Raw genomic sequence first — 288,358 nt, 5'->3', positions numbered from 1 at the left:
CCATATTCTCTCTTCTAGCACCTACATAGGAGGGTGTTACATGTTTTAAAGGGTTTAAAGTGATTTTAAGTGTTTTACAGCATTTGTATATATGTTCAGCCAGTGATATGATTCAGACAACTCTGCCCAGCAGTCCAACCAGCTCAGTGACCTCCTTTTTTCTACTAGTCAATATAGCTTGGTCACGAACCCACCTCCAGGCTGTTGATTGGTCACTGAAAAAACATAACCATACTAATGATGTTATTGGTCCCTCTCTCTCTCACCCTTTTAGCAAACAATATATTTCCTACTGTATCAGTGTAATGACCCTCTAACATGTAGTCTTGTTGTAGAGGGGATTATAGAAAGATATTAAAATCAGGGTGTTTATGAGGCATTTTCTGGTTGCATTAAAAAAATATGCATACAGTTTCTATATATAAATATATATATATATATATATATATATATATATACACAGTATAAACTGTATATGTGCGTGTGTGTGTGTGTATAGCCAGGTGCTGGGTTAAAGCAATACTGACTTTGGACTGAGCCACTAAGACAAGGACACCAAGTGGACCCAATCCATACCACACCCATAGTGTACTCTATACTGCACTTATTCCAGACCTAGACTGCACCTGTACTCACTTTTGTTGCCAGTGGTTTAGACATTTATGGCTGTGTGTTGAGTTGGACAGAGGGGACAGAAAATTTACACTGTTAGAGCCGGTTCACACTACCTCGACCAGAAAGTCGCCCCATGAAGGAGCAACTTTTTTAGCTTGACTTTGAGAGACTTGTTTCAAGACTTGTTAGCGACTTGGAAGAGACTTGGAAGCGACTTGTGCACTACTCTGAAGAGACTTAAATGATAGGCGACTTTGTCTGTGGGGAATGCCTGGCTAATCTTTTTCTTCTTCCTGGAAAGTCTGATAACAAGTCGCTTGAAATAAGATAAGGATCCGACTAAGAGTCGGTTCACACTATGGCGACATGACTCTGTACTACTTCGGGGGCGACTTGTGAAGTCCAGTGCACCTCGACTTCGGCGCGACTTGCACGGACTTCATATAATGAATGTCTATGCAAGTCGCTCCGAGGTCGCCCTGAAGTAGCACAGGACCCTTTTTCTAAGTCGGAGCGACTTGTGTCACTCCGATTAGAATGGGTCCTGTAGCAGTCAATGGACCGCGAGGGAGCGCGACTTATCAGGCTGATAAGTCGCCTGACAAGTCGCGCTGGTGTGAATTGAGTCTTAGAGGCAACTCCCATTGAAGTCAATGTGCACAAGTCGGATAGAGGTCGCCTTGAAGTAGTACAGGAACCTTTTCTAAATTCGGAGCGACTTCAGTAGTGCATATTAAGATGGCTCTCATTCATTTACATTGAATTTGTGATGACAAGAGACTTGCAGCGACTTGAGGGCACGCAAATCGTGTCCCAAGTCGGAGTAGTGTTAACCAGCTCTTATACAAGCTGTACACTCACTACTTTACATTGTAGCAAAGTGTCATTTCTTCAGTGTTGTCACAGGAAAAGATAGAATAAAATATTTACAAAAATGTGAGGGGTGTACTTACTTTTGTGAGATACTGTTTATATATAAATATATATACACACACAAACGATTGAAGTTTCATCAGATGACAGGCCAATTGGTATACAAACTTTATTCATAAAATTAAAAATACAAATCATTTCATCAATATACTGTACATTACTCAAACAATGTATAATACAACTATTTGGGATTGGACACATAGGTATATTCTAACTGTCCTAGTGAGCACATGACGAAACTTTCAGGGCCCAGTCACACTTGTTCCATTGTGAATGGCACCCCAATGCATTGTACAGTTAAACCCAAGGTACAACTCACCGCAGCACACCATGACTCATATACCATGCATTGTGGTGTACTGCACTTTGAAAAAAGGGTCATGTATGTTGGTGGTGCATTGGCAACCCATTCATAATAAATGGGAAGTCTTAGCACAATGCACATTAATGCGTGCCACAGTGCGTGTTAAGAGAAAGCTTTAGTGTGAATGGGCCCTTAGGCTGGATTCATATCAATCTGCTTCTTACCACAACCAATGGAAACACATCCCAGAGCACTTTGTACTGAATGTCAACATGCATCACATGGCACATTGACGTGCCTTGATGGATACCGTGATGCATTTACATGCATCGTAAAGTGTTGACATGCATCGTGACGCTCAACGACGCAAGCCTTAACAAATGTGCTGAGATTTAATTTCAGTGGAAAACTCATCAAGCAAAAACGCAGAAATATGAATCCAGCCTTACTCTTCTTCAATCAAGAGCGATCAACGCTAAGTAGTGAGATTGAGAGTCATCCATGTTAACTTAAAATGATTGTAAATGATCACCTTGTAAAACAACCCATTAATTTTAACATAGAAATGAAAGGCAAAACATTTGGGTATAGATATGCCCCTGATAACGTCACGTATGAGGAAACGCGTAGGGCGGAACACGTGCACTAGTACGCATGGTTACTGGAGGAAAGGATTTCTTTGGTCCTCTGGCATTTTACATGCTGTTTGCAAGACCTTACTATGTAAGTGCATCTCTTTCTTAATCATTTATTGTTTTGTATACGGTATCACACTATGTTGAGCCCTTATTTTACATACATTCTGGTCTGCTGAGAGCAAACGGGAGATTACCTGAACATCGGATAACACATATTGCCACCGGGACTTAAAGAGGAAGTAAACCCTCCTCTGACACTTGTACCTATAGGTGATCCTATGATAAGGCTTACCTATAGGTACTGTAAATATCTCCTAAACATGTACCGTTTAGGAGATATTTACCTTACATGCAGCCAGTGACGTCACTGGCGCATGCGCTCTGAAGGAACGGGCACTGGTGCCGTTCCTTCAGAGCCCCGTGCCGTGACTGTCGGCTCCCGCGCGCGTGCGCGGGAGTGACGTCACCGCGACTCCGGTCAATCAGATGGCCGGATGCCGCGATCCCGGAAGACGGGCGACTGGACATGTCGCCCGTCATACAGGTAAGCGGGCGGCACGGCGGGGGCTCGTTCTGAGGTAAGTATTTCATAATGAGCTAGTATGCGATGCATACTAGCTCATTATGTGTTTCTGTTACAGGTAGCCAAAAAAAAAAGTCGGACGGGTTTACAACCTCTTTAAGTGTGCTGGTGTTTGTTTTTTCCTCTTTGTGATCCATTTCTGGTTATACAAGTGAGCATTGACCACCCTACATCTGGCTTTCCGGAAAGCCTCGTGTGTGGACTTTCTTTTGAGTGTCACTTTGGCTGCTCCTGGATTCCTTTTCAAGCACATGAGGAACTATATTTGTGACTTTTTACTTTTAACTCACTTTTAACCACTTACTGCAAATCAACGTAGCCCTACATCGACAGGCAATAAGTGGCTGTACCGGGGTGATGCCTGCAGTTAGAGGCATCATCCCGGTACCATTTTTTAGAGCCAGTGGTCGGTTTTCAGGCATTAATGACCAATGCAGCTCGGGAGCCGCTCGATCGTTACCCCAGCGAGCGGGAGGGGACGCCACCCCCCCTTCCTGCCACCTTCCGCGGCTCTGCCCGGGTCTCCCGTCCCACCAGGAGACCCAAGCAACCAGCTGGCTGCCGGCTGGTTGGAGTCCCGATCAAAGCCAGATGCGGCTTCGATCGGGTCTCTGATGACGTAACCCGGAGGCGGCGTCCACGACGTCCCATCCGGGTTACTCGGCTGCTAAAGGCGATGAATTTAAAAAGTGACTGTATTCAAAAATGCCATTTTCGGCATTTTGAATACATTGAAGTGCAGTGGAGGGATTTGGGGTCTTTTAGACCCCCGATCCCTCCATAAAGAGTACCTGTCACTGCCTATTACTGTCACATCCCCCCCTCCCCCTCCATAAAGAGGACCTGTCACTGCCTATTACTGTCACAAGGGATGTTTACATTGCTTGTGACAGCAATAAAAGTGATCAGATTTTATTTATTTTTAAAACCTGTGCTAAAATGTAAAAAATAAATAAAATAAATAGGAAAAAAATGTTTTAACCGCCCCCGTTGCCATGAGTTCACGCACGAAAGAAAACCCATATGGAAGTCACGCCCGCAAATGAAATCGCTATTCAAACCACACATGTGAGGTATCACCGCGATCGCCAGAGCGAGAGCAATATTTAAAAAATAGAGCTACTCTGTAACTCTAAACTGGTAACGGTTAAAAATGTTTAAAGCATCGCCTATGGAGATTTTTAATTGACTGTAGTTTGTCGCCATTCCGCGGGTGTGCGCAATTTTAAACCATAACATGTTGGGTATCTATTTACTCAGTGTGACATCATCTTTCACAATATATAAAAAATAGGCTAACTTCACTGTTTAGTTTTTTTTCAAAATGCAGTGAAATGTAATTTTTCCAAAAAAATGGCGTTTGAAAGACCGCTGTGCAAATATTGCGTGACAAAATATATTGCAATGACCGCCATTTTATTCTCCAGAGTCATTGCTTTAAAAAAAAAAAAATATATATATATATATATATATAATGTTTGGGGGTTCTAAGTCATTTTCTAGCAAAAAAAAATGATTTTAATTTGTAAACGACAAGTGTCAGAAATGGGCTCGGTCCTTAAGTGGTTAATTATCTGAAGGTGCATTCATTAATGCTTGTCACTATGTGTTTATTTTGTTTAATGTTATTTTATGTCACAAATGTATTCACATTGTTCATTTATGCGCTGCACTTTTTTGTTTATGAGTTTTTTATGTATCTGATATCAGAGATATTAGTGATCAGCTGCATCACTTATTAAGAATCACTAGCACAGATCTAAGTTTCTTTTATTCATAGATATAACAAAAAAAAAAACATCATAAATACCTTTTCCCCTTTTTTTAAAAAGTGATCACATTCCCTCTGTTCTCAGCTGCATAAGAACTGGGGGAGGAGAAACAACAGTACCCTGATCTTCCCAGTGAACGGTTGTGCAGGGAGGGGGAGGTGTCAGGACAAGTCTGACCATTGGAGGAGAGCAGGCATAGCTAGAGAACTGATCGCTCTCTGCTCTCCTGCTTAGTGTGGTCAGTTTTTAATAGGAAAGCAGAGGGACTGGCGGGAACACGGGGATTTCACACAAAGGGAGCGATACAAAGAGGACAGATAGGAGACTTTCTCATACATGTACATAGTACAGCAGGCACATATCAGGAATATGAAGTGTTGGGTTTACTTTAAACTCGAGTATTATACAGCAGATTCTAAAAGTGAAACTTTTGATTTGGATATATTGGGAAGATTTAGAATCCCAATCAGTTGATGCTCTGCTATCTACTGTATATCCTGTATAGGGAGATTCCCCTGTTATTGACGTCTCTTTATTCTCTGTTGTATGTTGTATTGTTTTATCTCTTTGCCACTCTGACTTTGTTGGCATTGTGAGGTTCTTACGCTGCATTTAGCAAAGTTCAGGTAAAAGCCACCCTTTCGAGCGATCATGCATCCCAGGGCGCTACACTTAGTGCCCGGACAAGGCCATCCAGCGCCTAGGGCATAGATGCCAAACTGAACCCCCCACCTTTCTTTTAGGGTTAGGGTCAAGGCGCCTCCATCCCTGCAATAAATCATTGCGCCCAGGGCAGCCACCCCTCCGGCCCACCCGTTGTCCCGGCCCTGACTACACTTGTAAACCCTTTCGACCAATCCTGCCTATCGGTTCACTACACTTAGTGCCCAGACAAGGTCATCTAGCGCCTAGGGCAAAGATGCCAAACTGCACCCCCCTTTCTCTTAGGGTTAGGGTCAGGGCGCCTCCATCCCTGCAATAAATCAATGCGCCCAGGGCAGCCACCCCTCCGGCCCACCCGTTGTCCCGGCCCTGACTACACTTGTAAACCCTTTCGATCAATCATGCAAACTGGTACACTACACTCAGTGCATGGACAAGGCCATCCAGCGCCTAGGGCAAAGATGCCAAACTGCACCCCCCCTTCTCTTCGGGTTAGGGTCAAGGCGCCTCCATCCCTGCAATAAATCATTGCGCCCAGGGTAGCCACCCCTCCTGCCCAGACAAGGTCATCTAGCGCCTAGGGCATAGATACCAAACTGCAATCCCCCCCCCCTTTCTCTTAGGGTTAGGGTCAGGGCGCCTCCATCCCTGCAATAAATCATTGCGCCCAGGGCAGCCACCCCTCCTGCCCACGCGTTGTCCCGGCCCTGACTACACTTGTAAACCCTTTCGACCAATCATGCATACCGGTACACTACACTCAGTGCACGGACAAGGCCATCTAGCGCCTAGGTAAAAGATGCCAAACTGCACCCCCCCCACCCCTTTCTCTTAGGGTTAGGGTCAGGTGCCTCCATATATACAATAATTCGTTTGGCACAGGGCAGCCACCCCTCCTTCCCACCCCTTGTCACGGCCCTGACTACACTTGTACACCCTTTCGATATTCTTTCGACCAATCATGCATACCAGGACACTACACTTAGTGCCCAGACAAGGTAATCTAGCGCCTAGGGCAAAGATACCAAACTGCACCCACCTTTTCTCTTAGGGTTAGGGTCAGGACGCCTCCATCCCTGCAATAAACCATTGCGCCCAGGGCAGCCACCCCTTCCTGCCCACCCCTTGCCCCATCCCTGACTACACTTGTACACCCTTTTGACACCCTTTCGACCAATCATGCCTACTGGTTCACTACACTTAGTGCCCAGACAAGGTCATCTAGCGCCTAGGGCAAAGATGCAAAACTGCAGCCCCCCTTTCTCTTAGGGTTAGAGTCAGGACACCTCCAACCCTGCAATAAACCATTGCGCCCAGGGGCAGCCACCCCTACTGCCCACCCCTTGCCCCGGCCCCGACTACACTTGTACATGATTGGGCATTCAAAATATTCATAGCTGCACCTTTATCTCCAAGTGAACATTCACTTAGTGGAGTTACATTGCATGTTGCAATGTGGAAGCTAAAGTCAAGTTGAAGCCTTTTATTTTTTATATAACCTTACAGGTTATAAGGAGAATGGACCAAATGAATCAAAAAGCCCTCCAAATGCAGAACAAGTAAAGAGTATGAAATCATGTAGTTATTTGTTTTTACTGTTATGCGTGTACTTAGCTGTACTAAACTGCCCCGTACCAGCATGCTAGTGAGTCAGACTCCTGCTTTCACACAGAGTGCAGTGGTCGGGGTCTCCAGCGCTCCGACAAGCTCCCTCCACAGTACTCCAATCAACAACACTAATGCTCCTTGAACAGCGTTGTCGGCTGGAGCACTGTGAATAGATTAAGACTGAAACACAAACGTGGGACTGCTTCAATGCCTTTATTTGGTATAGGATAACATTTTTAGTATGTGTCCAACCTTACGCGTTTCAGCCCAAACAGGGTCTTAGTCATAAGTATAATTAAGACCCTGTTTTAATACAGGTCTTATAAATACATAAGGTGCTCCCAATAGTGAACTTTGTGTTGAGTTATTCACTTTGAGGTAATCACAGAGGACAAGGGGGCACGCTTTACGTCTAGAGGAAAATAAATTTAATCTCCAAATATGGAAAGGATGCTTCACAGTAGGAGGTGTGAAAATGTGTAATAGACTCCCTCAGGAGCTGGTTCTGTCTAATTCAGTTGGATACTAATATTTATAGGTAAAGTTGATCCAGGGAATATCCGTGTCAGGTCACCAATGGCAGGAGAAGGACTCTAGGACCCAGAATCTGTCAGGACACCAACGGCAGGAGAAGGACTCAGCATCCCCACCAGCACTTCATATGGGCCTTTATAAGGAAGCCTGTCAGTGGTTGAAGCTGCTGATTGATCTTCAGCCTGTGTTGCTGTGATTTCTTGCTTCTGTGATTCCTAGTTTCTAGGGGTGGCTGTGGATGTGGTATACTTGGACAGAGGGGTGGCTGTGGATGTGGTATACTTGGACAGATGGGTGACTGTGGACATGGTATACTTGGACAGGGGGGTGGCTGTGGATGTGGTATACTTAGACAGGGGGGTGGCTGTGGACGTGGTATACTTGGACAGGGGGGTGGCTGTGGACGTGGTATACTTGGACAGAGGGGTGGCTGTGGACGTGGTATACCTGGACAGAGGGGTGGCGGTGGATGTGGTATACTTGGACAGATGGGTGGCTGTGGACGTGGTATACTTGGACAGAGGGGTGTCTGTGGACGTGGTATACTTGGACAGGGGGGTGGCTGTGGACGTGGTATACTTGGACAGAGGGGTGGCTGTGGACGTGGTATACCTGGACAGAGGGGTGGCTGTGGACGTGGTATACTTGGATAGAGGGGTGGCTGTGGACGTGGTATACTTGGATGGAGGAGTAGCTGTGGATGTGGTATACTTGGATAGAGGGGTGGCTGTGGACATGGTATACTTGGACAGAGGGGTGTCTGTGGACGTGGTATACTTAGACAGAGGGGTGGCTGTGGACGTGGTATACTTGGACAGAGGGATGGCTGTGAACGTGGTATACTTGGACAGAGGGGTGGCTATGGACGTGGTATACTTGGACAGAGGGGTGGCTGTGGACGTGGTATTATTGGACAGATGGGTAGCTGTGGACGTGGTATACTTGGATAGAGGGGTGGCTGTGGACGTGGTATACTTGGATAGAGGGGTGGCTGTGGACATGCTATACTTGGATAGAGGGGTGGCTGTGGACGTGGTATACTTGGATAGAGGGGTGGCTGTGGACGTGGTATACTTGGATAGAGGGGTGACTGTGGACATGCTATACTTGGATAGAGGGGTGGCTGTGGACATGCTATACTTGGACAGAGGGGAGGCTGTGGACGTGGTATACTTGGACAGAGGGGTGGCTGTGGACGTGGTATACTTGGACAGAGGGGTGGCTGTGGACGTGGTATACTTGGACAGAGGGGTGGCTGTGGACGTGGTATACTTGGACAGAGGGGTGGCTGTGGACGTGGTATATTTGGACAGAGGGGTGGCTGTGGACGTGGTATACTTGGATTTTGCAAAAGCATTTGACACAGTTCCCCACACACGGCTAATGTGTAAGGTAAAGTCTACAGGCTTTGAAAGATCAGTTTGTAAATGGACAGAAAATTGGCTAAAAGATAGAATTCAGAGAGTAGTGGTTAATGAGTCTTACTCTGAATGGTCTAAGGTTATCAATGCTAGGATTAAAAGTACCATTTCAGACTTTGCAGATGACACCAAGCTTTAACTTCCTTACAGGATGTCTCCAACTTACAAGCCGACCTCAATGCACTGTTTCATTGGGCAACTATGTGGCAAATGAGGTTTAATGTTGATAAATGTAAAGTTATGCACTTGGGGGCTAAGAATATGCATGCATCATACATACTAGGGGGGGGGGGGGTACAACCGGGGGAGTCAATGGTGGAGAAGGATCTGGGTGTTCTGGTAGATCATAAGCTTAATAATAGCATGCAATGCCAAGCTGCGGTTTCCAAAGCAAGAAAAATAATTTCTTGTATTAACAGAGACATGGACTCCAGAGAGAGAGATATTATTTTGCCCCTGTACAAATCATTAGTAAGACCTCATCTGGAATATGCAGTTCAGTTTTGGGCTCCAGTTCTTAAAAAGGATACCAGGGAACTGGAGAAAGTGCAGAGAAGGGCAACCAAACTGATAAGAGGTATGGAGGAGCTCAGCTATGAGGAAAGATTAGAGGAACTGAATTTATTCTCTCTTGAGAAGAGGAGATTAAGGGGGGGATATGATCACCTTATATAAATACATAAGGGGGGATATGATCTCCATGTATAAATACATAAGGGGGGGGGGGTATGATCTCCATGTATAAATACATGAGTGGTCCATATGGAGAACTTGGTGCTGAGTACTTCGCTTTAAGATCGTCACAGAGGAAAAGAGATTTTATCTCCAAATACGGAAAGGCTTCTTCACAGTAAAAACTGTGAAAATGTTGAATTGACTGCCTCAAGAGTTGGTTCTGGCCAGCTCAGTAGATTGCTTTAAAAAAGGCCTGGATTCTTTCCTAAATGTACATATTATGACTGGATACTTACATTTATAGGTAAAGTTGATCTAGGGAATATCTGATTGCCTCTTGGGGGATCAATTGTGTGTATAGAATTGTGTATATGGGGTTGTACATTTTCTTCCCCCTTTTATTGGTTGAACTGGATGGACTTATGTCTTTTTTCAGCCAGACTAACTATGTAACTAAGTAACTATGTAACATGGAAATGTTATCCTGTGCCAAATAAAGACATTTGAGTGATCCCAGATTTGTGTTCCAGTCTTCGTCTATTAATGCAATTACAGGAGACTTACCTTGAGCACCAGTTATGTAGTCATTAAGCCATACTTGGTATAACCTTTAAAGAATGCAATTTTTCAATTGGTCCTTAAAGTGGACCTTCCATGGCAAATGGAAGGTTCCCCATTTTGGCAGCCCCCTGCCTCTGATTCCCCCCCCCCCCCCACTCCGCAAAAAAACGACCTTTTCTCTGGCCTCCAATGCTTCCAGGAGTCACAGGTACATTTCCACAGGATTTTGAGGTTCCAGCTCTACTGGAATCCACCATGATGTAACCAGTGCCTCCTTCAGAATCAAAGGATTTTTTTTTTTTTTTGAGGTGGGAGTGAATGGTTTGCTTATAGATGCTTTTTTTGGAGGGGGGGGGAGGGGGCATTTACCATAGAAGGTCGGCTTTAACCACTTGCCGACCGCCGCAAGTACATATACTGTGGCAGTCAGCCCCTCACAGGCAGAGTGACGTACCAGTACGTCACTAGCCTGTGAGGCTCTGGGGAGCGAGCGCTCGCTGCCGGCGGCGCGCTCCCGCGCGGTCACGGACCCCCCCGCGCGTGTGACTGGCGGACCCGATGTCCGCCGGTCACTCAGCGATCGTCGGGGGAGAGGGAGAAAGTCAGGCGGCTAGTGTAAACAAGCCACCTGTCATTCTCCCCTGTGTAGAAACAGTGATCATACGGTTCTACTATGTAGGACCGTTGATCATTGTTCCTACAGCTCAAGCCACAGCCAATCACAGTTAGAATCACGCCCCTAGGGACACACACAGCCCCTCCCTCTCAAATAAAGTTAACCAGTGGTGGGATTCAAAAAATTTAGTAACCAGTTCCGACTTTCAGTAAAGGTGTCAGATTTGTCCGCCGAAAATGTCGCAGTCCCGCTAAAAATCGCAGATCGCCGCCATTACTAGTAAAAAAAAAAAAAGACATAAATCCTTCCCGTAGTTTGTAGACGTGATAATTTTGCGCAAACCAATCAAAATACGCTTATTGCGATTTTTTTTTTAACCAAAAAGATTTAGCAGATAACAAATTGGCCTAAAATGATAAAAAAATTGATTTGTGTGAGTTTCACCTCAGGGGTCTCATCATCCCCGTCGGGCAGCAGTAGGTCCCCCAGAACCCCCTGTAGGGAAGGAGCTCCTGGTGGGAGATGGCCACGGAGAAGCCTTAAGGTGAGAAGGGGTCCCTGTCCAGGGCCCTGTCTCCAGGGGAGAAGGGGTTCCTGACTCCAAGGGGAGAAGGGGTCCCTGACTCCAAGGGAGAAGGGGTCCCTGACTCCAAGGGGAGAAGGGGTCCCTGACTCCAAGGGAGAAGGGTTCCCTGACTCCAAGGGGAGAAGGGGTCCCTGACTCCAAGGGGAGAAGGGGTCCCTGACTCCAGGGGAGAAGGGGTCCCTGACTCCAAGGGAGAAGGGGTCCCTGACTCCAGGGGAGAAGGGGTCCCTGACTCCAAGGGGAGAAGGGGTCCCTGACTCCAAGGGAGAAGGGGTCCCTGACTCCAGGGGAGAAGGGGTCCCTGACTCCAAGGTGAGAAGGGGTCCCTGACTCCAAGGTGAGAAGGGGTCCCTGACTCCAGGGGAGAAGGGGTCCCTGACTCCAAGGTAGAAGGGGTCCCTTACTCCAGGGGAGAAGGGGTCCCTGACTCCAGGGGAGAAGGGGTCCCTGACTCCAAGGGGAGAAGGGGTCCCTGACTCCAAGGGGAGAAGGGGTCCCTGACTCCAGGGGAGAAGGGGTCCCTGACTCCATGGGGAGAAGGGGTCCCTGACTCCAAGGGGAGAAGGGGTCCCTGACTCCAGGGGAGAAGGGGTCCCTGACTCCAAGGGAGAAGGGGTCCCTGACTCCAGGGGAGAAGGGGTCCCTGACTCCAAGGGAGAAGGGGTCCCTCACTCCAAGGGAGAAGGGGTCCCTGACTCCAAGGGATAAGGGGTCCCTGACTCCAGGGGAGAAGGGGTCCCTGACTCCAAGGGGAGAAGGGGTCCCTGTCTCAAGGGGAGAAGGGGTCCCTTTTCCCAGGTTAGAAGGGGTCCCTGTCCCCAGGGGAGATAGTGTGGGGTATGGGATGGTGTGTGGGGGATGGGGTCATCTCACTCACCTTTACCAAGCTGCAGGACACTCATCCACAGTCACCTGGGCTTCTTCCAGCAGCAGCATGGATGGGCAATCAGCTCCGAGGGTGACCTGTGTATGACAGGGGGGAGGAGGGGGGCTAGCCTTGCAGACATCCCTGCTGTGTCCTCCGGCTCTCTTAGTTCACCTGGCTGTGTGCTTCAGTTCATTCACTTGCGCGGGAGCCGACTGGGGGGGGAGGGAGAGGGGGAGTGAGGTCGGGACTCTGGCTGGGGAGGAGAGGAGACTGTGCTGCTTAGTGGAGCAAGAAGGGGGGGGGGGCGACTCAAGACCAGGAGCAGCCAGCGTGGAGGTGAGCAGGAAGCTTTGCTGTCCACCCCCAGAGACAGCTCTTTAATTAGCAACTGCCGATTTAAAGAGCCGTCTCTGCCGCTGCTCTCGGCTTCCACCGGTTCCACGAACTTGTAAAATGTTAGTTCGGTGGAACCGGTGAGAACCGGCTGAATACCACCACTGAAGTTAACCCTTCACTGCCAGTGTAATTTTACAGTAACAGTGCATATGTATAGCACTGATTACTGTAGAAATGTCACTGGTAACCCCATAAGTGTCATAAATGTCAGTCAGGGGTCCGATCTGTCTGCCCCAATGTCGCAGTACCGCAAAAAAAAACGCAGACCGCCGCCATTGCGTGTTAAAAAAAAAAACAACAAAAATGACAAAAATCTTTCCCTTTGTTAGTAAACGCGATAACTTTTGCGCAAACCAATCAAAATACGCTTTTTGCGTTTTTTTTTTTACCAAACATATGTAGCATAAAACAAATTGGCCGAAAATGTTAAAAAATTTTGATTTTTACATTTTTTTGAGGGGAATTTCATATAAAAAAAATTTGAAAAATATTGTTATTTTTGCAAAATTGACGCTCTTTTTTTGTTTATAGCGCGTGATCAAAAAATCGCACAGGTGATCAAATACCACCAAAAGAAAGCTCTGTTTGTGGGAAAAAAAGGATGTCAAATTCGTTTAGGTACAGTGTCGCACGACCGCGCAATTTTCCGTTAAAGTCACGCAGTGCCGAATTGCAAAATACCCCCTGGTCTTTCAGCAGCCAAATCCTCCGGGGCTTAAGTGGTTAAGGTGTAAGTACATCCTTTCTCATTGCCAATGTTACCATTTACTGGTCAACTATAAACCAATTCACATAAGTGTATACAGGTTGCACTGCATGTGACTTCCTAACCGCTAAACATCTGTATGCTGCTGTATAGATGTGAGACTACTCACTGGAGATAAAGGGATTAAAGTGCTGTGCAGATCAAAAAAAAAAACATTAAAAATCTCCCAAGCTGCAACTTTGAAGCAAGGTCTCACAAATTATTAAGCACAAGATATGGAAACCATGATCATTTAAATTCATGAAAATTAGAGACCCTCCACAACTATACAAAAATAAATATTACTTAAACATATATTTATATATATAATTTATAAACAATATGTAGACACATACTGTATATGTGTATATATATATATATATATATATATATATATATATATACATTATATATATATATATATATATATATATATATATATATATATATATATATATATATATATATATATAATATTTATATATATATATATATATATATATATATATATATATATATAAAATAAATATATAATATATATATGTATAATATATATATATATATATAAAATGTTTGTAATTAAGGAGTGCTAGTAGAAACATTTTGTACATTTGTTCCATAAGAATCTGGGCACAAATGAATATGATTGGGTTATTATCCCTCCAGGTCAAATAGTATACTTCATACAGAATAGTGTGGCTCAGGAAAACACTGCATTATGGCCACTAGATGGAGCTGACAAGCATTGTAAAAAGCATGTATTTTCTATAATCATCAGCTACATCTAGTGGCCACAAGGTGGAATTGTCCTGAATATGTCTGTACAAAGAATAACATTCAACCTGAAGAGCAAATAACCTAATCATATTTGTTCACACAGTTGCATTGGACAAACAGCTCTGCAATTTGTTTGTTTTTTTTCCAATACATGTCTTGGTGTTTTTTATGGATTACCAATGAATTTTATGTATTTGATTTCAGCATACTTGAACATTAATATTGTACATCCTGTACTTTCCTTTTTTTCCTTGAGAATGAGTTTTGGTCAGGAAGCGACTGCACACCGATTTGGAAGTCCTAAACCGAGACGCTTCGACCTCACCCCATCCGCCCAGCCCCTGCACCGTTTTGAGCAAAACCACACCCACTTTTACTAAGCCCCACCTCCATCAGTGAGTGCAGATAAAAACAGTTGGGAGCATTTTCTTGGCATTGCATTTTCACGCCCGTTGCAAACACAATGAAACGCGTTTCACTTTTTGGCAGGCGGCTTCTTTGCCGTCTTTGAGTCGCCCCCTTCACCTTTCCCGGCGGATTTTCCCTCACCCCCTCCTTTCCCTCCTGCTTTAGCATCGCCGCCACCTTTTCCGCCAGACTTAGCGGCTGCTCCTGATTTCTCTCCTGCAGTGTCTTTATTGCCCTTTTTATCGGATGCTGGCTTTTCAGCTCCTCCCTTTTCACCCTCTTTCTTTTTCCCGTCGCCCTTCTCGTCTTCCTTGCCCTTCTCGCCCTCCTTTTTCTTGCTACTCTTTCCTTCCTTCTTGGCGTCTTCTTCCACTTTGCCAGACACGGTAGGTACTTCTTTTTTCTTAGGTGGTGATTTCATAGCTGTCAAAAAAAGTAAAAAAAAAAACATTTAACCACTTCAAGACCGGGCATTTTCCAGGCATTTTCTGGCACTTTTTTTTCCATGTGAAAATAATTTTTTTTGCTAGCAAATTACTTAGAACCCTCATAAATTATATATATAAATTATATATATATACTGTATATATGTATATGTGTGTGTATATATATATATATAGTATCTCACAAAAGTAAGTACACCCCTCACATTTTTGTAAATATTTTATTCTATCTTTTCATGTGACAACACTGAAGAAATGACACTTTGCTACAATGTAAAGTAGTGAGTGTACAGCTTGTATAACAGTGTAAATTTTCTGTCCCCTTAAAATAACTCAATACACAGCCATTAATGTCTAAACCGCTGGCAACAAAAGTGAGTACACCCCTAAGTGACAATGTCCAAATTGGGCCCAATTAGCCATTTTCCCTCCCGGTGTCATGTGACTCGTTACTGTTACAAGGTCTCAGGTGTGAATGGGGAGCAGGTGTGTTAAATTTGGTGTTATCGCTCTCACTCTCTCATACTGGTTACTGGAAGTTCAACATGGCACCTCATGGCAAAGAACTCTCTGAGGATCTGAAAAAAAAATTGTTGCTCTACATGAAGATGGCCTAGCCTATAAGAAGATTGTCAAGACCCTGAAACTGAGCTGCAGCACGGTGGCCAAGACCATGCAGCGGTTTAACAGGACAGGTTCCACTCAGAACAGGCCTCGCCATGGTCGACCAAAGTAGTTGAGTGCACGTGCTCAGCGTCATATCCAGAGGTTGTCTTTGGGAAATAGACGTAGGAGTGCTGCCAGCATTGCTGCAGAGGTTGAATGGGTGGGGGATCAACCTGTCAATGCTCAGACCATAAACTGCATCAAATTGGTCTGCATGGCTGTCATCCCAGAAGGAAGCCTCTTCTAAAGATGATGCACAAGAAAGCCCGCAAAAAGTTTGCTGAAGACAAGCAGACTAAAGACATGGATTACTGGAACCATGTCCTGTGGTCTGATGAGACCAACAAACTAATTTGGTTCAGATGGTGTCAAGCGCGTGTGGCGGCAACGAGGTGAGGAGTACAAAGACAAGTGTGTCTTGCCTACAGTCATGCATGGTGGTAGGAGTGTCATGGTCTGGGGGTGAATGAGTGCTGCCGGCACTGGGGAGCTACAGTTCGTTGAGGGAACCATGAATGCCAACATGTACTGTGACATACTGAAGCAGAGCATGATCCCCTCCTTTTGGATACTGGGCCACAGGGCAGTATTCCAACATAACGACCCCAAACACACCTCCGAGATGACCACTGCTTTGCTAAAGAAGCTGAGGGTAAAGGTGATGGACTGGCCAAGCATGTCTCCAGACCTAAACCCTATTGAGCATCTGCGGGGCATCCTCAAATGGAAGGTGGAGGAGCGCAAGGTTTCTAACATCCACCAACTCTGTGATGTTGTCATGGAGGAGGGGAAGAGGACTCCAGTGGTAACCTGTGAACCTCTGGTGAACATGCTCCAGAGGGTTAAGGCAGTGCTGGAAATAATGGTGGCCACACAAATTCTGACACTTTGGGCCCAATTTGGACATTTCCACTTAAGGGTGTACTCACTTTTGTTGCCAGCGGTTTAGACATTAATCGCTGTGTGTTGAGTTATTTTGAGGGGACAGCAAATTTACACTGTTATACAAGCTGTACACTCACTACTTTACATTGTAGCAAAGTGTCATTTCTTCAGTGTTGTCACATGAAAAGATATCATAAAATATTTACAAAAATGTGATGAGTGTGCTCCTGGTGACGTCACATCGACGAAACGCGTAGAGCGTCATTACGTCACTTCCACTTCCGGTCTGTGGAACGCACATGCGTTCCGGAAACACTGTTTCGATTACTGCTTTCAATTTCTGTTTGTTTTTGAGTAACTTTTTTAACCTTTAATAAAGCAATTGTAACACAGATTTACACTATGAGATTCTTTCATTTTTATCCACCTGGGGATCTCTAAACGAACCGGCACCTGCAGTCCATATGACCATGGTTAATACTATCGGGCATATCTACATCAGCCATACCCTGACCAGTGATTGACGCACGTTACCCCTGTAGGGGTTCCTCCTTTTGGTGAGTGCGGTCCTGGGAGAGAGGGAAGCACGAATTCCCTCACGGTAATTGAGATTGCAATTTTTATGGACTTTTTTTTACCTTTATTGTGGATTTAATTTAGCTTGTTCGTTTTATTGATTTATATATCTATTCACTTTTGCATGATTTTATAGTAAATATATTATAGTTCTTTGAATTTTGATATGATTGTTCACTCATTAGCACATATCACTGTTTATCACTTGTAAATTTTTTGATGAATTTGAGCTATATTATCTTATTAGATGAAAACTTGTCACGGGTTTTTTGATGAATTTTTAGCGATAGCGTCTTATTTTATTCTTTGAGCCACTAGTGGTGCATATTTATATTTTTCTACACTGTTTACATCTTTCTCCCATCACATAATATTATACCTTGCCCCAGTCTTACTTGCCCCTAGGCAGCGCCACCTACTCCTCTTTCTGTTTCCTCATCTGTATAACCCTTTGGGGTTAAATTTGAGGTAGGCTGCTTCCTGTGACATATCATAGCGCGGAATCCTTTTTTTATAAATTTGTTTAATTCGTTTTCGGAATTTGTTTTGTTTATTCAAATTCAAATCAATTTAAATTCAGATTCCATTGGAATGGCATTCAAATCGAATTCCATTAGAAATCAAATTTATTCTATTCAAAATTTGAATTTTGGAAGATGGTTATATTCTTTTTATTCCATTCTATTCTATTGTTTTTTTTTTTTTTATTCATTTCTATTCTTTTATTTTCTGTTTTATTATTTTCTATTATATTCTATGTTTTCTTTTCTATTATATTCTATGATTTTTTTGCATTCTATTCAAATTTGAATTTATTCTATTTGAAATTTGAATTTCGGAAAACAGTTATTTTGTTATAGTCTACTTTATTCTTTACTCTATTCTATTATTATTATTTTCTATTCTATTGAAATTTTAATGTATTCTATTCGAAATTTGAATTTCAGAAAATGGTTTTATTCTTTCTATTTTATTCTTTTATTTTTTTCTATTCCTTTCTATTCTATTTTTTTTTTATTCTATTCTTTTCTTTTGAATTAAAATGTATTTTATTTGAAATTTGAATTTCAGAAGATGGTTATATGCTTCCTTTTTGATTCTATCCTATTCTATTCCTTTATTTTAAATTCTATTTTCTTCTATTCTTTTATTCTCTATTCTATTTTGTTCTGTTTACATAGTTACACAGTAGTTGAGGTTGAATAAAGACAATAGTCCATCCAGTTCAACCTGTGTAGGTGTGTGTTGACGTATTCATTTCCCATACCCCTGAATGTTTTGATCTTTGAGATGTACGTCCAAGAGTCTTTTAAAAGTAGCCCTACTCCCCGTAGTTACTACCATTTGTAGTAGAGAGTTCCACAATCTTATTGCCCTTACTGTAAAAAAAACCCTTGCGTAGCCTGAGGTTAAATCCCTTCTCCTCTAATTCCATTGTATGGCCTCGTGTTCTCTTACACTCCTTGCGACTGAATATTTTTTTTTCCTATGCTGAGATCACCATTTGTATTTGTAAATCGCTATCATGTCCCCTCTCAGGTGTCTCTTCTCTAGGGAAAATAAATCGAGCGATTGCAGACGCTCTTCATAATTTAGGTTCTCCAATCCTCTAATTAGTTTAGTTGCCCTTCTTTGGACTCTTTCCAGTTCCAGCACATCCTTTGAGGATTGGCGACCAGAACTGTACAGAATACACCAGGTGTGGCCGGACCAGAGTTTTATACAGTGGTAGGATTATAGATTTATCTCTGGAATACATCCCCTTCCATGCGAATATTCTGCCGGCTTTGGCAGCTGCAGCTTGACATTGCATGCTATTGCTTAGTCTATCTTCAACTAAGACTCCCAGACTTTCTCCATTTTTGATTCCTCCAGAGGTTCCTCCCCTAACGCGTATTTTGCGTTTATGTTTTTAGTCCCCATGTACAATACCTTACACTTCTCCACATTAAACCTCATTTGCCAAGTAGTTGCCCACTCTGTTATTTTGTTCAGGTCATTCTGTAAGATTTCTGCATCACGATGTGAAGTTATTGCCCTGCTTAATTTTGTGTCTTCTGCAAAAACTAAGATTAAGCTACTGACCCCGTCCGCGATGCTATTTATGAATAAATTGAACAAAATTGGTCCCAGGACTGAGCCCTGGGGCACCCCATTTACCACTCCAGACCAGTCTGAGTATGTGTTATTTATTACCCCCCTTTGGACACGCCACTTTAATCAGTTTTCTATCCAAGAGCAAACCTTGTGGTCTAAGCCAGCAGACCTTATTTTGTAAATGAATTGTTTGTGGGGGACTGTATTGAATGCCTTAGCAAAATCCAGATACAACACATCCACAGGTCTCCCCCTATCTAGCTCACAGCTCACCTCCTCGTAGAATGTTAACAGATTGGTCTGACAAGGACGTCCTTTTGAAAACCCGTGCTGATTACTACTGATGATGTTGACTTTAGCAAATTCTTGGATATAGTCCCTTATCATCCCTTCCAGTAATTTACATACTATTGACGTCAGGCTGAGCGACCTATAATTTCCCGGGATATGCCTCTGCCCTTTTTTGAATATCGGTATCACGTTAGCTTTCCTCCAATCACCCGGTACAGTTCCTGTCAAAATACTATCTGCAAAGATCAGGAACAGTGGTCTAGATATAACCTTACTGAGTTCTTTGAGTGCTCTCGGATGTACTCCATCCGGGCCTGGTGATTTATTTGTGTTAATTTTATTCAGCCTTTCCCTGATTTCACCCTCTGTTTGCCATAGCGGCAAGTCCTGTGTATTACTACTAACCATACAGTCATGGTCAGTGTACCCCTTCTTTTCCTGTGTAAAGACCGAGAAGAAGAAAGCATTTAGCACGGTTGACTTCTCTGTGATCTCTGTAACCATCCTCCCATCATCGTTAATTATGTGTGCAACATGCTCTGACCTCGTTTTTTTGCTGTTGATATATTTAAAGAATTTCTTAGGGTTCCTTTTACTTACCTTAGCTATTTGTCTCTCAAAGTTGATTTTAGCCTTCTTGATTTCGTATTTACATTTTTTATTTGATTTCTTGTGTTGGTGGAAAGCCGATAAAGTGTCCTCAGATTTATATCTCTTAAAAGGCCATTTTTTCCTAATAAGTTTTTTTACATTACGGTTTAGCCACCCTGGTTTGGCCTTGGCTCTTCTAAATTTGTTTCCCATAGGAATGCACTGTGAGATGCTTTTGTTTAATATGTTCCTAAAGCATTCCCATTTTTCCTCCGTGGTCAGTGATCCCAGGGTTTGGTCCCCGTTTATTTTCTCTATCATTGAGCACAGTTTGGGAAAAGTTTGCCCTTCTGAAGTTTAGGGTTCTTATGTTCCGCTAAATGTGATCATCCTGTGATCGCTAGAACCCAAGTTGTCCCGGACTCCTACCTCCGAGGTTAGGTTTGGGTCATTAGTAATTAATAGATCCAACACTGCATTCATTCTAGTAGGAATAAACCAACTGGGACAAGTAGTTGTCCTGTAAGATATTCATGAAGAGACGGGCCTTTATTGAGTGTGCAGTCCCCTCTGCCCAGTCAATTTCGGGATAGTGTGCTGGATGGACTATAATTTAAAGGACTGTTTGCAAAGGATTATTCCGAAGACGTCACACTCTGATGAAACGCGTCAAGTTGGCACGCACGTTGCCTCGCTTTGAGCTAGCAGCTGGACCGCACGCCGGAACCCACACTTCCGGGAACGGCGCACACGAGCGGAGAGAGCCAGCGTCCTGTTTTCTCACAGCCGCAAGGCAATACAGGAGCTCACTAGCGGTGGATTATATCTGTTGACCTGAGTGTTTTTTTTGGTCAAACCCTTTTTTGATGTGTCACGCATGTTTACATTTGGAGTGATTTTATTTTGGAGTGTCCAAGTTTTTAAGCTGCAGTGTCGTTTTGGGGGTTTTTATGGACATTTACGGATGTTTTTATGAAGATTGATGTGGTTTTAGAATTTTTTGAATAAAGGTAAAAAACCTTCTACACTATGAGGAGCTTTTTTTTTCCTTTTTCTTCCATACTGAGCATACACCCGTATCCATAACGAGACCGCCCATTCGTCCATCCATACCACAGGAGCAGCAGAATAAGCGTTTTAGATTCTTATCGGCGTACGCCATAAGAATCCACATCGTCTGGTAAGTGTGCTACCTTACCTCTCTGGCACAGAGTGATAGCATTCAAGGATCACCGACACGCACGATCCCAATTTTTTCACTTTAAGAGACTTTCTTCTGAGCACGGCTTTGCACTATTTCATTTATTATTCACTATATGGACTTTTTTATTGGAATGCATGTTCTTATGTTATAATAATATTTTTTACATGTCATTGTAAAGTATGTACTTATTAGCACCTTATTAAGCAATATTAAGTTATATGTTGGCACGTGCACTTTAGATATAACACGCTATTAATTTGTACCTATTTATTCATTATTCTAATTATTTATATTAATATCAGCAATTATGGCAACTTAGCACAATAGTATTGGTTTCATGTTCACACGTGCACTTATACTGATTAGTTGCACACCATAAGTTTTCTATCATTTATATAGGGGTAGCGCAGTATCGCACCATTTTTCTTACCTATGATTTATGATGTAATGTTTTTATGTATTTTTTTTAATTTAACCGCTTTCGGACCTCCCGCCGCAGAAATACTGCGCCAGGCTGGCCCTCCTGCGTGAACCGACGTAGGTATATGCCTATACGTCTGTAGCTAGGGGGCGAGCGTGCGGCGTCGCCAGCACGCTCCCGCTCGGCAGCGGGGACTCCGATGTATGGGGCTCTGATTGCCACCTGACACCCATGATCGCTCCCCGATGAGAGAGAAGAACGGTCAGCCGTTGTAAACACAGCCGACCGTTCCTCTCCCTGGAATGATCACAGAGTGTCTGTGATCCTTCTATATAGGATCACAGGTCTCTATGGTCATTTCACAAGCCACGCCCCCATACAGTTAGAAAACACTCCCCTAGGCTCACATTTAACCCTTTGATCACCCACAGTGTTAACCCCTTCCCTGCCAGTGTCATTATTACAGTAACAGTGCATATTTTTAGCACTGATTTCTGTAGTAATGTCACTGGTCCCCCCCAAAAGTGTCAAAATGTCAGTCAGGGGTCTAATCTGTCCGCCGCAATGTCGCAGTCCCGCAAAAAATCGCAGATCGCCGCCATTACTAGTAAAAAAAAAAAACAATAAAAATGACATAAATCTTTCCTGTAGTTAGTTTGCGCAAACCAATCAAAATATGCTTATTGCAATTATTTTTACCAAAAATATGTAGCAGAAAACAAATTGGCCTAAAAATGTTTAAAAATTTTGATTTTAAATTTTTTTTTTTTTTGAGAATGTTATAAAGCAGAATGTGAAAAATATTGTTTTTTTTTTTTTCCTCCCCCCAGAATTGTTGCTCTTTTTTTGTTTATAGCACAAAAAATAAAAATTGCAGAGGTGATCAAATACCACCAAAAAAAAAAGCTCTATTTTTGGGGAAAAAAGGACATCAATTTTATTTAGGTACAGTGTCACACGACCACACAATTGTCCGTTAAAATAACGCAGTGCCGAATCGCAAAAAATGGCCTGGTCATTAAGGGGGCAAAACATTCCGGTCCAGAAGTGGTTCTAAACACGAATTATTTTGTGAATTAAAACTGATCAACAAAGATAAAAAGTGCCCTTTTTATACTTATTTTGTCTATGGAATGCATTTTTTTAAAAAAAAACATATTTTTGCAAGAGAGGCTAATTTACACATGTGACAGTAAAATCAGGTGGTTTAGCCACAGTTTTACCACTGTCACTTTCCACCCTTAAGTTGCAAAATCAGCTGTAAGGGGTTATACACATGGCATGTCCAGTGCTGTGCAGTGACGGCAAAAATGATCCCCTATACCATATTTGAAAGGCAGTAGCACTGTCAAATTTGACTTGTTCGTGCAACTGGGGCCGCACCCCAGCTGGGGGGGGGGGGGGGGTTGGGCTCGTTTTGGAGGATTTATTGTCTTAATAATGACAGAGGGTGGAAAGCAAATTTGGTACATTTCAATTATCTTTTAGACATGCCAAAAACAATGATTTGCAGGGAAAATTTGGTAGAGAAGGGGGAAGTATACTTATCCTTTAGGCTTCCCATATGTGTGGGAGGTTTTCAGAAAGAAACATTATAATTAGCAGTTCAAAGCCTCATTCTCATCACTCACTTTGGCAATTAGCAAGATTTAACACTCAATGTGGGAGCCGAAACAATTATTAAATCACTGACGGTGTGAAATGTTCGTTGAGAAATACCAGCAATAAAAATTAACGTTAATTAATTGTTGTGTTATCCTGCCTAAAAATTCCAACAGCCTCAAGTCAATAAAAAAAATAACACGAGATGTAATTACCAACTTGTGATCATTTATTCCAGCGCTAAACCTACTAAAAGATTTTACACTTTTTATCCCTTAACCACTTTACCACCGGAGGATTTTGCTGTCTTACGTCTGGGCCACTTTTTGCGATTCGGCACTGTGCAAATTTAACTGACAATTGCGTGGTCGTGCAACGCTGTACCCAAACTAAATTTACGTCCTTTTTTTCCCACAAACAGAGCTTTCTTTTGGTGGTATTTGATCACCTGTGCGATTTTTACTTTTTGCGCTATAAACAAAAAAAGAGCGTAAATTTGGAAAAAATAACAATATTTTTAACATTTTTTTATACGAAATTCCCCCCCCCCCCCAAAAAAAATGTAAAAATCAAAATTTTTTTTAAATTTTTGTCCAATTTGTTTTCTGCTACATATGTTTGTTAAAAAAAATTACAATAAGGGTATTTTGATTGGTTTGCGCAAAAGTTATTGCGTTTACTATCTAAGGGAAAGGTTTATGTCATTTTTGGTGTTTTTTTTTTTTTAACGCATAATGGCGGCGATCTGCGATTTTTTTTGCAGGACTGCGACATTGCGGCGGACAGATCGGACCCTTGACTGACATTTTTGACACTTTTGGGGGTACCAGTGACATTACTGCAGTAATCAGTGCTATACATATGCACTGTTACTGTAAAAATGACACTGGCAAGGAAGGGGTTAATTTTATTGGAGAGGGAGGGGTTAATGTATGCCTGGTGCTTACTGACGTGTGTGGGGGGAGGTGACTGAGTGACATAAGGACAGATCGCATGTTCAGCTATGCTGAACCCTGCAATCTGTCACTGTTTGTCACTTAGGAGATCCGCCCGCTCTGTTTACACAAGCGGACGGATCTCCAAAGTAGATTCCCCGACGATCGGGGAAGAGCAGCGGCGATCCCCGCTGCTCCTCCCCTGGCCCGATTCCCGATGTGACTGAAAACAGCAGGAGCGAGCCTTCGGCGGCGCGCGCGCGCTGCCCACAAGGGGCGGAGTCCAGCGACGTAGGTCTACGTCGCTTGACGATAACGAGCCACGTTGCTGCAGTAGCAGCAATGTGAGCAGTGTTAAAGTGGTTAATAAATCTGCGGCATTTGTGCACAGAGCTGCCAATCAACTGCATGAAGTTTGGAGCTTTGGATAATGTTGTGTGTATGGACATTCATTGTTCAATATGGCCACACCCAGTGTAAATGTATTATTCTGTGATATTAAAGTGGGGTTCAATTTTTTCCAACATTTTACAAAGCCCAACTCAGCCCCCAACCCACACCCTTATCAACATATCATTTTAATAAACAGTTTTTAATAAAAACTTTTCAAACTGTCTTTCATAATCACATAGAAGTCGAAGTATGGTTACAAAGTTACATAGTTACATATAGTTAGTCAGGTTGAAAAAAGACACATCTGGTTCAACCAAAGTCCAAGACCATCTGGTTCAACCAAAGAAAAAAAAAAAAAAAAAAACAGTATTGAAAAACCCAACCATACAATTCCATATACACAATCCTATACCCGCAGTTGATCCAGAGGAAGGCGGAAAAACCCCAGCAAAGCATGATCCAATTTGCTACAGCAGGGGAAAAAAAATTCCTTCCTGATCCCCTGAGTGGCAATTGGATATTCCCTGGATCAACTTTACCTAACAAAAGAATCCAGACCTTTTTTTAAAGCAATGGTGCTCCAGTGTTAAGCCTCGTACACATGCGTCGAAATTCGGCAGGGAATTTTCGTCCCACGACCGATCTGCCGATTTCCGGCTTGTTAGTATGATGCTTCCGACAACCGACTCCGACTTTTCGGCCGAAAAAAATCTGGTGTGCAGGCTATAAAATTTTTGTCCGCCCTCAAAACACGGCCGATTTTCATGCAGTCAGTACAGATTTCGACAGGGAAAAATCTAATGAGCAAGACTGGGCATGCTCAGAGAAGAAAGAACACAAAGAAAGCAATCCAACACATGACATCACTTCTGAAGTAGAATTTTGTCGGGCGAGAAAATTTGTGTGCAGTCTAGGCACATTCCAACCAAAAAAAAACACAACTCTGGACAAAAGACGGACGATCGGTCGGCCTATAATCGTTGCGTGTGTACTAGGCTTTAGAGTGAACTAGGTGAAAAGGACTTGAGATGGTTCTCCAGTCTAAAGGCCCGTACACACGATAAGAAAATCTGTAGGGAAAATTCGTCCGACGACCGATCTGTCGATTTTCGGATATGGTGCTTTCGACAGCCAGCTCCGACTTTTCGGCTGCCAAAATCCTGATGTGCAGGCTATAAAATTTTTATCGTCCGTCAAATCAACGTCCGATTTTCGTCTCATTAGTAAAGATTTAGATGGAAAAAAATCTTAAGAGCAAGACTAGGCATGCTCAGAGACGAAAAAACACATACAAAGCAACCCAACACATGACATCACTTCTGAAGTAGAATTCTGTCGTACGGGAAAATTCGTATGAAAATAACCTCTTCACTTTCCACATCAGACTAGCATGCCACAAAAAACGGACGACAGATCGTTTGATAATCTGATCGTGTGTACGGGGCTTTAGAGTGAACTAAGTGAAAAGGACTTGAGAAGGTTCTCCTAGGTGAAAAGGACTTGATATAGTTCTCCAGTGTTGGAGTGAACTAGGTGAAAAAGACTTAATTTGGTTCTCCATTGTTGCAGTGAACTAAGTGAAAAGAACTTGAGATGGTTCTCCAGTGTTTGGGTGAACCAGGTAAAAAGGACTTGAGATGGTTCTCCAATGTTAAAATAAACTAGATGAAAAGGACTCTATATGGTTCTACATTGTTGGATTGAACAAGGTGAAAAGGACTTGAGATGGTCCTCCATTGTTAGAGTGAACTAAGTGAAAAGAACTTGAGATGGTAATCCAGTGTTAGAGTGAAGTAGGTGAAAAGGACTTGAGATGGTCCTCCATTGTTGGAGTGAACTAAGTGAAAAGAACTCGAGATGGTCATCCAGTGTTGGAGAGAACTAGGTGAAAAGGACTTTATATGGTTCTCCATTGTTGGAACGAACAAGGTGAAAAGGACTTGAGATGGTCCTCCATTGTTGGAGTGAACTAAGTGAAAAGAACTCGAGATGGTCATCCAGTGTTAGAGTGAACCAGGTAAAAAGGACTTGAGATAGTTCTCCAGTGTTTGGGTGAACCAGGTAAAAAGGACTTGAGATGGTTCTCCAGTGTTAAAATAAACTAGATGAAAAGGACTTTATATGGTTCTCCGTTGTTGGAGTGAACTAGGTGAAATGGACTTGATACGGTTGGCCAGTGTTTGGGTGAACTAGGTGAAAAGGACCTAATATGGTTCTCCATTGTTGGAGTGAACTAGGTGAAAAAGACTTGAGATGGTTCTCCAGTGTTAAAATAAACTAGATGAAAAGGACTTTATATGGTTCTCCATTGTTGGAGTGAACGAGGTGAAAAGGACTTGAGATGGTCCTCCATTGTTGGAGTGAACTAAGTGAAAAGAACTCGAGATGGTCATCCATTGTTAGAGTGAACTAGGTGAGAAGGACTTGAGATGGTCCTCCATTGTTGCAGTGAACTAAGTGAAAAGAACTCGAGATGGTCATCTAGTGTTAGAGTGAACTAGGTGAAAAGGACTTGAGATAGTTCTCCAGTGTTTGGGTGAACCAGGTAAAAAGGACTTGATATAGTTCTCCAGTGTTAGAGTGAACTAGGTGAAAAAGACTTAATTTGGTTCTCCATTGTTGGAGTGAACTAAGTGAAAAGAACTCGAGGTGGTCATCCAGTGTTAGAGTGAACTAGGTGAAAAGGACTTGAGATTGTTCTCCAGTGTTAAAATAAACTAGATGAAAAGGACTTTATATGGTTCTCCATTGTTGGAGTGAACTAGGTGAAAATGACTTGAGATGGTTCTCCTGTGTTAGAGTGTCAGGACTATTGTAAGAAATAGGCATATATTTTAAGAGGGGATGTGGAAATGTTGGTTATATGGACAATCCTCCATTGAAAATTATATCATACCAGTTATCTAGTAGTATGTGATTAGATTATATTCCATATTTTAGATCCTATACCATGTCATAATTACATTGTTTACTAGCATAATAATTCTCTAGTAAATAATCTTCTGATTGAATATATCACATGTGTCAAACAGTTATAGTTACCGCTTATTGTGTATCAATCTAGTTAATATACAGTATTTCACAAAAGTGAGTACACCCCTCACATTTTTGTAAATATTTTATTCTATCTTTTCATGTCACAACACTGAAGAAATTACACTTTGCTACAATGTGAGTGTACAGCTTGTATAACAGTGTCAATTTGCTGTCCCCTCAAAATAACTCAACACACAGCCATTAATGTCTAAACCGCTGGCAACAAAAGTGAGTACACCCCTAAGTGAAAATGTTCAAACTGGGCCCAATGTGCCATTTCCCTCCCCGGTGTCATGTGACTTGTTAGTGTTACAATGTCTCAGGTGGGAACGGGGAGCAGGTGTGTTAAATTTGGTGTTATCGCTCTCACTCTCTCATACTGGTTACTGGAAGTTCAACATGGCGCCTCATGGCAAAGAACTCTGTGAGGATCTGAAAAAAATAATTGTTGCTCTACATAAAGATGGCCTAGGCTATAAGAAGATTGCCAAGACCCTGAAAATGAGCTTCAGCATGGTGGCCAAGACCATACAGTGGTTTAACAGGACAGGTTCCACTCAGAACAGGCCTCACCATGGTCGACCAAAGACATTGAGTGCACATGCTCACTGTCATATCCAGAGGTTGTCTTTGGGAAATAGACATATGATTGCTGCCAGCATTGCTGCAGAGGTTGAAGGGGTGGGGGGTCGGCCTGTCAGTGCTCAGACCATACGCTGCACACTGCATCAAATTGTCCCAGAAGGAAGCCTCTTCTAAAGATGCAAAAGAAAGCCTGCAAACAGTTTGCTGAAGACAAGCAGACTAAGGACATGGATTACTGGAACCATGTCCTGTGGTCTGATGCGACCAAGATAAACGTATTTGGTTTCAGTCATTCAGATGGTATCAAGTGTGTGTGGCGGCAACCAGGTGAGGAGTACAAAGACAAGTGTGTCTTGGTTTGGGGCTGCATGAGTGCTGCTGGCACTGGGGAGCTACAGTTCATTATGGGAACTATAAATGCCAACATGTACTGTGACATACTGAAGCAGAGCATGATCCCCTCCCTTCAGAGACTGGGCAGCAGGGCAGTATTCCAACATGATAACGACTCCAAACACACCTCCAAGATGACCACTGCCTTGCTAAAGAAGCTGAGGGTAAAGGTGATGGACTGGCCAAGCATTTCTCCAGACCTAAACCCTATTGAGCATCTGTGAGGCATCCTCAAATGGAAGGTGGAGGAGTGTAAGGTCTCTAACATCCACCAGCTCCGTGATGTCGTCATGGAGGAGTGGAAGAGGACTCCAGTGGCAACCTGTGAAGCTCTGGTTAACTCCATGCCCAAGAGGGTTAAGGCAGTGCAGGAAAATAATGGTGGCCACACAAAATATTGACACTTTGGGCCCAATTTGGACATTATCACTTAGGGGTGTACTCACTTTTGTTGCCAGCGGTTTAGACATTAATGGCTGTGCGTTGAGTTATTTTGAGGGGACAGCAAATTTACACTGTTATACAAGCTGTACACTCACTACTATACATTGTAGCAAAGTTTCATTTCTTCAGTGTTGTCACATGAAAAGATAGAATAAAATATTTACCAAAATGCAAGGGGTGTACTGACTTTTGTGAGATACTGTATATAGGTAAATCACTTATTCTTAGCCAAGATATATATACGGTAATAGTATGCATACTCATTAAACAGCGTTACCAGAACTGAACCTTTCAAAGAGATATAACAGAAATATCAGATGGCCATGCCTGCATGGACATATTTATTTATATATATATATATATTTTTTTTTTTATATATATATTTTTTTTTAATTACAAAGTAATGTAGTAATTTCTATCAAATATTTTTGCTCCCTGACATACATGGTGGTTAAAAGAGGTAGTTACATAATTACACAACCAGTTTATGGTTATCTACCCCAACCAATGTGAAGAAGAAGTTCCACCTTCTGGGTTCGGCTTACTATAATTTTTATGGCCTTTTGTCCTAATACAGTATATAGGAGAACCCAGACAAGGCATAGAACACACACACCCACACAGAACTCATACTCATCCGCACTCATCATCCTCCATTTTATTTCACACCCTCATTTTACGCCTCACACTCTGAAAAACTTAAGGTATGCCAGACGCAAGCTCCTCCCTAACACCATTTTGGGAAAGGCAGCCATATTAGGACTCTGGTAACGACCATTGTGAGCCAGCAGCCATTTTGGAGTGGTAATTATGTCTTATTGATTACATTGATCTTTGTTTCTTTGTATGCTATAAATATTGTCTGCTCAGGATATTTAGATTACCTCTAGCTTTATTTCAGTTTTTATAAAATTTTCCATTCTTGGTTTAGCGCTATATTAGCAAATTACTGTCACGTTTTGCATAGTCTACTCTCACTCCAACTGCAGAGGAGTAATTGTTGGCTACGCAAATCGCAGACGTTTTCATCTGATATATAATTTGTGATATATGGTTTTTACTCCTTCTGGAAAAAAGTAATCCTGTCATTTGATTTACATTGTTGAGCAAAACCCATTTAACCAGGGATATAATTAAAGTTTATATTTTACGTGAGATTATATTTTTGTGTCACCCATATCTAACTATTTATTGTGAATACATGTCTTGCGAATATATATATATATATATATATACAGTACAGACCAAAAGTTTGGACACACCTTCTCATTCAAAGAGTTTTCTTTATTTTCATGACTATGAAAATTGTAGAGTCACCAGAAATGGTTTTCACTTCCCAGGTGTGCATTGTCAGGTTTAATAAGTGTGATTTCTTGCCTTATAAATGGGGTTGGGACCATCAGTTGTGTTGTGCAGAAGTCAGGTGGATACACAGCTGATAGTCCTACTGAATAGACTGTTAGAATTTGTATTATGGCAAGAAAAAAGCAGCCAAGTACAGGAAAACGAGTGGCCATCATTACTTTAAGAAATTAAGGTCAGTCAGTCCGAAAAATTGGGAAAACTTTGAAAGTGTCCCCAAGTGCAGTCACAATATCCATCAAGCGCTACAAAGAAACTGGCTGACATGCGGAGCGCCCCAGGAAAGGAAGACCAAGAGTCACCTCTGCTGCAGAGGATAAGTTCATCCGAGTCACCAGCCTCAGAAATTGCAGGTTAACAGCAGCTCAGATTAGGGATCAGGTCAATGGCACACGGAGTTCTAGCAGCAGACACATCTCTAGAACAACTGTTACGAGGAGACTGTGTGAATCAGGCCTTCATGGTAGAATATCTGCTAGGAAACCACTGCTAAAGAAAGGCAACAAGCAGAAGAGACTTGTTTGGGCTAAAGAACACAAGGAATGAACATTAGACCAGTGGAAATCTGTGCTTTGGTCTGATGAGTCCAAATTTGAGATCTTTGGTTCCAACCACCGTTTCTTTGTGCAACGCAGAAAAGGTGAACGGATGGACTCTACATGCCTGGTTCCCACCGTGAAGCATGGAGGAGGAGGTGTGATGGTGTGGGGGTGCTTTGCTGGTGACATTGTTGGGGATTTATTCAAAATTGAAGGCATACTGAACCAGCATGGCTACCACAGCATCTTGCAGCGGCATTCTATTCCATCCGGTTTGCGTTTAGTTGGACCATCATTTATTTTTCAACAGGACAATGACCCCAAACACACCTCCAGGCTGTGTAAGGGCTATTTGACCAAGAAGGAGAGTGATGGGGTGCTGCGCCAGATGACCTGGCCTCCACAGTCACCGGACCTGAACCCAATCTAGATGGTTTGAGGTGAGCTGGACAGCAGAGTGAAGGCAAAAGGGCCAACAAGTGCTAAGCATCTCTGGGAACTCCTTCAAGACTGTTGGAAGACCATTTCAGGTGACTACTTCTTGAAGTGTGACTCTACAATTTTCATAGTCATGAAAATAAAGAAAACTCTTTGAATGAGGTGTGTCCAAACTTTTGGTCTGTACTGTATATATATTCCCTATTTAGTCTGTATTCATTATGACTGGTATATGCTGTTAAAAATAAATTAATTGAATTAAAAGAACTCATTCATAAATATTCTCAAACGTATAACGCACAACAAGAGTAAACTAGGTTAAAGGGACTTAATATGGTTCTCCAGCTTTGGAGTGAAGTATATGAAAAGGATTTGAGATGGTTCTCCAGTGTTGGACTGAACTAGGTAAAAAGGACTTGAGATGTGTGACGATATTCACCATCACTGGAAGTGAAAGACAGATAATGAATAGTTTGAATTGCTTCAGATAGGACAGTAATATTTGTCAGCAATATCTTCATATAGAAATATGAAGATTTATTCCCACTTTACACTGGGAGACTTAGGCTGTTATAGACCATTGCCATGAATGGACCCTAAATAATGTGTTTATTCCATGTCCCTCCATGCCAGACAGGCTTCCCTATTGTTTGTGTATTGAAATAGAATGTGGATTGTACCTGTCCCATTGTTAAATGTTAATGACTTCACATTGTTCTGTCCAGATGGCCAGCTAATTAGTTCAGGATTAATTCTGTTCCTGTTTAAACTTTCATCTGCATATGATAATGTAATCATTTAACCCCTGACCTGTGTGTAGTAATTTGATAAGGAGGGGGATGTGCTCATGTGTGTAAAAATTGAGTGTGTGTCTGTTCAATAAACAGTCTGTTTTTACCCCTTCATTAAGTCTTGACTCATGGTTGGGGGAACCTGCTACTAGGTAAAAAGGACCTGAGATGGTTCTCTAGTTTTAAAGTGAACAAGATGAAAAGGACTCAAGATGGTTCTCCAGTTTTGGAGTGAACTAGGTGAAAAGGACTTGAGATGGTTCTCCATTTTTAGAGTGAACTAGGTGAAAAGGACTTGAGATGGTTCTCCTGTGTTAGAGTGAACTAGGTGAAAAGGACTTAATATGGTTCTCCAGTGTTGTACTCAACTAGGATGAAAAGGACTTGAGATGGTTCTCCAGTGTTCGGGTGAACTAGATGGAAAGGACTTGAGATAGTTCTCCTGTGTTAGATTAAACTAGGTGAAAGGGACTTGAGATGGTTATCCAGTTTTAGAGTGAACTAGGTGGAAAGGACTTGTGATAGTTCTCCTGTGTTAGTGTGAACTAGCTGAAAAGAATTTGAGATGGTTCTCCAGGTTTAGAGTGATTGAGGTCAAAAGGACTAAAGATGGTTCTTCAGTGATCGAGTGAACAAGATGAAAATAATTTTATATGGTTCTCCTGTGTTTGGGTGACCTAGATTGACAGCCAAAATCACTGGCTGTAAGCCTGCTGATGAACTTGTTCTGTATCCAATCACAGCACGAGATGCATGGGGCACTCGTGATCGCATCTGTAAACCCATAAGTTTGGCGCGATGTACAGGTGCCACGCTGAGCTTGGGGGAGCTGCCCACCAGCATTAAATGTATTGTTGTGGGTTGGCAAGTGGTTAATCGATACAAAAACTCTCCTCTTAAGCATCACCTAAATGCAGTCAAGGCATGCATACTGGCCATGTGGAAAAAGACCTCACCGCCTACCACTGAGCAGAGATTAGACAAAGTTGCAGACATACAGCAACTAACAGCGGGGTTGAAAAACCAAGCCAGCCAGCCTCATTCCCTATCCCTTCCCTATGTTCCTAATCCCACAAACTTACAGTATATAGTCACCTAGAAAAGGGTAAATGAGAGATGAAGCAATGGTTACCCGCAGGTTGATGTGTAATATCTTGAAATTGATCTATGTTGATGTAAGTGGCTTCTATGCACTCTGTTGATATGGCAACAATTCTTTTTTTTTTTCTTTTCTCCTTCTTTGACTTAATGGAACACAGTTGTTTGCAACTTTATCGGTGCTAAAATAATTTATTTAAAAAAATATAATAAATTATAATAAATAATAATAAAATAATAATAAAAATAAAATAATAATAAAAAATGTATAATAAATGAAACCAGTATAAGAATGCTTACTTGTAAAAAAAATGAGTTTTTTTTTTCCAGCTAAATCCAACAAGGTTAGATAATTACAGTCAGGTGGCAAAATTAGAGAGCCTCCCCCTTGTGTGAAAGCTTAGTGAATTTAGCCTATTTATTGTGCCGAGCTGAAGTAAACTGCCTTGGATTCAACTTCTGTGACCGGAAGAGTTAGATTTCTGTGGATAGGGCTGGCCCAAGACATTGTGCTGCCTGGGTCCAAGAATCAAAGGCTGCCCCCCAACCCTCAAAAAAAAAAAAAAAATCACGCCTACCAAAAGGCCCCCACCCACATCCATTATTTAATATCATGATAATTAAAACTAAAATTAAATTTATCAGGAAGTCAGATTTACATGCAACAGCTCCTTGTCTATATGCAAAATCATATGACATACCATTATGTTCAATTTCAAACCACAAACTCCAGTGTTATTTTGTTTGTCTGGATGTCTGACGTCATTGCGCACACCACAATCACGAGAGGGACATTCCCCGGAGGAGACCCTCCGCCTCCTCATACTGATCAGTTTGCACTACGGGCGGCAGTATGAGATGGGGAAATGCCGCCCATAATGCTCCGCAAACTGATGATACACAAAACTGCTGGGAAGAAAACTCCTGGCCGTCAATTTCCCTCCCCTCTCAAAGTTCCGCCTGGGTCCAGTGGGACCCATGGTAGGGCCAGCCCTGGCTGTGGATCTTGCAAGGCCAGGAAGTGCCATGCTGAACCACACAGACTGGCACTCAGGAAGTATTTCATTGCCTATAGTGGCATTGGAAACAAAACAGTACAGTACAAAATAGTCATAAATTATTACCTATCATGGAGCTGTCCTTGTACCAAACAAAAAGCAACCTGCTAGCCCTATATTATATATTATTATTATTATTTTTTTTTCTTAAAAAAGGGGAAAAAAAAGATAGTGGAAAAATAAAATACAATAACAATTTAAAAAAATAAAAATAAAAATAATAATAATAATAAAATACATAAAAATAAAATAGGGTTTTTTTTCCAGTGAATGGGATTTATGGTAAGGAGATCTCACTTTTGGAGACTGAGGGGAAATATCAGTTTTTGGTGGACTTGCCATTTTAGTGTTCAGTTACACAATATTTTTGAAGGAAGCAAATATTTTCTTTTCTATAATTCTGCTGACCTGGAACTTGCATCCAACTCTCGCCAAATCCCCGTCCCTTGCTTTTACTGGGATCCCTCATGCAATGAAGATTCTTAGGCCAATGACTCCCCCCCCCCCCACAATATGTTTAAAGAAGAGACTAGAAGCCCCATTGACCATCGACAGATATTTTTACTCTGACATTTGCTGTGTATCTTTATAAACTAACTTAGCAGAGTTTGGCAGAGGATCCTGTGAAGGGCGGCCAGCAAGACAAAAAATAAGGGGGAATTTGGGTGTTTTGGAAATTGAAGCCTTTGATCGGCTTTAAATATTCTCTGAACCGATTATCTCATTTAGCCACTTCAGAGATAATACCCCGGGGTATTTCTATGAAAAAAAAAAAATGAGTCTATGTAAGCATGCAGCCATTTTAAGTGAGGGTATTTGAAGCCAGTGGCATTTTTTTTCGTGTATTCCATGTGCTTCTACGTTCTTCACGCAATGGTAACTCTCGCTCATGCGCACTAAGCACACAGTGTGGTCACGCCTGAGCATTAAGGACAGCGATTCCAGACCCTTATGTACAAGTTGTTATAGCATCAGCAGCAGAAGTTTGCTGTGGTAGCTATAGTAACTTGTACACAGAGTGCCTGTGCACTAGGGTTTCTGTGGCTTTCAGTGCATGAATCAATGGTGGCTCTCTCTTCCTCCATGTAGACTATTGTCTCCACCTGTCTCCGCCCTGGTTCACCCATTCCACCTATCCTCCTGCCCTCCTCCAGTTCATCCCCTACCCTCCTCCAGCCATCCTCCACCCTCCTTCTGCCCTCCTTCAGCCATCCCCCAGCCATCTTCCTGCCCTACTCCTGCCCTCCTCCAGCCATCCTCCAGGCCCTCTTCCAGCTGTCTTCTAGTCATCCCCCTGCCCTCTTCTGGCTGTTCTCCAGGCCTCCTCCTGCTTTCCTCCAGTCACCCCCCAGCTCTCTTCCAGCCATCATTTCACCCTCCTCCTGCCCTCCTTCAGCTGTCCTCCAGCCATCCTCCTGCCCTCCTTCAGCCCTCCTCCGGCCATTCTCCAGTGCTCTTTCAGCCGTCCTCCAGGCCCTCTTCCAGTCATCCTTTAGTCATCCTCCTGCCCTCTTCCAACCCTCCTCCATCTGTCCTCCAGCCATTCTCCTGCCCTACTCCTGCCCTCCTCTAGCCCTCCTCCAGCCCTCCTACAGCCCTCTTTCAGCCGTCCTCTAGCTCCCCTCCTGCTATTTTCCAGCTGTTCTCCAGCCGCCCTCCTGTCCTTCTCTATCTGTCATCCAGCCATTCTCCTGCTTTATGCCTGCCATCCTCCTGCCCACCTCCTGCCATTCTCCAGCCCTCTTACAGCCCTCCTCCAGCCATCCTCCTGCCCTCTTCCAGCCGTCCTCTTGTCATCCTTTTGCCCTCTTCCAGCTGTTCTCCAGCCCTCCTGCTGCCCTCCTCCATCTATCCTATAGCTATTCTCCTGCCTGCCCTCCTCCAGCCCTCTTCCAGCCATCCTCCAGTCCTCTTCCAGCCACCCTCCAGTCCTCTTCCAGCCATCCTCAAGCCAGCCTGCAGCCCTCTTCCAGCCGTCCTCCATCCCTCTTTCAGGCATTCTCTAGCACCCCTCCAGCCCTTCTCCAGCTGTCCTCCTGCCCTCCTTCAGCCATCCTCCTGCCCTACTCCTACTCTCCTCCAGCCCTCTTTCAGCTATCCTCCAGCGCTCTTCCAGCTGTTCTCTAGCCCTTTTTCAGCCATCCTTTTACCCTCCTCCTGCCTTTCTCCAGCTGTCCTCCTACCATCATCCAGCCTTCCTCCAGCCTTCCTCCAGCCGTCCTCCAGCCATCCTTCTGCTCTACTCAGCCATCCTCCAGCCCTCTTCCAGCAATCCTCTAGCTATTCTCCTGCCCTCTTCCAGTTGTTCTCCAGCCCTGCTCCATCTGTCATCCAGCTATTCTCCTGCCCTACTCCTGCCATCCTCCAGCCCTTCCCCAGCCCTCCTGCAGCCGTTCTCTAGCAACTCTTCTGCCCTCCTTCAGCCATCCTCCTGCTCTACTCCTGCCCTACTCCTGCTCTCCTTTAGCCCTCCTCCAGTCATCCTCCTGCCCCCCTACAGCCCTCTTTCAGCTATCCTCTAGCTGTCCTCTAGCCACCCTCCTGCCCTCTTCCAGCTGTTCTCCAGCCCTCCACCTGCCCTCCTCTATCTGTCCTCCAGCCTCTCTCCTGCCCTCTTCCAACCTTCTCTAGTTATCCTCTGCACTCCTGCCCCACAATAAATCTCACGACACCAAAAAATAAAAAACCCGGAGGCTCCAGGGATTAGTGACAATAATATCCTTGGTGTCAGTGTGTCAGTTAGTGTTAGTGTTGGTGCCAATGGTGGCAATATCAGTTAGTGATAGTTTGTCAGTTTGTAGTGTAGTATAGTGGCAATGTTAAGCTCCATCAGAGCTTTCTTTTGGTGGTATTTGATCACCTCTGCGGTTTTTAGTTTTCACGCTGTACATAAAAAAATGCGACAATATTTTTTACTTTCGGCTATAAAACATTTCCAATAAAAAAAAAATTTAAAAATCACATTTTTTTTATCAGTTTAGGCCAATTTGTATTCTGCTACATATTTTTGGTAAAAAAATCCCAAAAAGCATATTTTGATTGGTTTGCGCAAAAGTTATAGCGTTTACAAACTATGGGATAGATTTGTGGACTTTTTATTTATTCATTTTTTATTAGTAATGGCGGCGATCAGCGATTTTTATCGGGGCTGTGACATTGCGGCGGACAAATCTGACACCCTGTGACACTTTTTGGGGACCAGTGACATTAATACAGTGATCAGTGCAAAATAATATGCACTGTTACTGTATAAATGACACTGGCAGGGAAGGGGTTAACACTGGGGGTGATCAAGGGGTTAAATGTGTTCCCTATATGTGCTTTCTAACTGTGTGGGGGATGGATTTAAGAGAGGCAGAGAGAGATCGGTGATTCAGTTTATCGGTGAATCACATGATATTTCCCTGCCTCTCTGACAGGAGAGCCGTCTTACATTGTTTACATACCAGACGGCTCTCTTGTCAGTATTGCCGAAGATCATGGGAGGCCGGCGGCGATCGAGTCCGCTCCTCCCGCGGTCTGCACAGTCGAGCCGCCCTGCCGCGGTAAATCTGCATGGGGCAATCCGCAAGTGGTTAATTTCTTCATTTTCAAAATAATTGTGAGAAAAAAATGACAACTTCAAAAAACACGCTATGGCTCTTACTAAATACCTTGGGCTGTCTACTTTCCAAAAAGGGGTCATTTTGGGGGATATTTTTACTGTCCTGGCATTTTCTAGCCTCAAGAAATGAGAAAAGCCGTCAGTACATCAGGATTGATCAATTTTCATATATATATATATATATATACTAGTGATCGACGGATATCGGTTTTTCATTGCCGATACCGATATTTTGGCCATTGCATATCGGTATTTTCGTACATTTAAAACATTTTTTTTTTCATTTTTTTTCATTTTTATCACTTGACAGGTACTCTTGTGGAGGGATCTGGGGGTTCTAAAAGACCCCAAACCCCTCCTCTGCACGTAAAAGCATTCAAAACCCCAAGTTTGGTTGTTTTGAATGCTGTCATTTTTTTTAATCTGGTGCCAGTACCCGGAGGTGATGTCATGACATCACTTCTGAGTTTTTACATGGAGGCCCAATCAGAGACGAATGCGGCTTTGATTGGGTCTTCAGTGGCCATGCAGGCTGGTTGTCCGGGTCTCCCGGTGGGACGGGAAACCCGGGCGAGCCGCGGAAGGCAGTGGGAGGAGGGGGGGACATCCCCCCCGCTCCTTGAAATGACAGCCGAGCTGCTTCTCAGCCGCATCGGTTGTCATTACAAGATAGCCGACCGTCGGCTATGGACGCCGGTACCGGGGTCACGGGGTGATGCCTCTAGCTGCAGGGATCACTCCGGTACAGCACTTTCCCAAAATATCGGCAATATCGGTAACCTCAGGGGCCGATTCCGATATATCTGGGAAAGTGCAGAATGGCCCTCGATATATCGGCTTTGCCGATAATCGTTCGATCCCTAATATATACCATAGTTTGTAATTTTTCTACAGACTAAATAATAAACAATGATTTGTTTTGTTTTTTTGTTTTTTTTTTTTTTTTTACCAAAAACATGTAGCAGAATAAAGTTTGGCCTAAATTTACGTAGAAGGATTATTTATTTGCAAAATTTTATAACAGAAACAAAGAAAGATGTGTTTTTTTTTCTCATAATTTTCCATCTTTTTATTAATTTATTTATTTAATTAGCAAAAATAAATAAATAAACTGTGGTGATTAACTACGACCAAAAGAAATCTCTATTTGTGTGAAAAAAAAATGATAAACATTCCTTCTTATGGGTGCAGTGTTGCATTAGCAAGAAAAAAATAAAAATAAACTGTGGTGATTAAATACAACTAAAAGAAATCTCTATTTGTGTGAAAAAAAAAATGATAAACATTTCTTCTTATGGGTACATTGTTGCATTTGCAAAAAATAAAAAACAAACTGTGGTGATTAAATACGACCAAAAGAAATCTCTATTTGTGTGAGAAAAAAAAAAAAAAAGATAAACATTTCTTATGGGTGCAGTGTTGAATGACCGCGCAATTGTCATTCAAGGTGTGAGAGTGCTGAAAGCTGAAAATTGGCCTGGGCAGGAAGAGGGTAAAAGTGCCTAGTATTGAAGTGGTTAAACGTTTGATATGTGAAAAAAATATGGTTTTAAAAGATTTGCAAATAATTGCTTTCTGTTTTTATTGTAGATTATACACAGCGCCCCAACTTTTTTTTTTTTTTTTTTAGAATTGACGTTGTACTAACATGTCAAAGTTGCAAAATTGGGTTTGGGCGTTAAGGTTTTTTTTTTTCCTTGGGCGTGAAAGGGTTAAGATAATTAGGGATCCTCTGTACTGAGGACCGATTTTCCTGAGACAAGAGGTAATCCATATAGCAATGCATGCTGGGACTTGCGGTTCACCTATTGAAGCGTGGATTGCCTATTTCGGTAAATAAAAATCCATCTTGCGGTCACTCTTGGTTTCGATTAACATCAATATTGAGTTCCATTATAACGTTCCCCTCCTCTTTCCTTGACCAGAAATTTAAAGTTTTCCTTGTTTGCCTGAACTAAACATCCCATAATAAGGGGCCTTCTATGATGGGGGAAGTGTATTCCGATTCTCTTCCTTGTTTTTACGGCAATCAAAACAATCGTATTTTTTTAAAAAGTTGACTTTGGAGCAGAGAGATCTGCAGCTGCCGCCATCCAAGTCACACATCCATTCCCAACCGTCTCCGACCGAGAGAGCGGAATTCTCTGTTAAAAACAGATTTATTTTTAGGAGCGCTCTGCAGAAAAAGGTGAGGCACCGCAGGCTGTCCGCGCTTGGCGTTATAAATTTGCAGTCTGGTGTTCCTTAAAAAATTGAATTGATGTTTTATACGGTGCCAAGTGACTGCTAGGAGCTTGTTCAGCTTTATTACACAATAAGGGGATTCTTCTATGCGGATAGTACATTTTCCAAAAATTTCTATTATGTATTGATTTATTTATTTCTATTACTTATTTATTTATGTTTATTATATCATATATTTATGATTAATTATGATAAATATCATTTAATTATTTGTGTTTATTATCTACAGTGAAGTAGCGTGGGGGGTGCTGGGGGGGACCAGCCGCACAGGGCGCAAAATCTGAGGGGGCGCATCTCGCGGCCGTGCCAGTGTCACTTAAACTTTAGTCATAAAAAAAAAATGTCCCCGGCAGGCCCGACGTGCTCCTGAGGCGCCTTAGATTTAAAAATGGTGCCGCCTGGCGCCAACATGTCGCCACTCGGGAAAGGCCGTACAAGTTCGGCTATTCCCGGGAATAGCCGAATGTATATGAGCTTTCCCGAGCGTCGCATGCGCAATGACGTGTTGGCACCGGGCGGTGCCATTTTTAAATCTAAGGCGCCTCAGGAAGAGGTAAGTGAAACTCCTCCACAACCGCACTACCTGCCATTATGCGGGGCTGTACACCTGTACCATACCCGCAGCACTGCATCTCCTGTAGTATGCCCGCAGCCCCATATTCTCTTGTACTATGCCCACAGCCCTGCATTCTCCAGTACCATTACCATGCCCACAGCACTGCATTCTCCTGTACCATGCCCGCAGCCCTGCATTCTCCTGTACCATGCCCGCAGCCTTGCATTCTCCTGTACCATTACCATCCCCACAGCCCTGCATTTTCCTGTACCATGCCCGCAGCCCTGCATTCTCCTGTACCATGCCGCAGCCCTGCATTTTCCTGTACCATGCCCACAGCCCTGTATTCTCCTGTACCATGCCCGCAGCCCTGCATTCTTCTGTACCATGCCCGCAGCCCTGCATTCTCCTGTACCATGCCCGCAGCCCTGCATTCTCCTGTACCATGCCTGCAGCCCTGCATTCTCCTGTACCATGCCCGCAGCCCTGCATTCTCCTGTACCATTACCATGCCCACAGCCCTGCATTCTCCTGTACTATTACCATGCCCACAGCCCTGCATTTTCCTGTACCATGCCCACAGCCCTGTATTCTCCTGTACCATGCCCGCAGCCCTGCATTCTCCTGTACCATTAGCATGCCCACAGCCCTGCATTCTCCTGTACCATGGCGCAGCCCTGCATTCTCCTGTACCATGCCTACAGCCCTGCATTCTCCTATACCATGCCTACAGCCCTGCATTCTCCTGTACCATGCCCGCAGCGTGTGCCTGTCGGACTGTCCAGTGGTGTAGTGTGGGTGGCGCATTCGTAAACATGAGCCCCACCTCTGCCTCGTGTCTTCTCTGACCTCAGCACTTCCCTTCAGCCGCCCGCTACGGACCGAATCGTTGTGGCAGGCAGCCAGCAGAGTGAAGACAACAGTGTCAGTATAGGTGTCAGTGTAGAGGGGGTCAATGTAAAGGGGTCAGTGTAGAGAGATCAGTGTAAGTGTCAGTGTAGGGGGAGTCGGTGTAGGGGGAATCAGTGTAGGGGGGTCAGTTAGGTTTGTATAATTGTCAGTATAGTAATCAGGTAGGTCAGTGTAGTGATCAGGTTGGTCAGTGTAGTGGTCAGGTAGGTCTGTGTAGTTGTCAGGTAGGTCAGTGTAGGTGTCAGTATAGTAATCAGGTAGGTTAGTGCAGGAAACAGGTAGGTCTGTGTAGTGGTCAGTGTAATTGTCAGGTAGGTTTGTGTAGTGGTCAGGTAGGTCAGTGTAGGTGTCAGTATAGAAATTAGGTAGGTCAGTGTAGTGATCAGGTTGGTTAGTGCAGTAATAAGATAGGTCAGTGTAGGAATGAGATAGGTCAGTGTAGGTGTCTGTGTAGTGATCAGTATAGTAATCAGGTAGGTCAGTGTAGGTATAAGGTAGGTCAGTGTAGTGGTCAGGTAGGTCTGTGTAGGTGTCAGTGTAGTGGTCTGTGTAGTGTTCTAGTAGATTTGTGTAGGGGGGCGCAAGTGACTTACCTTGCCTCGGGCGCTGACAACCCACGCTATGCCACTGATTATCTATTTATTTATGTTTTTTATTATTTATTTATGATTTTTATATTATCTATTTATCTGTATGTTATTATTTATGTTTAATATTTTAGCTATTAATTTATGTTTGAATATTATCTATTTATGTTTATTTTATATTATTTATGTTTATTATTTCATCTATTTATGTTTATTTTATTATTTATGTTTATTATAATATCTCATTATATATGTTTATTATATTATTTTGTTAGGTTTATTTTATTAATTATTTATGTTTATTATATTATTTATGTTTATTATAATAACTATTTATGTTTATTTAATTTTTTTATGTTTTTCATATCATCTATTTATTTATGTTTATAATATTAGCTTTTTATGTTTATTTTATTATTTATGTTTATGATAATATCTCATTATTTATGTTTATTATATCATTTATTTAGGTTTATTTTATTAATTATTTATGTTTATTGATATTATCTATTTATTTATTTATGTTTATTATATTATTTATGTTTATTATAATAACTATTTATTATTTTTTTATGTTTTTCATATCATCTATTTATTTATGTTTATAATATTAGATTTTTATGTTTATTTTTTTATTTATGTTTTTTCATATTATCTATTTTTTTGTGTTTATAATATTAGCTATTTATGTTTATTTTATTATTTATGTTTAATAGATCATCTATTTATTTATGTTTATTATACAATCTATTTTTGTTTATTTTATTATTTCTGTTCATTATATTATATTAAATTCTTTATGTTCTTTATGTCTTTATATATTATAAATTCTTTATGTTTATTATATCCATTTATGTTTATTTTATTATTCATTTTATTTGTGTTTATTATCTATTATATTGGGACCAATCAATTCTGTCTTTTCAATAATTTCTTTGTGTTTATTATCTATTTATTTATGTTAATTATATTATTTATCTATTTATGTTTTTTTTTAATTTGTTTATTATATTATCTATTTATGTGTTTTTAATGTTTATTATCTATTTATTTATGTTTTTTTATCATAAAATAAAAATATAAAATTATTATTTTATGTTTTGTTTTTATTTATGGTTATTATATTATCTATTTATGCTAATTATATTATTTATTTTTGTTAATAATATCATTTACTTATGTTTTTATATATATTGTGTCATTTATTTATTTATGTTTAATTATCTATCTATTAATTTTATTTGAATATTTATTTACTACAGGTATGTACATGCTGTACATTCGCATCAGTCCCTGCCCCCAAGGAGCTTACAATCTAACGTCCCTATCTCACATGCATACATAACTCATAGGAGTTTAGACAGGAGCCAGTTAACCTACCAGCATGTTTGGAATGTGGAAGGAAACCGAAGCATCCAGAGGAAACACACACACAGGTACAGAGAGAACATGCAAACTCCATGCAGATAGGGGTCCGTTTATAAAACAAATTGAGCATTCCCACAGCCGTCCCACAATCCTAAAAGGTGGAATACCAAAAAGTCTTACAGGGGCTGGAGTCACTGGAATGAAGAAGAGGTAGGAGATATGGGCCACCAGAGCGGTGAGTAAAAAAAAAAAAAAAAAACTCTTCTACTGCAAGGAACTATAAACTGAATTTATTTTAAATGTGACAAAATCCCTTTGAAATTAATTTCTTTTTGTATAGAAAAAAAAAAAAAAAAGAAATTGCACTCTGGGCAATAATAAAGTAATAAAAAAAAGACTCTATAAAACTATTTTCCATCAGTATATAGACGATACGGCCTTTACTCCGCTGGTATTATTCGGCAATGCATTAACATTAATTCAGGTTAAGTGAATTAAAATGTATAGAAATTGTTAAGAAGGACAATTTATCAGAAAAATGAGTTACAGTAAAACGGTTATTAAATGGGCCCCGTTCCATTAACCTCTGAGAGATGAGCATGGCTTTGGCTTGTTGCTAAAGAACTGAAAGCTAAAGAAATTCGGCTTGCATCAATGCTCGGAATTAAAACGCGTGACCTCGCTGCCGCACAGCCGGGTTGTAAGAGGAGCGGATGTTAAATGTTACGGGACGGCTATTTTTATATTTTTATTGCTTTTTTTCTTTTACATTTTTGTGACTAGCTGCAGATCCAAGACTAATATAAATTACTTCTATTACTTCTATTAGAAATACTAATAGAATAATAATAATATTAATAATAATAATAATAATAATATAATAATAATAATAATAAAATACTTCTATTCTGTATAAATGGCTTTTATGTTAATTCCATTGTAGAGAAGTTTTCGAACTGAAGAGAGGGGGGTGAATTTTTTTTTTTAAGATTGGCAGAGAAAGAGAAATAAAGAATTAAAATCCTTGTCAGTTATATAGGTATTATAGCCAGGCATTAAAAAAAAAAAAAAAAAAAAAAGATTTTGTACTTTAGCGGCAAAGAAAACATTCTGGTGACCACACACCAAACCAAGCCGTATGTCAGAGAGTTTGTAGAGAGCCTCAGCTCACTCCGTATAGGCCATGCTTCCAACGCATTTCGCCACACCTTCCTGACTAAGCTCCGGGGCCAGGGAAAAACGTGTCAGGGGGTATGGCCTATACACTGTGTGCTAAGGATGCTACTATCTCTCTGACATGCAGCTCGGTCCAGACCAAAAATTTTTTTAGAATAATTATTTACATAAAGTTGTTTCGTTAAATGAGTTTAATTTGCCAGTTTTCAGATTTTTTTTAATTTACTCAAATTCAAATCTATTCAAATTTTCTGAATTAGATCAAATCTCAGAATATTTTTTATCTTCAAAACTTGAATTTTGGAAGAAGGTTATATTCCTTCTATTACATTCTATTCCATTGTTTTTTTTTTTTTTTTTTTTTATTCTGTTCTTCTCTATTATAATCTATTCTTTTCAAATTTGAATTTATTCTAATCAAAATTCGAATTTGGGAAGATGGTTAGATTGTTATATTCTTTCTATAGTATTTTATTATATTGTTTTTATATTCTATTCTTTTCTTTTCTATTTTAATTTCTGTTTTATTCTGTTCCATTCTAATTCATTTTCTATTCTGTTCTTCTCTATTTTAATCTATTCTTTTCAAATGTTAATGTATTCTAATCAAAATTCGAATTTGGGAAGATGGTTATAATGTTATATTCTTTCTATAATATTCTATTCTATTGTTTTTTCTATTCTTTTACTTTCTGTTCTATTAATTTTATTAAAATTTCGAATTTGGGAAGATGGTTATATTATTATATTCTTTCTATAATATTCTATTATTTAGATTTCTGTTTTATTCTATTCCATTCTAATTCATTTTCTTTTCTGTTCTTCTCTATTATTTTATATTGTTTTCAAATTTGAATTTATTCTAATCAAAATTCTAATTTGGGAAGATGGTTATATTGTTATATTCTTTCTATAGTATTCTATTATATTGTTTTTTCTATTCTATTCTTTTCTATTCTAATTTTTTAATTTTTGTTTTATTCTTTTCAATTCTAATTCATGTTCTATTCTGTTCTTCTCTATTATAATCTATTCTTTTCAAATTTTAATTTATTCTAATCAAAATTCAAATTTGGGAAGATGGTTATATTGTTATATTCTTTCTATAATATTCTATTCTATTGTTTTTTTTTGTATTCTATTCTTTTCTGTTCTATTATTTTAATTTCTGTTTTATTCTATTCCATCCTAATCAAATCTATTGTATTTAAATTTAACTTTATTCTATTTGAAATTTGAATTTCAGAAGATGGTTATATTCTTTCAATTTTTTTCTATTCTATTGTTTTTTTTTTATTCTATTCTATTATTTTATATTAGTTTCTGTTATTTTTCTATTCTCTAAAATCGAATAATCTATTCTCTATTCTCTAATAATCTATTCTTTTCTATTTGAATTTTGGGATTCAAAAATAGTTATATTTTTTACATTCTTTTCTATTCTATTGTTTTTTCTATATTATTCTATTATTTTTTATTATTTTATTTTCTATTCTACTTTTATATTTTCTTTTCTGTTCTATTTTATTCTCTTCTTTTCTAATATATTCAGATTCAAATTTATTCTATCTGAAATTTGAATTTCGAAGGAAGTTTATATCCTCTCTATTTTATTATTTTCTTTATTATTATTTTTTATTATTTTTTAAATTATTTTTTTATTATTTTATTATTCTATTACTTTATTTTCTATCCCTTAATTCTTTTTTTTATTTTGAATTCTGTTCTGTTTTACTCTTATTTTCTAATTCTTTATTTTCTATTCTATTTTATTCTCTTAGAATATTCGAATTCCATGCAAAAACAATTAAAATTCTATTTGAAAACTATTCAAATTTCGTCCAAAATTTTATTTCCTTATTTCGGATTCCTTTAAATTAATTATTATGGTCATTCAGAAATTCGGATACATCTGAATTTCCGAATAATGAAAAATTTGTCAGAATTTGGATTTGTCTAACTTGGTATGGTATGAGGTCACTGAAACATTTTCCATGCCTTTATAGTAAGCTTTGAGTCGGGGTGAACTTGGTTCCAGCTTGCACTCTTCAATGCAACCCAGTGAACAGGACTTGGGAGGCCTAAGCAGAGATCTTTAGTTGCATTCAAGATTTTGGTACTTACCATAACATTATTTCTTGGAATCCACTGTGAAGCACAGGAGTGTATACAGTTATTTTAAATATGGGTTATGCTGCCCCCTTCAGGAGGTCGGGACACTGGTAAACAAAAAAAAAAAATTAACCAGCCCCCGGAGAACCCGGCTTCCAACCCATGTCTAAGTTTTGTAGGCCAACAGTACCTAAGGCCAAATATGGGCATGACCCGTGTCCATAAATGGACCCCAAGTAAAAGATTTTACAGTAAGTACAACGCTTTTTTTTTTTTATTGTCCACTGAGCCACACAGGACAGTACTAGATTCTTAGACATGTGGGACATCCAAAAGCAATCCAACTGACGGGTGGTCAACAGTTACCCAACTTATATGGAAATCAGGCTACAAGGAGTTAGACGAAGCAGAGCCAACAAAATGTCAAAGTTTGCCAAGACTCCAAGGGAGAAAACTGAGAGTCAACCTAGTGCTCCAGAAAAAGAAAGGTAATTGGCAGTAAGAAAAAAAAAAACTGCTACCTGAACAATGATGGGCCCTAAGCACCAAAGACATGTAGCAGAATACATTTTGTCCAAAAATGTATTAAGAAATTGTATTTTTTTTTTAATATGTTTTATAGTAGAAAGTATTTTTTTTTTTTCAAAAGTTTTAGTATTTTTTCCTGTGGCTGCTGCACACAGAATGTTTTTTGTTAACTTAATGCATAAAATGCATTAGAACCACTTTAACCCTCCTAGCGGTATCCCCGAGCATGACTCGGGGTGGATTTTCCATGCAGTTATCGGTATCCCAGAGTCGCGCTCGGGGTGGATGGGCAGAGCACGCAGCGGTCTCTTACCTTCTCCTGGCGATCCAGCAATGATCTCCCATTGCTGAGATCGCCAGCCGTCTGAGATCCCCGCCCGCTCGTCCGTCCTCCGTCGGTGTGATGACTTCCTAGTTCCGTTCCCTGCAGCAGCAATGCTGCATGGGAGCGGAACTAGGGAGGGAAATTCAAACATTGAACATTGCACAAAACACAAACACACACATAACATTTATATTATATATATATATATATATATATATATATATACATACATATGTATGTATATATATGTGTATATATATATATATATATATATATATATATATGTATGTATATATATATATATATATGTATGTATGTGTATATATATATATATACACACACATATATATATATATATATATATATATATATATATATATATAAACATATGTATGTATATATATGTGTGTGTGTATATATATATATATATATATATATATATATATATATATATATACACACACATATATATATATATATATATATATATATATATATACATACACACATATACACGTATGTGTGTGTATATATATATACATATATATATATATATATATATATATATATATATATATATATATACACATATATATATAGATACACACATATATATATATATATATATATACACATATATATAGATACACACATATATATATATATATATATATATATTTATATATAATATAACGCATGAATTATAATCAAATCAATAATATAATTGTATTATATAATATATATATAATAAAATTATATTATTGATTAGATTATAATTCATGCGTTTGTGTTCAAATTTATCACATCATCTGGGATGTCTACTAGAGTCTTGTTCTGGTCAGGGTTAAGTCAGTAATTACTAAGAATTGTAGGCCTATAATACATGACGCCAAATTTCCATGGAAAAAATTGTACCGCTTTTGGTACAGAATTCCTGACATAATCATACCGCCAGGGAGGTTAAAGTAGTGCAGTGGAAAATGGCCTGGTCATGAAGGGGGTAAATGGTTAATAGACAATGGGAAGAGGAAGGAACAAAGTGTAATAAAACTTCCTCAGAGGAGGGCAGAAGCAGATCTGTCCTTCAGAAAGTGGGTCCCACTAAGACCTTCACAGCCAAGGTGTGCACACCAAAGCTCAAACACGTATGTGTGTGTTTATATATATATATACACACACAGTATCTCACAAAAGTGAGTACACCCCTCACAATTTTATAAATATTTAATTCTATCCTTTCATGTGACAACACTGAAGAAATGACACTTTGCTACAATGTAAAGTAGTGAGTGTACAGCGTGTATAAGGCCCCTTTCACACATACATACATGACACTGGGGAGGGAAAATGGCTAATTGGGCCCAATTTTCACTTAGGGGTGTACTCACTGTTTCCAGCGGTTTAGACATTAATGGCTGTGTGCTGAGTTATTTTGAGGGGACAGCAAATTTACACTCTTAGGGGCTTTTCACATGGGTTTTTTCCGCCCGGCGGACTCCGTTTTGCTCAGCGGGGGATCGATCCGCCAATCCCCACTGAGCAGGCGGATGACAGGTGCTTACTTTGCAGAGATAGAGCTGTCAGATCCCCGCTCTCCTCTATGGGAAATCAGATAAAAATGGACCACCTGTCTGTTTTCATCCGATCCTATCTGATCCGATCCTCCAGATGGATTGAAAATAGGGTTTCCATCCGCCTGGATTTCACGGACAGGATCGGATCGGATAGCAGTGGGTGTCAGCGGAGATGTCTCCGCTGACATCTGCTGCTCCATCCGATCAGGTCCGCCTGAAAAACTGACAGGCGGACCTGATCGGAAAGCCCGCGCGAAAGGAGCATTACACAAGCTGTACACTCACTACTTTACATTGTAGCAAAGTGTCATTTCTTCAATGTTGTCACATGAAAAGATAGAATAAAATATTTACAAAAATATGAGGGGTGTACTCACTTTTGTGAGATACTTTATATGGTTTTAAGGTCTGTGTGTTCATGTTTTGTGGCTTCTTTTGGGAATTGTAAGGTAGCTCTGATTGTGATTTATGGGTGTGTAGTTTGTGTGTGTTTCATGATTGATGAGTATGGATTGGGTTAGTTGTGGGGTTAGTAAGTTTGCTGGTCGGGCTATTTGGGGTGACATTTGGAAGTATTAGGATATTGTCCCTGACATAGAGTGTATGTATTGCTATTTACACTGACCGGCCACTTTATTAGTTACACCTGTCCCATTGCTTGGTAACACACATTGCTAAGTAATCAGCCAATCACATGGCAGCAACTCAATGCATTTAGATGTTGTGAAGATGACTTGCTGAAGTTCAAACCCAGCATCAGTATGGGGAAGAAGGCGACTTTGAACATGGCATGGTTGTTGGTGCCAGACGGGCTGGTCTGAGTATTTATGGGATTTTCATGCACAGCCATCTTTCGGGTTTACAGAGAATGGTAGGAAAAAGAGAAAATATCCAGTGAGCGGCAGTTGTGTGGAGGAAAATGCCTTGCTGATGTCAGAGGTCAGACTGGCTTGAGATGATAGAAAGGCAACAGTAACTCAAATAACCGCTCGTTACAACCAAAGTATGCAGAATACCATCTCTGAATGCACAACACATTGAACCTTGAAGCAGATGGGCTATGTCAGCAGAAGACAACTCCGGGTGCACCTCCTGTCAGAGGCAAAAGAACATACTACCAGTATCATTGTTTTATTATGTTTTACACATCTCATATACCTTTTAACCAGTGCAATCATCATTTATCTTCCTGGAGTAGTCAGATATGGGCTGGTGATGTCCATCAGAAATACCTCGTAGTTTCAGTCCCGGATTGATAATTGAAGAACAATAGCAGCAAGGAATGGTGGAAGCTGGTCAGTGAGTGTTGGAGTCAAGAAACCAAATGAGAACCTTCTTATTACCATTCGTTCCTAGGTTCTCACCAAGACAAGGTTCTTCCTATGTAGGAGGCATACCCCCCCCCCCAGATTCCTCCACTCTGATCACACCCCCAGATACCCCCCCCCCGACTCTGATCACACCCCCAGATACCCCCACCCTAATCACGCCCCACAGATACTCCCACCCTGATTACACCCCTAGATACCCCCCACTCTGATCACATCCCCCAGATACCCCCCCCCCCCCTGATTGCTCCTCTCAGATTCACCCCAGTTGGAAAGAGGGTGCAGTGTGGAGGCCCATTTTAGTTTTCCTGCTGCCTGGGCTGCCTTATGGCGGTGCCAGTTGGTCATTGAGTGTTGGAACGAAGAAACCAAATGAGAACCTTCTAATTACCATTCATTCCTTGGTTTTCACCAAGACAAGGTTCTTCCGATGTAGGAGGAATACCCCCCCCCAGATTACCCCACTCTGATCACACCCCCAGACCCCCCCCCGACTCATCACACCCCCAGATATCCCCCCAACTCTGATCACACCCCCATATACCCCCACCCTGATCATACCACACAGATACTCCCACCCTGATTACACCCCTTGATACCCCCCACTCTGGTCACATCCCCAAGATCCCCCCCCCCCGATTCCTCCACTCAGATTCATCCCGGTTGGAAAGAGGGCGCAGCGTGGAGGCCCATTTTAGTTTTCCTGCTGCCTGGGCTGCCTTATGGTGGTGCCAGATGGTCAGTGAGTGTTGGAGCGAAGAAACCAAATGAGAACCTTTTTATTACCATTCATTCCTTGGTTTTCACCAAGACAAGGTTCTTCCGATGTAGGAGGAATACCTCCCCCCCCAGATTACCCCACTCTGATCACACCCCCAGATTTCCCCCCCCCCCAACTCATCACACTCCCAGATATCCCCCCAACTCTGATCACACCCCCATATACCCCCACCCTGATCATTCCTCACAGATACTCCCACCCTGATTACACCCCTTAATACCCCCTGCTCTGATCACATCCCCAAGATCCCCCCCCCCCGATTCCTCCACTCAGATTCACCCCAGTTGGAAAGAGGGCGCAGCATGGAGGCCCATTTTAGTTTTCCTGCTGCCTGGGCTGCCTTATGGTGGTGCCAGTTGGTCACTGAGTGTTAGAGCCAAGAAACCAAATGAGAACCTTCTAATTACCATCCATTCCTTGGTTTTCACCAAGACAAGGTTCTTCCGATGTAGGAGGAATACCCCCCCCCCCCAGATTCCTCAACTCTGATCACACCCCCAGATACCCCCCCACTCTGATCACATCCCCAAGATCCCCCCACCCTGATCACGCCCCACAGATACTCCCACCCTGATTACACCCCTATATACCCCCCACTCTGATCACATCACTGAGATACCCCCTCCCCCCCCCCCGATTCCTCCACTCAGATTCACCCCGGTTGGAAAGAGGGCGCAGCATGGAGGCCCAGTTTAGTTTTCCTGCTGCCTGGGCTGCCTTATGGTGGTGCCAGTTGGTCACTGAGTGTTAGAGCCAAGAAACCAAATGAGAACCTTCTAATTACCATCCATTCCTTGGTTTTCACCAAGACAAGGTTCTTCCGATGTAGGAGGAATACCCCCCCCCCCCAGATTCCTCAACTCTGATCACACCCCCAGATACCCCCTAACTCTGATCACACCCCCAGATATCCCCACCCTGTCATTCCTCACAGATACTCCCACCCTGATTACACCCCTTAATACCCCCTGCTCTGATCACATCCCCAAGATCCCCCCCCCGATTCCTCCACTCAGATTCACCCCAGTTGGAGAGAGGGCACAGCGTGGAGGCTCATTTTTGTTTTCCTGCTGCCTGGGCTGTATTATGGTGGTACCAGCCTTGTCTGCGCCATTTTAAATGTAGTGCCTGGGGCGACCACACCGGCTTCCACCATCACGCTACGCCACTGTGATGGATGCTCATTTGCAGACAACCTCAACATCATGTACTACACAGGACCAGAAGTCTTTCATGAATTGGGCTGTATTATGGTGTTGTAAGTTGGCGAGTGAGTGTTAGAGCCCAAAAAGCAAATGATGACCTTCTTATTACCATTCGTTCCTTGGTTTTCATCAAGACAAGGTTCTTCCTATGTAGATTTCTCCACTCTGATCACACCCCCAAATACCCCCCGCCGACTCTGATCATACCCCCAGATACCCCCCACCCTGATCATGCCCCACCAGATACTCCCACCTGTATTACATCCCTAGACACCCCCCACTCTAATCACATCCCCAGATACCCCCCTGATTCCTCCACTCAGATTCACCCTGGTTGGAAAGAGGGTGCAGCGTGGGGGCCCATTTTAGTTTTCTTGCCAGTGGTGCCAGTTGGTCAGTGAGTGTTGGAGCCAAGAAACCAAATGAGAACCTTCTTATTACCATTTATTCCTTGGTTTTCACCAAGACAAGGTTCTTCCTATGTCAGAGGAATACCCCCCCCCCCAGGTTCCTCCACTCTGATCACACCCCCAGATACCCCCCCTGACTCTGATCACATCCCCAGATACCCGCACCCTGATCACGCCCCAAAGATACTCCCACCCTGATTACACCGCGGTTGGAAAGAGGGCGCAGCATGGAGGCCCATTTTAGTTTGCCGGCTGCCTGGGCTGCCTTATGGTGGTACCAGCCTTGTCTGTGCCATTTTAAATGTAGTGCCTGGGGCGACAAGACCGGCTTCCACCATCATGCTACGCCACTGTGATGGATGCTCATTTGCAGACAACCTCATCATCATGTACTACACAGGACCAGAAGTCTTTCATGAATTGTGTGAGGATGCGGAAGGCCCGGCCACATTGCAGACTTGGAGGAGAGCACCGGCTCCCTTAGACTAAACAAACATTCAAGCTTTACTATAGGAGGGGTGAAGCTATCAAAAAAGGTTTTTTTAAATTTACCGTATCTAAACTTTAGGTTCAACCAGATACATATGATAAAATGATTTCCTTGGCTTCAAAAATAAAAAGGCGCAAAGTGTATTTTCAAATCACCATCCAGATCTTTATACGTGACCAGACATACAAATAGGTTTGGCATTTACATCAGAATCCATTTTTTGAAACAAATATCAATTAAAAAAGTAATATATGGCACCAATAAAAATAATAATGTTACGAACAGTAGAAATAAAAGATTGAAAAAAAGACAGAAGGAGTCTGGAAAGAGAAGAGGAGTAGGTGTCATTGATTCCCTTGAAGGACCATCTCGTCTTCCTCTTTGACGACAGGAAGAACCCTGGGAGCCCGAGATTGGATCTGACCAGAGAGGGTCTGCAGACTGTTAGAGGAACCTGGAAGGTAGGAGAGCAGGGAGGAGACAGAGAGTCAGCAGGAGGAAGACAGAGAGGAGCATATCACAGTAATAGGGTTCAAAGAGGACTTAGGGGTTGACTTACTTAAACTGGAGAAGGCAAGATCTGGTGCAGCTGTGGATGGGAGCCAAACCGCTTCTAACTTCAGTTTGTTCAATTAAGGAAAAAAATCTGGAAGCTGATTGGTTACTCTGCTGAGATGCACCACATTTTGCACTCTCCAGTTTTAGTAAATCAATCCCATAGTGACTACATTCATAAAGATGGAGTTCCTAAGAAAACCATGACATCATTATTTGGCAGCCAGGTACGCCTCACAACTGACCTAGGGGATCCTTTGTAAATTCCAGGTAGACCCCTTAGCTCATGAAAACAATGGTACTAACTAGACTCATTAAAATCTATGTATTGACAGAACATTTTTTTTAGTTTTGGATAAAGTAACAAATAAATTGAATCTCTCTCACTTAATTTATTTATTTATTCACTTAATTATTCTATACTTTATCTATTTATTCAATTTTATTTTTTATTTAAATATAACTATATATATATATAATTATTATTTTGCAGAATTTAATAAATAAATACAATTTATATAATATATTTATTTTATATATATATATATATATATATATACATATATAATTATATATATATATAATTATATATATATATATATATATATATATATATATATATATATATATATATATATATTATAAATTGTATTTATTTATTACATTTTGCAAAATATACAAATCAGAACATAAACAAAAAAGACAGAAGTAAATCAGTGTAATCCAATAGAAAGGCATTGGTCAGGTATAACCACCTCCGGAAGATTTGACCCCCTCCCCCCCCCCCCCCTTTATGACCAGGCCATTTTTTTCTTTTTGCTTTTTGGCCCTGCATTATTTTAGCTGACAATTGCGCGGTCACGCAACGTTCTACATAAATCCTTTTTTCCCCATAAATAGAACTTTGATCGCCTCTGCTGTTTTTATTTTTTTTTGCGCTATAAACAAAAAAAGAGCGACCGTTTTGAATAAAAAAAAAACAAAAAAACAAAAAAAAAAATAATATTTTTTACTTTCTTCTATAAAACACATCCAATAACAAAAATGTAAAAAAAACTTTTCTCTCTCACCCCCCTCTATCTCTCTCTCTCACCCCTCCTCTCTTTCTCTCTCACCCCCCTCTATCTCTCTCTATCACCCCTCCTCTCTCTCACCCCTCCTCTCTCACCCCTCCTCTCTTTCTCTCTCGCCCCTCCTCTCTCTCTCACCCCTCCTCTCTTTCTCTCTCACCCCCCTCTATCTCTCTCTATCACCCCTCCTCTCTCTCACCCCTCCTCTCTTTCTCTCTCACCCCCTCTATCTCTCTCTCTCACCCCTCCTCTCTTTCTCTCTCACCCCCTCTATCTCTCTCTATCACCCCTCCTCTCTCACCCCTCCTCTCTTTCTCTCTCACCCCCCTCTATCTCTCTCTATCACCCCTCCTCTCTCTCACCCCTCTCTCTCTCTCTCACCCCTCCTCTCTCTCTCACCCCTCCTCTCTCACCCCTCCTCTCTTTCTCTCTCACCCCCCTCTATCTCTCTCTATCACCCCTCCTCTCTCTCACCCCTCTCTCTCTCTCTCACCCCTCCTCTCTCTCTCACCCCTCCTCTCTCACCCCTCCTCTCTTTCTCTCTCACCCCCCTCTATCTCTCTCTATCACCCCTCCTCTCTCTCACCACCTCTCTCTCTCTCTCTCTCTCTCTCTCCCCTCCTCTCTCTCTCACCCCTCCTCTCTCACCCCTCCTCTCTTTCTCTCTCACCCCCCTCTATCTCTCTCTATCACCCCTCCTCTCTCTCACCCCTCCTCTCTTTCTCTCTCACCCCCCTCTATCTCTCTCTATCACCCCTCCTCTCTCTCACCCCTCCTCTCTTTCTCTCTCACCCCTCTATCTCTCTCTATCACCCCTCCTCTCTCTCTCACCCCCCCCCTCTATCTCTCTCTCTCACCCCTCCTCTCTCTCACCCCTCCTCTCTTTCTCTCTCACCCCTCTCTCTCTCTCTCTCTCTCACCCCTCCTCTCTCTCTCACCCCCCTCTATCTCTCTCTCTCACCCCTCCTCTCTTTCTCTCTCACCCCCCTCTATCTCTCTCTCTCACCCCTCCTCTCTCTCACCACCTCTCCATTCCCCCACCTCTGAAGAGGTGGAGCTTTAATAGGAAGGGATGGAGCCTAAAGAGGAAGGGGTGGAGTTTACAAATTAAGTGGTGGATCTGAAGCAGGATGGGTGGGGAAAATGTAGATGGGGGGTCACTGATTTTAGTCTTGCCTAGGGCAGCACAAAACCAAAACACACCACTGGTGTTACCTCCATGGAGGTTGGGAGGGGTCGGATTTTTCCAGTGCCTAGCTAAAGCCAAACGCGCTGCAATGAAAACATGTGTCAGGAATGTTTGACGATGAGGAGGCCATTGGTCAGTCCCGATATGGAGCAGGGCCAGTTTAGGATCTGGTGGGCAGGAAATATGGGTGACAGAGGTAATAAAACAGAAAATATGTTTTCCAAAACCGCATAATCTGAGGACAAGGTCACTAAATATGTAGTAGGGACCCTAATGTCCCACAATGATGCCAGTAGATTGGTGAGGAGGTTGGGAAGATAACCACAAGTCTTTGAGGTGTATAATACCACCGGTGTACCAGTTTCTGTAATGACTCCCAATGTGTTGTGCACTTTTTTTTTTTGCTATCTGTTGGGGAGATTTGTCTTCATTTTCTGTTCTGGAGATGCAATAGGAAGTCACAGAAAATCTCTAAAAAGTAAGGTGAATTCCACTTTCAGACATGGTCTCTGCCACAGTTGTCCCCACTGGAAGATTTACCTATAAAATTGTTGTAAAGGCAGAAGGTTTTTTTAAAAAAAAAAAACCTTTTGAATGCAGCTTCCCCCGCCCCCCCCCCCCCCCCAAATACGTAACTGTGCCAAATCCCAATCCAGTGATGTGCACAAGTGCAGAGGGGCTCTCTCAGCATTCTTGCTCCTCATTGGCTCAGATATCAGAGTCAACGAGGAGAGAGTTGGGGGCTGGGCCGAGCCGTGCTCTGTGTGTCAATGGACACACACACTAGGGCTCAAGAGTGAGCATTCATGAGTGCCCCCATAGAAAATATGCTATGGGGGCACTCAGTGGAGGGGGAAGGGACCAGGATCAATGGCGGGGGACCCAAGAAGAGGATTGGGCTGTTCTATGCAAAACCATTACACAGAGCGGGTTAGTATAACATGTTTGTTATTTTAACCACTTAAGGACCACCCTATAGCAGATATACTGCTACAGGGAAAGCCCTCCTGCGCAGAATTATGTATATATGTGTGACTCAGCACTTCTGCCTAGGAGGGCGCACATGCGCGCCCCCGGTGGGCCGCTTCTGCTGTGATTACTCACAGCAGAAGCCAATCTGTAGGTGCCGGGTACTGGATGTCCGCTGGCACCCACCGATCATCGGGCAGAGACACAGAATAGAACTCTGCAAGGAAGAGTTCCGTTCTGACAAGGGCGAAAGTGATGGATTTTGTGTCTCTGCAAAGAACATCTCTTAGTAAAAGCAGCACACAGTACACAAACACTGGTTAGGCACACAGTTATCTTTTTGATTACCCCAATATTTAACCTCTTCCCAGCCAGTGTCATTAGTACAGTGACAGTGCATATTTTCAGCACTAATCACTGTATTAGTGTCACTGTCAATGGTTCCTACAAAGTGTCAGTTAGTGTCCGATTCTTCACCGCAATATCACAGGCCCCCTATAAGTCTCTGATTGCTGCCATTACTAGTATAAAAATAAATAAAAATTCCAGTATATATTCAATAATTTGTAGACGCTATAACTTTTGTGCAAACCAATCAATATACGCTTATTGGGATTTTTTTTTTTTTACCAAAAATATGTAGCAGAATACATATTGGTCTAAATTTATGAAAATATTTGATTTTTAAAGATTTTTTATTGGATATATTTTATAGCAAAAGGAAAAAAATATTGTTTTTTTTTTTTTCTTCAAAATCACCGGTCTTTTGTTTATAGCGTAAAAAATAAAAACACACAATGGGGGTCAAATATGGCCAAAAGAAAGTTCTATTTCTGGGGAAAAAAGGACATCAATTTTATTTGGGTACACTGTTGCATGAATGCCCATTTGTCGGTAAGGGTAACGCAGTGCCGTATCGCAAAAAACCGCCTGGTCACGAAGGGGGTAAATCTTCGAGGGGAAACTGGTCGTGCCTTTAGTATTTTTTTCTTTTACTTTAATTCTTGCTATTGGAAATATTGGATTTCTCATCACTTTTTGTCTCCATGACAATGGTTACCAGGACAAATAGAGAGCATACCTCCCAATTCCTATTAGCAGTAAGTATGTAGGCAAAGGACACACCAATACCACAGCCCGTTAGATGGAGAATTAATTAATTAAATACATAAAACATGATTTGGTAAACCCAAAAATGTCTTTTTTTTAACTGCTTCTATTCCTTTTGGGTCCTGGCACAACTGCATGTGCTCAGGTAACTTCCCAAAATGGCAACAATTAAAAAAAATTACAACTCAGCACAGGGATGGTGGGAAACTGCCATTCCACTCCCTGACAGCGAGGTGTGAGGTTGCTGATTCCTTAGCTCGTGTGCTTCCAGAAGCCAGGGGCTAGAGTTGTTTCTCTGCCCCAGGAGGGATGCTGGATCCTGGGGAGGACCCCGGCGGGGGCCCCCTGGATAGGCCTGAGACTAGGCCTCAGCCTATGGAAGACATGGAGCTCGGCCCAAGGAGGGGTGAATCCCTATCTACCTTTAGACGGAGGATTGTGGACAAGCTGACAAGGATTGAGAAAGAGGAGGAGAAATTGGCAGCTTTAAAAACTGAATTTAAAAAGAAAAAGTTGTATTGTGCCAAACTGTACAGTAAGAAGAGACCGGCTCTGAGGCCTGAATTAAAGGACTTGGAGCAAGCTTTGAGGAAGCAGAAAGAGTTGGTGAGTTCTCTGAAGGAAAGTAGCGGAGCTTTTAAGGAGAAATACAGGAATGAGGAACGTTTCAGCCGTATGAGGAGAGGAGCCGTTTCCAGCATGGAGAGTGACCCAGCCAGTGAGGAGATTCAGGTACCGACAGAGTCAGCAGAGAGTGAGAAAGTGGGCCCGGAGGATGAGCCCAGCTCTTCAACACCTCAGACATCTGCTGAGCCCCCAATGGCGGAGGCCTCTGTCTCCCTCCCTCTGCAGCAGCAATGTGGAACATCTGAGCAGGAGGTTGAGGGGGGTACTGGCATGTTGGAGTTCATCGCTGAGCTGGAAACCCCTCTGGATGGAAGAAAGTTACATTTTTCTGCGGATTCCTCAGATGAGGAGATGGATACCGTTCCTCGCCCTATGAAAGAGAGACCTGTGGAGAGAGGAAAATTCACCATGAAGCCTGCAACAACCAGGAGGAAGTTTGATCCCACCGTCAACCATGACACTGCAGAGGTAACAACACAGCAAGCAGGTACAGTGTGTGTGCAAGGTGGTGATGTGAACTTTAATGACAATGTGCTTGCTGAGGGTTGTAGTGCTATGGGCTGTCAGCCCACACCCATAGACAATGTGCAGCATGCAGTGCAACCTGATGCACCTGCTAAAAAAACTTTAAATGCGATTGGTGGGAAAACTGAAAATAACTTTGAGCTTTTGGTTGAAGTGTCTGCAGAGAGGAGCACCACGGACATTGCAAAGGCTTTTCCTGACCCAAATAAAGCTGTTGTTCCTGAAAATGGTGCAGGAGATGCTGGGAGCAGTAGTGCTACAACTGTTGGGGATTCTGCAGTAAAAAAAACTGTGATTGAACCCAGGAAAGCAGCTGAGTGCTTAGAGAAGGGGGAGGGGGTGGGTCTTGTCTCTGCTGCTCCAAAGACTGCAAGGGATGTTTCAGGCTCCTTGTCAGCAGGTGTGGTTGTGTCTAAGGACAATGCTGTAATTACTGGTATGTCTGGGAGGAAAACCTATGCTGGTGCTGCTACAGGATCTGGTAGGGGGGAGCATGGAAATGGTTTATCTTCCTCACTATTTAAAAGGAGGAATGTGGTTCAGCTCAGATGGGAAGGCGAAGGTATTCCCCCATATAGGAGAGCTGTGGTTGATAAGATTCTGCAGATGGGGTTTAGACCCGAAGATATCTTCGCCCTGATCAGTCCGACCGGCTCCTATGAGTATGATTTGTCCTTTATCCGTCCGGAGTCTTTGGACATATTTTGGGAGAAATATGAGCATGTGTGTAGGAGCCTGCCGGACTGGAGAGGGCTCATCCCCAAAGTTGTGTCACGTCAGCCACTTATTAAAATGGTGACGATTCTTGTGCGCAATGAGTCCATACCACAAGGGGATTTATCTGTATGGCTGAGGAGATATGGAGACATCCTGAGCCCCTTACACAAAATTATGGATGACCGAGGAATATGGACGGGGGGATGGTCTGTGCAGCTAAAACTGAGGGTTATTGATAATGTCATCCAGCATCTGCCATCCTCAGCTTTCCTGGGGAGGGACAGACTGACCATCTTCTATCCAGGCCAGCCAAAACTGTGTAATAAATGTGGGGATAAAGGGCACTTTGCATCCTCCTGTCCAGTGATGAAATGCTCTCTGTGTCAGGATTTAGGGCATTTGGCAAAGGATTGCAACATTATAAGGTGCAACTTGTGCAATTCGGTTGGGCATCCTTATAGCCAGTGTCCCGAGGCAATGCATAACCAGCCTGAGCTCATGAGAGAGTTCTTCCGCCTGGACATGGAGGATGCTCAGAGCTCAGCAGCTAGGGTGCCTGCGATTCCCTCTGAGTCTGTGCCAATGCCCAGTGTGCCTGTGTCTTCCCAGTCTGTGCGTTTGCCTAGTGTGCCTGTGTCTTCCCAGTCTGTGCGTTTGCCCAGTGTGCCTGTGTCTTCCCAGTCTGTGCGTTTGCCCAGTGTGCCTGTGTCTTCCCAGTCTGTGCGTTTGCCCAGTGTGCCTGTGTCTTCCCAGTCTGTGCGTTTGCCTAGTGTGCCTGTGTCTTCCCAGTCTGTGATTTCCCAGTCTGTGCCAATTCCCAGTGTGTCAGTGTCTTCCAAATCTGTGGCGCCCCAGTCTGTGCGTTTGCATGTATCAGTTACCGAGAATGTGTCCAATCCTTCTGTGTCTATGTCCTCCAAAATTGCAGAGGCCGCAAGAGGTGCTGATGCAGGGGCATCAAGTGCAGTGCCAGTCCCACCCCCTCGACATTTCAGGGCTTCTATTGGGGACCAGGGGATGCAGAGGAGTGGGGAAAATGGTGAAGAGGCTGGCCTGGTGGCAGATAAGGTAAGGGAGAGTGGGGGTGAAGGGGAGGCTAAGAGTGGGGAGACTGTAATTTGCAGTTTGTCCAAGGATGATGTGGAATGGTTGGAGGAGAAAAGGAAGAAGGGCAAAAGGAAAAAAAAAAGGTGTTCAGTTGCCCAAAGTCCTAAGGTTTTGCCCTTGAAAAATAAGTTTGGGGTCCTGTCAGATGATGACGATGAATGGGACTCGTTGAGTACAGCGTCTTCTATGGATGATGAGTCCCAGGGTGCATTGAAGCGCACTGGTTCTCCAGGGAGAGAGAGTAGTCAGGCTAAGAAACGGCTGCCTCAATTATCCTAATGGCAGTTCCCACTCCGTTAAAAGTGGCAACCATTAATGTTGCCAGCTTAAAATCAGTGAGTGCTCGTCATATGGCCTTATTTTTGCTCAGCGAGTTTGATGCTGACATTTTGTTTTTGCAAGAGACCCATCTCAGTAATCTGGCTGATATACATCTGGCAAAGAAGGAGTGGAAGCGTGGTCCCTCCTTTTGGTCTCTTGCGGCCGAGCCTTACAGCGGGGTTGCGGTCCTTTTTTCCGGTATGGTAACATGCCGACGGGTAATTGAGGTAGAGATTGGGAGATGCATGATTTTGGATGTCTCTGTGAGGGGGCAGGACCTGCGCCTGATTAACATCTATGGTCCCCAGACAAAATGGGACAGGAAATGCCTCTTTACAAAGATTAAGCCTTTTCTTTTTACGGCTCAGCAGGTTATCTTTGGAGGTGACTTCAACACCATTACTAGGCCTAAAGACAGGAGAGGTTTCAGAGATAAGCTGGGCTATGACAGCCTTTTCCTAAATGCAATGGTTAGGGAAGCAGGTCTGGTAGATGTGCACATTAAGCGCTGCCCAGACAGCACGGGGTTCACTTTTCAGCGAGGTAATAGTCAGAGTAGGATAGATAGGTTTTTTTAAAGGAGGACTCTGCTTTTTCGGCACCTGTTTGTCGGGCAGTGGAGTTTTCTGATCACTGTATTCTATATTTGACTCTGAATGCCTCAGGCGTGCCACCTAGGGGGAGGGGTATCTGGAGATTGAATTCGGCCCTCCTGGATGACGAGGAAGTAAGACAATCCTTTGAGGAATTTTTTCAGGCACAGGTAACTATCCTAGACTTTTGCAACAGTAAGTCAGAATGGTGGGAGCTTATAAAACAGCGGACTGTTAGGCTTTTCAAGGCCATAGGGAGAAAGAGACAGCAAGATAAGTATATCACCTACCAGCGTTTGCGGAGGAAACTTGACCGCCTTGTATCGAATGGAGGAGATTCTGGGGCGATCTCTGAGGTGAAGCTCCTCCTGAGGACCCATCAATATGACCGGCACGCCTCTTTGGTTCAGGAAAGGGACTATGGGAAATACCATTCGCCTGACCCTTACCAGAATTGTAAACAGAGCGTAGCAGTTAAGACGGTCAATGGCCTGAAGGACAGTACGGGCTCTCTGACGAAGTCTAGGTCAGGGATCCTGGAGGTCGTCAGGTCATACTATGCTGATCTCCTGGGAGGAAAGAACCTTGATCGGACAGGGATGTTGAGTTTTTTGGACTCTACGCCAGGTCTGGAAAATATTGTTCCTTTGATGAATTTGACAGATGAAATCACTGCAGATGAGGTGATCCAGGCTATTGATAAACTAGCCATCAGGAAAACTCCAGGGCCAGATGGTTTGACAGCCGAATTTTATAAATGTTTTAAGAAGATCCTGGCTTCACACCTTGCGGAGGTTTTTAATGGCTGTTTGCGTGAGGGTTCTCTCCCTCCTTCCATGAGGCAATCTGCAGTGGTTCTTCTGTCAAAGGGCAAAGATCCTTCGATGATTGAGAATTGGCGCCCCATTAGCCTTCTTAATGTCGATAGAAAGATACTGGCAAAGATTTTTTTCTGGCGATTATCATCAGTGGCAGGCGATTTGTTATCCCATCACCAGCACTGCGCAATCCAGGGTAGAAGCACTTTCTCAGCTGTGTTAGCTGTCCGGGAGGCCTTGGAGCGTTGTAGGGCTGCTGGTTGGGGTAAATATCTGCTGACATTGGATCAGGCTAAGGCCTTTGATAGGGTTAATCATGAGTACCTATGGCTCCTTCTTGGCAAGTATGGCCTGGAGGGGGGTTTCATTGATTGGCTCAAGATTTTGTACAAAGGGGCTGAAAGCTTTCCTCTGGTTAATGGTTGGGCAGCCCTTTGTGGTTGGCTCAGGTGTGCGTCAGGGGTGTCCTTTGAGTCCTCTGCTATATGCGTTTGCAATCGACCCCTTCATTAGAAGGCTAGAGAGTGGACCATTGTGTGGGGTACCTTTGGGCATCGCTGGTGAGCCTCCTTTGAAGGTTGTGGCTTATGCTGATGACGTTTCTGTTTTTGTCTCTGGGACTGGGGAAGCGCAGGAGGTGGTCTCAGTGACAAGGCAGTATGCGGAAGCATCAGGTTCAAAGGTCAACCAGGACAAGTGTGAAGCTTTCTGGATGGGTGTGGAAGGTGAGAGCTTTGTTCTCCCGGATGACTTCCCGGAGCCCCAACAAAAAATTAGAGTTCTAGGCATTGAATTTGGCCCAGGTGACTATGGTCATGCAAATTGGGTGAGCAGGCTGGAGAATGCCAATGCCAAGGTGGCGAGCTGGAAAAGTTGGCGGTTTTCCTTAAGGGAAAAGGTTGATCTGATCAAAGGTTACCTGATTCCAATTTTTCTGTATGTCAGTTTTGTCTGCATTTTGCCAGTGTCTCTCTATACCAGGATCTATAGTTGTTTCTTCCAGCTGTTATGGGGAAACAGAATAAACCTTGTCAAAAGGAGTGTGACTTATCTTCCTAGGCGGGAGGGTGGTCTAGGAATGATCAACCCTGTAGTCTTTTTCTCTCTGATGTTTGTAAAGTACAACCTTGGTAACATGTTGGCAGAGAGACCGCCTGGGTGGGTTGGTATTTTCCAGTCCTGGTTTAGGCCCTTTCTGCGAAACTGGGAAAATGGTGGGCCAGTGAAAAGCCTGAGGGTCAAGCATGATAAGCTCCCGACTTATGTTGCCCCGTGTTTGAAAATACTTCGGCAGTGGCAAGTAACGGCAGGGGAGATCAGATCTCTTCCAAGGAAACTTCTTGAGAAGCGGATCATGAGCTCTGTTTTTTGCGAACCACTGGCCTTAAGGGATTGCCCAAGCCTAGTTTTGGGGGAGGGTTTGCGTTTGATTAATTTGGAGAGAATCCCAATGAAGTTTAGGGATCAGGCTTGGCTCGCTTTCCATGGAAAACTATATGTGAAGGGCAACCTGAAGTTTCTCTCTGTGAGTGATCGTGGCTGCCCGAGAGTAGAGTGTGGAGGTGCGGTGGAGTCCATGGATCATTTTTTGCTTCAGTGCCCTTTTAATATAGAGGTGTACAAGAGGGTAGGGAGGGCTCTGAGTGTACCCTTCCTCCCCCATATGAGTTATGCAGAGTGGGTGTATGGGGCATTCCAGACTCGCCGGGATTATGATTTGGAAACACTTTTTTTAGTTAGTGTAGTAGTCCGTTATTTCACGTGGAGTGCACGGTGCCAGGTATCCTTACGGAGTAAAATCCTCCCTGTTGAGGTGGTGGTGCAGAACATTCTGGGTGAGGTTGGGAAGATTCGGGGTCTTGAGAAAGACAGGTGGCAGCAGGAGGCCTGGATAAAGGCGTGGAGGAATATCAGGACTCTGTAGCTGCTGCCTGTTGATCTCGGGGTGTGCGGCTTTTCTTTCTGTCCTTGCTTCACTCCCCTAGATTTTCAGATAAAATATATTTTTGATAAAAGGCTACATGCATGGTGACGGTGATGTTCCTTAGTCTGGCTCTCTCGTAGGGTTTATGCTGTGCGCAATTTGGTTTATTTATTATGTTCTTGTTTGGTTTTTGGTTTTGTATAGTTATATTTAATTATTTTGTAAATATGTTATTTATTAATTTATTTATTATGGTTTTATTGTATATAAGTTGTTGTTTGTAAGATTTTTCAATAAACAAAATTAACCCCTCATAATCGGCGCAGCAGGTGTAAAGACCTGGGAACTCAGAACAGGGATGGCGGGAACTCCTCATTAATGGGCACAGCAGTTGTACAGACCCGGGAATTCAGCACAGAAATAGTGGGAACCCCTCATAATGGGCACAGCAGGTGTACAGACCCAGGAACTCAGTACAGGGATGGTGGAACCCCTCATAATGGGCACAGCAGTTGTACCGTCCCAGGAACTCAGCACAGAAATAGTGGGAACCCCTCATAATGGGCACAGCAGGTGTACAGACCCGGGAGCTCAGCACAGAAATAGTGGGAACTCTCATAATGGGCACAGCAGGTGTACAGACCCGGGAACTCAGCACAGGGATGGTGGAACCCCTCAAAAGGGGCACAGCAGGTGTACTGACCCGGGAACTCAGCACAGAAATAGTGGGAAACCCTCATAATGGGCACAGCAGGTGTACGGACTCAGGAACTCAGCACAGGGATGGTGGAACCCCTTATAATGGGCACAGCAGGTGTACAGACCTGGGAACTCAGCACAAGGATGATGGGAACTCCTCAAAATGGGCACAGCAGGTGTACAGACCCGGGAACTCAGCACAGGGATGGTGGGAAACTGCCATTCCACTCCTTGACAGTGAGGTGTGAGATTTCTGGTTCCTTTGCTCCTGTGCTTCCAGAAGCCAGGAGCTAGAGTTGCTTCTCTTCCCCAGGCGGGATGCTGGATCCTGGGGAGGACCCCAGCTGGGGCCACCTGGATAGGCCTGAGACTAGGCCTCAGTCTATGGAAGACATTGGTTCTGGCCCAAGGAGAGATGAATCCCTGTCTACCTTTAGACGGAGAATTGTGGACAAGCTGACGCGGACTGAGAAAGAGGAGGAGAAATTGGCCGCTTTAAAAGCTGAATTTAAAAAGAAAAAGCTGTTTTGTGCCAAACTCTACAGCAAGAAGAGACCGGCTCTGAGGCCTGAATTGAAGGACTTGGAGCAAGCTTTGAGGAAGCAGAAAGAACTTGTAAGCTCTCTGAAGAAAAGCAGCGGAGCATTTAAGGAGAAATACAGGAATGAGGAACGTTTCATCCGTATGAGGAGAGGAGCCGTTTCCAGCAGCATGGAGAGTGACCCAGTCAGTGAAGAGATTCAGGTACCAACAGAGTCAGCAGAGAGTGAGAAAGTGGGCCCGGAGGATAAGCCCAGCTCTTCAACACCTCAAACATCTGCTGAGCCCCCAATGGTGGAGGCCTCTGTCTCCCTCCCTCTACAGCAGCAATGTGGAACATCTGTGCAGGAGGTTAAGGGGGGTACTGGCATGTTGAAGTTAATCGCTGAGCTGGAATCCCCTCTGAATGGAAGAAAGTTCAATTTCTCTGCGGATTCCTCAGATGACGATGAGGAGATGGATACTGTTCCTCGCCCTGTGAAAGAGAGACCTGTGGAGAAGAAGATTCAACATAAAGTCTAAAACAACCAGGAGGAAGTTTGATCCCACCATCAGCCATGACACAGCAAAGGTAACAACACAGCAGGTAAAGTGTGTGTGCAAAGTGGTGATATGAACTTTAATAATGACAATGTGCTTTCTGAGGGTTGTAGTGCTATGGGCTGTCAGTCCAGACCCATAGACAATGTGCAGCATGCAGTGCAACCTGATGCACCTGCTGAAAAAAATGTAAATGCAATTGGTGGGAAAACTGAAAATAACTTTGACCTTTTGGTTGAAGAGTCTACAGAGAGGAGCATCACGGACACTGCAGAGGACCAGATAAAGCTGTTGTTCCTGAGAAAGGTGGAGGAGATGCTGGGAGCAGTAGTGCTACAACTGTTTGGGATTCTGCAGTAGACAAAACTGTGATTGAACCCAGGAAAGCAGCTGAGTGCTCAGAGCAGGGGGAGGGGTGGGTCTTGTCTCTGCTGCTCCAAAGACTTCAAATGTTGTTTCAGGCTCCTTGTCAGCAGGTGTGGTTGTGTTTAAAGACAATGCTGTAATTACTGGTGGAGTTTCTGGGAGGAAAACATATGCTGGTGCTGCTGCAGGATCTGGGAGGGGGGTGAAAGCAGGGAAGGAGCATGGAAATGTTTTATTTTCCTCGCTATTTAAAAGGAGGAATGTTGTGCAGCTTCGATGGGAGGGTGAGGGTATTCCTCCATATAGGAGAGCTGTGGTGGATAAGATTCTGCAGATGGGTTTTAGACCCGCAGATATCTTTGCCCTGATCAGTCCAACTGGCTTCTATGAGTATGATTTGTCCTTTATCCGTCCTGAGTCTTTGGACATATTTTGGGAAAAATATGAACATGTGTGTAGGAGCCTGCCGGACTGGAAAGGGCTTATCCCCAAGGTTGTGTCACGCCAGCCACTCATTAAAATGGTGACAATTCTTGTGCACAATGAATCCATACCACAAGGGGATTTCTCTGTATGGCTGAGGAGATATGGAGACATCCTGAGCCCCTTACAGAAAATTATGGATGATCGTGGAATATGGACGGGGGGATGGTCTGTGCAGCTAAAATTGAGAGTAATTGACAATGTCATCCAGCATCTGCCATCCTCAGCTTTCCTGGGGAGGGACAGGCTGACCATATTCTATCCAGGGCAGCCAAAGCTGTGTAATAAATGTGGGGATAAAGGGCACTTTGCATCCCCCTGTCCAGTAATGAAATGCTCTCTGTGTCAGGATTTAGGGCATTTGGCAAAGGATTGCAATATTATAAGGTGCAACTTGTGCAATGCGGTGGGGCATCCTTATAGTCAGTGTCCTGAGGCAATGCACAACCAGCCTGAGTTAATGAGAGAGTTCTTCCGCCTGGACACGGAGGATGCTCAGAGCTCAGCAGCTAGGGTGCCTGCGAATCCCTCTGAGTCTGTGCCAATGCCCAGTGTGCCTGTGTCTTCACAGTCTGTGGTGCCCCAGTCTGTGCCAATTCCCAGTGTGTCAGTGTCTTCCAAATCTGTGGCGCCCAGTCTGTGCATTTGCCTAGTGTGCCTGTGTCTTCCCAGTCTGTATGTCAGGTATCAGTTAACGAGAATGTGTCCAATCCTTCTGTGTCTATGTCTTCCAAAATTGCAGAGGCGGCAAGAGGTGCTGATGCAGGGGCATCAAGTGCAGTGCCAGTCCCACCCCCTTGACATTTCAGGGCTTCAATTGGGGACCAGGGGATGCAGAGGAGTGGGGAAAATGGTGAAGAGGCTGGCCTGGTGGTAAATAAGGTAAGGGAGAGTGTGGGTGAAGGGGGGGGGTAAGAGTGGGGAAACTGTAATTTCCAGTTTGTCCAAGGATGATGTGGAATGGTTGGAGGAGAAAAGGAAGAAGGACAAAAAAAAGAAAAAAAGGTGTTCAGTTACCCAAAGTCCTAAGGTTTTGCCTTTGACAAATAAGTTTGGGGTCCTGTCAGATGATGACGATGAATGGGACTCGTTAAGTAGAGCATCGTCTATGGATGATGAGTCCCAGGGTGCACTGAAGCGCGCTGGTTCTGCAGGGAGAGAGAGTAGTCAGGCTAAGAAACGGCTGCTTCAATTATCCTAATGGCAGTTCCCACTCCATTAAAAGTGACAACCATTAATGTAGCCAGCTTAAAATCAGTGAGTGCTCGCCATATGGCCCTATTTTTGCTCAGCGAGTTTGATGCTGACATTTTGTTTTTGCAAGAGACCCATCTGAGTAATCTGGCTGATATACATCTGGCAAAGAAGGAGTGGAAGCGTGGTCCCTCCTTTTGGTCTCTTGCGGCCGAGCCTTACAGTGGGGTTGCGGTCCTTTTTTCCGGTATGGTAACGTGCCGACGGGTAATTGAGGTAGAGATTGGAGGATGTATGATTTCGGATGTCTCTGTGAGGGGGGCAGGACCTGCGCCTGATAAACATCTATGGTCCCCAGATGAAATGGGACAGGAAATGCCTCTTTACAAAGATTAAGCCTTTTCTTTTTACGGCTCAGCAGGTTATCTTTGGAGGTGACTTCAACACCATTACTAGGTCTAAAGACAGGAGAGGTTTCAGAGATAAGCTGGTCTATGACAGCCTTTTCCTGAATGCAATGGTTAGGGAAGCAGGTCTGGTAGATGCGCACATTAAGCGCTGCCCAGACAGCACGGGGTTCACTTTTCAGCGAGGTAATAATCAGAGTAGGATAGATAGTTTTTTTTTTAAAGGGGGACTCTACTTTTTCTGCACCTGTGTGTCGGGCAGTGGAGTTTTCCGATCACTGCATTCTATCTGTGACTCTGAATGCCTCAGGCGTGCCACCTAGGGGGAGGGGTATCTGGAGATTGAATTCGGCCCTCTTGGATGACGAGGAAGCAAGACAATCTTTTGAGGATTTTTTTCAGGCACAGGTAACTATCCTAGACTTTTGCAACAGTAAGTCAGAATGGTGGGAGCTTATAAAACAGCGGACTGTTAGGCTTTTCAAGGCCATAGGGAGAAAGAGACAGCAAGATAAGTATATCACCTACCAGCGTTTGTTTAGAAAACTTGACAGCCTTGTTTCGAATGGAGGAGATGCTGGGGTGATCTTGGAGGCGAAGCTCCTCCTGAGGAGACATCAATAAGACTGGCACGCCTCTTTGGTTCAGGAAAGGGACTATGGGAAATACCATTCGCCTGACCCTTACCAGAACTGTAAACAGAGCGTAGCAGTTAAGACGGTCAATGGCCTGAAGGACAGTACGGGCTCTCTGACGAAGTCTAGGTCAGCGATCCTGGAGGTCGTCGGGTCACACTATGCTGATCTCCTGGTAGGAAAGAACCTTGATCGGGCAGGGATGTTATGTCTTTTGGACTCTACACCAGGTCTGGAAAATATTGTTCCTTCTATGAATTTGACAGATGAAATCACTGCAGATGAGGTGATCCAGGCGATTGATAAACTAGCCATCAGGAAAACGCCAGGGCCAGATGGTTTGACAGCCGAATGTTATAAATGTTTAAAGACAATCCTGGCTTCACACCTTGCGGAGGTTTTTAATGGCTGTTTGCATGAGGATTCTCTCCCTCCTTCCATGAGGCAATCTGCAGTGATTCTTCTGTCAAAGGGCAAAGATCCTTCGATGATTGAGAATTGGTGCCCCATTAGCCTTCTTAATGTCGATAGAAAGATACTGGCAAAGATTTTTTTCTGGCGATTATCATCAGTGGCAGGCGGTTTGTTAACCCATCACCAGCACTGCTTGGTCCAGGGTAGAAGCACTTTCTCAGCTGTGTTAGCTGTCCGGGAGGCCTTGGAGCATTGTAGGGCTGCTGGTTGGGGTAAATATCTGCTGACATTGGATCAGGCTAAGACCTTTGATAAGGTTAATCATGAGTACCTATGGCTCCTTCTTGGCAGGTATGGCCTGGAGGGGGGGTTTCATTGATTGGCTCAAGATTTTGTACAAAGGGGCTAAAAGCTTTCCTCTGGTTAATGGTTGGGTTGGGCAGCCCTTTGTGGTTGGCTCACATGTGCGTCAGGGGTGTCCTTTGAGTCCTCTGCTATATGCGTTTGCAATCGACCCCTTCATTAGAATGCTAGAGAGTGGACCATTGTGTGGGGTACCTTTGGGCATTGCTGGTGAGCCTCTTTTGAACGTTGTGGCTTATGCTGATGACGTTTCTGTTTTTGTCTCTGGGACTGTGGAAGCGCAGGAGGTGGTCTCAGTGATAAGGCAGTATGCGGAAGCATCAGGTTCAAAGGTCAACCAGGACAAGTGTGAAGCTTTCTGGATGGGCATAGAAGGTGAGAGCTTTGTTCTCCCGGGTGACTTCCCGGAGCCCCAACAAGAAATTAGAGTTCTAGGCACTGAATTTGGCCCAGGTGACTATGGTCATGCAAATTGGGTGAACAGGCTGGAGAATGCCAATGCCAAGGTGGCGAGCTAGAAAAGTTGGCAGTTTTCCTTAAGGGAAAAGGTTGATCTGATCAAAGGTTACCTGATTCCAATTTTTCTGTATGTCAGTTTTGTCTGCGTTTTGCCAGTATCTCTCTATACCAGGATCTATAGTTGTTTCTTCCAGCTGTTATGGGGGAACAGAATAAACCTTGTCAAAAGGAGTGTGACTTATATTCCTAGGCAGGAGGGTGGTCTAGGAATGATCAACCCTGTAGTCTTTTACTCTCTGATGTTTGTAAAGTACAACCTGGGTAACATGTTGGCAGAGAGATCGCCTAGGTGGGTGGGTATTTTCCAGTCCTGGTTTAGGCCCTTTCTGCGAAACTGGGAAAATGGTGGGCCGGTGAAAAGCCTGAGGGTCAAGCATGATAAGCTCCTGACTTATGTTGCCCCGTGTTTGAAAATACTTCGGGAGTGACAAGTAACGGCAGGGGAGGTCAGATCTCTTCCAAGGAAACTTCTTGAGAAGCGGATCATGAGCTCTGTTTTTTGCGAACCACTGGCCTTAAGGGATTGTCCAAGCCTGGTTTTGGGGGAGGATTTGCGTTTAATTCATTTGGAGAGAATCCCAATGAAGTTTAGGGATCAGGCTTGGTTCGCTTTCCATGGAAAACTATATGTGAAGGGCAGCCTGAAGTTTCTTTCTGTGTGTGATCGGGGCTGCCCGAGAGTAGAGTGTGGAGGAGCGGTGGAGTCCATGGATCATTTTCTGCTTCAGTGCCCCTTTAATATAGAGGTGTACAAGAGGATAGGGAGGGCTCTGAGTGTACCCTTCCTCCCCCATATGAGTTATGCATATATGGGGCATTCCAGACTCGCTGGGATTATGATTTGGAAACACTTTTTTTAGTTAGTCTAGTAGTCTGTTATTTCACGTGGAGTGCACGGTGCCAGGTATCCTTACGGAGTAATATCCTCCCTGTCGAGGTGGTGGTACAGGACATTCTGGGTGAGGTTGTCAAGATTCGGGGTCTTGAGAAAGACAGGTGGCAGCAGGAGGCCTGGATAAAGGCGTGGAGGAATATCAGGACTCTGTAGCTGCTGTCTGTTGATTTTGGGGTGTGCGGCTTTTCTTTCTGTCCTTGCTTCACTCCCCCAGATTTTCAGATAAAATATATTTTTGATAAAAGACTACATGCATGGTGACGGTGTCTCTCTTGTAGCGTTTATGCTGTGTGCAATTTGGTTTATTTATTATGTTCTTGTTTGGTTTTTGATTTTGTATAGTTATATTCAATTACCGGTATTTTGTAAATATGTTATTTATTTATTATGGTTTTATTGTATATTAGTTGTTGTTTGTAAGATTTTTCAATAAACAAAATAACTCCTCATAATGGACATAGCAGGTGTACAGACCCGGGAACTCAGCACAGGGATGGAGGGAACCCCTCGTAATGGGCACAGCAGGTGTACAGACCCAGGAACTCAGCACAGGGATAGCGGGAACTCCTAATGGGCACAGCAGGTGTACAGACCCAGGAACTCAGCACAAGGATGATGGGAACTCCACAAAATGGGCACAGCAGGTGCACAGACCTGGGGACTCAGCACAGGGATAGCGGGAACTCCTCATAATGGGTACAGCATCATAATGGAACTCCTCATAATGGGCACAAGAGGTGTGCACACCCAGCAACTCAACACAGGGATGGTGGGAGCCCCTCATGATGAGCACATCAGTTATGCAGACCAAGGAACTTCGTGCAGGGAAGGCCCTCGTAATGGACACAGCACGAAAGCCACTCTTAATGGAAACAGCAAATATACAGACCAGGGGAACTTTGATTGATACAGTGCAATACATAGCGGCTTTAAACTTTGTGTTTAAGGGTTGGATTAGTTTTTTAAGTCATCCTTCATGTGAGACAAGAAGATCTCATGAATATATATTAGGGTGCACAGATTTAAACCTTAAAGAATATTTGCTCCCTGGTAATAACATTGAAGATGAATTTTCATGCCATCCTTCTTACAGGCTGGATGCAGGGAGGGTCAGCAGCTTGGGCAGCTGCCAAATCATCCTTTCCACTGATGACACATATGAAATAAACAAGTTCTGATTAAACTGAGAGGTGTAAGGCACCAACAGAATATCATTATCTAAGGAACGTGTAAAACTTAGATATGTCGGTAATTTAATGGATGTGTTGGCAGCCGTGCTTCATATCCTTCCATGGAAACAAGAGTGGAGGTCAACTGAACATAATGAAGTCAAGGAAGGAAAAGGAAAATGGCGGATGGCCTTCGGGTCCCTCACAAAAAGGAAAGAGAGCAATCTGCACCCCTTCAATGTGTTTGCTGCTTTCTCCACCCCAGTCAGAGATTGGGCTCTGAAAGTACTAACATCTCTTCTAATGACATGGATGTTTTCTTTGCAGTCCTTGAAGATGACTTTATTGGCTGATGACACCAAAAAACAAAAATTGTAAAAAAAAAAAAAAAAAAAAAAAACGGTCCCTGCAAAAGGAGACTTTAACTATTTGGATAGAATAAAATAGAAATAATATAGCTGTAGCCCCCTCCTAGGTAGGTGCTAGTAAGAAACAGGGCAGGGGCGTAACTACAGGGTTCTTGTGTTCTGCTGTCTCTGGGCCCCTGTGTGCTCCCCTGGTCCCCCCCCCTCCCACTGTGCTCCCTCCCCTCTCCTGCCGGCTGCTGCAGGGGATGTGTCACAATAGAGAACCAGGAAGGGGTCAATAAATATGTAATTTATCAGCTCCTTCCTTTTCTGAATGGACAGAGTCATAGTCAGTGACATTGCAAAAAAAAAATAAATAAAATTATAAAAAATAATACAATTAAAATACCCAAAAATAAAAACTACTGACACCAGTGGGTGAACTTCCAGGATGGCAAAGGTCACACTTGCGACCGGGCCCTGGCATTCCACCACCGTAGGGAGGCCCCAAGATGGCAGGAAGGGGGCCCACTGCCGAACTTGTGAAAGGGTCCCGCTGCGGGATCATAATAAAGGGCCTCGCAATGAGAGTAAAGGGCCCAAGGATCACTGGGAAGAGCCCCAGGCTTGAAGGAAAGGGCCCCGGCCAGGGGTCTGGGGGGCGGGCCCTTCATGGTTTCTTACACCAGGGCCTTGAAGGTTCTAGTTACGCCTCTGGTATGAAAGTATAGTTTTGAGCTCTGTCTGCTTACCAGAGGCGCTGCAGGTAAATCTATATTGTTCTCTGCCTACCAGAGAGCAGGATCTGTTAGTGAGTTCTGCTCATTGTGCTTAGAGTGCAACTCATTCTGTCTTCAGAGTGTTTCACGCTGGCCCAATAGGGAGGCATGTTGGACAGTGAGAGGAAACCTGACGAATGGTTGCATAGGCTTTTGATACAGTCCTGATGAATGGCGGAGGGAAAGTCGCGTCAGTGCATGTTGGGATACTGTATAAAAGCCAGGAGCACATGTGTTTGAGGTCTTTCGTTGGGGAGCGGAGTCCCGGAGGGAGGGGGGTGGCTGCCTCCTCCTCTGTAGAGGTGCCATCCAGCCTCAGGGGGTCGTCCTGAGGGCCTGAAGAGTAGCAGTGAGGAGCTGAACCCAGAGGTCCACGGAAGCTGACTGAGAGGGGAGGACACTGGAGGACCTGTCTCTGCAGTACCGTGAGTACAGGAACTTGTGTCAAGGGGCCTGACCTGAGGGGGGCCACCCCTGCTCCTAGGATAGTCAGTGTACGGGTGTAAGCAGGAAGAGAATGCTAGTGAGAGTATCCTGAAGAGACAAGAACTCACTGCTCAAGGTGGTGTAATTGCCTGATGACTCACAGCGGTGCATGCCCCGGCTCGCCTCCGTGGAAACTTGATAAAGGCTCCTATGATTAATGATTAAGCACACAGTCAGTGTGTGAAACGCGTCTACCAGGGGCGTAACTACAGGGGTTGCAGGGGTTGCAATCGCTACCGGGCCCCATGCTCCAGGGGGCCCGGTAGCAAACCAGTGGGTGAACTTCCAGGATCGCAAAGGTCACACTTGTGACCGGACCCTGGCATTGCACCACTGTGGGGAGGCCCCAAGATTGCAGGAAGGGGGCCCACTGCAGAACTTGTGAAAGAATCCTGCTGCGGGACCATAATAAAAGGCCATGCAACGAGTGTAAAGAGCCTCAGGATTAGTGGGAAGAGCCCTGGGCTTGAAGGTAAGGGCCCCGGCCAGGGGTCTGGGGGGCCCTTCATGGTTTCTTGCATCAGGGCCCTGAAGGTTCTAGTTACGCCTCTGGCGTCTACCTTGTCACGATTGTCATATTTGGATGTCCAGTCAATAAATCTGGATTTTGACTCAACCTGGAGTGCTGGCAATTCCTTTTCCTTTATCAGAGTATCCTGAAGATAGATTATCACAGGACTGGTGGGAACTCCTCATAATCAGTGCAGCTGTAGCACCCTCCTAGGTAGGTGCTAGTGAGAAAGTATCGTTTTGAGCTCTGTCTGCTTACCAGGAGAGCTGCAGGTAAATCTATATTGTTGTCTGCCTACCAGAGAGCAGGATCTGTTAGTGAGGTCTGCTCATTGTGCTCAGAGTGCAACTCCTTATGTCTAGACAGTGTTTCACACTGGTCCAATAGGGAGGCATTTTCGACAGTGGAAGGAAACCTGACGAATGGGCGCATGGGCTTTTGATACAGTCCTGATGATTAGAAGAGGGAAAGTTGCCTAAGTGCATGTTGGGATACTGTATAAAAGCCAGGAGCACAATGTGCTCAAGGTCTTTAATTGGGGAGCGGAGTCCTGGAGGGAGGGGGCGGCTGCCTTCTCCTCTGTAGAGATGCCATGTGGCCCTGAGGGCCTGGAGAGTAGCAGTGAGGAGCTGAACCCAGAGGTCCAGGGAAGCTGACAGAGGGGAGACACTGGAGGACCTGTTTCTGCAGTACTGTGAGTACAGGAACTCGTGTCAAGGGGCCTGACCTGAGGGCGGCCACCACTGCTAATAGGATAGTCAGTGTACGGGTGTTTTTTTTTTATATTTATATTATTGCATTATGATCATTGGCCATCTATTTTAATAAGTACATCTCCATATTATACATGTCTTTATTGTTGCTCATTGTTATATTTAAATTCATCCCGCTGGCTTTAATAAGTGGCGGTGATTGCCATATATATACTCCCACTTCATCTATCCTGACGGTATATAACAGGCTCCTCCTGATCCACATACACCTACACTTGAAAAAAGAGTGCTGAGAGCTTGGCGCATGCTCTGAAACGCGTCGCGTTCTCCATGTGGTCCTGGTGACGTTACGTGGCGATACGCTGCGTTCCAGTCTGACACACGGAAGTAAGTGGATCCCGGAAGACAGTGGCCGGCCTTGTTCGTCCTCCTACCTCATCCACCAGCTTCCATCTGCATTCCATCTTCGGTCACTGGCCATCTCCCGGCACCAGCCTTTTTGAGCCCTATACCATGTACCCGATGTGAGTTTTTATATTCTGTATGTATTCCTGGATTAAACATACTGCACTTAGAGGTGCTCCGTTTCCCTCTTTTTACGGGTGTAAGCGGGAAGAGAATGCTAGTGAGAGTGTCCTGAAGATAGATTATGGTTCATCAAGCTGTCTTGTTGGAGAGCAGAGAGAACAAGAGACTTAACCCCATCCACACTAGTGGCAGTGTGGATTAACAGCCTGGCTGTTCCATAGTTTCAAGCAGAACTCTGAAGATAGAAGTCCTCAAACAATGTGAATAGTTCATTTGGAGTATCCCACTATTCCCTTCTCCCCGCCCAAATTATCAATAAACAACAAAACAAACAACACCCCTAGACTGTTCATTTATATGACGAGCCATTGGGAACAAGGAGGGATTCAGAGACTTGTTCAAGTAACCAGGGAAGCCTGCAAAGTCAATATCCAGCAGTCCCTGCGGGAGCAGCGCTACATAGCTAGCTTTCAAAATTTGAATTTTGAATAGAATACATTTGAATTCTAATAGAATAGAATAGAAAATAATCAAATAGAAAAGAATTGAATAGAATATAAAAGACAATAGAATAAAATAGACAAGAAAGCCTGAAGCATATGTATATCCAAAGTGACATGTGGAAAGTGAGGGGTAAACCCCACCCGCTGCTCCCAAACTCATAATATGTTATTTTACTCTGGGATGATCTAATAGAGAAAAGACTACCCACCTTTCTCTATGGTCCTAAAGGCAGACCATTTCTCTGCTCTATGGCACCCAAAGTGGGTGTGCACAACTAAGTCATCACATAAAATACAGGTCTAACATTGGCTGCTGGTTCCACATTTTACGCTTCAACAAGGATCAGTTGATTTTGAAAAATTTTGGTAAGCTTCTGAGTCATTAGCTGAAGAAATCAGGGTAAAGATTTATTCCCTGCCCTCAGCACTGATCCCTAATAGTGTACTGACTATGCTCTCCTAGATTTTTACATATGATTTAATAGGATCAAATATACTACTGTCCCAACTGACACAATCTGAGCCACATCTGAAATCTACTATAGGGCCCTATACATTATAGCCTCAACCATTTCTTACTCTATCCAAAAAAATGATGAATGTCATAAGCATTTGCCCAGCTGTCATGATTTCGAACCTTATTTTGCTTAATACCTGGATTTCCTATGACTGTCAGCTCCATCTAGTGGCCATAATGCAGTATTGTCCTGTATTTCAGGAAAAATATCACATTATGGCCACTGGATGGAGCTGATGATCATAGGAAATTTCTATATTAAGTTGTAACAGAACCGCCGACCCAAACTGTGTTTGTGGACTTCCGTCAGTATATGGCTTCCTACAGTCTTGAACATAGATACTGTATCAGATGTTCCAGCCGCCCTACATACAAAACTAGCCTGAACTTAGCTTGTATGTATCTGAAAACAACTAACTCCTTTATTGAACAAGAAACAGACTTTTATACACTTGAGAAGAATGTCAGTCACTACATGAAAAATTACCTGAATATTTACCCAAAACATCACACAATGGTTAGATAACGAGGTACAGCTGACTAATGGCTAATCCCATCTAGACAAGATTATCATTCACATGCTAATTAACTCAGCGCACTTAAACCAGCTGGGATGACAAGACTGCCCGGCAACAAAGCTAAAACAAAATACAAAATTACACATTATCCTAAATATAAAAACAGAACACCTTATTATTACAGACAATGGCAACAGACCCCTGTATCAGTCTGTCCGGCTCTTACATTGAAGTACATGGAATACACATCAAAGCATTGCTTTGATTATTTAGGAGTCACAGACTTCATGGCAACAGGCTATAGGTCTCACAGTGTAAAGTGGGATTAAATCTTCATAGTTCTTGAGATATATTGTTGATAATTATTACTCTCCCATTTGAAGTAATCCAAACCATATGCTGTGTCCATTAAGTCCATCATTTTCTTGGCCACCCTGTGTCCCTAATAGACACAGGGTGACTTACACATAAGAGGTGCCTAGAGGGCTGAGACAGGGATTTCTCAACCTCTCTAAGGTAAGCTGGATTCCACGGGCCCCCCCAACCAAAGTAACTCCCATCACATAAGTAAAACAGGGTCAGAATTCATGACAGCCGGGTAAATGACAGTTATGCATTTTATTTGTTGTTTAGTGTGGTTGACTGCTCTTTGCTCACCTCTGATCTGCTTCATGTTTCTTACTAATTTCTATTTGTGGTCTTGGCAAAGCAGGTCGAATGCAGACTATGATGTGTAGAAAGATGATCCGCACACTGGTAGTTGCTCTTAAAAAATTTTCATCTTTATTCAGGAACCACAGATCACATCTGTTGATAAGATCACTTGACGTGTTTCAGCCTATAAGGTCTTAGTCATAACTGTTATGACTAAGGCCTTATAGGCTGAAACTCGTCAACTGATCTTATCAGCAGTTGTGTTCTCTGGTTCCTGAATAAAGATGAAGATTTTTTAAGAGCATCTACCGGTGTGCGGATCATCTTTCTACATAGGCATTCAGTTAAACGGCTGTGGATCGGACACCCGGGAGCTCGTTTATTGGTTACTTGTATGGTTAGTAGCACTGCTCCTTCTATTTGCATTTTAGACTATGATGTGCTTTCATTTTAAATGCATGCATTTTATTAGCATGGTGTTTATATACAAAACCAATCTACGTCAGCCCTAAGGCTACCTGAGATTTAATGGTAATGATTTTGCTTTCTTGCCAAAAATTCCAGGTTTTACATTTATCTTCAGATAAGGATCAGAATTTGTCAAAAATGGGCAGAGTTTGTACATTTGTGGATAGGATTTTGGCCTCTTCTAGGTGGCATGTAGAGACTGGGCTTGTGACCCATCCTTCCCGAGGACTGGCCTGGAATTGTTGGCAAGTGCAAAATAGATAAGAAAAGTAGAGGATGAAGATGACGTACATGTCCTATTCAGCTCCCCAGCAGTGACAAGCTCAAATGTATTCATGAGAAGGATGATGATGATGGGAAAAAACTATAAGAGAGAAACATACCATGAATAAAGTGCAAAATAAGGACCAAACACCACATTTATACATATAAGAAAGGAGCACAAGACTATATTATAGGGTTCTATTCACTGTAGCTGAACTCAGGATTTAAACAACAGATCACATGACCACTGCAGGTATAAGAATCACTAGGGCAATGGCAGACATGTTAAAGCCCCACACCACCTGTATATTCATGAGCTGCTTGGCAATCATTCTTCCTTCCACCCCGAAATGTATGTAGGTGGGGTGAAGCGGCAATAATACACTCAGTTCCAGTGCAATGAAAGAACTTGTGTTGAAATGATACAGAGAAAGTTCACAAATAACCCGGTAGAAGGGAAGCCCAGCTGGGAACACTCACAGTTTCAACAGGGTGTAGACTGTCGAGAGCCAGATTCAGCCGAACTGACAGCGCCTGTAGAAAGATTCAGAATGCAACGGGGTCGTCTGGCACCCAAACAGGCAGATATCCAGAGAAGTTGCCCTATGCTTTCCCTCTCATCAGGAACCTTTACCTGCCGCTAGTTCTGTTCCTACCAGGCGGGGTACCTGTCCTTACTCTACCGACTTGCAAAATGCTCAACAAACCTTGCAGCCAGGGCCTTAGAAAAGGCTCTGCTTGACCCAAGATGGCTGCTAGAGTCACATGGGGAGGAAGCATCCAATGAGATAGTTCCCCCAGTGACCCAGGAAACCACAGAGGAATCATGTTCCTCTTGACTAATTTCCAACTGCAATGTTGTTTATCTCCTTATATTGATGGTCAGTGGGAAGAATGCTCCTTGCATTGATGGTCAGTGGGAAGAATGTTCCTTACATTGGTGGTCAGTGGGAAGAATGCTCCTTACATTGGTGAGCAGTGGGAAGAATGTTCCTTACATTGGTGATCAGTGGGAAGAATGTTCCTTACATTGGTGGTCAGTGGGAAGAATGTTCCTTACATTGGTGATCAGTGGGAAGAATGCTCCTTACATTGGTGGTCAGTGGGAAGAATGTCCCTTACATTGGTGGTCAGTGGGAAGAATGTTCCTTACATTGGTGGTCAGTGTGAAGAATGTTCCTTACATTGGAGGTCAGTGGGAAGAATGCTCCTTACATTGGGGGTCAGTGGGAAGAATGTCCCTTACATTGGAGGTCAGTGGGAAGAATGTCCCTTACATTGGAGGTCAGTGGGAAGAATGTTCCTTACATTGGTGGTCAGTGGGAAGAATGTCCCTTACATTGGTGGTCAGTGGGAAGAATGCTCCTTACATTGGTGGTCAGTGAAAAGAATGTTCCTTACATTGGTGGTCAATGGGAAGAATGCTCCTTACATTGGTGGTCAGTGGGAGGAATGTTCCTTACATTGGAGGTCAGTGCAATTTCCTGCTATCAACTTTGTGGGAACAGTTTGGGGATGGCCCCTTCATGTTCCAACATGGCTGCACACCAGTGCACAAAGCAAGGTCCATAAAGACATGGATTGGCGGGTTTGGGGTGGAGGGACTTCACTGGCCTGCACAGAGTCCTGACCTCAACCAGAAAGATCACCTTTGGGATGAATTAGAGTGGAGACTGCGAGCCAGGCCTTCTCATCCAACAACAGTGCCTGACCTCACAAATGTGCTTTTGGAAGAATGGTCAAACATTCCCATAGACACACTCCTAAACCTTGTGGACAGCCTTCCCAGAAGAGTTGAAGCTGTTATAGCTGCAAAGGGTGAGCCAACTCAATATTGAACCCTACAGACTAAAACTGGGATGCCATTAACCACTTACCGGCCGCCCACCGTGTATTTACGTTGGTACTTTGACGTTAAATACCAGAGTTATGGCAGAAGATAGCTGCCATAACCCTGGTATTTTTTTAAACGGCGGACGCAAAGTTCATGTGCGTGTAAAGGCAGGCGTCCCAATACTTTTGTAATATAGTGTATATCATGTTTTGGGGTTTTAATTAAAGGACCAAAGTTATTTTTTTTAACCACTTCAGCCCTGGAAGATTTTTACCCCCCTTCCTGACCAGGCCCTATTTTGCGATTTGGCACTGCGCTATGTAGCAGGTTTTCCAGGCATGGGGCGTGAGGTGGGTCTGCCATTGTTACCAGTAACACTCCCAGCCCATTGGAGCTTTAACTCCAGGTTTCAGAACTGAGACAATGACAATTCCGTCATCTTTGGTTTGTGTGTTTTATTGTGTTTTGGGGATGGGAGAAGGGAATGAGTGGGACACTCCTCTGGCTCAACTAGGTACAATTTCGGGACTCTTCAAGAGAAAAATGCCTGTCAGCGCTGTCTTGACGCCAGCCGACACCAGCCAACGCTTCCTGTCGCTTGGATATACTGTAACACTGAAAACTGTGCTGGAACCTCAACCTTAATCCAGAAGATCCAGGACTGTAGAACTATTGACTCCTGACATTGCTTTGCTCAAAAGTCACTGAATTGCTCCCCCCAGCCCTGCGCTGGCTTGAGGAAGCTCTTTGTAAATTCCTGTGCTGCTGCAACTCTCAACTTGTACACTTCACACTGTACACTGACTCTTCAGGGTCCTCAACCTAGGCACCCCCTTTACAGCTAGCTGACTCCTGGACAGAGGTGTACCTAGGGTCTCCAGCGCCCTTGGCGAGGAACTGTATCAGCGCCCCCCCTCCCCCCCGAGGAAGAGAGAGTTTGACAGAGAGAGGGGGTGACAGAGAGAGAGAGGGGGTTGAGAGAGAGGGCGGGTGACAGAGAGAGAGGGGGGGCAGGTGACAGAGAGAGAGAGAGAGGGGGGGGCAGATGACAGGGAGAGAGAGGGCAGGTGACAGGGAGAGAGAGAGTACAGGTGACAGGGAGAGAGAGAGGGGGGCAGGTGACAGGGAGAGAGAGGGCAGGTGACAGGGAGAGAGAGAGAGTGAGAGGGCAGGTGACAGGGAGAGAGGGAGGGGGGTGACAGGGAAAGAGAGAGAGGGGGTGACAGGAGGAGAGAGAGAGAGGGGGTGACAGGGGGAGAGAGCAAGAGGGGGGTGACAGGGGGAGAGAGAGAGGGCAGGTGACAGGGAGAGAGAAGGGGGTGACAGGCAGTGAGGGGGGGTGACAGGGAGAGTGAGAGGGGGTGACAGGGAGATGGATAGGGAGTGACAGGGAGTGAGAGGGGGGTGACAGGGAGTGAGAGGGGGGTGACAGGGAGTGAGGGGCAGTGACAGGGAGTGAGAGGGGGTGACAGGGAGTAAGGGGGGAGGGTGAGAGGGAGTGAGAGGAGGGTGACAGGGAGTCAGTAGGGGGGTGACAGGTAGTGAGGGGCAGTGACAGGGAGTGAGAGGGGGTGACAGGGAGTGAGGGGGGGGGGGGGTGACAGGGAGTGAGAGGGTGGTGACAGGGAGGGGGCAACAGGGAGTGAGGGGGGGTGACAAGGAGTGAGAGGGGGAGACAGGGAGAGAGGGGGTGACAGGGAGTAAGAGGGGGATGACAGGGAGTGAGGTGGGTGACAAGGAGTGAGAGGGGATGACAAGGAGTGAGAGGGGGTGACAGGGAGTGAGAGGGGGTGACAGGGAGTGAGGGGGGGTGACAGGGAGTGAGAGGGGGGTGACAGGGAGTGAGGGGGAATGACAGGGAGTGAGGGGTGACAGGGAGTGAGAGGGGGTGACAGGGAGAGAGGGCGGGTGACAGGGAGTGAGAGGGGGGTGGCAGGGAGTGAGAGGGAGTGACAGGGAGTGAGGGGGGTGACAGGGAGTGAGAGGGGGGTGAAAGGGAGTGAGGGGGGTGACAAGGAGTGAGGGGGTGACAAGGAGTGAGAGGGGGGTGACAAGGAGTGAGAGGGGGTGATGGGGAGTGAGGGGGGTGATAGGGAGTGAGAGGGGATGACAGGGAGTGAGGGGGGTGACAGGGAATGAGGTGGGGGTGACAGGGAGTGAGAGGGGGTAACTGAGAGGGAGTGAGAGTGGGTGACAGGGAGTTAGGGGGGTGACAGGGAGTGAAGGGGGGTGACAGGGAGTGAAGGGGGAACAGGGAGTAGGGGGGGGTGACAGGGAGAGAGAGAGGGGGTGACAGGGAGAGAGAGAGGGCAGGTGACAGGGAGAGAGAGAGATGGGGGGTGACAGGGAGTGAGAGGGGGTGAAAGGGAGTGAGGGGGGACAGGGAGTAGGGGGTGACAGGAAGAGAGAGAGGGCAGGTGACAGGGAGAGAGAGAGAGATGGGGGTGACAGGGAGGGGGTGACAGGGAGTGAGGGGGGGGGGTGACAGGGAGGGGGTGACAGGGAGTGAGAGGGGGTGACAGGGAGTGAGGTGGGTGACAAGGAGTGAGAGGGGATGACAAGGAGTGAGAGGGGGTGACAGGGAGTGAGAGGGGGTGACAGGGAGTGAGGGGTGACAGGGAGTGAGAGGGGGTGACAGGGAGAGAGGGCGGGTGACAGGGAGTGAGAGGGGGGTGGCAGGGAGTGAGAGAGGGTGACAGGGAGTGAGGGGGGTGACAGGGAGTGAGAGGGGGTGAAAGGGAGTGAGGGGGGTGACAAGGAGTGAGGGGGGTGACAAGGAGTGAGGGGGTGACAAGGAGTGAGAGGGGGGTGACAAGGAGTGAGAGGGGGGTGATGGGGAGTGAGGGGGGTGATAGGGAGTGAGAGGGGATGACAGGGAGTGAGGGGGGTGAAAGGGAATGAGGTGGGGGTGACAGGGAGTGAGAGGGGGATAACAGAGAGGGAGTGAGAGGGGGTAACAGAGAGGGAGTGAGAGGGGGTGACAGGGAGTTAGGGGGGTGACAGGGAGTGAAGGGGGGTGACAGGGAGTGAGGGGGGAACAGGGAGTAGGGGGGGTGACAGGGAGAGAGAGAGGGGGTGACAGGGAGAGAGAGAGGGGGTGACAGGAAGAGAGAGAGGGCAGGTGACAGGGAGAGAGAGAGATGGGGGGTGACAGGGAGTGAGAGGGGGTGAAAGGGAGTGAGTGGGGGACAGGGAGTAGGGGGTGACAGGAAGAGAGAGAGGGCAGGTGACAGGGAGAGAGAGAGAGATGGGGGTGACAGGGAGTGGGGGGGGTGACAGGGAGGGGGTGACAGGGAGTGAGAGGGGGTGACAGGGAGTGAGGGGGTGACAGGGAGTGAGAGGGGGTGATAGGGAGTGAGGGGTGGGTGAAAGGGAGTGAGAGGGGGGTGACAGGGAGGGATTGGCAGGGAGTGAGGGGGGGTGACAGGGAGTGGGGGGGTGACAGGGAGTGAGAGGGAGGTGACAGGGAGTGAGAGGGGGGTGACAGGGAGTGAGAGGGGGGTGACAGGGAGTGAGAGGGGGGTGACAAGGAGTGAGGGGAGTGACAAGGAGTGAGGGGGGGGTAACAGGGAGTGAGAGGGGGGTGAAAGGGAGTGAGGGGGGAACAGGGAGTAGAGGGGTGACAGGGAGTGAGGGGGGATGACATTGTGTGCAGTGTACCGGATGGAGTCCTCCCAGACACACAATAGGCAGAGGACCTCCTCCCCGGAGATCACACATACCGGTCCGCCTACTCCTTATCCTACCTCACCGCATCCCGGCCCGGTTCCCCGCAGACACACACTCTCTCCCCCCCCCCCTGGAACCTGTCACCTCCGATCAGCACAGCTGCAGCATCTTGCGGGAACGCACTCCGCTCATCCCAGCAGTCGAGGGCAGCACATGTCCGCGAGCAGCCAGGTGGGTGGGGAGGGCCACCTTCGAGAAGAAACACAGAGCAGGGGGCGGTGTCAGATGACATCTAAAGCTGGAAATGAAAAGGGGGGGGCGGCCACCGGGGGCGCAGGCTGCACGGAGGAGTGGTAATTTACTGCTACGCTGCCAAAGTTTTTGCACCCCCTCTCGGCCTGCGCCCCTGGCGGGTGCTGTTCTGGCAAACCCCACGGTACATCCCTGCTCCTGGATCCCAGAACCTTCTCCGGAGTGGTCCCCTCTGACTCTAGGCAGACCCCCAGGGGCAATCCTCAGTACTCACGACCTGTGTAGACTTTCCTGGGACTGGACCCCTCTCTCTCTCCACAGGTTCTCGGCACACCGGATCCCCTCAGCTCAGCACTCTCTGGATTCTCAGGCGACACCCCGAAACATCCGCCTTCCTCAGACAGGAGGAGAGACAGCCGTACTCTCCCTCCTGGGACTCTGCTCCCGCCAAAGACACTGAGTCACGCACTCCCCTCAAACTTATACCCACTCCTAGAATCCTCTGCGGCAGAATCTGCCTTCTGGGGTAGTTACAAGCCTGAATGTGTCCCTGATTGGGTTTCCTCCACTGCCCTATGAGAAGCCTCTCACAAAGCCAGTGGGGAGACTTCCCCTTTAGCAGGCACACTTGGAAACCATGACACCCTGACCAAAAATAAATCATGGCCTTCCTTTTAGGCAAACAAGGCCCACTATATATTTACCTAGTACCTACCTGTAGGGTGCTACAGTTAATATAACGGACAATTGCGCGGTCATGCGGCGCTGTACCTGAATAAAATTGATGTCCATTTTAGGCCAATTTGTTTTCTGCTACATATTTTTGGGTAAAATAGAACCGCAATAAGCCAATTTTGATTGGTTTGCGCAAAAGTTATCGCTTCTACTAACTACGGGAAAGATTTATGTAGTTTTTATCGTTTTTTTTTGTTTTTTTTTTACTAGTAATGGCGGCGGTCTGTGATTTTTTAGTGGGACTGCGACATTGTGGTGGACAGATCGGACCCCTTACCGACATTTTTGACACTTTTGGGGGAACCAGCGACATTACTACAGTAATCAGTGCTAAAAATATGCACTGTCACTGTAATAATGACACTGGTAGGGAAGGGGTTAACACAGTGGGTGTTCAAGGGCTTAAGTTTGAGCCTAGGGCAGTGATTCTAACTGTAGGGGGGCGTGGCTTCTGAAATGAACATAGAGACATGTGATCCTATATAGAAGGATCACAGGCGCTCTGTGATCATTCCAGGGAGAAGAACGGTCGGCTGTGTTTACAACAGCCGACCTTCCTTCTCTTTCAGCGGGAATCGATCACGGGTGTCAGGCGGCAATTGGAGCCACCTGCCCCGTGCATCGGAGTCGGCGGGAGCGCGTTGGGGCGGGAGCGCGTCGGCGGCGGCCCATGCTCGCCCCCCTAGCTGCCTGCGTGCGACCGACATATAGCTACGGCGGTTCGCGCAGGAGCAGCTGCCTGCCCCATGCATCGGAGTCGGCGGGAGCGCGCCGGCGGCGGTGCATGCTCGCCCCCTAGCTGCCTGCGCGCAACCGACATATAGCTATGGCAGTTCGTGCAGGAGCAGCTGCCTGCCCCGTGCATCGGAGTCGGCGGGAGTGCGCCGGGGCGGGAGCGCGGCGGCGGCGCATGCTTGCCACCTAGCTGCCTGCGCATGACCGACATATAGCTACGGCGGTTCGCGCAGGAGCAGCTGCCTGCCCCGTGCATCGGAGTCGGCGGGAGTGCGCCGGGGCGGGAGCGCGGCGGCGGCGCATGCTTGCCCCCTAGCTGCCTGCGCGCGACTGACATATGCTACGGCGGTTGGCGCAGGAGCAGCTGCCTGCCGCAGTGTAACTGCGGCGGGCGGTCGTAATGTGGTTAAACGGTGGGTGGTCCGCTTTAACATAAGGGTGGGACGCCATTAAAGTTCATGTGCGTGTAAAGGCAGGTGTCCCAATACTTTTGGTAATATAGTGTATATCAGCTTTTGGGGTTTTAATTAATCTTCAGGACTAAAGTTATTTTTGTTTTACACATGTGCAAAAAAAATAAATAAATGGCTCTGGCAGTGAAAACTGTATAATCCACCGTCAAGTGTTTGCTAGCAACAGCAAGGGATTATAATGAGAAAGAAGACATAATGAGCGGCCAATTATTATGTTTGCTGTCATTTCCTGCCCCAATAAAAGGAATGCGGCACGAAGGACGCGCTGCACGGCCACAGAAGGGCCGTTTGAGATGTTAAGGCGGTCAGATGAAGTGCACACTTATTCTTCAGTCTCACAAAGAACGCTAGAAATGTAAAGGTGACGCGAGTAATGGATCACACAGAGCCGCACTTATCACAGCAACTGTTTGTTTTTATGTAACCGACAACTCTAAAATGTTCACCTAAAAAATTGTTTTATTACTTCCACCCACATTAAAAAGAAGAATTAACATGGGGGTTGCAAGCAATGTTCTGTAGGCGGCTCGGCACATTAATGTTAAGGTTTTCAAAAGCTTTTAAGGATATAAGGAATGAGCAGATTACGTAAATGCAGTCAGACTCAGCCGGCATCAACAGGTTCTTCCTTCAACAGTTGACCCCCCCTAGCAACATAGTTTTCCCACCAGCAACAATAGATCCCCACAGGGCAGCCATCAGAAATTTTGGGGCCCTTTACACAGCCTCAGGCCTGGGCCCCTCTGGGCCTGACAACCAACTTCCCCAGGGCCCGCCCTCTGGCCGTCCCACCGAATCCACCCAATGACCGTCCCACCGAGCCCTTCAGTGCACCCGCTTTTATTTGTACACTCTTACAACTTAATATATGAAAATGAATCCAACCCAGCAAAGAGAGATCACCATATATTCAGCAAAGGGACATCCCTATCCAGCAAAGAGACAGCCCAATCCAGCAAAGAGACATCCTAATACAGCAAAGAGACATCCCCATATATTCGGCAAAGAGACACCCCAATCCAGCAAAGAGATTTCCCAATCCATCAAAGAGACTTCCCAATCCAGCAAAGAGACTTCCCAATCCAGCAAAGAGTGTTAGGTTGCTGGTGGTAACCTGACGACAGAGGAAGGCCCCAATGTTCGCTAGAGGTCGGAGCTTGGATGGGAACCCCCAAGGTAAGTGACACAGGCTAGCCTGAGGTGCGGAATCTAAGTATCCACCGATTTTCGCCAGAGCCTCTGTTGGTGAGGATGGACTTTGTGCGTGTGAATACCAGGTCGCTGTCCTCAGGGTCACCCTACCAAGGGTGAACCTGTCAAGGTCCGAAGGCAGATTAAACAGACAAGGAAGATCCAAGAGAATGGTCAAACAAGCCGGGGTCAGGACGGGCAGAAGACAAGCAGAGTCAGGGACGAGCCAAAAGGTCAACAGGATATCAGCAGGAAACAGGTCACAGGTTCAGGAACAACGGCAAGAGCTGTAGACAAGACAGCAAAGACACAGAGGAGTTTAAATAAGGCAGCCTGTTGCCAATTACTGCAATTAAGCCTACACTGCGTTAACCCTTTGGATGACAGACTCATGACAGCACATCAATGTGCTCAGGGAGCGTTCCTAACAAAGAGACAGCCCAATCCCGCAAATAAAAATCCTAGTTCAGCAAAGAGACAGGCTAATCCAGCAAAGAGAAATCCCCATATAGTCAGCAAACCTTTTTTTATTCCATAGGTCAAGTGCTTTTATTAAATATATGTTTTTTTTTACAAACTCTGAAGGCTGTAAATGAAAAATGAAAACCTCACGATTTTTTAGAGAAATTTGGATATTTAAATTTTTGCATACAATGGATTTTCACTATTCCGCAAAATTTGCTGTGTTTTTATCTGTTAATAATGATTTTAGTGTATTTTTAGCAAAAATATTGTTTTGATAAACATTTGCGCACATATCGTGGGGCCTTAAAAATTAGTAGCACCTTCTTTTTATTTTACTGGTCATGTGCTTTCAGAAAATATATGGTTTGGGGGGTCTTTTACAAACTCTGAAGGCTGTAAGTGAAAAATAAGCACCTACAGATTTTTAGAAACATTTTTGATATTTACATGTTTGCGTGCATTCGATTTTCACCATTTCGCAAACTTTGCTGTGTTTTTTTATCTGTTTATGATTTTAGAGTATTTTTAGCGTAAATATTAATTTGATAAATATTTGGGCAAATATCGTGGGGCCTTAAAAATCAGTAGCGCCTTTTTTTTTATTCCATAGGTCATGTGCTTTCGTAAAATATATGGTTGGGGGGTCTTTTACAAACTCTGAAGTATGTAAGTGAAAAATGAAAACCTCACGATTTTTAGAGAAATTTGGATATTTACATGTTTGCGTGCGTGAGATTTTCACCATTTCGCAAAATGTGCTGTATTTTTTTGTGTTAATAATGATTTTAGTGTATTTTTAGCGATAATATTGGTTTGATAAACATTTGCGCAAATATCATGGGGCCTTAAAAATCAGTAGCACTATTCTACTGGTCGTGTGCTTTTAGAACATATATGGTTTTGGGGGTCTTTTACAAACTCTGAAGGCTGTAAGTGAAAAATAAAAAATGGTTCGGCCAGCTGAATTTAAAAGTGGAGCGCAGGGCCTAGCAGAGAAAGGGTTATTCTCCCCCACCACTAATCCGAGATAAAGATGAAAAAAAAGTTTGGGTTTGTCGAAGTTTCAGATAGGATTTGCCAAACCCTTGGCCAGATTCACATATATCTAATCAATAAAACAGGGGAAGGGAGGTCCTCCTTTACTATAAATAACTTTAGATAGATGTCATATAGAATGCTGTGTCTAGTTCTGGAAACCTCACTTACAAAAAAAATATTAATAACATAGAATTAATCCCGAAATGGGCAATTAAGGAGGAGATCTCATGGCACCTTCAACAAGAATAGCCCACTTTGGGCCTTCCCTGGGTCTGTTTGCCTTTCTCTACATCCTCTCCTGTTAAGGTGGCTTTTGATAGGGCATTCCCTAAACTGGTTCTGAACCACCCCGAGCCATGTTTTCTTACATCTGAGGGTAATCTCCACTTTTACATGGATGGGATATACTGTCCTGGCATGATGCTATCTTCTGAAGAAGAAGCTGATTTTGCTTCAAGGGAAAATTTGCTTTCAAACTGTAGCAATCATCTATAAAAGTTATGTTGAGGTAAAGGTCATTACGACACAGGCTCCATTCACACTTGTGCAACTTGTCATGCCACTTTGGAAGTCGTTCCCCATGTTTTCAATGATAACCATTCATAAATGTGCAACTTAAAGTTGCAGTGACTTAAGAGTAGTTCATGCACTACTTTGGTCCAACTCTCATGTAACTTGAGGGCCATAGACTTCAATGCTAAACCTCAAAAGTTGCATGAAAGTTGTACCTGAATGTTATACAATGCAGCAGTTGTCTATTATCACTGGTCAAAGCCAAAGTCGTATTTACAATACACACCCATCCAAAGTTGCATCAAAATTGCATGGAAGTTGCAAAATTGTTGCACTCCACAATTGGCGCAACTTTGAAGTCGAACAAGTGTGACTGGAGTCTCATAGAGAATGCTGACGTTGAATGTGTAATATGGGATCTCTTTGCATCTTTCAACTGAACTGTTTTTATAGTTCAAATATCTTTATTCAGTTTTTGGATTTACAAATGCAATGTCAAATATATTGATAACTAATAGGCATTAAACAATAAAAATATATAAAAGGAAGGGGAGAGGTAAGGTTAAGGTGAAGTCAAATACAAAAAAGGGGGGTGAGATGAAATGGGGGAGGATAAGGGAACAGAGGTGGGAATATAATCTTGAAAATAGTCATTTATTTATGATCTAAGACTAGTATTATAAAGAAAACATATACTTAAGAAGGATTGGAGGTAGGAATTATCCCATATTTACCATTAGGTTGGTGACCAGGGTCCTATGGATGTTTTGGGAGAGACAGGGGTAAGATTCAAGGAGTGGTTCAGTTGTTATAGAAGAGGGATAATCAGCTTAAAGCAGTGGTCTCCAAACTGCAGCCCTTTGCTTGCCTTTACCTGGCCCTTGGGGAACTTCTCCAACTACCAGACACCAATGATGGGGCACCATTCCTCTCACTGACAGCAACAATGGGGGACTATTCTTCCCACTGATACCAACAAGGGGTACAATTCTTCCCCACTGATACCAACAAGGGGCACTATTCTTCCCGCTGACACTAGCAAGGGGCACTATTTCTTCCACGGATACCAACAAAGGGCACTATTCCTCCCACTGACACCAGAAAGGGGCACTATTTCTTGCACTGACACCAGCAAAGGGCACTATTCCTCCCACTGATACCAACAAGGGGCACTATTTCTCCCAATGATACCAACAAGGGGTACTATTCTTTCCACTGACACCAACAGGGGGCATTATTCCTCCCACTGATACCAACAAGGGGTACAATTCCTTTCAATGACACCATCAATGGGCACTATTCTTCCCACTAATACCAACAAGGGACACTATTCCTCCCACTGATACCAACAAGGGACACTATTCCTCCCACTGATACCAACAAGGGACACTATTCTTCCCACTGATACCAAAAAAGGGCACTATTCCTCGCACTGATACCAACAAGAGACACTATTCCTCACACTGATTCCAACAAAGGGCACTATTCCTCACACTGATACCAACAAGGGACACTATTCCTCCCACTGATACCAAAAAAGGGCACTATTCCTCCCACGGATATCAATAAGGGGCACTATTTCCCCCACTGACACCAACAAGGGACACTATTGCTCCCATTAAAACCAATGATGGGGCATTGCTTGCTTCCACTGACCACAGTTCAGCTTGTCCAAAACCTGAAGGACAGTAAACTGGCCCTTTGTTTAGAAAGCTTGGAGAAGCCTGGCCTAAAGCACAGTTAAGGCACGGAAAGATCTGAAGTCCCCATGAGCCCGTCAGCAGGTCAGCAAGGTGTGAGTCTTTCCAGAGTCATTGCTATCAGCTGCCACGGGGTGGCTTGAGGTTTTCTTTTATTTTGGGGTTGAGGTCAGTACGTGCAGGCCAGTCAAGTTCCTCCACTCCAAACTGGACAAATCATTTGGTCCAAATCATTTAGTGGAGAGGAGATTATGGTGTGGGGTTGTTTTTCAGGGGTTGGGCTTGGCTGTTCCAACATGACTGCCCACCAGTGCACAAAGCAAGGTCCATAAAGGATGAGCGAGTTTGGGGTGGAGAAACTTGACTGGCCTCACAGAGCCCTGACCTCAACCTGATAGAACACCGTTGGGGTGAATTAGAGCGCAGACTGCGAACAAGGCCCTCTCGTGTAACATCTGTGCCTGACCTCATAAATGCGCTTCTGGAAGAATGGTCAAACATTCCCACAGACACACTCCTAAACCTTGTGGACGGCCTTCCCAGAAGAGTTAAAGCTGTTATAGTTGCAAAGGGTGGGCCAACTCAATATTGAACCCAACGGACTAAGACTGGGATGCCATTAGAGTTCATGTGCGTGTAAAGGCAGGCGTCCCAATACTTTTGGTAATATCGTGTATATATATATATATATATATATATATATACTGTATTTTTGAGGAAAAAACAAAATGGCAAGAGCGATAAGCTCTTGACAAAAGTAGTGTTGAGCGAACACGGACTGTATTATTCGTGTTCGTACCGAATAATTGGATTTTTTTTACCCGAACACGGACACGGACACTTTACTGTATGTTCGGGTAAAAATCCGTGTTCGGTCGTTTTATTTCCGGGTTTTGCATGCTTTGGCGCTCTTTTCATGGCGGGCTTTCAACAGCCAATCAACAATCGTTTAACTGGTGTGCCTTAAGCCATCCCAGCCATGCCTGCAAATGTCTTAGTAGCTGTGATTGGCCGTCTGAAGCATGTGACCAAGTCTTTATAAGTTCGAGGCAGCCGCCGCAGCAGCGTCATTCTGCTGCTTAGCTAAGGGACAGAGCACACATCAATGTGCTGGCTGCTGATTAGGGAAAGATAGGCAGGAAAAAACCATTTGTGTCCGGATAGAATTGAGGGACAGGTCGGAGTGTTTAGGCAGGGCGAGTTGTAGGCATTTTAGGGATAGAGTCTGCTGAATTATAGGGTCAGTGTCTTCTACAAACTACAATCGATATTGCTGTGTGGGGGGTGGGGTGAATCTGCACTCAATCCTGATCTACGATCTCTTCTCAATCCTGTTAGGGACAGAGTCTGCTGAATTTTAGGGAAACTGTGTTCTACAAACTACAATCGATATTGCTGTGTGGTGTGGGATTGGAGATAGGCAGGTGTCAGTGATCCACATCCATTTTTCTGTGTGTGAGCTGCAGTGAACACAATCTTTTTGGGCTGCAGTGAACACAATCTTTTTGGGCTGCAGTGAACACAATCTTTTTGGGCTGCAGTGAACACAATCTTTTTGGGGTGCAGTGAACAAAATCTTTTTGGGGTGCAGTGAACACAATCCTTTTTGGTGTGCAGTGAACACAATCTTTGTGGGGTGCAGTGAACAAAATCCTTTGTGGGGTGCAGTGAACACAATCTTTTTGGGGTGCAGTGAACAAAATCCTTTTTGGGGTGCAGTGAACAACATCCTTTTTGGGGTGCAGTGAACACAATCTTTTTGGGGTGCAGTGAACAAAATCCTTTGTGGGGTGCAGTGAACACAATCTTTTTGGGGTGCAGTGAACACAATCTTTTTGGGGTGGAGTGAACAACATCCTTTTTGGGGTGCAGTGAACAAAATCCTTTTTGGGGTGCAGTGAACAAAATCATTTTTGGGGTGCAGTGAACACAATCTTTTTGGGGTGCAGTGAACACAATCTTTGTGGGGTGCAGTGAACACAATCTTTTTGGGGTGGAGTGAACAACATCCTTTTTGGGGTGCAGTGAACAACATCCTTTTTGGGGTGCAGTGAACACAATCTTTTTGGGGTGCAGTGAACACAATCTTTGTGGGGTACAGTGAACAGAATCTTTGTGGGGTGCAGTGAACACAATCTTTGGGGGGTACAGTGAACACAATCTTTTTGGGGTGCAGTGAACACAATCTTTGTGGGGTGCAGTGAACACAATCTTTTTGGGGTGGAGTGAACAAAATCATTTTTGGGGTGCAGTGAACAACATCCTTTTTGGGGTGCAGTGATCAAAATCCTTTTTGGGGTGCAGTGAACACAATCTTTTTGGGGTGCAGTGAACAAAATCCTTTGTGGGGTGCAGTGAACAGAATCTTTGTGGGGTGCAGTGAACACAATCTTTGGGGGGGTACAGTGAACACAATCTTTTTGGGGTGCAGTGAACACAATCTTTGTGGGGTACAGTGAACAGAATCTTTGTGGGGTGCAGTGAACACAATCTTTGGGGGGTACAGTGAACACAATCTTTTTGGGGTGCAGTGAACACAATCTTTGGGGGGTACAGTGAACACAATCTTTTTGGGGTGCAGTGAACACAATCTTTGTGGGGTGCAGTGAACACAATCTTTGGGGGGGTACAGTGAACACAATCTTTTTGGGGTGCAGTGAACAACATCCTTTTAGGGTGCAGTGAACACAATCTTTGTGGGGTGCAGTGAACAACATCCTTTTAGGGTGCAGTGAACACAATCTTTGTGGGGTACAGTGAACAGAATCTTTGTGGGGTGCAGTGAACACAATCTTTGGGGGGTACAGTGAACACAATCTTTGTGAGGTGCAGTGAACACAATCTTTGTGGGGTGCAGTGAACACAATCATTGTGGGGTGCAGTGAACTCAATCTTTGTGGGGTACAGTGAACACAATCTCATACTTCTGAAGATTTGAGGGTGCTGCCTGTTCCATACTCCCCCTACTCCTCATCTAGCCTTTTAGGGGTACAAACAATAGTAATTGGGGCCTAGTGTGGTTGTGTACGTGTGATATACATACACTTTTTTTGGATCATATTTTCTATTCCGCTATTTAATCAAAAACCTTTGGGGATCAGTTAAATTGGGGGATAGTCTGTGTTGGTACGTGTGAGAGAGATCCACCTTTCCAAGTTGTTGGGGTTCATCTCATACTTCTGAAGGTTTGAGGGTGCTGCCTGTTCCATACTCCCCCTACTCCTAGCCTTTTAGGGGTACAAACAATAGTAATTGGGGCCTAGTGTGGTTGTGTACGTGTGATATACATACACTTTTTTTGGATCATATTTTCTATTCCGCTATTTAATCAAAAACCTTTGGGGATCAGTTAAATTGGGGTATAGTCTGTGTTGGTACGTGTGAGAGAGATCCACCTTTCCAAGTTGTTGGGGTTCATCTCATACTTCTGAAGGTTTGAGGGTGCTGCCTGTTCCATACCCCCCCTACTCCTCATCTAGCCTTTTAGGGGTACAAACAATAGTAATTGGGGCCTAGTGTGGTTGTGTACGTGTGATATACATACACTTTTTTTGGATCATATTTTCTATTCCGCTATTTAATCAAAAACCTTTGGGGATCAGTTAAATTGGGGGATAGTCTGTGTTGGTACGTGTGAGAGAGATCCACCTTTCCAAGTTGTTGGGGTTCATCTCATACTTCTGAAGGTTTGAGGGTGCTGCCTGTTCCATACTCCCCCTACTCCTCATCTAGCCTTTTAGGGGTACAAACAATAGTAATTGGGGCCCAGTGTGGTTGTGTACGTGTGATATACATACACTTTTTTTGGATCATATTTTCTATTCCGCTATTTAATCAAAAACCTTTGGGGATCAGTTAAATTGGGGGATAGTCTGTGTTGGTACGTGTGAGAGAGATCCACCTTTCCAAGTTGTTGGGGTTCATCTCATACTTCTGAAGGTTTGAGGGTGCTGCCTGTTCCATACTCCCCCTACTCCTCATCTAGCCTTTTAGGGGTACAAACAATAGTAATTGGGGCCTAGTGTGGTTGTGTACGTGTGATATACATACACTTTTTTTGGATCATATTTTCTATTCCGCTATTTAATCAAAAACCTTTGGGGATCAGTTAAATTGGGGGATAGTCTGTGTTGGTACGTGTGAGAGAGATCCACCTTTCCAAGTTGTTGGGGTTCATCTCATACTTCTGAAGGTTTGAGGGTGCTGCCTGTTCCATACCCCCCCTACTCCTCATCTAGCCTTTTAGGGGTACAAACAATAGTAATTGGGGCCTAGTGTGGTTGTGTACGTGTGATATACATACACTTTTTTTGGATCATATTTTCTATTCCGCTATTTAATCAAAAACCTTTGGGGATCAGTTAAATTGGGGGATAGTCTGTGTTGGTACGTGTGAGAGAGATCCACCTTTCCAAGTTGTTGGGGTTCATCTCATACTTCTGAAGGTTTGAGGGTGCTGCCTGTTCCATACCCCCCCTACTCCTCATCTAGCCTTTTAGGGGTACAAACAATAGTAATTGGGGCCTAGTGTGGTTGTGTACGTGTGATATACATACACTTTTTTTGGATCATATTTTCTATTCCGCTATTTAATCAAAAACCTTTGGGGATCAGTTAAATTGGGGGATAGTCTGTGTTGGTACGTGTGAGAGAGATCCACCTTTCCAAGTTGTTGGGGTTCATCTCATACTTCTGAAGGTTTGAGGGTGCTGCCTGTTCCATACTCCCCCTACTCCTCATCTAGCCTTTTAGGGGTACAAACAATAGTAATTGGGGCCTAGTGTGGTTGTGTACGTGTGATATACATACACTTTTTTTGGATCATATTTTCTATTCCGCTATTTAATCAAAAACCTTTGGGGATCAGTTAAATTGGGGGATAGTCTGTGTTGGTACGTGTGAGAGAGATCCACCTTTCCAAGTTTTTGGGGTTCATCTCATACTACTGAAGATTTGAGGGTGCTGCCTGTTCCATACTCCTCCTCCTACTGCTCAACCATCCTTTTAGGGGTACAAACAATAGTAGTTGGGGCCTAGTGTGGTGGTGTACGTGCGAGATACATACACTTTCTTTTTGATCATATTTTCTATTCCGCTATTCAATTAAAACCTTTGGGGATCAATTCAATTGCGAGATAGTCTGTGTCGGTACGTGTGAGATCCACCTTTCCAAGTTGTTGGGGTTCATCTCATACTTCTGAAGATTTGAGGGTGCTGCCTGTTCCATACTCCTGCTCCTACTGCTCAACCATCCTTTTAGGGGTACAAACAATAGTAATTGGGGCCTAGTGTGGTTGTGTACGTGCGAGATACATACACTTTTTTTGATCATATTTCCTATTCCGCTATTCAATAAAAACCTTTGAGGATCAATTGAATTGCGGGATAGTCTGTGTCGGTACGTGTGAGATCCACCTTTCCAAGTTTTTGGGGTTCATCTCATACTTCTGAAGATTTGAGGGTGCTGCCTGTTCCATACTCCTCCTCCTACTCCTCATCCATCCTTTTAGGGGTACAAACAATAGTAATTGGGGCCTAGTGTGGTTGTGTACGTGCGAGATACATACACTTTTTTTGATCATATTTCCTATTCCGCTATTCAATAAAAACCTTTGAGGATCAATTGAATTGCGGGATAGTCTGTGTCGGTACGTGTGAGATCCACCTTTCCAAGTTTTTGGGGTTCATCTCATACTTCTGAAGATTTGAGGGTGCTGCCTGTTCCATACTCCTCCTCCTACTCCTCATCCATCCTTTTAGGGGTACAAACAATAGTAATTGGGGCCTAGTGTGGTTGTGTACGTGCGAGATACATACACTTTTTTTGATCATATTTCCTATTCCGCTATTCAATAAAAACCTTTGAGGATCAATTGAATTGCGGGATAGTCTGTGTCGGTACGTGTGAGATCCACCTTTCCAAGTTTTTGGGGTTCATCTCATACTTCTGAAGATTTGAGGGTGCTGTCTGTTCCATACTCCTCCTACTCCTCATCCATCCTTTTAGGGGTAGAAACAATAGTAATTGGGGCCTAGTGTGGTTTTGTACGTGCGAGATACATACACTTTTTTGGATCATATTTCCTATTCCGCTATTCAATAAAAACCTTTCTAGGGCAAGATCTTAAATTACAGAAATATGAGGAGACCGTCAAATAAGGGCCGTGGCCTGGGTCGTGGTGCTGCTGGTAGAGCTCCTGTTGCAAGGAGAGGACGTGGTCGATCTGTGCCAGCTACACGCACAAGTGAAACACCTTCCTCAAGTGTGAGTAGGCGACAGAACCTGCATCAGTATTTGGTAGGGCATCAAACGCCCCTAGAAGTGATGAGGCCAGAACAAGTTGAGGCGATAGTAGATTGGTTTGCTGCTGACAGTGCCTCCAGTTCCTTCACATTGTCTCCCACCCAGTCTACTGCAGAAAGGTCAGAGTTGGCACCTGCAGCCAATGTCCAACCGTCTTTCACCTCACCCCCTTGCAAATCAGGCCAGCAGTCTGAGCCCCAAGCCATACAGCAGTCTCTTATTCTTTTTGAGGACTCTGTCAGCAGGGTTTCCCAGGGCCATCCACCTAGCCCTGCCCCAGAAGTGGAAGAGATTGAGTGCAGCGATGCCCAACCACTTATTTCTCAAGATGAGTACATGCAAGGATCATCGCAGCACGTCTCCGATGATGACGAAACGCAGGTGCCAACTGCTGCGGCGTTCAGCATTGTGGAGACCGACAAGGAGGGCAGGGGTGAAGACTGGGTGGAAGATGATGTGGAGGACGATGAGGTCCTCGACCCCACATGGAATGAACGTCATGCAGGTGACCTGAGTAGTTTGGAGGAAGAGGCGGTGGTCGCACAGAGCCACCAGCACAGCAGAAGAGGGAGCAGGGTGCAGAAGCGGAGCGGCCGTGCCCTAGACACTATGCCCGCTACTGCCCAACGCAGCAAGGGAACGAGCGCACCAAAGTCAGCTCAAAGGAGTTCTCTAGCGTGGAAGTTCTTTAGAAAATGTGCTGATGACAGGACACGAGTGGTTTGCACCCTGTGCAATCAGAGCTTGAAGCGAGGCATAAACCTTCTCAACCTGAGCACAACCTGCATGATCAGGCATCTAAGTGCAAAGCACGAGCTGCAGTGGAGTACACACCTTCAAAACCAAGAAACGTCTCTGGCTCATCCTGCTTCCTCTTCTGCTGCAGTCTCGGCCGCTCCAGCCACATCTGTAGTGATACCGGCACCTGCCACCCCGCAAACAGACGATCTGTCAGCAACACCACCACCTGGGTCACCAACAACCATCTCCACAATGTCCCGTGGAAGCGTTCAGCTTTCCATCTCCCAAACACTTGAGAGGAAGAGGAAGTACCCCCCTACCCACCCGCGATCCCTGGCCCTGAATGCCAGCATTTCAAAATTATTGGCCTTTGAAATGCTGTCATTCCGTCTGGTGGAGACGCACAGTTTTAAAAACCTTATGTCGGTGGCTGTCCCACAGTACGTCGTGCCCAGCCGCCACTACTTTTCCAGGCAAGCCATCCCTTCCCTGCACAACCAAGTGGGGGAAAATATCAGGTGTGCACTGCGCAACGCCATCTGTGCCAAGGTCCACCTAACTACGGATACGTGGACCAGTAAGCACGGTCAGGGGCGTTATATCTCCCTAACGGCACACTGGGTAAATGCAGTGGCGGATGGGCCTGAGGCGGATAGCAATTTGGCGCATGTCCTTCCACCACCGAGGATTGCAGGGCGCTTCAGTTTGCCTCCTGTTCCTAACTCCTCCTACTCCGCTTCCTCATCCTCTACCGCCTCCTCATCCGGACAGCGTAACACCTTCACCACCAACTTCAGCACGGCCAGGGGTAAACGACAGCAGGCAGTTTTACAACTTGCCTGTTTGGGGGACAAACCACACACCGCGCAGGAGTTGTGGAGGAGCATGGAACAGCAGACAAATGAGTGGTTGCTGCCAGCGAGCCTCAAGCCCGGCCTGGTGGTGTGCGATAACGGGCGAAATCTCATAGCAGCTCTGGGCCTAGCCGGTTTGACGCACATCCCTTGCCTGGCGCATGTGCTGAATTTGGTGGTGCAGAGGTTCCTTAAAAACTACCCCGATATGTCAGAGCTGCTGCAGAAAGTGCGGGCCGTTTGTGCGCACTTTCGGCGTTCTCACCCTGCTGCTGCTCGCCTGGCAGCGCTGCAGCGTAACTTCGGCCTTCCCGCTCACCGCCTCATATGTGACGTGCCCACAAGGTGGAACTCCACCTTGCACATGCTGGAAAGACTGTGCGAGCAGCAGCAGGCCATAGTGGAGTTTCAGCTGCAGCACGCACGCGTGAGTCGCTCTGCGGAACAGCACCACTTCACCACCAATAACTGGGCCTCCATGCGAGACCTGTGTGCCTTGTTGCGCTGTTTTGAGTACTCCACCAACATGGCCAGTGGCAATGACGCCGTTCTCAGCTTAACTATCCCACTTCTATGCCTCCTTGAAAAAACAATTCGGGCGATGATGGAAGAGGATGTGGCACAGGATGAGGAGGAGGAGGAGGATGAAGAGGTAACATTTCCAAGGCTTTCAGGGCAGTCATTCGCAAGGGGCTCCGAGGGTGGGTTCCTGCACACGCAAACGCCAGGGACGCAATTGTCCAGCAGGGGCACAGTTCTGGAGGATGAGGAGGATGAGGAGGAGGAGGAGCTGGAGGAGGAGATGGAACCATGTTCACAGCAGGGTGGCACCCAGGCCAGCTCATGGCCATCACTGGTGCGTGGCTGGGGGGATACAGAGGACACGGACGATACACCTCCCACAGAGGACAGCCTTTCGTTGCCTCTGGGCAGCCTGGCACACATGAGCGATTACATGCTGCAGTGTCTCCACAACGACCGCCGAGTTGCCCACATTCTAACTTGTGCTGATTACTGGGTGGCCACGCTGCTGGATCCCCGTTACAAGGACAACGTACCGTCCTTAATTCACTCACTGGAGCGCGATCGCAAGATGCGCGAGTACAAGCGCACGCTGGTAGACGCCATGCTGCTGGCATTCCCATCTGACAGCGGGGCCACAGTGGAAGCACAAGGCAGAGGAGGAGGAGGAGGAGGTCGCCAACGCAACCAGGGCACCGCCAGCACCTCAGAAGGCAGGGTTAGCATGGCCGAAATGTGGAAAAGCTTTGTCAGCACGCCACAACAAACAGCAGCACCAGCAGCTCAGATGGAACGTCTTAGCAGGAGGCAGCATTTTACCAACATGGTGGAGCAGTATGTGTGCACACGCCTACATGTAGTGAATGACGGGTCTGCCCCCTTCAACTTCTGGGTCTCCAAATTGGGCACATGGCCTGAGCTTGCCCTTTACGCCTTGGAGGTGCTGGCGTGCCCTGCAGCCAGTGTATTATCTGAACGGGTATTTAGCACGGCTGGGGGCGTTATAACAGACAAGCGCAGCCGCCTGTCCAGAGACAATGTGGACAAGCTCACGTTCATTAAAATGAACCAGGCATGGATCCCACGGGACTTTTCCGTACCTTATGCAGAATAGCAATGGATACCGACCTTACCCACCCATTGTTCCATTTTTGCTCTTTCTCACTCTTTTGGGGTGTACCCTCATTTAAAATTTTTGAAAAGAAGCAGTGTTGGCTACCTCGTCCTCCTCCTCAGGGCCAGATTAATGTAGGGGCTATTGGAGCTGCAGCTCCAGGCCCCTACCTTTTATATAGGCCCCGGGTTGGCCATATTCACTGTTACCGCTCTTCTGTCACTTGTAAACACAGAAGTCTGGCTTCTATGCTCGCTTCCCCAGGCAGCACCCTCAGAACCTCCCCACACAGCGTGAAGGCCGGACAAGGAGGGACAGTTGGCGATGCATGGATGTGTTTATGGGCTTCAGAGACAGCATCCCATGTTGAATTAGGCATGCATGGCTGCACCCTTCCTCCTCTGGGTGCATGGCAAGGCACGGCCCTTAAGGCCCTTCAAAATCCTCAGCACCAAGCCCATGATGCTGTTAATCCGGCCCTGGTCCTCCTCCACCGCCGCTTCCACCTACACCGCCCATAGGTGTGCGCAGCCTATTGCATTAATGTGTGCACCCCAAAGTTGAAATACACATGCATGTGTTTGCCAGCAGGGAGAGTAATGTATCGGGGCCATGTACCTGTAGGCAAGGAGAAATAGAGCAGAGCAGGTCCCAGGGAGATCTTTCCCATCTCCTCACTGGCAATGCTATGTGCCCTAGGTGATTAGGGTGTGCCCAGGCACACCCAGCACACCCTGTGCGCACGCCTATGTCACCGCCACATCCACCACCACCTCAACCTCCCTCCTACTCCATATGGGCCTCGTCCTTCAGAGATGAAGAAGAACATTGTTTTATTTTTCTGTTTTTTTTTGTTGTTTTAAGTTATTTCCCTATCCACATTTGTTTGCAGAGCACTTGCCATGCTCTTAATTACGTTTTGCTGCCATTTGCAGCACTCTAGCCCTTTCCTTTGGTGTTTTAGAGCCATTTTAGTGCCTTAAAGTTCGGGTCCCCATTGACTTCAATGGGGTTCGGTGTCCGGGAAAAGTTCGGTAAAAGTCCGGGACACGGACCCGGACTTTTTTTTAAAGTTCGGCCGAACCCGTCGAACACGGACATCTAGGTGTCCGCTCAACCCTAGACAAAAGCTCTAACTTTCTACCACTCAGTCGGAAGGTCTTACCTGGAGTTGGGCTTTAACTTTCTTTTATTTGCGTTTCATGCAAAATTTCTGGTTTATTGACCAAAAAAACATTGCAATGAATAAATACAACCCAGCGAGCGTAGCCCAGCAGGCGGTTTGTCTTAGTGTTTAATGTATTCTGGATGAAGAAGGGTTTTTGTCTTGCATTAAATGCATCACTAAAGCCAATCAGTTCATGCCGAGTATCGTGCCGGGTGTCTCTACAAACTTGATATTTAGCAGTTGGACGGTCATTTTGTTCCCGAATCCCATTGTTCAGTAGACGCTCGCTGAAGGTCAAATTTATTGGCTTTAATCATACTTTTATTTCAGTAACGCTCCTTTTTTGATGCAAATAAATAATTAAATCCAGAAATGGATAGAACAGAAATAAATGGGAAGGTTTGAAAAAAATAAATAAAACTATTTAACTCCTAGGAGTTGGCCTAAAGATTATTTTTACCAAAGGGCTCCAGGTTGGGCACTGAGGGTCTAAGGCAATCTTTCTCAACCTTTTTATCATGAAGGAACCATTGAAACAATGTTTAGATCTCCAGGAACTCCTGCTAAAAAATGTATTATCGCTGCAGATTACTGTACATTAGCCAGACCACATTGGTGGTCAATAGGAAAAGGATCCCTTACACTGGCGATTAGGAAAAACATGGCTCATTACATTGGTGGTCAGTGGAAAAATTGCTTCTTGCATTGGGGGGTCAGTATAAAGAATGCACCTTGCATCAGTGGTCAGAATTCTCTATGTATTGGCAGTCAGTAACAAGAATGTCCCTTACATTGGTGGTCATGGGAGAAAATACACCTTACATTGATGATCACTGAGAAGAATGACCCTTACATTGGTGGTCAGGTCAGTGCGAAGAATGCTCCTTACATCAGTGATCGGTGGTAAGAATGATCCTTACATTGGGAGTCAGTGGGAGGATTGCGCCTTACATTAGTGGTAAGTATGAAGAATGTCCCTTACATTGGTAGTCAGTGCGAAGAATGCTCCTTACATTGGTAGTCAGTGGGAAGAATGCTCCTTACATTGGTGATCAGTGGGAAGAATGCTCCTTACATTGGTGGTCAGCGGGAAGAATGTCCCTTACATTGGGGGTCAGTGGGAAGAATGCTCCTTACATTGGTGGTCAGTGGGAAGAATGTTCCTTACATTGGTGGTTAGTGGGAAGAATGCCTCTTATATTGGTGGTCAGTGGGAAGAATGCCCCTTATATTGGTGGTCAGTGGGAAGAATGCTCCTTACATTGGTGGTCAGTGGGAAGAATGTCTCTTACATTGGTGGTCATTGGGAAGAATGCCTCTTATATTGGTGGTCAGTGGGAAGAATGCCCCTTATATTGGTGGTCAGTGGGAAGAATGCCCCTTACATTGATGATCAGTGGGAAGAACGCCCCTTACATTGGTGGTCAGTGGGAAGAATGCCCCTTATATTGGTGGTTAGTGGGAAGAATGCCCCTTACATTGATGATCAGTGGGAAGAACGCCCCTTACATTGGTGGTCAGTGGGAAGAACGCCCCTTACATTGGTGGTCAGTGGGAAGAATGTTCCTTACATTGGGGGTCAGTGAGAAGAATGTCCCTTACATTGGGGGTCAGTGGGAAGAATGCTCCTTACATTGGTGGTCAGTGGGAAGAATGTCCCTTATATTGGTGGTCAGTGGGAAGAATGCCCCTTATATTAATGGTCAGTGGGAAGTATCTGAGATATGAGAAGAGAAGCTCCACTAACCCAATGCTACTAGCTCTGCAGAATGCGCCAGAGCTTTACAAGCACCATCAAGCAAGAGATTAATCCATCTCGCTCACTGCCCAAGGAACCCCAGCAACCTCTGGAGGAACCCTGCTGCCACATCTAAATGTTATATTTACTACAGGTACACTTAATAAATATTATAATAAAATGCTTTAAAAAGGCGTAATACAAAAAGAGAAAGTGGAAAATGCGCAGATTAGTTATGGCGAAACGCACAAATATGAATGGATAGTGGAAGAGGGTTGGGCTAGGTGCCAGCAGAATTTACTTTTTTGGCAATGCTTTCACCTATCGCTCATCACACAATGCTACAGAACATATGAACATCCATTATTATCTCCCAGAGCAGCAGCTGCTACATTTGTGTTGTACCAGCACAGACAATAATTATCTGCACCGACAAAGCCACGGGTCCAGAGATCTGCAGCGCTAGGATAATTCCCAGTGTTTGGCAGAGGACGATATTTAATGGCGCACATAAGGCCATGGAGAGGTGCGGGATTAGGCACGATGCCTTTCAACAGTGAAAATGGCCTGATGCATCGGGGGCTATAAATACACTTAGATATGATGCACCTTCATATGACTAACAAACACGCGGTGTGATATTTCATAGATTTTCGACCCTTGACTGAAATAGCCTGTTATCATTGAGTCACGTCATCTCAAGGTGGCACCTTTTATGAAATTTCAAGGAAATCTCTACCATCAAAGCAAATGTAAACCCATGACGAAAAAAAAAAATTGACGAAGAGACTTGATTTTTCTCTTCAGGGGTTGATTTTAGTTTTGGGGTAAGCTCCTGTTGGTTTGGTTGAGCTTCTGTTGCCCTGTTGGCTACGTTTTTAGCCTTGGAAAATACATTACCTGTTTTTTTTTGGTTGCGTTCTTCCCACCCCTCATGCCTACACTGCTTTGGGACGTCCCATTCGTGAAGAAACATTGAGAGTTGCGTCTGTCAGAGGACATAACGCAGGACGAGTCCTCTGACAGACGCAGCTTCCGCCCCTCTGTTTGGGGTTGGTTGTGTTTTCTTTCACTGCTTGCTACAAAACTGATTAGTGAGCACAGTGTGTCTGGGGTAATGTCATGAGGGACAGCCCCTATAGGCGTGTCAAGTGAAAAGCTTTCACTGCCTAGTTTACTCCTATAGATGACGCATTACCCATTCGTGAAGAAACATTGAGAGCTGCGTCTGTCAGAGGACGTAAGAGAAAATTGGATTTTTATAAGAACTTACTGTAAAATCCTTTTCTCTGAGTCCTCTGACAGACGCAGCTCCCGTCCCTCTGTTTGGGTGTTGGTTGTGTTTTCTTTCACTGCTTGCTACGAAACTGATTAGTGAGCACAGTGTGTCTGGGGTAATGTCATGAGGGACAGCCCCTATAGTTGTGTCAAGTGAAAAGCTTTCACTGCCTAGTCTACTCCTGTAGATGGCGCATTACCCATTCATGAAGAAACATTGAGAGCTGCGCCTGTCAGAGGACGTAAGAGAAAATTGGATTTTTATAAGAACTTACTGTAAGTACTATAAGAACTTACTGCAGATATTCAAGCTAAAGATATCGAGGAGAGGTTTGATCCACCCAGATAAAGGGATCACAGGCGTTGGGGGTCATTACGACCTATTGGAAGCTGGTAAGAGACCATGTGTGACACACCCCACCACCTGGAGCACTTTAAAAAACAAGAATATAGAAGCACAATCCGATTGCATGAATTGCTGAGAATTTTAGAGACACTTATTTAACTTTGAGCACTTTATTGGAGAGCACGACCATTTTTTAATTCAATTCGATGTGATTTAATTTATGCATGCACTATTAAGCACTTTTTTGCTTGTTGCACTAATTAATTTATTTCTTTATGTAACATATATTAGTGACAACCAACACTTGTAATCTTAGATTGATGCACTATTAAGCACTTTGATATTTATTTATTATGATTTGCACTTTTTCAGCACATATTATACACACTTTTTTTTATAATATTAATAATTTTATAAAAATACGTGATACCTATAATAATTGTATCCAGCAACATAAAAGATTACCAGCGCCTTTTTATCCACGATTTATACCTATATATTGTTTTTAACAATTAAAGGGGCAGCAGGTTTTATATTATCTTTTTTAAAGGGCCAGGCGCCTCCCCTACTTTTTATTGATTACTAACAATGTGCAGTCATTAAAATGTGTACCATAGTGTATAGCAGTGGCGGCCTGTCCATTGGGGGTGCAGGGGTGCCACCCCACCCCCCCATCCATGCGTCCGGCCCCCTAATCTACATGCATTGATTCCAATGGGTTTTGTTTTTCTTTTTTGAAGCACGTGATTAGAGCTAGAGGCTCTAATAGGCTTCAAAAAAGGTAGGCTCAAGGCGCAGAGCAATCTTCTTATAGCCTAGGCCATCTTTATGTAGAGCAACAACTCTTTTTTTTTCCACATCCTCAGAGAGTTCTTTGCCATGAGGTGCCATGTTGAACTTCCAGTGACCAGTATGAGAGAGTGAGAGCGATAACACCAAATTTAACACACCTGCTCCCCATTCACACCTGAGACCTTGTAACACTAACGAGTCACATGACACCGGGGAGGGAAAATGGCTAAATGGACTCAATTTGGACATTTTCACTTAGGGGTGTACTCACTTTTGTTGCCGGCGGTTTAGACATTAATGGCTGTGTGTTGAGTTATTTTGAGGGGGCAGCAAATTTACACTGTTATACAAGCTGTACACTCACTACTTTACATTGTAGCCAAATGTAATTTCTTCAGTGTTATCACATGAAAAGATATAATAAAATATTTACAAAAATGTGAGGGGTGTACTTACTTTTGTGACATACTGTATGTATGGTTACATATGAATGGTTCATTTACTTTATCTTAACCACTTTAACACTGCTCACATTGCTGCTACTGCAGCAATGTGGCTCATTATCGTCCAGCGACGTAGACCTACGTCGCTGGACTCCGCCCCTTGAGGGCGGCGCGTGCGCGCCGCCGGAGGCTCGCTCCCGCTGTTTTCAGTCACAGCGGTAGTCGGGCCAGGGGAGGAGCGGTGGCGATCGCCGCTGCTCTTCCCCGATCGTCGGGGAATCTAGTTTGGAGATCCGCCCACTTGTGTAAACAGAGCGGGCGGATCTCCTAAGTGACAGGCAGGGTCAGATTGCAGGGTTCAGCATAGCTGAACCTGCGATCTGTGCCTGTGTCACTCAGTCACCTCCCCCCACACACGTTAGTAAGCACCAGGCATACATTAACCCCTCCCTCTCCAATAAAATTAACCCCGTCCCTGCCAGTGTAATTTTTACAGTAACAGTGCATATATATAGCACTGATTACTGCAGTAATGTCACTGGTAACCCCAAAAGTGTCAAAAATGTCAGTCAAGGGTCCGATCTGTCTGCCGCAATGTCGCAGTCCCGCAAAAGAAATCGCAGATCGCCGCCATTACGCGTTAAAAAAAAAAACACCAAAAATGACAGAAATCTTTCCCTTAGTTAGTAAACGCGATAACTTTTGCGCAAACCAATCAAAATACGCTTATTGTGATTTTTTTTTACCAAACATAGGTAGCAGAAAACAAATTGGCCAAAAATTTTAAAAAAGTTTGATTTTTACATTTTTTTGGGGGGGAATTTCATATAAAAAAATGTTAAAAAATATTGTTATTTTTTCAAAATAAACACTATTTTTTTGTTTATAGCGCAAAAAGATAAAAAATCACACAGGTGATCAAATACCACCAAAAGAAAGCTCTGTTTGTGGGAAAAAAGGACGTAAATTTTGTTTGGGTACGGCGTCGCACGACCGCGCAATTGTAAGTTAAATTCGCACAGCGCCGAAGCGCAAAAAGTGGCCTGGACGTAAGACAGCAAAATCCTCCGGTGGTAAAGTGGTTAATGAAGGTATTAACTGCACTGTACTTAGATGCGCCCTCCTGTGTCTCTTCGCATGCATGGAGTGCTGCCATGTAGTTATATTGTTCTGGCTGGGAATTTTCACCTAAGGGTGGCTACGATGGGGCTACACTGGTCTCTGCGAGGCAGCGTAGCCACCCTATGGACAAAAATGAGAGGGAAAAAATGTTTGCAGTTGGAAGAAGTAATAAAGGAGATGAAAGGTTTCTTGTTGCGGGAAGATGATTTAACCAAATTTGAATGCCCAAGTGATATATATATATATATATATATATATATATATATATATATATATATATATTACTAGTACAGCTGCTCTCTGTATATTATTCTCATATGTAACGTCTCTGCTCATCAATTAGCAGATATGTGGGAACATTACCTCCGGGTACGTCGGTGAGCTCATTTAACGGCGGGACCGTCTCCAGCTTGTCCGCGTACTCCTTCCCAGCTTGGCGCTGTGCGTATCGTGCCTCGATCTCTTTCTTGGTCCGGGGGATGCGACATTTGAAAATGCAGCACAGCGTGATGACTTCCCGGGGAACGGAACAGAAGAAAGAAGAAAATATCGAATTAGTTATTATACTGTCAGCGAGGCCGAAAAAAACGAATACAAACAACCATTAATTACATCATTTGACTCGAAGAACGCCTCTGTGAAAAAGCGCGCCCCTGGAACGTACGCTTAATTGGTTCCCTTTATAAGAACGTTTCTCAAAATCAGTGAATTAAAGAAACACTTTGTCTGGTTATAACACAAATAAAATGAATCCTGGGTGCAATCCATACAAACAAATGTGTCAGATATGAAAGGATAATAAGTGTGCAGTAGGCAGGGACTCCATTTCAGACCAAATTGAAAAAAAGAAGAAGACTCACATTAGGCTTATAAGAACATTATATACCGTTGCCAATACAAACATGCTACATACAGTAGGATTTGTATTTCTGTAAATCTGGTCTTTAAGACTTACATTTTGTCTTCCTCCCCCTGGATCACACTGCTGCCTTATACACACAATGCTCTGGCTCTGTGGCCGCCTGCCCCTGGATCACACTGCTGCCTTATACATACAATGTTCCGGTTCTCTGTCCCCCCTCCCCTGGATCACACTGCTGCCTTATACACACAATGTTCCGGTTCCCTGCCCCCCCTTCCCCTGGATCACACTGATGCCTTATACACACAATGTTCTGGTTCCCTGCCCCCCCCGGCTCACACTGCTGTCTTACACACACAATGCTCCGGTTCTCTGCTCCCCTCTCCTTGGATCACACTGCTGCCTTATACACACAATGCTCTGGCTCTGTGGCCGCCGGCCCCTGGATCACACTGCTGCCTTATACACACAATGTTCCGGTTCTCTGTCCCCCTTCCCCTGGATCACACTGCTGCCTTATACACACAATGTTCCGGTTCTCTGTCCCCCTTCCCCTGGATCACACTGCTGCCTTATACACACAATGTTCTGGTTCCCTGCCCCCCCCCCCCCCCGGCTCACACTGCTGTCTTACACACACAATGCTCCGGTTCTCTGCTCCCCTCTCCTTGGATCACACTGCTGCCTTATACACACAATGCTCCAGATCTTGGTCTACCCCCCCCCCCCGAAATCACTGCTGCCTTATACACACAATGCTCTTGCTCTTTGACCCCCCCCCCCCAAGGATCACACTGCTGCCTTATACATACACTTCTCTGGCTCTTTGCCCCCCCCCCCACAGGATCACACTGCTGCCTTATACACACAATGCTCCGGCTCTCTGCTCCCCTCTCCTTGGATCACACTGCTGCCTTATACACACAATGCTCCAGCTCTTGACCTACCCCCCCCCCTCGAAATCACTGCTGCCTTATACACACAATGCTCTTGCTCTTTGACCCCCCCACGGATCACACTGCTGCCTTATACATACACTTCTCTGGCTCTTTGCCCCCTCCCACAGGATCACACTGCTGCCTTATATACACAATGATCCAGCTCTCTGCTCCCCTCCCCCTGGATCACATTGCTGCCTTATACACACAATGCTCTGGCTCTCTACCCCCCTCTCCCTGGGTCAGACTACTGCCTTATACACACAATCAATATAGAAGAAATGGCTGCACTCCAGGGGTGATCAAAATTCTGATTTATTGACTGAACATCCCAATGTGGCAAAAGGTAGACGCGTCTCACACACTAGTATGTGTGCTTAATCATGCCTTATACACACAATGCTCCAGCTCTCTGCCCCCCTCTCCCTGGGCCAGACTGTTGCCTTATACACACAATGCTCCAGCTCTCTGCCCCCCTCTCCCTGGGCCAGACTGTTGCCTTATACACACAATGCTCCAGCTCTCTGCCCCCCTTCCCCCGGATCGCACTGCTGCCTTATACACACACTTCTCTGGCTCTTTGCCCACCCCTTTGGATTCCACTGCTGTCTTATTCACACAATGCTCTTGCTCTCTGCCCCCCTCCCCCTGGATCACACTGCTGCCTTATACACACAATGCTCCGGCTCGTTGCCCCCCCGGATCCCACTGCTGCCTTATTCACACAATGCTCTAGCTCTCTGCCCCCCACCCCCTGGTTCACATTGCTGTCTTATATACACAATGCTCCGGCTTTCTGCCCCCCTCCCCCTGGATTACACTGAAGCCTTATACACACAATGGACCAGTTCTCTGCCCCCCCCTTCCCCCTGGATCACACTGCTGCCTTATACACACAATGCTCCGACTCTCTGCCCCCCTCTCCTTGGATCACACTGCTGCCTTATACACACAATGCTCTGGCTCTCTGCCCCCATCTCCTTGGATCACATTGCAGCCTTATACACACAATGCTCCAGCTCCCCCCCCCCCCCCACAAGATCACACTTCTGCCTTATACATACAGTTCTCTGGCTCTCTGCCCCTTCCCACAGGATCACACTGCTGCCTTATATACACAATGATCCAGCTCTCTGCCCCCCTCCCCCATGGATTACACTGCTGCCTTAGGGCTCTTTCACACGGTCCGCCTCCGTCGGATGACAGCTCCGTCTCCGCTTGCAGAGCGGAGAGGGAGGTGTCTCAGCCCCCACTGCCCTCTATGGGGGATCGGATGAGAGCGGACCGCCTGTCCGCTCTCATCAGATCCGATCCGATCCGATTACTGAACGGATGGAAAAATAGGGTTTCCATCCATCCAGATTTCACGGACAGGATCGGATACGGATGGCAGCGGGTGTCAGCGGAGGTGTCTCCGCTGACATCTGCTGCCCCATAGAGCTGCATGGAGGATCCGATCAGATCCGCCTAAAAAACTGACAGGCGGATCTGATCGGATCACCCATGTGAAAGAGCCCTAATACACACAATGCTCTGGCTCTCTGCCCCTCTCCCTCCCTGGGTCAGACTGCGGCCTTATACACACAATGCTCTTGCTCTCTGATCCCCTCCACCTGGATTACACTGCTGCCTTAGACACACAATGCTCCGACTCTCTGCCTTCCTCCCCCCGGATCACACTGCTGCCTTATACACACAATGCTCCTTTTCTCTGTACTCCTCCCCCTGGATCACACTGCTGCTTTATACACACAATGCTCCAGCTCTCTGCCCCCTTTTCCCCTGGATCACACTGCTGCCCTTTACACACAATGCTCCGTCTCTCTGCCCCCTTCCCCTTGGATCACACTGCTGCCCTTTACACACAATGCTCCGTCTCTCTGCCCCCTTCCCCTTGGATCACACTGATGTCTTTTACACACAATGCTCTGGCTCTCTGCCCCCTCCCTCTGGATCACACTGCTGCCATATACACACAATGCTCTGGCTCCCCCCCCCCCCGCACTCTGCATCACACTGCTACCTTACACAGACTCATCATTGGATCTCACCTCCTTATCCAGTCATGTGCTCCCTCCCACAGTGTGTGATCAGCGCTCCCATTATAAGTCCCCTCTTTCTTCACCTCCAGCTCTCTGCACAGATCACAGGAGCCGGAACTACAGAGGAGGCTGTTGCTGTACATAGCTTCCTGAAAACATTACAGCACCCTGCCTCAGTACTCCTCATAAGAGCCCTCAGCCCTGAAGCAAGTAGTGGGAGGAGTTATGCAAATATCAAAATGCCTTGATGGGTGTCAGTCTGGAGGAGTGGGCGGTCCTGGACACAGGGCCGGTGCTTCCACTAGGCAAACTAGGCAGCCGCCTAGGGCGCACTGCCACCTAGGGCGCAGCCATGGCCAGTGCCACATTCCTCTCCTGTCACCTCCTAATCCCTAGTAAATTTCACCTCTAGAGAGGGGGGGCAGTGCATGCAGGAAGGGGCATGTAGGGTTAGAGGGGGGAAGTGTGTATATGAAGGGGGGTTTAGGGTTAAAGGGGGCAGTGTGTATGGGAAGGGGGTGTAGGTTTAAAGGGGGTGTAGCATTAAAGGGGGCAGTGTGTGCAGGAAGGGGGTGTAGCTTTAAATGAGGGATTGTGTGCAGGAAGGGAGGGGGGGCAGCGTGTACAGGAAGGGGGGTGTAGGGTTAAAGGGGGAAAGTGTGTGCAGGAAGGGGGTGTAGGATTTAAGGGGGCTGTATATACATAAAGGGGAGTGTAGGGTTAAAACAGGGCAGGAAAGGGGGCAATGTGTGCAGTTTTTTTTGGGGGGGGGGCAAGTAGCTGGTCTTGCCTAGGGTGCAAAATAGTCTAGCACCGGCCCTGCCTGGACAGGTTGCAGAGGTAAGGTCCACATTTGATTCTGAGCCTCCATAATTGAGCAAACTGAAATCCAATGAATGAAAGGGGTGGGGCCAAAGATGGCAACATTGTAACTTGCTGATTGAATAATGTAATACTAGTGTAATACTTCCGAGGTCTGCAGTGACATCATTGACCATAAAAGGTCATTTTATGATAACCGATGATGTCATCTAGGGATTCCCTGTATTTCCAAAGGTCATAAAATGTTTAAAAATGAAAGTAACAGTACTCTTTTTTTTTTTTAAAGGGGGAAAACTGAATGGGATACCCCTTAGTACTCCAAACAGACCCTTATTCAGGCAAACAACCCAGGTGGACTGGAAAGGGAGGACAGTGAGCATGTGTGTCCCCTTCCTGCACCATACCAGGCCATATGCCTTTCAACATTGGAGGGTACTTTGAAAGGGGGGAATCAAAGACAACTCCTCCCCTCCTTTTTGCAAAGTTCCTTGTTCCAGTGTAGAAGAACAAGGGCCTCGCCCCCATCTCTGTGTTCACAAAAAAAGAAGTGGAGGAAAAAGTAAACTAGGGGTGACCTATGGTGGGATCTGGAAGCACCCTTTATAATTAGGGGGTGACCAGATATCTGTGCCCTCCAAGGCTAACGAGTACAGAGGTACATTACAACCCTTACCCAGAGGAATGCATACAGAGTCCATTGGAACCCCCCCCACCCCCCCCCCCCAGGCGAAAAAGTACAGAGATACATTCAAACTCCTTAACCAGGTGAATGAGTACAGGGGTACATTATAACCCCTACCTGGGACAATGAGTACAGGGGTACATTATAACCCCTACCTGGGACAATGAGTACAGGGGTACATTAGAACCCCTTAAAAAGAGCAATGAGTAAAGGGATACATTAGGACTCCTTACCAAGGGAAACTAGTACAGGGGTACATTACAGCCCCTTACTCAGAGAAATGAGTACAGGGGTACATTACAACCCCTTACTCAGGGCAATGAGTACAGGGGTACACTACAAACCCCTTACCAAGGCGAATGAGTACAGAGATGCATTAGAACCCCTTAGCCAGGGGAATGAGTACAGGGGTACATTACCACCCCTTATCCAGGGCAATAAGTACAGGGGTACATTAGAACCTCTTACCCAAAGCAGTGAGTAAAGGGGTACATTACAACCCCTTACTTAGAGTAATGAGTACAGAGATACATTGAAACCCCTTATCCAGGGGAATGAGTACAGGGGTACATTACAATCCCTTACCCAGGGCATGAGTACAGGGGTACATTGCAACCCCTTACACAGAGCAATGAGTACAGGGGTACATTACAACCCCTTACACAGAGCAATGAGTAAAGGGGTACATTACAACCCCTTACCAAAGGGCGAGTACAGGAGTACATTAGAAACCCTTACCCAGAGCAATGAGTAAAGGGGTACATTGCAACCACTTATCCAGGGCAATGAGTACAGGGGTTCATTAGAACCCCTTACCAAGGGCAATGAGTACAGGGGTACATTAGAACCCCTTACCAAGGGCAATGAGTACGGGGGAACATTACCACCCCTTATCCAGGGCAATGAGTACAGGGGTACATTAGAACCCCTTACCAAGGGCAATGAGTACAGGGGTACATTACAATCACTTACCCATGGCAATGAGTACAGGGGCACAATAGAACCCATTACTCAGGGCATGGAGTACAGGGGTACATTACAACCCCTTATCCAGTGCAATGAGTACAGGGGTACATTACCACCCCTTATCCAGGGCAATAAGTACAGGGGGAACATTACCACCCCTTATCCAGGGCAATAAGTACAGGGATACATTAGAACCTCTTACCCAGGGCAATGAGTAAAGGGGTACATTACAACCCCTTACCGAGGGCAATGAGTACAGGGGTACATTAGAACCCCTTACCAAGGGCAATGAGTACAGGGGTACATTACAATCCCTTACCCATGGCAATGAGTACAGGGGCACAATAGAACCCATTACTCAGGGCATGGAGTACAGGGGTACATTACAACCCCTTATCCAGTGCAATGAGTACAGGGGTACATTACCACCCCTTATCCAGGGCAATAAGTACAGGGGGAACATTACCACCCCTTATCCAGGGCAATAAGTACAGGGATACATTAGAACCTCTTACCCAGGGCAATGAGTAAAGGGGTACATTACAACCCCTTACCGAGGGCAATGAGTACAGGGGTACATTAGAACCCCTTACCAAGGGCAATGAGTACAGGGGTACATTACAATCCCTTACCAATGGCAATGAGTACAGGGGCACAATAGAACCCATTACTCAGGGCATGGAGTACAGGGGTACATTACAACCCCTTATCCAGTGCAATGAGTACAGGGGTACATTACCACCCCTTATCCAGGGCAATAAGTACAGGGGGAACATTACCACCCCTTATCCAGGGCAATAAGTACAGGGATACATTAGAACCTCTTACCCAGGGCAATGAGTAAAGGGGTACATTACAACCCCTTACCGAGGGCAATGAGTACAGGGGTACATTAGAACCCCTTACCAAGGGCAATGAGTACAGGGGTACATTAGAATCCCATTAACCAGGGGAATGAGTACAGGGGTACATTAGAATCCCATTAACCAGAGGAACGAGTACAGGGGTACATCAGAACCTCTTACACATTCCTACAAAGAGTTACAATTCTAAAATACACCAACACCAAAATAAAGATTCTTACCAGATTTTAAAATAAAGTTTATTGATGACCCCAGAAATAAACCCAACATCAATCATGGCGTTCAGCGAGGTAATTCACCTCATTCTCAATGACTCATCGCCCTCCGCTCTGTACACACTGCACTCCAGCTGATAAATGGCGGATTCCCACCGCTGGGAATCCCGGGTGCCCTCATTGACCAAATTTCTCTACCTTTCCATGTAAACGTATCTACCTGTACCGTCCAGACGTGGGGAGCTTAATGGGATGTGGAGTCACAGAACCGATTACTATTCGTGTCCCATATACGACCGACCATAAAATTAACAGAGCGAGGTGGACGCTGAGCCAAGCAAAGAACACAATCAGCAGCGGAATGAATGGAGATCAAATCAGCAATTACATCGTGATAGAAAGAGTAAATTAAAGTCAGACCCTCTCCAGCAGCCCATACAGCCTCCAGTCATTAATCCGAGTCTCTAAATAGCGCACGGCGATATATATCCTAATTCTGTATTATCCACTTAAATGGCGTGTAATTACCAGCAAATACCATGAGCCTGTCATTTCCATGTAAAGGAGAAAATCACTTTGCTTAGGATATGGCATGCAAAATATATATATATATATATATATATATATATATATATATATATATATATATATATATATACATATATATATTTTTGCACTTAATTTATTATTTGTACATACCCATATGGAAGAAAAATATATTTCCAATATATTTAGGGAACACTTTTTAGAAATATATTGAATATGGCCAAAATTGTAGCATTTCAAATATATTTCCAATATATTTGGGGGAAAAATGAATTTTTTAAAAAATATATTTTAAATATATTTTTCTTCCATGTGGGTATGTTCATTTCCTTTTTCCCCCCTTTTCCAGGTTTGTGGGATACTCCTAGGTTTTTTTTTTTATAGGATTTTTGTAGGGGGTGGCTGCCCCAGAGTAAACAGGACGTGGCTCATTTTTGGTGGGGGTGGATGCAGCACCCTCCTAGGTAGGTGCTAGGTAAAGCATCTATTGCTCCTGCTGCTTATCAGGGGAGCCTGATCTGTTGGTTTGCCTGTCACATGTTTTCAGGTGTGATTCACTTGGTCTGAGGGAGTGTCCCCACTGTATCCAATGAGGGAGCTTGTTGGACAGTGGAGGAAACCCAGCCAGTGACACATTAGCTTTTATGGGAGTCCCAGTGGGAGGGCATTCTTGCAATGCATCCTGGGATTGCTCATAAAAGCTGAGGGGACATGTGACAGGGTGTCTTTGGCGGGAAGCAAAGTCCCAGGAGGAGGTGGACGGCTGTCTCTCCTCCTGCAGTGTGTGAGGAAGGTGGTCTTAGGCGGTCGAACCAGGTTTGGAGCTGAGCTAAAGAGGATCCAGAGTGCTGATGGTGGAGCTTCTGGCAGAGTCTCTTGGGAAAAACAGCGTCCGTGAGTACTGAGGGACCTGCCAAAGGGTCTGGCCCAGGAAGGGGGACCACTCCAGTGAAGTCAAGGGATCAAGGAGCTGGCTCACACAGGGAGTGTTACAGTAAAGGGGGTGCCATGTACAAAGCCCTGAAGAATAGGAACAAAAGGGGGTGCCAGGAAGGGCCCTGAATAGTGTTCTGCAGTACAGTACAGCCTATATAAAGCGGTTCATTTATCACTACATCATCGCTATTGCCAAGGTGAAGCAGCGGCCTTGCCGCATTCAAGTACAGTTAAACTTCCCAGCAAATTGTGCATAGTTATACCAGTTGGAGTATCCCACTCATTCCCTTCTCCTATCCAAGTTCTCAATAAAACCACAAAAATCAAAACCCCTTGACTGAGCAAAGTACTTTAAAGTCGCTGAACTATTGCACTGTTGCTATGGGTAACCCAGGAGAACCCGTCACCAGCAGCTGCCTAGGGAGTAGTGCTACATATTCACACCCCTTGAAATTTTCCACATTTTGTCATGTAACAACCAAAAACATAAATTTATTTTATTGGGATTTTATGTGATAGACCGACACAAACTGGCACATAATTGTGAAGTGGAAGGAAAATGATAAATGATTTTCAAAATGTTTTACAAATAAATCTGTGAAAAGTGTGGCTGCATTTGTATTCACCCCCCCCCCCTTCCCCCTGGAGTCAATACTTTGTAGAAACGCCTTTCCCTGCAATTACAGCTGCAAGTCTTTTTGGGGATGTCTCTACCAGCTTTGCACATCTAGAGAGGACATTTCTGCCCATTATTCTTTACAAAATATCTCAAGCTCTGTCAGATTGGATGGAGAGCGTCTGTGAACAGCAATTTTCAAGTCTTGCCACAGATTCTCAATATGATTTAGGTCTGGACTGTGACTGGGCCATTCTAACACATGAATATGCTTTGATGTAAACCATTCCATTGTAGCTCAGGCTGGATGTTTTGGGTCGTTGTCCTGCTGGAAGGTGAACCTCCTCCCCAGTCTCAAGTCTTTTGCAGACTCTAACAGGTTTTCTTCTAAGATTGCCCTGTATTTGGCTCCATCCATCTTCCCATCAACTCTGACCAGCTTCCCTGTCCCTGCTGAAGAAAAGCATCCGCACAACATGATGCTGCCACCACCATGTTTCACAGTGGGGATGGTGTGTTCAGGGTGATGTGCAGTGTTAGTTTTCCCCCACACATAGCGTTTTTCTTTTAGGCCCAAAAATTTCATCAGACCAGACCAGATATATCAGACCAGAGCTCCTTCTTCCACATGTTTGCTGTGTCCCCCACATGGCTTCTCACAAACTGCAAACGGGACTTCTTATGGCTTTCTTTCACCAATGGCTTTCTTCTTCTCACTCTTCCATAAAGGGCAGATTTGTGGAGCGCACGACTAATAGTTGTCCTATGGATAGATTCTCCCACCTGAGCTGTGGATCTCTGTGGCTCCTCCAGAGTTCCCATGGGCCTCTTGGCTGCTTCTCTGATGAATGCTCTCCTTGCCCGGCCGGTCAGTTTAGGTAGACGGCCATGTCTTGGTAGGGTTGCAGTTGTGCCATACTCTTTCCATTTTCCCATGATGGATTAAACAGCGCTCCATGAGATGTTCCAAGCTTGGGATATTTCTTTATAACCTAACCCTGCTTTACACTTCTCCACAACTTTATCCCTGACCTGTCTGGTGTGTTCCTTTGCATTCATGATGCTGTTTGTACATTAAGATTCTCTAACAAACCTCTGAGGGCTTCACAGAAAGCTGTATTTATACTGAGATTAAATGACACACAGGTGGACTCTATTTACTAATTAGGTGACTTCTGAAGGCAATTGGTTCCACTAGATTTTAGTTATGTGGATCAGAGTAAAGGGGGGGGGGTGAATACAAATGCACGCCACACTTTTCACATATTTATTTGTAACAAAATGTAAAAAAACATTTATCATTTTCCTTCCGCTTCACAATTATGTGACACTTTGTGTCGGTCTATCACATAAAATCCCAATAAAATACATTTATGTTTTTGGTTGTAACATGACAAAATGTGGGAAATTTCAAGGGGTATGAATACTTTTTCAAGGCCCTGTATAGCAATATTGGTCTCTTCAATTAGCACCTCTCACATAGGGAAGGTAATTTGATTATATATTTACTGTATATATAATGAATATTAATGCAAAATGTATACTACTATTATTAACCACTTTACCACCGGAGGATTTTGCTGTCTTACGTCCAGGCCACTTTTTGCGATTCGGCACTGTGCGAATTTAACTGACAATTGCGTGGTAATGCAATGCCGTACCCAAACGAAATTTACATAATTTTTTCCCCCACAAACAGAGCTTTCTTTTGGTGGTATTTGATCACCTGTGCGATTTTTACTTTTTGCGCTATAAACAAAAAAAGAGTGACAATTTTGAAAAAATAACAATATTTTTCACATTTTCTTATATGAAATTCCTCCCAAAAAAAATGTAAAAATCTAATTTTTTTTACATTTTAGGCCAATTTGTGTTCTGCTACATATTTTTGGTAAAAAAAAAATCGCAATAAGCGTGTTTTGATTGGTTTGCGCAAAGGTTATCGCAGCTACTAACTACGGGAAATTTATGTCATTTTTATGTTTTTTTTTAACTAGTAATGGCGGCGATCTGCGATTTTTTTTGCGGGACTGCGACATTGCAGCGGACAGATCGGACCCTTGACTGACATTTTTGACACTTTTGGGGGGACCAGTGACATTACTACAGTAATCAGTGCTATAAATATGCACTGTTACTGTAAAAATGACACTGGCAGGGAAGGGGTTAACTTTTATTGGTGATCAAGGGGTTAATGTATGCCTGGTGCTTACTGACACGTGTGGGGGGAGGGGACTATGTGACACAGGGACAGATCGCAGGTTGAGCTATGCTGAATCCTGCAATCTGTCACTGTCTGTCACTTAGGAGATCCGCCCGCTTTGTTTACACAAGCGGGCGGATCTCCACACTCGATTCCCCGACGATCGGGGAAGAGCGGCGTTGATCACCGCCTCTCCTCCCCTGGCCCAACTCCCGCTGTGGCTGAATACAGTGGGAGCGCCGCCGAGAGAGGGGAATGTCTGGTGACGTAGACCTACGTCGCCAGACGATAACGAGCCACTGTGCCGCAGTAGTGTTAAAGTGGTTAACCACTTGCCGACCGCCGCACGCCGATCTACGGCGGCAGTCAGCCCCTCACAGGCAAAGTGACGTAGGGCTACGTCACTAGCTTGTGAGGGTCTAGGGAGCGAGCGCGCGCCGCCGGAGGCGCTCTCCCGCTCCCGCGTGGTCACGGACCCCCCCGCGCGTGTGACCGGCGGACCCGATGTCCGCCGGCCACTCTGCGATCGGCGGGGGAGAGGGAGAAAGTCAGGCAGCTTGTGTAAACAAGCCACCTGTCATTCTCCCCTCTGTATGAGAGCTGATCATATGGATCTACTATGTAGATCCGTTAATCACTCTGCATACAGCTTAAGCCACAGTCAATCACAGTTAGAATCACGCCCCTAGGGACACACACAGCCCCTCCCTCTCAAATAAAGTTAACCCCTTCACTACCAGTGTATTTTTACAGTAACAGTGCATATATATAGCACTGATTACTGTAGAAATGTCACTGGTAACCCCAAAAGGGTCAAAAATGTCAGTCAAGGGTCCGATCTGTCCGCCGCAATGTCGCAGTACCGCAAAAAAAATCGCAGATCGCCGCCATTACGCGTTAAAAAAAAAACAACAAAAATGACAAAAATCTTTCCCTTAGTTAGTAAACGCAATAACTTTTGCGCAAACCAATCAAAATACGCTTTTTGCGATTTTTTTTACCAAACATAGGTAGCATAAAACAAATTGGCCGAAAATGTTAAAAATTTTTGATTTTTACATTTTTTTGGGGGGGAATTTCATATAAAAAAAAGGGAAAAATATTGCTATTTTTGCAAAATTGACGCTCTTTTTTTGTTTATAGCGCGTGATCATAAAATCGCACAGGTGATCAAATACCGCCAAAAGAAAGCTCTGTTTGTGGGAAAAAAAGGACGCCAAATTCGTTTAGGTACAGCGTTGCACAACCGCGCAATTGTCCGTTAAAGTCACGCAGTGCCGAATTGCAAAATACCCCCTGGTCGTTTAGCAGCCAAATCCTCCGGGGCTTAAGTGGTTAATATATACTATTAATATATTGATATAACAACATAACAATATTTAACATTGATACAAAAATGCTGTATATATAATGAACATTAATACAAAATGTATACTAATATTTAGCATAATTAAATACTAATATATAATAATACTATAAAAGTAAAAAAAAAAAAAAAAGCAGAAATTGTGTAGGACTTTACTGGTTACCAATCCCAAGTAGGAAGAGAGTGTACTCATACTGGTAAAAAATCCAAAATGTATTATTTATTATAATGTTTAAAATATATGTTTAAAATATCATAAAAGTATATAAAAAATATACATAGCAAATTGATACAACATTCTCCTATGTGTCAGAAGGCTAGATGTATAGCTGTACAGAGAAGCCTGATCAGATGGCCCATAGGTACAGTATTTCTATGTACAGCTATCCTATAACATATGGGAGAATGTTGTATCAATTTGATATGTATATTTTTTTTAATATTCTTTTATGATATTTTAATCATGTTGTTATAATACATTTTGGATTTTATACCAATATGGGTACTCTGTGTGTAAATATTAATATTTACTGTATATATAATGTATATATATATAATGAATATTTATACAAAATGTATACTAATATATAATATAATTAAATATTAATATATAATAATACTATGATGTTATTGATATAACTATTTAACACTGATATTACGTATTAAATTATTAAGTATTAAATATTAAAGTTATATATGCTATTCTAAACTCTGCTAATACAAAATGCATATCTATATAAGAAAAAAAAAAAAAAAAAAAAACACTGCATCTTTTCACATTAAGCATTTTACATAGGCAGCTATATTTCTATATATAAATATAAAACAATAAATTGCGCTGAACAAGTGAAAATAGGATCAATAAATGTAGTCCAAAAAAAATGAAAAAATATATATAGATCATAAATTCTTACTTACTACATTTATTTTTCATTTTTTTGGACTACATTTATTGATCCTATTTTCACTTGTTCAGCGCAACCTATTGTTTTATATTAATTTGAGGTGTTGTCGCACTTGAAGTTGCTGCTTTTTTTCTTTGTTTCATTAGCGTGGTTATTTTATTTGTTTTATTTATATTTCTATACAGCCCTCAAAATTTCCACTTGCCTGCTCGCATTTGGCGAGTGGAAATTAATTGAAGGCGAGTGTTCCGGCTCAGCGGATCCGGTCGGCCAGCTTGGGCAGGTTGTGTGTCTCCTTGGCTCAGACAAGCCGCAAAAGCCACCTCTCCAGTCATCTCTATGGAGGGCACTGAGTGCCGCGCTGCACACCGGGAAGTGTAGTTTCCAGCACAGCCCCACGGATTCTCTTCTCACGGACATGCTGGACAGGAGGTGGCAGATGAGATGCGTGTCCCTGGACAGTGAGGAGAAGGAAGAAGAGTCCAGCAGTGAGAGTGTGGTCTTCGGGGAATAGCCTACTGGCAAAAAGTGAGACCCGAGAGGTCGGGGAGACCATCAGAGAGAGAGAGAGAGACACAAGTCCGAGAGTGTAAGTTTACAGGGATGGTGGGTGTAGGCTGCCCACTTACTGAATCACACTCCTACCAACCTTTTTCAGAAGAGAAGTGGAGCATAGTGCAGCCACCCATAGTACCCTATCAGAACTTAGCTCACTGAGATCACAGCAATGTAAGGCAGGTTCTGATTGATTACCAGGAATACTGCACTGAGTGATCAGATTCTTGTCTCTATACTGTGAGGATGTACAGACAGTTGGGCCTAATCACTCAGTGCAGTAGCCATACTAACTGTACTGGCTTCTGATTGGTTGCTGTTAGGCCCCATTAACACCTAGACTTTTATGCGCAAAATGCATAGGGCCCATTAATTTAAATGGGGATACCTTACATAAGGCAAAGTAGCTCATGAAGCTTCTGCCACATTCAGTTTCGGGTGGTTTTTTTTTTTTTTTTACACCACTCATGCATGTCAGCTTGCAGTGTTTGGGACGGCATTACCAATGAATGGTGCAACAAATGCGATGTGTTATAAATGCATGCAGAAATACGCATTTTTGCATGCGTTTACAAAACGTGTAGGTGTGAGTGGAGTCTTGTGGATTGGTTTGGTGCAAACCCAGAAAAAAGGTATCACTCCTGCCTAGTCACCTAGCGTAGTGCAGCTCTTAACTGCAGTCTGTACGTAGTGCACCTCTCAACCCTGCATTCCGTACACTCTGTACATAGCGCATATTTACTTAACAAGGCAATAATGATGTGTACAGTGCCTAAAGCAGTCAATTTATATTTTATTCTTGCTTTATTTACCACAGTCAGATCAATGAAATATGCTTTATGATAATATTGTTAATTTTTATTTTTGTAACTTCATTGATTCTGCATAAAACATTTACCGGTGTCATTTAATGTGATAATTTAGAAGGGCATGTTTAAATGCAGGATTAGGGGTGGGGCAGGGTAGGGGTTAAGTGGGGTAACTGGTGGCGAGTAACTCTTAAGGCCCGGCTAGTAGCTCAGGACTTGAAATTTTGAGCCTTGTTTCTATATATAATAAATATTAATGCAAAATGTATATTCATATTTAAATATAATTAAATATTAATAGTTGTTATTCTTAATTAATAATATTGATATAATAATCTTCAATGTTGACATATTGTTACAATGTTGACAGTATAAATATTAATAATATTTATACTATTCTAAATAGAATACAAAAAGTAAATCTGTATATTTAAAGAACATAGTTTTATTTTGAATAAAGCATTTATACTAAAAACAATTAAAAACTTTGCTGAGCGGGCTGGTTGCTCTCTTCCTTGTGACGCAGTTTGTTCCCGTTGGGGCGTCGGAGGGGAGGGCGGCGCGGCCCAGACCAGCCAGCACAGTAGCAGTCAAAACAGAGGAGCCCCATCGTTTACAGATGTTTATGTTACAGTCTTATGACTATATGTATGATGATATATGTTTTAAAAGGATTTTGACTTTTTTTTTACAGTCATGGACTGTTTGTACCTTTTGTATGCATTTTTTTCTGTAACCAATAAAAAACATTGAAACATAAAAACTTTGCTGATCCCCGCATCCTGTATATAATTAAACAATGTATGAAAATATTTCCTTTGATGTTTCTAACAGAGGTGCTTTATGTAAAATAAAAATCTTTTTTTTTTTTTTTTTAATTTGTAGATATACATTTCGTAATAATATTATTTAGAATAGCATACAAACTATTTAATATTTAACTTAATATTAAAAATGATTGTTTATATTAAAATATTTTTATATTCATATTTTATATATTCTATTTTATTATTATATATTTATATATTTGATATTATATATATATTATATTACTATTGTTAATATTTAAATATTAATAATAATATTATAAATATAATAATAAATAATAATAATAAATATTAAATATAATAATACAATTATTATATATTAAATATTAATTAATTATAATTTTATTAATAATTAATATAATTAATTATTAAATATTAAATATTATTAAATAATAAAATCGAATTAAATAAATAATAAATATTTAAAAAATAAAATTATTTAGATTACAACAATTATTTAGAATAATGCTGTGTAGAATAGCTGCCAGTGTGGGAGGTGCTAGTTGAACAGATCAACCTAGCCTTGCTATAAGGGCTTGTTAAGGCTTGTGGTTGGGGGGGGGGGTGCAATAAAGACACACACATTTTTAGTGCCCCCCCCCCCCCAACCACGATTCCTGTCGTTAAAGGGGCTGTAAAGGTAAAGGCTAAAATGTGTTTTGCGACTTGCTGTATGGGGATGGGGCCCGAGCCACACTGTGTGTGTCAATGGATGCACACAGCCCAGCTCAGGATCGAGCCCACACACCTGCCCCCCATAGCTAAAGCACTAGGTCACCACTCTATTTGTTGGAAAATAAGGATACCATTTAGTGTCACTTTAAGCCCTGAAGAAGGGAGAAGCCTTTGCCCCCGGCTATTTCTAATCAATAAATATTTGATACTGATACTTATCATTTGGCAGAGTGATCAATCTTAGTAGGCACCCCCAACCTTATACTCAAAACAGAAGTCCGCATGGAATCCTGAAAGTTGTATCTGTTCTTACGCAGAGTGGCTGATTATTATTTTCATGTTGCTTGACATGAGTATCATGTAAGTCATTAACTTCCTTTTGTTTCGGATAATTAGTGAATATCCCGACGTGGCCTTGGACAAATCTCTATAATCACAGAGAACGGAGGCCTAATTGCCGTGTCAGTGAAGGATGGCGAGGAAAATGCACAGCATCAAGAAGTGGTCACCGCGTCCGGGAGAGTGACAAGAACCAGGCGCCTTTTATTAACTACTATTGAGAAAAGTTACATTAAACCCGATCACTAAAATCTCATATAAGCTTTGATGGGTTAATCTTGTGTCAATAGTCATTTTTAGTCCTATGAACTCTAAAGCTTTCAAAAAAAAAAATCCCTGGTGATCCTGCCATGAAGGGTCTTTGTTCTGCCACTTCCTGTCATAGGGTGACAACGCTCTGTCCCTGTCTCCTAATTGTGCTCCTGCGTTGTCACCCTGTCACATTGCCTCAGATCGAGACTATGAGCCCTTTCACACAGGTGCCCCTTTTGCTGCACTAGAAAGAACCATTTCAGTGCGACAAAAAGGGCATCGAAATCATTCCCCTTTAAATCCTATGTGACTTTTCACACCGCCGCGCTGTGTTTGCGCTACAGTTTGAAAAGTCCTGCATGCTGCATCTTTGGTACGCTTTTTAAAAATGCACCAAAAAATGTGCCCTCCATTTTAAGTTAATGAAGACGCACCCAAAAATTCATCACAAAACCTATTGAGGGTGTGCTTTTTGGGGATCAAATTACAATTTGGTTTAAAAAGATGCTGGATGTAAGGAAGCCGGCACCCACCATTGTCCTTAACAACCCATGAATAGCTGGTTGTTAAGGAGCCGGTACCCACCAACATCCTTAACAATCAGTGAATAGCAGAGCCAGCACCCGCTACATCCTTAACGACCAGTAAATTGCGGGTTGTTAAGGAGCCGGCACCCACCAACATCCTTAACAATCAGTGAATAGCAGAGCCAGCACCCGCTACGTCCTTAACGACCAGTGAATAGCGGGTTGTTAAGGAGTCGGTACCCACCAACATCCTTAACAATCAGTGAATAGCAGAGCCACCACCCGCTATGTCCTTAACGACCAGTGAATAGCGGGTTGTTAAGGACCTGGCACCCACCAACATCCTTAACAATCAGTGAATAGCAGAGCCAGCATCTGCTACGTCCTTAACAACCAGTGAACAGCGGGTTGTTAAGGAGCTGGCACCCACCAACATCCTTAACAATCAGTGAATAGCAGAGCCAGCACCCGCTACGTCCTTAACGACCACTGAATAGCAGGTTGTTAAGGAGCTGGCACCCACCAACATCCTTAACAATCAGTGAATAGCAGAGCCAGCACCCGCTATGTCCTTAACGACCAGTAAATAGCGGGTTGTTAAGGAGCTGGCACCCACCAACGTCCTTAACAATCAGTGAATAGCAGAGCCAGCACCCGCTATGTCCTTAACGACCAGTAAATAGCGGGTTGTTAAAGAGCTGGCACCCACCAACATCCTTATCAATCAGTGAATAGCAGAGCCAGCATCCGCTATGTCCTTAACGACCAGTAAATAGCGGGTTGTTAAGGAGTCGGCACCCACTAACGTCCTTAACAATCAGTGAATAGCTGAGCCAGCACCCGCTATGTCCTTAACGACCAGTAAATAGCAGGTTGTTAAAGAGCTTGCACCCACCAACATCCTTAACAATCAGTGAATAGCAGAGCCAGCACCCGCCATTGTCCTTAACGACCCCTGAATAGCGGGTTGTTAAGGAGCTGGCACCCACCAACATCCTTAACAATCAGTGAATAGCAGAGCCAGCACCCGCTATGTCCTTAACGACCAGTGAATAGCGGGTCGTTAAGGAGCCGGCACCCACCAACATCCTTAACAATCAGTGAATAGCAGAGCCAGCACCCGCTACGTCCTTAACGACTACTGAATAGCAGGTTGTTAAGGAGCTGGCACCCACCAACATCCTTAACAATCAGTGAATAGCAGAGCCAGCACCCGCTATGTCCTTAACGATCAGTAAATAGCGGGTTGTTAAGGAGACGGCACCCACCAACGTCCTTAACAATCAGTGAATAGCAGAGCCAGCACCCGCTATGTCCTTAACGACCAGTAAATAGCGGGTTGTTAAAGAGCTGGCACCCACCAACAACCTTAACAATCAGTGAATAGCAGAGCCAGCATCTGCTATGTCCTTAGCGACCAGTAAATAGCGGGTTGTTAAGGAGTCGGCACCCACCAACGTCCTTAACAATCAGTGAATAGCAGAGCCAGCACCCGCTACGTCCTTTACGAACAGTGAACAGCTGGTTGTTAAGGAACCGGCACCAGCCATCGTCCTTAACAACCAGTGAGTAGTCTCATGAGATCCCCTAGCCCCCACAGTGCCCCAAACCTCCCGCAGTGTCACCCAGCCTCAGACAGTGTCCTGCTGCAGAGTGGTCTGCCCTCCACAATGCCTCAAACCTCCAACAGCATCCCAACCTCCTGCTGTCCATCCTAACTCTTGCAGTCCCCTCCCATCTCCCAGAGTGCCCCTACCTCCCGCAGTGTCACCTAGCTTCCCACAGTCACCCCCAGTACCGCCCCAGTACCGCCAGGCACCATGAGAGCCCCCCACAGTACCCCAAACCTCCCACAGTGCCCAGCCTAAATTTCCACACGGCCCAATGAGAGCCTCTAGCCCTAAAAGTGCCCCAAACCTCTCTCAGTGTCAACCTGCCTACCACAGAGCCCAGCCTATGGTCCCCAAGCCCCATGAGATGCCCTAGCTCCCACAGTACCTCAAACCTCTCACAGTGTTAGCCAACCTCCCATGGTGCCCCACAGCCTGCTGCAGAGCTGTCAGCCCTCCACAGTGCCCCAAACCTCCAACAGTACCCCACCCTCCTGCAGTGCCTCCTAACTATTGCAGAGCCCTTCCATTTCCCAGAGTGCCCCTACAAAGCCCCCAGCCTCCTAGAGAGAACCCAGTCCCCTTCAGAAACCTCATCACTAATAGGACCACCAAGTCTGCTGCAGAGTTCCCTAACCCTCATCCCCTCATAGTGACACCCAGCCCCATCCAGAGCCTTCCAGCATTTCAATACCTATTTGCCATTCCCATACTTTTATTGTGGGAGTATAACATTTCTGATTGTTGGGGCATGGAAGATTTTGGAAGAATTTCCCAGGCTCTGGTCTCCATCAGGTTGGCAACCCTGGGTATAGAGCGTGTGCAAGTGTGGGTGCAAGCAGGTTTTCTGGCTCCACTTAAATATTTGTAACAGCTGATGTTAATATACACTCACCGGCCACTTTATTACGTACACCTGGCTAGTACTGGGCTGAACCCCCTTTTGCCTTCAGAACTGCCTTCGTTCTTCGTGGCATAGATACAACAAGGTGTTGGAAATGTTCCTCAGAGATTTTTGCTCCATAGTGACATGATAGCATCACCCAGATTCTGCAGATTTGGTGGTTGCACATCCATGATGCCAATCCACCATTCCACCACATCCCAAAGGTGCTCTATTGGATGAGATGTGATGAGTGTGGAGGCCATTGGAGGACAGTGACCTCATTGTCATGGTGAAGAAACCAGTGGTGAGATGATTGGAGCTTTGTGACATGGTGCATTATCCTGCTGGAAGGAGCCATCAGAAGATGGGGACACTGTAGTCATAAAGGGATGGACATGGTCAGCAACAGGTAGGCCGTGGCGTTTAAACGATGCTCAATTGGTACTAAGGGGCCCAAAGTGTGCCAAGAAAATATTCCCCACACAAAGCAGGATGGATCCATTCTTTCATGTTTTTTACACCAAATTCTGACTCCTCCATCTGAATGTTGCAGCTGAAATCCAGACTCATTAGACCAGGCAATGTTTTTCCGAACTTCTATTGTCCAATTTTGGTGATCCTGTGCGAATTGTAGCCTCAGTTTTCTGTTCTCAGCTGACAGGAATGGCACCCGGTGTGGTCTTCTGCTGCTGTAGGCCATCTGCTTCAAGGTTAGATGTTTTGTGCGTTCAGAGATGGTATTCTGCATACCTTGGTTGTCACGAGTGGTTATTTGACTTACTGTTGCCTTTCTATCACCTGGAACCAGGTGTCTGCCCATTCTCCTCTGACCTCTGACATCAACCAGGCATTTTCCTCCACACAACTGCCACTCACTGGATATTTTCTCTTTTCCCACCATTCTTTGTAAACTCGAGAGATGGTTGTATGCAAAAATCCTAGGAGATCCACAGTTTTTCAAATACTCAGACCAGCCCGTCCGGCACCAACAACCATGCCACGTTCAAAGTCACCTAAATCCCCTTTTTCCCCCATTCTGATGCTTGATTTGAACTTCAGCAAGTCATCTTTACCACATCTAGATGCCTAAATGCATTGAGTTGCTGCTATGAGATTGACTGATTAGCAATTTGTGTTACCAAGCAATTGAACAGTTGTAATTAATAAAGAGGCCGGTGAGTGTATATCAGCTATTTAATAGAAGTGTAGCACCCTCTAGTGTGCTACTAGTATTAGTGCAGGCAAATTTAAAAATAAGTTATGACTCATGGTTAGTTTGTGAGTCAGGAATTGGGTCAGGGTTAATCTAGGCCTCTGGTACCTCCCCCTGGATCCAGAAGTTTGGAGAAACTTCTAGAAGTTATTGGGTGGGGGCCAAGAGGATCTGATCTGCATACTTGAGGGAACTTGAACAAATGTCCTAGCAGGAGGGTTGAGTCATCCCTTAAATATGGTGGAGTCATGCCAGCAGGGGAGTTGAGTGGAAGATGGAGTGCTGAGGAGACTAGTTAGTTAGTGGGTGGGGGCCAAGAGGATCTGGCAAATGTAAAAATAGGTTATGACTCATGGTTAGTTTGCGAGTCAGGAATTGGGTCAGGGTTAATCTAGGCCTCTGGTACCTCCCCCTGGATCTAGAAGTCTGGAGAAACTTCTAGAAGTTAGTGGGTGGGGGCCAAGGGGATCTGGCAAATTTAAAAATAAGTTATGACTCATGGTTCGTTTGTGAATCAGGAATTGGGTCAGGGTTAATCTAGGCCTCTGGTACCTCCCCCTGGATCTAGAAGTTTGGAGAAACTTCTAGAAGTTAGTGGGTGGGGGCCAAGAGGATCTGGCAAATTTAAAAATAAGTTATGACTCATGGTTAGTTTGCGAGTCAGGAATTGGGTCAGGGTTAATCTAGGCCTCTGGTACCTCCCCCTGGATCTAGAAGTTTGGAGAAACTTCTAGAAGTTATTGGGTGGGGGCCAAGAGGATCTGATCTGCATACTTGAGGGAACTTGAACAAATGTCCTAGCAGGAGGGTTGAGTCATCCCTTAAATATGGTGGAGTCATGCCAGCAGGGGAGTTGAGTGGAAGATGGAGTGCTGAGGAGACTATCGGTGGCCTAGGAAGGGACCCTTGGGTCTTGGGTGGGGGGGGGGCTCTTCCTCCAGGCTGGGCTTGGCCTGACTTGGGAAGATCCTGTCAGCATCTCAGTTTGAGAAGGAACCTTGCCTAAGGAGTAGCAGATAGCAAAGAGGACAGTATGAGTATCAGCACACCCAGAGATTCACATGGAGAGAGAAGGTCACATGTAGCAAGCTTTCAGGGGGGACATTGCTGTGCTTAACCCTTCCTATCCCTTGCACTGGGAGATCTTCGGAGCAGCCAGGTGGGCTGGTGGTCAAGCAGGAGGGCTGGTAGTTCCTGCAGGCAGTAGAGCTGGTGGCAGTTCTATAGGGGAGGAGAGATACTCCCGTATGCAGTTTACAACATACTGTGCTATTTTCTAAAGGGGACTGAGGGCTCCTAGTCCTCAAGGGACTTTTGCTGTAGGCCATCTGCTTCAAGGTTAGATGTTTTGTGCGTTCAGAGATGGTATTCTGCATACCTTGGTTGTCACGAGTGGTTATTTGACTTACTGTTGCCTTTCTATCACCTGGAACCAGGTGTCTGCCCATTCTCCTCTGACCTCTGACATCAACCAGGCATTTTCCTCCACACAACTGCCACTCACTGGATATTTTCTCTTTTCCCACCATTCTTTGTAAACTCGAGAGATGGTTGTATGCAAAAATCCTAGGAGATCCACAGTTTTTCAAATACTCAGACCAGCCCGTCCGGCACCAACAACCATGCCACGTTCAAAGTCACCTAAATCCCCTTTTCCCCCCATTCTGATGCTTGATTTGAACTTCAGCAAGTCATCTTTACCACATCTAGATGCCTAAATGCATTGAGTTGCTGCTATGAGATTGACTGATTAGCAATTTGTGTTACCAAGCAATTGAACAGTTGTAATTAATAAAGAGGCCGGTGAGTGTATATCAGCTATTTAATAGAAGTGTAGCACCCTCTAGTGTGCTACTAGTATTAGTGCAGGCAAATTTAAAAATAAGTTATGACTCATGGTTAGTTTGTGAGTCAGGAATTGGGTCAGGGTTAATCTAGGCCTCTGGTACCTCCCCCTGGATCCAGAAGTTTGGAGAAACTTCTAGAAGTTAGTGGGTGGGGGCCAAGAGGATCTGGTAAATGTAAAAATAGGTTATGACTCATGGTTAGTTTGCGAGTCAGGAATTGGGTCAGGGTTAATCTAGGCCTCTGGTACCTCCCCCTGGATCTAGAAGTCTGGAGAAACTTCTAGAAGTTAGTGGGTGGGGGCCAAGGGGATCTGGCAAATTTAAAAATAAGTTATGACTCATGGTTCGTTTGTGAATCAGGAATTGGGTCAGGGTTAATCTAGGCCTCTGGTACCTCCCCCTGGATCTAGAAGTTTGGAGAAACTTCTAGAAGTTAGTGGGTGGGGGCCAAGAGGATCTGGCAAATTTAAAAATAAGTTATGACTCATGGTTAGTTTGCGAGTCAGGAATTGGGTCAGGGTTAATCTAGGCCTCTGGTACCTCCCCCTGGATCTAGAAGTTTGGAGAAACTTCTAGAAGTTATTGGGTGGGGGCCAAGAGGATCTGATCTGCATACTTGAGGGAACTTGAACAAATGTCCTAGCAGGAGGGTTGAGTCATCCCTTAAATATGGTGGAGTCATGCCAGCAGGGGAGTTGAGTGGAAGATGGAGTGCTGAGGAGACTATCGGTGGCCTAGGAAGGGACCCTTGGGTCTTGGGTGGGGGGGGGGGCTCTTCCTCCAGGCTGGGCTTGGCCTGACTTGGGAAGATCCTGTCAGCATCTCAGTTTGAGAAGGAACCTTGCCTAAGGAGTAGCAGATAGCAAAGAGGACAGTATGAGTATCAGCACACCCAGAGATTCACATGGAGAGAGAAGGTCACATGTAGCAAGCTTTCAGGGGGGACATTGCTGTGCTTAACCCTTCCTATCCCTTGCACTGGGAGATCTTCGGAGCAGCCAGGTGGGCTGGTGGTCAAGCAGGAGGGCTGGTAGTTCCTGCAGGCAGTAGAGCTGGTGGCAGTTCTATAGGGGAGGAGAGATACTCCCGTATGCAGTTTACAACATACTGTGCTATTTTCTAAAGGGGACTGAGGGCTCCTAGTCCTCAAGGGACTTTTGCTTTTGATCACTAAAGGTTGATGGTGTCCGGGAAAGAGGACAGTCCAGGATTTTGTACATAAGAAGGAAATTGCCCCCTCCCTTTGTTTCGGTCAAGTTGGGCTTTCCATAACCCCTATACCCCATCCAAGTAATCTCCCTTAACCACTTAAGCCCCGGAAGATTTTACCCCCATTCCGACCAGGGGGTATTTTGCGATTCGGCACTGCGTGACTATAACGGACAATTGCGCGGTTGTGCGACACTGTACCTAAACAAATTTGGCGTCCTTTTTTTCCCACAAACAGAGCTTTCTTTTGGTGGTATTTGATCACCTGTGCGATTTTTTGATCACGCGCTATAAACAAAAAAAGAGCGTCAATTTTGCAAAAATAGCAATATTTTTCACATTTTTTTATATGAAATTCCCCCCAAAAAAAATTTAAAAATCTAAATTTTTTAACATTTTCGGCCAATTTGTTTTATGCTACCTATGTTTGGTAAAAAAAATCGCAAAAAGCGTATTTTGATTGGTTTGCGCAAAAGTTATCGCGTTTACTAACAAAGGGAAAGATTTTTGTCATTTTTGTTGTTTTTTTTTAACGCGTAATGGCGGCGATCTGCGATTTTTTTTGCGGTACTGCGACATTGCGGCGGACAGATCGGACCCTTGACTGACATTTTTGACACTTTTGGGGTTACCAGTGACATTTCTACAGTAATCAGTGCTATATATATGCACTGTTACTGTAAAAATACACTGGTAGTGAAGGGGTTAACTTTATTTGGGAGGGAGGGGCTGTGTGTGTCCCTAGGGGCGTGCTTTCTACTGTGATTGGCTGTGGCTTGAGCTGTAAGGACACTGATCAACGGATCTACATAGTAGATCCATGTGATCAGTGTCTTTACAGCGAGGAGAATGACAGGTGGCTTGTTTACACAAGCTGCCTGACATTCTCCCTCTCCCCCGCCGATCGCCGAGTGGCCGGCGGACATCGGGTCCGCTGGTCACACGCGCGGGGGGGTCCGTGACCACGCGGGAGCGCGCCTCCGGCGGCGCGCGCTCGCTCCCTAGACCCTCACAAGCAAGCAACGTAGCCCTACGTTAGTTTGCCTGTGAGGGGCTGACCGCCGACGTAGATAGTCGTGCGGCGGTCGGCAAGTGGTTAACCGGTTGCTGACCACACGCCGCCTATTTACTGCGGCAGCGTGGCTCTCCCAGGCAAACCGACGTAGGTCTACATCGGTCGCTTGGAGGCAACCAGGGGGCGAGCGTGCGCGGCCTGTGGCGCGCTCCCACCCCCGCTCGTCAGCGGGGAAGCTGAAACAGCGGGCAGGCGGCTCCGATTGCCACCTGACACCCGCAATCGCTCCCCGCTGAGAGAGAAGAACGGTCGGCTGTTGTAAACACAACTGACCGTTCTTCTCTCTGGAATGATCACAGCGCTCCTGTGATCCTTCTATATAGGATCACATGTCTCTATGGTCATTTAAGAAACCACACCCACATACAGTTAGAATCACTCCCCCAGGCTCACATTTAACCCCTTGATCACCCACAGTGTTAACCCCTTCCCTGCCAGTGTCATTATTACAGTAACAGTGAATATTTTTAGCACTTATTACTGTAGTAATGTTACTGGTACCCCCAAAAGTGTCAAAAGTGTCAGTTAGGGGTTCGATCTGTCCGCCGCAATGCCGCAGTCCCACAAAAAATCGCAGATCGCCGCCATTACTAGTAAATAAAATTTAAAAAAAAACAATAAAAATGACATAAATCTTTCCCGTAGTTTGTAGACTCGATAACTTTTGCGCAAACTAATCAAAATATGCTTATTGTAGCAGAAAACAAATTGCCCTAAAATGTTAAAAAAATTAGATTTTTACATTTTTTTTTTTGAGAATGTCATATAGCAGAATGTGAAAAATATTGTTTTTTTTTGTTTTTGTTTTTTCCAGAATTGGCGCTCTTTTTTTGTTTATAGCGCAAAAAATAAAAATCGCACGGTCGATCAAATACCACCAAAAGAAAGCTCTATTGGTGGGAAAAGGACATCAATTTTATTTAGGTACAGGGTCGCACGACCGCGCAATTGTCTGTTAAAATAATGCAGTGCTGAATCGCAAAAATAGGGCCTGGTCATTAAGGGGGCAAACCTTTCCGGTCCAGAAGTGGTTAATAAATCAACAAAACCAAGCTCAGAGACTATGTTCTTGTATCCGGATGCAAGTGGAAAATGCGTGTTGCCTGGCGGTGCCAGGATAGGGAAAATAGTTTGCATGTGGGGGTAGCGCTTCAAAAGTATTTTGCTTGATTCGTTGTCTGCGAGTGAAGTGACCCAATGCGTCTGAGAGTTATAACTAATTCAAGCTCTTGGAAAATTAAATGATTTATTTTCCATTAAATCAAAAAATTGATTTATTACTGTTAGTGTATTTGATATGCTACACTTTCTTTTAAAATATTCCCATGAGCTTCCTATAATAAATGTCTCATTCCGGAGACGATTCCTCATTCATTACTTCATGAAATACTCATACGATGCATTCCAAGGATGGAGCTCTGGACTCAACTGGGATCTCCCGGAGAAGGCAGGGACAGGACGGCTTCTTTAGCTGGTAAGACAGATTTCCTCTCAATATCCATACACCAGTATGAGCCTGACTTTAAGAATTTGTGTAAAAAAAAAAAAAAACAGTGGAACAGAGAGATAAGCCAGCATTCACACTTGAGCGTAGCGTCTTTTAGCATTTTTTTTTTTCAATTTTTTTTTGCGTATTTTTATACAGCATTCTTGAGCATTTTTTTATTAGCCAATAGAGAAAATGATTATCTGCATCAAATTGTTGCTAGTTATTTCAGCGTTTTTAGTTTTTCCATTAGCTTTTATTTCTTTTTTTTATTATTATTATTATTACTTATTTTCTTTTTTTTTTTTTGCTAGGTTAAGGGGTTAAAGTTAAGGTTAGGTTAGGGTTAGGGTTAGGGTTTTTTATTTATTTATTTTTTTGTTAGGATGTTAATACTACTACTATTAATAATAGTAATAATAATCATAATAATAAATTGATTATAAATTAATAAATACATGTAAAATAAATACAAAAAAAATAAATGTAATCATAAAAATAATCATAAACAAATTCAATAACGGAAACTAAGTAATAATAAGTAATAATACATTTTATTTTATTTTATTTATTTTTTTGGCGTGTTTTTATTCGTGACTTTTTTATACAGCATTTTTTGAGCATTTTTTTATTAGCCATTGGAGAAAACTATTATCTGTTGCATCATTTGTTGCTAGGTATTTCAGCTTTTTTAGCTTTTCCATTAGCTTTTATTTCTTTTTTTTATTATTATTATTACTTATTTTCTTTTTTCATTTTTTTTGCTAGGTTAAGGGGTTAAAGTTAAGGTTAGGGTTAGGGTTAGGATTAGGGTTTTTTATTTATTTATTTTTTTGTTAGGATGTTAATACTACTAATAATAATAATAATAATCATCATAATAATACATGAATTATAAATTAATAAATACATGTAAAATAAATACAAAAAAATAAATGTAATCATAAAAGGGTATTATTATTATTACTTATTTTCTTTTTTCTTTTTTTTGCTAGGTTAAGGGGTTAAAGTTAAGGTTAGGGATAGGGTTAGGATTAGGGTTTTTTATTTATTTATTTTTTTGTTAGGATGTTAATACTACTACTATTAATAATAGTAATAATAATCATAATAATAATAATAAATTGATTATAAATTAATAAATACATGTAAAATAAATACAAAAAAAATAAATGTAATCATAAAAATAATCATAAACAAATTCAATAACTGAATACTAAGCAATAATAAGTAATAATACATTTTATTATATTCTATTTATTTTTTTGGCTTGTTTTTATTCGTGACTTTTTTATACAGCATTTTTTTATTAGCCATTGGAGAAAACTATTATCTGTTGCATTATTTGTTGCTAGGTATTTCAGCTTTTTTAGCTTTTCCATTAGCTTATATTTCTTTTTTTATTATTATTATTTATTTTCTTTTTTTTTTTTTTCCGCTAGGGTAAGGGGTTAAAGTTAAGGTTAGGGTTAGGATTGTATAAAACAAAAGGAAATTGGGACTTTATATGAAACATGTGGCTGCAATCAGAGAAAATATATGATAAATATATCAATGGGCTGACATAGGTGTTGCATATATGTACATGAATTCCATAACACAGCATAAACAAACAATATCACATTTAATTAATAAATATACATGTTACATCACAACGTAATGACATTGATACATCATTACTGGTTGATAACATTTAATAAATGCATATAAGTCATAATATCATATTGAGTTAATAAATATACATGTTACATCACAACATAATGACATTGAACCATCATTACTAGTTGATAGCATTAATAAATGCATATAAGTCAGCCCATTACAACATAGCATGATACGCTTGCACATAATGATGTCAATGATGTCCTATTGGATATTGTGGACTAGCACCAGCATATACGATAAATAAATTAATACATTTGGGGTTAAAATTTATTGCAATACATAAAAAGATAGTAGGCACATGATAGTTATAACGTGGCATCCTAAGCATCTCTACGCGTTTCATGGTTGTGACCAATCATCAGGAGCAGATGCGAAGTGTATAAATATGTGCGTGTCTATAATGAAATACATAATTGTTAGTATAGTAGAACAAAAGACCAATGTTGTGATGTAACATGTATATTTATTAATAAAATGTGATATTATTTGTTTATGCTGTGTTATGAAATTCATGTACATATATGCAACACCTATGTCAGCCCATTGATATATTTATCATATATTTTCTCCGATTTCAGCCACATGTTTCATATAAAGTCCCAATTTCCTTTTATTTTATTCATTCATAGGGATGGAGGAATATGACCCTACCCTGTCATTTACTCATTTAAAGTCCCAAATGTCTCCCCCCTTTTTTTAATAGGGTTAGGATTATGTTTTTAATTTTTTTTAATTTTTTAGGCAGTTAATACTACTGCTAATAATAATAATAATAAAAAATGAATTATAAATTAATAAATAAATGTAAAACAAATACATAAATAAATAAAATTAATCATAAATAAATCATAAACAAATTCAATAACTAAATAATAAGTAATAATAAATATTATGTTTTCATTTTTTCTTTTTTTGGCGTGTTTTTATGCATGACTTGCGTGTTTTTATACAGAATTCTTGAGCATTTTTTTTATTAGCTAATAGAGAAAACTATTATCTGTTGCATAATTTGTTGCTAGGTGTTTCAGCGTTTTTAGCTTTTCCATTAGCGTTTGTTTCTTTTTTTATTATTATTATTTATTTTCTTTTTTTTTTTGTGTTGGAGTAAGGGGCTAGAGTTAAGGTTAGGTTAGGGGGTTTTTTTTTATATCTTTTTTTGTTAGGATGTTAATATTACTACTAACAATAATAAAAACAATAATAATAATAATAACAATACATGAATTATAAATTAATAAATACATGTAAAATAATTACAAAAAAAATCAAAAATAAATTATAAACAAATTCATTAACTGAATACTAAGTAATAATACATTTTTTTTCTTTCTTTTTTTTATTGGCGTGTTTGTATGCGTGACTTTCGCGTTTTTATACAGCATTTTTGAGCATTTTTTTTTATTAGCCAATAGAGAAAACTATTATCTGTTGCATCATTTGTTGCTAGGTATTTCAGCTTTTTTTTAGCTTTTCCATCAGCTTTTATTCCTTTTTTTTATTATTATTATTTATTTTCTTTTTTTTTTTTTCCATTGGGGTAAGGGGTTAGAGTTAAAGATAGGTTATGGTTAGGGTTAGGGTATTTTTTTTATTTATTTATTTATTTGTTAGGATGGTAATACTACTACTTACAATAATAAAAATAATAATAATAATAATAAATTAATTATAAATTAATAAATAAATGTAAAATAAATACAAAAAAAATAAAAAAAATCATAAACAAATTCAATAACTGAATACTAAGTAATAATAAATATTATTTCTTCATTTTTTTTTATTGGCGTGTTTGTATGCGTGACTTTCACGTTTTTATACAGCATTTTTGAGCATTTTTTTTATTAGGCCATAGAGAAAACTATTATCTGTTGCATCATTTGTTGCTAGGTATTTCAGTTTTTTTTAGCTTTTCCATCAGCTTTTATTCCTTTTTTTTATTATTATTATTTATTTTATTTTTTTTTTTCCATTGGGGTAAGGGGTTAGAGTTAAAGTTAGGTTATGGTTAGGGTATTTTATTTTATTTATTTATTTATTTATTTGTTAGGATGGTAATACTACTACTAACAATAATAAAAATAATAATAATAATAAATTAATTATAAATTAATAAATAAATGTAAAGTAAATACAAAAAAATACAAAAAATCATAAACAAATTCAATAACTGAATACTAAGTAATAATAAATATTATTTCTTCATTTTTTTTTTATTGGTGTGTTTGTATGCGGGACTTTCACGTTTTTATACAGCATTTTTGAGCATTTTTTTATTAGGCAATAGAGAAAACTATTATCTGTTGCATCATTTGTTGCTAAGTATTTCAGCTTTTTTTAGCTTTTCCATTAGCGTTTATTTCTTTTTTTATTATAATTATTATTTATTTTCTTTTTTTTTTTCCGTTAGGGTAAGGGGTCATAGGTAAGGTTAGTTTAGGGTTAGGGTTAGGATTAGGGTGTTAGGCTGCATTCACACTTGAGCGTAGCGTTTTTTACCGCGATTTTACCGCGATTTTTACCGCGATTTTACCACGATTTTTTCAGGCGTTTTTCATTGACATCTATCAAAAACGCTGGTAATCAGCCCAAAAAGAAGCTCATGTACTTTTTTCAGCTACAGGCGTTTTGCAAAACGCTCAGATGTGAACAGGGGCCATTTAAATGAATGGGGTTTTACTTGTTGGGCGTTTTGGAAGCGTTTCTTTTGAGCGTTTTTGGAGCTGAAAACGCCCAGGTGTGAATGGAGTTTTTATTTTATTTCTTTATTTATAAATACACAAATAAATAAAAAATAATCATAAATAAATTATAAATAAATTCAATAACTGAATACTAAGTAATAATAAATATTATGTTTTCATTTTTTTTTTTACGTGTTTTTATGCGTGACTTGCATGTTTTTTTACAGCATTTTTGAGCATTTTTTTTATTTGCTAATAGAGAAAACTATTATCTGTTGCATCATTTGTTGCTAGGTGTTTCAGCGTTTTTAGCTTTTCCATTAGCGTTTATTTAAATAAATAATTAACCCTAACACTTAAAAAATAATAATAATAAATAATGAAACACCCTAACCCTAACATAAAAAAATAAATTATTATTATTATTATTATTATTATTAATTTATTTTGTTTGGGTTTTAGTGTTTATTTTTATTTTACTATAATAATAATTGTTATTATTATTATTATTATTATTATTATTATTAATAGTAATAATAATAATGTATTTAATTTTTATAAGATTAGGGGCTAATTATTATTTATTTATGTATTATTACATATTAATTAATTTATTTATGATGATTTTTAGTTATTTGCGTATTTATCTTACATTTATTTGTTCATATACAATTCATTTTTGTCTTTTTTTTTTCATTTGAGTAGAAAATCGCGCAAAACTGCCTGACAAAACGCGCAAATGCACACAAAAACACGTGAATGGCGCATTTACATTAATTTCTATGAGAATAAAAATGAGCCAAAAAGGATCCAATCTACCCAAGTCGAGCTACAAAAAAAGCTCCAGAACTTGCAGGCGTTTGGCTTCAGGAGTTTGGAGTGGAGATTCCAACCTTCTCCATAGAGAATAATTGATTTTTTTCTCCTCCAGTGTTGGAGCTACAAAATCATGCTGAGGTGTGAATGGGGCCTAAGAGTGGGAGACACAGTGCATGAGAGAGAGAAGGAGAGAGAGAGAGAGAGAGAGAGAGAGAGAGAGAGAGAAGGAAATAAAGAGAGAGGGAGGGAGAGAGAGAGAAGGAAAGAGAGAGGGAGGACAGACAGACTCTCAGCCTGTACAGACTGAGCGCCCACAGCCTGGAAATGGAATCAGGACGGCACAGACAAACCTACAAGCCCAGGGAGAGCAGATTGTGCCAGCAGTGTGACCAGGGGGTCCTGGAGGACGAGGACCACTGCCTGCTACAGTGCCCTAAGTACTCATCAGCAAGGGACACTCACTTCCAGAGACTCTCCACTTTCATTTCTATAGAAGAGAAGAGAAAACTCCAAATCCTACTGGGAGAAGAGGAGCCAATGGTGAGAATAGCTGCACAATATGTGACAGCGTGTCACAGACTGAGAGGGACATGAAAAACAGAGGACTTAAAAATCCTTTACATAGACCCACCCCCCATTTCCCTTTATATTACCCCCCCCTTTATATTACCCCCCCCCCCCCCCCAACAATGCAATGCTAAAATTTATTTGGTCCTGCCAATAAAGCTTATTTGAATTGAATTGAATTGAATTGTGAAGGAGAGAGACAGAAGGGGAGAGAGGGAGAGGGAGAGCAAGAGAGAGAGAGAGGGAGAGAGAGGAGGAGAGAGGGAGGGAGAGAGAGAGAGAGGGAGAGAGAGGAGAGAGAGAGAGGGGGGGAGGGAGAAGGAGAGAAAGAGGGAGGGAGAAGGAGAGAAAGAGGGAGAGAGAGAGGGAGAGAAAGAGGAAGAGAGAGAGCAAGGGGGAGAGAGAGAGAGAAGGAGAGATAGAAGGAGAGCACGAGAGAGGGAGAGAGAGAGGAGAGAGAGGGCGAGAGAGGAGAGAGAGAGAAGGAGAGTGAAGGAGAGCGCGAGAGAGGGGAGAGAGAGCGGGAAGGAGAGTGAAGGAGAGAGAGAGAAAGAGGAGAGAGCGAGAGGGAGAGAGAGCGAGAGAGAAAAGGAGAGAAAGAGAGAGAGGGGGAGAGAGAGAATGAGGGAGAGAGAAGGAGAGAGAAAAGGGTAGAGAGAGAGAAGGAGAGCGCGCAAGAGAGAGGAGAGCGCGTGAGAGAGAGAAGGAGAGAGAGAGAGGGAAGGAGAGTGAAGGAGAGAGACAGAAGGGGGAGAGAGGGAGAGAGAGAGAGAAGGAGAGAGCGACAGAGAGAGAGGAGGAAGAAAGGGGGGAGAAAGAGAGAGAAGAGAAAAGGAGAGCGCGTGCGAGAGAGAAGGAGAGTGCGCGAGAGAGGGAAGGAGAGAGACAGAAGGGGAGAGAGAGAGAGCGAGAGAGAAAGAAGGAGAGAGCGAGAGAGAAAAGGAGAGAGCGAGAGAGAGAGAGTGGAGAGAGAGAGAGAGAAAGAGAGAGGGAGGGAGAGGAGGAGAGAGAGAGAGAGAATGTGAAAAAGGAGAGAGAGAAGAAGAGAGAGAAGGGGAGAGATAGAGAGAAAGAGAGAGGGAGGGAGAGGAGAGAGGGGGGGAGAGAGGGAGAGAGAGAATGAGAAAAAGGAGAGAGAGAGAGAGAGAGAGAGAAGGAGAGAGAGAAAGGAGAGAAAGAAGAGAGAAGGAGAGAGGCGAAAGAAGGAGAGAGCGAGAGGAGAGAGAGAGGAGAGAGAGAAGAAGAGAGAGAGAGGGGGAGAGAAAGAAGGAGAGAGAGTGGGGAGAGAGAGGAAGAGGGAGAGAGAGGGAGAGGGAGAGAAGAAGAGAGGGGGGGAGAAGGAGAGAGAGAAGGAGAGAGCAAGAGAGAGGAAAGAGAGAGAAGAAGAGAGGGGGGGAGAGAAGGAGAGAGAGGGGGAGAGAGAGAAGGAGAGAGAAGAGATAGAGGGATGGGGAGAGAAAGCCATTAGTAAGAGTCTGGCTATGAATATTTGGTGTGGGTCTCATCACCCCAATCCTTCCTTATGGCAGTGAAGTTTGGGGTCCTGTCACCTATACAGACCCATACAAATGGGACGCCAACCCAACAGAAATATTTCATCTGGAATTCTACAAGCACCTCCTCCAGGTTCATCAGATTTCCCTTACTTCTCGCAGTACAGAAGAGGGCGCTATAATACTGGGACCACTTAGAAAGCAGCGGCCCCACAGCCTGCTTAGGAACGCCCCCTCCTCCAGACTGACACCCATCCATCAAGTAATTTTAATATTTACATAACTTCTCCCAAGAGCCAGCCCACTACTTGCATCAGGACTGAGGGCTCTGGAGAGGAGTACTTAGGCAGGGGGCTGTAGATATGTACAGCCCCCTGCCGGCCCCTCCAGCCAGCCCCAGCCAGGATCTGCTTGCATTGCATAGAGAAGCGCAGAAACAATGATGACATCACTGAGATTAAAATAAGGTCTGTAATGAAAACGGAAAGGTTTTATTTAAAAATGTCATTAGCATATTGAGGAGGGGAGGACCAGAGAAGGCAAAATAGTAGCAAAAAAATAAACTGCTTTAAGTGTATATTTCCACTGCCGCTCCCCGGCGTTCGCCTCGGCTCGCTATCTTTTAATGCAGAAGTCCAATAACTGAACAATTCCAGAAACGTTGCTCTGCCGGCACCTGGAAAAAATCCAAAATGCAATTTGAACCTGAATATATCAATTTAAACATCCCATTAGAGAAACATTGGGAGATTTTATCTGAAAATCAATATTACAAGCGGTGGGCATTAGCGAGATCCAATCGCTCCGGCATAGTGCGAGAACAGCGCTCTGAGGCTCTGAGGCCATTAGGCGAGCTCATTACCAAAAAAAAGCTGGGTATTTTTTTTTTTTTTAAATGTTTCGGGCTTCGCAAGCGTCTGGTCGGGATTATTCCGTACGCATTAATGTGCATTTCTCCGGTGGAAATAAATGGCGGCGGAGTCGTTGTGTTACAAAGCAGCCGAGGCGAAGGACAATTAGGAGAGCAGGAAAACAGAACTTTAGAATAAATAAAATGTTGTAATTAGGTTACATGAGAGGAAACAGAGGAAATGTGCGTCCTGCGTCCGCCATACCACCCGTTTCAATCGCTTGTCAGGGAAGGTTTTTTGACAAAATCCAGGTGGCCGCTTCCCGGCTATTAAGGTATGAAATCTGCTTTGTGTGGCGTGATTGGAGAGCTTGAAAAGTTAAGTCATCTGCATTCTCGTAATAGCAGAAAATTGATTATTACAGTAAGAAAATTGCTGTTAAAGTGGAGCATTGGCTGAATGCAAAAAAATCACACACAAGGCAATCTGTCAGTAGCTTTAACACATAGTCTTCTCTGTAGTATATTCCTATTACCTATTGTAGCCCCCCCTTGCCCTAAACAGGGGCCACTAGCCTAAATTTAGTTTTTAATTGGTGATTGGGTGATTGTGTAGTTCTTCACCTGGTTTTTTCACCAGTTTTTCCTCCAGTTGGCTTGTAATTTCTCATTGTCGCCAGTAGGTGTCACTGGCACCACTAGTCATAGTATGAGACTTAATAAGCAAGACTGATTAAAGCAGAGTTCCACCCAAAAGTGGAACTTCCGCTCATTTGCTTACTCCCCCCCTCCGGTGCCACATTTGGCACCTTTCAGGGGGGAGGGGGGGATCGGGTACCTGTTTTCCCCACTTCCGGGAAACGGCGCCGTGGCGAAGTTAGGTCCCCTCCTCCTAGCCCCGCTGCTGAGCCAATCCGAATGCGCAGTGCGCTTCGCGCATACGTAGTAGGGACCCGCAAGGCTTCACTGCCGGGTTCCCTCACCGGCAATGGCAGCACCTGACAGCCAATGGAAACATCGCTGGACTCCAGGACAGGTAAGTGTCCTAATATTAAAAGTCAGCAGCTACAGTATGTGTACAGTGTGTGTAGCTGCTGACTTTCAATTTTTTTTTGTGGGGGAGGGGGGGCAGAACTCCGCTTTAACTGCTTGCCGACCGCCCACCGCATATATACAGCGGCAGGCTGGCTCGGCTGCGCAAATGGCCGTACCTGTGCGGCGATCCTGGGGGGCGCGTGCAGGGCTGCTGTTAGAAATCACAACCTACCTGGCAGGACGCCCCCCCCGAATATATCAAGACAATATTTTCACTAAAATCATTATTATTTCACTAAAATCATTATTATTTCACTAAAATCATTATTAAAATTAATCATTATTAGCGGACGCAAACATAACAGAGAACCTGTGTGAATTAGTCCTTTTTAATTGTTTTTTACATTAAAAATAAAAATTATATATATTTTTTTTAAAATGTTAAAAATGTTTACAATTATTTTATTTTATAATTTTCTTAAATTATTTATTACAATGTTTAATTATTATTATTTTTTAATTCCTTATTTTTTTTTTACAGGACAGGGAAGGCTGCAGTGCTCTGGGAGGGGGTGGGAGGGGGGTGTGGCACAGTGAAAGGGGGGCACACAGGGAGGGGGAATCAGAAGCAGGCACAACAGGGAGGGTGGATCGGTGTCAGAGGCAATTACAGGAATGATGCCCTGTGTCTGTGTCTCTCACCACAGCAGCTGAAAGCTGGCAGGAGGGGGAGAAATTGGCTGTCAGCTGCTGCAGAGAGCCGCACAGGGCTTCCTTCTGTAATTGTCCCCCTGCCCGACCGCACAGATTCCCTGTGTTGTTGGGGCCCCCCCTGTGTGCCCGGGCCCCCTACAGGAGGACTTGTTGTCCCCCCCTGTCAGCGGCCCTGGGCATCATTAGCCAGCGGGGAAGCTGATTCACGGGGCCGGCGGCCGCTATCGCTCCCCGTGGAGAGAGAACATCGGTCTGATGTTGTAAACACAGCAAACCATTGTTCTCCCTGGAATCAGTACAGAGCTCCTGTGTCCCTCCTATTTATTTGGCACAGAGCAAAGGTGCAACAACTGTATGGTAGCGACTCTGTTCAAAGTGCCTAGCTTAGCCCAAAAGAACTTACCCTTGGGGTAGTCCTCTCATGTGACACAGACTTGGTTTACAATGAGTTATTGGGAAAGCATGGAGAAAAGATCCATCCCTAACCACCTACCCCACCTACAGGCTGGTGACATACTTCTTGCTTAAATGTCTTCAGTTCCCAGCCGGTGGTGGCTGCGGCAGCCGTTTACATTTACAGCAGTGGCGGCCCATCCATTGGGGTGCAGGGGCGCCGCCCCCCCTATCCATGCGTCTGGCCCCTTAATCTACATGCAGGGTGCTGGACGCATGGATTCCGATGGGGTTTTTGTTTTTTGAAGCACGTGATTAGAGCCAGAGGCTCTAATAGGCAGAGGTGGGGGACTTGAGTCACATGACTTGACTTAGGTCAGACTTAAGTCACCAGTTTGAGGACTTGAGACTTGCTTGACTAAAATTAATAAAAGACTCGACTTGACTTTGACTTGAAACATGTGACTCGAAATGACTTTACTTTTTTACGTTTTGCATTTTCTCAAGATGTGTTAAAGCAAAATGAATGTGCCTGTTATGTTTCTGACACCACAGTCACTTAAAAAACCTCAGTGTGTTCTGATTTTTAGGACACTGGTTGTTTAACAATAGAAATACTTAACCACTTAAGCACCGGAAGATTTTACCCCCTTTCTGACCAGGGGGTATTTTGCGATTCGGCACTGCGTGACTTTAACGGACAATTGCGCGGTCGTGCGACGTTGTACCTAAACAAATTTGACGTCCTTTTTTTCCCACAAACAGAGCTTTCTTTTGGTGGTATTTGATCCCCTGTGAGATTTTTTGATCATGCGCTATAATCAAAAAAAGAGCGACAATTTTGCAAAAATAACAATATTTTTCAAATTTTTTTATATGAAATTCACCAAAAAAAATGTAAAAATTAAATTTTTTAAAAATTTTTGGCCAATTTGTTTTCTGCTACCTATGTTTGGTAAAAAAAAAATCACAATAAGCGTATTTTAATTGGTTTGTGCAAAAGTTATTGCGTTTACTAACTAAGGGAAAGATTTTTGTCATTTTTGTTGTTTTTTTTTTTTTTAACGAGTAATGGCAGTGATCTGCGATTTATTTTGCAGGACTGCGACATTGCGGCGGACAGATCGGACCCTTAACTGACATTTCTGACACTTTTGGGGTGACCAGTGACATTACTACAGTAGTCAGTGCTATACATATGCACTGTTACTGTAAAAATGACACTGGCAGGGAAGGGGTTAACTTTATTGGAGAGGGAGGGGTTAAGTGTGTCCCTAGGGGCGTGCTTCTAACTGTGCAGGGATGTGGCTGTGTGTGTAACAGCACAGATCAACGGTCCTACATAGCAGGACCATTAGATCAGTGCTTTTACACAGGGAAGAGTGACAGGCGGCTTTGTTTACATTAGCCGCCTGCCTTTCTCCCTTCACAGCGGACGATCGCGAGTGACATCGGGTCCGCCGGTCACACGCACGGAGGTGTCCGTGAACGAGCCGAGGCGGGAGCCCGCTATTGGCTCCCAGGCTAGTGACGTACCGGTACGTCACTTTGCCTGGGCGGGGCTGACCGCCCCAGTATATGTACTTGCGGCGGTCGGCAACCGGTTAACATGTTTTTAGTGACTGTGGTGTTGAAACATGACCAGACGAAGGATTTGGAGCTGTTTGGGCATTCAAAGTGTTTCTTTAATATGCCAAGAAAAAAGCACTAAGTTTTGTTAATGTTGAAAATAAAACAAAGCCTTTGCTGACCACTGACTTTTATCTGATTTAAAGGTGAAAATTGGGGTAGATCAGTATTTTGACTTGATTTGTGACTTGACCAAAATAAATGACTTGACTTGCTTGACTTCTAGCAGGGACTCGACTTGACTTGCTTGCTTTTTGCCACAGTAACTTGGGACTTGCTTGAGACTTGAAGGTTAAGACTTGAGACTTGCTTGTGACTTGCACATGTGTGACTTACTCCCATGTAAGTCAAAAAAGGGTGGGCTCGGGGCGCAGAGCACTGCGCCCTGAGCCCACCCAGTTGTGTAACAATAGCAAATGAATATTCGCTATTCTCACACAGATTCTCCTCCTGGCCAATCAGTCCTGAGACCCGTTTCCTGATTGACCGAAAGGAGAAGCCATGCTATTGGCCAAGGAGGAGGAGGGCGGAGACACAGGGGAAGCCTGACCCATGGAGGAGACCGAGCTGCCTGCCAGTCCAGGGTGAGTGAGCCGGCGACCGGAAAGGGGGGTATGGTGTGCGGGCTGGAGCTGGTGTGGTCGTGGGGGGAGGGGTATGGAGGGGTATGGTGTGGGAGTTGGAAGCCATGGGTGCTGACACATGGGGTGTGGGGCATTGTTGGGTATTTGCATATACATTTTGGAAGGGGGGATTCAGCGCCACATTGGGCTTTGTTTTCCAGGTAGGATGCGGATCCCTCTGTACAGAATCACTGTTACTTTACAAGCTTTGAAGCTATTACAGGTTCACTTTAGATTCAGTAAATCAAGACCAAGTCCACTTTTCAAACCACATTTCATGTTACACCCATAGTTAAAGTCGTTCTAAAGGCTCAAGGGTTTTTCACCTTCATGCATGCAAACCCTTCTGTGTGCAGCAGCCCCCCCCCCCCCCAATACTTACTTGAGCCCCATCTCGATCCAGTGGACGATCTGCATGAGAGCCTCGGCTCTCCAGGGACTCTCCCTCTTAATTGGCTGAGACAGCAGCAGCAGCAGCCATTGGCTCCCATTGCTGCTGTCAATCACAGCCAGTGAACCAGTCAGGAAAGATAGGGGGTGGGGGCCGAGCCTCGGCTCTGTGTGTGAATAGATACACAGAGTTGCGGCTCATGTGCTCAAGGAGCCTGCTTAAGTGCCCCCTGAGCAATCTGCTTACTCTGGGGGTACTTGGCAGGATGGAGGGGCCAGGAGTGTCAACAAGGAGGAAGAAGAGGAGAATTGGGGCTTCTCTGTCCAAAATCACTACACAGAGCAGGTAAGTATAATATGTTTGTTTTTTGTTTTTTTAATTGCCTTTAATATCACTTTAAGGTGAAACATGAAGCATGGTCTCATAAAACATCCCCAGAACCCAACAACCCCCACTTACTTGAGGGTACTTCAGCTATTTTCAATTTAGCTGGTCTACACAGCCATCATCAAGGTCAAAGAACATTCAAAGGAAATGATAACAAGTCCCACCTACCTCTGCGGTGGAGGCAGTCGCCGGGGGCAGCTTCCCCTCCTGCCCACCCCTTGTCCTGTCCAAGGACTATGCAGAACGTGCCTGGAAAACCCTTCTCCCACTTCATTGCTTGCCTGCACAGCCATCATCAAGGTCAAAGAACATTCGGTGAAAATGACTACAAGTCCTATTTACTTCCAGCTCCTAGTGCAAGAATCCAGAAGTGAGTACCCCTCCCCCACTGTTAATACCCTGTTTCCCTGAAATAAGCCCTACCCCGAAAATAAGCCCTAGTAAAATCCTTGATCTCAGCCCCTTCCTCTGCAGTATTCAAAGAGGGAAAGTAGAGCTCCGGAGGGTCACGTGAGCGCCCAGCGGCACTGTAAATAAGGTATTTTCCACAATAAAGTTACAAAAGGAGACACCCTGCACAATACAGAATCTTTTTTACAAAATCGATTACATAATTTTACATTGACTTTATCCAAGGTTTATTTTTTGGGATTACAGAATGTCATAATGCGGATTTCTGAGCTGACAGGGGGAGAGAACTTTATTTTTTAACATTTTATTGTTTTATTCTAGGCTTTTTAGAACATAGAGAGGGCTAAATGACACAGCACAAGCACTGTGCTGTCTACCATGCTTTAAAAAGGATCATGATATTTATTTTAGGGTTACAATCATTTGTAGTCATTGTACATACCGTAAATAAGACATCCCCTGAAAATAAGCCCTAGTGTGGTTTTTGAAGCCAAAATTAATATAAGACCCGGTCTTATTTTCGGGGAAACACGGTACATGCCATGTGGGGTGTACCACCCTAGATCGGTTCTTTGCCCTCTTGCTTCACTGTGCCTGGGGCAGCTGGCCCTCCTGCCCACATTTTTTCCTGTCCCTGGGTAGAGGGACTATGCAAAACGTACATGGAAACCCTTCTCCCACTTCATGGGTTGCCTGCACAGCCATCATCAAGGTCAAAGAACATTCAGTGAAACTTACTACAAGTCCTATTTCCCTCCAGCACCTTGGGCAAGGATTCAGAAGGGAGTCCCCCTCCCCCATTGGTAATACATGCCATGGGGGGTGTACCACCCTGGATCTGTTTTTTGCCCTCTTGCTTCACTGTGCCTGGGGCAGCTGGTCCCTCCTGCCCACCCCTTGCCATGTCCCTGGGTAGAGGCAGTACTGGGACAGGGTCATCCAGCTCCCAGGGCAGGGATCCAGAAGTGAGTCCCCCTCCCCCATTGTTAATACATGCCATGGGGGGTGTACCACCCTGCATCTGTTCTTTGCCCTCTTTCTTCACTGTGCCTGGGGCAACTGGCCCCTCCTGCCCACCCCTTGCCCTGTCCCTGGGTAGAGGCAGTACTGGGACAGGGTCGTCCAGCTCCCAAGGCAGGGATCCAGAAGTGAGTCCCCCTCCCCCATTGTTAATACATGCCATGTGGGGTGTACCACCCTGCATCTGTTCTTTGCCCTCTTGCTTCACTGTGCCTGGGGCAGCTGGTCCCTCCTGCCCACCCCTTGCCCTGTCCCTGGGTAGAGGCAGTACTGGGACAGGGTCATCCAGCTCCCAGGGCAGGGATCTAGAAGTGAGTCCCCCTCCCCCATGGTTAATACATGCCATGGGGGGTGTACCACCCTGCATCTGTTCTTTGCCCTCTTTCTTCACTGTGCCTGGGGCAGCTGCCCCCTCCTGCCCACCCCTTGCCCTGTCCCTGGGTAGAGGCAGTACTGGGACAGGGTTGTCCAGCTCCCAAGGCAGGGATCCAGAAGTGAGTCCCCCTCCCCCATTGTTAATACATGCCATGTGGGGTGTACCACCCTGCATCTGTTCTTTGCCCTCTTTCTTCACTGTGCCTGGGGCAGCTGGCCCTCCTGCCCACCCCTTGTCCCGTCCTTTGGTAGAGGGAAACCCTTCTCCCTGATTTAAGCTGTAGTTCAGCCTGACTTCCTCCAGCCTCCTAAGCAGCGGGTCCGTACCTTCCTACAGACCTGAGACTGAGGCTGGTGGAAGAAACTACAGCCCAACACACTGATCACAGGTGCAATACTCTGACTCTGCACGCCTCATTGCCAAAAAACAGCAAATGCACATCGCTCATGAGATCGGTGTTGTTGCATTTACTTTTTTATTTTTTTGTGCAAAAGGTGGACTGATCCTTTAATGTTCCTCTTTTCAACCAGCCTCCCGTCCTATCACTCTACACGCCGCTTATCCAAAAAGCTAAAAACAGCGGCAGAGACAGATCAAAAATAATCAAATCGCATCCCTGACAGACAACTCTATAAAAATAAAAAATAAAATAAAACAGACTAGGGACAGAAGATGGCTGCAAGACAGTGGAGTGCGGATAGTAAGGTTTACAAAACTGTCAGATTAATTCTTTGTGTGTTTTGATTTTGTTTCAGTACAAACATCTCCGGCTACAGTAACTATGACAATATTTTTACAAAGTATTTGATGTAACATAGTAACTGTCGCTCAACTTGCAGCTCGAAAAGTAAATATTATGCGACGCGCTGCGCTCCTGCCATCTAGGGGCCAAGAATCACATGCACTACGGATACACTGACACCAAATCCGAGAGCTTGTTTTAGGTGCCCAACTTTTTTTGTTTTTTTGTACATTTCTTTATATTCGTGTAGCACTACCCCCTTGGGAGCTGCTGATTACGGGTTCCTCTGGGTTACCATTAGCAACAACATGACAGTTCAGCATTTTCAAAGTGTTTTGGCTCAGTCAGGAAACGGTCAAGCGTTTTGGTTTTTGTGTTTTTTATTGAGAACTTGGATAGGAGAAGGGAATGACTGGGATACTCCAATGTGAATGAACTATGCACAATTTGCTAGATATTGCTGAGTGCAACAAGGCCGCTGCTTCACCTTGTCACTAGCAGGGAAGAAGTAGTTAATGAACTGCTTTAGATACGCTGTACTGTACTGCAGAACAATCTTCAGGGCCCTTCCTGGCACCCCCCAGGGCCATCTTTAACCACTTAAGCCCCGGAAGATTTTACTCCCTTCCTGACCAGGGGGTATTTTGCGATTCGGCACTGCGTGACTTTAACGGACAATTGCGCGGTCGTGCGACGCTTTACCTAAACGAATTTGACGTCCTTTTTTCCCCACAAACAGAGCTTTCTTTTGGTGGTATTTGATCACCTGTGCGATTTTTTTATCACGCGCTAAAAACAAAAAAAGAGCGTCAATTTTGCAAAAATAACAATATTTTTCACATTTTTTTATATGAAATTCCCCAAAAAAAAAAAAGTAAAAATCTAAATTTTTTAACATTTTCGGCCAATTTGTTTTATGCTACATATGTTTGGTAAAAAAAATCACAAAAAGCGTATTTTCATTGGTTTGCGCAAAAGTTATTGCGTTTACTAACAAAGGGAAAGATTTTTGTAATTTTTGTTGTTTTTTTTTAACACGTAATGGCGGCGATCTGCGATTTTTTTTGCGGTACTGCGACATTGCGGCGGACAGATCGGACCCTTGACTGACATTTTTGACACTTTTGGGGTTACCAGTGACATTTCTACAGTAATTAGTGCTATATATATGCACTGTTACTGTAAAAATACACTGGTAGTGAAGGGGTTAACTTTATTTGAGAGGGAGGGGCTGTGTGTGTCCCTACGGGCGTGATTCTAACTGTGATTGGCTGTCTGTTGAGCTGTAGTTACACTGATCAACAGTCCTACATAGTAGAACCGTATGATCGGTGTCTCTACACAGGGGAGGATGACAGGCAGCTTGTTTACACAAGCTGCCTGACTTTCTCGCTCTCCCCCGCCGATCGCAGAGTGAGCGGCGGACATCGGGTCCGCCGGTCACACGCGCGGGGGGGGGGTCCGTGACCGCACGGGAGCGCGCCGCCGGCGGCACGCGCTCGCTCCCCAGAGCCTCACAGGCTAGTGACGTTTATTTACGTCACTTTGCCTGTGAGGGGCTGACCGCCGCAGTAAATCTACTTGCGGCGGTCGGCAAGTGGTTAATATTGATTGGACCCTGGGCAAATATTTTCTTGGGCCCTCCAAAATCCACCTATAACCTATTTGCAGGCAGTGCGGGCTCAAGGGGCAGCTGCTTTGGGCCCCACAACAATGATGGGCCAAGGGCAGCTGCCCCTTTTGCCCTGTGTTAAAGACAGCCCTGGCACCCCCTTTGTTCCTATTTTTCAGGGTTCTCCACACCGCACCCCCTTTACTGTAACACTCCCTGTGTGAGCTAGCTCCTTGATCCCCTGACTTAATTGGAGTGGCCCCCCTTCCTGGGCAGACACTTAGGCAAATCCCCTGGTACTCATGGACACATGTTTTTCCCGAGAGACTCTGCCAGCAGCTCCACTGGATCCTCTGCAGCTCAGCTCCACACCTGGTTCACTAGGCTGATCGCCTAAGACCACCTTCCTCACACTTGCAGGAGGAGAGACAGCCGTACACCTCCTCCTGGGACTCTGCTTCCCGCCAAAGACACCCTGTCACATGTCCCCTCAGTATTTATGGTCAATCTCAAGATGCACTGCGGTGGTGCTTTCCCACTGGGACTGCCATAACACCTGATGATTAGCCAATCCCTCGCTGACATTAAATGACTAAAAGGAAAACTCCACATGTCACCCCAGTCCTCCCCGCCCCCAGATCGGGAACCTCTTCCACCCATCTTTTTCTGCACTTGAGCACCGAGGAAGAAGGAACAGGGAAAAGTTCTTTGTACAACTCAGAAAGTGTTTTTTTCAGGGACTCGCTTAAGGGTTTGATTTCCACCTTAGTGGAGTCCAATTTGGAGGTAGAAGCATGTCACAAGTGAAGATATCTAAAGCGGTAAGGATTAGATAAGGTAAACCTCTGTTTGAGATCGGCAAAGGACAATAGTTCACCCCCTCTAGTGGCATCACCTAGAGTCTTAATCCATTTGGATGCCCATATAATGGGATCTGGCATAGTAAGGAATTGAGGGAGACAGGGTTAGGTGCCCAACTTTATTAAGACCAGGGCTTGTTGAATTCTTCCAAAACCTTCCATGTCCCAACAGAAATAAAAAAAAATTAAAAAGGGCTTTGGGGATGCTGTAGCAGACTTGGTGGTTCTGTATAACATTCTGGAGGAAGCTGGAGGCAACTCTGGATGATTGGGGTCTCTAGAGGTGGCTTTGGGTCTTTCCAGGAGGCTGGGGGCTTTTCAGTGGTACTGTGGTAGAGTGGATTGTCCTGTGGGATACTGCGAAGGTTGGAAGCACTATAAGGGGGCTGGAGGCTCTGCAGCAAGCTAGGGGCGCTGTGGTAGACTGGAGTGCACTGTGGGACATATATGAAGGTTGACAGGGCTATAAGGGGGTTGGAGGCTCTAAAGCAAGCTAGGGGCAAAGCAGTGGGTTGGGGGGCACTGTGGTGTTTGAGGGTGGTCTGGGAGGGATCTGGGGAAAACTGTAGAAATGGGGTCTCTAGAGGGGGCCTTGGGTCTCTCCTGGGGGCTTTCAGGGGCACTTTGGCAGATTGGTGGGCACTGTGGGACACTTTTGGAGGTTGAAAGCACTATAGGGAGCTGGAGGCTCTGCAGCAATATAGGAGGTGCTGAAAGGGGGCTGGGGGCACTTCAGCAGGTTGAGGGTCACTCTAGGAGTTGGGGGCTCTCAGAAGGGAGCTGGTGCCAACTGTGGGGGATGGGGGTCTCTAGAGGGGACTTTGGGTCTCTTCAGGAAGCTGGGGGCTTTCCAGGGGCACTGTGATCAACTAGAGTGCACTGTGGTACACTGTTTGAGGTATACTATAAGAGGGCTGGAAGCTCTGCAGCAAGCTAGGGGGGCGCTGTAGGGGGCTAAGGGGCAATACATGAGGTTCAGGGTATTTTGGGGGCGGAGGGCTCTCTGGAAGAAGCTGGGGGCAACAGTGCGAAATTAAGTTTCTAGAGGTGGCTTTGGGTTTCTCCTGGGGTCTTTCTAAGAGCACTTTGGTAGACTGGAGTGCACTGTGGGACTCTGTTGGAGATTGGAAGTACTATAGGGGGCTGGAGGCTCTGCATCAAACTAGGGGGTGTTGAAGGGGACTGAAGGGCACTATGGGAGGTTGGAGGGGGGCACTGTGGGGACTGAGGACTCTCAGGGATCTGGGGCCAATTGTGAGAGTTGGGTCTCTAGATGGGACTTTAGGGGTCCCTGGGAGGCTGGGAGATTTCTAGGGGCATTGTGGTAGACTAGAGTGAACTCTGGGACAATGTTGGAGTTTGGGAGCACTATAAGGGGGTGGAGGTTCTGCAGCAAGCTAGGAGGAGCTGCAGGGGGCACAGGGGCACTGTGGGAGGTTGGGGTTGGGGGGCACTGTGGGGGCTGAGGGCTCTTCAGAAGGAGCTGGGGGCAATTGTGGGAGAAGGTCTCTTGAGGGGGCATTGGATCTCTCCAGGAGGCTGGGGGCTCTCCAGTGGCACAGTGGTAGACTGGCGTGCACTGTGGGACACTGTTGGAATTTGGAAGCACTATAGGGGGCCATAGGCTCTTCAGCAAGCTAGGGATTGCTGCAGGGGGGCTGGCAGCTCTTTGGAAGGTTGGGGGGCACTGTGGGAACTGAGGGCTCTCAGGAGGGGGCTTTTTAGGGTTTTTAGAGGGAGTTTTAGGTCTCTCCAGGAGCTGGGGGCTCTCCAAGAGCACTGTGGTAGACTATAGTGCACCGCGGGACACTGTTGGAGGTTGGGAGCACTATAGGGACTGGAGGCTCTGCTACAAGCTAAAGAGCACTGCAGGGGGCTAAGGGGCACTGAAGAAGGTCAGAGCACTGTGGGAGCTAAGGGCTATTGTGGGGGGGGGCACTCTGGGAGGTTGAAGGGCATGGTAGACCACTATGGGAAGTTGGGTGGCACTATGGGGCCTGGGAGGCACTCTGAGAGGTTAGGGGATCTGCAGGTGGCTGGAGGCTTGGAAGGAGGGAGGCCACAGGAACCATTGGTTGAACGACCATATTTTCTTCTAACGTGCATTAATGATTACATATTTTTCCATTATGGGTTGGGGAATTAGATTATTATACATAACAATATAATATAACAATATATATGTATATACAGTATACTGTATATTTAGTGGTTGTTATATTACAGGGGTACATTCGTATTTTTGGTTTGAGTTTAGTTCCTTCATCCCTCTACAGACTTTAATGCTCACAATGTTGGTTGGGGGTCACAGGGTACGTCCATCAATCAACAACAACAAAGGAACACTAAAGCCAAGTGATTACAGCCGAAATTAAACTAAACAAAAAAATTAAAAATTGAGGGAAGGAGACCCATTACCTGCTAATTACACCCGTAATTCTTTATGTATTGGGCACAGAGCTTCCCATTCAATAAAATATTAAAACCATTTGGGAACAATGAATCTCATGCCCCAGACATGTTAGCTATTATGATAATAATGCATATGTATCATGTTTATGGCATCCAATATATTCATACACTGAAAAATGTCCCACTGAGAGAGGTTTCGTTCATTACTAAGAAATCAGCTAAAGAGACAAGTATAATTGCATAATCAATTCCAAAAGTATTAGGAACACAGATATTATTATATATATTAAGCAACCAGGGATGGAGACCCCTTGCCTACAGCTTGGTGCCTCATATAAAGTCCCACCGTGCGATTTTCGTGCGTTTTTGGTGGATGCAGTCTGATTTGACCTTACTTTTCCGTATACAGGGATGGAGACCAATAGCATGACCTGCTTGTCTCACACCAAGTCCCAAATAGGAAGTTAGGGATTGAAAGGCATTGTGCTTTACAGGCCATGCCCCATATATAAAATCCCTATCTGTCTTTATACTGCATGCACCAAGGGGATGGAGGTGTAATGCTTCTCAGCTGGTCCTTTCCAGTTTGTACCATCGTTACAACTTAGTAATTTGAGTTTTGAGACAACAGACCAGTCATGGATGGGGGTGGGTTGGGGGAGGTTTGGGCTGTCTCCCTCTCACCTGTTCCCCCATCCATCCATTAGCGGCCATGTGCTTCCAGTGTGGAGACACTAAATTAGGAGTGTTAGGACTGCAGATATAACAGGGTGCCGTGAATTGGCTCTGCAGCTTTCACATGCGTTTGCAAATGTGTGTCAACTAAACCCCTGTTCTTTGTATCATGAGACAGGTCTATTTGGTTGGTGACAGACTGGAGGGTGAGTACATCAGACTGGGGGCTTGCTGACTTCATGCACCTCTTATAATCCTTCAACCTCATTTTTTTCTTAGGAACACAGATATTTATAAAAGAAATTCAGAGCTAATAATGTTTATACATTCTTTGTAATCGTGAGCAAAATCAAATTGTTTTCTCTACAGGTTGAATGGTTTTCATTTATAAAGATTAGCGTGGATCAGGAAAATAACACATTATGGCCACTGGATGGAGCTGATGGTCATACTTCTAGACCAGGGGTCTTCAAACTATGGCCCTCCAGTTGTTCAGGAACTACAATTCCCATCGTGCCTAGTCATTTCTGTGAATGTCAGAGTTTTACAATGCCTCATGGGATGTGTAGTTCCGCAACAGCTGGAGGGCCGTAGTTTGAGGATCCCTGTTCTAGACTGTAAGCTCTAACGAGCAGGGCCCCCCAATTCCTCCTGTATTGAATTGTATTGTAACTGTATTGTCTTCCCCCATATTGTAAAGTGCTGTGCAAACGGTTGGCACTATATAAATCCTCTATATTAATAATAATAATACATTTGTATTTCTTTCCTATGATCATCAGCTCCATTTATTGACCATAAGGTGTTATTTTTCTGATTCACATTATTCTTTATGAAAGGATAACAGACCTGGAAGGAAATTGGCCTATTTTTCTAATAGTGTTTCTATAAATAAAAAATTATATTTTATAATTTCTTTAATTTTGATCTATGAGACAGATTCCAATTAAGCTCAGAGACAATTGTCACATCAACGTGTAATTTTTTTTTTTTAATGACGCAGAAAATGACTTAATTTGCTTTGCAAACACATTGTGAATGACTTAATGACTCTTTTAGTTTCTGAATAATGGAGTTTCTGGCATTCACATAACATCTGGAACCAAAGAGAAACGGGGCTATGTTACGAGACTCCAGAACTCACAATCATGGTACTGTGCGGAAGACAACATCCCAGTCTTGTATATCCCAGACAATGGCAGTTTCTATGCATTGTTTTACACTTGTGGATAAAATGATGAATTAGCAAAGAAGATACCTTGAGCTAAACAAACAAGAAGAGATTGGATTATTATTAATTATTATTACTATACAGGATTTATATAGCGCCAACAGTTTGCGCAGTGATTAACAAAATGAAGGCAGGCATTACAGTTACACTAGAATTTGGTACAAAAGGAATCAGAGGGCCCTGCTTGTTAAAGCTTACGATATATTCTATATTTCAAAATAGGCCAGTTTCATCGACTCTATATTGCAGGTCATAAGGTTAAAACTTTATGACAATGTCGTAATATATACAGTATATATGTATATATACTGTATATATATATACTGTATCTCTCTCTCTCTCTATATATATATATATATATCTATATATATATATATATATATATATATATATATATGCAAGAGATCATATTCTTTACAAAGGACTGTATCAAGGTCTTACCTTGCCCTCCTGTTGGCAGCCATCTTGGACATGTGCAGACTGCTGCCTCTTATAAACTCTTATTACATCATCACTTGCCTGCTGCCTGAGTTTTGCACAATGATGATGCTGCACACCTGACTATATCTATCACCTGATGGGTTGCAGTCCTTGCCCTTGTGTTTGTGCTCCAAGGTGCATCTCTGCTAGCAGTCTTCTGTTCTCCATGTTCCTCCATGTATGACCTGGTTTGGCTGACGACTCTCCTGGCAGTCGACCCGGCATCGGCAGATGACTCGGCATCGGCAGACTACCTGCTTCTGGACTCGACCCTGGCTTGGATGGCTACCCACTTCTGGACTCGACCCTGGCTTGGATGACTACTCGCTTCTGGACTCGACCCTGGCTTGGATGGCTACCTGCTTCTGGACTCGACCCTGGCTTGGATGACTACCCGCTTCTGGACTCGACCCTGGCTTGGATGACTACTCGCTTCTGGACTCGACCCTGGCTTGGATGGCTACCTGCTTCTGGACTCGACCCTGGCTTGGATGACTACCCGCTTCTGTACTCGACCCTGGCTTGGATGGCTACCCGCTTCTGGACTCGACCCTGGCTTGGATGACTACCCGCTTCTGGACTCGACCCTGGCTTGGATGGCTACCTGCTTCTGGACTCGACCCTGGCTTGGATGGCTACCTGCTTCTGGACTCGACCCTGGCTTGGATGGCTACCCGCTTCTGGACTCGACCCTGGCTTGGATGACTACCCACTTCTGGACTCAACCCTGGCTTGGATGGCTACCCGCTTCTGGACTCGACCCTGGCTTGTATGGCTACCTGCTTCTGGACTCGACCCTGGCTTGGATGGCTACCCGCTTCTGGACTCGACCCTGGCTTGGATGACTACCCGCTTCTTGACTTGACCCTGGTTTGGATGACTACCTGCTTCTTGACTTGACCCTGGCTTGTTCCTGCTCTCACTTCCTTAATCTTGCTGTGTGTTTATTGTTTTTTGCTCCAATAAACTGCTTTCTTTTACCTGCATCCTTGTGTGGTCTGGTTTCCTGGTACCCTGACAGTACACAAGGGTCGTGAATCCTGAGGATGCAGGTGGTCCTACACCTCCCTATGCTAGGTTCGATCAACAAGATCACCTTTTGGGTCAGTTCGCTCAGGCGTTGCAGACATTTCTTGCACGCACAGCACACCTTGCTCCTGGTGCTGCATGGCCGGTGGTTCCTCCTATTGTTGCACCTGCTGCTGCTCCTGTTGCCGCTCCTGCTCCTGCAGTTGCAGCTGGAGTCGCTGTTACCAGAGGGATGACTGGTTCAGCCCCCCACCCGCAGCGCTATGGGGTTGAACCGAGTCAGTGTTGTGGCTTCCTAAACCAAGTAGGCATTTATTATGAGATGGTTCCTCAGGCGTTTTCTTCTGACAGGTCCACGGTGGGCTTCCTAATCTCATTGCTCTCGGACGAGGCCTTGGCCTAGGTGAATCTCTTATGGGAGAATGATAATTCTGTGATACTCGATTACCCAAGTTTTGTTGCCTCCTTTCATAGGGTATTCAATGTGCCTGCTCCCTCTCCCTCTGCTGCTAAGCTGTTCCTGTCCATTCAACAGAGTATACCAACTGTTGCCGAGCATGCCAACGAATTTCGTACCCTGGCAGCAGAGGTGGGCTGGAATAATGAGGCTCTGGTGGCTGTCTTCTTTCATGGTCTCTCCGATGCATTGAATTGGAGCCAAGGATCTCCCTGACGAGCTCGAGGCTCTCATTTCCTTCCCGATTTTGATTGATACCAGGCTCAGAGAGAGACCATCGTTTAAGGAGCGCCTGTGGAGACCTCCTACCAGATTGGCCCCTAAATTTTCTTTACCACCCATTCCTCCCTCACCTCCCACACCTCCTGGGGATGGTGTGTCTGGACCCATGCAGCTGGGGTGCACTTGCCTTTCCGAGACTGAGCGGGCCTTTAGGAGGAGGGAGGGCCGGTGCCTGTATTGTGGTCTTGGTGGACATTTCCTGAAATCTTGTCCGACCCATCCGGGAATCGCTCGCACCTAAAGATCCTGTAGGGGGCAGATCTTAGGAGAAATTTCCTGGTCCCCAGTTTCCCATAAAGATAAACCGCTAATCACAGTTGTCCTCTCCTGGGCAGCAGGTTCTGGGTTACTCAGGCATTAGTAGACTCCGGAGCAGGCAGTTATTTTATTGACAGTACGTTTGCTACTGCGAATTCCATACCCTTGCAGCCTCGTGTTTCTCCACTAGTTATCAAGGTAATTGATGGCAGACCCTTCAACTGGCACAGGTTACCCACGAGACTGTTCCGGTTGATATTGCAATAGGTGCTTTTTTACAGGGAGTCAACTGGTTTCCAGGTGATTTCGTCCCCACACTACTTCTTTGTTTTGGGGTACCCGTGGCCTGTGGCGCTGTTTGTATCCATGGGCCTGTTAACCACTTACCGACCACCCAGCGACTATTTACGCCGCTCGTTTAACGCTAAATACCGGTATTATGGCAGCAGATAGCTGCCATAACCCCGGTATTTTTTCAAACGGCGGGCAGTCGGCTTTCAGATAAGGGTGGTCCCAGCGGCGGATTCACCGTGGGATCACCCTTACGGTGCGGTGGAAGAGGTGCCCCCCTCCCGCCGCGTCCCCGCTGTGTTCCCCGCTTACCGGACCCGCCGGCAGCGGGGAAAACGATCCAGTCCCGCGTCCTCAGAGACAGGAAGTCGAGTGAGGGCAAGATGGCCCCCACTTGAATCTATGGTCTTGGAGGACCAGAGGGCTGTCACCCGTCGTTGCCTAGCAACCGATTTAAATGGCCAATTTTTTTTTCAACAATTGTTTTTTTCCTTTTTTAGTGTACTTGTGAGGTCTGAGGTCTTTTTGACCCCAGATCTCACAATAAAAAGGTCCTGTCATGCTTCTTTCTATTACAAGGGATGTTTACATTCCTTGTAATAGGAATAAAAATGATCAAAAATGTTTTTTTTTAAAAAGACTGTGTAAAAATAAAAAATAATAAATAAAATAAATATGAAAAAAAAAAATTCAAGCTCGTGCGCAAAAGCAAACGCATACGGAAGTCCCACCCACATATTTAAACCGTGCTCAAACCACACATGTGAGGTATCGTCGTGGTCGTTAGAGCGAGAGCAATAATTTGAGCCCTAGATCTCCTCTGTAACTCTAAGCTGGTAACCTGTAGAAATTTTTAAAATGTCACCTATGGGGATTTTTAAGTACCAAAGTTTGTCGCCATTCCGCGAGCATACGCAATTTTGAAGCATGACATGTTGGGTATCTATTTACTCGGTGCAACATTATTTTTCACATTATGGAAAAAAATTGGGCTAACTTTACTGTTTTCTTATTCTTTAATTAAAAAAAAGTGAATTTTTTCCAAACAATTGATAAAAGATGTGATAATAAATATTGCAACGATCTCCATTTTATTCTCTAGGGTCTCTGCTAAAAAAAATATATATATTGGGGGTTCTAAGTAGATTTCTAGCAAAAAAAAAAAACTGATCTTAGCTTGTAAAAACCAAACAGAAAAATGTAATAGGCATTGCTTTGCGGCAAAAAACGCTGTAAAAATTTGCGTGACTTTGAGGTCACAAAAGTGTGAAAGGGGCCTTCAGTAATCAAGGTATAGGGTGCCCCCTTCAATGCAGAGTGACCACAGCGTGCCCCCTTTCAATGCAGAGAGACCAGCGCGCCCCTCTTTCAATGCACAATGACCAGGGTGCCCCCGCTTTCAATGCATAGTGACCAGCGTGCCCCCTTTCAATGCACAGTGACCAGCATGCCCCCTTCAAAACAGTGACCAGCGTGCCCCCTTCAATGCAGAGACCAGCGTGCCCCCTTTCAATGCAGAGACCAGCGTGCCCCCTTTCAATGCAAAGACCATCGTGCCCCCTTCAATGCAGAGACCAGCGTGCCCCCTTCAATGCAGAGACCAGCGTGCCCCCTTTCAATGCAGAGACCAGCGTGCCCCCTTTCAATGCACAGTGACCAGCGTGCCCCCTTCAAAACAGTGACCAGCGTGCCCCCTTCAAAACAGTGACCAGTGTGCCCCCTTTCAATGCAGAGACCAGCGTGCCCCCTTCAATGCAGAGACCAGCATGCCCCCTTTCAATGCAGAGACCAGCGTGTCCCCTTTCAATGCAGAGACCAGCGTGCCCCCTTTCAATGTAGTGACCAGCGTGCCCCCTTTCAATGCAGTGACTAACGTGCCCCCTTTCAATGCAGTGACCAGCGTGCCCCCTTTCAATGCAGAGTAACCAGCGTGCCCCCTTCAAAACAGTGACCAGCGTGCCCCCTTCAAAACAGTGACCAGTGTGCCCCCTTTCAATGCAGAGACCAGCGTGCCCCCTTCAATGCAGAGACCAGCATGCCCCCTTTCAATGCACAGTGACCAGCGTGCCCCCTTCAAAACAGTGACCAGCGTGCCCCCTTCAAAACAGTGACCAGTGTGCCCCCTTTCAATGCACAGTGACCAGCGTGCCCCCCTTTTAATGCAGTGACCAGCCTGCCCCCCTTTCAATGCACAGTGACCAGTGCGCCCCACTTTCAATGCACAGTGACCAGGGTGCCCCCCCTTTCAATGCATAGTGACCAGCGTGCCCCCTTTCAATGCACAGTGACCAGCGTGCCCCCTTCAAAACAGTGACCAGCGTGCCCCCTTCAAGGCAGAGACCAGCGTGCCCCCTTTCAATGCAGAGACCAGCGTGCCCCCTTCAATGCAGAGACCAGCATGCCCCCTTTCAATGCAGAGACCAGCGTGTCCCCTTTCACTGCAGAGACCAGCGTGCCCCCTTTCAATGCAGTGACCAGCGTGCCCCCTTTCAATGTAGTGACCAGCGTGCCCCCTTTCAATGCAGTGACTAACGTGCCCACTTTCAATGCAGAGACCAGCGTGCCCCCTTTCAATGCAGTGACTAGCGTGCCCCCTTTCAATGCAGTGTCATTTATACAGTAACAGTGCATTTCTTTTTAGCACTGATCACTTTATTGGGATCACTGGTTCCCAAAAAGTTTCACTTTAGTTTACTTAGTAAAAACAATAAAAAAGTCAATAATCGTATCCCATAATTTGTAGATGCGATATCTTTTGCGCAAACCAATCAGTATACACTTATTAGGATTTCTTGTTACCAGAAATATTAAGCAGAATACACATTGGCCTAGATTGATGAAAAAATGTGAATTTAACAAAAAAAATTTTGGGAATGTTTTATAGCAGAAAGTGAAAAATATTGTTAAGTTTGTATGGAGAGAAAGGGTCTGCGGGTAAACTGGCACCGTCCCCTATAATAAATTGTAAAAAATGCAGAGCCAGGTAGGGATAGGGAAGGGGGGAGGGAAAGGAAGAGACAAGAGCAGAGAAAAATTCTACCAAACAAAGGAAATGGGGATTTAATTGTGTGGATCGACGCGTTTCGCTATAACAGCATCCTTAGGATCCCGGTATAGTGTACAAGTCAGTATCCTTTCTCGCATATTGTGGGTATTCATGATTTTGTATATTCTAGCTTCTCTATACATATAGGTTGAGGTGTTGTCACCTGCTATTATCCATTGATGTAGTCTAGTGTTTAATTGTTACTGACTGGTGAGAAAAGACAGACATGCTTGCATTTAGGATTTTGTGATAGCGGTTCTTTCCCTTTCCCCCATTCTTCCTTTTTTTGAAGTCCTCCCCCTCTTTTATTCGCTGCAGCCGGACTCCTCACCATCCCCTTTCTTCCTCTCCCTCCCCCCCCTTTTTTTTTTTTTTTTGGTATAATATCATTGTCTATTTGACATGTTTGTATATGTTGTATATTAAATTATATTGTTGACTGTTTTAGAGATCATGATTGTGTCTGACTTATATCTGGATCCTGAGGAAGCTGTTATAGCGAAACGCGTCGATCCACAAGCGGATTATGTGATGCATTTGATCTTAAAAGCTATATTCCCATGATTGTATGAAATGTATATATATATATATATATATATATATATATATATATATATATATATATGTAATCTTCAATAAACAGACAATATATTTATTTTATTTCTGGTATTGATTGATATTAAGGCACAATTAAATCCCCATTTCCAGTGTTTGGTAGAATTTTTGTCTCTTCCCTTCCCTCCCCCCTTCCCTATCCCTATCAGTCGTCTACCAACCTGGCTCTACATTTTTTTGAAAAATATTGTTTTTCTTTTTTTGTTTTTTTTCAAAATTTGGTTCTTATTGGGATTTTTTTTAACCAAAAATATGTAGCAGAATACAAATTGGCCTAAAATGATGAAAAAAAAATATTTTAACATTTTCTTTATTGGGAATGTTATATAGCAGAATGTAAATAATATTATTATTTTTTTTATCAGAATTGTTGCTCTTTTTTTGTTTATAGTGCAAAAAATAAAAGCCGCAGAGGTGATCAAATGCCACCAAAAGAAAGCTATGTTTGTGGGAAAAAAAGACAAATTGTATTTAGGTACATCGTCACACGACTGTGCAATTGTCAGTTAAAGCAACGCAGTGCGTATCGTAAAAAATGGCCTCGTCATGAGGGTAAAACTTTTCGGAGTTGAAGTGGTTAATAAACGGAGACCTCTGCTAACGAGAAATATTTCAGTGTATGAATATATTGGGCGCCATTAAAATAATACATTTGCATTATTATGATAATACATTTGCATTATTATGATAATAGCCAACAATGTAGGTGGTGTGAGATTTATGGTTCCTAAAGGGTATGAATATTTTATTGAACAGCCAGCTCTGTGAGCAATAAATAAAGAATAAAGGATGTGTTTTGCAGGTAATGTGCCACCTTCATTTTTCTTTTTATGCATTTGAATATTTGTTGGTCACATAAAGAAAATTTGGTGTTATTTTTTTTTTTAAGTTTTGTTATTATCAATAATAATTATCATTATTAATATTAATTATTAATAATATTTGATATTTAATAAATAAATGATTTAATGTATTACTTATAAAATTGATAATGGTTAATTAGATAAAACAATTATTTGATTGTACAAAATCTTTTTTCCCTCACTTTAATAATTAAATAATTGATAATTATTATTAATAACTGTAATGAGAGTGCCATAGCTTGGGTTAGGAAGCTTCAAATTCAGTGAGGGAGAGTCTGCACAGCAGGGCAAAGTGGAAACTGTCTGCAATCATCTGTACTGCACTTCCAGCATCAGAAAAGCATAAATACCATATCCAACATCCAACATCTTGGTCAGGCTCCATGCATACGTTTTATTATTATCAATAATAATTGTTATAATTATTAATAATAATTGATATTTAATTATTAAATAATTATTTAATGTATTACTTACGTATATAATTGATAATGGTCAATTATTTAAAACTAGTATTTGATTGTACAAAATCTTATTTCCCTTACTGTAATAATTAAATAATTGATAATTCATAATTATTAATAATTGTAGAGAGTGGACTTGTTTTTGCCATATCTTGGGTTAGGAAGCTTCAAATACAGTTAGGGAGAGTCCACACAGCAGGGCAAAGTGGAAACTGTCTGCAATCATCTGTACTGCACTTCCAGCATCAGAAAAGCATAAATACCATATCCAATATCCAACATCCAACAACTTGGTCAGGCTCCATGCATAAAAATAAATGCTATTCAGTGCTCAGGCTTCCTCAAATGGGAAGTTTGAGATACTCCTAAGAGGGCAGCTGCGTTCCACTTTTAAGTGCGATTGCAGTTGTGACATAACTGCTCCTAAAGGATAGATAGATAGATAGATAGATAGATAGATAGATAGATAGATAGATAGATAGATAGATAGATAGATAGATAGATAGATAGATAGATAGATAGATAGATAGATAGATAGATAGATAGATAGATAGATAGATAGATAGATAGATAGATAGATAGATAGATAGAGATATATATATAACAAAAAATTGATCGGCACTCGTGGGTCTTGAAAGGTGAACACACAATATAGGTTTTAATCAATGTTTGGTCGAGGCACAAACTCGTCTTCTTCACAAGCTTGTGCCTCATCGAAACGTTGATTAGAACTCTTATAGTGCGTTCACCTTTTCAAGACCCACGAGTGCCGATCTCTTTTTTGGTTTATATGCGCTGCAGTCTCTGCTGTGCACCCGGGCCCGTTTTTTTTTATCCCTGATTTGTGTGCGGTGGCAGCCATTGGATATTATATATATTATCTCACAAAAGTAAGTACACCCCTCACATTTTTGTAAATATTTTATTCTATCTTTTCATGTGACAACACTGAAGAAATGACACTTTGCTACAATGTAAAGTAGTGAGTGTACAGCTTGTATAACAGTGTAAATTTGCTGTCCTCTCAAAATAACTCAACACTCAGCCATTAATATCTAAACCGCTGGCAACAAAAGTGAGTACACCCCTAAGTGATAATGTCCAAATTGGGCCCAAACAGCCATTTTCCCTCCCCGGTGTCATGTGACTCGTTAGTGTTACAAGGTCTCAGGTGTGAATGGGGAGCAGATGTGCTAAATTTGGTGTTATCACTCTCACTCTCTCATACTGGTCACTGGAAGTTCAACATGGCACCTCATGGCAAAGAACTCTCTGAGGATCTGAAAAAAAGAATTGTTTCTCTACAAAAGGATGGCCTAGGCTACAAGAAGATTGCCAAGACCCTTAAACTGAGCTGCAGCATGGTGGTCAAGACCATACAGTAGTAGGAACAGAACAGGTTCCACTCAGAAGAGGTAATTTTAACGGTTACCAGTTTAGAGTTACAGGGGAGGTTTTTTGCTAGAACTATTTCTCTCGCTCTTAACGTTTGCGGCGATACCTCACGTGTTATATGAACACTGTTTACATTTTTGGGCACGACTTACATATGCATTTGCTTTGGCACGCGGGGACAGGGTTTAATAAAAAAAAAAAAAAATCTGATCACTTTTAATGCTGTCACAAAGAATGTAAATATCCCTTGTGACAGTAATAGGCAGCATATTTGAATACTTCCGATTGCAATAAATTACTTGTGTAAAAATGTCCACATGTAAAGATGCCAGAGGGCGTATAGTGGGTGACTAATGAGTATAGAGAAAACAAAGATGCCAGAAGGAGTCCATATGAGTGATATGTAAGTGCACCCAGAAAGTAATATAGTAACCTCGTAGTGGAAAAATACTGATTGAGGAAAGAGTTCCCAATGAAGTAACATGTGAATTGTGAAGAGAAGTGCCAGATTGGCCGAAAGGCAAACCCATGCCATTGGCCATGGAGGAGTAGGAGGAGGGAGGACTCGAGGAGACGCAGGGGAATGAGGACTGAGGAGAAGCCGCCGCTGCATGACTCTGATCTTACGAAGATATGAAGGGCTCTGTGTATGGTTTCTTGCAGGTGGCAATGCTAGGGTGTGCGGGCTGGTGTGGTCCGGTCCGGTTCGTCTGCCGCATTCCCCCCCCCCCCAGCCCATGGAGCACCAGCCGTCACTGACCACAACATACCTTTACAGGTCTAGTGGAGTCCATGGCTCGACTGGTTATGGTGGGTGGTCACAATGTTATAGCTGATCGATGTATATGCAGGGTCGGGACAAAGGAGTGGCCAGGAGGGGCAGCTGCCCCAGGTGCAGTGGTTTCTTGTGGGAGGTGCCATGTAGTAAAATGCAACCTCCTCATTACATATGTGCCTTAACTTTCATTCAAAATCAGTGCAAGATGCCTAGCTAAGTCAGAGAAGGTCCCATAATAAGAATTTCACACTTCTGGATTTATGTGAAACCTGAGGGAAGCACGCTTCAGCATCTTCCCCCTGGTCACTGGATGCCCTTCTCCTGACAGTACATACATAATCGCTTCACAAGCCATTTTGCAATTTATTATTATAAATTGCTCTGCCCCTTTCCTTTATAAAAAATGTCAAAGCGCAGAACGGACATACGGCGGAAGGCCTTCCAAGAGACAAGAGCGGATTTTTTTTCCTATTTTTCGGGTCCAGCAGGCGGCATGGTTAATGATGAATTTACATCATGTGAATAGATATCGGTATGTAAATCCGTCATCAATCACGCTGCCTGCCGGACCCGAAAAAAAGAAGAAAAAAACCCTTGTTAAAGGGGGCTTCCAGGTTCCGATAAGCCCGCTGCCTGCAAAATCCCTCAACCACAGCCCAGGGTTGTCGGGAAGAGGCCCCTGCCCCCATGGTGCTCTGGGGTGGGGCCCCAAGGCACCTATTCCCCTCCCCCCCATGTTAAGGGCATGTGGCCTGCTATGGTTCGGGGGGGGCTTGCTCGTCCCCTCCCCTTTCCTGACCTACCGGGCTGCATGCTCGAATAAGGGTCTGGTATGGATTTTGGGGGGGACCCCGTGCCATTTTTTATTTTAAAATTTAGGGTTTTTTTGTTTTTGTTTTTTTTACCGACCCTTTTTTTTTTTTTTTTTCTTTTATTCAGCTGTCAATGGGGAAACCCATTGACAGCTGATGACTCATCGGGTGGAAAGGACACCACGGCCCCCCTCCTTAACAACCAGTTTACACTGCATCCTGATTGGGCAAGGCTTTGCCCAATCAGGGCGCAGAATGCACTGTGCAGCACTCAGTGCATTGCATGGTGTTCGTCGGGGTGAACACCCTGTACATTCGGGTGTTCGACAAATGGCCAAACAGGCATGTTTTCGGCCCGGACTCATGCTCAGGTCGAACCGTTTGCCCACCCCTAATTGTAAACTTCCATTTCTCCAGCACAGAAGCAGGTAAGAATCTGTAACAAAGTTGGGCGATCGTTGCAATGTATGCAGTGGTGTATTTTGGTATTGTGCTGCCCTAGGCAAGACTAAAATTTTGCACCCCCCCATGTACATTTTCCCCACTCCTTCCTTTTTAATGGATGTGACTCCCTCCAAAAGTCCCAATATGAACCCCTGAGATCTTACAAGGGGGGGGGGTGAGAGGGGGTAGGAGAGGGAGAGAGAGGGGGGTGAGAGAGAGAGAGGGGATGAGAGAGAGAGAGAGAGAGAGGGAGAGAGAGAGGTGGGGCATGAGAGAGAGAGAAAGAGAGGGGTGGGTGAGAAAGAGAGGGAGAGAGAGAGGTGGGGCATGAGAGAGAGGGGGTAAGAGAGGGAGGGGGATGTGAGGGAGAGAGAGGGTGGTGAGAGAGAGATGGGGGGTGAGCAAGAGAGAGGAGAAGGGGGTGAGAGAGGGGTGAGAGAGAGAGGGGGGGTTAAAGAGGAGGGGTTGAGAGAGAGAGAAGGATGAGAGAGAGAGGGGGGGTGAGAGAGAGGGGGGGGAAGAGAAAGAGAGGTGAGAGAGAAAGAGGGGGTGAGTGAGTGAGAGAGAGAGGAGGGGGTGAGAGAGAGGGGAGGTTAGAGAGAGAGGGGGGTGAGAGATAGAGGGGAGGTGAGAGAGAGGGGGGGTGGTGAAAGAGAGAGGGGGGGTGAGAGTGAGAGAGGGGGTGAGAGAGAGAGAGAGAGAGAGAGGGTGAGAGAGAGAGAGAGAGGGGTGAGAGGGACGGCTCTAGCAACCAGTGACCAATAGAGTCTCAGGTGGAAGAGGGGCAACTTTTTTGCTGCCCCCCCTGCAAAGTGCCGCCCTAGGCCTGGGCCTTGTCGGCCTAGGCCAAAATACAGCACTGAATGTATGGGGTTCACCCGGCCAGAATGTTTTGTTTTTTTTCTTTTAACAAAAGTGGTTTTACACTTTAAAGTGAAGTAGGCTGATTATAAAAAAAAAAAAAAAGAAGTGGACTTACTGACTGCCAGGACGAAGATGGAGAACACGCCGATCACCTGCCACAGCCGCAGTCCCCAGAACACCACCGTCTCTGAGTTCACCGGGTCCGGCTTCTGCTTCGGGGGATCTGTGGGGGCCTAAAATATAAATCAGAGGATTTCATTTAACTTTTTGCTTTCCAAATAAATACATTCGGAATTATAATTCATCAAAATCTATATTCTGTTACTACAGAGGCCTAATTATAAAGAAGGCGAAAAATAAATCAGATTTCCTGACTCGTTCCGTACATTCTCTGATGGGATCTGTTGGGTGAGAATTTTGCAAACCATTAATAAGCAAAAAAAAAAAAAACAACACTCAGGATCCCCTCCGCTATATTATCCATAGAAACAAAATACACCAATAAAATTCATATTTTCTTCTTTAACCACTTCTGGACCGGAAGGTTTTACCCCCTTAATGACCAGGCCATTTTTTGCGATTCGGCACTGCGTTACTGTAACTGGAAATTGCGCAGTCGTGTGACGCTGTACCCAAATAAAAATGATGTCCTTTTTTCCCACAAATAGAGCTTTCTTTTGGTGGTATTTGATCACCTCTGCAATTTTTTTTTTTTTGCACTATAAACAAACAAAGAGCAACAATTCTGAAAAAATAATAATAATATTTTTTACATTTTGCTATATAACATTCCCAATAAAAAAATGTAAAAATATTTTTTTTTTCATCATTTTAGGCCAATTTGTATTCTGCTACATATTTTTGGTTTAAAAAAATCCCAATAAGTGTATATTGATTGGTTTGCGCAAAAATTATCGTGCTTACAAACTAGGGGAAAGATTTATGTCATATTTAATTATATATATACTGTATATTTTTTTACTAGTAATGGCGGCGATCTGCGATTTTTAGCAGGACTGCGACATTGCGGATGACAGATCGGACCCCTAACTGACATTTTGGACACTTTTGGGGGGACCAGTGACATTACTACAGTAATCAGTGCTATAAATATGCACTGTTACTGTCCTAATAACAATGGCAGGGAAGGGGTTAATATCAGGGGCGATCAAAGGGTTAAATGTGCCCCTAGGGGGTGCTATATAGGAACAGTGGTCTCTATGGTCATTTCAAAAGTCCCTCCCCCTACAGTTATTAATCACTTTCCTAGGCTCAGATTTAACCCCTTGATCACCCACTAGCATCCTCAGCATCCTCTTTCTTGAATGCCGACACCCATCCACTGACTATCCTACTCTTGGGGTGCCCCCCCTCAGGTCAGGCCCCTCGCCACGAGCCCCTGTAATCACGATAATGTTTTTCTAGGGTCTCCAGTGTCCGCCCCTCAATCAGTTCCTGGACCTCTGGGTTCAGCTCCATTCCTCTGTCCCTCAGGATGACCTTTTGAGGCCACGTGCCACTGCTACAGAGGAGGAGGCAGCCGCCCCCCTCCATCCAGGACTCTGCATCTCCCAGCCAAAGACCCCACAGCACATGTGCTTCTGGCTTTTATACAGTATCCCATGATGCAGTGGTCCTCAACTCCGGTCCTCAGGGCCCACTAACAAGCCAAATTTTAAGTATTACCTTGAGGAGATGCAGACTAGAGTACTGCAATCACTGAGCAGCAAATGATATCACCTGGGATGTATTTCAGTTATCTTGCAAATCTGGCCTGTTAGTGGGCCCTGTAGGCCAGGGTTGAGGACCACTGCCATAATGCACCGAGGCAACCTACCCCAGCCAATCACCAGGACTGTACCAAAGCCTATGCACCCATTTGACAGGTTTCCTCCTACTATCCACCATGCCTCCCTATTGGACCAGTGTGAAACTCTCTCTAGACATAATGGATGACATAATGAGCTCCATGAGCAGACCTGTCAGGGAATTCGTGTGAGACGTCTGGCGCATGGATATGCGCATGCGCAGGGTATTTCCAGAAAAATGGCTAACAGGCGTACGCAAGCACGCAATAATTCGCGCATGCGCACGCACAGACGCACAATTACTATTGGCGCCAGACAGGCTATTTAAAGGGAGCTTATTCCCATTTCCTTTGTTGACTGATCTTCAGCTGTTCCCTGTGTCCTGATTGTTCCTGTATGCTTTCCCCTTTGCTGACCTGGCGTGTTCTGGACCTGACCTTGGATTCCACTTCTGCCTTTCTGTTAACTTTAACCCGGCTCCGTTCCTGACTTTGGCTCTGCACATGACCCAAGGGTACCCGTCATGTACTACCTCCCTAAGATTCACAAGAATCCTGTTAACCCACCAGGCCGTCCCATCATCAGTGGGATCTATTCTGTGACCTCAAGGATAGGTAAGTACATTGACGGGTACCTACAGCCACTGGTGGTTTCCACTCCCACCTTTCTGAGGGACTCAACACAGGTGATTCGTCTCTTGGATGAGGTAGTGTGGAGGGATGGCTATCTGCTGGCCACCGCGGATGTTGCCTCCCTCTACACTATCATTTCCCACGAGCATGGTCATCAGGCGGTTTCTTCCTTCTTACAGAGGGACCCACTACTCATCCCAGCCCAGAGGGAGTTGGTCCTGGACCTCCTCTCCTTTGCCATGACCCACAACTACTTCTGGTTTGGGGGTACCTATTACCTCCAGACCAGGGGTGTTGCTATGGGAGCCAAGTTCGCCCCTAGTATGGTGAACTTGTTCATGGCAAAGTGGGAGGAGGATTTCATCTTCAGGGACCAACAGGATGAGCTAGTGATGTGGAAAAGGTACATCGACGATGTCCTCCTTATTTGGAATGGCACCGTCGAGTCCTTATCCCGGTTCTTCGAGGAGTTGAATATTAACATCTTTGGGATACGCTTGCAACATGAGGCGAGCGCGTCTAATATACACTTCCTCTATCTTAACATCATGGTTAAGGACAATAAGCTGGCGACTACAACTTTTTTTAAAGCCACGGATCGTAATGGCTATATTGGCACCGACAGCTACCATCATCCTTCGTGGCTGAAGTCGGTGCCTAAAAGCCAGTTTACGAGGATTCGTAGGAATTGTACCCTAATAGACGACTATTTTCAACAAGCACAAGTCCTCAAAGGGAGGTTTCTGGATAAAGGTTATTCTAATTCAGAACTTGATTTAGCCATTCAGGAGGTAGCTGGCTTAGATAGAACGAGCATGCTATCTGGCTCCAGGGCTAACAGGGAGCCAAACACAGGTTTTACCACTGCATTCGTGACCCCATACACTCACCAGTTTCGGGATATTAGGAAGATTTTTAACCGACACTGGAAGGTATTGAGGAACGACAGGGTACTGGCTCCTGTAGTTGGAGAACGCCCCACAGTGGTGTTTAAAGGTGCACCGCCTCTAAGACTTAAGGTGGCACCCAACATTGTGGATCCCCCTGTTAGGATCACTCATCTTTTTCCTGAAATAAAGGGATTCTTCCCCTGTAGGCGGTGCGTGGTCTGCAGAACAAATGCCATCAAAGAACGTAGAGTTCTATCTTTTTGTTCTAAAGTCACGCACAAGAGTTACCCTATTGATACGTTCATTACTTGTACAACAGAGAACGTAGTCTATATGTTGGAATGCCCTTGCGGGTACCAATATGTGGGCAGGACCACCCGTGCTATGAAAACTAGGGTGAATGAACATCTGGGTAATATCCGTCGTGGCTTCCCCAAACATTCAGTTTCGAGACATTACCTGTAATGTCATCATAAAAAAGCTGTGGGGACTAAGATTATTGCCATTGACAAATTCACCCGACATTGGAGGGGGAGCAACGTGAGGAGGGAGATTTCACGTCTTGAGACCAGGTGGATATTTGACCTGAAGTGCTATACTCCCTTTGGTCTCAACGTGGATTGGGATGTCAACTGCTTTATCAACAACAGCTTATGTGCAGGTTGACTCCCCAGGTTCCTCCCTCCTCTGTTGCATATTGACATTTCCCTTGTGTCCATGACCCTCTGCCAATGTACTTACATTCGAGTAAGATTTATTTCATTTACATCGTCTGTAGGTCTCACCATTATTTTTACCTTTCTCACTTCAGTTTGTGATGACGTTAGGTGTGCATTATCTCTCCATTGTAATTTCATCTATTCCGTCTCCCCAACCCCTTTATGGGTTTGGGGGCACCTATGATCCCTGCTGATCTTTTAGGGACCGTAGTGACATGCTCTAGACTGGATGCTATAGTGCCTCATATGCATTGTGGGATCCACAGATTTGCTGCAGATGGGTGGGGAATGATGTTTTTACTGTTTAATATGTTTTTACCATTTTTATGGAATTTGGTCTTTATTATGCATAATTCATGTGCTTTTATATTTGTGTGTTTTTTTGTAATTTTTAAATTTGGTTGCAAACTCACATAATGCTTTTTTTTATAATTTGTCAAAGACTTTTGGATGTAACTTGATTGTAATTCCAACTGATTGCTGACTGGAGGGGGTTTCTTACAGGGAAGACCTGGTGCGATTTGAGTGGCTTTCCTGGCTTGCCCTGGGCGGCTGTGGGACCTATATCTCTTATCGCTGCTGTCTTTGTTGTTTTTTTCTACCCCCCCATGTGCCATATATGTTTTTTTTTTTTTTTGATTCTGGCAGCGCTTCACAGCGTTGTTGAATGATAAACAGGAAGTGCGTCATCACGAACGCCGCAACCGGAAGTGCGTCATCACGCACCGGAAGCGGAAGTGCGTCATCACGCACCGGAAGCGGAAGTGCGTCACCACACACCGGAAGTGATGCACTGACCACTTCCTAAACAACCATATAAAAGCGTGCTGCTTTAGGGGGGCTTTTGCCTTTGAAAACGCCTTTGCAGGACGAAACGAGTCAGGCACGCTAGCCCCCATGCAGACACGCTGTTCGAGTCGCGGCCTATCAATTGATTCATGACATGCCTGTATCAAGCAGCAACATGTGAGTTTTTTACCTTTGTATATAATAAAAGTTTGTACATACTTCACCATGTGCGCCCCCATTTGTGTTATTGGAGGTAATCCCTTATGCATACCTGGGGTCTATTGAGGTCTACTGGATCTGTGGTCCTATCCGGATGTCCTGTGGATGACTGGAGGAGAATTGGATGCATCGTTTGTCTCTGGTGATTGTAATCGCACGCCTGTTTGACCTTCCTTAACAGGGGGTCCAACTTTCTGGTAAGGGTACACCCTTTATTGTTTGTGTGATTTCTGCCGGATACTTCCTTTGCAAGACTGGTGTTGGATCTACGGCCATATTTTCCACATCTGTTACTTTTTCTCCACATGGACTCATGGACTCTGGTTTACCTCTGCAAGTTTTTAGCTAGTTATCTGATTTAGTGGCGCTGTACTTCTCCTTTAACATGACTTGGTACCTCGCTGCCCGCCTGTTGATGACCCCGGCTATTCTTGAGACTCTGTTCCTGCCTCTGATCCTGGCTCTCGGAGCTACTCGAGTGCTTGCCTGGCTGTCTGCTGCACCAGCCCCATACATTGCTGTATGTTCCAGACTCCGGAATCCTGACAAGCTGCCCATCCAGAACCATCAGCATAAGCGGAGTGCCCCTTTAGTCTGGACCAGTACTTTGAATAAAACTGCTGTTCCTGCTTCTCTGGTTCCACAGCCTCCTCGGATTCGCATTCCCTGCTGCAGGTTCTGCAATCAACACCCAGAGCCATTCGAGTCCCTCCTGTCCCTCGGCACCCTCTGTCTCATCCTCAGTGGGGCCTGGGCAGGAGATATAAGAGAGGCCGACCTCGTCAATTCAGTCTCCTCTCAGGTACGTGACAAGACCTCACTAACAGATCCTGCTCTCTGATAGGCAGAGAGCAATATAGATTTGCCTGCTGCTCCTCTGATAGGCAGACAGAGCCAAAAACTATACTCTCCTACTAGCACCTACAGTGCCTTGCGAAAGTATTCAGCCCCATTGAACTTTTCGACCTTTTGCCACATTTCAGGCTTCAAACATAAAGATATAAAACTGTAATTTTTTTGTGAAGAATCAACAACAAGTGGGACACAATCATGAAGTGGAACGAAATTTATTGGATATTTCAAACTTTTTTAACAAATAAAAAACTGAAAAATTGGGCGTGCAAAATTATTCAGCCCCCTTAAGTTAATACTTTGTAGCGCCACCTTTTGCTGCGATTACAGCTGTAAGTCGCTTGGGGTATGTCTCTATCAGTTTTGCACATCGAGAGACTGAAATTTTTGCCCATTCCTCCTTGCAAAACAGCTCGAGCTCAGTGAGGTTGAATGGAGAGCGTTTGTGAACAGCAGTTTTCAGTTCTTTCCACAGATTCTCGATTGGATTCAGGTCTGGACTTTGACTTGGCCATTCTAACACCTGGATATGTTTATTTGTGAACCATTCCATTGTAGATTTTGCTTTATGTTTTGGATCATTGTCTTGTTGGAAGACAAATCTCCGTCCCAGTCTCAGGTCTTTTGCAGACTCCATCAGGTTTCTTCCAGAATGGTCCTGTATTTGGCTCCATCCATCTTCCCATCAATTTTAACCATCTTCCCTGTCCCTGCTGAAGAAAAGCAGACCCAAACCATGATGCTGCCACCACCATGTTTGACAGTGGGGATGGTGTGTTCAGGGTGATGAGCTGTGTTGCTTTTACACCAAACATAACATTTTGCATTGTTGCCAAAAAGTTTGATTTTGGTTTCATCTGACCAGAGCACCTTCTTCCACATGTTTGGTGTCTCCCAGGTGGCTTGTGGCAAACTTTAAACAACACTTTTTATGGATATCTTTAAGAAATGGCTTTCTTCTTGCCACTCTTCCATAAAGGCCAGATTTGTGCAGTATACGACTGATTGTTGTCCTATGGACAGAGTCTCCCACCTCAGCTGTAGATCTCTGCAGTTCATCCAGAGTGATCATGGGCCTCTTGGCTGCATCTCTGATCAGTCTTCTCCTTGTATGAGCTGAAAGTTTAGAGGGACGGCCAGGTCTTCGTAGATTTGCAGTGGTTTGATACTCCTTCCATTTCAATATTATCGCTTGCACAGTGCTCCTTGGGATGTTTAAAGCTTGGGAAATCTTTTTGTATCCAAATCCGGCTTTAAACTTCTCCACAACAGTATCTTGGACCTGCCTGGTGTGTTCCTTGTTCTTCATGATGCTCTCTGTGCTTTAAACGGACCTCTGAGACTATCACAGTGCAGGTGCATTTATACGGTGACTTGATTACACACAGGTAGATTCTATTTATCATCATTAGTCATTTAGGTCAACATTGGATCATTCAGAGATCCTCACTGAACTTCTGGAGAGAGTTTGCTGCACTGAAAGTAAAGGGGCTGAATAATTTTGCACGCCCAATTTTTCTGTTTTTTTATTTGTTAACAAAGTTTGAAATATCCAATAAATTTCGTTCCACTTCATGATTGTGTCCCACTTGTTGTTGATTCTTAGTTACATAGTTACATAGTTAGTGAGGTTGAAAAAAGACATCAGTCCATCCAGTTCAACCTATGATGCGTGTGTGTGTTTGCTTTTAACCGTACATTGTATACCCCTGTATGTTGTGGTCTTTAAGGTGTCCATCTTCACAAAAAATTACAGTTTTATATCTTTATGTTTGAAGCCTGAAATGTGGCAAAAGGTTACAAAGTTCAAGGGGGCCGAATACTTTCGCAAGGCACTGTACCTAGGAGGGTGCTACATACAATATTGTAGACATCATTTCTCAACGATACGGACATAAGCGAGGGCAGATGTTTTGTGCCGACTGTTTCAAAAGCTGGAGCCGGGACCTGCACTCTGTGTGCGTCCCAGCATGCGTACCACTAACAACTGGATGTGACGAACTGAGAGACCGGGAAACTACGGCGACGCGTTTCGTACCTCCCACAGAGCGTTCTCAAAGACAGGGGTCCCCGGTCAGTCAGTGGTGGACAGATGGACATCCGCTCACTTAACTTCCTGTTCCCTTCCTGTTGGGTGTATTCGGCTCCAGAAGGTTTGATTGATGAATTTGGGCCTGCTCTGTGGTTCTAAATTGAGTTTATGCTCTAATCTTGGGCGTTATGCAATAGCACCCGGCCTGGGGAAATTTGCACACCTCTATCTCCTTATTTATCAAGAGTTAAAACTCAAAGTTGTGACAATATATGGAACTTATATAAGAGAAGGTGTATATAATATTCACCCCAAGGTTATCCCTTATGAACATATACACACTAGCAGCGCATATACTGTAGGACACAGTCTCCAAAGTCCATGAGTTCAATGCCAATGAGCCAAAATTCATCAATAATTTCAACAATGCAGTCCGTGGCATAATCAGGTGAATGATTAGTCCGTGCTTATTATACAAGATGATGTGCACCTTCACCGCACCTCTGTGGACCCCCTGTGGTAATACCCACGTACCCTTGTAACATGTATATTGCACCTTACAGATCAATCCTCTGGCAAGGCTCCCTAAACCGGTCCCTTGAAAACAAGCAAAAAATACAGGCCACCTGGACAGCAGGCGATCCAATGGATATCTCCCAATCCCAGCAATACCATGCAATCAAAAGGGGGAATTCATAGTGTATACCGTAGAAACCAATTTTATTGTATTAAAATGTCAATATATACACTCACATTTGCAGTATGAAATAATCACGTAGTAAGAACTAGGCACCCTCACGGCTGTGCGTTCTAACACCGCTTGTGGTCCTCTTACATTCCGTGGCTCAATACCAACCAACGGACTTCCGGGTTTCTGGGTGTGACGTCAGACGCTCCGGGTTGCCGTGGTGATCGCGTGCTCACGCCCTAACGCGTTTCGTCACCAAAGGACTTTAACGGAGGGCTTCCGTTGATATTATTGATGAATTTTGGCTCATTGGCATTGAACTCATGGACTTTGGAGACTGTGTCCTATATGCGCTTCTAGTGTGTATATGTTCATAAGGGATAACCGTGGTGTGAATATTATATACACCTTCTCTTATATAATTATCTTGTAATTAATAGCAGCTGCTATATGTGTTATTTTATAATCTTATTAATCTAACATTTGGATTGTGATAACTTATCATCCATATCCATAGCGCTGAGTGAGTGAGTTATAGGGACCCATTGGTCATTTATTCTTACCAGAAGCGTAACTACAGGGGTTGCAGGGGTTGCAATTGCAACCAGGCCCCATGCTCCAGGGGGGCCTGTGTGGTTCCCCTGTACACCTGGATAGGAGGGGCGGCGGGGGCTCCCCTGGTCCCCCCCTCCTACTCTGCTGCAACCCCCCCCACCCCCCCGTGCTCCCTCCCCTCTCCTGCCGGTTGCTGCAGGGGATGTGTCACAATAGAGAACCAGGAAGGGGTCGGTAAATATGTAATTTACCAGCTCCTTCCTTTTCTGAATGGACAGAGTCATAGTCAGTGGCATTGTAAAAAAAAAATAAAAAAAAAAATAAAAAATAATACAATTAAAATACCAAAAAAACTACTGACACCAGTAGGTGAACTTCCAGGATCGCAAAGGTCACACTTGTGGGGAGGCCCCAAGATGGCAGGAAGGGGGCCCACTGCAGAACTTGTTAAAGGGTCCCGCTGTGGGACCGTAATAAAGGGCCCCGCAACGAGAGTAAAGGGCCCCAGGATCAATGGGAAGAGCCCCAAGCTTGAAGGGAAGGGCCCCGACCAGGGGTCTGAGGGGCCCTTCATGGTTTCTTGCACCAGGGCCCTAAAGGTTCTAGTTACGCCTCTGATTCTTACTCTAATTTTTTCTTTATATGGAACTTCTTAATAATTAAAGTGAAAAAACAAAGGGGTGAGACTATTAAAAAAAAAGTTCAACCACTTCCAGTAAACTTTTTCCCCCCACATTCCGCCGCTGATGAAGGTGGATGACTTCAGTCACAGGCGCCGTTATTGAGGGGAAAAAAAAGCCACTTTGACACTTTGGAAAGGAAAACAAGTAAAAGCTATTTTCATTTCTTTCTGATGTCAAAAACAAGATTAATCAATCATGGAGATTGATTTTGCGGCGATGATTTTGTGAAAAGAAAATTTTAAGCCCTTCGCAAACTTTCACTTATGATAAGTGGACTGACGGCGCCATCTAGTGGAGGAAAGTCAGATAACAGCATCTTACAGAGATGGGGAAACTTCTTGTAGTGTGTCTTTTGTCAGTCTCCGGTAAGAATGCTGAAGATAAAGAGAACAAAAATATCCCAGCACTGTATCATGGACTTCCTCCAGAAACTGCCAGGCCAAAAGGCTGACAATATAGACCAGAGTTTCTCAACCAGGGTTCTCCTGGAATTTACAAGGGGCTCCATGAGCTAAGAGCAATTTCTACATCTCAGATACACTATATAACCAAAAGTATTGGGACGCCTTTACACACACATGAACTTTAATGGCTTCCCAGTCTTATTCCGTAGGGTTCAATATTGAGTTGGCCCACCCTTTGCAGCTATAACAGCTTCAACTCTTCTGTGACGGCTGTCCACAAGGTTTAGGAGTGTGTCTATGGGAATGTTTGACCATTCTTCCAGAAGAGGTGAGGTCAGGCACTGATGTTGGACGAGAAGGCCTGGCTCACAGTCTCCACTCTAATTAATCCCAAAGTTGATCTATCGGGTTGGGGTCAGGACTCTGTGCAGGCCAGTCAAGTTCCTCCACCCCAAACTCGTTCATCCATGTCTTTATGGACCTTGCTTTGTGCACTGGTGCTCAGTCATGTTGGAACAGGAAGGGGCCATCCCCAAACTGTTGCCACAAAGTTGTCCAAAATGTCTTGGTATGCTGACGCCTTAACAATTCCCTTCACTGGATTTAAGGAGCCAAGCCCAACCCCTGAAAAACAACCTGAGATGATAACCCCCCCTCCACCACATGATACATGTTTCGGAGCATGCACAGCTCCTTCATTAGACCCTGAGCCACGCTGATTGTACACCAATACAGGAAGCATTCTCGGACATCCGTTTACCGAGTCCCAGCTCCTCCGATCCTTGAAACAGGCCACTGATTCACTCCAGCTCCTTGTTCAGCTTTTAATGCTCTACTTCTTGTAAGTGTTTTTATACCTTTTATGCTTTATTAAACGTGATATACTGCACTTAGAGGCGCCTTGTTTCCTTGAACATTTCCACATCCTCCTCCCAAGTGCTGCCCGGGTGCATGTATCCCCACACCACCCATTTGATCCAGGACCTTATCCCATGGAAGGGCCCACACACACCCTGTCTACCTTCAGCTAGAAGAGTCAGTAGACGAGTGTCAGTCAAGGGGATGCTAGAGAGTGTCCTGAAGATAAAGTAGTTGCATCAAGTCTGCTGCTAGAGAGAGCAAGAATACTTCAGGGCCCACTCGCTGGCACCACTTTTACTGAATACTTCAGAGCCCAACCACTGGCACCCCCTTTACTTTTCAGGGTCAACACTGGCACCCCCTTAACTTTGCTCCTGCACCGGCTAGCTTGCTCCTGGATCCCTCTGACCTTCTCCGGAGTGGTCCCCTCTCTCTAGGCAGACCCCCAGAGGCAGTTTGTAGTACTCATGACTGGGAATGGTTTCCTGAAACTCAACCCCTCTCAGCTCCACTGGTCCTCAGCACACCGGATCCTCTCTGCAGCTCATCTCAGCTCTCTGTCCCCTGAGGCAAGCCGACTGGGAAACCTGATTCCTCTTGACAGGAGGAGAGACAGCCATACTCTCCCTCCTGGGACTCTGCTTCCCGCCAAAGACGCTGTGTCATGTGCTCCCCTCAAACTTATACCCACTCCCAGAATGCTGCCTTTCTGGGGTAGATACAAGTCTGGGTGTGCCACTGCCATTGGATGGATTTCCTCCACTGCCCAATAAGAGTCCTCATTGAGCACAGTGGGGAGACTCCCCAGTCTCAACAGCCACACCTGGGAGACATGACAGTCCAGCTGAAAATCATGGCCCGGCTGATAAGCAGACAAGGCCTACTATACTTTACCTAGCACCTACCTTGTAGGGTGCAACACTTAATTCTTCCATACAAGTGGCGGTATGGTTAAAGCAGTGTTTCTGCTTCTACAGGTAACCTGGTGAGGCCAAGTGAGAGTTGTCCTTATTTACTGTAAATAGTTCAGTTGGGGTATCCCACTATTCCCTTCTCCCATCCAAGTTCCACAATTAATATAAAACCAAATCCAGCGTTTTTCCTCTTACAGTTAACAGAAACCTCAACTAGAAAATATAAGAGATCGATAGTGAACCACCTATTACATGCTGCGAGAGTTTGTATCCCGAGGAGATGGAAAAAAGAAACGGCACCAACAGTAAAAGATTGGATAAATAAAGTAGAAGAGATAAATAGGATGGAAGACCTGATTTCAACAGCAAGGCAGTGTAGAGAGAGATATAATCAGACTTGGGGGAAGCATGGAATATGTTCATTCTATCGGAAGAAGGAATGAATATTATGGGATGAAATCCTAAAGTAGGTAGGCAGGACCATTGGTCCCCCCCCCCCCCTTTTTTCTTTTTTTTTTTTTTGTTGTCTGGTTGTTGTCTGTTTTGTTTGTTCAAAGGAGGTAAATAGAAAATGTGGGTGCAGGGTAATTATTGTCTCTGCAGTGGGAAATAGTAAGGATATGGATATTCTCTGTTTATGGTGTTTCGAAGTTTATATTGATATATTTGTGATAAATGAGAATTGTGAATGTAAACTGTACCTTTAATAAAGATTTGTTCCTGGTTCCCGGAGTACTTCCGGAGCGATATGCGCTCCAAACCTCCGGAAATGCGGTTCAGACAGCGGAAGTAACGGAAGGACGCTCTACGCGTTTCGTCATTTGACGTCATCAGGAGCAGCCTTTTTTGGGGTTCCCTGTTATCCCATTTCATGGTGCACTTTGGCACTATATCACTTTAAAATGTTACCATATATATATATATATATATATATATATATATCTTTTGTTATGTGATATCTAATGTGTCACGATTTATACTCTGATTTACTGTTATTTACTTATTTGCCCATTACCTATTACACACTTTGAGGCAGAGCCAAACACCCCCCCCCCCCCCGTTTTTCTTGAACGGTCCCTAAGTGATTGTGTGCTGGTAATCAGAGGAGACCACGCAAGTCATCACACAACAAGCCATACGAAGACAGTGGTACATAAACATCAAATGGCACCTGGTAATGGCAGCACAAACTCTCCTAGAAGTTCCAACCAGGTGGCGGAAGAGCCTAAATATCACAGCCAACTCAGTGTAATGGTTCCTCACAGTAGGGTTGTTATAGCACCGTCCCTATGCAGTAGAAGACACAAGAGCAAGCTTACAATACCAGACAGCATCTGATGAAGGATGTTTGATGGACAGTTTGGATCCCCAACCCCATGGGGTATACTGGTTGGCAAAATTATGTGTGAAGACCCTCCTCCACCAGAACCTTTCCCTGCCCTAGACACACTGTCCACAGTGGTGTATTTAGGTTTGGTGCTGCCCTAGCCCTGACTAAACTTGTGCAGCCCCTAATTTAAATATGACCCACCTCTTCCTGTAAAGGCCACACCCCTTCCTGTTTATGACCCGCCCTGTCACCTGTAAACCACAGACCACAACCAGTCTATCGGTGCCCATCAGTCCAGCCTCATTAGTTCCCATAAGTTCAGCCTCATCAGTGCAGCATATCAGTGCGGCCTCATCAGTGGCCATCAGTACAGCCCTATCAGTGGCCACCAGTGCAGCCTATCAGTGCCCATTAGTGCAGCCTATCAGTGCATCATATCAGTGCCCATCAGTGCCGCTTCATCAGTGGCCATCAGTGCAGCCTCATCAGTGGCCACCAGTGCAGCCTATCAGTGCCCATTAGTGCAGCCTATCAGTGCATCATATCAGTGCCCATCAGTGCCGCTTCATCAGTGGCCATCAGTGCAGCCTCATCAGTGGCCATCAGTGAAGCCTATTAGTGCCCATCAGTACCGGCAGGTAGCAGTGTGACCGCTTTATGGGGGTGCCAGACTGATTTGCCCCATAGGACTGGCACTATACTAAAAGTGTAGCGCAAGCCAGTGGCATATTTGCCAACATTTAAAAAAAATTTCCAGGGACACTTTGCAGCACAGCTATCAATTACTTACCACACCCACTTCCCTGAAGCTCCGCCCACTTATCAGATTATAGGGTCTACTCAATATAGAGAGAATTACAGGAAATTAAAAAGGAAATTTCAAACTTAAGTCCACAGTAGCAGAGTTGGAATAATTCTCCCATTCAGCTGCACTACTTCTGCGTAACATTTACGGGAAGACCGATTAACGGACGCTTCCAGGGACAATGTTTAATTACCCGGGACAGGCTCCTATTTGCCGGGACTGTCCCAGCAAAAACGGGACAGTTGGCAAGTATGCGGTGGGGGCCCTTTTCGTGCGAGAGCCAGGAGCAGGGCCGGTGCAAGGATTTTTGCCGCCCTAGGCAAAATAAAAATTGCCGCCCCCCCCCCCCCCCATATGACCTACCTTCACTACATCAGCCAAGAGCCAGAAGATCTCTGCATTACGCACGTGTGAGCGCAGTGGTTGATGTAGTGAGGTGGGAAGCAGTTTAAAGGAACACTGATGGGGGGTAATTTCTGCTGTGACCTGTGTACAGTCCCCACCAACCTCAGCTTCTCCTCCCGGTTGGTGGTTGGTAATAATGCAGCTTCACCGCCATCCATGTGAATAAGGTCATGGAGACAGCCAATCACAGATCACCATCAGTCAGACGAGGTCAGCATTTGGGTAGACGGGGACACTGTCCATTATACACAGCCCCCCCATATCACACAATACAGCCCCCCCCCCCATATAATACAGCACACCTCCCATATCACACAATACAGCCTACACAAAACAACCTCCCCATATCATACAATACAGCCCCTCCATATCATACAATACAGCCCCCCCATGATACAATGCAGCCCCTTCAATATGATACAATGCAGCCCCCTCCATATGATATATGGAAGGGGCTGCATTGTATGATATGGAGGGGGCTGCATTGTATGATATGGAGGGGGCTGCATTGTATGATATGGAAGGGGCTGCATTGTATCATATGGAGGGGGCTGTATTGTATGATATGGAAGGGGCTGCATTGTATCATATGGAGGGGGCTGCATTGTATCATGGGGGGGGGCTGTATTGTATGATATAGAGGGGGCTGCTATGATACAATGCAGCCCCCTCCATATGATACAATGCAGCCCCCTCCATATGATACAATGCAGCCCCCTCCATATGATACAATGCAGCCCCCTCCATATGATACAATGCAGCCCCCCCATGATACAATGCAGGCAGCCCCCTCCATATCATACAATACAGCCCCCCCCATGATACAATGCAGGCAGCCCCCTCCATATCATACAATACAGCCCCCCCCCTCCATGATACAATGCAGGCAGCCCCCTTTATATCATACAATACAGCCCCCCCCCATGATACAATGCAGGCAGCCCCCTCCATATCATACAATACAGCCCCCCCCCCCCCATGATACAATGCAGGCAGCCCCCTCCATATCATACAATACAGCCCCCCCCTCCATGATACAATGCAGGCAGCCCCCTCTATATCATACAATACAGCCCCCCCCCCCATGATACAATGCAGGCAGCCCCCTCCATATCATACAATACAGCCCCCCCCCTCCATGATACAATGCAGGCAGCCCCCTCTATATCATACAATACAGCCCCCCCCCATGATACAATGCAGGCAGCCCCCTCCATATCATACAATACAGCCCCCCCCCTCCATGATACAATGCAGGCAGCCCCCTCTATATCATACAATACAGCCCCCCCCCCATGATACAATGCAGGCAGCCCCCTCCATATCATACAATACAGCCCCCCCCCCTCCATGATACAATGCAGGCAGCCCCCTCCATATCATACAATACAGCCCCCCCCATGATACAATGCAGGCAGCCCCCTCCATATCATACAATACAGCCCCCCCCCTCCATGATACAATGCAGGCAGCCCCCTCTATATCATACAATACAGCCCCCCCCCCCATGATACAATGCAGGCAGCCCCCTCCATATCATACAATACAGCCCCCCCCCCCAATATCATACAATGCAGCCCCCCATGTATGAAGAGTGAGGCCAGTGTCCGGGTGGGGGAGTGTACTGTGTTGTCTGTGTGAGGGGTGGGAGAGGACGGGACACACATCATCTCACCTTGCATGCTGTCCTCGGCATGTGATGGGGGATGGGAGACTGTCCGGTGTCCAGCAATCTGCTTCTGCCAGAAGTTGAACACGGAGCAGAGGGGGGGGGGCGTCTGGAGAGGCACAAGCCCAGCTCCCTGAGTGTGATTGGAGATCGGCTCCTGATCTTCTTCAAGCAGAAATCAGCTGGAGGGGCGGAGACCGGAGGGCAGTGAGCGCCGAGCTGGATCCCCAGGATTCTATGGAGGGCACTTCTGGCGCCCCGACTATTCTAATGTGCGCTCTAGACAAGTGGTGTGTGCTGCCTGGGGCTCGCTTGCTGTAGCGCTCAGGCGGCACAGCATGAGGAGTGCCACACCGGCCGGTCCACTACTGATTCGGGGTGCAGAATGGCGGCGCCCCCTGTTAAGCTGCGCCCTAGGCAGCTGCCTTAGTCGCCTTACTGGTAGCGCCGGCCCTGGCCAGGAGAAGGATGTTTTCTTCCATGTGGGGTGCAGCTTTTTTGCTGCCCCCCTGCAAAGTGCTGACCTAGGCCTGGGCCTTGTTGGCCTAGGCCAAGATACAGCACTGCCTCACCAGTGAGTTCCTGTCCCTAACTTAGCCATTTCACAAAATGCGCACCAACTGCAGCCTGACAGTGCTATTTATTAGCTCTGCCCTCACTAAAGATGGTCGTGGAGGTCATTCAGCACAGCAGCGTCCAATCAGGTGGTTGCTCCCCTGATGACACCAATGGGGGCCTTAGAGGAGCAAGAACTCCCCTTAGCCTCCCTTCCCTCTGAACTTGCATCGCATTCGGACAAAACGTGTGCAGGACCCTTTTTTTGGTCCGCACCAGAATCCTGTCCGAATTGACAGTTGGCACTGCGATATGCGAACTGATCTGGGGGTGTCTTTACTTTGTATTGACACCCCCAGCGATTCGCATAAGGCAGTGTGAACTGCCTGCGAGTCGGGTGCCATGCGGGAACCCGAAGTGGATTCGCAGGGTTCCCGCACCAATGTGAACCGAGCCAAATATTTACGTTTATCTCGTTCTGTTTTCATTTTTTGAAAACAGCTAGAAAACGGTTTTAACCACTTGAGGACCTCCCCATGCAGATGCACTGCAGCAGGGCGGTCTCCCTGCGCGAAATCACATACACGTATGTGATTTTGTGAACAGGGTCTGGGGCCGTGTGTGTGTGCGCTGCCGGCGACCCGCTTCCACTGTGATTGGACACAGCAGGAGCCAATCGAGGGGTCCGGCGGACGCGATGCCCGCCGGGACCCGCCGATCGTTCACAGGAGAGACAAGACAGATGGCCATTCTGTCAGAGAGGAAGATGGAGATTCTGTGTTTCTGCCAAGCAGGAACACGGATTTCTGTCTTCTTACAGTTAGGCCACCTTACAAACAGTTAGAAAGCACTCCCTAGGAACACATTTAACCCTTTGATTGCCCCTGATGTTAACCCCTTTCCCTGCCAGTGTCATTAGTACAGTGACAGTGCATATTTTTAGCACTGAACACTGTATTGGTGTCACAGGTCCCCAAAAAGTGTCACTTAACGTTAGATCTGTCTGCCGCAATGTCGCACTCCTGCTAAAAATCACTGATCGCTGCCGTTACTAGTAAAGACATTAATAAATAAAAATTCCATTAAAATATCCCGTAGTTTGTAGACGCGATAACTTTTGCGCAAACCAATCCATATACGCTTACTGGGATTTTGTTTACGGAAATATGTAGCAGAATGCAGATTGGCCTAAATTGATGAAGAAATTTGATTTTTTTACATTTTTTTTTATTGGATGTGTTTTATGGCAGAATGTAAATGTAGCACCCTCCTAGATAGGTGCTAGGAAAAAAGCATTTATTTGCTCCATCTGCTTATCAGGGGAGCCTAAACTTTAGTTAGGCCTGCTCTCTGTGCTCAGTGTGCATTCATTTGGTCTGAGGGAGTGTCCCCACTGCATCCAATAGGGAAGCCTGTTGGGCAGTGGAGGAAACCTGGTCAATGATGCACAAGCTTTTGTGGCAGTCCCAGTGGGAGGGCACCACCGCAGTGCATCCTGAGATTGATCATATAAGCTGAGAGCAGATGAGGCAGGGTGTCTTTGGCGGGAAGCAGAGTCCCAGGAGGAGGGTGACGGCTGTCTCTCCTCCTGTATGCAGAGAAAAGTGGTCGCAGGCAGTCGGCCTGGTGAGCCAGGTGTGGAGCTGAGCCTTGAAGGTCCTGGAGAAACTGACAGTGGAGCTGAAGGCCGAGCTGCCTGGGAAAAATAGTGTCCGCGTGAGTACCAGGGGGCTTGCCAAAGGGTCTGCCCAGGAAGGGGGACCACTCCAGAGAGGTCAGTGGACAGAAGGTCAGCGCACACAGTCAGCAAGAAAGGGGGTGCCAAAAAGAACCCTGAAGAATAATCTACCAAGTAGTTTGTCTTTCATATACTTCACTTCAGGGTGAAGTAGCAGCCTTGCCGCATTCAACATAGATAGAAGTCCTCAAGATTGTGCATAGTTTGCTAAGTTGGAGTATCCCACTCATCTCTTCTCCAGTCCCATCACAAAATAAAACCAAAAAAAAAAACAACAAATCCCCTGGACTGTTTACAGACTGAACCAAGAACCTAGAGTACTAACAATTAACAAATCGTTGCTATGGGTAACCCAGGGGAACCCGCTTTAAGCAGCTCCCAAGGGAGTAGTGCTAAATTTGGGGGCTCGTCCGGGATGTCGCTCTGGGTTACCGGACTGGTTGCTAATGGGAGTAGTGCTAAATAAGAAATATTGTTTTGTTTTCTTTTTTTTCAAAATTGTCGCTCTTTTTTTCTTGTTTATAGAGAAAAAAAAAAAATCTCACAGTTGATCAAATACCACCAAAGGAAAGCTCTATTTGTGAGGAAAAAAACACATCAATTTTTTTATTTTGGGTACAGCGTCGCACAGCCGCGCAATTATCAGTCAAAGTAACGCAGTGCCGTATCGCCAAAAATAGCCTGGTCTTGAAGGGGGGTAAATCTTCCAGGGCTTAAGTGGTTAATATGCTGAAATAGATTGATATTTTTTCTTATATATGTTTCCGGTGTCCCGCTCGCCGGTATAGTCCCAGTCTGCAATGGGGGCATTTTTGCTCCGGAATGATGGCAGACACACCCCGGACTTTGCATTAGTGGAAAGTTGTAATTAAATTATCTAGATTCCTCGTCACATCTCTGATATATTCTTTCATCCAGGTAGAAACTACACCTGTCACCTGTTCCCCGCTGTCAGCGTCCCCCCCAGCGTCTGTACGGGATCAGTAGGCAAGGTGAAGAGCGGACAGACTCACTTTCCTCGGTAATTATTTATTTATGGGTCTTGTTATCCAATTAAGTGATACCAGGGAAGGTGGAGGAGGGGGCACAAATATGTAGTCTAGAAAATGGGAGCAAACCAGTGTCTACAGTTCCAGTGCCATCGTTTTCGTCGACTAAATTAACACAATTTTAGTCTACTAAAATACGACTAAAACTAAAACAATTCAGATGACTAAAATACGACTAAAACTAAAATGGCATTTTAGTCAAAAGACTATAACTAAAACTAAATCGAAATTTGCTGCCAAAGTGAACACTGGTGCATGCTCAAAGCTTAATAGCATAAATAATAAAATATTAGATTTTTCACTCCAGGACCAGCAGTAGTATATAATGAGTTTGGAAATTGTAGAGAAATGCTTAAATAATGCGTTACAAATTACAATTGAACTACACCTATTCCATTATAGATGACTAAAATGAGTTATAGTCGACTAAAATGTAGGACGTTTTAGTCGACTAAATACGACTAAAACTAAAACACTTGCAGAAGACTAAAATGGGAGTAAAACTAAAATGCCATTTTAGTCCTAAGACTAAGACTAAAACTAAATTGAAATTTTCTGCCAAAATTAACACTGATGCAGTGCACTGGGGCCCCGCCTACACAATCACCCATGAGAGTAAAAATGCAAATTATCAATAAGACTATATTTATTGGTACCTCCAACAAAATCAGTCTTTAAACACTTCAGCTCTGGAAGGTTTTACTTAATGACCAGGCCATATTTTGCGATTCGGCACTGCGTTACTATAACTAACAATTGCGCGGTCGTGCGACGCTGTACCCAAATAAAATTGAGGTCCTTTCCCCCCCCCCCCCCCACAAATAAAGATTTCTTTTGGTGGTATTTGATCACCTCTGCGTTTTTTTTAGATTTTGCGCTATAAACAAAAAAAAAAAAAAAAAAAGAGCGAAATTTTTGAAAAAACACCAATATTTTTTATATTCTGCTATAAAATATTCCCAATAAAAAAAAAAATTAGAAAATCTATTTTTTTTTTTATCAGTTTAGGCCAATTTGTATTCTGCTACAAATTTTTGGTAAAGAAAATTCTAAAAAGCGTATTTTAATTGGTTTGAGCAAAAGTTATCGTGTGTACAAACTACGGGATAGATTTTTGGACTTTTTCATTGTTTTTTTGTTTTTACTAGTAATGGCGGCGAGCAGCGATTCTTAGCAGGACTGCAAAACTTTTTGGGGACCAGTGACATTACTACAGTAATCAGTGCTACATAATATGCACTGTTACTGTATAAATGACACTGGCAGGGAAAGAGTTAATACTGGGGGTGATCAAAAGGTTAAATGTAAGCCTAAATGTGCTTACTAACTGTGGGGGGGGACTCTCTGACAGGCACACAGAGATCGGTGTTTGAGCTTATCTGAGACACATGATCTCACTGTGCCTGTCTGACAGGAGAGCCACCTGCTTTGTTTACATAGGCAGACAGCTCTCCTGTCAGTTTCTGTGAAGATCGCGGGGGGCCAGCCGCGATCGTGCCCGCTCCTCCCATGGTCTGACTCCCGCTGTGTCTAAATGTAAATGTACGTGATTATGCACAGCCGAGCCGCCCTGCCGCAGTCAATCTGCGTGGGGCGGTCAGCAAGTGGTTAAACAATAAATGAATAAATAATAAATAATTTTTAAAAAGGCTATTTTTTTTATATATATATATAAATGAATAAATAATTAATAATTTAAGAAAAAAACCTAAAAAAAAATTATTTCATTAAATCAATTAAAACATTTTTTTAAAAAGCGGAAAAAAAATAAAATGCGCTGATATCCTTATTAATTTGGGCATCAATTGTATACAAAATGAAAGTGACATGCAGAGGTTTTGGCTTTGTGAACATACAAAGACAATATTATATTCTACAAAAAAAGTTAGTATTTCCCCTTTCTGTCCTTCTTTCCTTTCTTCCATGCTGGCTTCCACTTTAGGCTTCTACATCAGTCCCCCCCCCCCCCCCGCCCTTGCGGCTTGTGCTGCGGCTGTCCTGGTGTGTGCCTGTCTCCCGGCGGACCTTGGAAGCAGGCAGGCACTCCTGCTGCTGTGGGCACCTCTCCATGGCCCGATTAGCCTGACAGCTGTGGCAGGCCAATCACAGCTTCCAACTTCGGCGGCTGGGTCTGATGAACACACACGGACGGGAGTCAGACTCGACTGTCCTGCGTGTGCCTGTTCCCGTGGAGGCGGACAGGAATTCCTGCAGTTGTGGACAGGGCAGGTGCTTCCACTAGGCAAACTAGGCAGCCGCCTACGGCGCATTGCCACCTAGGGGCGCAGCCATGAGTCGGCACTCTCTCTCCATCATTAATGATGCTTGTGAGCTGAGGGGAGAGGCGGCAGTGGGCAAGGAAGAAGGGACAGAGGAAGAGGATAGGTGTCTGGGGCAGTGGCAGAACTACCAGGCCTTGACTTTCCACCGCTGTTTGGGGGGGCCCAATAGGCAGGAAGGGAGCCCACCGGAGTGCTGCCTGCATGATGATCTTCTTCGGCTGGAGCTGAGTGGCCTAAACCCCGAGCAGGAAGTGATTCTCTGCACTGAGCTGGTGGTCAGCCGTTCACGTCCCTGGGTCGATATTAAGCAGGGAGGGGAGGAGAGCTGAACTTGAGCCGGAGCTCGGCACTGACTGCTGCTTCTCCATCCACCATGAGCCGGTTGGAGCCGTGGTGAGCACTGTGGTCCAGGAGAGGAGCGTCCTGGGAAAAGGAATCACGGTGAAGGAGGGCAGAGTGCGGAGCATTCTCTTCAATCTGCCTAGTGGGTGTCCCCAGAACAGGGGATCGGGGTCCCGGGGTGTGACATGGAGGATCCCCGGTGTTAAAGAGAAACAGGGTCACCAGGTTTGCCATGGTGAATCGGAGTCACCAGGTGTGACATGGGGGATAGGGGTCACTGGGTGTAACAGGGGTTCGGGGTCACCATGTGTGCCCTGAGAAATTGGGGTCCCTTCGTATGCCATGGGGGATTGATGTCCCCAGGTGTGACATGTAAAAACATCAGGGTCTCTCTGAGTATGACATGGAGGAACATCAGGGGCCACTGGTGTGACATAGAGGAACATTGGGGTCACTGGGTATGACAGCATGACATTGAGGAATATTGGGGTCCTAGGATGTGACATGGAAAAACATCAGGGTCCCAGGGTGTGACATAGAGAGACATAAGGACATGGAGGAATATGGGGGTCACTGGGTATGACAGCATGACATTGAGGAATATTGGGGTCCTAGGATGTGACATGGAAAAACATCAGGGTCCCTGGGTGTGACATAGAGGGACATAAGGACATGAAGGAATATGGGGGTCACTGGGTATGACAGCATGACATTGAGGAATATTGGGGTCCTAGGATGTGACATGGAAAAATATCAGGGTCCCTGGGTGTGACATAGAGGGACATAAGGACATGAAGGAATATGGGGGTCACTGGGTATGACAGCATGACATTGAGGAATATTGGGGTCCTAGGATGTGACATGGAAAAATATCAGGGTCCCTGGGTGTGACATAGAGGGACATAAGGACATGAAGGAATATGGGGGTCACTGGGTATGACAGCATAACATGGAGGAATCATCAGATCAGGGTCACTGGGTATTACATAGAGGAGTTTTTAACCCTTTCCCTTTTTATTTAGTTTTTCTTGGGGGGGGGGCGCAAGTAGCTGGTCTTGCCTAGGGCGTAAAATAGTCTAGCACCAGCCCTGGTTGTGGGATCCCTCTCCACGGCCCAAGTGGCCTGACAGCAGTGCCATAGAGCCCTGCAGCTGCCACAGCTGATAGATCATTATGAAACCACTCCCAGCACAGAGGAACAAACAATGATTTCTTCAGAATAACAAAAGTTAGGAATCTGCAACAAATTTTGTTACAATCCCTGCAATGTACAGAGATCACCCAGAGGGGAATGTTTTTTTTTTTTCCTCAACACAAGTGGAGTTACGCTTTAAGCCGATCATTTTTTTGGCGTTGCTCTGTATATTCTCACTTCTCCTCCGCAGGCAAAGATTCACATCTGTTTATGAGTAGAAAACCCGACTTTCTCTCCCTTCACACAGGACTGGGCTGGCATTGCTCAGGATGGAGTCAGACCCGAAGCGTGACACCGGGCCGGCGATGGGTCACACGTTGGTCTTGTTATGATTTGGCCGCGGCGTGACGCGGTGCAGCGGGGGCTGCAAGTTTATCCGATATTTTTCCTGGCTGCTCCCGGCCCGGATCAAGAGGTGTTCCTTTCTTCGGGAGGACACAGCGGGCTGATACAGATTTTTTTGGCTGCAAATCTTAAGACAACATCTGGCTAATTCTATTCATGGCGAATAACTGAGGGCCGGCTGTTCACAGCTACTCAATGTATAATGTATGACAGCCGGGAACGAGGGGCGTCCCGGGCCGGGGTCAGGGGACCCCCATAGCAAAATGGGGCCACCTTAGACAACCTCTGTCTGCAGCACCTGGCAGTATCAACTGCAACAATCCTACCATAGAAAAGGTCTAAATGAGGACAGGTAGCAAAGTCAGCACACTGCTGAACATAGACGGTGCCAGGAATGAGGTGCAGGAATTTACCATTTACCAGTGCCGGGACACGGTCATCTAGAGCCCAGGGGGAACACGCCATCCTGCCCCCCCCCCTTCCCAAGATGTATGAGCAATGAGCATTATATGTCAGCAAAAATCCCCCCCCCCCCCAAAAAAAAAGAAAATGAGCACTAGTCTACATGCTGCTTACCCCTTAAGCATAAATCCCCCCTCATCGCAGGACAAATCTACCCCCTGCTGGAATCCCCCCTCCCATCACAAATAACTTTGTCCCCCCCCCCCCATTCCCCCTTCCAGCTCAAATTCTCTCTCTTTCCAAATACCCCCCCCCCCTTCCATCCAAAAAAAAAACAGTCCTCCTAGCACAAATCCCCTGCCCCTCAAATTTCCCCTCCCAGTACACAACCCCCCCCCCCCCCCCACATCCAACAAAAAAAATCAGTCCTCCTAGCACAAATCTTCTGCCCCTCAAATTTCCCCTCCCAGTACACAACTCCCCCCCCCTCCATCCAACAGAAAACATCACTCCTCCTAGCACAAATCTCACGCCCCTCAAATCTCTCCTCCCAGTACATATCCTCTCCCCCCTCTCCATCCAAAAAAAAAAAATCACTCCTCCCAGCACAAATCTCCTGTCCCTCAAATTTCCCCTCCCAGTACACATCCCCCCCCCTCCATCCAACAAAAAAATAATCACTCCTCCTAGCACAAATCCCCTACCCCTTAAATTCCCCCCCCCCCCCTAGTACACATCCTCCCCCACTCTGAATCCCCTCTCCCAGCACAAAATACCCCCATCCACCCTCCTAGCAAAAATCCCCCTCCCCAAATGTTCCCTCCCAGCACAAATAGTCTCAATCATCCCTTCTAGCACAAATTCCCTACCCCTCAAATTTCCCCTCCCAGTATTCATCCTCTCCCCCCCACTCTGAATCCCCTCTCCCAGCACAAAATCCCCCCATCCACCCTCCTAGCACAAATCCACCTCCCCAAATTTTCCCTCCATGCACATATACCCCCAATTATCCCTTCCAGCACAAATCACCCCCCCCCCCCAGAACAATTCACACCCCCTGCCACCCCTAAATTCCCCCTCCCAACACGAATCCCACCTCTCATGATACCACAGTGCCTGGGCTAGCCGTCCCTCCTGCCCACCCCTTGTCCTAGCCCTCCAGCTAATTACTCGGTCGTCCAAATACTGACTAGACATGAGTGCCGGTTCACCTATGTATGATATCAGACATCGCATGGGATTCGCACCGCACTGTTCTGCAAATCACATGCAGGGTGCCCCCGGAAAACAATCCGGTCCTTTCCCCTCCTAGGCAGGAAGTCTAGTAAGGGCAAGCTGACCCCCACTCCACTCTATGGCCTTGGAGGACCAGAGCGACGCCATACATCGCTTCCTCCAAACGACCTTTCATGACTGGAAAAAATGTATTTTTTTTTTTTGCTTTTAGGTGTAGATGTGAGGTCTTTTGACCCCAGATCTCACATTAAAGAGGACCTGTCCTGCTTATTTCTATTACAAGAGATGTTTATATTCCTTGTAATAGGAAAAAAAATGATCAAATTTTTTTTTTTAAAAGGACAGTGTAAAAATAAAAAATAAAAGGTGAAATAAATTAAAAAAAAAAAATAAAATAAAAATTTTAAGTGCCCGATCCCTCTGAGCTCACACGCAGAAGTGAACACCTATGTAAGTTGCGCCCAAATCAAATAAAAAATTATCAAATTTTTTTTTTAAAAGGGACAGTGTAAAAATAAAATATAAAAGGTGAAATAAATTAAAAAAAAATAAAATAAACATTTTAAGTGTCCGATCTCTCTGAGCTCACACGCAGAAGTGAACACCTATGTAAGTTGCGCCCAAATCAAATAAAAAATGATCATTTTTTTTTTTTTAAAAGGGACAGTGTAAAAATAAAAAATAAAAGGTGAAATAAATTAAAAAAAAAAAAAATAAATATTTTAACTGCCCGAGCCCTCTGAGCTCACACGCAGAAGTGAACGCTTACGTAAGTTGAGCCCAAATCAAATAAAAAATTATCAAAATTTTTTTTTTAAAAGGGACAGTGTAAAAATAAAAAATAAAAGGTGAAAAAAATAAAATAAAAATTTTAAGTGCCCGATCCCTCTGAGCTCACACACAGAAGTGAACGCTTACGTAAGTTGAGCCCAAATCAAATAAAAAATTATCAAAAATTTTTTTTTAAAAGGGACAGTGTAAAAATAAAAAATAAAAGGTCAAAAAAATAAAAAAAAAATAAAATAAAAATTTTAAGTGCCCGATCCCTCTGAGCTCACACACAGAAGTGAACGCTTACATAAGTTGAGCCCAAATCAAATAAAAAATTATCAAAATGTTTTTTTTAAAAGGGACAGTGTAAAAATAAAAAATAAAAGGTGAAAAAAATTAAAAAAAAAATAAAATAAAAATTTTAAGTGCCCGATCCCTCTGAGCTCACACACAGAAGTGAACGCCTACGTAAGTTGTGCCCAAATCAAATAAAAAATGATGATTTTTTTTTTTTTTAAAAGGGACAGTGTAAAAATAAAAAATGAAAGGTGAAAAAAATTTAAAAAAAAATAAAATAAAAATTTTAAGTGCCCGATCCCTCTGAGCTCACATGCAGAAGTGAACGCCTACGTAAGTTGAGCCCAAATCAAATAAAAAATTATCAAAATTTTTTTTTTAAAAGGGACAGTGTAAAAATAAAAAATAAAAGGTGAAATAAATTTTAAAAAAAATAAAATAAATATTTTAAGTGCCCGAGCCCTCTGAGCTCACACGCAGAAGTGAACGCTTACGTAAGTTGAGCCCAAATCAAATAAAAAATTATCAAAATGTTTTTTTTAAAAGGGACAGTGTAAAAATAAAAAATAAAAGGTGAAAAAAATTTAAAAAAAAATAAAATAAAAATTTTAAGTGCCCGATCCCTCTGAGCTCACACACAGAAGTGAACGCCTACGTAAGTTGCGCCCAAATCAAATAAAAAATGATCAAAAATCAAATAAAAAAGTTCTGTCAGGTTGGATGGTAAACGTTGGTGGACAGCCATTTTTAGGTCGCTCCAGAGATGCTCAATTGGGTTTAAGTCAGGGCTCTGGCTGGGCCATTCAAGAACAGTCACGGAGTTGTTGTGAAGCCACTCCTTCGTTATTTTAGCTGTGTGCTTAGGGTCATTGTCTTGTTGGAAGGTAAACCTTCGGCCCAGTCTGAGGTCCAGAGCACTCTGGAGAAGGTTTTTGTCCAGGATATCCCTGTACTTGGCCGCATTCATCTTTCGCTCGATTGCAACCAGTCGTCCTGTCCCTGCAGCTGAAAAACACCCCCACAGAATGATGCTGCCACCACCATGCTTCACTGTTGGGACTGTATTGGACAGGTGATGAGCAGTGCCTGGTTTTCTCCACACATACCGCTTAGAATTTAGGCCAAAAAGTTCTATTTTGGTCTCATCAGACCAGAGAATCTTATTTCTCACCATCTTGGAGTCCTTCAGGTGTTTTTTTTTAGCAAACTCCATGCGGGCTTTCATGTGTCTTACACTGAGGAGAGGCTTCCGTCGGGCCACTCTGCCATAAAGCCCAAACTGGTGGAGGGCTGCAGTGATGGTTGACTTTCTACAACTTTCTCCCATCTCCTGACTGCATCTCTGGAGCTCAGCCACAGTGATCTTTGGGTTCTTCTTTACCTCTCTCACCAAGGCTCTTCTCCCCCGATAGCTCAGTTTGGCCGGACGGCCAGCTCTAGGAAGGGTTCTGGTCGTCCCAAACGTCTTCCATTTGAGGATTATGGAGGCCACTGTGCTCTTAGGAACCTTAAGTGCAGCAGAAATCTTTTTGTAACCTTGGCCAGATCTGTGCCTTGCCACAATTCTGTCTCTGAGCTCTTCAGGCAGTTCCTTTGACCTCATGATTCTCATTTGCTCTGACATGCATTGTGATCTGGAAGGTCTTATATAGACAGGTGTGTGGCTTTCCTAATCAAGTCCAATCAGTATAATCAAACACAGCTGGGCTCAAATGAAGGTGTAGAACCATCTCAAGGATGATCAGAAGAAATGGAAAGCACCTGAGTTAAATATATGAGTGTCACAGCAAAGGGTCTGAATACTTAGGACCATGTGATGTTTCAGTTTTTCTTTTTTAATAAATCTGCAACAATGTCAACAATTCTGTGTTTTTCTGTCAGTATGGGGTGCTATGTGTACATTCATGAGGAAGAAGAATGAACTTTCCCTAACAAGTCAGTGCGTGTGAACGGCGGACCCGATGTCCGCCAGTCACTCGCGATCGTTCGCCGTGAAGGGAAAAAGGCAGGCGGCTAATGTAAACAAAGCCACCTGTCATTCTCCCCTGTGTAAAAATGGAGATCACACGGTTCTACTATGTAGGACAGTTGATCTCTGTTCTTACACCAGTAGCCATGTCCAATCACAGTTAGAAACACGCCCCTAGGGACACACTTAACCCCTCCTTCCCCAATAAAGTTAACCCCTTCCCTGCCAGTGTCATTTTTACAGTAACAGTGCATATTTATAGCACTGATTACTGTAGTAATGTCACTGGTACCCCCAAAAGTGTCAAAAATGTCAGTCAAGGGTCCGATCTGTCTGCCGCAATGTCGCAGTCCCGCAAAAAAAAAATCGCAGATCGCCGCCATTACTCGTTAAAAAAAAAACAACAAAAATGACAAAAATCTTTCCCTTATTTAGTAAACACAATAACTTTTGCGCAAACCAATCAAAATACGCTTATTGTGATTTTTTTTACCAAGCATATGTAGCAGAAAACAAATTGGCCAAAAATGTTAAAAAATTTTGGTTTTTACATTTTTTTGGGGGGGAATTTCATATAAAAAAAATGTGAAAAATATTATTTTTGCTAAATTGTTGCTCTTTTTTTGATTATAGCGCATGATTAAAGAATCGCACAGGTGATCAAATACCACCAAAAGAAAGCTCTATTTGTGGGAAAAAAAGGATATCAAATTCGTTTAGGTACAGCGTCGCACGACCGCGCAATTGTCCGTTAAATTCACGCAGTGCCGAATCGCAAAAAAAACCCTGGTCAGGAAGGGGGTAAAATCTTCCGGGGCTTAAGTGGCAGTGTTGCCAACCGCCCATAGATTTACGGGCAGCCCGTGAATTTTAGCCCATTTTCGGGCTGCCCGTAAATGCCCGTTACGGGCAGCGGCGCCCGTAATAAAGATGTCCGAACGGGGCCGCCACGCAACTGCGCATGCACCGTTTCCGAAGCCTGTCGGGCTCGGAAAAGCTTGCCTATTTTCGGCTGGACGGCACATGCGCAGTGACAAACTGGCGACGGCTGGCGCCACTTTTAAAAGACAGTGACACTGTCTTGTTTGCGCTGCGGGCTGCGGCCAGTAGAAGAAGAAGAGGAGACTCATGTGAGAACTGGCTGGGGTCCCGGGGACAGAGGACAGTATTGAAGGGGCTGAATTGGGGGCAGAAAAGGACAGTGCTTTGGGGGCTAAACTAAGGCAGGGCAAGAGAAGGACAGTGTTCAGTGCTGTGGGGGCTAAAGGCAGGGGGCAGAGATGGGGCACTGTACTATGGGGGCTAAATACAGGGGACAGAGAAGGACACTGTGCTATGGGGGCTAAATGCAGGGGACAGAGAAGGACACTGTGCTATGGGGGCTAAATACAGGGGACAGAGAAGGACACTGTGCTATGGGGGCTAAATACAGGGGACAGAGAAGGACACTGTGCTATGGGGGCTAAATGCAGGGGACAGAGAAGGACACTGTGCTATGGGGGCTAAATGCAGTGGACAGAGAAGGACACTGTGCTATGGGGGCTAAATACAGGGGACAGAGAAGGACACTGTGCTATGGGGGCTAAATGCAGGGGACATAGAAGGACACTGTGCTATGGGGGCTAAAGGCAGGGGACAGAGAAGGACACTGTGCTATGGGGGCTAAACACAGGGGGCAGAGAAGGACACTGTGCTATGGGGGCTAAATACAGGGGACAGAGAAGGACACTGTGCTATGGGGACTAAATACAGGGTACAGAGAAGGACACTGTGCTATGGGGGCTAAATACAGGGGACAGAGAAGGACACTGTGCTATGGGGGCTAAATACAGGGGACAGAGAAGGACACTGTGCTATGGGGGCTAAATGCAGGGGACAGAGAAGGACACTGTGCTATGGGGGCTAAAGGCAGGGGATAGAGAAGGACACTGTGCTATGGGGGCTAAATACAGGGGGCAGAGAAGGACACTGTGCTATGGGGGCTAAATACAGGGGACAGAGAAGGACACTGTGCTATGGAGGCTAAATGCAGGGGACAGAGAAGGACACTGTGCTATGGGGGCTAAAGGCAGGGGACAGAGAAGGACACTGTGCTATGGGGGCTAAATATAGGGGGCAGAGAAGGACACTGTGCTATGAATGGGGGCTAAATGCAGGGGACAGAGAAGGACACTGTGCTATGGGGGCTAAATGCAGGGGACAGAGAAGGACACTGTGCTATGAATGGGGGCTAAATGCAGGGGGCAAAAAAGGACACTGTGCTATGGGGGCTAAATGCAGGGGGGGAAAGAAGGACACTGTGCTATGGGGGCTAAATGCAGGGGGCAGAGAAGGACACTGTGCTATGGGGACTAAATGCAGGGGGCAAAAAAGGACACTGTGCTATGGGGGCTAAATGCAGGGGGCAGAGAAGGACACTGTGCTATGGGGGCTAAATGCAGGGGGCAAAAAAGGACACTGTGCTATGGGGGCTAAATGCAGGGGGCAGAGAAGGACACTGTGCTATGGGGGCTAAATGCAGGGGGCAAAAAAGGACACTGTGCTATGGGGGGCTAAAGGCAGGGGGCAGAGAAGGACAGTGCTGTGTGGGCAGAAATGGACAGTGCTGTGGGGGTCAAAGGCAGGGGGCAGAGAACGACAGTGCTGTGGGGGGCTAAAGGCAGGGGGAAGAGAAGGACAGTGCTGTGGGGGCAGAAATGGACAGTGCTGTGGGGGCTGAAGTGGGGGCAGAGAAGGACAGTGCTGTAGAGGGTATATGAAGGTGGGCAGAGGAGGACTCTGCTGTGGGAGGGTGATGTAAAGGGTGGCAGAGGTGGACACTGATGTGGAGGGTGAAGGGGGGCAGATTAGGACACTACTGTTGGGGGGAATGGGGGTGTCTTCAGCCTCTGAATACCTCCTGTACCATGTCCGCATCCTCTGACCACCTCTGGTATCATGTCCACAGCCACTAACCACCTCCTGTATGATGTCCACAGCCTCTGACCACCCTCAGGTAAGTGACAGCGCAGCCAGGTCAGTCTAACGGGGGGTCACTGATGTAAGGGCTGGGTGAATATAATAATGTAAGGGGGAACTGAGATAAAGGTTTCCCCCTTATAGCAGGGAATCCCTCCCCCCTTACCTTAGTGTAATTTGCAGAAGGGGGTCTCTGGTCACCAGATTCCCCCTCCCCCCCCCACATCAGAGTTCCTGATATTCTTTTCTACATCAGAGTCTGCAGGATTCTCCCCTTACAGTGCAAGGGGGAACTCTGTGGACCCTGATGTAAAAGGGAGCTCTGATGTAAAGGGCACTGCTGCAGACCCTGATGTAGGTGTGAACTCTGATGTAAAGTAGAGTGCAGTGGACTCTGATATAAGGTGGTTTCTGGTCAGCAGAGCACCCGATTACATCAGAGTCCCCCTTAAATCATGATCTGCAGCATTCCTCTTTACGTCAGAGTTACACTGTAAGGGGGAATCCTGCACACTCTGATATATGGGGGAACACTGTGCTGGCTGGGTTATATTAATCTGACCTTCATGTAAATGGAGGAATATGGTTTATGACTTTTGTTTAACTTAAACACATTGCTAATAGCACTATCTACATGTTTATAGCTTAATTATTCATATTTGCACGGTTTAGCACTGAAAACGGCTATGTTATGTACATTTTTGCAGTGCCAGTAAAAAATTGGTGCCGTCCGTAAATTTTGGATGTTCTGCCAGTAAATTTCCCTTCGGGGGGTTGGCAACACTGTTAAGTGGTTAAGTGGGTAACGTCAAAGTTCCAATGTAAAACTGCGGCGGGCGGTCCGGAAGTGGTTAATGTCTCTATTGATAAACTTATAACCTGACCCTTCTCTGCTCCATCCGACACTAGAGGAAAACTTTTCTATAATGTACATACACTATAAATGTAACAAAGCCCTTGATTAGATACAAATTATTTTGGTCTCTGAGATCCTTTGTTGCTCATCTCCCTTCCCTGCTCACAAATCATTCCACCCATAATTTGTTTCTTGAAAATGACATCAATTCTATTTTGTTTTTCTCCCAAATTGTAGATATTTTTTTTTCTGAAATGGAAACAATACGTAAATCAATTTATATGGCTTTTACTGTATGCTGAGTGATTGATTAGAGGTATATTTCATGTATCTGATCTTCAGCAGATGAAGTAATCCAGCAGAGCGCTGTACAATGATATAAATATAGGAGAGATGATGTGACAATTAGGGGAAGGCGAGTCTTATAATTGGATTTTGTGCTTTCTGCACATTACAAAGGAGACTCACTGGGAGCCTCTGCAGAACATCCAGTATATAGACATAAACACAATGATCTGATTACACTGGGGAGCAAATGGGGATTTTTTTTTTTTTTTTTTGAAGGGCAACTGAATTTTTGTACTAAATTCCTCCAACCCACTCTCCCACCCCTCCCGAATAACCTGCACTAACGGATGATTTACTGACAGGGGTCACATTGGTCCAAGAGAGTAGAAATACCCCATTATCGGTGGGACAAAATAATGCCTCAGGCTTAGTGGTCAATGGGAGTAAAACATAAAATAATTAACCACTTCAATACCGGGCAATTTCACCCCCTTCCTGCCCAGTCCAATTTTCAGCTTTTAGCGCTGTTGCATTTTGAATGACAATTGCGCGGTCATGCAACACTATACCTAAACCAAATGTATGTAATTTTTTCCCCCACAAATAGAGCTTTCTTTTGGTGGCATTTGATCACCGCAAGGTTTTTTCTTTTTTGCTAAACAAATAAAAAAAGACCGAAAAGTTTGAAAAAAAAAAGTTTTTTTGTTTATGTTATACAATTTTGTAAATAAATACGTTTTTTCCTGCGCTGATGAGCACTGATGAGACTGCACTGACAGGCACTGATGAGGAGGCACTGATGGGGTGGCACTGATAGGCAGCACTGATAGGCGACACTGATATGTGGCAATGATAGGTAGCACTGATATGCAGCATTGGCGGGCACTGATAGGCGGCACTGCTGGGCACTGATAGGCGGCATTGATGGGCACTGATAGGTGGCACTGATGGGCACTGATAGGCGGCACTGATGGGCACTAATGGGCACTGATAGGCGGCACTGGTGGGCACTGATGGGCACTGGTGGGCGGCACTGATAGATGGCAATGATCGGCACTGGTGGGCATCACTGATAGTGAGGGCACTGGCGGGCAGCACTGATGGGGAGGGCAATGGGGGGCTCCCTGAGCCCTGATTGCCATCCCTGGTGGCCATAGTGGGCATCCCTGGGGTCATGGGTGGGCATCCCTGGGGTCATGGGTGGGCATCCCTGGTGGTTCTAGTGGCAACCCCCCCCCGAGGGTCTGCACTGGTAATCAATGATCTGATTACCAGTGCCGACCCCCCCCCCCCACGCGCGTCAGGAGAGCCGCAGATCGGCGCTCCTTTAATCGTGCCTGTCAGGCACGTACTGAGGAAAGGCGATCAACGGCTCTTCCTGTTTACTATGTGACCAGCCGTGATTGGACAAGGCTGGTCACATGGTAAAGAGCCTACGTCAGTAGGCTCTTTACCGAGATCGGAGATGCGGGGAGTCAGACTGACACACAGAGCGCATTATCCTGCCGCCGTCATATGACGTCCGGTCAGGATAATGCAACCACTTTCCCGACGTCAAACGCCTATAGGCAGGCGGGAAGTGGTTAAATAACGCCAGTGTGAGGAATAGTGCCCCATCATTGGTGTCAGTGGGAGGAATAGTGCCCCATCATTGGTGTCAGTGGGAGGAATAGTGTCCCATCATTGGTGTCAGTGGGATTAATAGTGCCCCATTGGTGTCAGTGGGAGGAATGGTGTCCCATCATTGGTGTCAGTGGGATTAATAGTGCCCCATTGGTGTCAGTGGGAGGAATAGTGCCCCACCATTGGTGTCAGTGAGAGGAATAGTGCCCCATCATTGGTGTCAGTGTGAAGAATAGTGCCTCATCATTGGTGTCAGTGGGAAGAATAGTGCCCCATCATTGGTATCAGTGGGAGGAATAGTGTCCCATCATTGGTGTCAGTGGGAGGAATAATGCCCCATCATTGGTGTCAGTGTGAAGAATTGTGCCCAGCTGGGAAACCTTCTACGGTCAGAACATGATAGCGTATCGGGAGAGATTCCCCCCTCTGACTGCACAATGGATGATCTGCCTTAGATGGAGGAAGGAGCACAGTTCTCCAACAGTGCAGAGTATTTCAGAAAAGGAGAGTTTGCGGGCAGAGCCTATGATGCCCTAGTGGGGACATGGTGGTACTGCACGTCTGCACTCGCTAATGCCTAACCTAGGCAAACATTAAGGTGATACTCCAAACTTAGAAGTGGGCAGCACTTGCACAGGTATCTCTGTAATCCATGGGCATTCTGCTCACACTGTTCACACTAAGCACTTTGATACGACTTCTGATAGAGAACACCTCTCCCTCCCGGTGTGCAGCATTTCTGAGCCGGGACCGTGGAGCATGTACCGCTCTCCACCAACCCAGTAGACCTGTTACCTCGCTCCCAGGTGACACTATTCGGGATGTTGCTGACGGACAAAGGCAACACACTTCTCTATGACTCCATGCTTGTTCTCCCTTCTGGGGCCCCTCTGCATCTCTCTCTCTCCCGTGACTCCAGGCTGAGTCCCTAGGTATTCTGTGCCACAGGGTTGGTCCCAGTATGTGGGGAACCAGTTACTAGTGATGGGGCTAAACATACCACCCCTTCACTACAAGACTATCCATTACCTCTGCCACACCACCCATTTCCTGGCTGGTTGGTTGCTTTAGCAAGGGACATGCATACGGTAGTCGTTAGCAACGGCAATCTAGCTTCCTCTGGATGGCATTCTCCTCATTAATCTTTTCACTGTATCTTCTCTACCTCCTGTTCCAAGCCCTGCATGCACTCCTTTTGAGACTTTAGACCAGGCAGTCCAGATGAACAAATAAAGATCTTTTACTGAAGTAGTTGCAAGTAACAGTTCTCAAAGACTTCTTCCACACACTTTCCTATACACAGCTCTCTGATGACCCAAAAAGGGACTGCACCTTAGGCATATGGCAATTTGGCAAAGTTGTAAAAATAAATCACATCAAGGCAAGAGTCCTGAGGGCATGAACACAAGAAAATTAAACTGTTAAAACAGAGTTCTGGGCACAGAGGTCATTTTTTACTAAACATACCCCCGGGACAGTCAGGGCTAGCACATTCCACAATGGATAGCCTCTGATCTGTCCCGGTTCGCACTTACCTTTTAGAAGAAATACTTACTTATAAAATTTCTTCCACAGCGTTTCCATCTCTCTTGTGGGCAGCTGAAGCCGGCGCGGTCCTCTTCTGTGTCTTCTTCCGCGTCTTCTTGTACCAGAATGCGCCTGCACCGGCCCCTCTCGTCACTTCCGGCGCGGCGCCGCATTCCTCCACAGCTTCTGGGCAGCTTCTGGGCAGCCCAGAAGCTGTTTAGCAGGGGAATGCGGCGTCGCCCGGAAATGACGAGCGGGGCCGGTGCCGTCGCATTGATTCCTGGGAGCTATGACGTTCAGCTCCCAGGAATCATAGCGAGACAGGAAGTGACGGGGTGAGCCGCGGCTCCGAGGGAGGAAGTACTCTGAGGTGAGTATCTTCGATCTTCAATTACAAGGTAAGTAAACAAAAAAAAAAAATAACTATCCAATTCCTTTTCAGGTGAGGTCTACCTAGCGGAGGGGCACAAAAAAAAAAAATATTGTTTTTGTGCCTGGAACTCCACTTTAAATCTATGGAACCCTCTTAGGAAGCACCTGCTTACAAGTTAGATAGAGGAAGGAGCAGAGTCCTCCAGCAGTGCAGAGTATTTCAGGAGAGGAGAGTTATAGAGGAAGGAGCAGAGTTCTCCAGCAGTGCATAGTATTTCAGGAGGGGAGAGTTACAGAAGAAGGAGCAGAGTCCTCCAGCAGAGCAGAGTATTTCAGGAGAGGAGAGTTATAGAGGAAGGAGCAGAGTCCTCCAGGAGTGCAGAGTATTTCAGGAGAGGAGAGTTATAGAGGAAGGAGCAGAGTCCTCCAGCAGAGCAGAGTATTTCAGGAGGGGGGAGGTATAGAGGAAGGAGCAGAGTCCTCCAGCAGAGCAGAGAATTTCAGGAGAGGAGAGTTATAGAGGAAGGAACAGAGTCCTCCAGCAGAGCAGAGGATTTCAGGAGAGGAGAGTTATAGAGGAAGGAGTAGAGTCCTCCAGCAGTGCAGAGTATTTCAGGGGAGGAGAGTTATATAGAGGAAGGAGCAGAGTCCTCCAGCAGTGCAGAGTATTTCAGGGGAGGAGAGTTATATAGAGGAAGGAGCAGAGTCCTCCAGCAGTGCAGAGTATTTCAGGAGAGGAGAGTTATAGAGGAAGGAGCAGAGTCCTCCAGCAAAGCAGAGTATTTCAGGAGAGGAGAGTTATAGAGGTAGGAGCAGCGTCCTCCAGCAGAGCAGAGAATTTCAGGAGAGGAGAGTTATAGAGGAAGGAACAGAGTCCTCCAGCAGAGCAGAGGATTTCAGGAGAGGAGAGTTATAGAGGAAGGAGTAGAGTCCTCCAGCAGTGCAGAGTATTTCAGGGGAGGAGAGTTATATAGAGGAAGGAGCAGAGTCCTCCAGCAGTGCAGAGTATTTCAGGGGAGGAGAGTTATATAGAGGAAGGAGCAGAGTCCTCCAGCAGTGCAGAGTATTTCAGGAGAGGAGAGTTATAGAGGAAAGAGCAGAGTCCTCCAGCAGTGCAGAGTATTTCAGGGGAGGAGAGTTATATAGAGGAAGGAGCAGAGTCCTCCAGCAGTGCAGAGTATTTCAGGGGAGGAGAGTTATAGAGGAAGGAGCAGAGTCCTCCTGCTGTGCAGAGTATTTCAGGGGAGGAGAGTTATAGAGGAAGGAGCAGAGTCCTCCAGCAGAGCAGAGTATTTCGGGAGAGGAGAGTTATAGAGGAAAGAGCAGAGTCCTCCAGCAGAGCAGAGTATTTCAGGAGAGGAGAGTTATAGAGGAAGGAGCAGAGTCCTCCAGCAGAGCAGAGTATTTCAGGAGAGGAGAGTTATAGAGGAAGGAGCAGAGTCCTCCAGCAGAGCAGAGTATTTCAGGAGAGGAGAGTTATATAGAGGAAGGAGCAGAGTCCTCCAGCAGAGCAGAGTATTTCGGGAGAGGAGAGTTATAGAGGAAAGAGCAGAGTCCTCCAGCAGAGCAGAGTATTTCAGGAGAGGAGAGTTATAGAGGAAGGAGCAGAGTCCTCCAGCAGAGCAGAGTATTTCAGGAGAGGAGAGTTATAGAGGAAAGAGCAGAGTCCTCCAGCAGTGCAGAGTATTTCAGGAGAGGAGAGTTATATAGAGGAAGGAGCAGAGTCCTCCAGCAGAGCAGAGTATTTCGGGAGAGGAGAGTTATAGAGGAAAGAGCAGAGTCCTCCAGCAGAGCAGAGTATTTCAGGAGAGGAGAGTTATAGAGGAAGGAGCAGAGTCCTCCAGCAGAGCAGAGTATTTCAGGAGAGGAGAGTTATAGAGGAAGGAGCAGAGTCCTCCAGCAGAGAGAGTATTTCAGGAGAGGAGAGTTATAGAGGAAGGAGCAGAGTCCTCCAGCAGAGCAGAGTATTTCGGGAGAGGAGAGTTATAGAGGAAAGAGCAGAGTCATCCAGCAGAGCAGAGTATTTCAGGAGAGGAGAGTTACAGAGGAAGGAGCAGAGTCCTCCAGCAGAGCAGAGTATTTCAGGAGAGGAGAGTTATAGAGGAAGGAGCAGAGTCCTCCAGCAGTGCAGAGTATTTCAGGAGAGGAGAGTTATAGAGGAAAGAGCAGAGTCCTCCAGCAGTGCAGAGTATTTCAGGAGAGGAGAGTTATAGAGGAAGGAGCAGAGTCCTCCAGCAGTGCAGAGTATTTCAGGAGAGGAGAGTTATAGAGGAAGGAGCAGAGTCCTCCAGCAGTGCAGAGTATTTCAGGAGAGGAGAGTTATAGAGGAAGGAGCAGAGTCCTCCAGCAGTGCAGAGTATTTCAGGAGAGGAGAGTTATATAGAGGAAGGAGCAGAGTCCTCCAGCAGAGCAGAGTATTTCAGGAGAGATGTGATTTTTGGGAAGAAGGATGCAGAGGAATATTTTTTCTCCTTATGGAAGATGTTTTATGAAAAGAAAACAACAGAAATGCCTGGCTGAGCTCACAGATAATTGCCATTTGCTAATGATTAGCAGCAATGATACAATAATTAGGTTTGGGAACAGAAGGAGAAGAAATACTCTGATGACTGCTGGATGAGCCACAGAGCACACAGCCTCCTCCTATACAGCTGGCCCCTGGGGTTCCCATTAGGATGAGGTTCAGATTCCCCCTCCCCCCCCCACCATGGGTTTGATATATTAACGATCCACATCAAATTTCTATGCAGATTGGCCCAGGAGAATCTTTGTACATGAAAAACTACTGTATGACCTTTAAACTATGGCCGACCCCCCACTATAAAGGGGGTACAGAGCAGCCACCCATGGAGTCAGTGTAAAGGAAACTGTTGTAGGGAAGCTAAAAAAAAAAAAAAAAAAAAAAAGCATAGGGAGGGATTGGGGTCAGTTAGGAAACGGTACTTTATTTCTAATTGCTAGCTCTTTGGGCAATAAACCAAATCAACCACATAGCAAACTTTTTATTTATTTAAAAAAAAAAACAGTTTATTTTAATTTTATTTATTTATTTATTTATTTATTTTGCTGAAAGGTTTCTCTTGGAAACAGAACTACATGGCATCTGCATCTATCTATTTATTGATTTATTTTTTGCTGAAGGTTTTTCTTTAAAGCAGAACTACACTGCACCCGCATCTATTTATTTTTTAACTATTTATTTATGTATTTTTTTTTTTTTTTGCTGAAAGGTTTCTGTTTAAAGCAGAACTACATTGCATCTGAGCACCACAAACCAAAAAACACTATTTAATTCATTTTTAATATTCAAAACAAAGAAGTCCCCCATCCCTCTATGTCTCCATGCTTTGCTTGTTGAGAAATCACTTTAAAAAAGACTCCCCCCACCCCCCCCCCCCCCCACACACACACACACACACACACACACACACACACCTAGCATTTCTGTCTGCAGCTATTTTGAGCAAGGGCAGATGATTCATGTACCATTTATTTCCTGGAATCAATCTAGCCTTAGCTCAGGCATGCAGGCAGGAGGGTTGGCCTAGGTGAGAAAACCCCTCCTCCCATCCTGAGGTCTCCTGGGATGTAAGACATCATTTGCCTAGGCCAAAAAAAAAAAAAAGAAGTAACTTTCAATTTTTTGGGGGGTACATTGATTTTAATTTTAGGTTGATATGGGCTTTTTCAGGTGAAAAATCTTTGGCCTTTGTTTCAGCAAGTGGTATTTTGGGGTTTTCGTTTTTTAAATTTTATATTCATAGAGTTATATATTATATTTATATTCATAGGGTTTGTTAGTTTGGGTGCTCAAAGTGGACCATTCTGAGCCACTAGCCAGGCCTCAAGAATTACTTGCCACCAGCTGCCCCGCCCAACCCCTCCCCTGCCCCGCCACTAAGTCCGCCCCTAAACACGCCCTCGTAAATTATCTCAAGAAATTACGCTGTTCAGTGCCCTATCAGTGCCCATCAGTGCAGCATATCAGTGCTGCCTCATCAGTGCCCATCAGTTCCCATCAGTACCGCCTCATCAGTGCAGCCTCATTAGGAGCCACCAGTGCAGCCTATCAGTGCCCTTTAGTGCAGCATATCAGTGCTGCCTTATCAGTGAAGCCCCATCAGTGCAGCTTAAGAGTGCCGCCTTATTAGTGGCCATCAGTGCAGCCTCATCAGTGGTTATCAGTGCAACCTATTAGTGCCCATCAGTGTAGCATATCATTGGCCATCAGTGCAGCCTTATCAGTGCAGCTTACCAGTGCTGCTTCATCAGTGGCCATCAGTTCAGCCTCATCAGTGCCCATCAGTGCAGCCTTATCAGCGCCCATCAGTGCCTATCAGTGCCCATGAATGCAGCCCATCATTGCCCACCAGTGCCGCCTATCAGTGCCCATTAGGGCAGCCTCATCAGTGCCCATCAATGCAGCCTATCATTTCCCATCAGTGCAGCCTATCAGTGCCCATTAGTGCAGCCTCATCAGTGCCCATCAATGCAGCAGGGAGGAATTGTGAGGATCTGGTGATTGGATAGCACAGAGCGAGGATCTCCCGCTGTGACACAGCTTGTATATAAATAGACGGCTGCTGTCAAACAAATTCCCGGACCGGCATTAGACCAGTGTGCTGTCTATCATAGTGGATAGGACTTTGTGTTTGACAGCGGCCGTCTAATTATTTACAAGCTGTGTCACATTGGGAGATCCCTGCTCTGTGTCACTCGACCGCCAGATCCTCCTGACAGTTTCCTGGCTAATCACTTCTGGCAGAAGCAGTGCAGCCTTTTGTACAGGGTATTAGAGTGGCCGGGAGGGGGGGAGCCCCCCTCTGGGCTGGTCTGATGGCCGCTTCTCCATCAGCCAGGAAACTATCAGCCCAGTCCACCCCAGATCCACACTCGCCCTCAACTAATTTCCACTCGCCAAATGTGAGCAGGCGAGTGGACATTTTGAGGGCTGAGTTAAGTTTACACCAGTCAGGCCTATCACCTCTCATTAACTATTTGGGGTTAATTTACTAAAACTGGAGAGTGTAAAATCTGGTGCAGCCGTGCACCGTAGCCAATTAGCATCTAACTTCAGCTTCTTCAATTAAGCTTTGTGTGGCGCCGCCCCCCCCCAAAAAATAAATTAAAAAAAAGATATAAAAAAAAATTCAATTTTCAGCCCACTAGGGGCGCCGGACTCATTGGTGACTATGGGGGGGGGGGGGTTTTCAACCCGGCAAAGGCGCCGATTGGCTGCCTTCCGGGGGGTCACCAGGGCGCAGAGCACTGCGCTACAACACTCCCCTTTTGTGATGTCCTGGATCAAGATTGGTCCAGACTCCAGCCTGGACCAATCATGATTCAGGACTTCCCTGCTGACCTTGTTGGGGTCGGTGCCGGTGCGTGCATCAGTCACTCACCGTCACTGCCCAGTCACCTTCCCGCCGCCGCAGAGAGGAGTCTCGAGGAGAGGAGAAGCCGGCGCCGCTCACCTTCCCGCCGGTTCCCGCCACCCGCCGCAGAGAAGAGGAGAGGCCTAGAGGGAGAAGCCGCTCACCTTCCCGCCGCCGCAGAAGAGGACGAAGTATCGAGGAGGGGAGAAGCCGCCCCTGGGAGCCGAGCCGCCGCTAGGTAAGTGCATTGGATTGAAGGGAGCACGCACGCTGGTCTCTGCATTGATTGGGGGACAATGCTGTGGCGCTCTGCAATCATTGGGGACAATGCTGTGGCGCTCTACAATTATTGGGGACAATGCTGTGGCGCTCTGCAATCATTGGGGACAATGCTGTGGCGCTCTGCAATCATTGGGGACAATGCTGTGGCGCTCTGCAGTGATTGGGGACAATGCTGTGGCGCTCTGCAGTGATTGGGGACAATGCTGTGGTGCTCTGCAATGATTGGGGACAATGCTGTGGCGCTCTGCAATGATTGGGGACAATGCTGTGGCGCTCTTCAATCATTGGGGACAATGCTGTGGCGCTCTGCAATCATTGGGGACAATGCTGTGGCACTCTGCAATCATTGGGGACAATGCTGTGGCGCTCTGCAGTGATTGGGGAGAATGCTGTGGCGCTCTGCAGTGATTGGGGACAATGCTGTGGCGCTCTGCAGTGATTGGGGACAATGCTGTGGCGCTCTGCAGTGATTGGGGACAATGCTGTGGCGCTCTGCAATGATTGGGGACAATGCTGTGGCGCTCTGCAATGATTGGGGACAATGCTGTGGCACTCTGCAGTGATTGGGGACAATGCTGTGGCGCTCTGCAGTGATTGGGGACAATGCTGTGGCGCTCTGCAGTGATTGGGGACAATGCTGTGGCACTCTGCATTGAAAGGGGCTCGCACGCTGAACTCTGCATTGATGGGGGCACGGAACAGTGTTCATTGCATTGAAGGGGGCACAGCACAGTTGCATTGAAGGGGGCACGCACGATGAACTCTGCATTGTGGGGGCACAGCACAGTGTTCATTGCATTGAAGGGGGCACAGCACAGTTGCATTGAAGGGGGCACGCACGCTGAACTCTGCATTGTGGGGGCACAGCAGTGTTTATTGCATTGAAGGGGGTACAGCACAGTGTTTATTGCATTGAAGGGGCATAGCACAGTGTTCATTGCATTGAAGTGGGCACAGCACAGTGTTCATTGTATTGAAGGGGGCACAGCACAGTGTTCATTGCATTGAAGCGGGCACAACACAGTGTTTATTGCATTGAAGGGGGCACAGCACAGTGTTCATTGCATTGAAGGGGGCACAGCACAGTGTTTATTGCATTGAAGGGGGCACAGCACAGTGTTTATTGCATTGAAGGGGGCACAGCACAGTGTTTATTGCATTGAAGGGGGCACGCACGCTGATCTCTGCATTGAAGGGGGCACGTACACTGGTCACTGCATTGAAAGGGGGCATGTACGCTGGTCTCTGCATTGAAAGGGGGCATATACCATCTCCTGTGACATGCCTATACCATATCTGTGCCATCCCTATACCATATCTGTGCCATGCCTATACCATCACCTGTGACATGACCTGTGCCATGCCCTTACCATGACCTGTGCCATGCCTATACCATCTCCTGTACCATCACCTGTGCCATGCCTATACAATGACCTCAATTTTTTACCGCTTTTTTTGACGCAAAGAAATACCTACTACATTTTTCTTTTTGCGCCCCCCCCCCCCCCCCCCAAAAAAAAAATTTTGTGCACCAGCCGCCACTGGCTTTGACATTAAAACCTGGAAGCTGATGGTTTTCTGTGCAGAGCTGCACCTGATTTTACCTTCTCAAGTTTTAGTAATTCAATCGCTTTGTCTAATGGGGCCATTTTTTAATTTTTTTGCAAACACAGTAAATCTGCATTTTTTCGTTAAACTTTATATATACCAATAAAACGGTGAAAGGTGCAATTTTTTATGTTGCACAATATTTGCGCAGCTGTTTACCAAACACAAAACAAAAGTTCCACTAAAATGAATTTGGGTACACACAGACACAATATAATCTCCAGTTTTGGTAAAAAAAGATATGGTTTCATTAAGTAAATTTAAGTAAATTGATACCATGTCAAGCCTTGACGTGCCCGTGAAATGACAAATAACTACGGCACCCAAAATTGTCTATGGATGACACTTTAAAAAACCTTTTTAGGTTGTCAGTTTAGAGTTAACCATGAATTATGACCATGGAATTTTGACTCTCACACTGATGTTCGTGGTGAATAGGGATGGGCGAAGGGTTCGGCCTGAGCATGAGTTTGGGCCGAACATTTGCCTGTTCAGCCGTTTGCCGAACAACCGAATTTGCAGGGTGTTCATCGGGTGTTCACCTTAACGAACACCCTACAATGCACTGAGCATTGCAAAGTGCATTCTGCGCCCTGATTGTGCAAAGCTTTGCCCAATCAGGGCGCAGTGTAAACTGGTTGTTAGGGAGCGGGGTCGGGAAATTAATCGCGGCGTCCTTAACAAGTCCTGGACCGGAAGGATTTGCCCCCTTAATGACCAGGCCATTTTTTGCGATTCGCCACTGCGTTACTTTAATGGAAAATTGTGCAGTCGTGCGACACTGTACGCTTTAACACTTCAGGGCCCAACCGCTGGCGCACCCTTTGCACTTCAGGGACCTCTCACTAGGCACCTCCTCTACACTTCAGGGGCCTCTCATTAGGCACCTCCTCTACACTTCAGGGGCCTCTCACTAGGCACCCCCTCTACACTTCAGGGACCTCTCACTAGGCACCCCCTCTACACTTCAGGGACCTCTCACTAGGCACCCCCTCTACACTTCAGGGTCAACACTGGCACCCCCTCTACACTTCAGGGTCAACACTGGCACCCCCTTTACACTTCAGGGTCAACACTGGCACCCTCTTTACACTTCAGGGTCTTCTCACTAGGCACCCCCTCTACACTTCAGGGTCCTCTCACTAAGCACCCCCTCTACACTTCAGGGTCCTCTCACTAGGCACCCCCTCTACACTTCAGGGACCTCTCACTAGGCACCCCCTCTACACTTCAGGGACCTCTCACTAGGCACCCCCTCTACACTTCAGGGTCCTCTCACTAGGCAACCCCTCTACACTTCAGGGTCCTCTCACTAGGCACCCCCTCTACACTTCAGGGTCCTCTCACTAGGCACCCCCTCTACACTTCAGGGTCCTCTCACTAAGCACCCCCTCTACACTTCAGGGACCTCTCACTAGGCACCCCCTCTACACTTCAGGGACCTCTCACTAGGCACCCCCTCTACACTTCAGGGACCTCTCACTAGGTACCCCCTCTACACTTCAGGGACCTCTCACTAGGCACCCCCTCTACACTTCAGGGTCCTCTCACTAAGCACCCCCTCTACACTTCAGGGACCTCTCACTAGGCACCCCCTCTACACTTCAGGGACCTCTCACTAGTCACCCCCTCTACACTTCAGGGACCTCTCACTAGGCACCCCCTCTACACTTCAGGATCCTCTCACTAGTCACCCCCTCTACACTTCAGGGACCTCTCACTAGGCACCCCCTCTACACTTCAGGGTCCTCTCACTAAGCACCCCCTCTACACTTCAGGGACCTCTCACTAGGCACCCCCTCTACACTTCAGGGACCTCTCACTAGGCACCCCCTCTACACTTCAGGGACCTCTCACTAGGCACCCCCTCTACACTTCAGGGACCTCTCATTAGGCACCCCCTCTACACTTCAGGGACCTCTCACTAGGCACCCCCTCTACACTTCAGGGACCTCTCACTAGTCACCCCCTCTACACTTCAGGGACCTCTCACTAGGCACCCCCTCTACACTTCAGGATCCTCTCACTAGGCAACCCCTCTACACTTCAGGGACCTCTCACTAGGCACCCCCTCTACACTTCAGGGACCTCTCACTAGGCACCCCCTCTACACTTCAGGGTCTTCTCACTAGGCACCCCCTCTACACTTCAGGGTCCTCTCACTAGGCACCCCCTCTACACTTCAGGGACCTCTCACTAGGCACCCCCTCTACACTTCAGGGTCCTCTCACTAGGCACCCCCTCTACACTTCAGGGACCTCTCATTAGGCACCCCCTCTACACTTCAGGGTCTTCTCACTAGGCACCCACTCTACACTTCAGGGACCTCTCACTAGGCACCCCCTCTACACTTCAGGGTCCTCTCACTAGGCACCCCCTCTACACTTCAGGGTCCTCTCACTAGGCACCCCTCTACACTTCAGGGTCAACACTGGTACCCCCTTTACACTTCAGTGTCAACACTGGCACCCCCTCTACACTTCAGGGTCCTCTCACTAGGCACCCCCTCTACACTTCAGGGACCTCTCACTAGGCACCCCCTCTACACTTCAGGGACCTCACTAGGTACCCCCTCTACACTTCAGGGTCCTCTCACTAGGTACCCCCTCTACACTTCAGGGTCCTCTCACTAGGCACCCCCTCTACACTTCAGGGTCCTCTCACTAGGCACCCCCTCTACACTTCAGGGTCCTCTCACTAGGCACCCCCTCTACACTTCAGGGTCTGCTCACTAGGCATCCCCTCTACACTTCAGGGTCTTCTCACTAGGCACCCCTCTACACTTCAGGGTCAACACTGGCACCCTCTTTACACTTCAGGGTCCTCTCACTAGGCACCCCCTCTATACTTCAGGGTCCTCTCACTAGGCACCCCCTCTACATTTCAGGGACCTCTCACTAGGCACCCCCTCTACACTTCAGGGTCCTCTCACTAGGCACCCCCTCTACACTTCAGAGTCAACACTGGCACCCCCTTAACACTTCAGGGTCAACACTGGCACCCTCTTTACACTTGCTCCTGCAACGGCTAGCTAGCTCTTGGATCCCTTTGACCTTTACCGGAGTGGTCCCCTCTCAGCTAGGCAGACCCCCAGGAGCAGTTTTCAGTACTCATGAACTGGGAATTCTTTCCTGGAACTGGACCCACTCTCTGCTCTGCTGGTCCTCGGCACACCGGATCCTCTCTGCAGCTCAGCTCAGCCCTTTGTCCCCCCAGGCAAGCTGCCTGGGACACCCAATCCTTCTGACAGGAGGAGAGACAGCCGTACTCTCCCTCCTGGGACTCTGCTTCCCGCCAAAGATGCTGCGTTATGTGCTCCCTCTAAACGTATACCTCCTCCCAGAATTCTGTGCGGCAGAATCTGCCTTTCTGGGATAGATACATGCCTGGGTGTGCCATTGGCTGGGTTTCCCCCACTGCCCAATGAGAACCCTCATTGAGCACAGTGGAGAGACTCCACAGTTTCGACAGGCACACCTGGGAGACATGACAGCCCAGCTGAAAATCATGGCCCTGCTGTTAAGCAGACAAGGCCCACTATGCTTTACCTAGAACCTACCTTGTAGGGTGCTACAGTAGTATTAAAGGTTTGTCTTTTTTTTATTGCTCTGTGTAATATTTTTGCACAGAGCAGTCCCGATCCTACTTTTCACGGGTCCCCCGCTGGCACTTCTGGCTCCTCCTTCTTGACCAGTGCCCCAATAGAAAGCTGCTTGCTAGGGGGGCGCTGGTACATACTTGCTCCCGAGCCCCACTTTATGCGTCCATAAGACACATAGAGCCGTGGCTCGGTCCTGCCCCCCGTCCGCTCTCTTCTTATGGGCTCACTGGCTGTGATTGACAGCCAATGGCTCCCACTGCTCTCTCAGCCAATGAGGAGAGAGAGTCCTGGGACAGCCGAGGCTCTTGTGCATATTGCTGGATCAAATGGGGGCTCAGGTGAGTATTGGGGTGGGGGGATGTGGGGGGGAGCAGCACACAGTAGGTTTTTTTACCTTCATGCGTTACAAGAACTTTAACTTGTAATAAAATAAATTAAAAATAATTAAAAGCACCCCCATTTCCCTGCACATATATGCGAATGCAAATGTGAACGTGGGACGCTCATATTTATGTAAACAGCAGTGGCGCCACGTATGTCACAAGACATCAGAAGAGGGGGGCACCACCGGGTTGCCCCTTGCCTATATAGGAAATGTCAGAACATGGAGCAGGCACACGGCGGGAGACCTCCCAGGAGGAGAGAGCGTTTATCATTTTGTTCTATTTTTGGGGTCGGCGGGCGGCATGATTGACGATTGAGGTTCAAATCGAGGGACGCTATTTTTTCATAAAGGATTTGGCAAAAACCGTCTCGTGTGGTTATTACTTTTGTACACTTTTTTGGTGAATGGGTAGGGGTACCTGATACCCATTCACATGGGGGGCGGGATTTGGGGTTCCCCTTTAAACTCAGGGTTGTTGGGGAGGGGGCCCTTGTCCCCATCAACATGAGGACAAAGTGCTTTGGGGTGGGGGGGCATAGTCCCCCCTGTTCCAAAGCACCCACCCGCCCATGTTGAGTATGGTTCTGGGGGGGTGGGGGCGCTCACTCGTCCCCCTCTCCTTTCCTGACCTGCCAGGCTGCATGGATTTTGGAGGGGCAATTTTTTTTTAATTTCGGCGTAGGGTTCCCCTTAAACACACCAGGCCCAACTGAGGGGGGGGGGTATACAGTCTCTGACCATCTCTTGTGCCATGTATGCAGTCTCTGGTCATTATTTGTGCCATGTATGCAGTCTCTGACCGTCTCTTGTGCCATGTATGCAGTCTCTGACCGTCTCTTGTGTTATGTACAGTATACAGTCTCTGACCGTCTCTTGTGCCATGTGTACAGTCTCTGGCCATCTCCTGTGCCATGTGTACAGTCTCTGACGTCTCTTGTGCCATGTATACAGTCTCTGATCATCCCTTGTGCCATGTATGCATTCTCTGACCATCTCTTGTGCCATGTATACAGTCTCTGACCTTCTCTTGTGCCATGTATGCAGTCTCTGACCGTCTCTTGTGCCATGTATGCAGTCTCTGACTGTCTCTTGTGCTATGTACAGTATACAGTCTCTGAATGTCCCTTGTGCCATGTATGCAGTCTCTGACAATCACTTGTGCCATGTATACAGTCTCTGACCATCTCTTGTGCCATGTATGCAGTCTCTGACCGTCTCTTGTGCCATGTATGCAGTCTCTGACTGTCTCTTGTGCTATGTACAGTATACAGTCTCTGAATGTCCCTTGTGCCATGTATGCAGTCTCTGACAATCACTTGTGCCATATATACAGTCTCTGACCATCTCTTGTGCCATGTATGCAGTCTCTGACCGTCTCTTGTGCCATGTATGCAGTCTCTGACTGTCTCTTGTGCTATGTACAGTATACAGTCTCTGAATGTCCCTTGTGCCATGTATGCAGTCTCTGACAATCACTTGTGCCATATATACAGTCTCTGACCATCTCTTGTGCCATGTATGCAGTCTCTGACCGTCTCTTGTGCCATGTATGCAGTCTCTGATTATCCCTTGTGGCATGTTTGCAGTCTCTGACAATCACTTGTGCTGTGTATACAGTCTCTGACCATCTCTTGTGCCATGTATTCAGACTCTGATTATCCCTTGTGGCATGTATGCAGTCTCTGATTATCTCTTGTGCCATGTATGCAGTCTCTGATTATCCCTTGTGCAATGTATGCAGTCTCTGACAATCATTGTGCCATGTATACAGTCTCTGACTATCCCTTGTGCCATGTATGCAGTCTCTGACAATCATTGTGCCATGTATGCAGTCTCTGACAATCACTTGTGCCATGTATGCAGTCCCTGACCGTCTCTTATGCCATGTATGCAGTCTCTGACCGTCTCTTGTGCTATGTACAGTATACAGTCTCTGACCGTCTCTTGTGCCATGTATACAGTCTCTGGCCATCTCCTGTGCCATGTATACAGTCTCTGGTCATCTCTTGTGCCATGAATACAGTCTCTTATCATCCCTTGTGCCATGTTTACAGTCTCTGACAATCACTTGTGCCATGTATGCAGTCTCTGACCGTCTCTTGTGCCATGTATGCAGTCTCTGATAATCTCTTGTGCCATGTATGCAGTGTCTGTCAATCACTTGTGCCATGTATACAGTCTTTGACCATCTCTTGGCCATGTATGCAGTCTCTGATTATCCCTTGTGCCATGTATGCAGTCTCTGAACATCTCTTGTGCCATGTATGCAGTCTCTGATTATCCCTTGTGCCATGTATGCAGTCTTTGACAATCTCTTGTGCCATATATGCAGTCTCTGACCATCTCTTGTTACATGCCTGCAGTCTCTGACTGTCTCCTGTTCCATTTATGCAGTCTCTGACTGTCTCTTGTGAAATTTCTGCAGGGGGGGGTGGAGTGGGAGGAAGAATGGGGGGGGGGCACCAAAATGCACCTTTACCTGTGCAATCAAAAATCTGTGCACGGGCTCTGCCTGATGTAAAGAGGAACACTGCGGATTACTGAGTGCACTGGGTCTTTTCTGGTGCTCAGTGGACTGCGCAGTCATGTTTATTGTTGTAGAAATTGTATTAATATTTGTGTGGACATTTTTCAGGAAGTGTTTTATATAAATTGCCATTATGTCTCCCAGTGTCAGTTTATCGATAATCGCTATGCATAGCGAATATTGCTTTAACTGGCTTTGAGGAAAGACCTGTGGTTGTGGAAACCTTCCATTAAATGGAGACTGCACGCTACTTATAGCCTGATCATCCGTACCGGCGGTTCCGGTCCGGATCTATGGCAGTGCAAGGCGAACTACACCGCACAAATGTATATCAGCCAGCCGGGGCCCCGGTATTCACTGACGGAGATATGTTTGTGATGTGGAATTCTTATCGTTTTGATAATATCTGCCCTTTTGCCAAGATTAACTACTTGCCTTCTGTGCACTTAAACACCCTTCCCATCCAGACCAATTTTTAGCTTTCAGTGCTCGCACGCTTTGAATGACAATTGCGCGGTCATGCTACACTGTACCCATATAAAATTTTTATCATTTTTTTCACACAAATAGAGCTTTCTTTTGGTGGCATTTAATCATCTCTGGGTTTTTTATTTTTTATAAAAAAAAAGAAAAAAGACAGAAAATTTTGAAAAAAAAAAAGTTTTTCTTATTTTTTGCGAGTAAATTTTAAAAATAAATACATTTTTCTCCTTCACTGATGTGCACTGATGAGGCGGCACTGATAGGCTGCAGTTTTGAGGTGGTACTTATGGGCACTGCTGAGGTGGCACTGATGAGGAGGTACTAATATGCCGCACTGATGAGCACTGATAGGCGGCACTGATGAGCACTGATAGGCGGCACTGCTGGGCACTGAGAGGTGGCACTGCTGGGCACTGAGAGGTGGCACTGACGGGCACTGAGAGGTGGCACTGACGGGCAGCACTGATGGGCACTGGTGGGCGGCACTGATGGGCACTGGCGGGCAGCACTGATGGGCACTGGCGGGTGGCACTGATGGGCACTGACGGGTGGCACTGATGAGCACTGATGGGCTGCATTGATGAGCAGCACCATCAGTGCCCACACTCAGTGCCCATAGTGCTGCCAGTCAGTGCTCATCAGTGCCTACATGAGCAGGCACTGATGGGCACTGACTGGCAGCACTATGGGCACTGATTGTGTGCACTGATGGTGGGCACTGATGGTGGGCACTGTGGGCATTGAAGGTGTGTTTGGTGTACCTCTGGTAATCAGGGCACTGGTGATCGGTGCCCTGATTACTTTTTTCTGTGTCCCCGGCGCTGTGCAGCACTCCCTCCTTCCTCACACGCAGGCTCTGTGTGAGGAAGGAGCGCTGGTGATGAGAGATGATCTCATATGTTTACATATGAGATCATCTCTCATTGGACGGCTTGATCACGTGGTGAATGGCCGCTGTGATTGGCCATTCACCACGATCTGTGATCGGCTGTGTCCAAGGGACACGGCCGACACAGATTCCCCCCGATGCGCGCTCGCGGGAGCGCGCGGGGGCGTGTCACTGGGAAGCCGTTTAAAAACGGCCTCCCGAAAATTCGAGTCCGCGCTGCAGCCGTATATAGGCTGTAGCGCGGACGGCAGGAGGTTAATGGCTGGCAGATTTCTATTATGCTTGATCCGCATGACTGAAATACTGCTGCTATTGTCCTTTGCAGATAAAGTCTCATTCACTGGAACAGTAGCATGATCACTATCAGATATGGTTTTTCTGAACTATATTATATAGGATTCACTCTAACAGGTTATGACGGGAGTGCATGCTTATGAATTAGCATGGCCGAGTCCATGAGAATCCACGATAGTGTTTGGCAATTTAGCTTTCACTTTACAGTTGGAGTCTCGTACACACAGTCGGGTTTCTCTATAAACATACACTCCCTTTTCCTATTGTACTTTTGAAAGTATAGATGTCTGTGATTGGTTGTGTTGACGCCACCATCCCTGTAACCCCCTTTTGTTCTCTGACTATAAAATAAACAGGAGTGCTGGACATCGACTGTGAAACAGCGTATGTCTGTCTCTCTGTTTGTCGCCGAGCGCTTGGATAACTTTATACAAAAGAGCTGTACATTGTACTTTTCAGTACAAGGGATTAATGGCGTTTGGTATGTATTACTCCCTTAAGCCCCGGAGGATTTGGCTGCTCAAAGACCAGGTCCTATTTTGCGATTCGGCGCTGCGTGACTGTAACGGACAATTGCACTGTCGTGCGATGCTGTACCCAAATGAAATTGACGTCCTTTTTTACCGCAAACAGAGCTTTCTTTTGGTGGTACTTGATCACCTGTGCGATATTTATTTTTTGCGCTATAAGCAAAAAAAGAGCGACAATTTTGAAAAAATAAGAATATTTTTCAAATTTTTTTATATGAAATTCTCAAAAAAAATGTAAAAATCAAAATTTTTAACATTTTAGGCCAATTTGTCTTCTGCTACATATTTTTGGTAAAAAAAAAAAAAAAATCGCAATAAGCGTATTTTGATTGGTTTGCGCAAAAGTTATTGCGTTTACTAACTACAGGAAAGATTTATGTCATTTTTATTGGGTTATTTTTTACTAGAAATGGCGGCGATCTGTGATTTTTTTGCGGGACTGCGACATTGCGGTGGACAGATCGGACCCCTGACTGACATTTTTTACACTTTTGGGGGTACCAGTGACATTACTACAGTAATCAGTGCTATAAATATGCACTGTTACTGTAAAAATGACACTGGCAAGGAAGGGGTTAAGTTTATTGGTGATCAATGGGTTAAATCTATCCCTAGGGGGCGTGATTCTAACTGTGGGGGGGGGGGGGCGTGGCTTGTGATGTAACCACAGAGACATACGATCCTACATAGCAGGATCGCATAGCCTCTGTGATGATTTAAGGGAGAATGGCAGACGGCTTTGTTTACATCAGCCGTCTGTCTTTCTCCCTTTCCTGAGGGAGATCGTGAGTGGTCGGCGGACATTGGAGCCGCTGGTCACACGCGCGGGGATCTCAGTGAACGAGCAGGGGTGGGAGCGCGCCTCCGGCGGTGCGCGCTTACCGCCTACATGCTCCTGGACGAGCGACGTAGGTCTACGTCAGTTTGCCCAGGAGCGGCTGAATGCTGAATCGCTTCTCTGCCTTTTGGCTAAGATCAAGTGTAGTATCTGTTCTTATCAGTTGGTATGGAACCTGATGGTTAGTATCGTTGGTGGCCGAAGTTAACCGGGGCGCTCTGGGCGTAACTGGAGGACCGGAGTAGGCCAAACCAGAGAAAGCCGGATGGTTCCAGTGCCTCCTGATTTGAATGGGTCCGCCCCTACCAGTTTGAAGGGAGCGAGAAAACTGGGTTGTTCCATGACCAGTTAGTACTGCTCCTGGATGTGATTGGTAAGGAACGGCGGATGGCGGTGGGAGGGCCTTTTCCTCCTGGGTTGAATCTGGCCTTGCAAAAGGCTTGTCCCCAGTTGAAGGCAGGCTCACCCTAAGCTGTCTAAAGTTCTGATGCCTCCTGGTAGGATAAGGCTACACTCGGTCTGGCCTTTGGGCCGGGGTAGAAAAAGCCCGTAGTGTATGTGCCCCTGGGGTGGCAGCCCAGGGGTGCCTTAATTCTCACTGGTGAGGGGCAGCTCGCCTTGAGTTTTTTGGCACCATGGTCACTGCACCTACACACTTTTTTAAGCACCTGCCTCTTGGGCAAGGCCTTTTGGCTTCGACCAGAGGAATTTTTATTCCGGCCGGAAGGCCTGCCCTTGTATTTTCACAAGGGCACTAATTCACCTCTCCACTTCCCCTTCCCCACCTTTTTGTTTATGTGTGCTTTTTCTTTGTAGTTTGTCACTTTCTATCACCTTTTTTCACTGCACGACTTGTAGGGTGTGGGTCCTCGGGCCCTGCCTTGAGTCTTGGGAGGGGGTGGATATGGCCTTTTGGCTTAGTTCGCCCTCTCTCATGGGGTCTCCCTTCGGGGGAGCCCCACTTAGTACTCGGGGTGGGCTGTTTCGGCAGTCCCCCTGGAGAACGGGGTCAGTCTGGTTTCGGCCAGACAGACCATGAGTACCTTAAATCCCCGTCAGGAGTCTTGCGCCCCGGGGGATCGAGGTTCGGGTCCTACCACTTCGGAGGAAAGACCATTTGTGTTCGCACACCCTGTGCACTTTTTGTGTTCCTCACGTTTGTGTGTGTGCACTTTTTTATGCACCGGGTGAAGTCTTTTGAGTGTGTTTCACACGCTACGGGCTAGAAAAAAAAAAAAGGAGTGGCTGAATGCCGCAGTAAATAGTCGTGTGGCGGTCGGCAAGTGGTTAATATCCACAAGTGCGCTTTTCAGTGCAGTGAAGTTTTCAGCGCACCGAGTGAATTTCGATGCTCCAAACTCCATTAATTTCCATACCATTATACACCCCAGCATGAATGGCTGTAACAGGAAAGTCGGGGCAAGCCTATAAAACGGACTTCGTTAGTACAATTTCTGCCTGACTAGATATCTGTTTCTGTGACTTCCGCTGGGCTTTCAAGTGAATGACCGCAATCTTTACCATTTATAATTGTAATTATCATGCTCATCTATACTGAAGAAACTTCCAGCAATTGAGATATCCCCCAAAGCCCCCCGTTTCTGAACATTTTCTCATTAGACCTCATTATGGCCTCTGGCTCTCTTCTGCGGCAGATGGCACCATAAAATAAATATTATTCATCGGCTGAGATTAAGTATGCATAATCCGCGTCTGTTGTGATAAAATGAAGCCATAAAACGCAGAAAGCGGAGTGCGCTCGGACACCTGCTTCACGATGATGGCGATTGGCAGGAGAGCGCCGGGCGATAAGAGCAGATCAAAACCAGAGCGTTTGGTGGGTGCTCAGCGGCGTCACCGGAGATTTACATCGCCTGTTCTGGTGAGAACGCTGCGGAGGGGAATCTGGGGAATTATAGGATCCAGGGATGTTACAGGACACTGATCTTCACAGCGCCATCAATTATAAGAGCGCTGACGGATAATAAAGATTGGAAAAAAAGACAAGGACAACCACACAGATCTAAAAACATTACATTGTAACTGATTAGATGTTTATACATTGTAACTGATTAGATGTTTATACATTGTAGCCGAGGGAGGAGTAATATTCTCATCTTCATTTCATGCTCTGCAATTCCTTTCTGTAGCAATCTAATTTAGTCCGTTCAGCTCTCGCACCTTATGGACCAAAGAAATGTTTCCATTTCCACTATTGGCCTATTTATGCGGTGATAACTTGCCCTTACGTAACGAGGAACTTCACTTTCTCACTCAACATTAACTATTTTTAATCCTTATACTGTAGAGCTGCACGATTAATCGTTAAAAAATTGCGATCGCGGTTCACCCCCCGCTCACGATTTAAAACGGCATGTCCTTGATTGTTAGTGCCGATTCACACTATAGCGAGTGCGCCGATTGCATTTAATTCGGAGCGCACTGCTCCTTCATTACATGCGATCGGAGGTGTGGATGCAAATTCAGCCATACACTTTGTATGGCTGAATTCGCACTGTATCCGCACCAAACACGCACATGACCTTTTTTTCCAGCCGCATCAGGATCGGATCGCACAGTGGTTCACACTTGTGCGATCCGATCCTGTGCGAACTGTCAGATCGCACTGCGATATGCGATCAAACTGGGGGTGTCGTTAACATTTCATTGACACCCCCTGTGTATTGCATATGGCAGTGTGAATTGGCAGCCTGTTCCCGCATCGCACAAGTGTGACCCGGCACTTACAGAGCCGTTCTCTGCTCACTCACAGCTGTCAAAAAAAAAGAGCCCCGACAAATGTTTACCAACATTGTTAAGGCTGCTAAGATAACTATAAACAAAATGTTTTACAATGTATCTTTTCGTTCTTTTAGATTAGGGCTACGTTCACATGTTAGCATAGCGGATCGCGGGCAGAACACCGTGATTCTGCCCGCGATCCCGAAATTATTGCAAATCGCGGGACCCCTGTGGGTTGCCGTTGATTTGCAAGGGCACCCCAAACGCTGTGCGATGTTGCCGCGATTTCCGCCTGCCGAATCGCGGTAACATCACGCAAACAAAATCGTGAGCCGCCCCAAAGAAGCTCTTGTACCTTTTTTGGGCATCATGCGACCCGCAATTTTGTTTGCGCGAGGTTACCGCGATTCAGCAGGCGAAAATCGCGGCAACATCGCACAGTGTTTGGGGTGCCATTGCAAATCACGGGCAACGCACAGGCGTCCCGCGATTTGCAATGATTTCCGGATCGCGGGCAGAATCGCGGTGATTCTGCCCGCAATCTGCTACACCCACATGTGAACGTAGCCTAAGGGTCCTTTCACATGGGCGGTCCGTATGTCTGTTTTTCATCCCATCCGTTATGTATTTCTATGGGATTGCGGATGTCAGCGGATGACCATCCGCTGACATCCGTTTTGCGTCCGTTCCATTCAGTTCAGTTTTTTAAAACGGAAGAAAACCCTATTTCTGACATCCGCAATCCCATAGACATACATTATGTCAGTTTTTCATCCGCAAACAGATGGATGAAAAATGGACATACGGAACAGACCCTCCAAAAGTGCATCCGTGTCCGTTTAAAAAAAAAAAAGTCACTGAGCGGATGAAAAAACTGAACGGACCATGTGAAAGGACCCTAAAGGAATGAACTTCCGTCTGTAAGTGAGAGCAGTTTAATCTCTTAACCACTTTACAACCGCCCCCCGCCGCAGATGTCTTGTGGCAGGCAACCGCTCCCAGGTGAATCGCCGTACATGTACGGCACTCGCTCTTGGGAAGCTAGGGGGCGAGCACGCGCCGCTGCCGGCGCGCTTACGCCCCCGCTCATCAGAGGGGACTCCGATGCAGCGGGCAGGCAGCTCTGATTGCTGCCTGACTTCTGCGATCGCTCCCCGCTGAGAGAGGACAGGCAGCTGTTGTAGCACTGGTAACTGTAGTAATGTCACTGGTCCCCCCAAAAGTGTCAAAAATGTCAGTCAGGGGTCCGATCTGTCTGCCGCAATGTCGCAGTCCTACTAAAAATTGCCTATCACCGCCATTACTAAAAAAAAAAAAACAATAAATATGAAATAAATCTTTCCCGTAGTTAGTAGATGCAATAACTGTGATTAGAACTGTTCATAATTCCCTCTACCTTGACTAAGGCCCATGTTCAAGCTGAAGAGAAACAGCCCCAAAGAATGATGCCACCACCATGCTTCACAGTGGGTATGGTGTTCTTTTGGTGATGTGTAGTGTTTTTTTTTTTTTTTTTGCACTAAACATATCTTTTGGAATTATGGCCAAAAAGTTCAACCTTGGTTTCATCAGACCAGAACACATTTCCCCACATGCTTTTGGGAGACTTCAGATGTGTTTTCGCAAAATGTAGCCAGGCTTGGATGTTTTTCTCGGTAAGAAAAGGCTTCCGTCTTCCACTCCACCCCATAGCCCAGACATATGAAGAATACGGGAGATTGTTGTCACATGGACCACACAGCCACTACCTGCCAGATATTCCTGCTGCTCCTTTAATGTTGCTGTAGGCCTCTTGGCAGCCTCCCTGACCAGTTTTCTTCTCGTCTTTTCATCAATTTTGGAGGGACGTCCAGTTCTTGGTGATGTCACTGTTGTGCCATATTTTTTCCACTTGATAATGACGGTCTTCACTGTGTTCCATGGTATATCTAATGCCTTGGAAATTCTTTTGTACCCTTCTCCTAACTGATACCTTCTAATAATGAGATCCCTCTGATGCTTTGGAAGCTCTCTGAGGACCATGGCTTTTGCTGTAGGATGTGATTAGGAAAATCTCAGGAAAGACCAAGTAGAACAGCTGAACTTTATTTGGGCTTAATCAGAGGCACTTTACATGATTGCAGGTGTGTACTGACTCCATTTTAATGAGTTTGAAAGTGATTCCTTAATTCTGTTTTTCATTTTAGTGATACTAAAGTCTATTTTTTTTTTCTATAAAGATAACAAACATGTTATCCTTACCTGCTCTGTGTAATGGTTTTGCACAGAGCAGCCCACATCCTCCTCTTCTCAGGACCCTTGCCAGCGCTCCTGGCCCCTCCCTCCTGTTAAGCGCACCACAGCAAGCAGCTTTCTATGGGGACACCCGAGGCCGAGCCAAGCTGCTGTGACCCCCGTGCACTCCTAGCTTGTATCTTTCTCCTGTGACCTCTGTACACCCCCATCCTGTATCATGGTCCTGTGACCTCTGTGCACTCTCAGCTTGTATCTTGCTCCTGTGACCCCTGTACACTGTATTTTGTTCCTGTGACCCCTGTGCACTCCCAGCTTGTATCATGGTCCTGTGACCTCTGTGCACTCTCAGCTTGTATCTTGCTCGTGTGACCCCTGTACACTGTATCTTGCTCGTGTGACCTCTGTACACTGTATCTTGCTCGTGTGACCTCTGTACACTGTATCTTGCTCCTGTGACCCCTGTACACTGTATCTTGTTCTTGTGACCCATGTCTGTGCACTCCCAGCTTGTATCTTTCTCCTGTGACCCCCGTGCACTCCTAGCTTGTATCTTTCTCCTGTGACCCCTGTGCACTTCTAGCTTGTATCTTTCTCCTGTGGCCCCTGTGCACTGTATCTTGTTCTTGTGACCCCTGTGCACTCCCAGCTTGTATCTTGCTCCTGTGGCCCCTGTGCACTCCCAGCATGTATCTTGCTTCTGTGACCCCCATGCACTCCTAGCTTGTATCTTTCTCCTGTGCCCATGTGCACTCCTAGCTTGTATCTTTCTCCTGTGACCCCTGTGCACTCCTAGCTTGTATCTTTGTAATGTGACCCCTGTACACCATATCTTGTTCTCGTGAACTCCCAGCTTGTATCTCGCTCCTGTGACCCCTGTGCACTCCCAGCTTGTATCTCGCTCCTGTGACCCCTGTGCACTCCCAGCTTGTATCTTGCTTCTGTGACCCCTGTGCACTCCCAGCTTGTATCTTGCTCCTGTGACCCCCTGCAATCCTAGCTTATATCCTTCTCCTGTGACCCCTGTGCATTCCTAGCTTGTATCTTTTTCCTGTGACCCATGTACACTGTATCTTGCTCTTGTGACCCCTGTCCACTCCCAGCTTGTATCTTGCTCCTGTGACCCCTGTGCACTCCCAGCTTGTATCTTGCTCCTGTGACCCCTGTGCACCCCCAGCTTGTATCTTGTTGCTGTGACCCCTGTGCACCCCCATCCTGTATCATGGTCCTGTGACCTCTGTGCACTCCCAGCTTGTATCTTGCTCCTTTGACCCCTGTACACTGTATCTTGCTCCTGTGACCCCCATGCACTCCCAGATTGTATCTCGCTCCTGTGACCCCTGTGTACTTTTTCCTGTTGCAGTGACTCCGTGCACTCCAGCCTGCATCCAGTGCACATTGTCCCTGTGTGACCTCACCAGCACCTGTTTCTGCATTATGCTGCACTCCCTGCCTGCCATAGACTGTACCTCATGATTCCCAAAATCCTAGCATCCCAATGTTGATTGGCTCCTTGTGCTGTTTCTCCATTCCTCAGTCTGAGCTCTATTGTACAAGAACTGAAACGTATTGTGTGTGGGGGTAGAGTGTGAATCTATACCGCACCCTAAGGAAGTACCATCCCTTGAGAGACAATTATAGAAATCTAAGTGAGGTTTGGGACTTTCTATGTAGTTCCTTGGGCTATTAACCACTGAGCCTACACGTTATATAAAATTATTTGTACATAACTTTATGTAGAACATTATACATTTTTTAAAGAAAAGGGTTTGTTCCATAATAACAGGTTAAACTGCTTGTCCAGGGAGATGTTATCCTGGATTCAAGATCTGGTTTTGTGTCTTTTATCCAACGCGTTTCACAGGTTGACCCACTTCATCAGGGCCTCAGATCCTGTCAAATACTGTAACAACATGTACAAGATATGACAATCAATGTTTCCTGTAGCAAAATCACAAACTCCTTTCTCTACACGCAGCATCTTTTGTTATCAGAAAAAATATACATATATTTTCTACAAAAAAAGAATTGTATATTTTTTCTGATAACAAAAGATGCTGCGTGTAGAGAAAGAAATTTGTGATTTTGCTACATGAAACATTGATTGTCATATCTTGTACATGTTGTTACAATCTGTTACAGATCTGGGGCTCTGGCGAAGCGGGTCAGCCCGTGAAATGCGTTTGGCTACAAAACACGAAAACAGATCTTGAATCCAGGTCTAAAGGTCCTGTAAATATCCCCTAAACTTGCACCGTTTAGGAGATATTTACATTGCATGGAGCCAATGACGTCATCAGCGCATGCGCTTTCTTCAGAGCCCTGTGCCGTGACTGGTGGCTCACGCGACTCCAGCCAGTAGCACAGCCGGACTCCGCATACCCGGAAGGAAGACAGGCTTCTTTTTTGGCAGATTACAAGCGTTTTTGTTAGATGTCAATGCCTGCCTCCAAACAACTGCAAAAAACACCTGAAAAACGCAAAAAAAACATCTAAATAGGATAAGTTTAGGTGTGAATGGAGCCAAAGGCTGAGCTCCAAGATGATATAAAAGACAGATGAATGAGACTCTAGAATCATTCAGCAAGGATCCCGGTTCAGGGGCTGACTGGCAACTTTCGGGCCAGGGGGCAAGTACAAACCAGAAGCCCATGCTGCAGCGACTCGGCCCCCCTCCCACTCTCCCTCTTTCCAGCCTCCTCCTGACCCCCATTCCAGGCTGAAGCTCCGCTCCAGGTACTCTCTACTCATAGGCCGAAACTGCATTACCGACCTGGCCAGCAGGGGGCATTGAAGGGAGCTGGAACAGCTCAGTTGGGGCTCCAGTGGGGCATAGAACCAGCCTCTGCTCAGACAGAGACTACACCATACATGCTGGGAGGAAGAGGCCTGCGCTCTGTCCTTGTCTTCAATCCGCATTCAGTAGGTCAGTGGCAGGGTCTTTTTACTTTTCTTCACCAGGAACAGTGGCGGCCGTCCATTAGGGGCGCAGGGGCACCGCCCCCCCCTATCCATGCATCTGGTTCCCTAATCTACATACAGGTCGCTGGACACATGGATCCCAATGTTTTTTTTTTTTTTTTTTTTTTTTAAGCACGTGATTAGAGCCAGAGGTTCTAATAGGCTTCAAAAAAGGGTGGGCTCGGTGTGCAGAGCACTGCATCCTGAGCTCACCCAGTTGTGTGACAATAGCGAAGGAATACTCTCTATTGTCACACAGATCCTCCTCCTGGCCAATCAGGAAGCGGGTCCTGAGACCCATTTCCCGATTGGCCAAAAGGAGAAGCCATGCCATTGGCCAAGGAGGGGGAGGGAGGAAACATAGGAGCCGCTGCTGCTGCCTGCCTGCCCTCCACATGGTGAGTGAGCCGGCGACCTGGGGGAGGGGGTATGGTGTGCGGGCTGGTGTGGTCCGGAGGTGGGTGTGGTGTGGTCCGTCTGCCGCCCCCCGTCCCATGGAGCACCAGCCGCCACTGGCACCATACTATCATAGGCATCCATAAACAGGTAGGTATCGTGGTGGTGTGGTGAGACCAACAGCCTAGCGCCTAGAAGAAGACTTCTTTCTTCCTTAATGTAGACTCGGAGGCATCATCAATGGATCTCTGAGCTTCTCAATACATACATAGTTACATAGTTACATAGTAGGTGAGGTTGAATAAAGACAATAGTCCATCCAGTTCAACCTGTGTAGGTGTGTGTGGCTGTAATCATCTCACATAGCCCTTAATGTCCTGATCCTTGAGATGTAAGTCTAAGAGTCTTTTGAAAGCCACCATACTTCCCGCAGAAACCACCTCTTGTGGTAGAGAATTCCACAATCTTGTAGCCCTAACAGTAAAGAACCCTCCTCGTTGCCTGAGGTTAAAACGCTTCTCCTCTAATCGCATTGTATGTCCTCGAGTTCTCATGCAATTCCTTCGAATGAACAGTTTTTTTTCTAAGCTGAGATCCCCATTAAGATATTTATAAATTGCTATCATGTCCCCCCTCAGACGTCTGTTCTCCAGATACAATTCAGGCAGATCATGACTGGTGAGGGAGCAAGTAGGGTGCTGTACATAGTTTCCTGAGTGGACCCAGCTTGGCATACGCCCAGTGGGTCGGCTCATGCATTGGTGTATGTACACCTGGAGTACTGGGGAAAATGTTGAATGGCACCTCACATCAGTCTCCTTCACAATTCCTTGTATCGATCAGAGTAAAGGTAGATGTATACTCTCCCACAGTGGATCTCTTCAAACACTGATCACCAACACATTAGCACATTATGTGACACTTACCTGCAAACAAAGCCCGCGTTGTCCCCGCTGGCGGCTGCATCCATCTTCGCCCGTCTTCCTTTCGGAACTTCAGAGCTGAGCACTTTTTATTATTATACGCTACAAAGATTTTTCACATTAAGATGAGTAAAATCAAAAAGAGAATGTCTTCTAGAAAGGAAGTTCACTTTCTTATTTCATTTCTAGAAAGATCCATCATGGACAGGAGCCAGAGACACAAAATCCACCTTCCTGACTGATAGCGATCATCACACTGACATGACCCGAGGTTGTGTGTCCATTACAGTCCATGTGCAGCACAGGGGGACTAGGACAAAATTCTTCAATTTCATAACATACTTTGAGATCCTTTAGATTTAGGACCCCCACATGCAACTATGCAATGTATGAGAATCAGGACCCCGCATCCCACAATACCATGCCTTACATAAGGGACACTGCATCTCCCAATGCCATGCCTGAGATTAACGACTCCCAATCCCACAATGCCGTACCTGAGATTCAGGACCCCATATCCCAGAAGGACACACTTGAGATTGAGGACCCCACAATGACACACTTGCGATTGAGGATCCCACAATGATATACTTGAGTTTCAGGACCCCACAGTGACATACTTGAGATTGAGGACCCCACATCCCACAATGCTATACCTGAGATTCGGGACTCCCAATTCCACAATGCTATGCCTGAGATTCAGGACCCCACATCCCACAATGCTATGCCTGAGATTCAGGACCCCACATTCCACAATGCTATGCCTGAGATTCAGGACCCCACATCCCACAATGATATGCCTGAGATTCAGGACCCCATATCCCACAATGCTATGCCTTAGATAAGGGACACTGCATCTCCCAAAGCCATGCCTGAGATTTGGAACTCCCAATTCCACAATGCTATGCCTGAGATTCAGGACCCCACATCCCACAATGCTATGCCTGAGATTCAGGACCCCACATCCCACAATGCTATGCCTGAGATTCAGGACCCCACACCCCACGACGCTATGCATTAGATGAGGGACACTGCAACTCCCAAAGCCATGCCTGAGATTCGGGACTCCCAATTCCACAATGCCATGCCTAAGATACAGGACTCCAAATCCCACAATGATACACTTTAGATTCAGGAACCCACAATGACATACTTGAGATTCAGGAAACCACAATGACATACTTGAGATTGAAGACCCCACGATGATATACTTGGGTTTCAGGACCCCACAGTGACATACTTGAGATTGAGGACCCCACGTCCCCCAATGATATGCCTGAGATTCAGGATCCCACATCCCACAATGCTATGCCTGAGATTCAGGACCCCACATCGCACAATGCTATGTCTGAGATTCAGGACCCCATATCCTACAATGCTATGCCTGAGATTCAGGATCCCACATCCCACAATGCTATGCCTGAGATTAAGGACCCCACATCCCACAATGCTATGCCTGAGATTCAGGACCCCACATCCCCCATTGCTATGCCTGAGATTCAGGACCCCACATCCCCCATTGCTTTATTCAGGACTCCACATCCTTTAATGCCATACATAAGATGCAGGACCCCACTAACTATAATTTCATGCCTGAGATTCAGGACTTCAAATCCCACAATGCCAAACCTAAGATTCAAGACCACAAACCTTACACAAATATCATGCCTGAGATTCAGGATTCCAGATCCCTAAATGCCATGCTTAAGATTCAGGACTTCAAATCTTACAATGCCATGCCTGAGAATTTGGACTCTAAATCCCACAATGCCATGCCTGAGATTCAGGACCCACATCCCACAATGCATATCCCCATTGCCCTTTGCTTATCCCCATTGCCCTTCGCATGCCCCTACTGTCCTTTGCACATCCCCATTGCCCTTTGCACATTATCATTTCCCTTTGCACATCCCAATTGCCCTTTGCCCATCTCCATTGCCCTTTGCTCATCCCCATTGCCCTTTGCATGCTCCTGATGACCTTTGCTCATCCCCATTGCCCTTTGCATGCTCTTGATGTCCTTTGCTCATCCCCATTTCCCTTTGCACATCGCCATTGCCCTTTGCACATCCCCTATGCCCTTTGCTCGTCTCCATTGTCATTTGCACATCAGCATTGCCCTTTGCACATCAGAATTGCCCTTTGCATGCCCTTCATGCCCTTTGCACATCATCATTGCTCTTTGCACATCCCCATTGCCCTTTGCTTTTCCTCATTGCCCTTTGCATGCCCTTTGCGCATCATCGTTGTATTTTGCACATCCTCATTGCCCTTTGCACATCCCTCTATCCTTTTGCACATTCCTATTGCGTTTGCACATCCCCTTTCCCTTTGCACATCATTATTGTCTTTTGCACCTCCCAATTGCCCTTTGCCCATCTCTATTGCCATTTGCGCATCCCCATTGCCCTTTGCATGCTCTTGATGCCCTTTGCTCATCCCCATTGCCCTTTGCATGCCCTTGATGCCCTTTGCACATCCCCATTTCCCTTTGCTCATCCCCATTGCCATTTGCACATCAGCATTGCCCTTTACACATGCCCATTGCCCTTTGCATGCCCTTGATGCCCTTTGCATATCATCATTGTTCTTTGCACATCATAATTTTGTCTGTGCACATCCCCATTGCCCTTTGCTTTTCCTCATTGCCCTTTGCATGCCCTCAATGCCCTTTGTGCATCATCATTGTATTTTGCACATCCTCATTGCCCTTTGCACATTCCTATTGCCCTTTGCACATCCCCATTGTCTTTTGCACATCATTATTGTCTTTTGCACGTCACCATTGCTCTTTTCACATCCCTATTGCCCTTTGATTATCCCCATCTACCTTTGCATGGCCCAAATGCCCTTTGCACATCCCTATTTCCCTTTGCATGTCATTATTGCTCTTTACACTGCCCTATTAAATAACTCCATGAGCATCTATACACCAAGGACCCCTAACACTTGCCCTTTGCATGCCATCATTGCCCTTTGCACAATTGTCACTGCCCTTTGCACATCATCATTGCCTTTTGCATGTGACCATTGAGCTTTACACATAATCATTGCCTATTGCATGTCATCATTCCTCTTTGCACATCATTATTACCATTTTGCACATGACCATTGCCCCTTGCACACCATTATTGCCCCTTGCATATCATTATTATCACTTTGCACATCATCATTGCTCTTTGCACATCATCATTGCCCCTTGCATGTCTTAATTACCCTTTTGCACATCATAACTGCCCTTTCCATGTCATCATGACCCTTTTGCATGGCACCGCTGCCCCTTGCACATCATCATCATTCAATGCTCTTTGCACCTCCTTATTAAACAACTCCCTGAGCATCCATGCCTCCAGGGCCCAGGTACTTGCCCTTTGAATGTCACCATTGCCCTGTGCACGTCACCATTGCCCTGCGCACATTGTCATTGCCCTTTTCACATGCGCATTACCCTTTTACACATCATCATTGCTCCTTGCACCGTCTTATTAAACAACTCCCTGAGCATCCATGCCTCCAGACCCCAGGTACTTGCCCTTCGCACGTCACCATTGCCCTTCGCACGTCAGCATTGCCCTGTGCAAGGTACCATCGCCCTGTGCACGTTGTCATCGCCCTGTGCACGTTGTCATTGCCCTGTGCACATTGTCATTGCCCTGTGCACCTCAGCATTGCCCTGTGCATGTTGTCATTGCCCTGTGCACGTCAGCATTGCCCTGTGCACGTCAGCATTGCCCTGTGCACGTTGTTATTGCCCTGTGCACGTCAGCATTGCCCTGTGCACGTCAGCATTGCCCTGTGCATGCTGTCATTGCCCTGTGCATGTTGTCATTGCCCTGTGCACGTCAGCATTGCCCTGTGCACGTCAGCATTGCCCTGTGCACGTTGTTATTGCCCTGTGCACGTCAGCATTGCCCTGTGCACGTCAGCATTGCCCTGTGCATGCTGTCATTGCCCTGTGCATGTTGTCATTGCCCTGTGCACATCAGCATTGCCCTGTGCACATCAGCATTGTCCTGTGCATGTTGCCATTGCCCTGTGCATGTTGTCATTGCCCTGTGCACGTCAGCATTGCCCTGTGCACATCAGCATTGCCCTGTGCACGTTGTCATTGCCCTGTGCACGTTGTCATTGCCATGTGCACGTCAGCATTGCCCTGTGCACGTAAGCATTGCCCTGTGCATGTAAGCATTGCCCTGTGCATGTTGTCATTGGCCTGTGCATGTCAGCATTGCCCTGTGCATGTTGTCATTGCCCTGTGCACTTCAGCATTGCCCTGTGCATGTTGTCATTGCCCTGTGCATGTCACCAGTGCCCTGTGCACGTTGTCATTGCCCTGTGCAAGTCACCATTACCCTGTGCACGTCACCATTGCCCTGTGCACGTTGTCATTGCCCTGTGCACATTGTCATTGCCCTGTGCACGTTGTCATTGCCCTGTGCACGTTGTCATTGCCCTGTGCACGTCAGCATTGCCCTGTGCATGTTGTCATTGGCCTGTGCATGTCAGCATTGCCCTGTGCATGTTGTCATTGCCCTGTGCATGTTGTCATTGACCTGTGCACTTCAGTATTGCCCTTTGCATGTTGTCATTCATTGCCTTGCGCACGTCAGCATTGCCCTGTGCATGTTGTCATTGCCCTGTGCACGTCACCATTGCCCTGTGCATGTCACCATTGCCCTGTGCATGTTGTCATTCATTGTCCTGTGCACGTCAGCATTGCCCTGTGCACGTCAGCATTGCCCTGTGCACGTTGTTATTGCCCTGTGCCCGTCAGCATTGCCCTGTGCATGTTGTCATTGCCCTGTGCACGTCAGCATTGCCCTGTGCACATCGTCATTGCCCTGTGCATGTTGTCATTGCCCTGTGCACGTCAGCATTGCCCTGTGCACATCAGCATTGCCCTGTGCACGTCAGCATTGCCCTGTGCACGTAAGAATTGCCCTGTGAACGTCAGCATTGCCCTGTGCATGTTGTCATTGCCCTGTGCATGTTGTCATTGCCCTGTGCATGTCGTCATTTCCCTGTGCACGTCACCCTTGCCCTGTGCACATTGTTATTGCCCTCTGCATGTCACCATTGCCCTGTGCATGTTGTCATTGCCCTTCTCACGTGTTCATTACCCTTTTACACATCATCATTGCTCTTTGCACATAATCATCCCCTTTGAACTGCCTTATTAAATAACTCCATGAGCATCCATGCCCCCAGGGTCCCCCCGGCACTTACCGGTATCATCTGGCAGCGCGCACATCTGATGGAGACGGACAGGAAACATAGGAAGCTCTGGAGCTGTACAGGGAGGATGGTGTGCTGCTCATCCCAGATCCTCGCCATGTTCCTTGCTCTGTGGACCTTCTCCTCCTCTCTGTCTTCCCAGGCCAGGTGATTGATGGCCACCAACCTCCCTTCTCCAGCACAGCCTCCTATAGACTGAGCTCCACACAGCTTCCCAGGGGAATCACTTATTAATGAGTGTCACTTACACTGGCTGGCAAGGGTGGGGGGGGGGGGTGGAGAACATTCCAGGACACAATACAGACGAGGAGCCATCCCTCCAATGTTCTCAGAGAGACGAACGCGCTTCCGTATTCTTATTGTAAAGACAGAAAAGTATCTCTCAGGTGTTCGGAGATACCGCCAACTTTCCGAGACCACACCGAGAGATGCCGGAGAGAAGGACACAAAGTATCATTTATCTACAAATGGATAAAAGCTGAATTCCGGGCAGATATAAAAGACACAAATGAATGCAGCTGCATGATCATTTAAGTGGGGGACACACTATAAGAAAAATCGAACGTCTGATTTTCCTCGTTGTTTCACAGCAAATCATAACCGAGGAAGGAAATAATGTACGAAAATTCTCCTACGACAAAGGCTTTTTTCTTGTTGGTTATTGTTTCTAATCATGTGCAGTCTTTCATTTCTCGTTTTTCTCATACGAAAATCCTACGAAAGCGGTACACATTAAACGCGTTTGTTCTGTTTCCATACGAGAAGAATTTTGGAGTTTGCCCCTTCAGAAATGTTCTTTCGGAAGGTCGGAATCGTCTGTTGAAAGTTTTGTACACACTATCAGAAAAGCGTACGATCGTTCCTCAGACGAAAAATGTTCGCCTGATTGTCTTATAGTTTGTACGAGCCTTAAAAGAAGGTTCACACCTTATGCGTGTTGCAATTTATGCATTTTCCAGCATTTTCCAGCGCATTGCATTTTTCGTTTTTTTTTTGGGGGGGGGGGGGCTAATTAGTATTATTATTACACAGGATTTACATAGCGCCAACAGTTTGTACAGAGCTTTACAACATGGCTAATAGGAAAATATTATGTTTATGGAGTGTGATTTTTGATGCGACTTTATGCTCTCTGGCACTCAAGTTGCATTAAAGCAGGGAAGGAAACTTTGTGTCCAAAGTCGCATGTTAGGGTTAGCGGTAATCATTAGGGTTAGCATTGAAACCCTAACAATTATTACTAACCCTAGTAATTACCACTAACCCTAACAATTACTACTAACCCTAGTGATTACCACTAACCCTAACAATTACTACTAACCCTAGTGATTACCACTAACCCTAACGATTACCGCTAATTATAACCCTAAAGTTTACTGCTAACCCTAAGGCTCCATTCACACCTGGGCGTTTTCAGCTCCAAAAACGCTCAAAAGAAACGCTTCCAAAACGCCCAACAAGTAAAACCCCATTCATTTAAATGGCCCCTGTTCACATCTGAGTGTTTTGCAAAACGCCTGTAGCTGAAAAAAGTACATGAGCTTCTTTTTGGGCTGATTACCAGCGTTTTTGATAGATGTCAATGAAAAACGCCTGAAAAAATCGCGGTAAAATCACGGTAAAAATCGCGGTAAAATCGCGGTAAAAAACGCTACGCTCAAGTGTGAATGCAGCCTAATGATTACCGCTAATTATAAACCTAAGGCTACATTCACACCTGAGCGTAGCGTTTTCTACCGCGATTTTGCCGCGATTTTGCCGCGATTTTTACCGCGATTTTACCGCGATTTACAGGCGTTTTTTGTGCAGGCGTTTTTAGATTGAATAGAAACCAATGGAAAACGCCTGTAATCTGCCCAAAAAGAAGCTCATGTACTTTTTTGAGCGTTGGGCGTTTTGCTTACAGCGTCAAAACGCTCAGATGTGAACAGGGGCCATTGAAATGAATAGGATTTGTCTTGTTGGGCATTTTGAGAGCTGATCCTAGAGCAGAAAAACTCCCCAAAAACACCCCAAAACGCCTACATGTGAACGGGACCTAAAGATTACCACTAACCCTAACGATTATTGCTAATTATAACCCTAAGGCTGCATTCACATGTCAGCGTATGATGGCGGGCAGAACCGCCGCGGTTCCGCCCGCGATTCGGAGATTTATTGCAAATCGCGGGACGCCTAGCGTTGCCCGTTGATTTGCAATAGCCCCCCAAACGCCGAGCGATGTTGCCGCGATTTACGCCCGCCGAATCGCGGCAACATCGCGCAAACAAAATCGCGGGACGCAATACGCTCCAAAAAAGTACAAGAGCTTCTTTGGAGCGTATTGCGTCCCGCGATTTTGTTTGCGCGATGTTGCCGCGATTCGGCGGGCGTAAATCGCGGCAACATCGCTCAGCGTTTGGGGGGCTATTGCAAATCAACGGGCAACGCTAGGCGTCCTGCGATTTGCAATAAATCTCCGAATCGCGGGCGGAATCGCGGACGGAATCGCGGGCGGAATCGCGGCGGTTCTGCCCGCGATCATACGCTGACATGTGAATGCAGCCTAACAATTGCTGCTAATCCTAATCCTAAAAATTACCGCTAATTATAACCCTAACGATTACCGCTAATTATAACCCTAAAGGTTACCGCTACCCCTAACGATTATCGCTAATCCTAATCCTAACCCTAATTTTTACCAATAACCCTAACGATTACTACACCCTAAAGTTTACCACTAACCCTAAAGATTGCCGCTAACCCTAATGATTACTAACCCTAACCCTAAAGATTAACCCTAACCCTAATGATTACCGCTAACCCTAATGATTACTAACCCTAACCCTAAACATTACCGCAAACCCTAACCCTGATGATTACTAACTCTAACCCAAGACTTATGGGAAATCTTTGCCAGCTTGGCATGGCACAGCTCCCTGTCTTTAACCACTTTACCACCGGAGGATTTTGCTGTGCTACGTCCAGGCACTTTTTGCGATTCGGCACTGTGCGACTTTAACTGACAATTGCGCGGTCATGCAACACCGTACCCAAACTAAATTTACGTCCTTTTTTCCCACAAACAGAGCTTTCTTTTGGTGGTATTTAATCACCTGTGCGATTTTCATTTTTTGCGATATAAATAAAGAAAATGCAACAATTTTGAAAAAATAACAATATTTTTCTAATTTAACAGTTAAAAAATATCCAATATATTCAATTTTTGTCATATATTTAGGCCAAAATGTATTTAGCTACATGTCTTTGACAAAAAAATTCTCAATGAGCGTATTTTTAACCGCTTTTAGACCGGAAGATTTTACCCCACTCCTGACCAGACCATATTTTGCGATTCGGCACTGCGTTACTTTAACGGACAATTGCACGGTCGTGTGATGCTCTACCCAAATTAAATGTACGCCCTTTTTTCTCCCACAAACAGAGCTTTCTTTTGGTGGTATTTGATCACCTGTGCAATTTTTACTTTTTGCGCTATAAACAAAAAAGAGCGACAATTCTGAAAAAATAACAATATTTTTCAAATTTTTTTATATGAAATTCCCCCCCAAAAAAATGTAAAAATCAACAATTTTTAGCATTTTAGGCCAATTTGTTTTCTGCTACATATTTTTGGTAAAAAAAAAAAAATAGCAATAAGCGTATTTTGATTGGTTTGCGCAAATGTTATCGCATCTACTAACTTCTGGAAATTTATGTCATTTTTATTGTTTTTTTTTTTACTAGTAATGGCGGCGATCTGCGATTTTTTTTTGCGGGACTGTGACATTGAGGTGGACAGATCGGACCCTTGACTGACATTTATGACACTTTTAGGGGTACCAGTGACATTACTACAGTAATCAGTGCTATAAATATGCACTGTTACTGTAAAAATGACACTGGCAGGGAAGGGGTTAATTTTATTGGAGAGGGAGGGGTTAATGTATGCCTGGTGCTTACTGACGTGTGTGGGGGGAGGGGACTGTGTGACACAGGCACAGATTGCATGTTCAGCTATGCTGAATCCTGCAATCTGTCACTGTTTGTCACTTATGCCCCGTACACACGTACTGATTGTCGGCCGTAAATATTCGGCTGACGACCGATCGGCCGATTGTAGGCTTGTTAGTATGATGCTTCCGACAGCCGACAGCGCATTTTCGGCCGAACAGAATCTGTCGTGCAAGCATTAAAATTTTTGTTGGCCAACACCAGAACGGCCGATTGTTCGTCAGTCAGTACAGATTTCGGCCGACAGACAGCAGATTAGCAAGACTGGGCATGCTCAGAAAAGAAAAAAGACAAGGAAAGTTAACCATCACATGACATCACTTCTGCAGTCGGCTGTTGTTGGCCGACAAAATTCGTGTGCAGTCTTTTGCAGTTTTCAACAGACACGACAGCCCTGGACAAAAGACGGCCGATCGTTCGGCCGACGATCGGTACGTGTGTATGAGGCTTTAGGAGATCCGCCCGCTTTGTTTACACAAGGGGGCGGATCTCCACACTCGATCCCTGACGATCGGGGAAGAGCGGCGGTGATCACCGCCGCTCCTTCCCTGGCCCGACTCCCGCTGTGACTGAAAACAGCGGGAGCGAGCCTCCGGCGGCGCGCGTGCGCCGCCCACAAGGGGAGGAGTCCAACGACGTAGGTCTACGTCGCTGGACGATATCGAGTCACTTTGCCTCATACGGTCAACGTGATCGGTCAGCAAGTGGTTAACATCAACATCTATGGGAAATCTTGGCCAGCTTGGCATGGCACTGCTCCCTGACTTTACCATTGGCGTCTATAGGAAATATTGGTCAGCTTGGCATGGCACTGCTCCCTGTCTTTAACATTGGCATCTATGGGAAAACATTTAAAAGTGGAGTATGCCTGTACACTACACTGACTGCACTAAACTGACTCAACGCACTATTCACTAACTACCTGCCTAATCTCTATTATCACACACTATACACAGCTGCCATGTAAGCAGCAGCCTTATATAGTGTGGGACATGGACTTAGCCCCTGAGCCATGATTGGCCAAAGGCACCCTGCCTTTGGCCAATCATGGCTCTGACAGGACATCATGCTTTGATTGGCCAAAAGCATACAGGTCAGGTGCATGCTTTGGCTAATCATCAGCAATCAATGCACTGCAACAGCGCAGTGCATTATGGGGCGCTCATCAGCGGGCGAACTTCCCGCCGGGCGCTCCATTCGTTCATGTATTTCACACAAACAGCTGATGTTTGAGTCGAACTTACGTTCGCCTCGAACACAGGGCCTGTCCCTAGTGTTCGGCTGGAAAGCTGAGATCATTTTTTTTTTTATCTCAGTCCTTCCAGCCTGGAGGAGGGATGTGGGGACCTATAGACCCCACATCTCTCCATAAAGAGGACCTGTCATGCCCTATTCCTATTACAAGGGATGTCTACAGTTCTTGTAATGAGGAAGAGAAAGCCTGATGAGCTGCCACTGAAGTAATGATAATGGGGAAGTACAAATGTCCATAAAAGGAAATAACGTAGAGAGAAATATGGATTTAAGCTGTTAATTATAGTAATTTCACCACATACTGAAAACAATGTATATATAAATAAAATCAGCGCTAAATTCCATGAATAACTTGTAAAATAAATATATAAATAAGAAAATAGATATGATATAATTCGCACATAAATAGCATAAAAATTCTTAAAATCAAAGTGCTGGTGATGAATCCGGTGTGTCCAAATTTTATTTTATTTTTTTATTTCAGGTACTTACAGTGCCTTGCGAAAGTATTCGGCCCCCTTAAACTTTTCGACCTTTTGCCACATTTCAGGCTTCAAACATAAAGATATAAAACTGTAATTTTTTTGTGAAGAATCAACAAGTGGGACACAATCATGAAGTGGAATGAAATTTATTGGATATTTCAAACTTTAACAAATAAAAAACAGAAAAATTGGGCGTGCAAAATTATTCAGCCCCTTTACTTTCAATGCAGCAAACTCTCTCCAGAAGTTCAGTGAGGATCTCTGAATGAGCCAATGTTGACCTAAATGACTAATGATGATAAATAGAATCCACCTGTGTGTAATCAAGTCTCCGTATAAATGCACCTGCACTGTGATAGTCTCAGAGGTCCGTTTAGAGCACAGAGAGCATCATGAAGAACAAGGAACACACCAGGCAGGTCCGAGATACTGTTGTGGAGAAGTTTTAAGCCGGATTTGGATACAAAAAGATTTCCAAGCTTTAAACATCTCAAGGAACACTGTGCAAGCGATAACATTGAAATGGAAGGAGTATCAGACCACTGCAAATCTACGAAGACCTGGCTGTCCCTCTAAACTTTCAGCTCATACAAGGAGAAGACTGATCAGAGATGCAGCCAAGAGGCCCATGATCACTCTGGATGAACTGCAGAGATCTACAGCTGAGGTGGGAGACTCTGTCCATAGGACAACAATCAGTCGTATACTGCACAAATCTGGCCTTTATGGAAGAGTGGCAAGAAGAAAGCCATTTCTTAAAGATATCCATAAAAAGTGTCATTTAAAGTTTGCCACAAGCCACCTGGGAGACACCAAACATGTGGAAGAAGTTATTTATTTGTTTAAAAAGTTTGAAATATCCAATAAATTTCGTTCCACTTCATGATTGTGTCCCACTTGTTGATTCTTCACAAAAAAATTACAGTTTTATACAGTACATTACAGTCACTGTATATAGCGATATATGTGCAAAACAATGCTCATAAATATAATGATAACTATATATTAAAGTGCATAAGTGCAAGCCTAATGCACACGGGGCGTTAGAAAAAACGTACGTCAAAGTTAGTTCTGACGCCGGAAAAAGCAGCTGTAAAAACGTGCTTTCAGTAGCTTTTTCCATTGGCGTTATTGCACGTTTTTCCACGTTGCTTTTAGCAGCGTTTTTTTTTTCTTCCATTAAAAATCAATGGTTCCCTATGGAAGCCTATTGATTTGAATGGAGGTCGCACCGCAACACTGCAAGTCGGATCCGATTTGCTGCTGTGAGAATCTTGAGGGGGAACTCCATGCCAAAATGGCGTGGGGGTCCCCCCCAAGGTTCCAAACCAGGCCCTTCGGGTCTGGTATGGAATTTGAGGGTAGCCCCATGCCGAAAAAACGGCGTGGGGTCCCCCCCAAAATCCATACCAGACCCTTATCCGAGCATGCAGCCCGGCAGGCCAGGAAAGGGGAGGGGACGAGCGAGCGGCCCCACCCCCCCTGGACCACACCAGGCCACATGCCCTCAACATGGGGGGGTATTGGTGCTTTGGGGCAGGGGGAGCTCTGCACCCCCCACCTCAAAGCACCTTGCCCCCATGTTGATGAGGACAAGGGCCTCATCCCCACAACCCTGGCCGGTGGTTGTGGGGGTCTGCGGGCAGGGGGCTCATCGGAATCTGGAAGCCCCCTTTAACAAGGGGGCCCCCCAGATCCCGGACCCCCTCCCTATGTGAATGGGTATGGGGTACACTGTACCCCTACTCATTCACCACATAAAAGGCAGTGTATGGAAATAACGACAAGAGACGTTTTGGAAAATTTATTAAAAATCTTCATCCGGCTCTTCTTGTGTTCTCCTCTCCGGGGTCTTCTCCTCTCCAGGGTCTTCTGCTCTTTTGCTGTCCGCCCTTCTTGTCTTCTCCTCTCCGGGGTCTTCTGCTCTTTTGCTGTCCCCTCTTCTTGTGTTCTTCTCTCCGGGTTCTTCTGCTGTCCCCTCTTCTGCTGTCCTCTCTTCTTTTCTTCTCCTCTCCGGTCTTCTGCTCTTTTGCTGTCGGCTGTCGTCTCTTCCTCCTCCGACGACGTCTCCGCTGATTATGCCTATCTCCGGTCTCTGCAGCTTATTATATAGCCATTAGGGGCGTGGCCCCGATGACGTCATCGGGAGGCCCCGCCCCTCATGTCACCGATGACGTCATCTGTGACATGAGGGGGTGGGGCCTCCCGATGACGTCATCGGAGCCACGCCCCTAATGCATAATGGCTATATAATAAGCTGCAGAGACCGGAGATAGGCATAATCAGCGGAGACATCGTCGGAGGAGGACCGGAGGAAGAAGAGACGACAGCCGACAGCAAAAGATCAGAAGACCGGAGAGGAGAAGAAAAGAAGAGAGGACAGCAGAAGAGGGGACAGCAGAAGACCCCGGAGAGAAGAACACAAGAAGAGGGGACAGCAAAAGAGCAGAAGACACCGGAGAGGAGAAGACCCCGGAGAGGAGAACACAAGAAGAGTCGGATGAAGATTTTTAATAAACTTTCCAAAACGTCTCTTGTCGTTATTTACACATATTGCCTTTCATGGGGTGAATGGGTAGGGGTACAGTGTACCCCATACCCATTCACATAGGGAGGGGGTCCGGGATCTGGGGGGCCTCCTTGTTAAAGGGGGCTTCCAGATTCTGATGAGCCCCCTGCCCGCAGACCCCCACAACCACCGGCCAGGGTTGTGGGGATGAGGCCCTTGTCCTCATCAACATGGGGGTAAGGTGCTTTGAGGTGGGGGGTGCAGAGCCCCCCCTGCCCCAAAGCACCAACACCCCCCATGTTGAGGGCATGTGGCCTGGTGTGGTCCAGGGGGGGTGGGGCCGCTCGCCTGTCCCCTCCCCTTTCCTGGCCTGCCGGGCTGCATGCTCTGATAAGGGTTTGGTATGGATTTTGGGGGGGACCCCACGCCGTTTTTTCGGCATAGGGCTACCCTCAAATTCCATACCAGACCCGAAGGGCCTGGTTTGGAACCTTGGGGGGGACCCCCACGCCGTTTTTTTCCCATATTGGCGTGGAGTTCCCCCTCAAGATTCCCACAGCGCAAGTCGCCCCGCAAGTCGGATCCGACTTGCGGTGTTGCGGTGCGACCTCCATTCAAATCAATAGGCTCCCATAGGGAACCATTGATTTTGAATGGAAGAAAAAAAAACGTATAACGTGGCTTAACGCACGTTAAGCAACGTTATAGCAAAGTTATTCAGCTTTTAGCAGCGTCAGGCGTTTTTAACGCTCTAACGCTGGTCCTCAGAACGCGCAGGTCGTGGGTTCTTGTTGCAGCTTAAAAACGCCTAGGCCACTTACAGCTCAAAAACGTCTGAGTGTGCATGAGGCCATAGAATAACATGGAGGGGCGTTTTTAGGCTGCAAAAAGAAAACGCCTGACGCTGCTTACAGCGGCGTTAAAAACGCCCCGTGTGCATGGGGCCCAAAAGGTGAATGACAACAGTAAGGTTCTAATAATATAACATAAGCAAAATGCAATTAATAAAGGTGCTAAAAAAGTCCAGCTTAAAGCATGAGGTGCAGAACAATGGGCGGCACAGTGGTGTAGTAGTGGTTGGCACTTTCACCTAGCAGCAAGAGGGTCACTGGTTCAAATCCCAACCATGACACTACCTGCCTGGAGTTTGCATGTTCTCCCTGTGCCTGCGTAGGTTTCCTCTGGGTACTCCGGTTTCCTCCCATACTCCAAAGACATGCTGGGAGGTTAATTGGATCCTGTATAAAAAAAATTGGCCCTACTGTGTGTGTATGTGAGTTGGGGACCTTAGATTGTAAGCTCCTTGAGGGCAGGGACTGATGTGAATGTACAATGTTGATGTAAAGTGCTGCGTAAATTGACAGCGCTATATAAGTACAATAAATATAGAAATAAATAAATATGACTTGTGATAGTGGCGTTGTGTGCACTCAATTCCACTACTTTTCACCTATGTGACCGATATCCACAGTGAATCCAAACACTGGTAAAAATGGCTGCTCACCTTAAAGTGAATGATAATAGGCGTAGAGTAACAGCTATGTCTCCTGACAAGTCTTAATCGGATGATCCAGGGAGATAAGTGAGGTTTAATGCCGAGTCTCCAGCTAAGCCCAGGAGAAGTGGATTGTAGACAAGCCCAAACTTTGTTTACTGGTCACTTTCCCTCATATGGATGTAAATGATAAGAAGGGGGCTCATGGTGTAGTACAGGGGTCCACAAACTGCGGGCCGCATGTGGCCGCCAGGGTCCTGAACCCAGCCCGCTGGCCGGAATCGGCATAGGGCTGACTGTCGGTCACTCACTGAAGCTGTAATATGCTTCAGAAAAGGGTGGACCCGGAGCGCAGAGCACTGCCCCCTAGCCCACCCATTTGTGTGACAATAGCGAATGAAAATTCGCTATTATCACATGGATCCTCCTCCTGGTCAATCAGATTGGCCAAAAGGCGAAACCATGCCATTGGTCGAGGAGGAGGCGGGAGGAGACGTGGAGGAGAAGCCAACCGCCACTGCAGGTAAGTGCACTGGTCTCTCTGGCAGTCTCTGCACGCTGGTCGCTTTGCATTGAAAGGGGGCACGCTGTGGTCACTCTGGAATTGAAAGGGGGCACGCTGTGTTCACTATGGCATTGAAAGGGGGCACGCTGGGGTCACTCTGGCATTGAAAAAGAGGCACGCTGGGGTCACTCTGGCATTGAAAGGGGGGCGCGCTGTGGTCACTCTGGCATTAAAAGGGAGGCATGCTGGGGTCACTCTGCATTAAAGGGGGTTTTATATATATATATATATATATATATATATATATATATATAAAAAACAATAAATATTGTATTGTTTTTTTTTGTGCGCTACAAATAAAATATGCGCATTGGCATTTGCTCCTATTTTTTCTTTCAAACTATAGTCCGGCCCCCAACAGTGTCTGTTGGACCATGAACTGGCCCCATGTTTAAAAAGTTTGAGGACCCCTTGTATAGTATATCAACACATTTATTTCTTAAAAAACATAATAACTTACATTTAAAACTCTGTTAATGCTCATCCGCTGCTCGCAGGGTATAAGAAAATAACTACCTCCGGTCACGGCCGTAGACCAGGAAGTGACGTCACCCGGCTCCCCCCGACGCGTTGCGTCACACATCTCGTGACTTTTTCTAGTCCTTGTAATAATATTAAAAGTAATTGAAAAAAAAACAACTTAATGGGAAAAACGAAAAAAGTGTGACTGTCTTCGCATATAAATTATATATAAGCTCAATCCCACTCAGCAGCGCTGAAACACTATTCAGTGCGTTTTAAAATATTATTCACCTACAGTGATCATATGCAAGATGGTGTGAACCAATTAATCACCTAAAATGTACACACATGCCAGGTTTATACATACACTGTCCACTCAATGCAGTCTCTGACAAAGTGCAAGTGTCCTTACCATTAATACAGGTGGTAAATAACTATTAATTCACGGTATTCCAGTGATAATTGGTCATGGTATATCCGCCACCTCACCAGTTGTGCTCCCCCATTGGTAATGGGCACTCACCAGAAATAATTTAACCACTTTAGGACCGGAGGATTTTCCTGCTTTACATCCAGGCCACTTTTTGCGATACGGCACTGTGCGAATTGAAATGACAATTGCGCGGTCATGCAACGCCATACCCAAACGAAATTTATGTCCTTTTTTCCCACAAACAGAGCTTTCTTTTGGGGGTATTTGATCATCTCTGCGCTTTTCATTCTTTGCGATATTAATAAAAAATGCAACAATTTTGAAAAAAAATAACAATATTTTTCTACTTTGACAGTTAAAAAATATCCAATATATTTTTTATCATATATTTAGGCCAAAATGTATTTAGCTACATGTCTTTGACAAAAAAATTCTCAATGAGCGTATTTTTAACCGCTTTAAGACCGGAAGATTTTACCCCATTCCTGACCAGGCCATATTTTTCGATTCAGCACTGTGTTAATTTAACGGACAATTGCGCGGTCATGCGACGCTGTACCCAAACTAAATTTATGTCCTTTTTTTTCCCCACAAATAGAGCTTTCTTTTGGAGGTATTTGATCACTTGTGTGATTTTTTACTTTGCGCTATAAACAGAAAAAGAGCGACAATTTTGAAAAAATAACAATATTTTTCACATTTTTTTTTATATGAAATTCCCCCCAAAAAAATGTAAAAATCAAAATTTAACATTTTAGGCTAATTTGTTTTCTGCTACATATGTTTGGTAAAAAAAAAAAAAAAAAAAAAATCGCAATAAGCGTATTTTGATTGGTTTGCGCAAAAGTTATCGCAGCTACTAACTACGGGAAAGATTGATGTCATTTTTATTGTTTTTTTAACTAGTAATGACGGCGATCTGCGTTTTTTTTTTTTGCGGGACTGCGACATTGCAGCGGACAGATCGGACCCCTAACTGACATTTTTGACACTTTTACGGGTACCAGTGACATTACTACAGTAATCAGTGCTATAAATATGCACTGTTACTGTAAAAATGACACTGGCAGGGAAGGGGTTAACTTTTATTGGTGATCAAGGGGTTAATGTATGCCTGGTGCTTACTGACGTGTGTGGGGGGAGGGGACTGTGTGACACAGGCACAGATCGCAGGTTCAGCTATGCTGAATCCTGCAATCTGACCCTGCCTGTCACTTAGGAGATCCGCCTGCTTTGTTTACACAAGCGGGCGGATCTCCTCATTCGATCCCCGACAATCGGGGAAGAGCGGCGGTGATCACCGCCTCTCCTCCCCTGGCCCGACTCCCGCTGTGTCTGAATACAGGGGGAGCGAGCCTCCAGCGGCGCGCGCGTGCCGCCCACAAGGGGAGGAGTCCAGTGACGTAGACGTACACCGCTGGACGATAACTAGCCACTTTGCCGCAGTACCCTCAACATGAGCGGTCGGCAAGTGGTTAAGACTGCGCCTTAGGATAACCTTTGCTTCTCTCCTCTCCAATGGTGGTATTAACTGCTCCTCCTCCTCTGCACCATGTGAAGCATCTACTACTCACTGGGACATATACTGTACACCTTGCGATTTACCAGAGGAAGCCCATACGTCTCCGACTGAGCCGGCGGGGAGAGTGGCGCTGCTGTCTATCCTTCCACTACAGGTCCCCGACGGTCCAGAAGGAGGAGGGAGGGGAAATCATTGCAAGAAGCTCAGAATTACATGCAGCTCTGATGCCCAGGTGTACAGTGCCTTGCAAAAGTATTCGGCCCCCTTGAACTTTGCGACCTTTTGCCACATTTCAGGCTTCAAACATAAAGATATAAAACTGTAATTTTTTGTGAAGAATCAACAACAAATGGGACACAATCATGAAGTGGAACGAAATTTATTGGATATTTCAAACTTTGTTAACAAATAAAAAACTGAAAAATTGGGCGTGCAAAATTATTCAGCCCCTTTACTTTCAGTGCAGCAAACTCTCTTCAGAAGTTCAGTGAGGATCTCTGAATGATCCAATGTTGACCTAAATGACTAATGATGATAAATAGAATCCACCTGTGTGTAATCAAGTCTCCGTATAAATGCACCTGCACTGTGATAGTCTCAGAGGTCCGTTTAAAGCACAGAGAGCATCATGAAGAACAAGGAACACACCAGGAAAGGTCCGAGATACTGTTGTGGAGAAGGTTAAAGCCGTATTTGGATACAAAAAGATTTCCCAAGCTTTAAACATCCCAAGGAGCACTGTGCAAGCGATAATATTGAAATGGAAGGAGTATCAGACCACTGCAAATCTACGAAGACCTGGCCGTCCCTCTAAACTTTCAGCTCATACAAGGAGAAGACTGATCAGAGATGCAGCCAATGTGCATAGGTGTTCTAGTGTGTGGGTGAAGAAGGAAAATTAACTTACCACTTCAACAAATGCATATGAACAAATATAATTTTTATTTATCAAAACGCATTAAAGAAAATGTAATTCCTTTTTTTTAATAATCTGAAAGGCCTTTCAAACTGGCCTACATATAACCTACTGAAAGGCCTTACCAACTGGCCTTCGTGCTAATAATATAGAGCCTCAACTACAGCTGGTGGTAGGCAGGGTATGGAGATGGTTGCCCATCATCATAGCTGGAATAAGGATGGGGCATCCTTTGTAGAGGAGGGGGCTGAGTGCGTAGATGGGGGGAGCAGAGAGGAAGCCACTGTTGCTGACTGGTAATGTGTTCCTGGATGTTCAGCGCTGGTTTACACTGTTTAGGGACCCTGATGAACAATGGCAGAACTTCCTGTTTGGCTTTGGTCAGGAACAGTAGCCGGTGTGATTTCACCTGGAACAGCTATGCAGCGTGGTGAAGGCCAAGACTGTCTTTGCGCCTCAAGACATGAAATAATATATCTGTACATTTTTTCACGGCACTGGCTCTCACGGTCACCAGAAAGCTGCTCCAATAAAAAATAAAGGCTTCTACAGAAGGAAGTTCTGCCATTGTTCATATCCAGGAACACATCATTTCGGTGGCGTTTCTGGTGCATTTCTTCTATTAATTGAAGAATTTGTTCCTCTGCCAAAGATGTTTCTGACTCCCTCTCACACTGTTGACGACCCCGTGCGCGACTACGTGGAGGGGAGTCGACAGTACTACCAGGTGGGGAGTTGACAGTACGACCAGGTGGGGAGTTGATAGGACGACCAGGTGGGGAGTTGGCAGTACGACCAGGTGGGGAGTTGGCAGTACGACCAGGCTACAAAGAAATAAAAACCACAGTATTAGTATTGGGAATGGCGTAAAAAAAAGATATACAGAAATAATAGAGGGAGATAGATTGCAATTTATGAAGAGTTATATACAGTGCTTTTTTTCCTCAGAGAATAGGTGCAGGAACTCCCCTCTTCTAAGTCACTTCGTATCTCCGCCCCCTACCCACCTCCAAGCACTGACCCTTGGTTCCCCCCTACCCACCTCCGAGCACTGACCCTTGGCTCCACCCCCACCCACCTGTGAGCACCGTTCCTTTGTTCCACCCCCTACCTAACTCCCAGTACGGCCCCTTTTAGAGAATATAGAGCCAAGTATCATTTTGTTGTGCTAAGTAATGTATATGGAATTTGGTAATAACAAGACAAGCAATATATTAGATCCTAACCAGCAGCAATAGACCCCACCCCAGCAGCAATAGACCCCCCTCCCCAGCAAAAATAGATCCCCTGGCAACAAAAGGCCCCCCAGCAACAACAACAACAAATCACCCAGCAGCCAGCATCAATAGACTCCCCAGCAGCCAGCAACAGGAGGCTCCTTCCTAAACAGTAGATCCCTTCAAGCAACAATTGACCCCACAGTAACAAAAAATCCTCCACCAGCAACAATTGATTGCCACGCAAAAATAGATCCCCTCCAGCAACAATAGATACTCCAGCAGCCAGCATCAGTGAACCCTCCCTTCACACCCCAGCACCCCTTGCCATTGCAAACATTCAGTGCTAGAGGTGCCGAAACTGCATTCCCCCGCGTTCCCACTGAAAAAAAGCCCTGGTTATATACCTGGTGCGGAGCAACATCTGGGCCTATAAGCTCTGACATGATGGAGACTGGGGTAGTAGCAGAGGTACTGGGCCCCTCCTCCGTTGTGTTTTCTGAGGGTTCTACCGCAACATCCAAATTTTGACTTTCATCATCTTCAGAAATATTAGATGTTGTTCTTCTTCTTCAAAAAAAAAAAAAACTAACATTATACATACACCTTTTTGGCATAAATTGATTTTTAATACAACTTACCTGTAAAATCCATTTCTTGAAGTACATCACGGGACACAGAGCCATAATCATAACATATGGGTTATATAGGCCACCTACAGGTGAGGGACACTGGCAACCAATCAGAATTGATGACCCCCTATATAGCCCCTCCCACACAGGAAGTACCTCAGTTTTGTAGCAAGCAATAAAAGACCCCATAGATATTTCTAGGGTGAAAACAGAGCTAACCACACTCTTATCCATTGACCGCCTTAATACGGACTTCACGTCCCCCTCATCTGGCCAGTCCTTCTATGACAAATGGAGCACCTTTCTGACCTTCCTCTCAAAGGACATGGACCTCCCCCCGGACGATTACACATTTCGTGTTCGAGATCCCTTCAACCGTGCCTCTCTATGACCCCTGCCCTCACCTAGGTCATCGAGTTCTGACCACTTCCTCCTCCTCTCCCCCCCCCCTTTACCTTGCCCACCCCCGGGTAGACCCTTTACCCTCAATTCTCAAGCTGTATGTATGTCGGATTATTGCACATGCTTTCAAGTGTTTTCTACTCTGTTATGCTTAAAAAATTTAAATAAAAAAAAATAAAAAAGACCCCATAGAAGAGGGGAGGGGGCCATGAGTAATGTATAGAGTACAGCGGGCCATGAGTAATGTATAGAGTACAGCGGGCCATGAGTAATGTATAGAGTACAGGGGGCCATGAGTAATGTATAGAGTACAGGGGGCCATGAGTAATGTATAGAGTACAGGGGGCCATGAGTAATGTATAGAGTACAGGGGGCCATGAGTAATGTATAGAGTACAGGGGGCCATGAGTAATGTATAGAGTACAGGGGGCCATGAGTAATGTATAGAGTACAGGGGCCATGAGTAATGTATAGAGTACAGGGGCCATGAGTAATGTATAGAGTACAGGGGCCATGAGTAATGTATAGAGTACAGGGGGCCATGAGTAATGTATAGAGTACAGGGAGCCATGAGTAATGTATAGAGTACAGGGGCCATGAGTAATGTATAGAGTACAGGGGCCATGAGTAATGTATAGAGTACATAGGCCATGAGTAATGTATAGAGTACAGAGGACATGTGTAATGTATAGAGTACAGGAGCCATGAGTAATGTATAGAGTACAGGGGCCATGAGTAATGTTTAGAGTACAGGGGGCCATGAGTAATGTATAGAGTATAGGGGGCCATGAGTAATGTATAGAGTACAGGGGGCCATGAGTAATGTATAGAGTACAGGGGGCCATGAGTAATGTATAGAGTACAGGGAGCCATGAGTAATGTATAGAGTACAGGGAGCCATGAGTAATGTATAAAGTACAGGAGCCATGAGTAATGTATAGGGTACAGGGGGCCATGAGTAATGTATAGAGTGCAGGGGCCATGAGTAATGTATAGGGTACAGGGGGCCATGAGTAATGTATAGAGTGCAGGGGCCATGAGTAATGTATAGAGTGCAGGGGCCATGAGTAATGTATAGAGTACAGTGGGCCATGAGTAATGTATAGAGTACAGTGGGCCATGAGTAATGTATAGAGTACAGCGGGCCATGAGTAATGTATAGAGTACAGGAGCCATGAGTAATGTATAGAGTACAGCGGGCCATGAGTAATATATAGAGTACAGAGGGCCATGAGTAATGTATAGAGTACAGGGGCCATGAGTAATGTATAGAGTACAGGAGCCATGAGTAATGTATAGAGTACAGAGGGCCATGAGTAATGTATAGAGTACAGAGGGCCATGAGTAATGTATAGAGTACAGCGGGCCATGAGTAATGTATAGAGTACAGAGGGCCATGAGTAATGTATAGAGTACAGAGGGCCATGAGTAATGTATAGAGTACAGGAGCCATGAGTAATGTATAGAGTACAGGAGCCATGAGTAATGTATAGAGTACAGGAGCCATGAGTAATGTATAGAGTACAGCGGGCCATGAGTAATGTATAGAGTACAGAGGGCCATGAGTAATGTATAGAGTACAGAGGGCCATGAGTAATGTATAGAGTACAGGAGCCATGAGTAATGTATAGAGTACAGGAGCCATGAGTAATGTATAGAGTACAGGAGCCATGAGTAATGTATAGAGTACAGCGGGCCATGAGTAATGTATAGAGTACAGAGGGCCATGAGTAATGTATAGAGTACAGAGGGCCATGAGTAATGTATAGAGTACAGGGGCCATGAGTAATGTATAGAGTACAGCGGGCCATGAGTAATGTATAAAGTACAGGAGCCATGAGTAATGTATAGGGTACAGGGGGCCATGAGTAATGTATAGAGTGCAGGGGCCATGAGTAATGTATAGGGTACAGGGGGCCATGAGTAATGTATAGAGTGCAGGGGCCATGAGTAATGTATAGAGTGCAGGGGCCATGAGTAATGTATAGAGTACAGTGGGCCATGAGTAATGTATAGAGTACAGTGGGCCATGAGTAATGTATAGAGTACAGCGGGCCATGAGTAATGTATAGAGTACAGGAGCCATGAGTAATGTATAGAGTACAGCGGGCCATGAGTAATATATAGAGTACAGAGGGCCATGAGTAATGTATAGAGTACAGGGGCCATGAGTAATGTATAGAGTACAGGAGCCATGAGTAATGTATAGAGTACAGAGGGCCATGAGTAATGTATAGAGTACAGAGGGCCATGAGTAATGTATAGAGTACAGCGGGCCATGAGTAATGTATAGAGTACAGAGGGCCATGAGTAATGTATAGAGTACAGAGGGCCATGAGTAATGTATAGAGTACAGGAGCCATGAGTAATGTATAGAGTACAGGAGCCATGAGTAATGTATAGAGTACAGGAGCCATGAGTAATGTATAGAGTACAGCGGGCCATGAGTAATGTATAGAGTACAGAGGGCCATGAGTAATGTATAGAGTACAGAGGGCCATGAGTAATGTATAGAGTACAGGGGCCATGAGTAATGTATAGAGTACAGCGGGCCATGAGTAATGTATAGAGTACAGAGGGCCATGAGTAATGTATAGAGTACAGCGGGCCATGTGTAATGTACAGAGTACAGAGGGCCATGAGTAATGTATAGAGTACAGCGGGCCACGAGTAATGTATAGAGTACAGGGGCCATGAGTAATGTATAGAGTACAGCGGGCCATGTGTAATGTACAGAGTACAGAGGGCCATGAGTAATGTATAGAGTACAGCGGGCCACGAGTAATGTATAGTGTGACGAACACCCATTTGCTGGAACGTTCGCCATGGGCTACTGGAGGAGTGTGGAGGCCAGCCTCCTGCCCACGGACTATGGGCCCTGGCTTGTAGGGGAGTGCACCTCTGTGGGAGGGTATATGCTGGGGGACAATGGGAGTAGTGTTGCTTTGGACTCAGATCCATGTCACCCCAAGATACAGACTCAGACTGGGATCAATGTCACAGGCCTAAGCTGCATATTCCAGCAGAGGACTTCTCCACACTTTGAGAGACTAAAGAGATGCTAATGACGTCAAATTCAGCTATTGTCTGCTGTGGGGATGTGTATTGACATTTATAGTAAGGCGTTTTGAAAGCGAAGACATGCAGCCTGGGAGCCTAGGTCTTCTGCTTTCATCTGTTTAGAGGTGAGGTGTGTTCAAGCTTCTAGGAATGTGTATTCGGCTATGTTTGTGGTTTGTTGAATTAATTATGGTAATGTTGCAGTCTCATTCACCTGTGTCTGTCCAGATGGCCAGGTATGTTAATTATGTTCTGTATCCAATACATTTGCATGATGTAATCAAGCTCCTAAAACTGGATATATTTTGCAAGTGAGTTGGTAAATAAAGCGTCATTTTGTTTTAACCTTCATCAAGCTGGAGGCTGATGTTTGGGGGGGAATTGAGGGGCCAGGACTGCATCACTGGAGATTCTGGGGACCTAAGACAGAAATACTTTGTCCAAGTATTGGGGATCTGTTACATATAGAGTACAGAGGGCCATGAGTAATGTATAGAGTACAGGGCCATGAGTAATGTATAGAGTACAGGGGCCATGAGTAATGTATAGAGTACAGAGGACCATGAGTAATGTATAGAGTACAGAGGACCATGAGTAATGTATAGAGTACAGGGGCCATGAGTAATGTATAGAGTACAGAGGGCCATGAGTAATGTATAGAGTACAGGGGCCATGAGTAATGTATAGAGTACAGAGGGCCATGAGTAATGTATAGAGTACAGAGGACCATGAGTAATGTATAGAGTACAGAGGACCATGAGTAATGTATAGAGTACAGGGGGTCATGAGTAATGTATAGAGTACAGGGGAAATGAGTAATGTATAGAGTACAGGGGGCCATGAGTAATGTATAGAGTACAGAGGACCATGAGTAATGTATAGAGTACAGGGGGCCATGAGTAATGTATAGAGTACAGAGGGCAATGAGTAATGTATAGAGTACGGGGGCAATGAGTAATGTATAGAGTACAGTGGGCAATGAGTAATGTATAGAGTACAGGGGCCATGAGTAATGTATAGAGTACAGGGGCCATGAGTAATGTATAGAATACGGGGGCCATGAGTAATGTATAGAGTACAGAGGACCATGAGTAATGTATAGAGTACAGAGGACCATGAGTAATGTATAGAGTACAGAGGACCATGAGTAATGTATAGAGTACAGGGGCCATGAGTAATGTATAGAGTACAGAGGGCCATGAGTAATGTATAGAGTACAGGGGCCATGAGTAATGTATAGAGTACAGAGGGCCATGAGTAATGTATAGAGTACAGAGGACCATGAGTAATGTATAGAGTACAGAGGACCATGAGTAATGTATAGAGTACAGGGGGTCATGAGTAATGTATAGAGTACAGGGGAAATGAGTAATGTATAGAGTACAGGGGGCCATGAGTAATGTATAGAGTACAGAGGACCATGAGTAATGTATAGAGTACAGGGGGCCATGAGTAATGTATAGAGTACAGAGGGCAATGAGTAATGTATAGAGTACGGGGGCAATGAGTAATGTATAGAGTACAGTGGGCAATGAGTAATGTATAGAGTACAGGGGCCATGAGTAATGTATAGAGTACAGGGGCCATGAGTAATGTATAGAATACGGGGGCCATGAGTAATGTATAGAGTACAGAGGACCATGAGTAATGTATAGAGTACAGAGGGCAATGAGTAATGTATAGAGTACGGGGGCAATGAGTAATGTATAGAGTACAGTGGGCAATGAGTAATGTATAGAGTACAGGGGCCATGAGTAATGTATAGAGTACGGGGGCAATGAGTAATGTATAGAGTACAGAGGGCAATGAGTAATGTATAGAGTACGGGGGCAATGAGTAATGTATAGAGTACAGTGGGCAATGAGTAATGTATAGAGTACAGGGGGCCATGAGTAATGTATAGAGTACAGAGGGCAATGAGTAATGTATAGAGTACGGGGGCAATGAGTAATGTATAGAGTACAGTGGGCAATGAGTAATGTATAGAGTACAGGGGCCATGAGTAATGTATAGAGTACGGGGTCCATGAGTAATGTATAGAATACGGGGGCCATGAGTAATGTATAGAATACGGGGGCCATGAGTAATGTATAGAGTACAGGAGCCATGAGTAATGTATAGAGAACAGGGGCCATGAGTAATGTATAGGGTACAGGGGCCATGAGTAATGTATAGGGTACAGGGGCCATGCGTAATGTATAGAGTACAGGGGCCATGAGTAATGTAATGAGTACAGGAGCCATGAGTAATGTATAGAGTACAGAGGGCAATGAGTAATGTATAGGGTACAGGGGCCATGAGTAATGTATAGAGTACAGAGGGCCATGAGTAATGCATAGAGTACAGGGGCCATGAGTAATGCATAGAGTACAGGGGCCATGAGTAATGCATAGAGTACAAGGGGCATGAGTAATGTATAGAGTACAGGGGCCATGAGTAATGTATAGAGTACAGGAGCCATGAGTAATGTATAGAGTACAGAGGGCAATGAGTAATGTATAGGGTACAGGGGCCATGAGTAATGTATAGAGTACAGAGGGCCATGAGTAATGTATAGAGTACAGGGGCCATGAGTAATGTATAGAGTACAGGGGCCATGAGTAATGTATAGAGTACAGGGGCCATGAGTAATGTATAGAGTACAGGAGCCATGAGTAATGTATAGGGTACAGGTGCCATGAGTAATGTATAGAGTACAGGGGCCATGAGTAATGTATAGAGTACAGAGGACAATGAGTAATGTATAGGGTACAGGGGCCATGAGTAATGTATAGAGTACAGAGGGCCATGAGTAATGTATAGAGTACAGGGGCCATGAGTAATGTATAGAGTACAGAGGGCAATGAGTAATGTATAGGGTACAGAGGCCATGAGTAATGTATAGAGTACAGAGGGCCATGAGTAATGTATAGAGTACAGGGGCCATGAGTAATGTATAGAGTACAGGGGCCATGAGTAATGTATAGAGTACAGGGGCCATGAGTAATGTATAGAGTACAGGAGCCATGAGTAATGTATAGGGTACAGGTGCCATGAGTAATGTATAGAGTACAGGGGCCATGAGTAATGTATAGAGTACAGAGGACAATGAGTAATGTATAGGGTACAGGGGCCATGAGTAATGTATAGAGTACAGAGGGCCATGAGTAATGTATAGAGTACAGGGGCCATGAGTAATGTATAGAGTACAGGGGCCATGAGTAATGTATAGAGTACAGGGGCCATGAGTAATGTATAGAGTATGGGCCATGAGTAACGTATAGAGTACAGGGGCCATGAGTAATGTATAGAGTACAGGGGCCATGAGTAATGTATAGAGTACAGAGGGCAATGAGTAATGTATAGAGTACAGAGGGCAATGAGTAATGTATAGAGTACGGGGGCAATGAGTAATGTATAGAGTACAGTGGGCAATGAGTAATGTATAGAGTACAGGGGCCATGAGTAATGTATAGAGTACGGGGGCCATGAGTAATGTATAGAATACGGGGGCCATGAGTAATGTATAGAATACGGGGGCCATGAGTAATGTATAGAGTACAGGAGCCATGAGTAATGTATAGAGAACAGGGGCCATGAGTAATGTATAGGGTACAGGGGCCATGCGTAATGTATAGAGTACAGGGGCCATGAGTAATGTAATGAGTACAGGAGCCATGAGTAATGTATAGAGTACAGGAGCCATGAGTAATGTATAGAGTACAGGGGCCATGCGTAATGTATAGAGTACAGGGGCCATGCGTAATGTATGGGGTACAGTGGCCATGAGTAATGTATAGAGTACAGGAGCCATGAGTAATGTATAGAGTACAGGGGCCATGAGTAATGTATAGAGTACAGGGGCCATGAGTAATGTATAGAGTACAGGGGGCCATGAGTAATGTATAGAGTACAGGGGCCATGAGTAATGTATAGAGTACAGGGGCCATGAGTAATGTATAGAGTACAGGAGCCATGAGTAATGTATAGAGTACAGGAGCCATGAGTAATGTATGGGGTACAGTGGCCATGAGTAATGTATAGAGTACAGGAGCCATGAGTAATGTATAGAGTACAGGAGCCATGAGTAATGTATGGGGTACAGTGGCCATGAGTAATGTATAGAGTACAGGAGCCATGAGTAATGTATAGAGTACAGGAGCCATGAGTAATGTATAGAGTACAGGAGCCATGAGTAAAGCTCGCCATACATGGTTCAGTATTTTTCATTCAGCCATCTGAACAAAAACTGAATAAATTTCCCCATCCATACATTCACGATGAATTGGGAAATCCTCCCTGTTGTGTCTGTATATTCTGACAGCAGGATTCCCCCACTGTCAGAATACACTGATCAGCATTGCAGTCACTGGCTGCATGTGCTGACCGAATACTGCAGGACTGTTTATCAGAAGCCAGTCTATCAGACAAAACAACAGATAGAGTGCTGCAGTCAGGACAAGCACCCTTGTTTACATGAATGTCTCCCCTTACATCATAAATCCCCACCCCCCCTCTTTATCAGAGTCCTCCCCTTATGTCCCCAGAGCAGTGGCGTCACTAGGGTTCGTGTCACCTGGTGCGGTAAAACATGGTGTCACCCCCCCCCCCCTATATTCGGGCCGGGCAGCAGCTCAGTGTTGGGAGTTTTTTTTAGCAGGTTGCGACAGTCAATAAGGCCTAGAGGATGGCAGGTTAGGCACTTCCTAATGGCTCAGTTCCTAGGAGCAGTAACGGATAATGGCTGACAGGCCATCCTGCCAGACCCAGCAAAAATGCAGCAGTGATCCCTCTGGTTAGACGTTCGCTCCCTGCGGGTTGACCAGGCTGACTTTGGTCAGTAGTGTAGCCCGTCTGTACCCTGGCAATGACAAAGTCTCTCTCTCTGGTGGTGCTGGGCAGTGTGGCCCTCTCTCTGGTGGTGCTGGGCAGCAGCATGGCCTTCTCTCTGGTGGTGTTGGGCAGTGTGGCCCTCTCTCTGGTGGTGCTGGGTAGTGTGGCCCTCTCTCTGGTGGTGCTGGGTAGTGTGGCCCTCTCTCTGGTGGTGCTGGGTAGTGTGGTCCTCTCTCTGGTGGTGCTGGGCAGTGTGGCCCTCTCTCTGGTGGTGCTGGGCAGCAGCATGGCACTCTCTCTGGTGGTGCTGGGCAGCAGCATGGCCCTCTCTCTGGTGGTGCTGGGCAGTGTGGCCCTCTCTCTGGTGGTGCTGGGCAGTGTGGCCCTCTCTCTGGTGGTGCTGGGCAGTGTGGCCCTCTCTCTGGTGGTGCTGGGCAGTGTGGCCCTCTCTCTGGTGGTGCTGGGCAGTGTGGCCCTCTCTCTTGTGGTGCTGGGCAGTGTGGCTCTCTCTCTGGTGGTGCTGGGCAGTGTGGCTCTCTCTCTGGTGGTGCTGGGCAGTGTGGCCCTCTCTCTGGTGGTGCTGGGCAGTGTGGCCCTCTCTCTGGTGGTGCTGGGCAGTGTGGCCCTCTCTCTGACTCCCCCCATCACAGTCCTCTCTTTATGGTGTAGCACTCACTCCCTCAGCTTTTTCCCCAGGTTCCCAGTCCTCAATCTCTCCCCCTAGCATAGTGCATGCCGGGGGCTGTGGTCTGCTCCCTGTGGACTACAAATGGGGCCGCCAATCTTCTGGGACTACATGTCCCATGATGCCCCCTAGTCTCTTCTGATTGGCCCTGAGCGGTGGCCAATGGGAAGGGAAAAAGACTGGGCAGTAAGCTAGGCGGCAATCAGATGAGAGCCGCTCTCTCTTCTCCTGCACTGCTGACAGGAGAAAAGAGGGGGGGGGGGAGTGGGGAAGATAAACTGACAGCCCACAGCTCGCTGCCTGTTCTCTGGTGGACTGAGAGAGGAAAAGAGCCTGCTGTCACTGCTTAATCATACCTCCCAACTTTTGAACTTCAGAATGAGGGACACTGGAGGAGTGAAAAGACCTGCGGCATGCTAGGTCGCGGTAAATTGTGGGAGGAGCTTAAGGGATATGTTTAAACAAAACCCAGGCTTCCTTGTACCTATAAAATATGCTTTGATTGCTTTGTCTGAGCCTACGTTAAAGAATAAATTCAATAAAATAGTCAGGGACTGCATAGCAACCAGCAACTGTTGAGACAATGAAGACTTTGGTGAGAAGTATATAATGTACAGAATTATGTATATAGTGCGGGAGTGTGTAAAGCAGAGCACAGGGGTTGGGGAGTGCTGCAGTCAGTGATGGGTTTAGGATACATAGTGCAGGCTGCAGGGGTCCCAGGGTGTGTAATGCAATGGGTTCAAGATTTAGATGAATGTAATGCACAGAGGGCTGTAGCCAGTGCCAGGTTTAGGAGTACATGATACACACAGAGAGCATGGTCCAGGAGTACATAATGCACAGAACGCAGGGCTCAGGAGTGTGTAATGTATAAAAAAAAAAAAATCAGGGAGTACAAAACAAAAAGAGTGCAGGAAACAGGGGTGTGTAACTCAGTGTAGGGGTAAGGAAAGGGCAAAATTCCTCCCACATACAAGAGATGGTCAGAGACTACAGACATGATAAAGGAGATGGTCAGAGACTACAGACATGATAAAGGAGATGCTCAGAGACTGTGGAAATAATACAGGAGATGGTCAGAGACTACAGACATGATACGAAAGATGGTCAGAGACTACAGACATGATACAAGAGATGGTCAGAGACTGCAGACATGATACAAGAGATGGTCAGAGACTGCAGACATGATACAAGAGATGGTCAAAGACTGCAGACATGATACAAGAGATGGTCAGAGACTGCAGACATGATACGAAAGATGGTCAGAGACTGCAGACATGATACAAGAGACTGTGGGCATGATACAAGAGACTGTCAGAGACTGAGGACATGATACAAGAGACTGTCAGAGACTGAGGACATGATACAAGAGACTGTCAGAGACTGCAGACATGATACAAGAGACTGTGGACATGATACAAGAGACTGTGGACATGATACAAGAGACTTTCAGAGACTGTGGACATTATACAGGAGATGGTCAGAAACTGCAGACATAGTACAGGAGACAGTCAGAGACTGTGGAAATAATACAAGAGATGATCAGAGACTGCGGACATAGTACAGGGGTTGTCGGAAGACTGCGGACATAGTACAGGGGTTGTCGGAGACTGCGGACATAGTACAGGGGTTGTCGGAGACTGCGGACATAGTACAGGGGTTGTCGGAGACTGCGGACATAGTACAGGGGTTGTCGGAGACTGCGGACATAGTACAGGGGTTGTCGGAGACTGCGGACATAGTACAGGGGTTGTGGGAGACTGCGGACATAGTACAGGGGTTGTTGGAGACTGGGAGCATGCTTCTGTAGTTTACAAGAGACTGGAGACATAGTACATGGCACTCTCCTAAAACATAAAATACTGTTGGAAGTTCAATTTTCTTGAAGTTAAAAATAACATGAACTATCCTTCCAGTGATAATGTGCCAGTAGTGCAAGGGTTACCTGCAATTTACCTCATCCTATGGTAGCTTCTCTTATCCTGGCTGACAGAGAATGCCATAATCAGCAGCGTGGTGTGCCCCTCCCCCTCTCTGTACAGGGAGTAAACATCACGGAGGAGGGGCGGCTTCAGTTCACTGTACTCCGTCCGTACATACAGTGAGAAGTAAAAGAACAAAAAAGAACATAGAACAAAAGAAACAAAAAAGGGGGGGAGGGGATGAGAAAAACACTAGGCACAAAGCGGGAAAAGGAAGAAAAGGAAAAAAAAAAACAGAGGGAGAAAGAGAAAGAAAAGAGGGGGAAAAGAAAGAGGGGGTGGGTGGAAAAGGCTCGGGGGGGGGGGGGGGGACGCTACGCGCAGGGAGCAGGGCTCGGGGGGGACGCTACGCGCAGGGAGCAGGGCTGGGGGGGGGGATGCTACGTGCAGGGAGCAGGGCTCGGGGGGGGACGCTACGCGCAGGGAGCAGGGCTCGGGGGGGACGCTACGAGCAGGGAGCAGGGCTCGGGGGGGGCGCTACGCGCAGGGAGCAGGACTCGGGGGGGGACGCTACGTGCAGGGAGCAGGGCTGGGGGGGGACGCTACGCGCAGGGAGCAGGGCTCGGGGGGGGGGGGGGGCGCTACGCTCAGGGAGCAGGGCTCGGGGGGGGGGGGCTACGCTCAGGGAGCAGGGCTCGGGGGGGGACGCTACGCTCAGGGAGCAGGGCTCGGGGGGGACGCTACGCTCAGGGAGCAGGGCTCGGGGGGGGACGCTACGAGCAGGGCTCGGGGGGACGCTACGTGCAGGGAGCAGGGCTCGGGGGGGACGCTACGAGCAGGGCTCGGGGGGACGCTACGTGCAGGGAGCAGGGCTCGGGGGGGACGCTACGCGCAGGGAACAGGGCTCGGGGGGGACGCTACGCGCAGCGAACAGGGCTCGGGGGGGACGCTACGCGCAGGGAACAGGGCTCGGGGGGGACGCTACGCGCAGGGAACAGGGCTCGGGGGGGACGCTACGCGCAGGGAACAGGGCTCGGGGGGGACGCTACGCGCAGGGAACAGGGCTCGGGGGGGACGCTACGCGCAGGGAGCAGGGCTCGGGGGGGGGGGGGGACACCAGAGGACAAAGAGTAACACCAGAGGACAAAACCCTTTTTTAAAATCTATTTATCTTGTATTGTGACACCAGCAATGTTTGTCAAAGATAAGGGAAGCAGATGGATGGACAGACAGAACACAGAGATCCAGCATTCTTCTCTCCCTGTCAGGTCTCTGTAAGAGCCTTGTGCTGGATATATGTGCTTTGTCTGTTCCACAGAGGAGCTTTACCAAAAGCCTTGCTGGTGTCAGAATACAGCCTGGATGGACTTCTTCTCTGCAGCCGCCCTTCTAATCACCATTATGCAACACTGCAGAAACCAGCATGGGCTCTACATACTGACTGAAGCTCTTCCTCTCTCTCTCTATAAGTGTAGGGAAAACTCACTGCAACCAGGAGCTAAAGAATCTCACCGTTCTTTTCCATCCCCTGTAGTGTAGCAGGCTGGGCTGAGCTGGGCTCCCTCCAATCTTGCTGCCGACATGTCCTCTCCTCTGTGCATCTCAGAGTTCATAGAAGGTGGGCTGGAGAAGGGGGGCGGCTCAGCTGTTCTATGACGTAGGTCAACAGGAAGTGACGAGGGTAGGGAATTTTCATGAGGTAGGGTTTTTTACACCGGTGTTCCGTAAAAAAACCATACCCGTGAGAAAACCATACCCTCGTCACTTCCGGTGCACCTACGGAGGGTATGGATTTCTCACGCTAGTTACACTTGCGGCGGTTACATTAAAACAGTTCCTCTGCAACATCAATCATCTCCGCTCCTTCCCCTCTCACTTCCCTCATCTCGGCTAATAAATATAAAAGCGGATCACGGAGCCGCGATCGCCGTCATTTACATCTCATACACCCGCCGCCGCTTTTATATTTATTAGGCGAGATCAGGCAAGTCACAGGGATAGGAGAGGAGATTATTGATGTTGCAGCCGAACTGTTTTCATGTTACCGCCGCAAGTATAACATTACACACAGTGCCGTGATAATTTCCTACCCTCCGAGCATGCGCACTTGTCAAATTCTTGGCCCGTTGCCCCCCCCCCCCCCCCCCCCCCTGGATCCACCACTGTTCTAGCCGAAGTTATCGCAATCAAAAAGACCAATTTCTTGGTCAAAAGAACCAAGGGAACCTGCCCCAGAGGTTCAAAAGGCTGGTTTGGCAAAACTGCCAGTACCAAATTTAAGTCCCAAGGACACAATGGCACAATGGTGGCTTCACTGGAGGAAGCAAACGCAATATTCCTCTGGACGAAGGTTTGAACCAACAAATGGGATGCGATCGGTTCCTGGAAAAAGACAGAAAAAGCTGAAATCTGCCCTTTAATCGTGCTCAGGGCTAATTTCATATCTACCCCTGCTTGCAGGAAGACTAGAACTCTCCCGATGATATATGTACGGGGATGTCATATCCTGGCTTCACACCAGGCAATGTAGGACTTCCAGACCCTGTAATAAATATCTCTAGAGACTGGCTTCCTGGCGTTTATCAATGTATGAACTGCGGTGCCAGACACACCCTGCTCTTTCAAGATAAAGGCTTCAATAGCCAAGCCGTCAAATTTAGCGACTGTACAGCAGGGTCGAATATTAGGCCTTGAGAAAGCAAGTCCGGACGCAGTGGAAGGACCCAGGGCCTCATCACTGCCAACTTCTGGATTTGTGCATACCAAATTCTCCTCGGCCAAGCCGGGGCTATCAGAATTACTGGTTTCCCCTCCAGCCAGGGGCGGCTGGTGCTCAAAATCTTTGGGGGGGGGGGGGGCGCAAACAGAAAAATGTAATAGGCATTGCTTTGCGGCAAAAAACACTGTAAAAAAATTGCGTGACTTTGAGGTCGCAAAAGTGTGAAAGGGGCCTTCAGTAATTAAGGTATAGTGTGCCCCCTTTCAATGCAGAGAGACAAGCGTGCCCCCTTTCAATGCACAGTGACCCCCCTTTCAATGCACAGTGACCAGCGTGCCCCCTTTCAATGCACAGTGACCAGTGTGCCCCCTTCAAAACAGTGACCAGCGTACATGCCCCTTTCAATGTAGTGACCAGCATACATGCCCCCTTTCAATGTAGTGACCAGCGTACATGCCCCCTTTCAATGTAGTGACCAGCATACATGCCCCCTTTCAATGTAGTGACCAGCATACATGCCCCTTTCAATGCAGAGGCCAGCGTACATACCCCTTTCAATGTAGAGACCAGCGTACATGCCCCCTTTCAATGTAGTGACCAGCATACATGCCCCTTTCAATGCAGAGACCAGCGTACATGCCCCCTTTCAATGTAGAGACCAGCATACATGCCCCCTTTCAATGTAGTGACCAGCATACATGCCCCTTTCAATGCAGAGACCAGCGTACATGCCCCTTTCAATGTAGTGACCAGCGTACATGCCCCTTTCAATGCAGAGACCAGGGTACATGCCGCTTTCAATGTAGTGACCAGCATACATGCCCCTTTCAATGCAGTGACCAGCGTACATGCCCCCTTTCAATGTAGTGACCAGCGTACATGCCCCTTTCAATGCAGAGACCAGGGTACATGCCCCTTTCAATGTAGTGACCAGCATACATGCCCCTTTCAATGCAGTGACCAGCGTACATGCCCCCTTTCAATGTAGTGACCAGCGTACATGCCCCTTTCAATGCAGAGACCAGGGTACATGCCCCTTTCAATGTAGTGACCAGCATACATGCCCCTTTCAATGTAGTGACCAGCATACATGCCCCCTTTCAATGTAGTGACCAGCATACATGCCCCTTTCAATGCAGAGACCAGCGTACATGCCCCCTTTCAATGTAGTGACCAGCATACATGCCCCTTTCAATGTAGTGACCAGCATACATGCCCCTTTCAATGTAGTGACCAGCGTGCATGCCCCTTTCAATGTAGTGACCAGCATACATGCCCTTTTCAATGTAGTGACCAGCGTGCATGCCCCCTTTCAATGTAGTTAGTGACCAACGAGTGACCAGCGTGCATGCCTCCTTTCAATGTAGTTAGTGACCAGCGTGCATGCCCCCTTTCAATGTAGTTAGTGACCAGTGAGTGACCAGCGTGCATGCCCCTTTTCAATGTAGTTAGTGACCAGTGAATGACCAGCGTGCATGCCCCCTTTCAATGTAGTTAGTGACCAGCAAGTGACCAGCGTACATGCCCCTTTCAATGCAGAGACCAGCGTGCGTGCCCCCCCAGGAGAGTGCACTTACCTGGAGCCCTGGAGCAGTCCCCGCCGTGGCTTCTCCTCAGTCCCCCGGCGGCGCGTCTCCACGAGTCCTCCCACTCCCGCCTCCTCCTCGGCCAATGGCATGGGGTTTGCCTTGTGGCCAATCAGGAAGCGCTCCCCAATCACGCGCTCCCTGATTGGCCAGGAGGAGGATCCGTGTGACAATAGCGGATTTTCATTCGCTATTGTCACACAATGGGTGGGATCGGGACGCACTGCTCTGCGCCCCGGATCCACCCTTTGCATCGCCCTATTAGAGCCTCTGGCTCTAATCAGGTGATGCCAAAAAAAAAAAAAAAGCCCGTTGAACTCCATGCATCCGGCACCCCTGCATGTAGATTAGGGGGCCGGATGCATGGATAGGGGGGCGGCGCCCCTGCGCCCCCAACGAACCGACCGCCACTGCCTCCAGCTGGATCCTGTGCAACAGACGTGATATCAGCTGTACCGGAGGAAAGGCATAGATCAGGGAATACTCCTCCCAAGGAGTCAACAAAGCATCCACTCCGACTGCGAGTGGATCCCTGGTCCTGGATACAAATCTCTCCAATTTGTTGTTGAACCTGGATGCCAACAGATCTACGTCTGGGACCCCCCAGCGTAGGCAAATCAATTGAAAAATCTCGGGATGTAAGGACCATTTCCCCGGAGACATCTGTTGACGGCTCAAGTAATCTGCCTGCCAGTTCTCTATTCCCGGAATGAATGCTGCTGTCAGGCATGGCACAAACTTCTCTGCCCAGGACAGGATGATTTCCACCTCTTTCTGGGCTGATCGACTCCTTGTGCCTCCTTGATGGTTAACATAAGCCACGGCCATGGCATTGTCGGATTGCACGCTGACAGGGTGACCCCGAAGTCTGGGCGTCCAGAATTTCAGAGCCTGACTAACTGCCCAAATTTCCAAAATGTTGATGGGGAGATGACTCTCTACCCAAGACCACTTTCCCTGGACAGAGGCTTCCTCTAGGACTGCTCCCCAGCCGGAGAGACTGACGTCCGTAGTCACCACTTTCCAGGTCACTGGAAGAAAGGATTTCCCCTTTTCCAGATTTCTGGTCAACAACCACCAATTCAGGCTCTGTCGTACTCTCGGTAGCAGAGATATGAAGCGGTCCAAAGAATTTTTCCATTCCATGCAGATAGAATGTTGTTCTGCAAAGGTCTGGCATGGAATTGAGCATAGGGAATTGCCTCGAATGTGGACACCATTTTCCCCAGTAACGTCATGCAAAGACGTATAGACGGATATCTCAGTCTCACTATAGACTGAACCTGATTCTTCAGGTCTGAGACCCTTCTTGCTGGCAAGAATATCTTTGCCTGCACCGTGTCGACAAGAAGTCCCAGGTATTCCAGACGCTGGACTGGCTGTAATGCTGACTTTACTAAGTTCAGTATCCAACCCAGGCGTTTCAAAAAATGTACAGTCTGAAGGATGTTTTGGCTTAGAGCTGACACCGATCGATCTATTAGCAACAGATCATCCAGATATCCTATAATTGATATCCCTTGGGATCTTAGAACAGCCAATACTGGAGCCAGGATCTTTGTGAACACTCTTGGTGCTGTGGCTAACCCGAAGGGCAGGGCCACAAACTGAAAATTATGGATTCCAATTACAAAACGCAGGAACCTTTGATGGGTCTGAAATATTGGCACATGAAGATATGAATCCTTGATGTCTATGGATGCCAGGAATTCCCCTCCCTGCAGGGAGGTTACGACTGAACGAATTGATACTATGCGGAACGAACGAACGTTCAGAAACTATTCAGAGCCTTGAGATCCAACATAGGTCTCACATCCCCGTTTGGTTTGGGGATTATGAATAGGTTTGAGTAAAAACCCTGAAACCTTTCATTCTCTGGAACCTCGGTTATCACCCTCTGAGCTCTCAGCTGGTCCAATGCCTGAAAGAGAGCTCTTTCCTTTAGGGGATTTGTTGGTATATTCGACCTTAAAAACCGAGGATGCGGGAACACCCGGAATTCCAGCTTGTACCCCTGTGAGATGATGGAGACAACGCAGTTGTCTAGGATCGACTCCACCCATGCCCCTGAAAACCGCCTAAGTCTTCCCCCCACCCAGGTGAGAGGGGGCGACCCTTCATTTAGAGGGCTTAGAGGAAGACTTAGCTGGTCTCTGGGCCCAGGGTTTTTTCTCACCCTGCCCTGAGGACTTGGGTCTGGATGCAGGCGGCTGAGGCCGTCGCCACTGCCTGGAACTGGCAGCACTGGTATTATGTGTGCTGGGGATCTTAAAGGAAGGGCGCCTGCTCTTCCTCTTTACAGGTAGCAGCGTACTCTTCCCTCCTGAGATCTTTTGGATATATTTATCCAGATCATCACCAAAAAGGCGTTCTCCCTTGAAGGGGAAGCTAACCAGTAATTTTTTACATGGTAATTCCGCAGACCAGCTCTTTAACCATAGGATTCTGCGCATATGGACTGTCATCAGCGCAAACCGTGACATTTGCCTTATGGAGTCTGTAAGAGCATCTACTGCAAAACACAAAGTGTGAGGTAGATCTGACAGATCTTCCACAGACTCCCCTTGAGAGGGAACTGTCTTGTATACTCGCTTTATTATTATTATTATTATACAGGATTTATATAGCTCCAAAAGTTTGCGCAGCGCTTTACAATGTGAGGGAAGACAATACAGTTACAATACAGTTCAAAACAGGAGGAACTAGAGGACCCTGCTCGTTAGAGTTTACAATCTAGAAGGGAGGGTCAAGTGAAACAAAAGGCAATAACCGTGGGGGATGGGTTGGTGGAGAAAATGGAGTTACATTTGTTAGGTGTGGGTAGGATAGGCTTCTCTGAAAAGGAGAGGCTCGGTAAAAGTCCTGGAGGCGAGCATGGGAAGAGGTGATGAGGGAGCTAGAGAGTAGGAGGTTTTGAGAGGAACGAAGATTAGGTTGGTATTTTGAGACAAGGCTAGTGATGTAGCTGAGGGCTAAGCTGTGGATTGCTTTGTAAGATGTTGTTAGTATTTTGAATTTAATTCGTTGGGTGAGCGGAAGCCAGTGGAGGGATTGACAGAGAGGAGTAGCGGACACTGAGCGATTGGTAAGGTGGATGAGTCTGGCGGCAGCATTCATGATGGATTGAAGGGGGGAGGAGCCTGTGTAGAGGTAAGCCAACGAGAAGGGAATTGCAGTAGTCGAGGGGCGAGATGACCAGGGAGTGAGCTAGGAGTTTTGTTGTGTCTTTGGTTAGAAAGGGGCGTATTTTGGAGATGTTTCGGAGGTTGAGGCGGCAAGATTTGGACAGCGATTGGATGTGGGGTTTGAAGGAGAGTTCAGAGTCCAGGACAAGTACTAGGACCTTGGCATGCGGGGATGGGCTGATAGTTGTGCCTTCGATATTGACGGAGAAATCAGGGGAAGGGGCACGTGGTGGAGGAAAATTATAAGCTTGGTTTTGGATACATTGAGTTTGAGGAAGTGATGAGACATCCAGACCGATATATCTGATAGTAAATTAGTGAAACGGGAGGAGACTGAGGGAGAGAGCTGAGGGGTGGATAAGTAGATTTGGGTATAGTCAGCGCAGGGGCGTACCTAGAGCATTTGGCACCCGGGGCGGATCCTATATCTGGCACCCCCCCAGGCGTGCAGGCGACGAACCGCTCATTGACGTGTCACGTGTAGCGCCTCCACGCACTGCAGCAAAATGTAGGAAGGCCCCCTTTACATTACACACCCCCGGACCCCTTCACATTACACAGCCCCCGTACCCCTGGACCTCTTTACATTACACAGCCTCCGTACCCCTGGACCCCTTTACATTACACAGCCCCTGTACCCCTGGACCCCTTTACATTACACAGCCCCCGTACCTCTGGACCCCCCAATAGAACCCCTTTACAATAGAACCCCTTTACAATATAAACCCGCCCAATAGAACCCCTTTACAATACAAAGCCCCCGCCAATAGAACCCCTTTACAATACATCCCCCCCAATAGAACCCCCTTACAATACACCCCCCCCTCCCCAATAGAACCCCCTTACAATGCAAGCGCCCCCCAATAGAACCCCTTTACAATACATCCCCCCCTCCCCAATAGAACCCCCTTACAATGCAAGCGCCCCCCATAGAACCCCTTTACAATACATCCCCCCCAATAGAACCCCCTTACAATGCAAGTGCCCCCCCAATAGAACCCCTTCACAATACATCCCCTTCAATAGAACCCCCTTACAATGCAAGCGCCCCCCCAATAGAACCCCTTCACAATACACCCCCCCAATAGAACCCCCTTACAATGCAAGCGCCCCCCCAAAAGAACCCCTTCACAATACATCCCCCCTCCCCAATAGAACCCCCCTACAATGCAAGCACCCTCCCAAAAGAACCCCTTCACAATACATTCCCCCCAATAGAACTCCCTTAAAATGCAAGCGCCCCCCCTTAGAGCAGAGGAGGACTGATGAAAGCAGAGAATGTGAGAGAGACTCACCATCACTCACGAGCCCTGAATACACAGCGGTCAGCGGGACAGCGGTAACTGCCGAAGTTAACTGTGCTAGTTAATGAGCAGGTGATTGGTTGATAGGCGGTCCTAGCAACCAATCACCTTCTCATTATCTAGCACAGTTAACTCCGGCAGCGCCCGCTGTGTATTCAGGGCTCCGTGAGTGACGGTAATCTCTCTCTCATTCTCTGAACAGTTCCTCCTCCGCGCTCCTGTGTAAGCGAGCGGCGGAGGCAGTCCGGCGGCCGGCCCCGGGTGTCACCCTGGTGCTCCCTGACACCCCCCTAATGTGTGGCACCCGCCCCCCTGTTGTTACGCCACTGCATCAGCGTAGAGATGGTATTGGACCCAGAGAGGAGGTGTATATTGAAAATTGGAGGGGTCCAAGAACAGAGCCTTGGGGGACCCCAACAGAGAAGGGAAGAGGAGAGGAAGAAGTAGAATTGTACATAACGCTAAAGGTGTGGTTGGATAAGTAGGAAGATAGCCAGTGAAGAGTACAGTCACGGAGATCAAAGGCTTGGAGTTTTTTGAGGAGGAGGGGATGGTCAACCGTATCAAAGGCAGCAGAAAGGTCCAGAAGTAGAAGTGCAGAATAGTGTCCATTGGTTTTGGCCATTAGTAGATCGTTTGTCAGTTTTAGGAGAGCAGTTTCAGTGGAGTGTTGAGGCCGAAATCCGGACTGAAGGGGATCAAGGAGGCAATTCTCAGCAAGGTGGTCGCACAGTCGGTTGTAGACTAGACGTTCGAGGAGTTTGGATGAAAAGGGGAGCAAGGAAATAGGGCGTAGGTTGTTCAGATCGGTTGGGTCCAGTGAGGGCTTTTTGAGTATGGGGCTGACTAATGCATGTTTTAGAGAGTTGGGGAAGATGCCAGAAGAGAGGGAGAGATTGAAGATGTGGGTTAGAGAGCGTAGAATAGGGCCAGAAGGTGAACGTAGCATTTGTGAGGGAACCGGATCCAGAGGGCAGGTGGTTAAGTGGATGTTAGCAAGTAGTTTAGCAACCTCATCTGTAGTGGCGGGGTTGAATGAGGGAAGTAGTGATCGCACCTGTGGGCATGAAGCATAAGGCATGGAAGGTATCTGAACAGCAACGATCTCCTTACGAAGTGTATCAATTTTCTTTTTCGAAGTGGTAGGCAATCTCCTGGGCAGTGAGTGAGTCGGTGGGAGGGGGTAGTGGAGGACGGAGTAGAGAGTTAAAGGTAGCGAAGAGTTGCCGGGGGCGTGATGACAGGCTGTTAATGAGAGTGATAAAATAGGTCTGTTTGGCAGTGTGGAGACTGGAATTGTATTTTTGGAGGGCAGATTTATATTGGTTGAAATCCTTCTGAGACCTAGTCTTTCGCCATAGGTGCTCAAGAGCATGGCTATGCTTTTTCAGACTTCTAGTGTTATCTGTTTGCCAAGGTTGAAGGGGTCGGGGCCTGATTCGGTGTGTGGTGAGGGGGGGCCAGTGTGTCCAGGGAGGCTAAGAGTGAAGCGTTGTAGACAGAAGTGGCTAGGTTGGCGCAGGACAGGGGTGTGATTTTGTCATAGAGGTGGTCGGTAGCAGAGTAGAGAAGAGAAGGGTTGAGATGGCGTAGGTTTCTGCGGGTAACTGTAAGGTAGCTGGAGGGAGAGGAGGTGGAGGAGAGGTAGAGAGTGGAACTAATAAGGTAGTGATTAGAGAGAGGGAAAGGAATGTTTGAAAGGTTGTGCGGAGTGCATAGGTGGGAGAAAGCAAGGTCAAGGAGCATGTATCTATTGCTTCAGGTCAAAGGAGGAGGTTAGACTGAGAAGTTTGGAAGTGGTAGGAGTGTTAGTATTAATAGGGATGTTGAAGTCGCCGAGAATAATTGTGGGGATTTCGGAAGAGAGAAAGTATGGTAGCCAGGCAGAGAAGTCGTCAAGAAAGGTCAATACTGGTCCAGGGGGGCGGTAGATCACAGCTATCCTTAGAGAAACAGGGGAGAAAAGACGAATGCAGTGTACCTCAAATGAGGAGAGTGACAGGGAGGGAGGTGGGTGAAGTACCTGAAAGGTGCTATGTGGGGCTAGAAGGATCCCGACACCCCCTCCCTTGCATCCATTGGGTCTAGGGGAGTGGGCCCATAGAAGACCACCTTGTGATAGGGCAGCAGAAGACGCAGTGTCGGATTTGTGAAGCCAGGTTTCGGTGATGGCGAGTAGATTAAAATAGTTAGTGATGAAAAGGTCATGGAGACCGCTTTATGCGGTCTTTCAAAGACTGACACACTCCTATGGCTGATACTGCTGGTTGTACTGCAGAACCTGCAACCACAAAGGAGGCTTTCAATAAAGATTACAGCTTTTTATCTCCTGGATCTTTAAAAACCTGGGCATTATCCACAGGACAGGTTAAATCCTGGTTAACCAAAGAAATGGCTGCATCTACAGAGGGAATATTCCATTTCTTAGAAAACTTATCCTCCATAGGATACAACAATGAAAACCTTTTAGGAGGAACAAACACCCTATCTGGATGATCCCAGTCATTATACACTTCTTGTTCCAAGAGTGGATGTATGGGAAATGACCGAGGACTCTGAGGAGGGCGCAGTGAGCCAAGGGAGGAAAAGGAGCTCTCAGTTGACTCCAGGGGTGGGAGTTTAAGCTCAGCCCGGACCATCTCAGCAAGAGATTGGCTAAACAATCTTTGGGATTGAGAGGCTGATAGAGATTCTTCCGATTCGGGCTCCCCAGAAGTGGAAATTTCAGCTTGACCATCTCTAGGGTCACCTTCAGCTACATCTTCCACATCCTCTGCCCAATCCTGAAATGATTCAGGGGTCGGCTCAGGAGAGGGGGATCTAACTCGCTTCTTGCCTCCATGAGGTGCTGCAAGCATGTCAGCAATCCTACCCTGTAGGCTGGCTAATGCCGATGCCAAATCGTCCTTGGTAACATAGGCTGTGGCAGAAGTACATGGAGTAGCTACTATGCCTGACAACCGTGATGGCTCAGTTTGGCTATTTGCCTCTGGCCTACCAGGAGGAGTAGACACAGTGGAAGCATGACTAGGGCCTTCAGGGCCTGACGGAGGCATTACAGTGCCCTTTCCAACTGTGCTCCCTCCAGCCCTTTTTCGGGCAGACATTGCTTTATAGCAAGACAATACTTGAGGTACTACCTTTGAAGTGTACTCAAGGTTTGTGCCAAGCTTATTCAGCCTAATGCACACAACACTGAATTACCAAAGATACAGGACCTATTAGTGCCAGTAACATACACCCACAGTGACTCAGGCAACCCAGCTGCTGCTGCTCTGTGTCCCTTTACACCCTGCAGAGGCTAACGTGTTGCAAACCTTTCTTTGCAGAACGCGCCCTTTTATGCCTGCGTGGCGTTCGCGCGCACGCCAAACCGCAATCGGACCACGCCTATCACATGGCAAACGTTTACATTTAAATGCAGGTTTTTTGTGCGTGCGCGCCAACGTGCGAACGCCATGAACACGCGTCATGCGATGCAGTTGAGGCTACCATGCGAACGCATATGCGCCAGGACTGACCTAAATGAATGGGGAAAGAGAGCAGTTTAGGCTGATTCAGTTTGCCACAGCTGAAAGCACAGGGTAAGAACATAGAGTAACAATATGCTTTAACCACCTCAATACCGGGCACTTAAACCCCCTTCCTTCCCAGACCAATTTTCAGCTTTTAGCGCTGTTGCATTTTGAATGACAATTGCGCGGTCATGCAACACTGTACCTAAACCAAATATATGTCATTTTTTTCCCCACAAATAGAGATTTCTTTTGGTGGTATTTGATCACCGCCAGGTTTTTTCTTTTTTGGTGCACAAATAAAAAAACACAGAAAAGTTAGAAAAAAAAAAAAGTTTTTTGTTTAGGTTATAAAATTTTGTAAATAGATACGTTTTTTCCTGCACTGATGAGCACTGATGATGCCGCACTGACAGGCACTGATGAGGAGACACTGATGGGGTGGCACTGATATGCAGCACTGATGGGCACTGATAGGTAGCACTTATATGCAGCACTGATGGGCACTGATATGTGGCACTGATAGATAGCACTGATATGCAGCATTGGTGGGCACTGATAGGCAGCACTGATGGGCACTGATAGGCAGCACTGATGGGGACTGATCGGCGGCACTGATGGGCACTGATAGGCGGCACTGATGGGCACTGATAGGTGGCAATGATGGGCAGGACTCATCGGCACTGATGGGGGCACTGATGGGCACTGATAGGCAGCACTGGTGGGCAGCACTGATAGATGGCAATAACGGGCACTGGTGGGCAGCACTGATAGATGGCATTGGTGGGCAGCACTGATAGGGGGGCACCACTGGCAGGCTCTCTGAGCCCTGTTTGCCATCCCTGGTGGCCATGGTGGGCATCCCTGGTGGTCATGGGTGGGCATCCCTGGTGGCTCTAGTGGCATCCCCTCCCCCCAGGGCTGCACTGGTAATCAATCATCTGATTACCAGCACAGACCCCCCCTGTAATCAGTGAGTAATTAGAAATACTCACTGATCACCCCGGCTGCAGAATCGATCCTCTCCTCTTCTCCTCACTGACAGGATCTGTCAGGAGGAGAAGAGATCGAAGCCGTTACAACGGCTGTATTGACATTACATGACGGCTGTGATTGGTCACAGCCGTCATGTGATCAGGAGGGCCAATCACAGGGCCCTCCTGCCGAGTCTTGTTGCTCTGTGTCCTAGGGACACAGGCACATCGAGATCGCGCCGCTGCGCGTACCCGCGGCGGCGCTATCTCTCTCCTTCTGAAGGACGTTCCGGAACATCCGATCAGAAGGACGAGACTCCCACCCGGCCGTATATGTACAATGGCCCGGGTGGGAGGTGGTTAAACATAGTTTCAAGGCTACCCTGTAAAAAATCTGCTACAATGTCTAGCAGTTTTTCAGATGATCAGCACAAAGCAACATAGAGTAATAACATACTTAAAGCGGAGTTCCGGCCCCAAAATCGACATAGTTGATTTTGGGCCATCCGCTTGCTTATGGTCACCTGAAACAGAAATGGATGATTACAATTTTTTTTTTTTTTTTTTACTTTCCTTGTAATTGCAGAAACATATACTCACCTTTCTTCCACTTCCTCCCTTGGCAGCCGCGGCCCGCACCGTCACTTCCGCTTTGCAATAATTCCTGGGAGCTGAACGTCATCGCTCCCAGGAATCAATGCGCCTGCACCGGCCCCGACGTCAGTTCCGGTTCAGGCGCATCATACCTTGCTAAACAGCTTCTGGGCATGCCCAGGAGCTGTGCAGGGATGACGCTCCTGCCCCGGAAGTGACGGCGGGGCCGGAGCAGTGCATCGTGGGACCGAAGAGGAGGGAAGAGGACGCAGAAGAGGATCTCGCTGGCTTCAAGCTGCCCACACCTGAGATGGCAGCGCTGGAGAAGAAATTAAGTAAGTATTTCTTCTAAAAGGTAAGCGCGAACCGGGACAGATCAGAGGCTATCCATTGTGGAATGTACTAGCCCTGACTGTTCCGGGGGATTTTTCATTGAAATTTTTTTTGGTGGCCGGAACTTCGCTTTAAACAGCTTCTGCATAAATCTGCTATAATGTCAGCGGTTTTCCAGAAAAAAAGCACATAGTAAGCACATAAGTAATACAATGCTTTAAACATAATTTGCACCCACCTGCCTCAATGTCCTGCAAAGGCAACCATGCAAACACTTAGGGCTCTTTCACACTTGTAGTCCGTCAAACGGACTCTGCTTTTCTCAGCGGGGGATCGATCCGCCGATCCCCCGCTGAGCAGGAGAATGATAGCTGTTCTCCGCACTGTGTGCGGAGACACAGCTGTCACAGCCCCATAGATCTCTATGGGGGAATCAGATGGGAACGGGACGTCGGTCCGTTCTCATCCGATCCCATCCGATCCGATCTGCTGGACGGATGGAAAATAGGGTTTCCATCCGTCCAGATTTGACGGATCGGATCGGGTGTCAGCGGACATCTGATGCCCCATAGAGATGCATGGGGGGACCGTTCTGATCCGCCAAAAAAACGGACAGGCGGATCTGAACGGTCCGCCTGTGTGAAAGGGGCCTTATGTGCAGTGCTGTATTTTGGCCTAGGCCCACAAGGCCCAGGCCTAGGGCAGCACTTTGCCGGGGGGCAGCAAAAAAGCCGACCCCTCCACCTGAGACTCTTTTGGCCACTGTTTGCTAGAGCCGCCTCTCCCACCTCTCTCTCACCCCCCTCCTCTCTCACTCTCCCACCTCCCTCTTTCTCTCTCTCAACCCCTCTTCTCTCATCCCCCCTCTCTCACCCCGCCCCCTCTCCCTCTCTCTCACCCCCCCTCTCTCTCTTCCTTTCATCCCTCTCTCTCTCTCCCCCCCCCCCTCAACCACCCCTCTCCCTCCCTCCCTTCCTCACCCACCCCCTCTCTCATTTCCCCTCTCTCTCTCTCTTCCTTACCCACCCCCCTCTCTCTCCCTCCCCCCCTCTCGTGAGATCTCAGGGGCTCATGCTGGCACTTGGAGTCCTTTAATTTTGGAGGGAGTCACATCCATTAAAAAGGAAGGAGTGGGGCAAATTTGCATAGGAGGGGGTGCCCAATTTTAGTCTTGCCTAGGGCAGCACAAAATCAAAATACACCACTGCTTATGTGCCAGGGCTTTAACACAAAGAGGAAGTAGCAGCATGCTAACTTATGTCAGTCACGGCTGATGTTTAATTAGCTGATGAGCTTCAGGGTAGAAACAACACAGTGTAATCATATGGTATATCAATAGGAGGGGTGGGTTTTTGATACTCATGGAAGCCTAGATTGTAGAATAAAGTATAGCGCGCCAACATCCCTGTTATACAATTTCAAAGATTTTTTGGTTCCTCAAGCCAAGGACAAAATGGGACTTTTTAGGCAATTTTGGTTAACGTTTTAAACATGCGATTTTGAAAAAGAATGTGATTTTCTTTATAAAAAATATATTTATTTATGCATTGTTTGCTAGAACATAAAGTGCTCCATTTGGGCTAGGTGCCCAAAGGTGAGTAGTGAGAAAAAGTAAAAAGTTATGTGACATAATGGTGACTTTATAGAATTCTCAGTTATCCGTGCGATTCTGGATTTTACAGAGGACATCTAAATCCTACGCGTTTCGGCTCTTGCCTTTTTCATGGATTTCACCATATCTGAGAGTATATTAAATAATTATTAAAAAAGTATTCTTTAAATGGTTAAAGTTTGTTTGATGTTTATATAAGAAAAAAACAAAAAAAAACTTGCATTTGTATTTTTTGTGCAGATGCAATAAATCAGGACGTATAACGTACCTTCTCTGTTTTTCCTTCTCCTATGCAGCAGCGAGATCCCGAGGGTAGGGGAACATCAGATGTAAAGAGGTTGCTAAAAATGAGTAATTATGAGTTTTTCAGGTTTTTTGCGATCCCATAGTGAGATAAAGGTTATCAGAATAAGATAACAAACTTACTTAGAGGGGCTGCAGATCCCATCCTCAGCTTTACCAAGGCATTTTAAAGGGGAATAAGAGAAGACTACCAAGGGCATAGGAATAATATGAGAAAAAATCTCTTCCTGCAGACCCTCTAAATAAAAAATTGCTTTCCAAAAAACGACACTAAACTCAATTGCCTGTAAACGACTCAGTGTACATGGACAGATAAGATAACATGCAGATGGGTTCAGGGGCTTCTGAAAAAAATGCCCAACTGCTCCTAAACGGCCATTTACAAGTAGCAGTGTACATGAGGCCTAATTTTTTTTTTAAATACCGAAGTTTGGCGCCATTCTACGAGAGTGCGCAATTTTAAAGTGTGACATGTTAGGTATCTATATACTCGGCGTAACATCATCATCACAATATACAAAAAAATTGGGCTATCTTTAGAGTTTTTTTTTTTTTTTTAATTCATGAAACAGTTTTTTTTTTTAAAAAAACACATTTGAAAAATTGCTGTGCAAATATCGTATGACATCAAAAGTTGCAATAACCGCCATTTTATTCCCTAGGGCAGTGATGGCGAACCTTGGCACCCCAGATGTTTTGGAACTACATTTCCCATGATGCTCAACTACATTGCAGAGTGCATGAGCATCATGGGAAATGCAGTTCCAAAACATCTGGGGTGCCAAGGTTCGCCATCACTGCCCTAGGGTCTCTGCTAAAAAACATATATAATGTTTGGGGGTTCTGTGTAATTTTCTACCAAAAAAAATGATGATTTTTACATGTAGGAGAGGAGTGCCAAAATAGGCCTAGTATGGGAGTGGTTAAAAAAGAAATAAATATTTATATCAGGAAATACCACATTCAGCCAATAGATGGGGCACAACATTATAGGAATTTCCTATGATCCTTGGCATCATCTAGTGGCCAAGTAAAATATATATTTCCAGCTTTAACTCAATTAACCACTTAAGCCCCGGAAGATTTTACCCCCTTCCTGACCAGGGGGTATTTTGCGATTCGGCACTGCGTGACTTTAACGGACAATTGCGCGGTCGTGCGACGCTGTACCTAAACGAATTTGACGTCCTTTTTTTCCCACAAACAGAGCTTTCTTTTGGTGGTATTTGATCACCTGTGCGATTTTTTGATCACGCGCTATAAACAAAAAAAGAGCGTCAATTTTGCAAAAATAACAATATTTTTCACATTTTTTTATATGAAATTCCCCAAAAAAAAAGTAAAAATCAAAATTTTTAAAAATTTCGGCCAATTTGTTTTATGCTACATATGTTTGGTAAAAAAAATCGCAAAAAGCGTATTTTGATTGGTTTACGCAAAAGTTATCGCATTTACTAACAAAGGGAAAGATTTTTGTCATTTTTGTTGTTTTTTTTTTTAACGCGTAATGGCGGCGATCTGCGATTTTTTTTGCGGTACTGCGACATTGGGGCGGACAGATCGGACCCTTGACTGACATTTTTGACACTTTTGGGGTTACCAGTGACATTTCTACAGTAATCAGTGCTATACATATGCACTGTTACTGTAAAAATACACTGGTTATGAAGGGGTTAACTTTATTTGGAAGGGAGGGCTGTGTGTATCCCTAGGGGCGTGCTTTCTACTGTGATTGGCTGTGGCTTGAGCTGTAAGGACACTGATCAACGGATCTACATACTAGATCCGTTTGATCAGTGTCTTTACAGCGAGGAGAATGACAGGTGGCTTGTTTACACAAGCTGCCTGACATTCTCCCTCTCCCCCCGCCGATCGCCGAGTGACCGGCGGACATCGGGTCCGCTGGTCACACGCGCGGGGGGGTCCGTGACCACGCGGGAGCGGGAGCGCGCCTCCGGGGGCGCGCGCTCGCTCCCTAGACCCTCACAAGCTAGTGACGTAGCCCTACGTCACTTTGCCTGTGAGGGGCTGACTGCCGACGTAGATTGGCGTTAGGCAGTCGGCAAGTGGTTAAAAACATTTAACCAGCATAGGCAATAGTCTAATAAAAAATTTTTCTGCCACATTCACACTGGGTGATGTCATGCAAGCTTTTGTTATAAATAAGCCCCGTACACACGTACCGATCGTCGGCCGAACGATCGGCCGTCTTTTGTCCCCGGGCTGTCGTGTCTGTTGAAAAGTGCAAAAGACTGCACAAGAATTTTGTCCGCCGACTGCAGAAGTGATGTCATGTGATGGTTAACTTTCCCTGTGTTTTTTCTTTTCTGAGCATGCCCAGTCTTGCAAATCTGCTGTCTGTCGGCCGAATTCTGTATTGACTGGCGAACAATCGGCCGTTCTGGTGTCGGCCTACAAAAAGTTTAATGCTTGCATGACAGATTCTGTTCGGCCGAAAGTGCGCTGTCGGCTGTCGGAAGCATCATACTAACAAGCCGAAAATCGGCCGATCGTTCGGCGGCCGAACATTTTCGGCCGACAATCGGTACGTGTGTACGGGCCTTTACACTACTTTATGTCAGCTTTCTCTTTTTTTTTCTTTTTATACTTCCTTGTTGCAGACAACAGATATGTGAAAAACAAGAATTACAATGAACAAAATTATAAACGCAACACTTTTGTTTTTGCCCCCATTTTTCATGAGTGGAACTCAAAGATCTAAGAGCCCATTCACATTGAGGCAACACGACTTCGGGGGGCAACCTGTGAAGTCGCGTGCACCGCTACTTCGGCGCGACTTGCAGAGACTTCACATAATGGAAGTCTATGCAAGTCGCTCCGAGGTCGCCCCAAAGTAGTACAGGACCCTTTTTCTAAGTCGGAGCGACTTGTGTCGCTCCTATTAGAACGGGTCCTGTACTACTTAATGGACCGCGACATACCGCGACTTGTCAGGCTGACAAGTCGCCTGACAAGTCGCGCTAATGTGAATGGGCTCTAAGACTTTTTCTATGTACACAAAAGGCCGATTTCTCTCAAATATTGTTCACTAATCTGTGTAAATCTGTGTTAGTGAGCGCTTCTCCTTTGCAGAGATAATCCATCCACCTCACAGGTGTGGCATATCAAGATGCTGATTAGATGGTGGTATTTCACTCCCTATAGGTTATCCAAAATGAATGCTTCCCTCTCTCCACTATGCTGGAGAGAATGTGGTTAAATTGGTACCCTACAACACATCCTCTGGGAGTGCCCCTCCCTTACACGTTTTTGGAAAACAATTTTCCAATGTATGGCATCCATCACTGGAATCTTAACGCCTCCCAAACCTGAATTAGCTTTACTTAATCTAAACATTGAATTATATCCACTCACATATAGACAAATGATTGTACATCTCCTTTCGGCAGCTAGGACGTTAATATTACGAAAATGGAAAACCACCGACACTCCGAATCTCTCTGAGGCAATCACCTTGGTCAATGAGAACTATAAACTGGAAAAAGCCTTATCCTTCAATACTTTAACGCATCACAAATTTCAAAAAGCTTGGTCGGAGTGGCCCTATTTGGCACCTGAAACTAGAAGTTTATAATCTAACCCTTTACTTAGCTTAGTTCCACTTGTTTTGAGCTCATCTTTATTTGTGTTGATCTTGGGGAGGTCGGGAGGTGGGGACGATCCATGACTTGGTGACATTGTTCCCCTAGGGGTTTTGAGTCGGGGTGGTTCAACGCCTCTCATCTTCTCTCTGCATCAATGCAAACTGTATTGACATTTATATGCATAATGTATATGCACTTGTACAAAGTTTATATTGATTCTTGAACACTGTACCATCTACTTTTGGATAATATTCTACCTTGTTGTAGTCATTTTCTTTACTTATTTCGCATTCTGTTAATGTGTTTTTTTTTGTTTCTCATCTATATTTGAATCTTAATAAAAACTATTGATTGAAAAAAAAAGATGCTGATTAGACAGCATGAATATTGCACAGGTGTGCCTTAGGCTGGCCACAAGAAAATACCACTATAAAATGTGCAGTTTTACTGTACTGGGGGTCCGGGGGGTTCGGAAAACCAGTCAGTATCTGGTGTGACCACCATTTGCCTCACGCAGTGTAACACATCTCCTTGGCATAGAGTTGTTCAGGTTGGTGATTGTGGAATTTTGGTCCACTCCTCTTCAATGGCTGTGCGAAGTTGCTGGATATTGGCAGGACCTGGAACACGCTGCCGTATACGCCGATCCGGAGCACCCAAACATGCTCAATGGGAGACATGTCCGGTGAGTATGCTGGCCATGCAAGTACTGGGATGTTTTCAGCTTCCAGGAATTGTGTACAGATCCTTGCACCATGGGGGCGTGCATTATCATGCTGCAACATGAGGTGATGGTCGTGGATGAATGGCACAACAATGGGCCTCAGGATCTCCTCACCGTATCTCTGTGCATTCAAAATAGCATCAATAAAATGCACCTGTGTTCGTTGTCCATAACATACGCCTGCCCATACCATAACATCACCACCACCATGGGCCACTCCATCCACAACGTACGCCTGCCCATACCATAACCCCACCACCACCATGGGCCACTCCATCCACAATGTACACCTGCCCATACCATAACCCCACTGCCACCATGGGCCACTCCATCCACAACGTACGCCTGCCCATACCATAACCCCACCGCCACCATGGGCCACTCCATCCACAATGTACGCCTGCCCATACCATAACCCCACCACCACCATGGGCCACTCCATCCACAATGTACGCCTGCCCATACCATAACCCCACTGCCACCATGGGCCACTCCATCCACAACGTACGCCTGCCCATACCATAACCCCACCGCCACCATGGGCCACTCCATCCACAACGTACGCCTGCCCATACCATAACCCCACCACCACCATGGGCCACTCCATCCACAATGTACGCCTGTCCATACCATAACCCCACTGCCACCATGGGCCACTCCATCCACAACGTACGCCTGCCCATACCATAACCCCACCACCACCATGGGCCACTCCATCCACAATGTACGCCTGCCCATACCATAACCCCACCGCCGCCATGGGCCACTCCATCCACAACGTACGCCTGCCCATACCATAGCCCCACTGCCACCATGGGCCACTCCATCCACAATGTACGCCTGCCCATACCATAACCCCACCGCCACCATGGGCCACTCCATCCACAACGTATGCCTGCCCATACCATAACCCCACCGCCACCATGGGCCAATCCATCCACAACATTGACATCAGCAAACTGCTCACCCACACAATGCCATACACACTGTCTGCCATCTGCCCTGTACAGTGAAACCCGGGATTCATCTGTGAAGAGAACACCTCTCCAAAGTGCCAGACGCTATTGCATGGGAGCACTTGCCCACTCAAGTCGGTTACAACGACGAACTGCAGTCAGGTGGAGACCCCAATGAGGACACCGAGCATGCAGATGAGCTTCCCTGAGACGGTTTCTGACAGTTTGGGCAGAAATTCTTTGGTTGTACAAACCGATTGTTGCAGCAGCTGTCCGGGCTGGTCTCAGACCATCTTGGAGGTGAAGATGCTGGATGTGGAGGTCCTGGGCTGGTGTGGTTACACGTCTGCGGTTGTGAGGCCAGTTGGATGTACTGCCAAATTCTCTGAAACTCCTTTGGAGACGGCTTATGGTAGAGAAATGAACATTCAATTCACGGGCAACAGAGATGGGCGATAGGACAAGACTGCCAATGACAGTCTGTCAGTCTCCTACATTGAAGTACATGGAATACACATCTACGTATTGCTATAATTATTTAGGTGTCACAGACTTCATAGCGACAGGCTATAGGTCTCACAGTGTAAAGTGGGATTAAAACTTCATATTTCTTGAGAGATATTGTTGATAAATATTACTCTCCCAATTTAAGTTATCCAAATCATTTTCTCAGTGTCCCTTAAGTATCTGTCTTTCAATACCAGTGACAGCGAGTACCGTCACAGATAGATTATCTCGGCAAAGGAGAAGCGCTCACTAACACAGATTTAGACAGATTTGTGAACAATATTTGAGAGAAATAGGTTTTTTGTGTACATAGAAAAAGTCTTACATCTTTGAGTTCAGTTAATGAAAAATGGGGTCAAAAAAACAAAAAGTGTTGAGTTTATAATTGTGTTCAGTGTAGATAGACCATGTAGAATTCCGATCATACGCGGATCATACGCGGACCATTTCCGCATTAAATCTCTATGACGTTTATTATTGTATTATTATTACGCCTTCTTATCTTCGGCCCACACACTTATAAATATGTTAATTCCCCCCATTTCTATTATTTGAGCCGTACATGTGTCCGTCCGGACGCCCCATGATCTTCATCCTCTTCGTCATGAAACAATCTCTTCCACCCACCAGTAAATGAGATTTCACTCGCCGTCTCCATGGATCAAAGTCCGCAAAATGTTTCTAATTACAGATATCATCAGAACATGTCAGAGGAAGTTAATGTGATACGGGGGGGGGGGGGGGAGGCACAAAATATTCATGAGAACATAAAGAAATGAAGATTGAGAAAGAAATAATAGAAGAATATAGAATGGAGAGAGCTTGGCCCAGATTGACAGAAACCTGTTAAAAAATGTTTCTGGAGAACCAAAAGTCCCAGCACTCCAGCAGGCCAGGAGTTTGTTAGAACTGAAGATTGAGATAAAATCTGATAGACAATTCCCAATACCAGACTTCCCTTCAGGACTAAAACCGGAAGCCACAAATGAGCCTCTAGTAGCCTAAAATGACAACATTAACCCCTTAATGACTAAGCCTTTTTCTGACACTTGTTGCCTACAAGTTAAGATCAGCATTTTTTGCTAGAAAATTACGTAGAACCCCCAAACATTTTATATATATATATATATATATATATTAGGGATTGGCCGATTATAGTTTTTTCATTGCCGATACCGATATTTTGGTCATCGCGTATCGGTATCAGCCAATATTTTCGTACATTTAAAAAACTTTTTTTCTTTTTTTTTTTACTTGACAGGTACTCTTGTGGTGGGATCTGGTGGTCTAAAAGACCCCAAACCCCTCCTCTGCACTTAAAAGCATTCAAAACGCCAAGTTTAGCTGTTTTGAATTCTGTAATTTTTTTAAATCTGGCGCCGAGTAACCGTAAGTGATGTCATGACATCACTTCCGGGTTTTTGCATGGAGACCCGATCAGAGCCGAATGCGGCTTTGATCGGGTCTTCTGTTCGGCGGCCGTGCAGGCTGGTTGCGGTGGGACGGGAGACCCGGCGAGCCACGGAAGGTGGCGGGAGACGTCCCCTCCCACTCCTTGTAATGACAGCCAAGCGGCTTCTCAGCCGCATCAGTTGTCATTACAAGACAGCCGATCGTCGGCTATGGACGCCGGTACAGGGGTGATGCCTCTAGCTGCACTTTCCCGAAATATTGGCAATATTGGTTTCCTCAGGGGCCCTCGATATATCGGCTTTGCTGATAATCGGTCAATCCCTAACATATATATACTAGACATTAAGCCCGTTAAATGAATGGGCGCTAGAACATATGTGGTCAAACATTTGTAAAAACAGACTTGTTCCAGTTAAGTGAGAGCTTATCTATTTCTTTTTTTCTAACATCGCGAGAGCCACATGACGTAGCCAGCTCTGCTGAGAGCTGACCGAGCGGCTCTCGCGTGACATCGCTGGCCCGCCGCCACTTGTAACGGCCGCTGCCGCT

General features: G+C 45.6%; 1 protein-coding gene across 1 annotated transcript; it reads right to left on the bottom strand.

Annotated features, from left to right (window-relative positions):
- Window positions 1-54,007: 54,007 nt before the first annotated feature.
- TMIE (transmembrane inner ear) lies at window positions 54,008-238,361 on the bottom strand. The gene is made up of 4 exons (XM_082258797.1): window positions 238,104-238,361; window positions 170,867-170,984; window positions 109,179-109,328; window positions 54,008-54,205 (listed from the first exon to the last, which is right to left on the bottom strand). Exons 1-4 carry the CDS (start codon window positions 238,209-238,211, stop codon window positions 54,096-54,098), a joined length of 486 nt encoding a protein of 161 aa, XP_082114923.1. The 5' UTR covers window positions 238,212-238,361; the 3' UTR covers window positions 54,008-54,095.
- Between the last annotated feature and the right edge of the window lie 49,997 nt (window positions 238,362-288,358).

The sequence above is a fragment of the Pelophylax lessonae genome (assembly GCF_965119305.1).
Source record: "Pelophylax lessonae genome assembly, chromosome: 5".
Lineage (NCBI taxonomy): Eukaryota > Metazoa > Chordata > Amphibia > Anura > Ranidae > Pelophylax > Pelophylax lessonae.
The sequence above is the reverse complement of the archived record's forward strand: the minus strand, read 5'-3'. Positions and strand labels throughout refer to the sequence as shown.

Excerpts from the sequence above, each read along its gene's own strand:
- TMIE (XM_082258797.1), bottom strand. The coding sequence starts at position 238,211 with ATGGCGAGGATCTGGGATGAGCAGCACACCATCCTCCCTGTACAGCTC. Across the intron at positions 109,329-170,866 it reads CATCTTCGTCCTGGCAGTCA|TCATCACGCTGTGCTGCATT; the intron begins GTAAGTCCACTT and ends TTCCCCGGGAAG. Across the intron at positions 54,206-109,178 it reads GCTCACCGACGTACCCGGAG|GTTCCTCTAACAGTCTGCAG; the intron begins GTAATGTTCCCA and ends CCTACCTTCCAG.